This window comes from Marmota flaviventris, chromosome 11 (assembly GCF_047511675.1).
Source record: "Marmota flaviventris isolate mMarFla1 chromosome 11, mMarFla1.hap1, whole genome shotgun sequence".
Taxonomy (NCBI): Eukaryota; Metazoa; Chordata; class Mammalia; order Rodentia; family Sciuridae; genus Marmota; species Marmota flaviventris.
In genome coordinates this window covers 8,485,877-8,768,548 of record NC_092508.1, presented here as the reverse complement: position 1 = coordinate 8,768,548, position 282,672 = coordinate 8,485,877, and the positions used below count along the sequence as shown (strand labels likewise).

At 43.1% G+C, this 282,672-nt stretch overlaps 5 protein-coding genes, 1 long non-coding RNA gene and 2 pseudogenes across 44 annotated transcripts in view; 4 read left to right on the top strand and 4 right to left on the bottom strand.

The window, feature by feature from the left end:
• The first annotated feature begins 23,067 nt into the window (after window positions 1-23,067).
• On the top strand, window positions 23,068-37,832 carry LOC114097770 (olfactory receptor 10A7-like). Of its 2 annotated transcripts, XM_027941786.2 has the most exons (3): window positions 23,068-23,307; window positions 33,472-33,581; window positions 35,571-37,832. In XM_027941786.2, exons 2-3 carry the CDS (start codon window positions 33,494-33,496, stop codon window positions 36,506-36,508), a joined length of 1,026 nt encoding a protein of 341 aa, XP_027797587.2. In that variant the 5' UTR covers window positions 23,068-23,307; window positions 33,472-33,493; the 3' UTR covers window positions 36,509-37,832. The 2 variants fall into 2 exon arrangements, with proteins under 2 accessions (XP_027797587.2, XP_027797588.2); XM_027941787.2 differs by lacking the exon at window positions 33,472-33,581.
• A 21,229-nt stretch (window positions 37,833-59,061) lies between these two features.
• On the bottom strand, window positions 59,062-78,842 carry Sp110 (SP110 nuclear body protein). 6 transcript variants are annotated; one of them, XM_027941653.2, is made up of 12 exons: window positions 78,702-78,839; window positions 78,535-78,582; window positions 75,876-76,023; window positions 74,521-74,689; window positions 72,016-72,264; window positions 71,603-71,686; window positions 69,424-69,501; window positions 67,728-67,796; window positions 66,830-66,979; window positions 61,128-61,226; window positions 60,687-60,854; window positions 59,062-59,947 (listed from the first exon to the last, which is right to left on the bottom strand). In XM_027941653.2, exons 3-11 carry the CDS (start codon window positions 76,020-76,022, stop codon window positions 60,700-60,702), a joined length of 1,200 nt encoding a protein of 399 aa, XP_027797454.1. In that variant the 5' UTR covers window position 76,023; window positions 78,535-78,582; window positions 78,702-78,839; the 3' UTR covers window positions 59,062-59,947; window positions 60,687-60,699. The 6 variants fall into 6 exon arrangements, with proteins under 6 accessions (XP_027797454.1, XP_027797453.1, XP_027797458.1 ...); XM_027941652.2 differs by having other exon boundaries at window positions 60,664-60,854; window positions 78,702-78,838; XM_027941657.2 differs by lacking the exon at window positions 66,830-66,979 and having other exon boundaries at window positions 60,664-60,854; window positions 78,702-78,840.
• Window positions 78,843-88,876: 10,034 nt separating this feature from the next.
• LOC114097854 (nuclear body protein SP140) lies at window positions 88,877-158,335 on the top strand. Of its 6 annotated transcripts, XM_071619567.1 has the most exons (29): window positions 88,877-89,022; window positions 100,735-100,912; window positions 101,796-101,964; window positions 103,744-103,827; window positions 104,936-105,016; window positions 108,270-108,350; window positions 109,177-109,257; window positions 110,477-110,557; window positions 113,667-113,702; window positions 119,207-119,287; window positions 120,511-120,591; window positions 121,681-121,761; window positions 129,206-129,292; window positions 129,709-129,825; window positions 130,619-130,672; window positions 139,381-139,560; window positions 140,983-141,048; window positions 142,977-143,096; window positions 145,756-145,824; window positions 147,020-147,124; window positions 148,367-148,509; window positions 149,708-149,755; window positions 152,518-152,553; window positions 153,197-153,232; window positions 155,331-155,446; window positions 156,158-156,263; window positions 156,555-156,632; window positions 156,866-157,009; window positions 157,921-158,335. In XM_071619567.1, the coding sequence occupies exons 2-29, from the start codon at window positions 100,757-100,759 to the stop codon at window positions 158,017-158,019; spliced, it is 2,616 nt and encodes an 871-aa protein (XP_071475668.1). In that variant the 5' UTR covers window positions 88,877-89,022; window positions 100,735-100,756; the 3' UTR covers window positions 158,020-158,335. The 6 variants fall into 6 exon arrangements, with proteins under 6 accessions (XP_071475668.1, XP_071475672.1, XP_071475671.1 ...); XM_071619571.1 differs by lacking the exon at window positions 104,936-105,016; XM_071619570.1 differs by lacking the exon at window positions 145,756-145,824.
• On the top strand, window positions 124,804-126,109 carry LOC114097673 (chorion-specific transcription factor GCMa pseudogene; annotated as a pseudogene).
• Window positions 158,336-164,103: 5,768 nt separating the features above from the next.
• On the bottom strand, window positions 164,104-167,752 carry LOC114097675 (uncharacterized). 2 transcript variants are annotated; one of them, XR_003583620.3, is made up of 4 exons: window positions 167,553-167,752; window positions 166,487-167,466; window positions 166,099-166,182; window positions 164,104-165,053 (listed from the first exon to the last, which is right to left on the bottom strand). It is a non-coding gene; the product is annotated as an uncharacterized lncRNA (long non-coding RNA). The 2 variants fall into 2 exon arrangements; XR_003583619.3 differs by having other exon boundaries at window positions 166,636-167,466; window positions 167,553-167,751.
• Sp100 (SP100 nuclear antigen) lies at window positions 167,098-267,005 on the top strand. Of its 17 annotated transcripts, XM_071619557.1 has the most exons (31): window positions 167,247-167,337; window positions 176,481-176,579; window positions 178,757-178,994; window positions 203,699-203,861; window positions 204,735-204,903; window positions 207,004-207,066; window positions 210,300-210,368; window positions 213,120-213,269; window positions 213,676-213,759; window positions 219,210-219,356; window positions 222,426-222,503; window positions 224,286-224,369; window positions 225,213-225,290; window positions 225,646-225,690; window positions 226,307-226,378; window positions 229,308-229,426; window positions 229,460-229,514; window positions 230,458-230,511; window positions 237,872-237,940; window positions 242,827-242,865; window positions 245,810-245,884; window positions 250,003-250,050; window positions 251,299-251,403; window positions 253,619-253,761; window positions 255,041-255,079; window positions 257,847-257,891; window positions 262,375-262,490; window positions 264,090-264,207; window positions 264,485-264,556; window positions 265,037-265,168; window positions 266,701-267,005. In XM_071619557.1, the coding sequence occupies exons 4-31, from the start codon at window positions 203,700-203,702 to the stop codon at window positions 266,827-266,829; spliced, it is 2,559 nt and encodes an 852-aa protein (XP_071475658.1). In that variant the 5' UTR covers window positions 167,247-167,337; window positions 176,481-176,579; window positions 178,757-178,994; window position 203,699; the 3' UTR covers window positions 266,830-267,005. The 17 variants fall into 17 exon arrangements, with proteins under 17 accessions (XP_071475660.1, XP_071475667.1, XP_071475658.1 ...); XM_071619566.1 differs by lacking the exons at window positions 167,247-167,337; window positions 176,481-176,579; window positions 178,757-178,994 and adding exons at window positions 167,141-167,185; window positions 186,667-186,708; XM_071619558.1 differs by lacking the exon at window positions 178,757-178,994.
• LOC114097674 (nucleosome assembly protein 1-like 1) lies at window positions 220,485-221,893 on the bottom strand (annotated as a pseudogene).
• A 6,837-nt stretch (window positions 267,006-273,842) lies between the features above and the next one.
• LOC114097973 (nuclear autoantigen Sp-100-like) overlaps window positions 273,843-282,672 on the bottom strand; it is a 23,597-nt gene continuing 14,767 nt past the window's right edge. For 5 of the 11 annotated variants that reach the window (XM_027942086.3, XM_027942085.3, XM_027942083.3 and 2 more), the window contains 7 exons: window positions 282,025-282,193; window positions 281,144-281,227; window positions 279,685-279,753; window positions 279,261-279,416; window positions 278,537-278,620; window positions 275,225-275,329; window positions 273,843-274,618 (listed from right to left, as the gene is read on the bottom strand). In XM_027942086.3, coding sequence (XP_027797887.2) covers window positions 274,359-274,618; window positions 275,225-275,329; window positions 278,537-278,620; window positions 279,261-279,416; window positions 279,685-279,753; window positions 281,144-281,227; window positions 282,025-282,193 — 927 coding nt within the window. In that variant the 3' untranslated portion in view covers window positions 273,843-274,358. The remainder of the gene's footprint in view (window positions 274,619-275,224; window positions 275,330-278,536; window positions 278,621-279,260; window positions 279,417-279,684; window positions 279,754-281,143; window positions 281,228-282,024; window positions 282,194-282,672) is intronic. The other 6 variants (XM_027942080.2, XM_027942084.2, XM_027942081.2 and 3 more) reach the window with 6 other exon arrangements.

The window sequence follows — 282,672 nt, the reverse complement described above, 5'->3', positions numbered from 1 at the left end:
GTCGCGCTGACAGACACAATATCCCTTCTATGGGCTTCTTGACAAAAATTACATAATGTAGGTATAATCTTAGGAAACATCAGACAAACTGTATTTAGGGACATTCTACGAAATCAATGGCAGTACTTTTAAGGTCAGTGTCACAGAAGAACAGCACAGATTATAGGAGATGAGAGAGACTTGGCATCTAAACACTATGTGATATCTGAGTTGCTTTTGTGGGTTGTGGTGGGACCACTGGCTAAATCTGGTGAAGGTCTGGAGATTGGGTAACAGGATTTGAGCCTTGAAAGCCTACAACTATAGTTCTGTGGTATGTAAAAGAATGCCCTTTTTATATTTTTAGGAAGTGCCTGTGAACATATTTAGGAATAAAGGACAATTTTAAAGTTTTTAGAACCACACCTGGCCCAGTGTGTGAGTGTCTGCTGCTTTCTAACTGAGCTTTTGCAGTCGCTGAATTCCAAGTGGTATCAAACAGTGCTGTCCTGACCTTCATTGACAATGTTGCAGGGGCTAATCTAAATGCCTTTTCTTTTCCTATCTCCCAGTGTTTGGCTTCGGATGTTATGCAGTCCTGGAAAATACAGGAAAGCTACAAGGACTTCTCTGCCCTTTGGTTCCTCCTCCTCTCCTTACCTAGCCATTCCTCTTCTAAGGGCCTCAAGTTAGTGCGTTGAGACTGGAGAGGGTGTCTCTGGCACCTGCAGGCAGACTGGGCAGATGGGACTCCCCCACCATGGCAGGGCAGTCTTGTGGTGAGCAGGGAGAGGGTTGCTTACAGAGAAGCATAGCACCCAGAAATGTCCTTTAAATTCCTTACTATGGTCCTTTTCCCTCGGTGGGCTGGGATAATCAGGTGGGATAGGGAGGGATGGTAAATAAAAATGCTACTTAAACCATGTGAGGAACATTGTGTGAATAGCTCTCTAGGGACCCAGATGGCCAACAAGGGCAAGAGAGCTGTCTTTCAAACTCCTTGCATGCACGGATGGCTAAATTCTGCACTCAGTGACTTTTACCTTGGGATGAGTGGACTGAATGGTGTGGTTATTTTGGTTATTTGACTGCTGCTATGTAAGACATAGTAACCCAGCTTTACTGTAAGAGAAGCCAGCACTTTATATCTGTGGGTGTATAACCAGCCTGGGTCCCACCCACTTAAACCACAGTAGGATCTTCAGAATACTTGCGGTAAAAAGCAAAATCACAGTGAAATGTGCTTCACGTGGTTTTAAACCTCCATGGAGGGAGGTCTGCCAATGGGAAGGATGAGAAAATGGCTTGGTCCTCTCTGATTGGTCCGTACTTGAGAGAGAGAAGGACATTATTCATAGAGGTTGTAAGGGCTATAAAAATAGGAGGCTGTACTTCTTGGTATTGAGACTGGGTGTCAGAAGGATGTAAGGCAATATCTCTCAGAGGATGAGATGGGACCATTGGCGATTTTAGATGGACACCAACTTGTAGTGACCAACATTTGAGTCTCCTTCATATATTCAAAATATATGACACTGTTTCTAAGTGCTGACAAACCAGTAATAAACATGTGCATGCTAATTTTTTTTTTGCAATCTGTTGATTAGTCAAGGAGAAAGTCTCTGGAGTTGAAAGATCTTTAACACCTCACTAATTTATTAGAGGAGAGAACAGCAAGTAGGGCTATCTAGTTGGACTTTCGTAATAGTGGTTTTTTTTTTTTTTCATGGACTTATTTGTGGTTTCCTTTACTTGTTCACTTATTTAGCACCAGTTACTGAGAGCCTCCTGTGGGCCAGGTAAGTTTCAGGAAATGATATTGCTCTGGACAAGCCAAAGTGGGCATATTGTGATTGATTGGTGGTTCTGAGTCCCAAGGGCTATTCCCTGTGCACCCCTGAGCTGGTCACGTGTATGACTTGATCCCCGCTGTTGGGTATACCCAAGGGTCCCACACTGTTCTAGGGACCTTGAAGAGCATGCTTTGGTTTGCTATTCCTGTCCTCTCTCTTTCCTTCCCTGGAAATCAGACTTTTCTTAATTGATGACAGCAAAACCTGTCACCCTGGGAAACCATTTTTTTCACACATTTAGTCCAAAACCACAGCTCCTCTGCTCCCTGTTTCTTAGGAAGAATCCACCTTGGGGGTTGGAAGGAAGTGCTTGTCCCTTAAAGTTTGTCTCAGGGCATTGAGGACACCATCATGACTTACCAGTAGGTAATATCTGTGTTTTGTTTAAATGTAGCAGGAGACCCAAAGGTGTGAGAAGCACGAAAGGGGCAGGCGCAGGAGGGGCCGGTCTCCTGAACAGCATGAAGGCCTGAGGTCCAGAGCAAAGCCAGGAAGTCTGCTGGGATTGTGGAGCCCAGTCCGGTCCCAGTTCAGTGGCCATCTCCGAACTCCTGCTGTTCCTCTTTGGGGGGCTTCTCACCCATCGAAGAACTGAGGTCAGTTGGTCCTCTAATAATGTCCAGCACCCTTTTCCTCAGACTGTTGAAAATTACAATCCTCATCTGCCCAAACCGCCTGTCTCTTGAGTCCCCAAAGGACCATTCTGCCTGGCCAAGCAGCTGGAACACAGAGCATCTCAGAGGGAAGTGCCAGGTCCTACAGCCCTGTGGCTCAGACCTTGCTGATGAAACCTTGCCCTCAGAGCACTCCTCGCCCCACCTCTGCCGCCTCTCCAGCCTCAACTCCTGCCATTAGCCCTCGGGCCTCGGCATGTCCTGGGCTCCAGCCAGGGAGCCTTCCTGCCTCACTCCCCTATTCTCTGAATATGGCCTTACCTTTTCTATGTGCCTTTTGTCACCCCGTTTCCTGGGATGCCTGTCTCCCCCATTTTTCCCATTAGTCCTTCCCACATCTAAGACTCCCTGACTCTGCTCTGTCGCTTGGCAGGGCTGTTCTCATTGTCCCTGGCTGGGCTGTGCATTCTGACAGCATCTGTCCCAGGCTAGCTTGTGGTCCAGTTCCTTGTCCTAATGTTTCATGTGTAAGGGTAAAAGAAATTGAAGTTAAAGCGTAAAAGTTAAAGGGTAAAAGACCGGGTGTTGTAAAGTTTCTAAGCTGCAAGGTCTGAGTTAAAATGTAAAGGATTAGGTATTGTTAGGTTTCTATGTTACCTGCAAAACCTGAAATCCCTGTAGCTGTTAGGACAATACTGGAATTGCCCAGTAAATATTCCCACTGATTCCCTGGTTGTCCAATAACTAGGGACTCTGTGTAACTGGTCACGTAGTCCTCTAGGCCCTAAAACCAATCAGTTTGAATGTGGACCCCGTTTAGAAATGACCTATCACTCCAGCCTGACCTGTTCCCGCCAATGAATGAACTAATCAGGTTTAGGAGTTGTTGTTCAATTTTCCCGCGCCTCATGATGATTTGTTCTGATGTATACAAAGCCCTCCGCCCTCCCCAAAAAGTGTACTTAAGCAGTGCTCAGCCCCTGCTCGGGGCTCTGGGCTGCTTTCCCTTCTTGAGTGGGCACGGAGCCCCAGCATGCTGGTTCAATAAATCCCCTTCTGCCAATTGCATGAGTGGTCACTTGGTGGTCTCTTTCTCCGATGCTTCGCGGGACCCTTACACATGTTCCCCGAGGACCTCTCTTAAAGGGACCAGGACTTTCACCATGTGAAAGCCTCACAGAGTTGTGCACTGAAGTGACTGTGATCCTGGGCTCGGAGCCATTCTGCCTGGATTTGCTGTCTGGCCCTGCCACTCACTAGTTGTGTTACCCTGGGCATTTTATTTAACATTTCTGGTTGCAGGTTTTTGGAGTAAATGACAACAATAACAGTGTTACCGGAGTTCTAGGCCAGAGACCCCACTGGGGGAATCCCAGCAAATCAGGCCCAACCACTCACCCCAAAAGCCAAATGGAAAAAGTAATGGTGAAAAGCAGGAAAGGAACTTTAATCCATGTGGCCATATTGGGAAGTCAAAGTGAAATCCAGCATCTCAGTCCTGTCTTCAGGGTACTGACATGCATTTTAGGTTTAATACAGGAAGAATCGGGCAAAGGGCCGAGAGGTGTGCATAATTAAACAGTCTTGAACAAACTGCATTCTGGTTTTTAGTTTTCTTGGTTCTGTTTCTATGAGATGCTCTGGAGAAGTCTATCCCTTGAGGGGACCGTCCCCATCTGCTCTTCAGGATGTTTATCTATTAGACTGTGAGCCAGGAAAGGGGCAATTAGGTTCTCCTGAGATTGCTCTGCTGGTGGGTGGGCAGCCTCATCCTGGGGCAATGTGCCTGAAGGCTCTGCTTTTCCTAGAAGGTGAAGGGCAATGGCTGGAGATGTCTAGGTGCCACTTCACGAGTCTGGAGCAGGACATTATAAAAGCTGGAAGCTAAATGTTCCTGCAAGTCTTGAAAAATATCTGGATTACTCTTACCTTGGTGTCTTCAGCCTTGGAGGGAGACAAGATAGATTGGGTACGTTAAGGGCTAATAAACTTTTTATAACCCTCCGTAAGTGGTTAAAATGCCTATGTGCAGAGTCCAAGTTGAAGGTAGTAAGGGAGACAGCTACTAAATAAGGCAGAGATGCCAAGCTTTATTCTGCTTTCAGTTATCCAAGTGGAGAGTTCCCTCATGTGCTGCTGTGAAGGAGGTTAGGTCATGGTAAGAGACCAGCATGATGCCTGGCTCAGGGTAGTTGCTCATCGGGTCACCTCTTGTCACTGCTGTCGTCATCATCAGGGCCACCATCATTTTTCTGTCACTCCACAGTATTCCCGGAATGCCACCATGGGGCAGGCACTGCTTGTGGTAGTAGGATTAGGGTGATGAGCCAGATCAGGTCTCTGCCCTCATGAGGTCATGCTGGAGAGAGGAGAGGAGACACAAAGCAAACAGATGGCCAACTTCAGATAGTGATAGACACAGAGAAGGGATGGGTGCAGACCACAGCAGGATGATGAGATAGGAGCTCTCAGGGGCTTTCTGATGGCTCACATGGTACAACTTGTAGATAGATAGGTAACTTGTGTAGTTATCCTCAAGACATTTGGGAATGGTAACTAGATCAATGAGCCATGGGCTAAGATGACATTTCCCCAAGGGTTGTGTTTGTTCTCATTGATTCTGGAAATGGGAAGAACTCTATTGATTCAATGGGTTTCAGGTTTCTGATGGAAGGTGGGATAGGAGGGCGATCCTTTCCTCCTCATTTCATTCATATGCTGGCGGGCTCCCTTGATCTCAAGCTCAAGTTGGGACACTTGGTCTGCTGAGTGACACAATCCCAGCCTCCCGATGAGGCTCTCACCATTGGAGTGTCCAAGGGAGGAGAGAGACCTGCACTGTGGGCAGTGCAGGGAGCACGGCTAGAGGGGCGCTGCTCATATTGATACAATTTAAACCCACTTGGCTCAGTAAGAATATACCCATGGGGAAGGACAGACTTTACACATGGGGGGGTAGAGCTAATCCCCTTCCTTTTCCCCCTAAAGATCACCTCCAGGGGCCCTTGAGAACTTATCTTCTGGGCAAATTTACAGCAGTTCTCCCTAACCCGATGCCCTTGGGAGAAACTCTCTTTCAACTGAATCAACTAAATGTAGATTCATTTCTCAGTTCTTCAGCAGAAAGCAGGAAACTGAGGGAGTTTTCAGACCTAGGGCAAGGATATTTTCATATAAGATGAATGTGTCAGAACATGAAATGCTTCTCAGTGCAATGGAGCCATCTCTAATAGGAAATGGCATGCCTGAACAGAGCGTCCGGGGCTGAAGGAGGCCAAGGCCAGGAGAGAGTGATGTGTAGGGAGAGGAGTGAGATAAAAGAACGGCCTGGACTGGCTCAGTTGTGTTAGTCAGCTTTTCATTGCTGTGAAAATATCAAATACCAAATCTCAATACCAAAATATCTGACAAGAACAACGTAGAGGAAGAATTTTGCTCATGGTTTCAGAGGTTGTGTCCATGGTGTGTCAACTCCATTGTTCTGGGCCCAAGATGAAGCAGAACATCATGGTGGAAGGGAATGGTGGAGGAGGGCTGATCCATTCATGGCAGCCAGAAACTGGGGTTTGGGGTGGGAAATAGATCACAGGGTGGATGACCACCTCCAGGTCCCAATGACCAATCTTCTCTAGCCACTCCCCACCTGCCTACAGTTACCACCTAGTCCATCTAAACTAGGATGTTCTGAATAGGTTCCAGCTCTATAATCCAATCATTTCACTTCTGAACATCCCTGCATGAACACAGAAGCTTTGGGGGGGACATCTCATATCCAAACCATAATGTCAGTCATGCTCCATCTTGCCCGAACTTGGTCATAGTATGAATCTAAGTAGATGTAGTGTAGATTTGTGAATATCAGTAGATTTAAAACAACTTTGTACTGTTCACCCTTCTGAAGTAGTTCTTCATGCACTGGGAAAATAGTACTTAACCAGAATGCATCTCAATGTCACATAATTGTCCCAAACTATCTTCTAGACTATTTTGGGCATAGCAAGACTAAAGCTGCATATTATTGCCAGTGTGGTCAGTCGCAGGGTATTGAAATGTCAACATATTTCTATCATGATTGATGAGTAGGTAAATAAATGGCTGCTTTCTGTTCCCCATTACACCCTCCAAGTTCCCTGCCAAAGCTGGGTCTATACTGACCAGTGGGTAATCTTGCCTTACCAGATATGAAATATTTTGGATATTACTCCTAAGATACCTGAGATTGCTACATAAAATAGCTATAATTCTATATTATACATTTAGACATTTAAAAATACGGAGTTTAACTATTTGCTACAAGCCCATACACTTTTTAGTGACTGCTATGTGTAAGACTTCTGATAGATTGACATTATGCAGGTGAGGGCCATGCACCCGCACCTCGACATACTTTACCCCACAGAAGCTGAGATGGTTGTATGCCTCAGTCTCCCTTCCTGCAGTGAGGAGAAACAGGAAGAGGAAAGACAATGTGAATATAACCATGGTAGCCAAGCCCAAATGAGCTCTCTTCCTTGCTCTCTCAGGGCACCAAGATTGCCCTGGGTCATAAGCAGGCAGCATGGAGAGTGTAGCGTGTGGCAGGTGCTTCTCCAATATGGAGGTCCAGAGCTTCTGAATAGCCTTTTGAGGCCACTGCAGCAGATGACTAAGCCATTCATGGAGTGAACCCACGGAAGAGGTCACTGGCCCTGATTTCTCTGGATCTGGTGGATGACTGGAAGCTTTGGAGGTCAGTGGATGTGGGTCAGAGGCTGAGTGGTGCATGGCAGAGTGTATAGGAGGTGCCATTTGATTGGCTGGCAGGACTTAGGGAGAGGCTCCTCGTGCCTGTGCCTGGGTATTTAGGGACAAGACTCTTTGCAAGTTCTGACATCTTTGCAGTTAAAGCTCTCTCCTGTCCTGAATTATTTATTGACCCTGAAATGCACAGGTTATCCTTGGATGAAATTTACTCAGTTTGAAATGTTATAAAATGAAGGCAGAAGATGGAAAGAATAAAAGAAGGCAAAGAATAACCATGCTTATGCTTTTGAGTTTTCCTTGTTATTAACCCTTGGGGAGCTGCTTTGCTCCTCTGTGGGCCATCTCAGTGGCTCTTAGCGGGCACACTCTCCCTATGGAGTGCATGACCCTGCAAATCCACACAGTGAGAGGCTTGTACTCCAGGGATGAAGGGGTCTCGACTTTCAGGTTGCCTCACCACTGGGATGACGAACTTGACCTCCCCTCTGCTCTTGCTGTGAACATGAGTTTATGTCATACATGTCAACATCCAGGTGCTTGAAGGAAGGAGCACTCTCCATGTTCCTGATGTGCACATGGAGAGGTTTGGAGTGGGTGGCATGGAGATGGGTTTGAACAAAGCTGGACATATAGAGACATTTTAAGTCATCTTCACCCCGAAGGCCATACAGGGACTTTGGTGGCCCTTTCTCCTCCTTTGCACTCTAACTTCTCCCCAGACATTCCTGTTAACCACTTGTGTCCATTCTCATAGACCTGAATTGAAATTTAATTTCAGGCTAAAATAATGTTCAACTGTTAAGGGACCAGCATTGGAATTTCAGAAGGTAATTTGTTAGAAGTTCAATGAATAAACAAGTCACATATGTAAGAAAAACAAAAAAGAAGAAAAAAGAAAAAGAAGTTAACTTATCAGAAAGTTAATCTATCAGAGATTCCTTATCATGTGCTGGCATTTTGAAAGTTAACTTATCAAAGTATCTAAGGTTGAAAAAGATATTGGAGATTATCCAAGACATGAGTCAGCAAATTGGGCCAAATGCAGTTTAACACCATTTTGGGGAAATAAAATATTGGAATACAATGTCCATTCACTTACATTTTATTTATGGCTGCCTTTGCCCTACAGAGACCATATGGCTAGCAAAGCTGAGATTATTATTTACTCCTTTTCAAAGTTTGTTAACACTTGATCCAGACTAACGCCAGGTGCCTCTCCTACAAGTGGCTGTGCAGCTCTTGAACACCTTCTGTGACAGAGAGCTCCTTTCCAATACTCACTAACCCTTTAATTCTAGAAGGTTCTTTCTTATGTTAAGCTGCATTTGCTTTCTTATTTTATTGGAAAACTAAAAAGTCAGATCCCAGAGAGTTAATTTCTAATGGCCGGATTACAAATACCTTTACTGACTGGAGAAAGAGATGTGGTGAGGAGAAAGACGAGTAATGCCCTCTCGAGCAACATGACATAGGGAATGGCCTCTTTTCTCCCCATTTCAAGGTCCCTCAGAGTTCTGAAAATTAGGGGATTCATCTTTGTTCTAGGTTTAGCTTCAAAGATAAATAATTATGCAAGAGAAGAGTCCGAGATTTTGTAAACTCAGAGCTTCACTTGGATACAACTCCCTTTAGTGTTGCTGTGTGACAATCACCCCAGAACTTAGTAGCTTGAAAATAACCATTTAGTTTGTCTCACAATTCAGTAGGTCACTAGTTTGGGGCTTCTCGTGTGGGCATAATCAGTTGTCCCCTGGGCTGGAACGACAAAATGACACACTTCCATAGTGGTCAGCCCATGCTGTCAGCTGGGAGCTCATCTGGATTGCTGACAGGGGACACCCACACTTGGCCTCTCCAGCATCAGAGCCTCAGGGACTTTGGACTCCTTCCGTGTTGACTCAGAGTTCTAAGAGCAAGTGTTCCAGAACATGGCAGGAGCATTCCCTATCAGTTGGAGCAGTCTCAAGCCCATTCAGTTCAAGATGGCAGGGACTGGATCCCACCTTCTGATGGAGGAATGGCAAGTCACATTGTAGAAGAGGAGGTGAGATGGGCCATGATTGTTGCAACCCTTTTTGGAAAATACAGTCTGCCTCAGGTATTGCATTTCCTGCTTCTTCAGGAGCTGGACCACTCCCAAATGTAACCCAGGTGGGAAGAGCTGGAACATAAACTTTCTCCACTTTCTATTCCTCAGTATCTCTCTTCTCAGTTGATTCTCATCCTCCCTCCCCCATTCCTATAATTCTATTTATATAAAACCCAGAAAAATCATAATGTTAGCTGAGATACCTATTTAGGTGATAAAACTTTTAATAACACAAGATGGGCTGGTTGTGTATCTCAACAGTATGTGCATAAGGCCCTGGTTTCTACCCCACCACCTTAAAAAACAACAACAACAAAAAAAGTCAGACTGGAAGTTCTCTTATGATGGTCATTGAGGTGAGACAGAAGTGGTCCACTTCTACGTTCTGCTTCTTGACTTAGATGGTGGTTACGTGATGTTTGCTTTTGGTTCATTAAATTGTCCTTTCTTGTTGGTGCCCCTCTGCACAGTTGTTACATTTCAAGATAAGATAAGGTTTTAAAAATGTAATCCACTCTTGGGATGTATTCATGGAGGTACAAGATCCAGCGCAATGTGAGAACCCTACAGTTGTGCTGATCAGTCTATGGCCAAAGATTGTTCAGTTCTGGGTTGTTCCTCAATTCTGGGAATTTGAGAGGGAAAAATTGACAAATTAATGAGTGAAGAACGAACCAGCTAATGAAGAAAAGACATCTAGCTTAGAAAGAACTAGAGACACTGTGACCACATCTTCAGAAACATGGAGGGTTGTCATGGGAAGACAGACTGGATTGGTTCTGTATTAACATCTGTGCACAGAGTGGGACCAACATCGTGATTCTCATCCTTCTTGCATAACAATGATCTGGCATATGCTGGATTACCTCTGACGTCGATGTGGTCTTGGACATCAAGGGCAGTGCCATTTGGTTTCACTGTACTTGATAATTAATTTATGACTTTGTACAATTAGTCTCTCTGTTGCATGTTGCTCAACAGCTTTGTTTTCCTGATATTTATATCATGGTTGGATGACAACAGACAGTAATTAATCATTTTCTGGAGGGTTTTTTGGAAAATTTCCAGAAGGGTGTGAGAACCCAGTTTCACCTCTATAGGAAATCATCTACTCTAAGAAGGCCATCTGGCCCAAGACCTCTGGAGAGAATGGCCTTGGCAGTCTTGCACAGACCCTGATACAGTGCCACCCACCACCCACTTGGTCTTCTTCCCATCTCTTTTTCAAGACCGAGCTGATTCATAGAGTTTTTGAGTAGTTACTTCGAGGGAAAAACCCTTTTAATGCAAAATACATAAACCCATGAATCATACTTAAATTTTCTAACCTGTACCAGCAGTTCCAGTATTTGGCAAGCTGTTTAAACGGATCAGATAAGAGCCTGTAGGGGAAAAGTTGGTTTCTTATTCTTCATTTGTTTATGACTAAGCTGTTTTATAACTGGATACAATCAGATCTATATAAAGGGAGAACTTAGCAAAGAGAAATGAAATTTGCAATACTATATGAAGGTATCCAGCAACTGTATATGTATGTACTATCAAATTTACATAACCCACCCCACGAAGGGTCGCAGGACTTATGATCACCTCCATCTTCCATCCCCTGGCCCTGGGACCGCACCATGGCTGGGGGCGCGGCATGCTCTGTTGGCCCTCCCACTTCTGCCTCATTTCCATCCGGCAGCACAGCTCACCTCACAATCCCAGGCTAGTCCTGGTGTTCAGACAATCTAGGCGGCATGTGGAAGATGTAGTTTGGAAGCCTCCCATGCCTCATATTTAATTTTTTCTATCCTAGAGTTTAAGAGCCATTTTCTTATGCTATAAATGCACCCAAACATTATTTACATCAAAATCACTGCAGGTGTTTGTTAAAACACAGCTTCCTGAGCCCAGTCCCTGAAGACTCTGATTTAGGAGTGTGGGGTGGGGCCCAGGAAGGTCACCATCAGCTGCTCATCACACTTAGCTAAGCATCCTGCTGATCCCAGCCCTCCACCTATTCCACCCTGGCTCTCCCTTCCCTGTGGCCCCTCTTCCCGAGGTGCTACTTTCTTCTGGGCTATGCCCTGATTGTTTTAGACAAAGAGAGGGAAGGAGAGAGAGAGAGAGAAAGAGAGAGAGAGAGAGAGAGAGAGAGAGAGAGAGAGAGAACCCTGAGGGGCAAAACCATACAGTTCCTCCTCTTTTGCTTTCATTGGGTTGAGCATGAACCTGGCTTCTTGGCCTGAAGGGCGTCTAGCCAGGGGCAGAACTAGGCCAGAATGATCAGTTTATCAATGAGCCCCTCTCTTTCTCTTCTCTCCGAGTCTCTTGCTAGTGGCCTTCGTGGCCCCTGGATAATGACCTGGAAATTAAGACGGTCATTTCAGGTGTGATACCAGGGCAATAAGAGGAGGCAGAGTTCTCATGACCCGCACAATAGAATTACGACTTTCTTCCACTTTTCTGTGTTGAAGGGAGAATTAGGATCATCCTAACAGAAAGCTCAGAGGTCTTCAGAGCTGAGCTTCTCAGACATTTATGTGCCTATGAATGTGGGGAGGATCTCATTAAAATGCAGAGTCTGATTCCGAGGTCTGTCTGCATGGGGCTGAGGTTCAGTTTCTAATAAGCACCCCCCCCCGGGGGGGGGGGGGTTCCATGCTGCTGCTGTGGAGTGATAAGGAGAGTGACTAGATACCAGAATCTCATTGGAAGAGAGCGTCATGTTCATAGGGAAGCCATGTTCTAAATGAACTTTCAAATAAGTGTGAGTGGTCAATTTTGTGAGTTTTGGAACTGATGTTTGCCCATAAATGAGGCAAATAAGGGAAGTCAGAGGACCCAGAAACACGAGATAAAGAGAAGCAGGATGAAGTGGGGGTAAGGAGGGCTTTTTACCAGCTCCCTTTGAAGGGCATAGGATGGGCTAAGGGCACCGCTCTCCTGGATAGCTCCCCACCTCCACTCAAGTGCAGAGATAAAAGACTTAGCAAATGAAAAATAAAGTACCCTATTAAGTTCAGATAAGCAATAAATATTTTTTAGGAGAAATATGCATCCATCTATTCTAGCCTCTATTACACTTTATTAAACAAAAATCACTCTTCCTTGTGCTTCCCCATCCGCTTCCTAGAGACTCTGGCCTAGTTCACCTTTGAACCCCCAGAGACTGGGCATGAGTGCACTGGATTATTTTGTTGAATTATTAATGCCTAATTCCTGTCCCTCTACTCCCCCATCTCCTGCTGTGTCACCCTTAGAGGAAAAAAGGATGATAAAACAACATGTCCTTGAAATGTCCCCTTCCATTCCCAAGAACCTAGTCAAGTTAAGGGAACAATGAAAGCAGGGCTTGGATGGAATGCTCAGATAAATATCATCTCAGAGGACATCGGCTTTCTCTCATGCGTCCTGGAAATCAGAGCAAGTTAGTGAAACCATGGAGATGTGCTTTCTTATATACAAAATTCCTTGGGATGCTGGTCCTATATTGGAACAAAGCAAGCTAAGCTAGTGCTATCACTCCTTCCGTAGCCTAACTTATAAAACCCCTTTCCCTGGGGTAATTAGGGCAAAATTGAAGGCATCGTGGAGAGCATAAGTGCCACTCATCCAGCCAGCTACCGCTGGACAGGATGTCATGAGAGACAGAAATGCTATTATCTGGCAAAGCCCTCTGAGGGACAGAGGGGCTGTCTGGTCAGCCTGGACCTTCCCCGTGAGCATTTGTGAATTAACCTCATGTCTTACCTGCTGGCTCTGAGCACTTCAGTCTCCCAGCAATCTCTCCCACCGCCCTAGCACAACAGGGCCATGGACAGTACACTTGTTGCAGGTTGGAGGTCATCCTGAGGTCCCATAGAAAGCCCAAATGCTCTGACCTGAACTCCCAAAGGAGAGCAAGTGTTTCAGGGGAAGTCCTGAAGACAAGCTGAAAAGATGTTCCAAAATGGATCTTTAGGGCCAGAAGGAGCCAGGCGTGAGAATCTTCTCAGTGGCTGAGAAGAAGAGCCAGGAATGGTGAGATTTGCATGGCAGGTTTAGGCAGATGGAGTGAGAGGGGTGAGGTGTGAAACCTGATGGGGGCCACAGCCATGGTATTGATTTTTTTCTCCCTCCATGTGCTCCTCAATGACTGGGTGAAGCTATTTGAGGAAAGTGGCACTAAACAGGTATGTTGAGACTTTGTTTGGGGGCTTGGCGAAGCAGGATCATCTCTATGTTCTTCTGTAGTCTCTAAGCCTTGTGGGGCCACCAAAGATTTGTGCAGAAGAAAGGGTTGGGAAGAAGACTGGATTTCTCAGCTAGAGAGAACTAGGGAGAAAGAGATTTGCTTTGAAACAGAAAATCTCTTCAGTATTTTTCTTAGTCCATTCAGGGTGCTACTTAAAAATACCATAAACTGGGTAGCCATCAACAATGGAAATTTATTTCTCACAGATCTAGAGGGTGGAAGGTCCAAGATCAAGGTACCAGCAGACTAGGTATTTGCTGAAGACCCTCTTCCTCACAGACAGCTGTCTTTTTGCTCCAACCTCACATGGTAAAAAGGACTACCAATAAGGTCACGAATCTCATCCATGTGGGATCTGCCCTCATGATCTAATCATCTCCAGTGGACCCCACCTCCTCACACCATCACCTCAATGTTAGGATTTCAGCAAATGAACTTTAGAAGGACACAAACCTTCACACCAGAGAAGTATCCATATATGTAAAGAGTAAATAAGTGGAAATAGATATTTCTTTCTTTGGAGTTATTTTAATAAGAGCCAAGGAAAACATCACTGATTGACCCAAGATAAAGTTCTAATGATCTTTTGAAAGTTCATTCGCCCTCATGAAGATGAAGTGAGTAAATGCATTTGACATTTTGATGACACAGAGTTGGGCTGCGGTTGAGCCTTGTTTTTCCTTGACCTGTTTGTGTATTGCAGTATTGGGACTGAACCCAGGGCCTCAGGTCTGTTATCATTTGCCTTGGACTTCTTTGTTTAAGGCATAAAAATGGATGAGGGCCTTTGGCCACATTTACAGTAAGGATAGGTTATCAGGAAATGATATGCTTATCAGTGCTCTTCTTGGCCTATCATTGTTGGTTTTAAAGCAATCAGTAAGACAATGAATTTAAACATGATAACAGAAATGAAGACAGTATTTTAAAAATCCTTGGATTGCTTTTGCTTACTCTCATTTCCCCTCATGGGGGAATTGCTTTCTGGAGAAACTGAGCCAGAGAGAGTGTTTTGTGATCGATGCATGGTTCTGCATTCCAGAGGCCAGAGCCACGAGTGTGGGTCCCTGTGTAGCGCCAAGCATAAAGGCCGCACTTGGTAAATGCATGTGAACTGCCTGGTGACAATCCTGATGTTGTGTGTGCCTGAGGGCTCCACATCATCCAGGAGTCTTGGAGAACATGTTGTGAGTTGTCCTCTCACAGATTTATCTGGGATTTCTTACTGCCCCTACCCCCATTGGAGGGACGGAGGCAGAAATTGGAGCCCAAATTTGAGAGCAAAGTTTCTGTTGAAAGTTTTGGACCGAGTCATTGACATTCAAAGAAGAACCCAAACAGAGCTTTTCTGACACTTCTGTGCATTGCACTCTGGAAAAGATGCTGATTAATGCTCTGAACTCTGTGTCTTTTTTCAACTCAGTTCAACAATTCTATAGACCTAATATGAGAGAAACTCAGGGCTGGGCACTGTAAGTGTTTAGATAACAAAAGACCTCTAGATTTCAAGGAGGTGACAACCCAGGGGATAGGCCTCAGGGGCTTCTTTTATTTCTCCCATTCTTCCCATCTGTCATATCTTCTGCATCAAATCTGTGAGCAATTGGAGTTCGAACATTTACCCTGAATCTGTCTACGGCTCTCTTTCTACAGTACCACCATCCTGGCCCCAAACACAGACTTCTCTTGCCTGGCTTTTGGCAATGATGGCTGATGGTCTCCTTAGTTCCAGTCTTTGCTCCTCTAGGAAGCTGAACAATAGTCCCCCAAGATCTCAGGTGCTATTCTCTGGAAACTGTAATTGTTAGGTTATTTGGAAAAAGGGTCTTTGAGACCAGGAGATTATCCTGGATTATCTAGGTGGGTCCTAAAATCCATCATAAGTGCTCTTATAAAAGAGAAGCAGAGGAGAGGACACAGAGGAGAGGAGAGGGCAATGTGATGGCTGAGGCGGAGACCGGAGTGGGGTAGCCACAAGCCAAGAAATGTCAGCAGCCACCAGAGCTGGAAGAGACAAGGACCAGTGTCTCCCCCATAGCCTCGGAAGGGAATTCAACCCGGCCAGCACCTAAATTTTGGCTCAGAGATAAAGATTTCCTTCTTCTGGTCTCCAGAACCATGAAAGAATAAATTCCTCTGTTTTAAGCCACCGAGTTTATGATAATTGGTTACAGCAACCTATGTCAGTCTTGGGAGGAAGAAAAGGCCAGTGAAACACCATATCCTTCAGGCACAGTGGTGCATCCCTATAATCCCAGCGGCTTGGGAGGCTGAGGCAGGAGGCTCATGAGTTCAAAGCCAGCCTCAGCAATTTAGTGAGACCCTAAGCAACTCAGTGAGACCCTGTCTCTAAATAAGATATTTTAAAAAGCACAGGGGATGTGGCTCAGTGGTTAAGTGCCCCTGGGTTCAATCCCCAGTACCAAAACAAGCAAAAAGCCGAAAAACACTATGTACCTGAAATATCCCTTTCCCTCCCAAGAACCTAGCCAAGACAGGGAACAATGAAAACGGGAACAGACTAGAATGTTCAGATAAGAATTATCTTGAAAGATACTGAGTCTCTCCCTCCCTCTTGAAATTAGGGCAAACTAATATTAATGTGGAAACTGCTTTCTTACAAATACACCAAGACAGGTGTTTCTTGGGATGCTGTGCAGACAATAGAACAAAGAGGTCACTGCTCAGGTAGCCTAACCTATAAGTCTCCTCTCCCTGTGGCAACTGGTGTGGAACAGAGCTCTGTGGGGAAGATAAGTGCTACTCATCCATCTGGCCACCACTGGACTTTCTGGTGAGGCACTGGGAGAGATGGAGGTGCTACCTGTCTAATCTGCCACCCCTGGATCTTCCCCATAAACAGGTTTCCCACAAACCTTATATCTCACATGCTGTCTCCAGCAGCCTATCCCACTGCCCTAGCACGGCTGGGCCACAGACCTGACACACAGCTCCTCAATCCACTCTCTACACAGAACCAGAGTGGACTTTCAAGGGTGAAAACCAGACCATACCATTCTCTTGCATAAGACTTACTCATGATTATCACCACAATTTAAATAAGTCCAAGGTTTCAGAGAGGTATTTGTTGAATGACTGGGAAATTTGAATATGGGTTGAATATTAGAGAATGTTGTGGAATTATTGTTGATTTTCTCAAGTGGTGATCCGATTCTATTTACCTAGAAGCAGTTCCTGATTGTTAGGAGATGCATGTTGCAGTATTTTGAGGTAAAGTGTCCTAATGTTTGACACTTACTTTCAAGCAATTCATGATTAAAGTTCATGTATGTATTTTTTGGAGTGGCCTTATCTGATGGCCCCCACTCAGAGGCTCAGGTCTTGGCTGAGGCTGCTGTCATCAGACTTTCCCAGGGCTGGAAGGTCACTTCCAAGTTGTCCTACTCCTGTCGCTGGCCAGTTGCTGCTGGCAGTTTGTTCCTGGCTGTGGGTTTGCTTGACCTCACCATGCGGTGCCGGCCGGCCTACCCTCAAAGCAAGCTGCAGTACCCTTGTGACCCACTGTTAGAAGCCATGCTCCACCCCTTCTGTTTGATTCTCTTGTTCATACAAGGTGTCTGGAAGAGACCTACACATGGGTATGAACACCAGAAGGTTAGGATCACTGGACCCATATTGGATGCTGGTTACCATATTGGAAAAAAACCATCAAACCAAAGCAAATCATAGCCAACACGTAACTCTAGCTTATAAAGTCTTGCACAATCTGGGTCTTCTGCCACGCCTTTTTAGATAAATCTTCTTGTTCACTCTATTTAGTCACACTGATCTTCTTTTGGCTCCTTGAACTTGCCAATTATATTTGTGCATTAGGGCCTTGAACCACCTGTTACGTGTGCTGTTCCACCTCCTTATTATATGGTAGAAGTGAGACTAATATCAGCGCACCTGTCATCCCCCAGACAGGCCCTCCCTTGCTACTGATTCTAAAGTAGCCATTAGTTCTTGGCTGTGACTCTGCGCCTTTAACTTTCTATGCATAGCAGTTCTTACCATGTGATAGGTTTCTTATTATTTTGTCAGTTTTCTTACTTTATCTTTCCCACTTAAATTCTATAAAAATGCTTCTGTATTGATCATCTTTGAATCCTTGGTGCTGAAAACAGTTCCTGGCACAAATTGGCACTTCATGACTATCTGGTGAATGACCACAGAGAGGAGAAATAAGGTTCCAGCAGTGGTTACAAAGGCTAAACCAAGAGTAGCATTAAGGTGCCATCGGAGCACAGAAGAGGACTTTTCTAGCTTCATAACTGGGATGCTCAATCAGGTATTTGCTTCCTAGAGAGGTCCTATGAAATGATCAAAGGACTGTCCTAATGTGCCCTGTGACTTGGTCTGACAGAGCCTAAGGATGCCAGTCTTCCTGCCAGCACATCTGGAACCTGGGGGCAAGCGTCCTTCTCCAGCCTGTCTGTGCAACCACATCTTGTGTAGGGTGTCCCTGGGCTCTTCATGGACTCTTTCTCTAGTTCACAGAGGCTTGTGGTGTGGCTGGAGCCTTCAGGGATCTAGAAGAGATCTCTGAAGAGAAAAGGGATCTCTGAAGAGAAAAGAGGTTCTTGCTTGCTTAAAGGGGATTGATCTGCCGTGGACAGAACTGGCATCACCTGGGAACTTTTGAGAACTGAAGAACTGTAGAACTCATGCATCCAAATCTGCATTTGAACTTGATCCCCAGCCAATTCATGTGAGCATTACGGTGTGAAAAGTGCTGACTTAAAACATATTGTGGAGCTGCCCCCATCAGAGGCAGGGGAGCTGAGGTATCTCTACTCCTCCATTTGCTAGGATTGGTTAGGCTGCCCCAGGGGGAGTGAATTCTTTTCAGGAACATCTGGTTGGCCAAGTGCAGTGGGGAGGTGGATTCTGGCAGCCTGGGGGTAGTCCTCCAACAGAGAGGCAGATGCTGACTGTTAGGAGGAAGGCACAGGACTTGGGGGAAGGAAAAGGAACAGAAAGTGTGTGGGCAGAGCCTGGACCCACAGCCACACTCCTTAGCACTGGATCCAATTTCATCCTGATTTACCCACCACTGCTCGCAGCAACCTACTCTGAGAGGAAGTGGAAACACTTAAAATAAAATATCCTTCCAGGCTGCCAGACTTCAAACAAGTGTGAGCAGGTTGGAGGAACAGGGAGAGACAATCTTAGCCAAGCTAATTTAGTTCTCAGAAAAAAAAAATGTTGTTGTTAAAAGCCGCTTTTTTAAAAACAAAGATGGAAACAAAATTACATACCATAAAATTCGCCTCCTTTAAATCGTACAACTGAGTGATTTTGGTGTATATGCAAAGTTGTGTGATTATCTCTACTATCGAACTGGAATATTTTCATTACTCCCAAAGGAACCCCAAGTCTTTTAGAAGTTATTGCCCATTCATCCCTTTTCCCTAAACCCTGGCAATATGTAATTTTTGTGTCTCTGCAGATTTGCCTATTCTGGATATTTCATGTGAAATAAATTATATAATATATGGCCCTTGTTTCTGGCTTCTTTTACTTAGTATAATGTTTTCAAGGTTTATCAATATTGTAGAATGTGTCAGAAATTCATCTTCAGGTTTTTGGTTTTTTTTTGGCGGCGGGGAGGGTGGGGCAGTGGTACTGGGGATTGAATACCCAGGGTACTCTCTCTACCATGAAGCTACATTACATCCCTACCCCTTAAAAAAAAAAAAAATTCCCCCAGGCTGACCTTGAACTTGTGTTCTTCCTGCCTCAGCCCCTTGAGTAGCTGGGATCACAGGTGTGCAGCACTGCTCCCAACACTCCATTTACATTTGATTTTACCTTGGCACCTTTATCAATACCCAACTGACCATATTTGCATGAGTCTTTTTCTGGACTCTATTGTGTTTCGTTGATCTACAGGTCGAGCATTCTGCCAACACCATGCTGTGTTAATTACTGTTGTTTTTAGAGTCAATGTTTAAATCCAGTAGTGTTACTCTCCAATCCTGTTTTCCTTTTCCAAAGTTATTTTGAGTATTCTGGGTGCTTTGTTTTCTCATATGAATTTTGGAATCAGCTTGTCAGTTTCTATTTTAAAAAAAGAGGAGGGTTGCTGGGGTTTTCATTGCAGTTGCATTGAATTTAGAGCTCCATTTAGGGAGAATTGAGATTTTGACAATATCGAGTTGTCTCATCTATGAACATGTCCATGAATGGATAGTTTTGGGAAGGCTCATGGCGTTGCCCTCTTCCTACATGTTTCTTTCTCAGGTTTGGTTGGTCTAGGCCAAACGTGGCAGTTCCCCTTTTTGTGCCATGCTTAGCTGGAAAGGGTGTGTGACAATTCTGGTCAGTGAGGCTGGAGGGAACATTGGTCCTAGCAGTTCTGGAAAGACACCTCAGCCTTAGGAAGTCACAGGAAGAGGGGCCCCTTTCTTTCTTTGGGTATGGTATTGTCTAGATATGATTCCAGGAACTGTCTCCATCATCTTATGAAAAGAACCAGATGAGAGCAGATAGCCAGCAAGCAGGGGATGATGTAGCAGCAGGACGGCAGGAAGACCTTGTGCCTGGGTGACATCCCTCAGTGTCCAGAGTAACCAGCCCTGGAGCCCCGAGGACGCTTTCTCATTATGTGAGAAACAGATTGTCTGTGACTAATGAGTTCAGCCTACACTGAGGCTTTCTGTCTTATGCAGTGGAAATCATCTTTCATACCTCCATTCCCATCTCACAGTTTAACACATCCCTGAAAAATCACAAGATACAGATTTTTTTACCCCAAGATTAATTTCTTTTTCCTACTCTTCTAAATTTTAAAACTTGACTTGAAATTTATAAATTCAATATATTAATTCAGTCATAAAAGTACAAACAGACCTGATTAATATCAAAGGCCACTTTTCCTCCAGTATCTCCACAAGCTAACCCAATCTGTGTAGCCTTCCAGATCTTTATCTATATATGAAAGAGACAATGTAAGTATGTTTTAAAAATGTAGCTTATTTACACATTTATAGGCACAGGTGAATAAATATTTAAAATTTACAAAATCTTTTTAATATAAGAATTTTGTCATATTTGAAAGTGTTTCCTTTTATGGGAAAATATTATATTGAGATACAGATTATATATCTCAGAATCCAGTAGATAGTCCTGCGATAGCTTTCCAGTAACTTTTTTAAAAAGATAAAAATGTACATCTAAAAGGAAATATTCTGATGTCATTGAATTCCGATCCACAGTAGCTGTAAAACACACATTTACTATTGATTATGTTAGTCTGATTTTTGCCTCTGGAACTAAAACACCTGACAAGCACAACTTGGAAGAGGAGGTGATTATTTTGATTCCTGGTTTTGGGGGTTCTGTCCTGTCCTGGTGGGTTGACTCCCTTGCTCTGGGCCTCAGATAAGGCAGAAAGAACACATGATGGAAGGGCAGGGCAGAGGCAGGCTGCTTAGCTCATGGCAGTGAGGAAGGGGGCGTGGGGAGACTGTGTGTTAGGAGCTGGGGAAAAATACTTTCCCAAGAATATGTCCCCAGTGACCTCCTTCCTTCAGCCAAGCCTTACCTGTCCATAGTTACTTCCCAGTAATCCATTCAAATTTCCAATCCATCAAATGGATTAATCCACTGATTAGGTCACAGCTCTCATAACCTAATTATTTTACCTCTGAACATCCCTGTGTTGTCTCACACATAAGATTTCAGGGGACACCTCATATCTAAACCATAACAATGATATAGTTTCAGTTTAGTCAGCCCTATTAGAATTGGTGACTATTTGCAATTTTTGTACACTTTCCTCAGTTACGTTTTTCTTCCACTCATAAAGTCCAGGGCAGCCACTTTAAATAAAAGAAAAAATATATATATGTACACATATATATACATATATATGTTTATATTTATATTTAAGTGTTTAACCCTCTGAGCCAATGTGAATGAAGGCTACCCAGAAGGTTTTTTTTTTTTTTTTAAATATTTTTTATTGGTTGTACATGGACACAGTACCTTTATTTTATTTATTTATTTGTATGTAGTGCTGAGGATCAAACTCAGTGCCTCACATGTGCTAGGCAAGCACTGTACCACTGAGCTACAGCCCCAGCCCCTCCAGAGTTATTTTTAAAAACCAACTTGTTAAAATTTTTCAAATAAATCAACATTGAAAAGTTCATACTTTCCCCCCAAACATCTACAATCCCAATCCCTGAATATTTAATGTAAATTAAAATTGCTATGCAATTTTCTTTGTCTTATGCAGTGTGTGTGTGTGTGTGTATGTATGTAAAAATGGGGCTATGCATTTTTATAAAAATATCTACCAGAAGCATTTAGTATGCATTCAGTTACAAGGATTGAAAACTCACTTAAACCTGGCTTCAAAAAACAAGAAAATTAGTTGGTTCGCATAACTAGAAAGTCCAGAAGTAAGACAGATTTCAGCGTTAGCTTAATTTGGTAGCTCAGAAAGTTTTTTAAGGACCTGATTTCTCTTTATATCTTTTTTTGGCCTTCTAGATCTTCTTCTCCATTCTAAATCTGCTTAGTTTTGTGGTGACAAGATGGCGGGTGATAACATCCAGGACCACGTCCTCCAGACCCAGAGGAGGAGTCCTGGATTTCCCTCGGATTGGCCCATCTTGACTTGTGCCTCTTAATGCCGAGTATGGATTGGCTTAGGTCTAGGTTAGATGCTTGTCCCTAAAACAAACACTTTAAGAGCAGGATCTTAAGTTGGGGGTGGAGATGGAATGGGTTCCAACACAATTACTGGATGTTCCCCAGTGGAAAGATGTTGAGGACCTCAATCACCTCAGACCACCCATCCCCAAGGAAAAGACAGAAGGTGTACATCACAGTGGTCGTATTATACATTTTTTACAAAAAAAAAAAAAAAATTATTGGAACAACTTCAAAGAGAAATGAAGGCTCCAAATATGACCCAAGGCTAGCATATAAGACTTGCAATGTAATTAGCAGTTTGAGGAATTTAAAGCAGACATGTTGGCAAACAGGAAATAAGAATTTTCAGAATCGAATTGCCTTTCCCTTGCCTCTGTTGTGAAATTTCAGTGGCTTCTACAGTAATTGGAGATTTTTTTTTTTTTTTTTTTTTTTGTGGTGCTGGGGATGGAACCCAGGGCCTTGTTCATGCTAGGCAAGTGCTCTACCACTGAGCTACAGCCCTAGCCCTTGATCAGAGATTTTTGAAGGCTAGTTCCTGCTGGTCAGAGATGGTGGTGTGTTCCTGTAATCCCAGGTACTCAGGAGCTGAGGCTGGAGGATTGGAATTTGGAGGCTGGCCTGGGCAATTTAGGGAGACTCTGTCTCAAACTAAAAAAAAATAAAAAGGGCTGGGGGTATAGGGCACCCCTGGTTTCAATCCCTGGTACCATAAGAAAACAAAAACAAAAAAACCCTAAATGGGCCCAAAGCCCAGAGGAATTCAGGGCACGGGTGCCCCTTTACCGAGGGATTCCGCATGCAGAAGTGAAGCCCGTGGCTCTGATTCTGCCACTTCCTTTTTAGACAGAAGGCCTGAACTTTCTTTCAGGAAGTGGCCACCAGAGTCCCTGGCTTTCTTAGCCAACCAGCAGCTCTACACACAGCTGTATGTAGTGTGGCCCAGGCAGTAGGCACTGAGGAGGGGACGCTTGGGTCTGAAGGCTCAGGGTCCTGGGTGAAAGGGGTTCACTGCTGCTAGAGTTTGGGTTTTGGAAGTTTTGCCTGGGATTTCAAAGAGAATCCTGTCATTTTCCCATATATTTTTTCCTGGAAAAGAGAACTTGCACTGGCAGGAAAGACCTCCACTGGTGAATTAAGGTAAGAACATCTTGTGTCAGGCTGGGCACTGCGCGCCCACTTTGACTTCTGCTTAACATTGACTTTCAGCTCTGCATTTCCATAAACTTGACCTTGTCCCTTGGGAGTTAGACCACTATGGTGATAAGCAATGGCCTGGCACTATTGTCCTTAGGAGAGGTTTGCTTACAAAAAGAACAGAATTGCCCCGGGTTGGACTAAGGCACTCTGGTCTCAGTAGAAAATACAAGTCGGGGAGGAAATGAGGGCGGAAGGTAGATGTTGGATGGTCTTGAAGGAACCGTTCTGTGTCTTTCCTGGTAATTGCCCCACAAGAATATAAACTTTGGGAGTGAGGCCTTCTCTTGTTCAGTGTTGCATCCACAGCGTCTAAAACAGTCGGAGATGCTCAACACACGTGATGACTGAATGAGCCAGGGACCAGCTCCTGCATGGACGAGTCTTTCATGTTTTTTAAGTCAGTGTCCTAAGGGAAGTCTTCTCTGACCATTCTAGGAAGATTAGAGTCCCTTTTCTGAGTTTTCATAGCACTTTAAATACTATTTTGCCTATGTATCTGTATTCCCTGAGAGTCGGTGAACTCTGCAAATGTGGTGATTCTGCCTCACTTTTTCCATTTACCCACCGGCACTTTTTGTGCTGTGCCCGATGCATAGTAGGTGCCCATTGAATAAAATCGTATTGCTGTGGCAGGGCTGTAACTATTTCTCGTCTTGAGGAATAGACTTATCAAGTGGATCAGACTATGATAAGGGCCCCTTTGCTTCTTCGGTGTTGGTGATGCATTAGCAAGTTCTTGCTCTTGGCCTTTTGTGGATTTTAAGGGAACAACCACCTTTCAATTTTCAGTTGTTATTCTAATACTCTAAACTGTTTGAACCCACAAAATGTGCTGAGTGATCTCATGACCTACGCTCTGGATCATCAGCTGCCTCCTGATTTTAAGTAAAGAGGCACCTGAGTCCTCACAGCAAACCATCTGTAAGTCTTGGGCAGGGTGTGTTATTTCCAGGAGCCTCCCTGAGACTCGACACTGCTCTTGGGCTATATGTATTTTGACAGCTTTGATCACACAAGCTGAAGCCCCCATTCTTGACCTGCCTACTTATCTTTTACAAAAAAAAGGATCCTCAGTCCACATACTCTTTGTTGGAGTCCAGGTGGGGATTAGCATTGTCACCCTAATGACTACTCTGAAAGAGCAAATGACCTATGTGACTTCCAGTCCTGGATCATTCAGAAGTCATAGTCAATGTTTCGAGACCAGCAGTCCCAAAATCAAGACACAGACTAAATGGAAAACATATAAAGTCAGGGCAGGATAAAAGTCTGTATCAAATGTAGATACTCAAGTTAGTTCAAATTGGTAATAATAACAACCAGAGGATGACAGTGTGAGCCTGATTCTTAGGTAGAATTTGCAACTGCCGAATTTCTCTCTCTCTCTTTTGTTAATTTATGTGAAACTGAGCCCATGGATGAGGGTGGCCAAAGAGTTGGTGAAAAGGAAGGTGGGAACTTTACAGCTATACTGGAAGGTTCCCCGAGTACTGGAGCAACTCTCACTACGTGGGAGGGACACAGCCCTGCCTTTGTTGGATCCACATCGTGGGATTTGTGCGTGCCAACCATTATCCCTTATCTGAGGTCCACTTTCCCCTCCCAGGGGGCCTTGCATCATGCACCTCTGTTGTCACCTGAATCTGCTCAGTTGTAGTGCATGTGAGAATCCCTACGATGATGGACTGGTCATCTGTGATGGGGTAGCCTCTCCATACCCTGCATCCCGACGAATTTAAGCCTGTTCATCATTTGGATCCAGACTCCACGTTAGTCAGGATCAAGATCTAGCTGACTGTACTCTTCAAACACTTGCGGGTCCTTCAGTTAGGTTCAATTAGTTCTTTCTGCGTCATTTTCCTCCTGCAAAAGTGCAAATTGCAAAAATGCAAATTGTAAAAATGGCATTATAAACAATAAATATATTTTTATTTGGTAAGTCTGTTAAATAAAAATATATACATAATGGTCATATGTCAGTCTGACTTTATCACATTTGCTCTCATTTCCTAGGCAGGCTTTGGCACAGTTATAGGCTCCAGAGGGTTTCTACCTGCTCTGTCTTCCTCCAATAGCCTCACTAGACATCCCGGGCCCTGGGTTTTTTCAGCAGGGTTCTTTTGCTATGACTGAGCTGACTGGGATCCATCCAACATCTCCTGTCTGGGCTTTCATGCAAGAGAAGGAAGAGTTCCTCCTCCAGATCCTCTTCTTGGGAAAAAGAAATGAACTCAACTTTCTCCTACCAAAGCATTGCCGTTTTCATACATTTTCTCCAACTTAAAAAATAGGAAATCGGTCTGTTTCTGCCTTTTCTCTTATAAACTGCCCCAGAGTTTATTTCTGTTCCCCATTCTTAAATCAATGAAGTAAAGTTTTTTGAGGGCAGTGGGCTCATCTTATTCATCTCTGCTGGCTCAGTATTTAGCACAGTGCCTGACCCATGGTAGGTGCTCATTGAATGAATAAATGAGCAAATGAGTGGATGAGTAGGCAAGGACTGTATACAGAGAAAATGGGGTATGGGCAGGAATTGAAGAATTCCAACTGACTCAATGATTTGTACATTCAAAAATGATTTAATGATAGATAACTGGTGTTTACAAAGTTAGTAATATTCTGTGTCATCCATACTGAGAATATAAGTTCCATTAGAAAAATACAAACTGTATTTACAAATTGCAAAAATGACATTAAAAACAATAAATAAATTTTTATTTGGGAAGTCCATTAAATAAAAAAAAATTAATATAATGGTTGAATTTTAAGAAAATCATGGGAAAAGTATGAAACAGCTATTTGCTCTCCACACATGATTTAGAATTCTATGCTAATTCTAAAAGGCAAATATAAATACTAATGAAAATAACAAAAACTTTAATAACTTGGAACGAATAGATTTTGCTATGGAAAAACGCAAGTCCATCAGCATGGTAATAGAATTTGCTATGACGGATGGGCTCTGTCTCTGCCAAAGTAATTATAAATATATAGGCCTCTTACAATTGGGAGAAATTGATTATACAATAATTAGGTAAAAGTTCACATTCATAATCTATTATGTGCTAAAAGTGCTCAGAGAAGGCCAAAGGTCAAGTTATTCCCTGGATTTTCAGTTTCAATTTTAATATTTATTTAAAATTATATAGTATTTAGATCTAAAGAGCCAACTTTACACAGCACATACTATCAAGTATATTATATACTAAGTAAAGAAACCTAATAAAGATAAAAGTATTCAACCAAGCCATTCATATTACATGTACATTTCAAAACTAAGGGATTTCTTTCTCATCTGCAAAACTAATCACAGGATATAAAAATAGCTAGTAAGAATAGCTATAATTAAGTTATATTTTAATTTAGAGAAACAGAATTATGTCTGACGGTTAACAATAATCCCAACTGCTAGATTAGAGAGAGCTAAATAGCTTCATGGAATCTGCTGATTTCTGCTTTGCTAAGACTTGCACCAATAAAACACCTGGTTTATGGCTAAAGCTGGGTGTGTTCAGACAGGGTTTGTCTTATTGCTTTAGGTGGGGCTGCTGTCTTAACTGTGCAATGAATGAAAATGACTGACTTGAAGAGGGGATTGACAACCAGCAAAGCAAAGCTCACCATGTTGGCTACTATGTGCTGTGTTATAGGCTTTAATAATGCCAAGGTCCTACACAAACAAATTAACTTTTAACTAGCTTAAAACTTGCCAGAATGCAGCATTAAAATAACATCAGCATATTTCAAAGTAAATACTACAAGATGAACTCCAGAGACAAACCAATAGCCCAAAGGCAACATCTTGTCTGCTTCTGGAACATAGTATTAGCAATGAATCACATGCTCAGTAATGTACAGATTGTTGTTTATTCTTTGTAGCTTATTGACATCACACTGACCTTTGACATCTGGGAGAGAGGGAAGAAGGGAGAAAGATTAGATAACTCATAGGATTCAGGATTGGCCAAACTGTGATGTCACAGTTACTGTGGTGGCTCTAGCATTTCAATCTAAGCTGGGGGCACTTGGTAGTTGAAATCCACTAACTGATTGAATAGTTATCTGTTGAGACGTCTACTGGTTCCTTGTCCTGTCTCATGCCAATCATAAGAGAACTCTTATGATTTTATTTCAGGGTAATATATATATATATATATATATATATATATATATATATATATATATATATATATTGTAGTTGGACAGAATGCCTTTTTTTAAAAATTTATTTTTATGTGGTGTTCCAGATCGAACCCAGTGCCTCACACATGCTAGGCGAGTACTCTACCACTGAGTCCCAGCCACAGCCCTCAGGGTACTGTAATTTCTGATAAATTCATTACTTAGGTTTTAATTGAGATTCATGAAATATGTGAATTTTCATATATGCTGCTATTATAGTAAGTGTTGCACAATCTTTTTCTGAAATCCTGGAAGGACTCCTACATCTTATTTTTATTTATATATCGGTACATATAGAAAAGACTGAAATATGTCATTAGATTGTATCCTTTGTTCTTAAAGATATCATTGTTAGTAATAAGTTATAATCACTTATCATTATTTAAATTATAAGATGAAGAAATGCCATCACCATTGCTATCTGCTTTTAAAGATATTTCTTTATGCTCTAGGTTTGGTAAAGATGCATGTTCATGTTGTTCTTAGAGATGTGTGTTTAAATGTAAGTATTTTAGAGAAAGAAAACATTCTATTAAAGCCAGGGGCTGACTCTTTAGAATAACCAATCTCAGGAGCCCTTTGAAGAATGTCTGTAGATCAAAATTTTGGTTGGAAAAAAGTGGAGAAGGAAGCTGGAGAATTTCCCTCCATGTGAAGAAGGCAGGTTGAGACTTAGGGTTAATTCCCTGGGAGACTCTCATCAGGGGAACGTGTAATTTTCCTGTCCTCAGGAGTGAAAATACCTAAGGAGGCTTTGTGATTTCACCCGTCCTCATGTCACCCTGTGAGCTGCCTCTGGATGACTGACACTCACAGCTGATATTTAGTAAATGTTTCTTCTCGATGTCGAGGGCCTGATGCTCAGCAATCACCCATTCCTTCCCTTCCTTCTTGCTCTTTTTGAGAAAAATAACAGAGGAGATTGTCTAAGCTTTGTGGACTGAAGTGATTTTCAAAATACCAAAGAAGGGAGGTCCTAGAACAGAGCAAAATATAAGGAGAGGTCCTTAAAGAGACGGGGGCGTGTTTACTGTGGAGAGGAGGCCGTCTGTCTGATCCTCAGGGGAGGTGGTAAACGTTCTGGAAGCGTCTGCTTCTCTTCCTTGACTTTCTGCCAGCAGCCAATGAGCACGTGGCATGGTTTCTGTACTTCCCGGTCAGCTCATGGGTTCTGCCCATCAGCAGTAACTCAGACATGGGCTCTGACCTTGGTGGCAGACACGGCTTAATGGACCCTAAACACCAAGAAGTAAAGGACGTCCTCCATCTCAGAGATCAGAGTCTTTGTTTCTTCAGAATTCCACACGTGGGTCCTGAGAGGAGTCTAGCTGGACCCAGGGGAAACCATTCTCAGCCACCCAGACACAGATGGCAGCTGGCAGCCTCCTCTTCCTGCTGTAGCCCTGTGCGTAACAAAAGTCAGCACACTGGGTGGCTTGGACTCCTCAGGGTTTGGGGGTTAGAAATGCAACATAAGGTGTCCTCTAAGGTATCTCTCCTTGGCTTGCAGGTGGCCTCCACCTTCCTGTCCCTTTACATGGTCTTTTCTCTCTGTGTATGACATCCTGATGTCTGTCTCGACCTCCTCTTAGGACATAAGGAAACCAGTCAGATTGGATCAGGGACCTTTAATAGAATCATTTTACCTTATTGACCTCTTTAAAGGTCCTATCACTAAATACAGTCACATTCTGAGGTACTGAGGTTTAGGACTTCAACATAGGAGTTTTAGGGGGACGTTGCTCTGTCTATGACACCTGCTCAATAACCCAGGATTTTTTTTTTTCTTTTAAAGAATGGAATCTACATACCCAACCTTGGTGCTGTTGGGGGAAAAAAAATGCTAAACAAACAACAAGAACAAAACATGGCCTCAGACACCAGAAGGGCTGGGGTTGAAGTGAGGGTTCACCATCAACCCGCAGCTCCCTCCCCGAATGTTCTGAGGTCACCTTCTCCCATGAGGCAGGGATGAAAACATGACCTGCTCCTCACCTCTGCAGCCTGTTGGGAGGACCGCATGGAGCATGCGTGGGGCCCTTAGATGTTGGCCTGGTGCACCTGGCCCGCAGGCTTAGAGAGGGGCACCCAGGGTTGGACTCCCTGGTCCAGATTCTGGAATCCAGATCTCGAGCTCATTGTCCTTGGCCAAGTTACTTCTTGCTCCATTCCCCAATTTTCTGAATAGTGGGAATATGGTAGTATTGACTTCATAGGCTTTTTGCATGGATTAAAGAGATTGGCACCTCCTAAGCCATCTTGTAGGACAGTCAACCACACTGTCCTCGGTCATATTGTGCATCTGTCATTGCCCTTCTCTTTTGCTCCCTTCCAGTCTAGTCCCGTTATCCCCTGGATTTTGTTTGAAGTGGGGTGTCTGTTCTGCAGGGTCACCTTGTGGACCCTCCAAGGTGAGAGAAGTGGAAAATCCTCTCAGCTCAGTGACCCAGAGCCCAAGATCTAGAGCCCAAGGTGGTGATTGCCCTCAATCTGTCTTGCTCACCCAAAGTCCCTAGCATGCTCCTGTGGACCCCCACAGTTCATAGTCTCCTGGAAACTGGTTTCAGAGCACATGTCCTCCTGGGGGGCCATTAGCACCATCTTTACATACTGATTTAGAACCAAAGACCAATCAAATGATAGTAGGCAAAGACTATTTCCTCTGAGCTCATGTTCTGGCAGAGACTCGGGGGTCAGCAGAGGAGTGAGAAAGCTTTATAGTGGGAAAAGGGGAGGCTTCAGGTGTGCCCTGAGCTGAGGCTGCTGGCACGGGAAGCTGCAGATAAGCTCAATAGGAGAGGGACAGCTGACGTGATTGGTTAGGGGGCATATTTGACTTTCCCTGTTTGGTCCCAGGTGTGTTATGTTTATAGAACCTAAAGATAAAAAATGCAGGACAGAAATTAGGAAAAGTGCCAGCTAGTGATCAAGTCTTGGCTGTTTGGGGCCAATTTTTACAGGCTTTATTCTTTGGCTTCCTGGTTGTCATTACAGCAGTCTGACTTCCTGGGAGCCTGACCGCTCAGGCTGGCTTCCTGGGCTGGTGACCAGACATAAGGGGTTGGTTGTTGCTGCAGATTGTAGGTCACAGTTTTATTTTTATATATGTCCTGGTCATTTCTCCTTATATTCTCTCTGTCCCCAAGGGAAGCATGTTGTGTTCAGGGTTTGCCCTGAGCAAGGCTCTTAAGGAGGCCATCTGGTATGCTTTGTCACCCGCCACAGGACTTTTGCAGAGAGTGGGGGTGGCTGGCTCTGATTTGGTCAGGGTGCTTGGAGATAATAATGTAATTCTCTGCTGAGGTCTCTTGGCTCCTGTGTCTATCTCAAAGTGGAAACCAAAGTAATATTTTGGGTTAGAAGGAAGTTGTTGTTCCCCATTTTAGAATTTCAGAAGGCAGCTCTAAGAACTGTCTCTAAATGGAGTTAATATGTAGAAAGGGGAACTAATTACATGGCCTTGGCTGTCCCAAGTTCCCGGTACGCAAATATACTTCTGAGAAGAATGGATTTGGAGACGGGGAGATTCTGGGTGTATGATCCTAAAGAAATTCCTGATCTTCCTGAGGCCTCATAAATAAATTAAGGGAAATAAAACCTGCTTTCATTTATTATGCAGATTTCCAACCCTCTTGAAATTCATATATATGAAAAGTATTTAAGCCACTTCCTGTGATTCAAGGGTCCGCTGTGCAATTTTCCACTTTGCTGGGCCACATGCTGTGCAGTCAGGGTTCATGTCCAATACCACCCTGTGCAGATGGCACTTTGTCCTAGCTCTTCACCTCTGGCGTGCATCACATAGTTACCATTTTATCTCCACTCCAATCCAAGTACTTCAAAATCTAATAGTAAGAAGTGTGAATCTACAAGCTTCTACAATCTAGAATCTACAATCTTTTCTTCTTCTGTTATTAGGGCATTATAGTTATACATAATTGTTGGGTTCGTATTCACAAGATCATGTATGCATGGAATTTGGTTTATTCCATTTCAGTCCCCAACCCCTCACCCCCATTTTCTCTTCATTCCTCCTTCCCACTATTCTCCTTTTTCTACTCTAGTAGTCCTTCTTTCTGAAAGAAATTTGTTTATTTTTGATGGGTGCTTTATAAATCCACATAAAGGCAGAATCCACTGTGGTGTATTTGTACATGCACTTCGTGTAATTTTGCTAATTTCATTCCACATTTCCTTCCCTTTCCTGTCCTTCTCTCTCAGTCTCATTCTTCTATACCACTGAACTTCCCTATGCCTTTTTGATATTCAACCCCGCTCCCGTTTCCCCTTGTTTTACTCAGCTTCCCCTTATGAGAGAAAACATTTGACTCTGGATTTTCCGAGTTTGGCTTATTTCATTTAGCATGGTATTCTCCAATTTCATCCACTTACTGGCAAATTCCATGATTTACTTTTTTTAAAAATTTGTTTTTATTGGTTATACATGACAATAGAATGTATTTTGACTGTTATACATATATGGAGTATAATTTCCCAATCTTCTGGTTGTACATGATATGGAATTACATTGGTCCTGTATTCATATATGTATAAAGGAATGTAATCTCCTATTCATGCTATTATCTTTCCTATTCCTATTCTCTCCCCATTCCCTTCATTCCCTTATGTTTAATACAAAGTAATTTTTTTAATTCTTCCTTACCACCACCCCCACTTTATTGTGAGTTAGCATCCACATATCAAAGAGAACATTCAGCCCTTGGTTTTGGGGGATTGGCTTATTTCACTTTGCACGATATTCTCCAGTTGCATCCATTTACCAACAAATGCCATCCATAATTTTATTTTTTTAATTTTTAATTTTAATTTTATTTTTGGAGTAAAACTCCATTGTGCATACGTTCTGTATTTTTTTTAGTCCATTTATTTATTGATGGGCATTTGGGCTAGTTCCATAAATTGGCTCTTCTGAATTGCACTGCCTATAAGTATTGACGTGGCTGTATCACTATAGTATACTAATTTTAGTTCTTTTGGATAAATACTGAGGAGTGGCATATCTGGGTCATGTGGTGGTTCCATTCCTAGGTTTTTGAGGAATCTCCATACTGCTTTCCAAAGTGATTGTACTAATTTGCAGTCCCACCAGCAATGTAAGAGTGTATCCTTTCCCAACATGCCCCTCAGCATTTGTTATTATTTGTATTCTTGATAACTGGCAAGGCTACTTCTTACTCACAAAATAAGTTTAAACCCTTGGAGTGGTATGAAGGTCCTCCAAGTCTGGTCCCGAGTGCCCTGAACACACCTGCTCTTTAATAAAGCCCAGCTACTTATCATGCCTGCAGCATGTAGGTTTCCACCAGCATCAGGTAGGGCTCTCACTGTTTCTCTTTGCCTGCAATCAGCATCGCTCCTCTCCCTCCCCACTTTACCCCTGCCCGTTCCATGTTAGTTCTCATCCTTGAAAGGCCTGATTCAAGCCTCACTTCTTCCAGGAAGCCTTCTCTGACTTCTTCGGACCACAGCGCTCACTTATTTTCTCAGAATACTTCCATAGCACACCTGGCTTTCTTGCTCATTTGGCGAATAAGTGAAACTAAACAAGTTCTTGGTGAGACTTATCTAATTAAACCGTAATCTGCATTATCCACTAAACAATGAGTTCCAGGAGTCAGAGACTCTCACTGCCTTATACCCTCACTGATCAGGAATATGCATTATATGTCTCAGTGCTCAATGGAGGTTGGTTGAGAACAAGAGCAAAACAATGTGTCCCATGGGCTAGGGAGGAAGCAATTAAGGAGGAAGCGTTTGATAAGAGCAGATGTGCAGTCTTGTGTTTAATATCGAGGGGTTCTCATGTAAGATTTTCATTGAAAAATCTACCACTAAAAGAAGCTTGACAATCAATGACTTTGAGAATGACGTGACCTTTACAATTTCTATTCCTCTCTGTAGAACTGGAGAGTATAGAAAATAAATGCCTGGGATTTATAAGCAAAATTCATCCGCTCTGGGAAGATTCTCCATAAAAGGCGACAACACAATATCCAGCAAAGAGGAACGAGGTATTCAGTGGGAGATTTCTTGCGGAGCTGGGTAGCATTTAGGTGCTCAGGAAGGTGGAGTAGTGACATCTCCATTGTGATAAGTCCTTTGGAAAATCAATCTGCTCTACCTTTTCTGGGCCTCTTTGTTCTACTTTGAAGTCTAGAGGACAGAATAAAGTGACAAAAACCCATCTAACTAGCTCAAATAACAGAGGGATGTGTTAAAGTCTTAGAGCCCATAGAGGGAAAATGAGGACATCTCCATGAAATCAGAAGTTCAGCAGAGAAAGTTGCTTGGCCCCTCGTCTACATGAGCTTTTGTGGCCTCTCAGGGGCTTCATAGCCTCATTTATCTCTGTCCTCTCCTACCTCTCTCTCTCTCGGTCTCTTCTGCTTGCTCATACTACAACTTAACTAGGAGGCTGGCTACTTAACCTCATTCTTTGTGTGCCTTGGGTCAGATTTTTAAGAGATAGACTCTGATCGACTCAGTACGATCTACAGAATGATTTTCAGTTGATGTTGTAGGTCATAGGAAAGGGGTGGGGCAACCAGAGCCACAGGGTACATCGCCCTGGATGGGGCACAGGTGGGCAGGCGACAGCTGCTATCTCCTAGACAGGCTTCACAGCTACAATGGTGATAGGGTAGTTCAAGGGTCCCCAGCTACCACCCAGTCTGCCATTCATTGCTGTGCGTGCTTGAGAAGGTTTACTGAGGCTACTGTGTCTGCTTTGTCATTTGGCAGCAATCCCATGATTCCAGCACTTTCCTGGACCTGCAGCCTATTGGCTTCCTAAAAATAGAAACAATATTTCTACCTGTGGAGTCTAGCTGGCTGGCAAAGGACATGGGTATAGGGAAACCTGGAGAAGGCACTCATTTGGTCTTGCATTTGACATGAGCTTCCTCGTAGTGGTCCAGAGGGCCAGTTCTGGCGTGGGGGTCCGAAATCCAAACTCTGGCTCCAGTATGCAAAAGCCATGTGGCCTTGAGGAGGCGGCTGTGTGCTAGTCAACCTTCTATCACTCTAACGAACACCTGAGGTAGTCCACTGATAAGGAGAAGGGGCTTACTTTGGCTCACAGTTTTTGGAGGTTCCAGTCCATGGCAGCTGGCCCCACTGCTTTGGGGCAGATGGCAAGCCACACATCATGGCCTGAGCAGTCGCACAGGGACACTGCTCACCTCCAGGCCAGGAAGCAAAAGAGGGTAAGGAGGGGGCCTAGAGTTCTCTATCCCCTTCAAGGCCACGACCCTGGTGACGAAAGCTCTCCCACTAGGCCCCACCATCTCTCAGTAGTGCCATCCTGGGGACTAATCTTTAACACATAAGCGTTTCGGAGACATTCAAGATCCAAACCATAATTCTTAGCCCTTCTAAGTCTTTTTCATTTCATTTGTGAAAAGTGCATTTTAAAACTGCTTGCTGAGAATTAAAACAAACTGGGGGTCCTGAGGAATATGCTCTGAGACAGGTTTTAACTCCTGGAGAGAGTCCAGCAAATGTCACCCCTGATCGCCATCATTACTGTTCATCTTCCTTTCATGGAAAGCCCTGAATGAATGACTCCTCCACGTGCCTCACAGCTCTTGCCCCCACCTCTTCCCCAGACCTTGGCAGGCCCTAGGTGTTAACATGGGCTTAGTGGTTAATCAACTGACTTGATAATATGCTTTAGGCTCCTACTTCAAGAAGCTCTCACAATCCAAGAAAGAAAAAGATGCATAAAGAATCAAACTGCTGACCTGAATTGGAGCAATCCGCTGGGTGCTCAGAACACATCTTTCAAACCTCCTTTTTGTATGATTTGCTTATATGACCCCCCTCAACTAAAGAGATGACTTCTGAGGATTTCTCCTATTTCACTGATCGATAGCCATACTATCTAAAATTGTCTTCCTCTATCCCAAAGGATGTGCATCTATTCCTCGAGAAGGGAAAGCTGAGAGTCACAAGAGCAGCTGAAGCACAGAGTCACTTACTCTTGTCCTTTTCTCCTCCAGGAGCTGAGCCAGCCCCAAAGATCATGAACGTGTCTTCTGAGCATTGCAACATATCAGATTGGCTGAGGCTGGAAGCATCGGTGAAGGCCTCTGTGTATTTCGTTGCTTTCTCCTTCGCCACATTCATCACTATCGTCATTGTCACAATAGTGTCACAGGATCGGAAACTGAGGAAAGAGGTCCGGCACATCCTCCTCTGCCACCATCTGCTGTGCATCTCCTCCTACTGTGGCCTGGGGGTTGTTTTCCAAGGAATGCGGGCCTTGCTGGCCCACAGCCCGCGGTTAATTTGCTGGGTGGTGTTTGGGGTGCAGCTAAGTGTTGGAGAAGGGATTCTCTTCACTCTGGCCTTGATGGCTCTCAACACTTACCTGGTGATTTGCTGGCCACTGAAATCTCTGTCCTTTGTGGGTTCAGTTAAGTACAGGATTCTGGCTGGAACTTGGACGACCATAATACTCAAGAATGTCTGCTTATTCCTCATCGAGGTCACTAACTTAGCTCCCGTTGCTGTTTTTAAATTGGAACCCCTATGCCCTGTGACCTTGAATAGCATTCCTGCCAGAGCCACGGGCTTGGTTTTCCTGTTCCTTCCTTTATCTGTCATTCTTATAAGTTACTCTCTGATCTATCGAGAAGGGAAACGAGCCGGCCATTTTAATAGGTCCAACCTCAAAGCAAGGAAAACAGTTCTTATTCATTTAGTGCAGATAAGTTTACACGTATTGCCAACCCTGATCATCTTGGGTTTAGGCAAGAGGTGTGGGGTGTCTTTCTTTGCTCTAAATCTGGTGCTTTTTGGTGTCTTTGCATTTGCCCAGTGTTTTAACCCGCTGGTCTACGGGCTTCAGAACACAGAACTGCGGAGCAGGTTGCACCACGAGGTGTGCTGTCACCTGGGCTTTGGTCACACGAGGAGCAGCAGAGGGCCGGTCTAACAAAACTCCGCCACTTTGAATGGATAACTCCAATGCTAAGAGACACATCAGCAAGGGCCAGGACCTGCCTTTGACTCAACCCCAAATGAGTATCTTTATTTGGTTATGAAAGTACCTGAGTAAACCAAAATGATGTTTTGCCGCCACATACACCAAACTGGCCTCTGTGAAATCATCTTAGTGTCTTTAATTTTAAACTGAGATCAACATCTCTCACAGCCTGCCCTACTGATAATCCAGGCCTATGGGGTGGTTCTGAGAGAAACGGAGAAGGGCTTAGGCAGCCGCCGCAAGATGTTAAGTGAGGAGGTCAGGGGCAGGGCCAGAACAGGAGCATGGAGAGGGTCTTCTGACAAGGCCAACTTCCTGCTTGATGAAAGTACTCATGGACACAAGCAGGGACCCAACCAGACAGACATTCCTGTACTAGTGCTCCCAAGCAGGGGACCCAATAGAAACACTAAGACAGACATGTGGACAGAGGGAGCACCAATGAAATGAAATGAAATGAATGCAGGGAAAGTGTGGGTGGGGGAGGGGATAAGGAAAGGAGGAAATTCCAGAGACCATAAAAGAACAGGCCAAAACTCCCCACTGGATTCTCAGCTCTGAGGCCCCTTCTCTCTGGAGAAGTCTGTTTCTGTATCTCTGTTGCTTTTGCAACAAACCTACTTCTTGCTTGCTGTCTCTGTCCTGTTCTTCCATTCTTTGCTGAACAGAGACAACCAACCCAGCACCCCTAGATGGTAACGGTTCTATAGTCAACAGTCTCATTCTCCTCTGCTCTGCCATGATCTGTAGCTACCTCATGATCCAAAATGGCTGTTAGTGCGTCTATCATTACACTCACACTCCAGCCAATAAGAAGGAAGCAGGGGCAAAGAAGGGATTGACTCTTCCTTCTAACGACACTTTCTAGAATTACACAAAACATCACCTTGCTTCTAACTGCCCCAAACTTAATCAAATGGCTACGCCTATCCTTAACAAAGGCTGGGAATAAGCTTCAGTTGGGAAGCAGCGTCCCCAGCTAAAAACTGGAGTTCTTTATACCATGAAAGGAGGGAAGAAGATATTGGAAGGCAAAGTTGTTTCAAGGACCATTTTCCTCCCAATGGATGGTTATGATCACCACAAATAGCCTGCACTTCAATATTTTATATAAACAGAATTAAGTGTTCAGGACCCCAGGAAGCTTTCTTTGCTTTGTGTTAACAGTTCTCAGAAAACAAGAACATCGAAACGGCTTAAACATGGGGGCCAATTCAAAATTTAATTCTAAGCAAGTCTGAGGGGGCAGCATGAAATAAATTCCTTCACAGAAGTTTGTGTGTGTTTCTGTGTTTTTTCAGAGGACCCATTTCAGAATTGGTCAGGATTCAGTTCTAGAGACAGGAATCATCATTCTTGGTATTTTCAGCAAAAGGACTCGACCCAGGACTCAGAAGCTGAACAAAGCCCCTGGAAGGGCCTGAGGAGCAGAAGTCAGGGGCCAGTGATTGATGTCAAGGGTGAACCTCTGCCGTGGGGTCTGGAGGCCGCACAGCCGCTGCCACCATGGTCCCCACGACCTCCAGACCCCACATCTTCGTGCCCTGACTTTCCAGAAGGAACGAGATGGTCCCCGTCTCCTTCTGCTTCTACATGTCACACGACCGTCTCTTACTGGTGTCACCTGGCTGGCTCTGGAGCCCTAGAAGCAAGGAGTCTGGAAAATGCAGCTCCTGGTTTCACAGATTGGGTGGTGCAGGAGGTCCCCACAAAAGGGGAGGGAAATGAGGGCAAAAGGAGCCACTCACAGGAGCCCCGTTACTACTGTTTACAGGGCAGAGCAACAGGGACAGAAACAAAAGGACTAGTTACTGAGCAACTATGACGCTCCCTGACACCGTGCGAGCCATTTTACACTACGTCAAACCCACACACCGACTCTACCAGGTGGTTCTATTTATTCCTGTCCTACCTGAGCTCAGAGGTCAGGACGTTTCCTAACCCTTGCCGTTACATTACGCTGCCCAGCGGGATCACCACTGGGAGCTGGCCCAATTGCTTGGGAGATTCAGGCCTGGGTTTCCCATGTGTCTCGGGTGTGGACACCCAGCAGGGAGAAGCAGCATCTCCCTCCTCTCTCCACCCGCAGGCCTCCCTTGCGTTCAGAGTCCAGGGGCTCCTCTGCTGCCCTTGTGCTGCTCCTGGGCTTCAAGGTCTGCTGTCTCCTCTCAGAGAAGTCAAAGCGCCACCTTCTCTCTTCCAGAGTTCAAGTGTCTTTCCAGGCTGGTGCCAGGTCTTCTTTGTCCCCGACACCCCACTGGAGCTTGCTAGACTGCAGGCACTCAGAGGAGAAAGAGACCCATGACTGTGAATCCGGCTTTGTACACAGTCCCACTCCACAAAAGCCATGCTTTCTTTGTCACAATATTAAACAATATGAGAGCCAAGACTATCTTTGTCTCCCTGAAAGTGAAAAAAAAAAAAAATCACCAAGCTTAACTCAGTTTTAAATCCTCGGTTTACTAAACAACATTCAACTATCCTTAAAAAATTTTAAACTCTATTTTCTGATAGCAAAGGGTTTGACTTTTGCTTGTAACATCAGTTGAGTGCTATATGGTAGTTTTATATTTTCCCTTGAAAATTATCATTTAAAACAAATTTTTAAAATTCAAAAGATTTGAAATGATTTTTAGTGCAAGTAAGCCTCCTCCCCATTTCTCTAGGTCCTCAGCAGTCTTCTAAGACTCAATAACTTATAAGGGTTTTCTTTTTGTTTGTGTTTTCAAGAACTGACCTACAGAAGGTAAGCTGAGTATTTCCCATATGAAAGGTAACTTTGCATTTTTTTTTTTTTTTATCTTTATGTGGTGCTGAGGATCTAACCCAGGGCCTCACACAAGCTAGGCAAGTGCTCTACCACTGAGCCACAACCCCATCCCCTGTAAGGTAACTTTGATTTTGATATCCTGGATTTGGATTGGAAAGTTATTTAAGTTGGTATTTAGAGTGACAGACAGTTCATGACATAAACAATAATCAATTTCATGATGTGCAAATCCTTTGAACCCCCAGTGAAGTACAAACTTGAGCAAGATACAGAAGGGAAGGGGAGAGAGGAAGTAGTGGCTCAAGTCACTTACAGTTAGCTGAGTTCTTGTAAAATGTTCTTTTCCATACAGACATGGTGCAATGATCCTGAGTTTCAAGTTGAAAAGTGTGGGGTTTGGGGCAAATGTTCAGAAGAGATGGACTTTGAAATAGCCCTAAGAAAAAATAAATCACTTAAGGAAGAAATGTGAATTATCTCAGAATTTCCAAGTTTTAACCAACATTTCATATAAATAAGTGCAACCGTATCATACTTCCTGAAACCGTTTCTGCTTCTATGTAGATATGCCAAATAAAAACACATATTGACTAATTTAATAAGCTTGGGCAAAGCATCTAAAAGCAAGATCAAAAAAATAGTTTATAATTTTCATCATAAAAAATGTTGAATGAATCCAGATCATTATTTAAAAGTAGTTTAAGACACACAATTTTTAAACTTTGATGTTCTCTGAAAGTCAAAGGCTATGGCAGGAACTGCCTGCTGATGGCTAAGCAAAGGTATATACATATAATGGAGAGAAAACTGGGCATCTTCCAATGATGGGCATAGGGGAGAGGACACCCTAGAGGTCTCCTGGGCCAAGAGGACAGTGGAGAGGTCCAGCTGTGGGGTTATATAGCTGAGGCCCCTAAAGTCTTCATGGCAAAGGAGAGGGGCCTCAGCTAAGAGGCTGGACAGGTTACCCCTGGCAGCAGAGGATGAAGATGGAGTGAGAAGCATCTGGCCAGAGGCAAGCATTGCCCAAGGGTCCAGAGGGGTTAACTCTGAAGATATCACTAAGTGCTACAGGAGAAAAAGAATCGTCTTTGGAATCTGCTTCAATGGAAAATGCAAACATCTGCCTTTGTTGAGGATGGTGTTTCCTGAACCTTCCATCTCCCAACCTGGAGGAGTCACAAGCACTCTGGAAGTCGAGTGTTGATCCCCAACACAAAGAAAAGACCACCGACTCTAATTTTAAATCAAATTAAAGCAAGCTTGTATTTGTGTACACAAAGGCTGGCCAGCGGCTGTCTCACCCTAAATCTCGGGCCAGAGATCAGCACCCCAGCTCTCCAGGAACACGGTTTTATAGAACAAAAAGTTGAGAACTTACAGATAACAGTATTTCGACAAGATTAATACAAAGGCAGATAGCAGATTAATGATCTACATGGAATTATATTTCAAGGTGGGGAGTAAATTCAGATCCCAACATCAGAATTTACGAGGTGCCACTGAGGTTTCAAAGAGGGTTGTTATCTGGTCAGGGGGAGCCAGGATTTATGAGGCGCCACTAAGTTCTTAGAAGGGGTTGTTATCTGGTCAGGGAAAGCCAGGCATGGGTGAGTTCAAGGCACAGGCAGGAATTCCAAACAAGTTTAGAAATCGCAGTGATTTATAATAAAACAGAAATTAACTTTTCATGACTTTGTGACGAGATGGCTCCTAATCTTAAGAAGGAATTAAGGTTGGGGATATAGCTCAGTTGATAGAGTGTTTGCCTTTCATGCACAAGGCCCTGGGTTCTATCCCCAGCATCACACACACACACACACACACACACACACACACACACAAAAGAGGCTGGGTTCATTGTGAGGAAGTCTAAATAATTCCACCTGCCATCTTATTGCCCCCTTGTAATGTATCTAAATAGCCACATAACATATGTTTATGATTCCGGGGATTAGGATGGGAACACCTTTTCAGGAGTGTGCAGGAGATGTAACTTTTTGCTTATCATGTTTACTAAATTGAGATTATTCTTTGGAACTAAAAATGATCAAAGGACTTTATTATTTAAGACTAGACAAAATGCACATTAGAATTACAGAGGGATATCACTTTGTATCCATTAGGACGACTACCCCAGAAAATAACAAGATTTGGCAAGCTTGTAGAAAAATTGGAAAACTTGTACACTCTTGGTGGGACTGTAAAATATACAACAAATATGGAAAACAGTATGGCGTTTCCTCAAAAAGTTAAAAGTGAAACTACCATAGGATCCAGCAATCCCAGTTCTGGGTATATATCCGAAAGAATCGAAAGCAGGGTCTTGGAGAGATATTTACACATCATGTTCACTGAATGAATGGATAAAAAAGTGGGGTATTATTTAGTCTTAAAAGGGAAGGAAATTCTCTCTTGAGCTACAACATGGATTAACTTTGAAGACATTATGCTATGAGAAATGTGATAGCCACAAAAAAAAATCTATCTATCTATCTATCTATCTATCTATCTCATATGATTCCACTTGTGTGAGATACCTAAAGTAGGCAAATTCATGGAAACCGAAATTAGGATGGGGACTTCCAGGAGATGGGAAGACTGGCAAATGTGGAGTTGGTTAATGAATATTGTGTTTTGTTTTCAACATGAAAAAAATTCTGGAGATCTGATTCATGAAAATGTAGATACACAACATCACTGAATTGTATACTTAAAAATGTTACAAAGGTAAAATCTATGTTGTATTTTTTTTAACTACAATTTTTAAAAGAAAGAGTGTCTAGACAAGAGTGAGGGGTCTCATCCAAGATTTCACAAAAGGGAAAAGTAAAGGTTGAATCCAAAAACACAGTTGGAACGGAGCCTGGGGTAAAAATCATGCTGCTTCTTGCTGCATCCTAGCAGGTCTTGCTGGTACAACAAAAGAGTTATGAGTCAAGCATGATCAAGAGTGCTGTTTAGTACAAAGGATTTACAGAAAATTCATACACAGCAGGTATATACATCCCCTAAGTATTCTCTCTCTCTTCCTCTTTCTATGTAGAGAAACACACACACACACAAACACATATACACACATATGTGTATATGTATGTGCATATATGCATATGTATACACACAAATATGTATATATGCATAATATATAGAGAGAGATAGTTGAGATAGTTGTAGGTTTTAGTTGAATCTGGAATATTTCAAACTGAGTAAAGGTCAGATAGACTTTAGTTATGATGATTAAGATTATACTTACAGTTTATGTAGCAATGTGTATATTTTTAAATATAGAAAACTCACTGTCATTTGCTTTGCTTTGGGTATGAGAACTTTTTCTACCTGTGTTCTTATTTTCTTTCTTTCTTCTTGGTGCTGGGGATTGAACTCAGGGCCTCATGCCTGTAGGGCAAATGCTCTACCACTGAGCTGGACCCCCATCCCCCAGTATTCTCACTTTATCTCCAAATCTCCTACCTTTGATTTCCTAGTTAAAGAAAATAAATTTCTAGGAATTCCCAAATGTTTTTTTTTTTTTAAACATTTTAATGTTTATAAAACCAAGGAGTTTTTTTCAACAAAGACACTTAAAAATTGCTATCCGGCTTCAGTGTCATTGCTTCAATATCTCTGAACCTGGGTATCATAGCTGGCAGTATCTTGGGATCTGAGTAATCCCATGATGTTTCAGTCAACAGCCACTGGTCAACCACTGAAGAAAGGAATGAGTTCGGGTTTTTGTTTGGAAACTTCTTATTGACACTCTGTGTTAGACCAAGACATTTACCAGCAACTAGTTCCTCCCTTCGTTAGGGCAATGGGAAACTTGAACTTCCCCAACTCTGTGAAAGCAACATGCATGGTTTGTCTATTGCTGTATAACAAATAACCCTCAAACCTTGGAAGGTTAAAACAATGACAATCATGTATTATCTCACCATTTGTGTGGCTCAGGAATTCAGGTGGGACATAGGTGTGAGGGAGATGGCTTATCTCTGCCGGGTTATGTTCAAGGGTCCAACTGGAGGACTTGGGGTCTGGGGGTTGGAGTCACCTGAGAGTTAGATTGAGGCTGGAGGACCCACCCACATAGCCAGCCAGTTCACCCCCAGAGAGCTGGCTCCTCCCCACAGGGACTCCTCCTTCTGTGGCCCCCTCAGGGCTGCTTGAGTGTCCTCATGCCACGGTGGCTGACCTTCACCAGAGTGAGTAGTTTGAGAATGGTGGCCAGGTCAGGTATCCTTTTAGCCTTTTAGTGACCCAGTCTCTCAAGTCACACAATACCAGCAGGGGGGCACTCCACCTGGCCCACCTGCAAGGGAAGAGGATTCAGGCTCCATTTGGAAGTGGAAATGTCAACAAATCTGTAGATATATTTTAAAAGCACAGTGTCATGTGACTGGTTTTACCTCTAAGTGACACATGCACCTCTGGAGAAAAACTAAGCTGGTGTGTGATCTCCCATAATCTTGCCCCCTGTCCATACTGAGGAGGCCCATGTTTGTATGGAGGAGCAAAGCTCATTTGTTACATGGGGCAACTGCCCTGGAGAGTAGCCCTGACCTTCAGAGAACCTTGTGTGAGTAGAAATAAGCCTGTGTTTTCAGATACTGAGATTTTGGGACTGTTCGTTATTGCAGCACAACACTGCCTATCCTGGTGAAGCTTTCCAGTATTCAGATTTATAAACCAAGTGTCAGTGGCCCAAAGATAGTCCTGTAAGCTAAAGTATATATTTTAAAAATATATATATTGCATTAATAATGTTTCCAATGGCATAGGGCAATGATTGGCAAACCACCACCCACAGACCAAGTTCAGTTCACTCTGTGTTTTTGTATAGCCTATAAGGACGTTTTTACATTTTTAAATAGCTGAAAAAAATCAAAAGAATAATTAGAGTTCAAAACATGAAAAATCTATGAAATTCAATTTTCATGTTCAAATTTTTTTTTGGGGGGGAGCTTGGGAGGCTGAGGCAGCCTCAGCAAATTAGCAAGACTTGTCTCAAAATAAAAAATAAAAATGGGCTAGGAATGTGGCTCAGTGATTGAAGACCCCTGGGTGTGATCCCTGGTACCTGCCAAAATAAATAAATAAATAGAGGGGGACATACCCATCCATGCCATTCATTTAAGCATTGCCTATGTCTGATTTTGCTCTTTAGCCACAGGGTTGAGTAACTGTGCCAGAGAGCACAGGGCCTGGCAAAACCTAAATTATTTGCTATCTTGCCCTTTGCAGAGCAAGTTTGCCAACCCTGGACCTAGAAAGCGAGAGAGTCTGGCAAAACAGGAGATTTGATGACTTTGAATTAAAATGAGATGTGACTCAGAAAAACTGGACTCAATACATTTAGGGAACATCCTAATTAACTAATATTCTTTGCATGGTTTTTTTTTTTTTTTTTTCTTTTTATGTGCCCAAAGGTGACGTAGGATAAGAAAACCTGTCTGAATAAGTTTAAAAGCTCTTTGAACAGTGTACAACGCAACTCCTAAGAAGTGAAAAAGCACGGGGCCATGATTTAATTCGCAACTTATTTTCCTTTCTTACACTATCTATGATGTCTTAGACACAATGAAATATGGTTTCATAAAAGATAAAGGGATGCTTTTCTGGAGAATGCTTTGAAAGGCTAATTATAGTTAACAGGCTTTCTGAGTCGGAAGCTCTCTTACCCTTACTCGTTGCTGGCATTGACAGAATAAACACAACACAAAGCACCAATTTCTTCCACGTGGTTCTGATAACATGAGCATCAAGATCCGGAATCTTAGCTCTAGGGTGTCCTGGGATTTCAATCAGCAGCTTAGAATACCTGCACCAGTGAGCAGCAGGCATGCCCTTGGGCGGGTGTTGTTCCTAATTTTTCTGAGAAGGGCTCTTCTCCACCACGAAGGGAAATCACAACCAGAGAAGCTCTCAGACTTTGTGTGAAGTTGTTTTCTGAGGTCTCTGTTGTCAGCACTTGTAAGGATTGCAGCAGAAGGGCCTTTGCTTTCAAGAACGCATCTGTGGCTTTTTGATAATAAAATACACAGAAACAAAAGCCCAAGTCTAGACAGCTGTGTGCTTTCTCTTTTTAAGTTCTCAACTCCTCTGGCAATTTAGTCTTGGACAGTAGGAAGTGAAGTTGGTTAAAGCTCTTGATTTTGCTGTGCTTCTCCTGGGAATGGCTCCTTCCAGTGCCCCCCACCCTCCCACTACAGAGAGATTTGCAGGAAAAGTTTGGAAAACACATTTGTTACCTTGGAAAGTAAAAATATTCAGATTGATCAATTTAGGGGATCAGGTAGCAGTGGGACCAAAATATAGGGTATTTTTTGTTTTTGTTTTAGAAAAATAGTAGGGATCAGACAATCGTGTTCTTTTCTTGGTCAGATTTATCAAGGAATAAATGACATACAATGAATTTCATGCTTTCTGCATGTAGGTCTGTTGAGTTTTGACAAATGGGAAGCCACATGGCACCACTACAATCAAGACATAGAGCAGTTCCATTGCCCCAGAAAGTTCGCTCAGATCCTACCCCAGCCTCTGGCCACCACCAATCCATGCTTTATCTCTATAGTTTTCCTTTTTTGAAAGTGTCATATCATTGTCATCGTATATAATAAATTATAAATTTATATGTCTAATTTATTTATTTATGTATATATAAATTATATATATTTATATAATAAATTATAACAAAAAAGGCTTTTATAACAAAAATGGTCTGGTTTTATTTCAGTTAATCTAGTTATCTTGAGATCCATTCTTGGTGTTGCTTTTATCAGTAATTTGTTATTCCCTATTGTTGAGTTGATGAAAATTTGGGTTATTGTCAGTTTTCGACCAACCATCAAAAATAAAGCAGCTTTGAACATTCGTTTACAGGTCTTTATGTGGACCTATGTTTTCATTTTAGCTCCTAGGAGGGGGTTGCTGGGCCAAATGTTAAACATAATTCCGTAAGAAAGCACCAAACATTCCCAATGTAACTACCATTTTGCGTTCCCACCTGCCATGAGTAAGATTTCCAGTTGCATGGCCTTCTTACCTGCTCTTAGAATTATCCGTCTTTTAAAATTTAGCCACAATGATAGGTATATCATAGTATCTCATTGGGGCTTTAATATTTTTTATTGGTCCTTTTTAGTTATGCATGACAGTAGAATCCATTTTGATATAATTATATAAGCAATGAATATCTCTTATTCTAATAAGAACCTCATTCTTGTGAATGCACATGATGGTGAGATTCACTGTGGTGTATTCATATGTGTACACAGGAAAGTTATGTCAGATTCATTCCACTGTCTTTCCTTTTCCTATCCCCCTCCCTTCCTCTCATTCCCCTTTGTCTAATTGCCTGAACTTCTGTTCTCCCCCTCCTCCCTTATGGTGGGTTAGCTTCCAAATATCAGAGAAAACATTTGACCTTTGGTTTTGGGGATTGACTTAAATCACTTAGCATGAAGATCTCTAAATCCATCCATTTACAGGCAAAAGTCATAAAGTCATTCTTCTTAATAGCTGAATATTACTTCATTGTGTATATTTACCACATTTTTCTTTATTCATTCATCTGTTGAAGGGCACCTAGGTTAATTCCATATCTTAACAATTGTGAATTCAGCTGCTATAAACATTAACATGGTGTGTCACTGTTGTACACGGATTTTAAGTCCTTTGGGTATATACTGAGGAGTAGGATGACTAGGTCTAATTCCATTCCAAACTGGGTGGTTCCATTCCAAGTTTTCTGAGGAATCTCTATTCTGCTTTCCAAAGTGGTTGCACCAACTTGTGTCCCACCAACAATGTATGAATGTACCTTTTCTCCACATCCTCATCAACATGTATTGTTACTTGTATTCTCCATAATTGCCATTCTGATTGGAGTGAGATGAAATCTCAGTGTAGTTTGAATTTGCATTTCTCTAATTGCTAGAGATGTTGAACAGTTTTTCATGTTTTTGTTGTCTGATCTTATTTCTTCTCCTGTGAAGTGTCTGTTCAGTTTCTTAGCCCATTTATTTTTATATATACATATATTTTGGTGTTAAGTTTTTTGAGTTCTTTACATATATCCTGGAGAACAATGCTCTATCTGAGGTGCAGGTGGCAAAGATTTTTCCCATTCTGTAGGTGCTCTCTTCACATTCTTGATTGTTCCCTTTGATGTGGAGAAGCTTTTCAGTTGATGCCATCTCATTTACTGATTCTTTACTTTACTTCTTGCATTCAGAGTCTTGTTAAGAAAGTCAGTTCCTAAACCAACATGAAAGAAAGCTGGGCCTACATTCTTCTAGTAGGCACAAGGTCTCTGGTCTAATGCCTAGGACTTTGATCCACTTTGAGCTGAGTTCTGTGCAGAGTGAGAGTTAGGGGTTAAATTTCATTCTACTACATATGGATTTCCAGTTTTCCCAGCACCATTTGTTGAAGAGGCTATCTTTTCTCCAATACTTGTTTTTGGTACCTTTGTTTAGTATGAGATAACTGTACTACTTACATAGGTTTTTTCCTATGTCTTTTATTCTATTCCATTGGTCTTCGTGCTTTTTTTTTTTTTTTGTGTGTGTGTGTGTGTGTGTGTGCCAATTCTGTGCTGTTGTTTTTTTAACTATAGCTCGTTAGTATAATTTAAGGTCCAGTATTGTGACACCTCCTGCTTTGCTTTTCTCATTAAAAATTGTTTTGTTTATTCTGGGTTTTTCTTATTTTTCCAAATGAATTTCATGACTGCCTTTTCTATTTCTATGAAGAATGTCATTGGAATTTTAATGGGAATTGCATTAAATCTGTATAATGATTTTGGTAGTATGGCCGTTTTGACAATATTAATTCTGCCTATCCATGAACATGGGAAGTCTTTCCATCTTCTGAGGTCTTCTTCGATTTATTTTTGTCATGTTCTATAGTTTTCATTGTAGAGGTTCTTCACCTCTTTTGTTAGATTTCTTCCCAAGGATTTTGTTTTATTTTTTGAAGCTATTGTGAATGGGATGGTTTTTCTAATTTTTCTTTCAGGTGATTTATCTTTGGAATATAGAATGCAATTGATTTATGGGTGTTAGTTTTGTATCCTGCTATTTTGCTGAATTCATTTATGAGTTTTGGAAGTTTTCTGGTAAAGTGTTTTGGAGCTTCTAAATATAAAATCATATCTTTGGCAAACAGATAGTTTGAGCTCTTTTTTTTGCTATTTGTATTCCTTTCATTTCTTTCTTTTGATTAATTGCTCTGGCTAGAGTTTCAAGGACTATGTTGAATAAAAGTGGTCAAAGTGGGTATCCCTGTCTTGTTCATGTTTTTAGAGGAAATGGTTTCAGTTTTTCTCCATTTAGAATGATGTTGGCCTTGGGTTTGTCATATATAGCTTTTACAGTGTTGAGGTATGTTCTTTCTATCCCTTTTTTTTTCAGTGTTTTAAACATGAATGGATGCTGTATTTTGTCAGATGTTTTCTTCTGCATCTATTGAGATAATTATGTGATTCTTGTCTTTAAGTCTATTTATGTATGAACTATATTTATTAATTTTTATTTTTATTTATTTATTTTCCTAACCTTATTCATGCCTGCATTGAATAATATTTTTTAATTTTTTATTTGTTTTAATTAGTTACACATGACAGTACAATGACCTTGAAATATCATACATTTGAATCAGATGGGGCATAATTTCTCATTTTTCTGAGTGTACAGGTTGCAGAATCACATTGGTCATACAGTCACATATATACTACAGCAATAATAATGTCTATTTTATTCTGATGTCCTTCCTATCCCCCCTTCCCCTTTATTAATTTTTATATGTTGAACCAGACTGTATCCCTGGGATGAAACACACTTGATCATGGGTCACTATATTTTTAATGTGTTTTTGTATATAATTTGCCAGTATTTTCTTTTAAAATTATGCATCTGTGTTCATCAAGGATATTGATCTGAAATTTCTTTTTGTCATGTTCTGTGGTTTTCATTGTAGAGGTCTTTGTATGATTTGTATGTGTCTTTGTATGATTTTGGTATCAGGGTGATACTAGTTTCATAGAATTAGTTTGTAAAAATTCCCTCTTTTCCTATTTAATGGAATATTTGAGGAGGATTGCTATTAGTTCTTCTTTAAAGGTCCTGTGAGACTCAGCTGAGAATCCCTCTGGTCCTGGGATTTTCTTTGTTGCTAGGCTTTTGATGGTGTCTTCAATTTCATTACTTGAAATTGATCTGTTTAAATTTTTTAATATCCTCCTGGTTCAATTTGTGTAGGCCATATGTCTCTAGGAATTTTTAATGTCTTCAAGGTTTTCTAGATTATTGGAGTACAAATTTTCAAAATAGTTTCTAATTATCCTCTGTATTTTAGTAGTGTCTCTGGTGATATTTCCTTTTTCATCACAGATTTTAATAATTTGAGTTTTTTCCCTCTTTCTTTTGGTTGTCTTAGCTAAGGGATTATTAATTTTGTTTATTCTTTTAAAGAACCAACTTTTTTTGTTGATTTTTTTTTTTAATCTCAATTTTATTGATTCTGGCTCTTATTTTTGAGCCTGTCTTCTATTGATTTTGGTGTTAATTTATTCTTCTTTTTCTAGAGCCTTGAAGTGTAATGTTAGATTATTTATTTGGTATCTTTCTATTATTTTAATGTATAAGCTCAATGCTATGAACTTTCCGCTTGGAACCACCTTCATAGTGTCCTAGAAATTTTGATATGTTTTATCACTGTTCTTATTTACTGCTAAGTATTTTTAAAATTTAACCCCTGATTTCTTTTGCTATTCATTCATCACTCAGTAGTGTTTTATTTAGTTCCCCAATGTTAGAGTAATTTCTATTTTTTATCCTATCATTGATTCCTAATTTCATTCCATTATGATCTGATAGAATACACGGTATTATCTTTATGTTTTATATTTGATAACAGTTGCTTTATGGCCTAAAATATGGTCTGTTTTAGAAAATATTTCATGTGGTACTGAGAAGAAATGTATTTGGTCATTAATGGATGAAATATTCTATATATGTCTGTTAAGCCTAAATTATTAATTGTATTTTCTAGTTCTGTAGTTTCTTTATTTAGTTTTTGTTTCAAAGATCTATCTAGTGAAGAGAGAGGTATGCTCATGTCACCCAATATTATTGTGTCATGGTCTACTTGATTCTTGATATTGAGAAGGGTTTGTTTAATATACATAGATACTTCATTGTTTGGGGCATAAATATTTACAATTGTTATTTCTTGTTGTTGTAGAATCCCTTAAGTAGTATGAAATGACCTTCATTGTCTCTCCTGATTAACTTTGGCTTGACCTCCACTTTATCTGATATGAGAATAGAAACCCCTCCTTGTTTACAGTTTCAATGTGAATGATATGGTTTTTCCCATCCTTTTGTAAGGGTAAAAGAAATTGAAGTTAAAGCGTAAAAGTTAAAGGGTAAAAGACCGGGTGTTGTAAAGTTTCTAAGCTGCAAGGTCTGAGTTAAAATGTAAAGGATTAGGTATTGTTAGGTTTCTATGCTACCTGCAAAACCTGAAATTTCTGTAGCTGTTAAGACAATGCTTGGAACCGCCCAGTAAATATTTCCCTTGACTACTTGGTTGTTTAATAACTGAAGGGCTCTGTGTAACTGGTCACGTAATCCTTTAGGCCCTAAAACCAATCAGTTTGAATGTGTACCCCGTTTAGAACTGACCTATCACTCCCTCCTGACCTGTTCCCGCCAATGTATGTACTAATCAAGTCTAAGAATTGTTGCTTGACTTTCCCGCGGTGTATGATGATTTGTTAAAGGAGACTGTGATGTATGTAAAATCCCCGCCCTCCCAAAAAAGTGTACTTGAGCAGTGCTCAGCCCCTGCTCGGGGCTCTGGGCTGCTTTCCCTTCTTGAGTGGGCACGGAGCCCCAGCATGCTGGTTCAATAAATCCCCTTCTGCCAATTGCATGAGTGGTCACTTGGTGGTCTCTTTCTCCGACGCTTCGCCTGACCCTTACACTTTCACCTTCAGTCTGTTCATGTCTTTTCTTATGCAATGAGTCTCTTGGAGACAGTATAGTAGTGGGTCTTGCCTTTAATCCCATCTCCCAGCATATGTCTTTTGATTGATGAGTTTAGACCATTTTCACTTAATGTTATTATTGAGAGATGATTTTTTATTCCCTGGTGTCCACAGTGCTCTCTGGAGGGTGTGGGTGCTGGGCACCACTGGGGCTAGGTGGAAGCTGGGTCCTCATGTAGGCAGGATTTCTTGACCTCATCTTGTTCTGGGCCTGCCTGGCACTCAAGGCAGAGCAGGAGGACGGGGCCAGGCCCTGGGGCTGGCCTCGCCAGGAAAGGGCTCTGCTTCTCATGGGGCACACAGACTGCCCCCTTGACTGAGCCGAGTCGGGCCCCTCTAAGCCCTCTCTCGGGTCTTCTTCAACCTTGGGCTTCCAATCTGTTCTTGTTGGGGCTGCATCACCAGGTTTCGCACACACCCTTCTTGACGGGTCAGAGAGAATCCCTCAGCTGGGGAATCTGATCACCTGCCCTGCCCTCAGCAAGAATCCTGCCACGTCTGTTCACCAGAATCCTTCTTTACTCCTGAGGTTTCTTCTTGGTAATCTTCTATCCTTGGGTCACTTGTTCTTGTTGAATTCAGAGTTGAGCCCAGTACCATACTGAACTCTCTTTGCCCTGTTGCAAAAATTCCCATTTTTTGGATCCAGTTTTTACCACTTGAACTTCTGTCAGACTCTGGCTGTCACAGAGGGGACCTCCAGTCAGGGCTCAGGGAGGCAGGGAGACGTGGCACGGTGCCCCACTGAGAACCAGAACCCACGGGGCAGCAGAGGGGGAGGCATCCAGGCTGCACTGGGGGTCTGCCAGGGTGGAGCAGGGCCCTGGGCAGGGAGGGCAGTGGCACTGACCAGAGGGCATGGCAAGGACCAAAGCGGGGGCCTGGCTTGCCCAGTGGACACTGGCCTGGGTGCCCAGGTGTGAGACTCCGTTTTCTGAACGCAGGAGTAGGGAGGCGGGAGCTCAGAGACCACAGGCGGCCGGCCGGCCTGCCCGGGCCGCAGGAGCATTGCTTCCACCCAGTAAGCACTTAGGAGCGTGAGGTGGGGATAAACCGGCAAAGGGGACAAAGGGTTGTCCTTGTGGAGCTTAGGTGATGGTGACAGTAGACACCAAACACGAAAAACAAGTTATCATGTGTCAGGGCACCATAAATGGGACAAAAGGACAGCACAGACAAGGTTCAGAAGCTGGTAGGGGGCGGCGTCCCCAAGACGGTAATATCTGAGCAAACCCTTCAGGATGTAAGAATGAACCATGGGAATGTCCAGGAGGGGAATCTTCCAGACACAGGGAGCTACTGGTGTAAAGGACCTTGAGACACAAGTGGCCTGCTGCTTCCAGGAACAGTGAGGGGCCAGGAGGTGGGAGAGAGGACAGCGGGAAGAAGGGAGGGCGCCCGTCTAGGGGGACCCTGGGCGCTGGTGGGGAAGGCCTGGGTGGAGCAGGCTCAGTCTGGCTGCTGTGGGGAGGGGAATAGGCCTTGGGGTTGGGGGTTGGGAGAGGCTGTTGGGATGAGGGCCGGACAGGGCAGGAGCAGTGAGACCAGGGAGACCACGGCAAATCATGGCATTGGTTTACCTGTGCAGGTGAGGAACAGTGGTCAATTCTAACTCAAAGGTGGGGCCCGCAGACATGGCCAAGCTCCCGGGCAGCCTGTGACTGCTGGCCAGGGGATATGAGTCCCAGAAAATATTATAGGGTTATTGACTGTGGATTATATTAACTAGTGTGTGGGTTAGATAAGACTGTAAGCATTGTGTCCACGATGGAATGTCAACTGCAAAACTTAGATAAACTGCAGAACTTAGACTTCAGTTAGTGATATAGGAGTCTACACCCCGGCGTACACCCCAGGGCTCACCAGCAAGCACAAGAGAACTGGGACTTCAAAACCCAGCCTTCTGAGAGCCGGCGGGACTAAACAGGACTTGGACAGAAAGACCAGACCTCTTTAGTGGTTGTCCCCCGGCACCAGACTCCCCTGGCCCAGATGGAGTTCCAGCGGCCTGGACTTAAGACACGTCACAGGTGAGTGCCTGGGACCCTTGGGTGTAGACTCAGTCAGGACTTACAATCAGGATGTGTCTGAAGTGTGATGAGCATCAATAAAATAGATTTGATTGAATCTAACTGCACCTCAGACTGAGTCTGTAGTAATGGCTCGGGACACCAGCTTCCTGCCTCAAGTCTAGATTGTCACCAGGGCTGAACAGGTGAGGAATTTCCACCCTGGGAAGCCGTGAGTGGTGGGGTGGGAAGGAGGTAGAAAGAGGCCTCGCTGTGAGTGTCTCTGAGAAAAACACGGCCCTCCTTCCCTTTCTCAAAAGGGTTCCCGTGCCCCCAAGAACAGAAGAAGTCTCGTCTCAGGATCTGCACCCTCAGGAGCTCCCCTCTGTCTACTCAGCTGGTGGATGGCTTCCCCGGCTGGAGCTGGGTTGTGGTTCCCTCTGGGTATCGTCCTGTCTGACCTTTCCTGGGGTCCTTGATTCTGTCCAGTGTGGCAGAAGTAGGTCACCTGTGCTGTAGTGTCCGGGCAGCAGGATGGGAGCTCAGCTCCAGGGTCCCTCGTGGGGTGGACCCTGGGACAGCACAGATGGAGGGAAGGGAATTTCCTTATCTCATGCCATGGTGAGATGGCTTCATTGAATGCCAGGCACTTGGCTTAAGTTGGGGGATCAATGGCATCTCCTCTTCCCTTCTGAGAAATTCAGGTGGCTCATCTGGGGTTGGGTACCTTCCTTTGCCTGTCAGTGAAAGAAAACCTTGTATAGCCCAGGGCTGGGGGCAGGTGTTCTAGCCTAGGGAAGCCTGAGACAGGTTTAGTCGCCCCCGAGACTTGATGTTTGGTGAATCAGACCAGGTCAGAGGGTTAAACTGAAGAAAGTGAAGCAGGAGGGCTCTGTCTGCTACAGAGAACTGTGACCCTTTCCTGGGGATGAGGAAGGAAATCCACTCTTCAGGGTAAGTGGGTTTTGATTTTAGGTTTTGTAGGATAGAAACTGGGACCTAGGGTGAAGCACCCCCATCTCCTTACACATTCCTCCCTCCCTTCATCTCCTGAGAACAGCATTCACTCAACCCGCTCCCTGACTGCAGATCCCCCAGAAGCCTGGACAGTGGGACAGTGAGAAGTCGATGCACGTGAGAGGATCTAGGGTGCAGGGCTGAGCTGGCTGTTGGCCATCTCACCTGGGCCTGCCACAGGTCCCCAACCTGTTTAAATGAAAAGCGATGGCATACCCTCCTCCCACCTGCACCACGGATAGCATCTCAGTCGTTCCCTTATGCTACTGTGGGGCTTTAGACTCATGACAAAGGACAGAGCGATCTTTGGTCACATAAGCAAATCCTCACAAGCCTGTGCCTAACCACAACGGTTCTGCTCATGGATCCTGGCCAGCCTAATCTTGGTGGGATCTGCCTCACGTTCTTGGCTGGCTCTCCTGTCTCTGGACGCTCAGTGACAGAGCCATTGAAAGCATCTTCACCCCCTTTAAAGGCTTTACTGTAGCTGGGTGCGGTGGCACAGCCTGTGATCCCAGAGACTTGGGAGGCTGAGCAGGAGGACCTCAGGTGCCAGGCCAGCCTGGGCAATTTAGCGAGACTCTCAGCAACTTTGCGAGGCCTTGTCCCAAAATAAAAAAACAAAGGCAGAGGATGTAGCCCAGTGGCAAAGTGCCCCTAAGTTCCATACCCAGTACCCAATTTCTTGCAGAATTTTAATTACCCAGTTACTTTCAGCCTTCACACTGCCCTCTGGTGGTGGGGTTGCACTGTAGTTTTTTTGAAGACGCCCAGGGTACCCACTACTTGGAACTGAGTTCTGTGCCTGCCTGAGAGAGAAGGAAAACCTCTTCTATGCCTGCTTCTCTGTGCCTTCTCCAAACAGCTCAGATCCAGGCCTGGAGGGTGCAGGGTAAACTGCTGGGAAGAGCTGGAAGCTGGGATGGTGTTGATATTAGGCATTGGCTCTGAATAGAAACTGAATCAAGATCAGGTACAGAAACACCACATCTGACCTGTGGGTTATCTGGGAAAATGTAGTAAATCAGTATGTGAGGGGCTTGCCTCCCACCACACACTTGCTGTGCTGCTTGGGGCCAATCTTCTGCCTTCTTAGGAGGAGGCGATTCAGCTCCCACAGGGTGTTAGTATGTATTGGAGGACCTCCAGTTCTCTCTGCTGCTAAGTACAAAGATATGCCTGTTAACCTCATTGCACACCTTTTGCTGGCTTCCAGAACCCCCACTTGAGGGCAGAAAGACCAGGCTTTAATAGCCCCCCCACCAGGGCTGTCCCTATGCCAATATATCTTAGTTCTGATCTTTTCCAGTGGGGTACCATGCTCCCAAAGAAGTCCTGTGCTGGAGGACTTCACTGGTAGTGTTCTTTTTACAGATGGCTCCAGAGATGCAAGATGCAGAGGTGCACTTGAGAGCAGAGAGAGGTGGACAAGACCATGGCTACTTGGATTCCATCGCTTTGCCTGTCACTCCAGTGAAGTAAATGTTAAAACCATCAGTGTCTATGCTTTTTCTTTTCTTTTCTTTTTTAGGCACAATTACAGAAGGGAGAGCTGGGACTCCTGCAGCTCACACACCCAATTTCGGGAGGAGAGGAATTATATGGGATAGAGTGGGAGGAGAGAGAAGCAGTCAGGGTCCTTGGGGCCCAGAAAGGGAAAAAGAGAGTCCAGGACTCACGGGGCTCACCAGCTACAGACTCCCATAACCACCCTGGACATGAGCTTGCTCTGCAGGGCCTGAACTTGGAGCACATCTGAGAAACAGAGTCAGCTCAGATGCTGCTGGCCAAGGAGGTCTGCCCCTCCCCCAGCTCAGCTGCACTCGGTCAGCAGACAGTGACTTTCTGGCTCCTAAGTGCATTTTTCAAGGTGGGATTTCTGATATCAGCTGGAGGGGTACATTTTGCATATAATTCCTCCAGTTACACCCAATAAGAAAGTGTTCTCAGCCTTGGCCCTCACCTGCAGGGAGCCATTTTACAGTCATTTAAAGACTCCTGCGTCTCGGGAGGAGGCAGTCCTGAGTTGAGGTGGGCTCTCCCAGGTGCTGGCTTGCAGTAGGGAGGACAGGAGTGGAAGGCAGCTGGAGCAGGAGGAGAGAGCCCCCCCCGCCCCCCCCCCCCCAAGGGCTGCAGCCAGGCCCTGGGGAGGGACAGTTGGCATTGTCTGCAGGGAGGTCACCAACACTGGATTCATAAAGAGTTTTAATGTGTAGAAGACGGGTGCCAGCAGGGGTGAGGCCTGAGCAGGGAGACCCAGAGGGAGGGCCTGAGCCTGTAGCTCAGGGGAGCTAAGCAGAATAAGAAAGCTAGCAAGGGAGGAAAAGCCTGGAAACCAGGAGTGGGCAGCAACCAAAGGAAGCCAATGGGAGAGAAGGTCCCAGGGATGGGCTCTTGGTTGTCATGGCAACTGAACTACTAGTGTTGAAACTTCCAACCCAGAAGAAATAAATGGCTCTTTAGTTCCCCCCACCCACCCCGTCACCAGGTATAGAGCAGCCCAGGGCCAGAAGTCGATGACAGATAGCTAGATAGACCTGGATCAGCTGACCAAGGCCAGAATAGAAGGCAGGGTCACAAATGAATATTTGTTAGTCAGCTCTTTGCAGCTTTGTCCAAAATACCTGATAACAATAACTTAAAGGAGGAAAATGTATTTTGGCCGGCAGGTCTTTTGCCTAAAAGCCCCATCTCTGAACCTTGCTGTTTGGGGGATCATGATTTCAACCCAAGCATTTCAGGAACAATCTGGATGCAAACCATTACAGGACACAGGATCTTTTAACCCCTGGCAGGCTGGTGCACTGGTGCCCTGGTCCGGAGTGGGACCTTTGGTTGAAACGCACTTGGATTACACTAGGAAGGCAAATCTTTGGTGTGCCTCTCAGGCGACTTGGAATCTGAAGCCTAAACTGATGGAATCTTCTCCAGGATGTACATTCACCCTCTGAGCCCTCTGAGGCAGCATTCAGAGGGCCAGTCTTTGTGGTCAAATTTGCCATCTTCCCATATAATGAAGGGAATTCTGTTATATTACATGCTTTTCTGAGTCAGTGCTCCAATTGCCCCTGCTCCTTCCTGGATCTGTGCCATGGTCACACTATTGTGGACACACTGGGAGTTAGGATCCAAGGGGACTTCCATACACTTTCTGCTTGTTGGTCTGTGACCTCAGCTACCCTGTGGAAACACCAACCCACTCCTCTCAGCCTCACTGGGAGGCCAGGAGCACTGTGGCAGGTTCTGCCTCGCTATGGGGTGGGGGTGAGGGTCCGAGGTCATCATCTCCATCCACACTAAATAAGGAAGGGAAGTCAGAGGCACACATGGGGACAACTTAGTTAATTCCACTACTTTCCTACTATTGTCTTGAGAAAAGTGTTGAGCAAAGTTTATGTCCCTTGAGTCTTGGTGAATAGACAGCAAGTAGCATTATTAAAATGCTAAAGCTTCTTTAGGTTTAAAATGTTGACCATCAAATTACAATTGCATTAAGTTATATTTAAGTCTCATAATGAAGGTATAAGAAGAGTAGTCATTTGGGGGTCATTCCCCCACAAATGATGAACAGGAAGGACTGAGAAAAGATAGCACATGGAGAATACATGTTCTTAAAAGTGAACCTAGAAAAAAACCGGCATCAGTAAGGTTTAATGAAGCAGAATAAAAGGAACTATATGTGTACTGAAAGGGCTTAGGGTACCCAAGCAAGACAAATGGAAAGAACATTACATTAAAACCTAGTCTGGCAAAAAGAACGAATATAGAACTAACGATAGGGACATTCAGGGAAATCTCATTAGCATCCACATACTAACAGAGGAAAAGGATTGTGGGTAAGGAGTGCTGGACCGTGTGGCCAGGGACAGGCCTGCCTTGGTCCACCCTTGGATAGAATTAAGCTCATTCTCCTGATCCAGTGTGGCTGCCAGTAGGCGGGTCTGAGAGGCCAGTCAAGGGTGCCCTGGCTATCATGTGTAATGCACGGCATTATAAGAGTTAGAAGGTACAATAATAATACGGCTATTAATGTTCTAGATTTTCAAGATCTTTATTATTTTTTTTTTTTGTGGTTATAGAAATAACAGAGTCATCACAAAAATTTCAACTGTACCAACACAGAAAGCAAATGTATAACACAGAAAGCAAATGTCCCTGTAATCCTACCCTAGAATAACTAATTGATTCTTTCAGATACATTTTTGGCCACAGGCCTAGATAGTCCCATAAACCAGACTCATTATTACCAGCATAATCTTAACTCAAAACTTGTTGGTGGCTTCCCATTCTCTGTTGCTACAATGGAATGCCCCAGACAGAGCAATCTATAAAGAATAAAGGTTTATTCAGTTCATGGGCATTGAAAATTCAAGATAAGATCAGGGGCCTAATCTGGTAAGTTCAAAGGCAATTCAATATTGACATGGCAAGACAGAGGGTCCTAGCTCAGGTCTCTCCCCTTCTTCTTATAAAGCCACAGTCCCACTGGGCGAGGACCCCACCTTTATGGCCCCAGTTAACCTTAATTACCTCCTAAAGGTCATACTTCTACACATCATAATTGGATTAAGTGTTCACCTCACAATGGAGACTGAATTTCAACATGAGTTTTCTTGGGGACATTCAAACCACAGCAATACCTAGGAACCCATATATATTTTCAAAAAAAATTCATTCTGAAGATATATCGGTTTATTTTATAATATTGATGGGGTTTGTGTTCTTCCATAACTTTTTACTATTACGCTGAGCATCCCTGATTCCCACGGTACTTCCAATCAGCATGGAAAAGATGGTTCATACCACAGATGTCACTGCAGAATCAGTGCCTTAAACTCCGAATGAATCCAGCCAAGGGTCAGGCCAGTCTCCCAGGCGAGACAGGAGAGATGGAAAGTTCACACCTAATATGAAGCTCACGAGTGGGACCTGAGCCTGGAGGACGTGGACGAGCTAGTAGAGAAGGTCGAGGAGGAGAGGGTGGTACAGCCATCACAGGCCTGCCATGCTGCCTGGAGGGGTTTTGCAAGGAAAAGCGCAGCTCAAACCCCGACTCCACCCCAGTGCTACAGATAACCAGCACTTACCACTGAGCCATACTTGGTGATCAGTGAAGGACGGTCACCCATGAGCCAGATCTTTTTTAAAACACATGGACATCACCAGCTTTTGTCCTCCCAATTTTCATTTTTTTAAATATATATTTTTTTTTGTTGTAGTTGGAACAATACCTTTATTTTATTTACTTATTTTTATGTGGCGATGAGGTTCAAACCCAGGGCCTTACACATGCTAGCGAACGCTCTACTGCTGAGCCACAACCCCAGCCCCCAGTTTTCATTTTGAAGAGTCATTTTCTTCCCCACCCAAATTAACTATGAAAGCAGTGGCAGTGTGCTGGCAGCAGGGTGCTAGGGCAGTTGTCGTGAAGTCACCCTGCCCAAGTGAGGGGCGGCTTCGAGCTGGGACACTCAGAGGCTCAGAGTTAACAAGGCGACCAGAAATGTGGTAGGAACACCTGCCATTTACTCCTCTCTTGAGTCCTGCAAGAGAGAAGGGCTCAATGAATGAGATTATTATGGAAGCTAATACTGACCTTCCTCCTTCCTAGGAATCTCTGTGCCTGGACGGCACACTAGATCTCAAACCCAAGGCAAGCAGAAGCTCCCTCCCACATCAGTTCTTGTGGGCTGTACTTAGTGATAAAATCATTTCCCCTGTTACTTAAATCCAAGTTCCTCTCTCCCAGCTCTTCCTTTCCATTTCCGTTCTTCCTCTCTAGATAAAATCCTTATGATTTCATCCCCATAATAATTTTTTTGAGTATTATTGGAATCTTTGTGCTGGGTCCTGGGGTCACAGAGACTGGTACCTCTGCAGTTGTTGTGAGGACAGGAACAGTATGCCCTAGAAGTGCAGAGGAGAGATTAGCCACTGAGCCATAGGGTGGCTCACTGACAGGGTGGCCTGGAAACACTTCCCGGAGGGTCCAGGTGAGCTGGTGTTTACTGGGCAGAGGACACAGGCAGGCTGTTCAGCATCAGCCTTCAGCTACCCTCTTTCCAATCCACCCAAACTGCCAGACGAAGCTTCTTAGAGCCCTTACCCCTCCCCTGCATTTAAACCCTCACGCTACTTTGCTGGCCTTGAAGGTCTTCCTCATCAGCACCCATCCTAACTTTGTCACCTGTAGCTTTTTTCTGTGAGCCCTGAGCTCTTCCTAAATCATGCTGCTGAATCCTAGTGAAATTCTACTCACCCTCCCAAGGTTAAACCTGTCACCTGCCGTCTCTGGTCACTGTAATACTTCCAGCAGCTGACTTAGGGTCTTTCCTTGGCAGCGCACACTCCACTTCCAGTTTTTTGCATTTCTCCCTTTTCCTTTAATGGCAAATTCTTGGGGTGTGAACCACGCTCCCTCTTCATTCTGGATGCACTTCTCGGAGGAGCCTGGGAAGAAGAGGCAGCCCATTCTGAGATCCACCTTGACCCTCTGAGAATTCATCCCAGCCTCTGAGCTCCCAATGGTGTTGCTTCACCTTCCTGGGTCCAGAGGGATTCCTGTGATGTGGAAACCTTTGGAAATCCCTTCACAGGAAGCGTGTCTGTCTCTGCAGCCTGGCCAGCAGGGTCCGTGTCCTGAACTGGACATGGTTTGCCCAGGCACTTCTCTTCCCTTCTATCACCGCGGGATCCACAGAACAGAATAACCAAGGAACTCACCTCGCTTCATTTTCTCCTTATATAAAATCCCTTTTGCTGTACCACAGGTCACAGGAAGTTCAGGAGACAGAAAATCCATGAGGTCATCTTTAGGTTTTTCTGAAAGGAGAAGAGAACATTTTGGGGTTAGTTTTCCTTCACATTTCCTCTTGAATGCTCCCTGTCCCTGGGATTCCAATAATAATAACAAACAATAATGTAAATGGTATTGGGGAAGCTTCTCTGGTTCAGCCACAGGAAGTACTCTGCTCTGAGGGTCAGATTAGTTAGGTGAGCAGTAAATAAACCACCACCACCGCCCCACACTAGTCAGAGCATTTTAGAAGAACTTACGGGGCATACTTTGAATGTGTTTTAATTTGTAAGTTAATTGGCCATCACCCAATGTTCTTTAGCATTCGACAGAATCCTGCTTATCTCTGTGCTGATGGAAGTTCCCATCTAGAATATTTCTTTGTAAAAAAAAAAAATAGAATATTTCTTTGTGATCATGTAGCTGCAGAAAAAGTCTTTGCTCGTTAAGTTTATTCCTAATTCAAACGAGGACTTGGCTAAGTGAGACGGTGTCTGTTTTCAGTGTTTGCTCTCATTTTTTATTTCATGGCGTCCTGTTTTCTTCTTTTATGAATAAAAGAAAACTCTAGAGAGTCGTGGATTAATTTGTAAATTGCACATGGGGATTTGGCAGCTCAGAACCCCCAGGGAGGGATCTTGGATTTGGATTCAAGAGAAGCAGTTGCAAAAGCGTTTGAAATAAATGTCAGCAATTCCTGCTCCCTAGCCCTCTGACCTCACTGTGGGGTAATCCTCTGCAGGGGCCGTGTCCTGGGGGACAGGGGAAAGGGCTACCCATGCCTCAGGTTGAGTTATGGAGGAGGCTCCTCCTGAAATGAGTCAAAGGGAACAAGTGGTCCAACCCTGTGCTGTTTCACACACTTACTGGAAGAGCCAGAAGAAAACATGAGTAATCGAGGCTTTGTCGGAAAAGGAAAGAACAGCATCACTAGTGAAGAATCTGATAGTTACTGGAAAGAGGAGAGATGGGGTGGGAAGGGAGGGAGACTGAGAGCAGAGGGGCCCCTGAGGAGTGACAGCATGGTTTGCCAGCCCAAGTGCCCATCCTTGGAGGAGCAGGGTGGCTGCGGGGCTGGGCATGGGCGTGAGGAAACCTTGCAGGGGAGAAAGACTTGATCTCAACAGTCGGCCACACTCTTCCCGGAGCAGCGGACTCCCTCGTGTGTCTCCAGGCTGCAGCGGGTGAGATCCTGGCCTGGGAGCCCGACCTGGTGGGCTGGTGATTCTCCTCTGCAGCTCCTAGAAGGAGCTCCTAAGGGTGCTCAGTGTTATAAAGTTTGAGTGGGAGATTTTCTGCTTCCAGTTCCCATCTTGGGTGAAAGGCAGAGCTACAGGTAGCCTTGAGTGCAGTCATAAGCCCGGGGGGAAATCAGCACAGCTCTGGGGACCCTCTATAGCTCCCCATCTTCACAGAAACGCCTTCTCCAACTCCCAGTGGTAAACAGAGCTCTAAGGACACAGATGGCCCAGACACAGATGCTCACAGGGGATGAGTGTGGGCAGGGAGCCAACCTGCAGAGCCCTGGCTCAGCTCTCCCTCCCTCGGTGCCACCCAGGGAGTTGGGCCTTTAGGCCTGAGGACTTCAAAGGCACCCACCTACCCCCAAGGGCAGCCTCTGGTCAGTTCCCAGGAGTGCTTTTTGGGTCAGCTTCACCTGCCCAGCTCAGCAAACAGGCTCAGGAAGGCCTGGGGGGGGGCCCTCCAACAACACCTGCCCCTTCTCCAAGGGGAACTTGGATCACCGTTAGCAAGTGAGAGCAAACAGCTGGGAGCCTGGGGGGGAAGCAATTCAAGAGCAAATGAGGGTGGAAACAAAGAAGAGCAGGTAGGAAACGAAAAGAAAGCCGGGAGAGGCCGGCAGCAGGATGGAAAAACCCTAATTGGCAAGCGGAAGACTAATTCCTGGAAATCCCAGAGAAAAACCCCGAGGTGAAAATTATGCATGGAAAGATGAGAGGCCTAGGAAGGACGGGAGCTGTGTGACCCGGCGTGACGGGGCTGGGAGGAGCAGGAGATGGGCGACTGGAAAAGTACTGGTCAAGGAAACAGAAGGGCAGCCCACTGTCCTCACACAATGGGTAAAAAGGAGGAGGCGACCACTGTCCTCATTATTAGATGGGGACTTGGGCTCAGATCTGGGGAGAGTTCCTGGTGGCCCACAGTGTAGGAGGTAGCCTGGGAATGGAACTCAGAGGTGCCCGATTCCCGGCCATGCTCGTCCCATGAGTGGAGAAATGGCTCAACCAGACACCTCACTGGGCCAACAACAGACACCGTTAAATTAGAAGATACCAGGTGACGAGTCTAAGTGAAGACTGCTTCACCTTGTGACCTCCCGTGACTTTCACAATTAATTACAGCTGGGACGAGAGCCAGGCAGAAGAGAAACAGGGCTCCGAGGGGCGTGGCGGGAACCCACCCCGCCAGCTGGGACAGGGCAGAGGGGATCGTTGAGGGAGGAAGTGAGGGTGCAGGGCGGAGAGAGGGAGGAGGGTGAGCGGGATTTGTCTTGGGGGTGAGTACAGGGGACATGAGAGGGGTCCTGGGGCAGGCAGGAGGTGAAGCGCTTGGTGCCCAACCCGCCAACATTGTGAGAAATCTGGTGTGGTCCCTAAGAAAGCAAAATTACAGCCCTACGGAAAAACAGCAAGTTCAAAGCGTTCACAGACAGGAACCAGGTGTACAGCTGAGGAGGTGGAGACCCAGAGGCAGAGGGACAACTATTGGCATATATCTGCTTCTTCCAGTGTTTCATTAAAAAACAAAACAAAACCAGGAGGCATTTGGGTTTGCTTATTTAGTTTTCTAATGTAAAGAACAAAGGACTTCGGATCAGAACCAATCAGGTTGATTTTAGCTCATGCATGTCTTTTACCCTTTAATTGAATCTGCAAAATGGGCTTAACACTCGTTTATTGTAAGGATTAGATGACAAAAGGTAGAACAAAGTGCTTTGTCAGTTGTAAAGTGATACGTTTACTTGTATTATCAGGGCCTATACACAAGGTGTCGTGTCGTGGGTTGTGCAATGAGCAAGGATTCCACGTTTGACGGGGGGACCTTTAAGTCACATAAGAAACACAATCCTTGTGTATGCTTAGTACATCAGTCTTCCAGCAGAGGGCAGCAAAGGGCTTGGTTTCACGACTCCACCCTGACAGGTGTATTGGGAAAGGCGCATTTTCCAGTTTACACAGGTGCACTGTTATTGGCCCTGGTATTGGTTGGTATTCACACTTGATGAAGAAGAATGAATAATATTTCTATTTGTTAGTTATTTAAGTATAAACTGTGAGGCACAGAGGAGCAGGACATGAAGCAACAAGCAAGACTGCTTCACTCAGCGCCACCTCCAGTGACTTTCACAAGGTCCCCAGGAGGCAGGCAGCAAATTAATTACAGCTGGGACACAGGGCTCTGAGGGGCGTGGTGGGAACCCTCCCTGCCAGCTGGGACAGGGCAGATGGGATCTTTAAGGGAGGATGTGAGGGTAGGGCACAGAGAGGGAGGAGGGTGAGTGGGATTTGTCTTGGGGGTGAGTATGGGGACATGAGAGGGGTCCTGGGGCAGGCAGGAGGTGAAGAATTTGGTGTCCAACCCGTCAACATTGTGAGAAATCTGGTATGGTCCCTTGGAAAGGAAAATTACAGCCCTACGGAAAGCGGCAAGCTCAAAGTGGTCACAGATAGAAAGTATTAGAGAAGCCATTTTCATAATTTATATATATATGTGTATATATATATTTTGTATAGACTTATAGATCCTATGTAGAAAGGGCTCCCGTCCCCCATTTTTTTGGTACGGGGGATTGAACCTAGGGATACTTTACCACTGAAATACATCCTAAGTCCTTTTCATTTTGAAGCAGGATCTCCCTAAATTGCCAAGAGTTTCACTAAGTTGCTGAGGCTGGCCTCAAACTTGCAATCCTCCTGCCTCAGTCTCCCGAGCTGCTGCGATTACAATTGAGTGTCACTGCCACTGTGCCTGGTTCTAGAAAGGGCTTTTAAAGGAAGAAGGACATGGCATAAAGCAGTGGCTTCCAATGGGGGGCCGATTTTGGCTCCCCACCCCCACCCTCTCCACGAGGAAGTCAGGCAACATTTAGACTTTTTTTGTTTGTCAGGACAAGGAGCAGGTGCTTCTGGTGTCCAGCAGGTAGGGGCAGGGACATTGCTAGGCATTCCTTGATGCACAGGGCTGCCTTATTATGGACAGTTATCTGGCCCCATATGTCAGTGGCTGCCAAGGTTGAGAGACTATCATTGGCCATACTGTTAAAGATAAACCGATTGGCCTGTATACATTGGTAATAAAACGTCTCTACCACCAAAAGCTTCTCTAGTAAAAGACAAAAAGCAAGACAAATTATAATATCTGCTACAAAGGACTAATTTCTCTAGCTGATTAAAGCTTGAAATGAATAGTCCTATGTAAAAAAAAAATTAGTAACTGTAAACAGATGATGCTCAAAAGAAAAAACTCTGACAAATTTATTTATTTTTTAAAAAAAAACAGGTCAATTAGTGAAGACAGGCTGGATAATGGCACAGTAATTCATAAGTCTCATAAATCTCAGTAATTTATTATAGAAATCAGAAAATGACAGCCTGGGGGCCATTCTGGCCTCCCACCAGTAAGTTTTCATTGGAAGCTGGCCACACCCATCTGCCTACACACACTCCACAAAGGCAGAGCTGAGCGTGTGTGATGAAGATGGCTTGGTCATTTGGCCCTACTGGGAAAAAAGTTTGCCACCTGCTGTTTTTCAGCAGCAAAGCTCTCCTTCTCTCTTGCACTCCCTGATCATCACAGATGAGAGGGAGCTCAGCCCTGCGTCATGGACGCTCCAGGCTCCTGGCCACAGAGCAACCTCTCTGTCCAAAGATGGCTGTTCTCCGGTGGAGAGAAAGAGGCAGGCAGCTCTCAAAGTGGAAGTGACCCTCTCACTTTGGTCTGCGTATCACTGGCCAAGTCAGGGCCTGGACATCCGGAGTTCACAGGCTGGGTGTCTCACTTCTAGAGGCTGCTGGGGCTTGGGAACACTGTGGACCCCAGTATCTATGGCACATTTAGCCACTGGCACAGCAGGAGGAAACTCAGGAACAGCCAGTGGGTTATTGTTCTGTGCTTTCATGTTTGGAAAAAAGAAAAGTCTTATTATTTGTAAAGGTGCAGGGTCAAGGGTATCTCCATGAGGTCAACGGAAGTGTGAACAATTTGGGTCACTGGATGATCAACATGTGTTAATTTAGAATATGCAGACTTGTTGACTAAGTGATTTCGCTTCTAGAAGTGAACCATTAGGAAATCATCCTGTGAACGTAGCCATCCCGAGGCGGGTGGCCCTCCAACAGTGGTGGGTGGGAATCAGAAAGGAGTTTCTCACACTGCGTGGGGTACTGGTGACCCCACCAATCAAAACGAGATCAGTGGGCTATGGGTCGGCTGCAAAGCTGAGGTGAGGGGCACCAGACGACACACGTAGACACACGTACCGGTCCCGACAACCGCTCACGCCAACATCCTTGCCGTCCTTTCCTTGTGGTCCTCTCCCCTGACCTGCCCTCCCCCTCCTTCCCTCCGGGTACCTGCTCCAGGACAGCCATTCCTTCCCCAGACTTACGGTCCTGTCTGGATGCCCAGGCACGTGTGATCCTAGCCTTCTGGGCCCTTGTCACTACCCTCGAGCTGCAGGTTGAGTGATCCTTCCTTGGAGTCTCCTGATCCTGCTTTGGGAGCTTCTCTTCATTTCTGTGCCCAGGTGAGGCTGCCTCTGGACCAAGTGGTGATTTGTGATTAGGGCCCACAGAGAGCTGCCCCTTCCCCTCCCTAGTGACCTGCCTTCCTGCCCTTCTCCTGCTGCCCCGGGGTTCCTAGGTTAAGTCTCAAAGTGCCAGGAAAACTGGAAATTCACAAGTACCGAGAGACGACGTCAAGTACGCTATAAAAATCAAAGACTGTAGCTTCTCTGTCCTCTGGAAATACCACCAGGTTAGGGTGAGGACCAGGATCCTGTCCATCTTATCTCAAAGTAGCAAAGTTTTTGTTTTTGGTACCAGGGATTGAACTCGGGGTTATCTACCACGAGCCACATCCCCAGCCCTTTTTTATTTTGAGATAGGATCTAGGGCCTTCAACTTGCAATCCTCCTACCTCAGCCTCCTGAGTCTCTGGGATTACAGGTGTACGCCACCATGCCTGGCTTTTTAATTTTTTAATTCTCCCTTTAGTCGGTAAAAGGATGGCGGTCCCCCTCATGCACATAAACTAAAACCCACCCCCTTCCATTCTTTGACTGGGGGATGTGATCTGTCACCTGAACTGAAAGCCTCTTGCTCATCTCCAGTCCACTTTGTACACAGCAGCAAACTCGCTCTTGTGAAATTTAAAATCAGGTCAGATCCCTTGACTGCTGAGAGCTCTTCAATGGCCCGCCCTTGCTTTTGGAATACGATTCAACCCCCTTTCCCAGCTACAGACCTGAACAGCTCCCCGCGGGTCCCGCCTCCTCTCATTATTACCTCTCGGGCAGCTTTTTTTCTGACGTCTCCTTTTTGGAGTTGACCAGATATTTCTTCTTATTTTTCTTCCTAAAAAGAAAGGATAAAGAATCTTTTATGGTTATACATACAGATCTGCCAGCCTTACATGTCAGCGACACTCAGTTTTTACTACTGGTCTTGACACCACAGTGGCCAGGGGGTCATTGGTGGCCTTAGGGGATACTGCTTAATGGAGAAGTGGGGTTAGAAGAGGCTCTCAAGAGAGGAAAGAAAGGAAAGAGAGAAGAGAAAGGAAACGGAGACGAGAGGCCGAGGCAAGACATTTCTAGAAATGAAGGGGAAGCTGTGGAGGCAGCTGAAGCTCCCGTGATGAGCCGCGAGCACTGGCCGCAGACGGCCCTGGAGTGAGAGATCTGAACACCCACAGAGCAAGGGACAGCGGATACTGTGAGGAGGGGAGGACTGGGGGGCAGAGGGTGGCCGTCAGGGCTGGCGGCGGGGAGTGAGGGGATCTCCTCTGCTACTGTAACGGGGAGTGTCACGTGAGAAGCTGCAAAAGACAGCGCAGGGCTTGAAAGGACAGTGGCAGGAAGAGGACCTGCCCGCAGAGTGAGGTCATTTACACAGGAAGACGCAGCAGGGGCACTTGTCCAGGCCTGTGACTGTCCAGCAGCGCCCTCTCTCAGATGCCGTGTGCAGAAGCAGATAAGAAAGTTCCTTGGAGACTGGCCGGGGAAAAGACAGAGAGGCAGGGCAGGTTAGGAAGACGGCAACTGGCTATGAGATGGTGGATCTCGGACTCCAAGCCGGTGAGGGGGTGAGGAAAGGCCAGTGGACAGGTCATTCAAAAGCACTGAAGGACAGCTGCAGAGGGGACACATTGTGAGGAAGAAAACAGAGAGGGACGTTGTTAAATTTATTATTATTCTAGTACTGGGCTGAGAAGGAGAGATCAGAAGTTGAAGGACAGTTGTAGAAAACTTGAAGAACAGGTATCAGAAGAGGAATGCTTAATTACTGGGAATTCGGGCTGTTTGGGTGATGGTAAGGCCTATGGATTGCTCTGGGCATAGGCAGCCAAGAATTTGTGGAGGAAAAAGTCATTGGAAATGAGCAGATGACGGGCCGAGAGGCCAGAGGACTGGATGGCCCATCCGCTGTCCTCATGGGTCCTGCAGGCATCCAGGACTAAGGTGGGACCTGAGGTGACAGAAACACAGCCTCAGGCCAACTAAGGAGGGACAGGAGGCCAACAGATGAGAGGGCTGGAGAGAAGGGTGTTTTAATTGAATGGCTGAACCTCAGAGGAGAGGATGGGGAGCAAGAGACTGGATGGGGTCGAGGGTGGCGAGGTGTGGACCACAGGTGTGGGTGACGGATGGCAGAGAATGGCTGGCTGTGTCTTGCGAGGAAGCAGTTCTGTTCAGGAGAAGCAACCTTCAGCTCAAGAAATTGGTGTGACTAACACGCTAAGAAACTGTGGATACGGGCCTCGGAGGGCTTCAGAACAGGCGATTCTGACAGTTGCTTATTTCCACGTGTCTAAATGCCTTCTGGTTTGTCACAGTTTCTATAAAGGCCTTTGAGGAAGGTGGAATCTTGGCCATCAGGACTAGGGACACGTAGTGGTTGCTTTTGACAAGATGTGATCAGAACCACAGAGAGCAACTCCAAAATCACTCTCTTGACATCTAAAGAGAAAGGAAATCCTTACCTTTCTTCTTTGGAGGTGTGCTAGGTGCCTCGTGGGGCTCCTCTGGGTCATTTGACTCTGGAGAATTCTCTGTCACCACTGACAAAAGACACAAAATTCCTCTCAGAGCTCAGAAGAGGCTGAAGAGAAAGTGCCCAGGGGAGTCAAAGGGAGACTCCGTAAAGGGAGAGAGCGCATGTCCTGCAGACCTTGGAATCTGCAGGCCGGAGGGTTCTTCCTTGACTGTGCCAAGTTGTGGTTACTGTCGGACCCACTTACAGACAATCCTTCTCTGGGAGGAAGAGAAGGACAAGGCTCAGCAGCCCTTGCTCAGGGAACTCAGCTGAGAGTGAAGGGAATGGGTGACCTTGAATTCTGAGGGCCACAGGAACATATTATTGCTTAGGTGTCAGCATATGGATATTCACTCACTGCTCTACCTGTGACCATTTCACCTTGAGAAACAGTGAAGGAGGCTGAGGGCTCAGGGCACAGTTGGAGAGGAGGATTGTTGAAAAAGGTAGGGGCGGGCCGTACTTCTAGCACCTACTCACAGCAAATATGAACCGAGTTCTGCTAGTTTTGCTGAGGACTTGAAATAGAATAAATAAAGGTCCATCCCACGTAGGGATGCCCCTTTCTTCTTTTCTACACAATTCTAGGAGATCTGTCTCCAATTCTGCCTATATAGCAGCAGGTGACTGTGTTGATAAGCAACCGCTGAACTTTTGAGACAATTTACTACTTTTCACATTGCTTTAGTAATATCTGCTTTCAAAAATCCAAATGATACAAAAATGACTAGGGTTGAGGGTGGGAGTTCCCCACAGTCAGCGTGAGTGAGGGCAAGGCGGGTCCATCTGTATTGCCCTTCCACTCAGCATTCAGGCCACCCGGTGTTTCTCTGCTTGCTTTGCATCTCGGCAGGGCAGTTTGAGCATTCCCTAATAAAAGTGGCTCTGCCTCCGTTCTTGTGGCCTTCTCCCCTGCGGTTCCCGCTACAATCCCTTGTGGCAGAGGAATGCTCTCCCTTTGCAGATGCCATATAGTACTTGGAGTCCAAGTTTAGCAGGTATACTGGGGCTTCTGACCTCTATGACTGGTGCCTACCTCTTCCAGACCTGCCTCCAGGCCCTTCCCTGGGACTCTGCCTCCATTCGGGAGCTCCGGTCTCCTGCCTGTCCTAAGCACTGGGTGAGCGGCTGGAATGGGGCCAAGATGGCGGCTCAGAGAATGGACAGCCCCATTCCAAGAAGATGCAAATGGCTCTCCTTCTTGGTACACACAAAAAGGTCCAAATGAGAATAACCTGGAATAGGGCCTGAGGGGGTATGGTCTTCCTTATCTTTTGTTTGAGGGTCTGGTTGTCACTGGAGGACAGTGACCAGAGAGAAATAAAAAATTCTAGATTCCAGGACCAGAAAGTGGGGACCAGAGTGAGGAGGTGGAAAGTAATTGATTCCAACTAGTAAAAATAATGGGTGACCAAGCACCAATGCCCAGGCAAGGGTGGGACAGAGTGAGGAAGTGAACAATGATTCACTCTCAATCAGATGCTTATTAGTGTAATAACAGTATTTTTTCTTTTGAAAATCTTGGAGATGGAATCATCCATTGTTGTGAGCTTCCTGATTATTATGTCAACCTTATCGGGATGGTGCACAGGAAGCAGGATTTGGATCAAATAGGACCCCTTATTATACTGGTACCAGAGAGCTCAGAATCCACAATATCATTTTTGACAATAACATAATTAATAATAGTACTAGACCATGGTAATATTTAATGTAACCAATTCCATTATAAAAATGGCTTGGGGAGAACAAGTGACAAAAGTTGAGAAGCTAACTTGGGTCCAACTTATTTTATGATATTTTCTAATAATAATTTCCATAGCATTGTTCTTATAATCCAATCCAAAGAAGAATGGATAAGGCTGACACACAAAGGCAGGTCTGCATACTCGGTGGGGTGAGGGTCCAGGTAAGCACTTCCTACGTGGGTGTTGTGCAAGGTGCACGTCAATTCAGAAGAGATTTGATTGTTGTTTGGCTTTGCACTGAAGTTGGTGAACCACCCACCCCTTGTCATCCCCAGCTCTTTTGTCCAAGGTTCCTGCCATGGCCTCTCAGTTGACAGGTGCCCGCTCTCCCTTCTCAGCCCCCTGGAGCTAAGCCAAGTCAGCCCCGATCAATGTTACCTTGCCCAGCGCCAGGGGGAGTGCTGGGCATCTCTTGTGAGTCTTCTTCCTCAGTTATTTCAGGTGTTAAGTTGTCACTGGCCGCTGAAGGAGGAATGAAAATCATAGGTTACAGGGACTAGGTGTCAGGGAGGACACTGAATGACCAAAATGCCCAGGGTAGATGGAGCACCAAGGCTCAGGGGCTTTGGAAAGTTGGGATGTCCAGGAATGGGAAGCAGGTGTTCTGGGCTCCAGGTCTCATCGTGCCCCCTGGCGGAGCTTGGGATCCTTTTTGGAAAGGTCTGTGTGGGCAGAGGGGTGCGTGGAAAGGACCAGATGATCTATAAGGGCAGGACCCTGGGTTCTAGGCCCCACGGCATGTGTGGGCTAGGCTGGGGATACAAGGGTGCTGGGCAGGGTCTGCTTCTCACCTGGAGTGCTTCTTCCTTCCTGGATTAGGTCAGGGGGAGGCGTGGCAGGGTCAGAGGTGCTGGGCAGTTCATCCAGGGTCACGTGGATTTGCTGCAAGGCTGCTCTGGGCTCACTGACTCTGGGCGCACAGGACAGATGACTCAGTGAGGGAGGGTGAGGTGGGATCAGCGGCAGCAGCGTGTACCTTTCTGCTGGGGCTTTGAGTGGCAGGGCTGTGGTTCTGCTCCTCTCTCCATAGGAAGCACCCACTGGGATTGATGAAGGAGAACACATCAGGACCCAGAGTATCTAGGGAATGGGATTTCTTTCTTTTTTCTTGGTGTTGAGGATTGAACCTGAGGCCTCGAGCATTTGGGGCAAGTGGTTCTACTGTGGAGCTTCAGCCCCAGCCCAGGATATTTCTTAATATACGATCTCCAAGAGGACGGGGACATGGAGTGATTCATTCCCTGCAAGGACTTAGAACGAATTTGTGGTCATATCTGTCCATTTGTGCTCCTTTCTATTTATTGATGTGGGCATTCCGTTTTATAATCACTGCATCTAACCCCTGATCTGCCCCCAAAATGGTTTCACATGTAAAGTTGAGTTTGACTTTTTACTCAGGGATTTAACTTTCTTTAATTTTGGTTTTGTAGAATTTAGTCAATGATATACATGCTATAATTTTAACAGAGGTCTCTGTTTTAATAAACATACTTCCCTAGAGCAAATTAAGATACAATGAAAATTCCTTAGCAAGGTGGATCAGAATATTTATATTCTGGTTTCTGCTCATTTCTGCAGATTTGGCACCTGACCACGTGGCCACACCAAATTTTCCCTCCTGACCCCACCAGCCCAGGCCCTCGGCATCCCCCACGCTGTTCCTCTGAATGGCTTGTGATGGGTTTTTGTTACAATCTTCTCCATTATTTATTTCAGAAGCAAAAGGATCTCAACCAGTGGACAGAAAAAGGAATACATTTTCAAAAGGGACCCAGAACAAAACCAGAGAGGAGCAGATGCAAGAGGATGTGGGATCCCAGCCCAGGCCTGTGGCTCTCGGGCTCTCAGAGGGGCCAGGAGGAGGGCCCAGGCACAGCTGCACCTGCCTAGAGGACTCTCCCTTTGCTGCCCCCTTAGCTCAAGGCATCCTGTGTCTTTAGGGAGGACTCCCTTGCTGTGAAGTGTCAGGGAGCAGAGGAATTGTCCACAGCAGGGACTCCACTGAAGGCGATGTCACCATTGAGTGTGACCTGGAGGTCCTTCCCTTGCCAGAACCACACACTTTGGCCAAAACACTTTCCTCCAGCGGACAGTGCTTTTACTACCTGGCCCTCTCGTTCTTGCTTTTTTTGGTCCCTGCTCCTTTTTCTTTCCCCTCTGTTTACCCAGTTGCTATGGTTTGGATGTTAAAGGTCTCTCCAAAGCCCAGGTGTTGAGGATTTGGTCCCCAGCGCTGTGCTTAGGAGGTGGGGCCGAGTGGGAAGTCACTGGGGGTGTGACTCTGGTCTCTCCTCTTTTCCCTTTCTGGCCTTGAGGTGAGTGGCTTTGTCCTGCCGCACACTCAGTACGCTGTGCTGCCTTGCCACAGTCCCAAAGCCACAGGGACTTGATCATGGGTTGGACCCTCCAAAACGGTGAGCATAATCAACCTTCTCTCTTTATAACTTAATTCCCTCAGGTATTTTTTATCGTGATGGGGAGGTGCCCACCACACAGCTCTCCCTCTCCTCAGCGTACTTCATGCTGCAGTCTTCCTCAGACTCTTCATGATCCTTCTCTTCCTCTCCAGGTACCCTTCTTCCTCTCAGCTTTACAATATGCCTTCCTGCCGCCTTGTTCAAATAGTGGTTATGATCTTGAGCCCTGTATCAGGAAACCCACACTTCTGGCTCTGTTTCTAAACAGAAAGTTGACTCTGAGCTTTGTTTCCTTGTGTGTCAAGAGCAGCTAATAAGGACCTCACAGGGTCTTAAAGATTACATGAGGGGCTGGGGGTGTGGCTCAGCGGTAGAGCGCTCTCCTCGCACGTGCGAGACCCTGGGTTCGATCCTCGGCCACATACAAAAATAAACAAGTGAAATAAAGGTGTTGTGTCCAACTAAAACTAAAAAATAAATATTTTTAAAAAAAGATTGCATGAGAGAGTCATATAAAGTAGGTGGGATACCGCACTAACAAAGAGAGAGACTTCGGATTTTCCATCCCTATCCCTTTCTCTTTCCACCTGACTCTCCTTATCTTTCTGTTGGACCTGGTCTCTCTGGCTTTGCATTTCCGTCACCTTAGCATTCCTTAGAGACTGTCCAGGGATACTGGGCAATCCCCCAAATGCACAGGACAGGTTAGGCAGAATGGTCTCTCTCCTCTAGAAATTCATCTTAGAGAGTTGGGGACAGAGGCAAGAAGAGCTGCCCTCCAGCCACGCCAAAGGGAAGCCGGGGTTGACATGGAAACAAACCTGAACTTTCAGCATAGCAACCCCTCAAGTGCAAGAAGTATTCAAGTAATCACATTACCGCTTCTGAAGCTTCCGAAAATCTCCGTCAGATTGGGGTATTCCCGCAGGTTAATTTGGCTGAACAATGTCAGCAGAAGTGAAAGGTTAAATGTCTTCTCCAGTTGGGTGAGAGTGTTGTACACCACTCTGGACACAGGGACCAAATTTGTACAGGCTTCCAGCGATTCCTTTAAAAAATGGAGGGAAGGATTAGTATGGAGGATTCAGAACGTTTGTGGTTTTCTAAGTTACAGGAAAGCAAGTCTACTCTTTTAAGGAGACATGTGATATAAACTATAGACCCGATCCTCTCTGGTAAAGAGGTCGCAGCTCCACATGTTCACTTCATATATGCTTGGGTGCCTAGTTGTAGGAATAGATAATTTATGCAGCCTTCTTGAAAATAATTCAGTCTTCTTGTGAACTCCACTTTCAGGAACATTGGATGGAAGAGAGAGTTTTAAGGAAGGAAAGTGGAGCCAAAGGGTGCCACTGTGCAATTGATCCTTCAGGGTGCAGGGCGGGGCGAGTGGGGGAGGAGACCCCTCTGAGGAGTGCTGTCTGGCTGTGATCTGAGGGAGAGCTGGAGCCACCCAGGCCGAGCCGGGGACAAGACTGTTCCAGCATGGCTGGCACTTTCCTGGGCCTGGAGCCACTTTTGTCCACATGGCCCTATGTGGACAGCCCTGCCTTATATCAGCAGGGACTGTGAGCAATACCTGAGGATGCAGTGGGTCGAATGGCACTCCCCCGACCCCGAGAGAGATGCCTATCCGGAGCCGTGGATGTGAATGAATGTGAACTTGTTTGGAAAGGGGGGCTTTGCAGGTTGTAATTAGGCTACAGATCTTGAGATGAGATCATTCTAGATTAGGGTGGGCTCCAGATGCCCTAAATGCAAGTACCTTTAGAAGAAAGGAAAAGCGAGGAAACACAGAAGAGAGAAGGTGATGCAGAGATGGGAACAGATCGGAGCGATGCGTCCCCAAGGCAGGGAATACTGGGAAGTGCCAGCAACCAGCCGTCAGAAGCTAAAACAGAGGCAGGCAGCAGGTTCTTCCAGAGGCTCTGGAAGGAACAACCTTGTAGCACCTTCATTCTGGCCTTATGGCCCCAGGAACTGTGACAGAATGAATTTCTGTGGTTTCAAGCCACCTGGTCTGTGGTGATTCACCATGGTGGTCCCCATGGCACTGTCAAAGGAAGGCAGCCCCTAGGACACCCTGTCTTCCAACCGCCCATCCTGCGATCATGTACGACGTGTTTGCTGGGCCTCCCACACCCCAGAGGCCCTGGTGGTTGGTGGTGTGAGATCTGTTACAGGGCACACTGGGTAGGGACTGGGCTGCCAAGGGGAGGGTCCACACCACTCACCCTGTACATTTTCTCAGTGATGAAGGACTTGTCTCGGAGGCCTTCAAAGAAGGGAAATGGCTTTTGTATGGCATAGGAAATCTCCAGTTTCCGGCATATGAAATGCTGAAGAAGAGCCTTTTCCATGGCCCCGCTCACAGTGATCATCCTATGGAGAGAGGCAGAATGAGAAAACAGGGGAAAACCTCCCAGGTGTGCGGGGAGCTGCTCTCTGCATGAAAGAGGCACACAAGACAGACATCCAGGTCCCCAAGGCATCCCTTAGCAGTCCACAAGCAATGTCTGCTTAAAAGACTCAAAGACATAGGGAGGAGAAGGCAGGGCCCAGCAACAATAAAGGCTGAGAGGCTCTGGCCTGATGATGCCCAGATCCCCAAGGGGCCTCCCGTGAACTTGAAGTGGATATTAAAAACTGCTGGTGTGACTGAGTGTTTCCTGTGCACCCCTCTGTTCTAAGGGTTTCATACGCAGTAGCTTATTGGATCTTCACAAACCCCTGCAAGCTGACTGCTCTGATTCCATCCACTTAGCTGTTGAGCACAATGACACAGAAATTCATGAACCTTGCCCTGGGTTGTGTAGCTTGGCAGGGGAAGAACTGAGAACAATCCCAGCTTGCTGGCTGCAGGCTTCTGAGTTGTAGGTCTATACTCACAGCCACACGGAGCTGGGTTAAACTGGATGGCCTGGGCTGCAGCCTGAGCTGTCAACCAGCCAAGCTCAGGGAACAGGGACCACTTGGAAATGGGTAGATGGAAACCTGATAGTATTTACGAATTCTAATAAGCAGCTCCCAACGTTTTGACATAAGCAGATGAAAAAATAAATAAAACCATGAAGGATTGTGAAAGTCTGATCAGCCAGGGTGACCTCAGTGGTTTATTTCACCTGACCACTCGCGTCTTACAACAGACACACCTGCCTTGTGCCGTGCCTACGTGACAAGTACAAAACCGACTGTTTATGAATCATGGAAAATACAAATTGTAACAGGCAGAAAATCTGCAGATGACCTTGACAACAGGGAGGCACTAACAAAGACACAGTCACCTGGAGATTTTTAAAAGACAAGGCAACATGGCACTACTTTCTCCAGCTTCATTTGTGACAGTGGCACATTCAGTGCTTCTACTCCCATTGAAATTTGGCAAAAAAAAAAAAAATGATAAAAAAGAATAATCCGGGGCTAGGGTTGTAGCTCAGTGGTCGAGCACTTGCCTTGCATGCATGAGGCACTGGGTTCCATCCTCAGCACCATATACAAATAAATAAATACATAAAACAAAAATATTATTAATAATAATAATAATCCACAACAGCAGTGGTAAAGGAGAACAGATGCGGGCTTCATGACGAAATCCTAGAAGATAGAGAACGGTGTGCACAGGGAGGAGAGAGTGTAAGGGTGAGTCCAGAGTCAATGGGAGCCAGAAGGAGTACTTGACAGGCAGCCGGAGGCCACCCCCACACCAACCACGGGCTTCACTTAGGACCCTTCATCATACAACAGCATTCCAAATAGGACCTCACCAAACTCCTCCTTCCTCATCCTGAAAGATGAGAATGAGGCAGGTTAAGTAACCAGCCCAAGGCATCCAGGGGCAAAGCAGGGTTTATCTGACTCTTTATTTCCTGTTTCCTCACTATGCAAGATGCCACATCTCTGGGCTGGGGATGTGGCTCAAGCGATAGCGCGCTCGCCTGGCATGCCTGCGGCCCGGGTTCGATCCTCAGCACCACATACAAAACAAAGATGTTGTGTCTGCCAAAAACTGAAAAATAAATATTGAAATTCTCTCTCTCCTCTCTCTCTCTCTTAAAAAAAAAAAAAAGATGCCACATCTCATAGATGACTATGTTCAGATTTTTATTATGTAAAGGGACTTTGCAAATAAATAAGCAAAATACAAACGTCTAAGTGAAAAAAAAAAAAAAAACATGAGCAGGCAACTAAGAGAAGAGTAAGCCACATGTGCAACGATCTGTGAAAAGCTTAACTTGCTAGTCATTAGAAACATGCACAGAAAGACAATGTGACTGCACATCTGCCTGTCTTGGCCAAGACAGAAAATAACAGCAACAATCCCAGACACTGGATGGAAATGCAAACAGGCTGAGATCCTCCAAGTGGCTAATTTAGCAACCAGCATCAAATGTCCTAAAATGTGTATTCCTTCAAATTTCCACCTCCAGAAATTTCTGGGGATTGAACTCAGGGGCACTCAACCACTGAGCCACATCTCCAGCCCTATTTTGTATTTTATTTAGAGACAGGGTCTCACTGAGTTGCTTAGTGCCTCGCAGTTGCTGAGGCTGGCTTTGAACTCATGAGCCTCCTGTCTCAGCCTCCCAACCTCTGGGATTACAGGCGTGTGCCACCAGCCAGGCTTGGAAATTTATTTCAAGGAAACAATGATGAACATGCTTAAAGAAACTAGATAAAAAGTTCATGACATGCTAGAGAGGAAATTAAAAGGACTCTCCTTATTTTCTCTTTTCCACCAGTCTCTCTGCTGGTGGCTTGTGGAGTGGACAACGCAGGTAGGCGCAGGGTCGGGTTGGGGAGATGGCGAATCTCGGCTGCACCCTCTGCAACAGGCTGGCCCTCAGGGAAGGGAGCTGGGCCGTGGGTCAGCTGCGCTGCACGTCCGCGTCTTACCAATCCCCTGAGAAGCCCGCGTGCCTTCTCCACCTCTGGAAAACACTCCTTTACAAAAAAGAGCCTTAGATTTTAAATCCTCGAGCTCCACCCTGGGGTGGCTGCCAGTTATAAAAGCCCGTCCACCGAGACTGAAGGGCAGCGCGGACAGACAGGCAGACACTTACCTGGGGGCTGGCTCCCCTTCCAGGTCTAGGGGCTGGGCCAGCGATCGCCCCGGGAAGCCTGGGAGGACCGCAGGGACACCGGGGCCAGGCGGAGAAACAGGAAGTGCCTGTGCCGGGCCTGGTGGCGCAGGAAAGGAAAGTGAAAGTGACGAGCACATCAGGCAGGAAGCGGAGGCCGGTGCCCGCAGCCTCCCTCACCTCCGGCTCGGACGCCCCCAGGGGGTGGGGAGGAGCCGCTGTCTCCCAGCCCCAAGTGGGAGACCGGGGAGGAGGCAGGCCCAGGGGACCAGAGCTGGGCCAGGGAACTGGGAATCCACTGCTGTCCCCTTCGCTACGCACTTCCATTTCCCCGGAATGAATGACTCCTCCTCATTCTGTACTTTCTTGGGTGATGAAATGTTCTAAACTGAATAAATTTACTAGACACCATCAAAACCACATCAACAGCTAAGGAAGATGTGCCAGAGATGCCTAGAGTTTATCAGGATAAGACGATTATATGAGAAAATTGCAAATAAAGGGACCTGAACACCAGCTGGGATCATGCAGAGGCTGAGCCAAGCCAGGAGAGGACTCCAGATCAGTGAGGCAAGGAGAGAGCACAGGCACCCTCTTCAGCACACCCCTTTTAAAGATTCTTAGTGTGCATGGGCGTGGAGATCTGTGAGAAATTTAGCCATCTGCTTGACTCTATTTAAGTCATTAATTTTAAATGTAGTTGACCCAGGAGTCCCCCATTCCAGGAAACCTATGAAGCCCTCAGGAAAAGAGATGCGAAATATGATTCTGGGGTCTATGGACACTTGAAACAAGGAGACCTGCAGGAGAGAGAGCCCGCCATGCTTCCAGTGGAGGTGTGACCACGATCTGCCCGCCAGGGAGGGACAGAGCAACAGGCCCAGTGCAGTCCGTCCCAGCAGTGGGGACAACGGTGGAAGCCACAGCAAGCCCAGGGTAGCACGAAAGGATGTCTAAGTGCTGCGGGTGCAGGGGATCCGTGGCGATAGGTAGCGACTGTCTATGTCAGGGTCACACTGCATTTCCTAAGCCCCTCCACTTCACCTGGAAAACCTTTCATGGAGGGAGAGGTCAGCAGCAAGAACTTCCTCCAGACTCGCTCAGAGATGCACCAGAGATGCAAAAGCACGGGTGAAGGAAAGGGGTGAAAGAATGTCAAAATGTCAGATCAGGCAAAGGTTATTATATGAGAAAGAGTGAATAAGGATAAAAGATGTTTATTCTAAGCAACACATGTCAAGAACACAGTAAGAAGGGGAAAACCTTGCCTGTTAATTTCAATGCAAGTGACCTCTGTAGTGAGGGCTTATTATGAATATTCTTTATTCTGGGGTGGGGTTCCAGGGATTGAACTCAGGGGTCTCCATCACTGAGCCATATCCCCAGCCCTAATTTGTATTTTATTTAGAGATAGAGTCTCACTGAGTTGCTCAGCACTTTGCTTTTTGCTGAGGCTGGCTTTGAACTCGTGATCCTCCTGCCTCAGCCTCCTGAGCCCCTGGGATTACAGATGTGCTTCACTGTGTGTATAATTCTTCTTAGCTCAATTTTATGGGTATATAAAATGGATCCAACTTAAGTGAACATTGTGATGAATTTTAGCAAATATCGGCACCACCACAATGAAGATGCAGTCCATCTTCAACACACCAGAGTGCTCTCCTGTATCCTTTGCAGAAAATTCCCTCCTCAACCCCAGCAATGGGCAACGGTAGACCATCTGTGACTGCAGATTAGTTCCATCTGTACTAAATTTTACAAAAATGGAAACCTAGGGTGTGCACTTTCTGGTATGTGGCTTTTCTGGCTCATCATAATACTTTTGAGACTCCTTCCTGCTCTCTAGCTGATGTGTTGGCCACCTCTCGCTCATCCTGTCTGGTTAGTATGATGTCACCAATGTGATCCATCAGTGGCACGTTCTATGGATGTCAGGTGTTCCAGACCTTTTTGAATCTATTATGACAAAAGACAGGTGAGCTAATTGAACCCCAAAACAAAATCATAATTAATATTCTTATGTATTGAATATAAAAGCAAACCGTTTGGGATCCTTCTTTCTAATCCAAAAGGAAAGAGAACATTACTGAATCAACAGCCCCACACTGTGCACCTGTGAAAAGAGATGGCTGGGGATCTTCCTGAACTGCCTATCTTCTTGGCCTGCTCCTCCAGTGGCTTATAAATTCTGTGAGTGACCCAATATGCTTCTTTTTTTTTTTTTTTTTTTTTTCAGAGTAGAAATTAGAAGTTTATTAAAGGACAGCAGAAAAGACTTCTCCCGGAGGAAGAAGGGGACCCAAGAGGTGGAATCCGTGGAAGGGATGTTGTCTCCCCTTTTTATAGTTCTTTCAGTGATGGAATGTAGGTGGGAAGGCCCAAGGGGTGGGACACAGGTGGGCCAAAGAAGTAATCTGGTCAGGAAGGACTTCTGAGTCAGCACCTTTTTGCTGGGGGCTATTCATTAACATTTCTTTGAGGTGGACTTTGGCCTAGGGCCTTTTCGGGACTTCATTAACATTCCATGAGTTGTCCTGCGTTTCCCAGAATCATTGCCAGCATGGCCTCCATTTTAGATTTCACTCGGCATTAGACCCGATTTATCTAACTACACTGACTACCTAACTTTAAATCTGGCTTCATTCCCCCCTCTAATTTGGGAACTCCTTACTGCTGTAAGGAAGGGGGGCGAAGAAGATCTTTCTGGCTTCTTCAGGCTGAAAAGGGACGATGTGGGGCAAGCAGTTTGGAGTCCCCCTTTAAAAATCGGGTCTATCGAGTGGTCCATGATAGAAGTCTGATTGAGAAGTAATAGTCTGGAGGGCCATTTGAGTGATGGATGGTCTATAAGAGAAACAAGAATTCATTAGTACTGGAACCATATTGATGCAGCAATAAATGCCATAGCACAGGAATATGCCAATGAGTATGATGGCAAAGACAAAGACTAACAATGTTTTCCACCAGGAAGTACCAAGAACCAGGAGCTAAGATATTGTTTCCATGACAAAGTTGCTGAGGACATGGCTTCTATCTGAGCATGTAAATCTTTAAGGATATTTGTCACATTGCGAGAAATGTCAGGGATGTAAACACAACATTTAACTTTTAGGGTTACAGATGTCCTTTTCCTTAAGATACAGTTTAATAATTTAATGTCATCTGATCTTGAAAAATCCTTTTACTAGTATGACCTCTGTGTCTAATAGAGAAATCTTTAATTCTGTTACTTAGGGCTGGATAACCATACTTGCAAACACTAAGCCTACCTGTGTAGGTTAGAAATAAAGGCCTTAAACTAAAAACTACTCTGGCAGTTCCTTTTGATAGTTATCAGGCATTCCTGTCTGAGAATCTCTTTTGCAGCCTCCAGTTTACTTATTTTTGGAAGTTACATTTAACTATTATTATTATTTAAAATGTCCAGGAACAGCTGTGCTTTGGCTTTGACTGTCTTTGCTAAGTGTTTAAGATGAAGCAAGTCAAACTGACTTTTGTTTTTATCTATTGTTAACAGTCAGCTGAGCTTCCCTGGGAGTCCTCGGGGAACTTACAGCAGCTTCTCAGTTCCGCTAGTGCCATTTGTGCTAGGATGGGTCCAGGCCTTGCTTGACCATGTGGCTTCCCTTGGAAGCATCAGGGATGTCTCCCTTTTCTGATGACCCTCCTCTTCACAGCAAATGCACTGATTGGCTTTCTGTCCTCCACTGGTCTCATTAATCTCCCTGATCGGGAGGTTATGTGGCCTAGAGTTGCAAAGCTCTTTGGAGAAGTCCCCTATTCCCTGATTCAGACTGACTTAGAGGGCAAGAGCCAAATATTGGTTTTCTTGGCCCTTTTAATTTAACTTTAATTTTAAAACTTAATCTTAAACATCCAGCAAATAAGTTTCAACAGCCTTATACTAAGAGTACTGGGCTTTAATGTCTATCTCTCTCTCCTGTAGGTGATAACTCCTTATCTTAAATTAACCCAGGTTGTGTGTTCTTAAAGCAGTACCTCTGCAAAACATTAACAGGCAATCTTAAATCATTTATAAGAAAACTACAAAATAAAATTATCAAGAGTAAAAACATATTTAGTTCATGTAATAGCTACCTTGAATTTTGGCAGAGTTATACATTATAATCCCTTGTTTGAGATCCTGGTAATTGTGACAAAAACCAACTTTTGGACACAACTTTAAATGTACTGAAATTTGGCCTACTTTTTCCATAGTCACTTTCACATGCAGTGAGATGGGACAGAGCCTTATCTCAAGTAAGGCAGGGCTCTTCATAAATCTTAAGTACTGTAGTTCTGAAACTGATCTTTGCTTTTTAAACATCATTTTACAAAGCCTACATAAATTGTTGTGAACTTGAGCAAACACAACATAATATCACATCTAAAACATGAATTAAAGAAAGGCTGAAAGCTTTTAACCTTTTGTAGAAAAGTAGCAAAGTACTTTTGTGTTTTACAATAAAACCTTCACACAGATTAGGCTCTCATTAACTTAAAAATACATTTAAATTGTATCTCAGGGTAAAAAGTAACATAGAACTTTACATATCTTATTGATAACAAGTCCAGTTATAGAACACAAATGATATAAATAAATCTCCAACATGTTTTTCTTTTTAAGCCTAAAATTACCATACAACTTTAGAACACCAGCTTGATATAATGCTCTTTTAAAACTTCTACCTTACAGACTTGTATACCTGGAAGATATGGACACATTAACACCACAATTACATTGATGTTTTTATATTAATCAAGTTTAGCTTTTTAAAGAAATAACATGGCACAATTCTCTAAAAACAGTACTTGTTTAACCAGCTGTTTAATTTCTTTAAGATTACCTGCTCAAAAACTTACACTTATAAGCAACTTACACAGACCTTTTTTATATCATTTACTTAAACCCTCTTAATTACTTAATCATATAGACTCTTATCCAGAAACACATTTTCCCTCTATTAAATCCATACCTAGAACCTTTTAGTTTCTCTTTCTCATCTGTTAACTTTTTTCTGTTCACATTTTGAAACAATACTTGTAAATTTTATAGACATATTTTTTCATCTATTTACCAAATTTAAATTGAGCCATTTGAATCACGTGAATCAAAGATATTTGGATCCATTTTTAAAAAATTTTTCATGAGCGCTCCTCATCTGTCAATTGTCATATCACTGCACAATATATGGACATACACACAGACATACCGACATACAACACGTAACACAAGTGTAACACAACACAATAGTAAAGGCCTTGTAGCTTTTTTAGGTGAAATCTCATTGCAATGTTTAAAAAAATTCCAGTTGATCAAAAATAGAACTTATCAGAAAAACATTAACTTGTCCGTAGGATCAAAATCATGAACTAAAAAAAAAAAAAAAAATACAGAATCTAAGAAAAAGCAAAAGTCCTAGAAAAAATTGACCGGCCAGTAATTAGTAAATGCCATACAATTTACTCTTTGGTTTAATCTAGTTTGAGTTCCCATAAAAAGACACTTTTACTCTTTTTTTTCTTGGGCCTCAGATCTGTCTCCTACTGAGTGCTCCAGACTTCTATTTGCATATCAACTTAAGTCCTGGCTGAGGTCTGGAAGGAACTGGGAAAACTGGAATTCTGAGCAGAAACCTCATGCCTAAGGCATTTTAACCATAAGTCACAATTTTCAGGTTTGGATGTTGAAAATTATGATACAAGTTTAAGATACAATTTACAAAATTTCATACCTTTACATTTTCCTACACTAGAAAAACTTGCTCACACAAAACTGAAAATAGGATCTCTACCATCAGAAGAAATTTCTTTAGGATCATTAAGTCATTTCCTTTGTTCTGAAGTTCCTAAAGTAGTATTAAGTTACATTAAGTCATTTGAAAAAAATTTTAAAAGAGAACCACACACTACCATGTATATCCAAAATTAAGCTTTAAAAATTTAAGACTGTTGCTATTCAATGTTATTTCAATAAGCCAGACCAACGTTCCAATTCAACATTTTTTTCCTAAATCTTACACACTGAGGGGAAAGATACCATATCATAATTTACTATCCTTGCCCAAGTTAATGCACTGGTACACCTAGTGAAATCTTCTCAGGCTACCCAGTTCAAAATAAAACTAAATGATTGGGAGTTACTTGCCAACTTGGAAGTAGAATTCTTTTAATTTTCTATCCTAAGTATTTAAGTTCTCCAGCATGAATTATCTGAAATCACAAACTAAACAATTACCTAACCCCAACTTTTAACTGCAAGATTATGCAATGCTTCAAACTCATTTAGATACCAGATTGTTACAATAAAAAATCATCTTTTAGACACACATTTAGCCAAGATCATCCCCAAGAAATAATCTATAATAACCTTTAAAATAGAGAGACCAGATAAGAGAAAAATCTCTGCAGGTTTTTAACTTCCATTTAATTATGACTCCTATCAGTGGCACCATAGATTTCCCCATGAGTGGACCAGATGTTTTCACAGAGGGGCAACTAACTATAGGTGTAAAATCAAGGGTCTCAGTGTGACTGACTTTACTGCATTCAGTGTCCCTTCTTTTTAAGTGGACAGAGATGGAGCAATCCTTACAGTGCAGGGAAGGATGAGGAAATTCCCCAAAGCGAAAATGGCTCTGGCAGCTGCTGGGAGTACCTCAGTTTCCCTTTTACTTACAGGATTAGCTCCTTTGGATAGATCCAATCCCAGGCAATCTGGCATATCTCTTAACTTTCCAGTAGAGTCAGTTTTTATCTGCCTTAGGTCTTGAAGGGGGAAGGGGTTATGTACTTTGATCGGCCCAAATTTTTCTCCTGATTCTTTTTCCTCAGTGAGTCCAAGATTTTTTTCTCTTCATGGCAGATATCATAGCTAAGTCTACTTTACACTGATGGCATAATTTAGGATTTTCCCTTAGAGCAAAGAAAATCTGAACATACAGCACCTCACACAATTTCCTGTTTTTGTAAATTTTATCAAACTGTAAAATTGTATTAAAATTGATATTTCCCTCTGGTGGCCAGGTTTCTTCATCAGAGTTTGTATTGAGGCCAGGCCAAGAAAATGAGGCGCTTTTTCTTGAGCGTCTGAGGTTCAAATCTATCCCAATTTTTCAATACGCAGGCTAGTGGTGCACCTAGCGTATTGGAGAGAGAGAAGCTCCCGTCTGAGTGAGAAGAAAACAGGACTCAGGCGCCCACGCCGCACCAGAGAAAACTGTTCTCATTAGGGACGTCTCCCTAAGTTTGAGCTTCCTAAACAGTCCAGAAAACCCGTCTCTCACCTTGCTTTGCCAAGGGGTTTCTGGTCCCCTTTAGCAAAGTGCTAGGGTCTCAGTTTGCCCTGTGCCCGAGACCCTGGGAGGGTTCAGACTTAAGGGCATTATTGCTTATCCTCCCGGCCACTAAAAACCCATTGCAAAAGAGAAACATGCGCTCTTTGTTGCCTTTGCTCTGTAGACTAAAGGAGCCGCCTAAGTGTTAAGGGATATCTACTGGTTGTAAGGTAGCAGATTACCAGAGGAGTTGATCTAAAAATGCCTCTCTAGCAGCTTAGGGAACACAACACATTTTAAACATTGGGGTGGTAAAACAGACTAGTTAAAGTTACCTATGCATCTTAGGGAACCTGGGCAGATTTTGCAAATTATCCAATGCCTTTCTCTCAGTCCTACAACCTGAATTGCTAACATTTCTGACCTGCAAAGGAAGGGGAGCATCCAGGAGGAATGGATGCGGGGTTGGGAGTGTTGCGTAGCCCATACGGAGGCAAATGTGATTGGGGCTTTCCCTCAGTGCCATTCATCTACCGATCACCCTAGATACCCCTGAGGGCTGTCGGGAGGGGGCTCAAGAGAAAGGAACCTTAGGAATCCTCTGAGTGTAGCCCAGACCGGAATTCCGCAGTTGTTCCAAACTTCTTCCTCCACCTCCACGCATCCGAGGCAGATCGGGATTCGGAACACTGTGTACTCACGCCAATTGCTCTCCAGGCCCAGACAGAAAAGTTGGAAGCGGCTTTGGCAGAACCCAACATGCCTGCTCTGTATTGAACAGGTGATTGAGAGCTGCCTAGGCCGGGAAACCTCTCACCCGAGTCTTGAAGAGTGGCGGCTGCACTAATTGCGTTTAAGTAGCCGTCGGGTGCCCACCTTACCCTCCAGAAAGAAAGAGAGAGAAAGATGCACCTCAAACAGACATGGGGTGCGTGCACTTACCTCGGTGTAGAATCTCGGTCTGGGACCTCCAATATGTTACCGCTGTTGACCGGTGATGAGTCCTTGCTTCCCCAATGTTGAAGAATAACACCAAAGAAGCACGCCGAGGCAAGGTCAGAGTAGAAATTAGAAGTTTATTAAAGGACAGCAGAAAAGACTTCTCCCGGAGGAAGAAGGGGACCCAAGAGGTGGAATCCCCCCAATATGCTTCTAAGACGATGATTTTCTACCCCAGTTAGCCGGAATCAGTTTGGTTACTTGTATCCCAAATCCTGACTGATTAAAAAATTGGGCACCAGGGTATGAATTGTGAGCAATGCACCTTTAAAGATTGTGTGGTCTCTCTGGGATTGGCACCTGACATAGCTGGACTGCCGCAGTCTGGCTGGGCACAATTCAGGAGCCACTTGTCAAAAGAAACGAACTTTATTTTTAGAACCACACACGCCAAACAAAACTGCTCCTCAGGAAAAACCTTCAGAGCCCAACTGCCACCACCGGCTTCCCATAAGCCTCTCAACCTCCCCCACTCCTCCTGCTCTTGAGGCTGATTGGCTGGGTCGCATGGGCGGAGCCAAAAAAAGTCCCCCAATGAGCAGCTCCGACATCTGAAAGGGCGGGGAAACAGCCCAATGAGCATCACTGCAGAGGAGCCAATCAGCTAGAAGTTGCTGCCACCCCCCCCCCACCCCCCCCCACCCCCCCCGTGAGCCAATCATCAGCTGGCAGTCTGAAAGTTTGCTGGGGCCCCTTTGGCTATGGCTCTCAACACTGGACATGAAAGGAAGTGAGCACCCTGTTGTGTTCACCAACTGGAATTCGGCAGGCTTTGCCTAAAGTCGCAGGTTCAGATTGTGGTGACTTCTGGTTCCACGTGTGGATTCTGGCGCACTCAGCCACATGGAGAGGAATCTTCCAGGCCAAATGAGAGCTTCAACTTGCCTGTAGGGATTACCACTGACTTGGCCTAAATCTGGGTGGGAGCAAGGAGGCAGGCTGGGGTCTCTTGGCCCCACGGTCACAGGGAGGTAAAGAGACAGTTCTGCCCGTGCTGTCTCTGCCCCGTCCCGCAGGCACCCACTGTCTCCTATTTGCCTCCATCTCAGACCCATTGTTCTGCCTGGATTTCTGCTTTTATTTATTTACTTCATTTGTCTTTTGCTCCAATTTCTTTGTCTTTCAACTTTATATCCATGTAGTTGTTTTTGAACGTTGTTTCAGATCGTTTTCAGAATGAGGGTCAGGTATAGTAAAAAAAACAAATAACCAAAAAAAAAAAAAGATGCCCTGTCTTCCCGCATCACCTTGTCTTTGAAGGTCTAGATCATCTCAGCTCTGAGCCTCCATCCAGGAGGCTTTCCTCCAAGTTCTGATGAAATGGTTGAAGCTGATGTTCCCAGGCACCCTGGCTGCGGTTGTGAAGTGCCCGTACATACAAACAACTTAGAATTCCACTTTGGCCTCTCTGCTCCAATTCTCTGCATCTGCCTTTGGTTGGAGGAGTGGGAAGAGTCTTTTCCTACCTCTGGATGCTCTCCAGAGAGGCTGAGAGCTTTATAATGCCACGAGTCTCCACCTCCAATAACTAAGTCTGACTCCTCCAGTCCAGGCTGGCCAAGGTGACTGGCCAGGCACAGGCCTGAGAGAACATTCTCAAAGCTTCACTTTCCCAGCCACCGTGGCAAGTGGAAGGGGCAAACATGGCATTTACTGGCATTTACTTCCCCCGTGCAAACCATGCCACCTCATCTCAGGACAACAGTGGTCCCTGTTAGTTGAATGGACTTTCCCACCCTGTCTTTCAGGAACTCCTGGGTTGGCCCGTTCCTCCTCCCCAGGGCACAGGCTAGAGTATTGGTGCTTGGTGCAGCCACTTCACATGATTGGGCAATTTCACTTTTCTCTTCCCCTTTTGACGCAAACCCCGAGGGATGGAGGGGTTGACCAATTGGCGGGGTTTCTCCTCTGATCTCTGGGATGGCACAGAGGTAGTGGAAATCTAACCCGGCTGCGGCTAAGCCAAGCGCATGGCCCAGGGGCCAGCAGTAGGGACGGCAGACGTGGACCCAAAGTCTCAGTTTCAGGTAAGTCCCAGCCTCCTCTCCTTGTCCTCATCTGTGGTAAGGTCACCTCTGCATTTGTTACATATGTCTCCCCAGCCCATTCCACAGGTCCACAAGAGAACAAGACTACAAGAAATAAAACCTAGGAAAGCAGATGTTGATGGCAGTGGGTTGGCTCTTGGGGGAACTAAAAGCCACTCAAAGTCACATGGCTGGGCTGGGGCTGCTAGAACTTCAAGGTCCCTCCTGAAGGTTCCTTGTGACCTCTGCACTTTCATCTGCCTCAGCTTTCCTTATCCCCACCCAACAGACAACTCTGTTCCCCACAAAAAAAGTCTTTTTAGAAAAATTAGAATCCAAATTAAATGCCTATTTGTTGTTCAGCTTTTTCTAGCCTGCAGAGTTGGGGGCCAGTTCTGCTCTGGGTGGCCATGAGCCCTTGGAGTCCATGCAGGATCTTTAAACCCTTGATTGGGGGAATCAGAAGTAGATGAGCCCCAACAACCAACGGGATAGGTGGGGAGAGTGTTGCTTGTTGTTGTTTTTTAACAAGACTCTGTTACACATCTGGCTAGAGAAGGATAAAAATGATCTTTTAAACACACAAGAAAAGACAAATACAGTAATATAGTCTTGTTGATAGAAACTAAAGCAGTGTAAAAGTGTATGGAAAAATCCTCTAATTGGGACTCTCTGCCAAGGTACTTCTGACACTGTGAAACCACAAGGAAAAAAAAATCATTTCCTCTTTAAATATTTGATAGAATCCAGTAGTGATAATATCTGGGACTAGAATTTCTCTTTTAGAGGGCTATTCATTACTGATTCAATTTATTTAATAGACAGAGTCCTGTTCATATGGTCTAACACTCCTTTTCGAGTTTTGGTAGTTCATGACTTCAGGAATTTGTTCACTTCTTCTGTTATCAATTCTGTAGGTGGAGGGTTTCCCATAGTATTTTTTTAATCCTTTTAATGTCTATAGGACTCATAGTGATGACTCTTCTTTTATTTCTGGCTTTAGTTATTTGTTTTTTTTGTTTTGTTTTGTTTAGTTTTTCTTTGTAAGCCTGGCTCAAGGTTTACAATTTTATTGATCGTTGGTTTCATTGGATTTCTCTAGTGCCTTCCTATTTCAACTTCATTAATTTTTCCTTCCTTCCTTCCTTCCTTCCTTCTTTTCTTTTTTCTTTTGGCACCGGGGATTGAACTCAGGGATGCTTTACTGCTGAACTACATCCCCAGCCCTTTTTATTTTTTAATTTTGAGACAAGTCCTTGCTAAATTGCTGAGGCTGGCTTGAATTTGTAATCCTCTTGGCTCAGCCTCCTGAGTCGCTGGGATTATAGGTGTGTGTGCGTCACTTTTCCCAACTTCAATTTTATTAATTTCTATGTTAATTTTTATTGCTTGTTTTCTTCTGTTTGCATTAAGCTTCAATTGCTCTTTTTTTTCTTCAATTTCCTCAGATAGAAGCATAGATTATTGATTGAGATCTTACTTCTTTTCTTTTTGCAGTACTGAGGATTGAACCTAGGGCCTCCTTCATTCCGGGAGGTGCTCTACCACTGAGCTACATTTATAGCCCTTTTTATTTTGAAACAGGGACTCTCTAAATTGCCCCAGTTGGCCTTGAACTTGCAATCCTCCTGCTTCAGCCTTTCAAGTTGTTGGGATTCCAGGTGTGTGCCACCATACCAGGCTCTTCCTTCCTAATATATGTATTCAATGCTGTACATTTCCTTCTAAGCATGTCTTTACTGCATTCCATAAATGTTGATAGTTAGGTTCTTATTTTCATTTAGTTAAAAATATTTAATTAATTTATTTATTTGGTACCAGGGATTGAACTCAGGGGTACTCAACCACTAACCCACATCCCCAGACTTATTTTGAATTTTATTTAGAGACAGGGTCTCACTGAATTGCTTAGTGCCTCACCATTGCTGAGGCTGGCTTTGAACTCACAATCCTCCTGTCTCAGCTTCCTGAGCCACTGGGATTAAGTTCAGAATATTTACAAACTTATTTTGAGACATTTCCTTTGACTCTTAGAACTGTGTTTTTTAATCTCTAAATAGTTTGGGATTTTCTAGCTATCTTTCTGTTATTGCTTTCTAGTTTAATTCCATTGTAGTCAAACAGCATACTTTTTATGATTTCTATTCTTTTAAATTTGCTAAGGTGTGATTTGTGGCTCAGAATATGGCAAATCTTGGAAAATGTTCCATGTGAACTTAAAGAGTGTGTGTATTCTTCTGTCACTGAATGGAATATTACATAAGTGTCACTTAGATCAAGTTCATTGCTATTGCGGTTCCGGTCAACTGCATCCTCACTGATTTTCAACTACTGAGAAATATTGACATCTCCAACAGTAGTGGGTTTGTCTATTTCTCACTGTCTTCAATCAATTTTTGCCTTGCATTTAAAAATTTTTAAAATTTGTTCTTTTTAGATATACATGACAGTAGAGTATATTTTGACATGTCACCCATATGTGGAGTATAATCTCTCATTCTTGAGGTTGTACATGATGTGGACTTACACTGATGGTGTATTCATATATGAACGTAGGAAAGTTCTGTCTGATTCATTCTACTGTCTTTCCTATTCCCATCCCCACTCCCTTCCCTTCATTCTCCTTTGTCTAATCCAATGAACTTCTATCTGCCTCTGCCCCTTATCATGTGTTAGTATCTGCATATCAGAGAGAACATTTGACCTTTGGTTTTTTGGGGTTGGCTTATTTTACTTAGCATGACAGTCTTCAATTCCATCCATTTACTGGCAAATGCCAACATTTCATTCTTCTTTATGCCTCGCATGTTTTGATGCTACTTTGTTAGGAAATACAGAAATATTGAGGGATAAGAATGAATGATAGGTGCAACCTATTTGCCAATGATTCAGGAAAAAAGAATCTATAGACAAATAGAAATTAGAGAATATAATAAAAAAAAGTCATTATTTGCAACTTTTCTATAAGTGTGAAATCATACCAAGATGTTTTGCTTCTGCTTAGGACCTTTACCATCCTTTACCTTATGAGAAGAAATGAATATTAGTTACATTTGCCTTAAATTCATCCCTAGTTGCTCTTTGATAAATGGATTTTTGATGACTATTTTAACATATAGATTGTGTATAAAAAGTTAGATAGAATTTAATAGATACTACCTTCCAACAAGATTGTTACAATTATGCCTACCCTTACACTTGCAATACATTTTTACACTAATCATGCCCACCTGAAATTACAAACTTCTTATTATCCTTTTTGAACATTGCTCCCAGTTATTTCACTTACCCACACACTAGAATCATCCAGTCGACTTTTGCTGTTATTTCCTTGAACAAATCACTGTTTCTTAGGTCATGTTAAAATAGGAAAAACAATTACTTGTATCAGCTTTTATTCCTTTTCTGATGCTCTCTGCTTTAAGTAGATCTGAGTTTCTAACTCATTTCATATTTCTTCTTTATGAAGAATTTCTCTTAATATTACTTGCAAGATAGATCTCGTGGCAACAAATTCCCCCAGTTTCTGTTTCTTCATTTCTCTGTCACTGGCAAAGTTACTTTCACAGGAAATGGAAGTCTAGATTGGTGCTTTTCTTTTTTTATCATTATAAATATTTTTTCTCCCCTTTTGAGTTATGTCATTTTGTAACAGGGACTTTGAGGGTATTCTTGCTAAAGCACTAACTATTCAGCTGGGCTCATGGATGTCCACTGGGTAACTGAGGCAGGGTCAAACTTGGTCTCTCTGCCTTCCTTTGGCCTCTCTCCTTTGCTAGCATAAACTTTGGGTCAGATTCCTGATCAAATCTGCTGGTAGACATATTAATCATTTAAAGAATGTTTGTTAAAGTTGGTGATCCTCTGCCTTCAAGGCTGAAGGCAGCAAGAAAAGAGAGATGAAGATAGTTTCAAGATTTGCAGGGGCGTGATGTCAACTGCCACCTGTACAACATCCTGTTCCAGACCACTGGACCAGCACCTAAAGACCTTGCACCTAAGCTGGACTCAGTCATTGTGTAATTAATTCCGTCTTGCCTTTCTCACTTAATTTTTTTTTCCTCTGAGTCACTCTCTCCCGCCACATCCTGTCTCAAAATAAAATAAGAAGGGCTGAGAGTGGAGCTCAGTGGTAGAGCACCACTGGGTTCTATCCTGAGTACTGTCAAAAAGAAGAAGAAGGAGAGGAGGAGGAGGAGGAGGAGGAGGAGGAGGAAGGAGGGGAGGGGGAGGAAGAAGAAGGAGGAGGAGGAAGGAGGGAGAGGGGGAGGGAGGGGGAGTGGGAGAGGAGGAGGGGGAGGGGAGAGGGAGGGGAAGGGGAGGGAGAAAGAGAAAGAAGGAAGCATGCATCATGGCAAGGGTTGAAACTTCTGGCAGGCAGCAGCAGCTTTCTCATCACTGAAGTGACAAGGCTCCTCATGGCTCATATTGAGATGACACCAACCAGACACAGTCTGACCACGACGACTTGACCAGGCATATGTCTTCACCCTGCACTTTCGTCCCTCCCCTGTAAAATCCTAGAGCTCTTGCCAGTACCCAAAGACAGGACTGAGGATGCTGGGCTTCCCCTGTCCTTCCCAGCCTGGCCAAACTGAATAACTTCCTTTTCCCTTTTCCCATCATTTTCTGCTTGGTTTCCAGGTGAGTGACTGCACCTGGTCTGTTGGGACCCCCAGAATGAGGGCTCCCCAGCCTAGGACTCCAGTATTAGTTGCTAAAGAGAAATCAGGTGTTACTTTTAGTCTTGTCCCTCCATGGATAAGGGCTTTACCCCCTCTGGCTACTTTCAACATTTTCTGTCTTCGGCTTCCTGCAGTTTGTGAATGGTACATCTAGGTAGAAATTATTTGATGTTTGCTGAGCTTCCTGAATCTTTTTTTTTTTTAGTTGTTGATGGACATTTATTTATTTATTTTTACATGGTGCTGAGAATTGAACTCAGTGCCTCACACATGCTAGGCAAGCACTCTACCACTGAGCCACAGCCCTAGCCCCTGAATCTTTTTTTTTTTTTTTGTCTCATTAATTAGACACAGAATTCTTCACCATTATCACTTCAAGTGTATCCTCTGCTCTACTCTCCCTTTCTTCTCCTCTGATATTCCAATAATATCTCTTGGAATCAACCCAGCCGTCTTGAATATTGGGTTCTGTTTTTCCTTTCTCATTTTCCTCCTTGCATTTCGATTTGAAACATTTCTGTGAATGTAGTTCAACCCACTGATTCTTTCTTTGGCCAGATAAACCCACCAAAAGAATTCCTCACTTTGTTACAGTGGTTGTGATTTCTAGCATTTCACTGTTCATTATTTTTTGAGTTTTCATCTGTCTGCTTTCTCCACCACTTATTCTTGCACTTGTCTGCTTTTTCCTTTTGACCCTTGACATATCAGCTACGATCATTATGTTGCATCCTTACCTAATAATTTGAAAGTCTCTCATAACTGAGTCTGGTTTTGATGGTTGCTGTGTCTCTTCAGACCATTTTTTCTTAAATAGCCTGTTTTCTTAAATAACATGATAAAACGTTCAGCATATTTTATCTTTTATTTTTCCAAAAAATATCAGACACGATGAATTCAGTCATAGGAATGGAGGTAAATGAACCATTAATGTGAGGTTTCATGCCCATCGGTGTTGGGGACCGCAAATCTCTGCCAGGCGCCATCTTGACTTGATTCGCTGTCCCTAACACATCGGGTTGGATGATGGGCTCTATTGAATGTTGGTTCTCCCTGTAGATGGCAGAGATTTCAAATTCCTCTAGAGTTCTTGTTCTTGTTTCCTCTGTTTTCTGTGGATTTCCCAAGAGCTCTTTCTTTTTTTTAAAATTAAATTATTTATTTATTCTAATTTGTTATACATGATGGCAGAATGAAATTCATTTCATATTACACATATAGAGCACAATTTTTCAAGTCACTGATTGTACAAAAAGTATTTCCACACCATTCATGTCTTCATACCTGTACTAAGGGTAACAATGTCTAACTCATTCCACCATCATTCCTACCCCATTGCCCCCTCCTTCCCCCTCCTTCCCCTTTGCCCTCTCTAAAGTTCCTCCCATGCTCAGCCCTCATCACCATTATGAATTAGCATCCTCATATCAAAGAAAACATTTGGCTTTTGGTTTTTTGGGATTGGCTTGCTTCACTTAGCATTATATTCTTCAACTTCATCCATTTACCTGCAAATTACATGGTTTTATTCTCTTTTAATGATGAGTAATGTTCCGTTGTGTATATATATCAAAGTTTCCCTATCCATTCATCTACTGACGTGCTTCTGGGTTGGTTCCACAGTTTAGCTATTGTGAATTGTGCTGCTGTAAACATGGATGTGGCTGTGTCCCTGTAGTATGCTGTTGTTAAGTCCTTTCTTAAACAGTCTGTACCTCATCTCAGCTTTAGTCCATACTGGAGCCCTTGGATAGAAAGAGAAGGTGTCATCTGTTATCTTGTGATTCCATCTCAACAATTGTTGAGGGCCACAGCCGAGTCAGGATGACGCATGGCATTTTTGCCAGAAGTAGTGGTTGAGAGGTGACGCTAGCGAGCCATTAAGATGATGACTTTTGAGTTCTGGAGTCATGTCCAAGTTGGTAATGGATTCGACCATGCTTACAGTGAAGGGTGCTTGGGGACCATAGGTTGTTACAGCCTCCTTTAACTGTTCACTGTTTTGAAATCTAAAGCATGGTGAATTCGCTGCCCTCCTGCCTGCTCAAGTACAGGGCATGCTAATCTTTGAGGTCCTGTCTCAGGATCCCATTTATCAACTACGGGGGTTGAGGGCCACTCAGCTGTCTCCATAGGTGGAGCTGTTGGTTGAATTACGCCCTCTGGTGATAGAACAGAGTTAGTAGCAGCCTCCTGTTGTAGCTTCCCCCCTGATAGCTGTTTCTCCTCTAAGCTTTCTTCCTTTAAATTTTCTTCCTCTGTCCGACTAGCTCGAGAGACCTTCTCTTTTGCTTGATCTAACATGTTTTCTACCATAGTCTGGACCTCTAACAATTTACTTAACATTCTTTCAGTTTGTTTTTTACTAATTTCTAATCTACTATAAAGATAATGCAACCCATCAAGATAACACAAAACAAAACCGAAACAGAATGAAACAAAAACGGAACAAAAAATTGTTGTATCAATTTTCCTATTTTCTTGACATGTGCATTTGTGGTCTATTTCTATCTCTTCCTCAGGGGCGAACAACTTCAAACCTTGAGCCAACCATTTTTCCCAGTTTGCCTGAGAAAGTTCTAGGGATAGGCAGCTTGAAACAAAAACAAAACAAATCAAAACAAGAACACATTGTTTTTTGAAATGGTCACCCATTCTCTCGCCTTCCCTCAGGGGCGAGCAATTTCACTTACCTCCGAGCTTCAGGCTTTCCCCGTACGGGCCACCAAATGCCGCAGTCTGGCTGGGCACAAATCACGAGCCACTGAAGCAGGAACAAACTTTATTTCTGAACTCCACCAGCACACTCCACACACGCTCCCGGCAACTCCCCCGAACGCCACGCCGCCTCCCCAGGAACCAGCAACCGGAAAATCCCTCCTCCGGCACTTCCCCAACCAATGGGAACTCTCCGGGAATCCCCGTGAGAGCTCAAGGGGAACTCAACGGGAACTCCGCCAGAACTCAAAAGTCATCATCTTAATGGCTCGCTAGTGTCACCTCTCAACCACTACTTCTGGCAAAAATGCCATGCGTCATCCCAACTCGGCTGTGGCCCTCAACAAACAATTTAGTAGGACTGTATCCCTTGACTATAACTGGTGCAAGTATTCTTAGTTATTCCCCTTTCCCATCCCGTTTAGAAGAGACAATGCTAAGGGGCTGGATGTACAGCAGCCCTACCCCTAGGACCATAAAGCCTGGGTAGAGTGTTTGGTTATTTAACAATTTTTTTCTTTTCCCTTTCCCTTGACAGAAATGCAGGGGAGTTTTCTTGGCTCTTTACACTGAGAACCTGGTGGTGCTCTTGGAGGGAAGAGCCACAAAAGGCTGGGGGCTGCCCTAAGACTCTGGCCCCCAGGAATTTCTCCCTCCACACTCGGCTTCTGGCAATTCACCAAACTTACAATTTAAATGTCCCCTGTCTATGGCTGTGGTGGCTTCTGCCCCAGGTTGCTCACCTTGGCTGAGATTTACCAGTCTCTCCAGATTTGGGGTTGGCAGTTTTCCCCTGAGACCTCAGTTCTTTCATAGATACAAGAAAAGCCCTTGATTTTCGGTTGCTTTCTTCTTGTTGTAGGAGAGGAGTGATGATTTCCAAGGTTTTTGCATTCAGAGCCGAAACCAGCAGACTAGTGAACTTTCAGATCTCTGTTACGTTTAGATATGTCTCTTAACAAACTTTTTTTTTGTTTTAAAATTTTGGTTTTATCGTACTATTATCTTATAGTCAGAACATGTAACCTGGAAACTTTCTCATTATTAGTATTTATGGAATTTAATTCAGAGCAAGAAACATGGTATGTTCATAAGTGTTTAGGATCAAGAGTTATTTATAAGTCAATCTTGCTAATTTTTGAAACATATTCTGCACATCTTTGATCTTTTTTTATGTACTAGAGGGGTTAAATTGGAAGTGAAATTGTTTTTAGCAATCATGACAGAATGTCTATCTTTTAAAAATCTTTTTTGCATTTGCCCAGTGGAACTTGCTCAGCTTTTGACTGTTAACATTTTTAATGTTCCCTAATCTTTGTTGTATCTCTTGTAGTTAGATTCTATTTTGATCATTTATACTTTATGATGGAAATTAATCTGTTTTAAATGATATATTTTCCTATGAATTTTTTTGGTCCTTCTTATAACTTATGTCTCTTTTGTTTTCTGCATTAGAGAAAACAACATGTTCATTTTTTCATTATTTTGTAAGCTTTGTAGTCTCATTTTGACTCTATTGGTTACTCTTGAGTTTTCTAGTTAATTCTCTCTATATCTCTAGTTGGTCTATAGTATCAAATGTGAAACAATATCATTTAAATTCATTTCACTGAATTTTTTACTAGTACTCACTCAATTAAATTTTTTTCATATAACCTTAAGATTGAAATTCTTATAATTTTATTATTATATGCAGTACATAGCCTTTATTTCTAGAACAGTGCTTCTCAAATTCCTTTAGATTCTTTTTCTGTTTTTGCAATACTGGCTATGAACCTCAGCGTGCTCTATCTACTGCTTGCCCCAGTTTGTCAATAAGAGTTGAGTAGATAATAGGAACAAATGACTCTCAGATCTCAATGGGGTCTCACGGTGCCTCTGCTCCTGAGGACCCTCCTGCTAGACTCTGCTTCTGGCTAAAGCATCACACCATCTGGAATGGCTGCCACCCTGGTAGAGGACCAGAGAGTGTCTAACCAGAGCCTGGCCTGAACTCTGCTGCCAGAGACATCGTCCCTGGAGCAGGGCAGAGGGATGAATCTTTCTTTTCCTGGGAGGAAAGTACATCGTGAAATGGGTGAGCCTCAGAAAAGGGCATGAATGGGATATTTTCTCACTGGTTTGCACAAACACATTTTCAGACATTTCAAAGAAAACAAGTTGGAGATTGCAGGTGGTCCTGGCACAGCTAAATATCAATTTTGTCTTCCTATATGAATAACGGATCAGGGTGTAACATTTTTTGTCATTTCCTTCTACATCTAGGTCTGTAGAATTTCATAACTGTTTTTGACATTTAAGGTTTCGAAATTACTTTTAATTTCTCCCTTTAGGGCATTCTCCCTTTGTTCAGGGAAACTCCCTCCCCAACTCATTTAAAGCCATTCTAGTTAACTTTTTAAAAAAATTCAACTATCATTTCAAATTTCCAGGCTCTCCGTCTTACTTTCTGGATATTTGTTTCTGCATGGCTTTGTGGGCACAAGGTCTTCTCTTGTCTGTGTGACAGTTCTGGTTTTTAGAATTCTGTTTTCTGCCACATCTCTGTTTCTGCTGGGGTAAGTTTGTCCTTTGCTCATCTTGGGTCTAGTCCTTCAAGTGGGTTTCCACCAACACCAATGGTCTGTTGCTCATTCATACTTCAGGATGGGGGACCGAAAAGCTAACTCCAGCCGTCACCTCTCCAGGAGTCCACAGGACACCCTGACCCTTTTCTGACCAGAGAGGAGCATCCTCCACCCACATAGCAATTGGGGCTCTGCTGACACTTTTTCTCTTTCAGACTTTAATTTCTTTTCTAATTTCCCTCTTTGTCATTGTGATTTTAATTCTTTGACTGTCATGTTAGGGGACACTCTAGCAAAGAGGAGAAAAACAATTGTGTTCAATCAACCATCTTTAACCAGAAGTCTTCTTTTATCGACAGAGAAATAGGATACTATTCTATCCTAGTGCACGTTTGAAGTACCTTCTTATGGTGGAATTAAAAAAAAAAAAAAGACCGTACAAGCCTTTATATCAATTAGAAATACAGGGAAGTCTGTTAAGAAATTGCATGTGGACTGGGGCTGTGGCTCAGTGGTAGAGTGCTTGCCTGGCATGTGTGAGGCACTGGATTCGATCCTTAGCACCACATAAAAATAAATAAAATAAAGGTCCATCAACAACTAAAATAAAAAAAGAAGAAAGAAAGAAATTTCATGTAAGGGGAACAAGTTACCAAGTGAGACTCAGAGTTACAGCCTTTCTGAGTTCAAAAATTACTTTTTTCTGGGCGTGGTCTTACTGTATGAAAACCAGCCGTCTTAGAGGTCTCCATTACATCACCTCCATAGGCAGGTGGGATACAGAATAATGTGTCTTCATTTTGAATATTTGTACAAGTCTCCAAATTGGACCAGAGAAGTATACTGATATTCTTGTGACTGTTCAAACTTCACCAGATAAGAATCTTTGAACCAGTTTGATGATGCAGAATCTTTCAGAAGTTAGAGATGGGAGAGGTGCAGGGTGCAGTTCCTTTACATCTTTCTGATGTCTCTCTCTCTCTCTCTCTCTCTCTCTCTCTCTCTCTCTCTCTCTCTCTCGGTTGTTGATTAATAAGACTTGCCTTTCAGTGTTAGGTTCTGTGATACTTCATTTAAAAAAATTCTCTTGTCTGTAACTTTACACACACACACACACACACACACACACACTCTCACACACATACACACACACACATGCTGTATTAGAGTTCTATGCGCAACAGAAGCGATGTGTATATAGAGGAAGGGATTTATGGCAAGGAGCCGGCTCTCGCAGTCATGAAGGTTGGCAAGTCCAGACTCTGTGGTGTGGGTAGCAGGCAGATGCAGTTTTGGTTTCTCTCACTTGGTCTTTTTGTTCTATTTAGGTCTTCGATTGGACAAGGCCCACCCACATCATGGAAGGCAAACAGTCTTACTCCTAGTTCACCAATTTAAATGCTCATCTTATTTAAAAACAGCCCCCGCCCACAAGTTGACATGAGAAATCAACCAGCACAGTATCACGTCAATACCAGAGAAGATCTTCACATTTATCAATTTGATGCTTTTCTAAAGAGCTCAGCTCAGTGTTGGTTAGAGCAGGGGGAGTCCTTTTGCCATGTGCAGGTCTTTCCCCAGATCCCCGTTTTCTTCCTTTGCACCCTAAAATAAGTGCATTCGTGCTGGTCTTCCCGCATGACCCCTTATTCCACACATTGCCTCTCACCGACCTTCCTGCATGTCTGAAATCATCACCAGCCTCTTGGAAGCTCAGTATCTGTCGTATCTTTGTTTCGTAGGGTGGCCACAGAGCTCCCCAGGATGGAGTTCGAGAACAGAGAGGAGCAGGTTTTGCACGAACACCTTTTCAGGCATTTCAAAGAAAACAAGGTGGAGATTGCGAGTGCAATAACCAAGCTGTTTCCTTTCCTCATGAGCCTCAGAGACCGCGCCTTCATCTCCGAGCAGATGTTTGACGTAAGTCAGGGGAATTTCCTCAGGACCGGAAACCAGCCCCACACTGCATGATGTCAGACTTCAGGGTGGCAATGGGGACCTGTGCCATCCTGTCAGGAGGCAGTGGGAGAAGCAGGCATCACAGAAAATGTTGCTTTTTCTGCAGTAACTGTTAGTGGGGAGGTGATGGGAGAGGGCAGGCTAGGGAGCAGGAATGCTTCCTAGTGCAGAGCATCTTAGGTGCTTTATGCAAATACTAACGTAAACTAAAGGTAAATTAAGGGACCCCAGCACTGCTTCATTGCAGGCCCTCTTACTTTAAACCCTTGAGCATGAGATTTTTGCAACTCACAGGGCAACTTTAGAATAAATTTGGAAACAGACGCTTGCCGTTCTCTCTCCAAGTCATTTTCTGTTCTTTAGACATTTCTGGAGCTCTAGGTTAGGGTTAGCATTGGGTCTCCCTGGGGATACTGAGGACAAGCTGCCTCTTTGTCTTCAGAATTGTTCCTTGTCATTTGGCTAGGATCACAGTAGGAGAGGGTGATCCCTGGTTTCTAGGAGGCTTTCAGGCCAGTCCAGTCCTGGGGACAGAGCAGCGGTCATTGTCCAATCACCAGAACATCTTCTCATGGCCTATAGGACACCCCCCACACACAATCTGGCTCTTAGAGTCCCATACAACATTTGACTTTGGACACACTTTTATTCTTCAAAATGGCTTTCCTCTCAACCTCTCAGAGAGCCAGGTTCACAAAACCAAGAGACTATTTTTATGTAAGAAGTCTCCAAACATGCAAAATTCTTGCAATTCATGAGAGGAGGAACGGTCTAGGCACCCACCTAAGAGTCTTCTATAATCCACAAATCCATAGTGACATAATTCTCATTCAACGTTTTCCAGCATCTTCAAGAAGCTTGTAGAAACCTGGTCCCCGTGAACGCAGTGGTATATACCGTCCTCAGTGAGCTGGAGAAGACCTTCAGCCTGTCGCTTCTGAATGAACTGTTCAGCAACACCAATCTGACGGCCTACCCAGACTTAGTGGAGATTTCCAGAAGCTTCCTAAATGGTAACAAAAGCTCTCAGTGGTGTTGTGTTTGGGGTTCAAGTCCAGTCACCCATCATTCACTCTTGCTGAGGAACCATGGCATGGACACAACGGTGAAGACACCAACCTGACCTGTGTCCTCACGGAGCTCACTCAGGCCCAGTAACCCTAGGACCTGACCTGGGGGCTGGGAAACAGAGGGTTTCAGTCTACATTTGAATGAGGGAGGCATGAGCGATGCCCTTTCTTAGGAAGGAGGAAGCCCTCTCTGATGCTTATAGACACACAGTCCTATGCCACTTGCTTCTCCAGAGAGAGAAGTCACAAGGGACAGCTGGTGAAAGCTTCAGTGTGTGGCAGGGAGGGAACACTTTCAGAACCAGGAGACTGGATCATGGAGGGTGGGTTTGGAAGCCAATTTTGGAGGGCCTGATACACCCTGTGCTGAGGAATTTTAAATTTTGTTTTGTTTGGAAATAAAAAAAGCAATAAAGGATTTTTAAGTAGGAAAAAAATTAGAAGTCAGTATGAAGAATGGAATGTGTTGGTTTGTGGAAACTATACCTTGATTTAAAATAAGAGCTACCTCATTTCCATACAATGATATATCCAAAGTCTAAGAAAGGGATAAAGGATATTGAATATCTAGGTACTAATTTTAAGTCGATATTCTATTTGTACCCAGGATCCTTCCAGTTCAAAGTTGCAGAGAGAACTGTGCATATCTCTGTGGGCTCTGATCTTCTCTGTGTTAGCTTTCCTGTCACTGTGACAAAATACCTGAGATAAACAACTTAAATAGAAAAAAAGATTATTATTATTATTTGGCTCAAGTTTTTAGTCCATGGTTGCTTAGCACTGTGCCTTTGGCCTTTGGTAGGGCAGAACATTATGGTGGGGAGTTTATTAGCGAGCAAAGAGCTGCTTACCACAGGGTGGCTGGGAAGGAGAAAGAGAGATAGATAGATAGATAGAGAGAGAGAGAGAGAGAGAGAGAGAGAGAGAGAGAGAGAGAGAGAAGGGCCATGGCCACGCCCCCACTGACCTAACTTCCTTCCACTAGGCCCCACCTCCTAAAGGTTCTACCACCTTCCAATAGCACCACAGCTGGTGATCAAGTCTTCCACACACAGCAGCCTTGGGGGACACTTAAGATTCAAACCATCACACTCTCCATGGACTACGGGGAGCCCCCTCCCTGGCCCCTGTGCCCAGGTCTCCCGGGTTACAGGTCAGGGTTGTCAAGCTCCGCATCCCTGATGACTCACTGTGACGGAGGCTGTGTAGGCTGCTGAGGGCTGGGGTGGCTGGGATCCCTGAGCAGAGGTTGCAGGGAGATCCAGGGCTCTGCAGGTATCCAGGGAGTGGGTCAGGGCCTGGCACAGAGAGCCTCTCATTCAAAAGAGGATTCAGTCCCAAGATGGGGAAAGCAGAGACAATAGGGTGGAGCCTGCCATGTGGGATGCCAGAGCTCTGAAAGAAGAGAAGCCAGAGGAAAAGCCGAGACACAGTAGGATAAAGAGGACCAGGGAGCAGGGCGGGGCAAGGACCCAGGGTGGGGTTCCTCATGGCGTGGAAGCCACAGCATGTGGCAGGAAATGAGGAGAAGGAAGGTCCAGGGACGAGAGCAAGGGAAACGGGGAGAGGGAGGCTTTGGGGGACCTTGGGTGGGGTCCTTGGAATCGCTGTCCCTTTCCCAAGGAGAAGCTCACCTGTGCACTGAATGCCAGAATCCGCACAAAGGCCCAGGCTCTTCCCTCCTCACTGGGTCTGGTTAGTTATTTCCTTGTTTTTCTTCAGTTTTCCGTGAGTGCCAGGCTCTCTGGCGTTGGAGTGGAGGCGAGGCTGAAACCACAGACAGACAGCATCCAGGTGCCCGGGCAGGTAATTATGATTTAAATCACCGACTAACTCACCGATGTGTTTGTCTATCTGTATGAAAGGGACATCTCCATCCTCCCCCCCACCTCTCCCTCACACAAACCCACACCTGTGTTCACCTGTGGCTTTGTTCCCAGGTGTGTGGGAGGCAAGCTGGGGAAGGGGCTTCTGAGTGGAGAACCCAAGGACAGAGAGTAATAGAAATGTAGACTAAGGGCACCAAATGGAGTTTCCCCAGTAGCCCCCCCCCCCTTTTTGTAAAAATATATTTTTTAGTTGTAAACGTATCTTTCATTTTATTTATTTATTTGTTTATATGTGGTGCTGATTGAACCCAGGGCCTCACGCATGCCAGGCAAGTGCTTTACCACTGAGCCACAACCCCAGCAGCCCCCCCCCCAGTAGCCCCTTTTTAATCTAAACAAATAGAGAATATAAATGCAGTCAGATATCATTAATGATGGGGATATATTGTGAGAAATGTGATTTTAGGTGATTTCTTTCTTGTATGATCATCAGAAAGTGTACTTACAGCAGAGGACAGCTGCAGTGTCACTAGGCAGCATCACATTATGGAATCATTATCACACATGAGGTCCGTCCTTGACTGAAATGTCAGGATGTGTTGAGTGATGACTAGCAGGAGGCAGATGGAGAAGAAAGGAATCATTTTAAACTTACTTGCTAGGGAGTGTTAGGAATAATGACATACAGAATATAGGGGGACAAGATGGAAGGGAGTTCAAAGAATAAATAGGGAGATAATTGTGCCAAGAGGTAAGACTATCACGGAGGAAGAGAGAGAGAAATGCAGAAAGATGGTACAAGTCAGAAAGAGGAAGTTGAGTCAAAGAGATCACAAAAGCTTCATGGTACAGATGCAGTGGTGTGTGAAAACAGGGTCAGAATCAGAAAAAGGAGAGGTAGAGAGGAGGAGAAGGGGCCAGGGGGCCTAGAAAGTGCTAAAGGAAGTGAAATAGACTGGGTTAGTGCCACACACCTTCCTCCCCAGCAGCACTGCACTGTGAACATCAGAGGCTAGCATGACCACATCCAGGCAGGTGTCCAGGTCACCATCAACTACCAGTCACGTTCCTGTTTCTCTCTTCAGTGCCCCAGAAATCTTCTCTACAAATGGATGAAGGAAGAGAATCAGAAGACATGCCCAGGTTATTACCTTATGATAGAGAAGGTAATAAGAATTTAAATTACCTGTTAACTAAAGTTTTATTTTTCTGTCAACATACATATCTATTCTTTCATTTTCTTTTCTATGCTTCCATCCACCTATCCATTCATCCATCTGCCCATCCATCCATCCATTCACCCATCCATCCACCAATCCATCCATCCACTAATCCATCCATCCATTCATCCATCCATCCACCAATCCATCCATCCACTAATCCATCCATCCATTCATCCATCCATCCACCAATCCATCCATCCACTAATCCATCCATCCATCCATCCACCAATCCATCCATCCATTCATCCATCCATCCATCAATCCATCCATCCATTCATCCATTCACCATCCATCCATCTATCAATTCATCCATTCACTCTCCTTACACCCCCTGTGTACAGACAGACAAACCAGGCCCAGATTTTGGCTGCTTTTGTAAGAAGACACAAACACATAAGAAGGAGGAGTTCAGACTTGGTGAGATTTTCTTGTGTATAGAACATAAAGAAAGGGAGAATGGAAAATGCAGATAGAACCATTAAATAAATTCCCAAGTGATTGCCAATTTTACCTAAGCAGTCATGCAACTCATCTGTCACCATGTTGGAGTGCACGTTGTCAGGGAAGGAGATAATTTCCACTCTACTTTCTGTTGTTGTGCCGGGAACTTAGACATAATGAGTATAACTGCAGTATAAAAAATTCTTGTGAAAGACTTTTGAAATGGACCTGGTAAGGGGAAGCGTCCCTGCTCCAGTGTCAATGGCAAAGATGAGGCCTTTGATGACATGGGAGAAAGATAAGACAGAAAGACTGAATTTGAATGTTTAAGTTTCATTTCCCCAGGAGATAAGCTCACTCATCCAACAAGGTGCAGCGTTTCCAAGGTGGAGAAAGTCATATTAAGGGAGAACCAGAGGGGGAGACTGCTAAGACAGGGCCTGAGGGGGAGGGCACCCTGCTGTATATGGTAATGGAGAATGAATGAATGAAAAGTCAGCAGAAAGGGAAAATTGCACACCAGAAAAGACAGTTTGAGACATCTGGGGCTTGAAAGTCACTGGACAGAACCAACTTCTGGCACGAGGATGATCACTTTAGCAGAGTTTTCAGCTATTAATGTGACACAATACATTCAGAGGCAATTGGCCTTCCCCAGGCATTCTTATCTACTCCCACCTATAAACGAATGATCCCAAGACACATCTCCAGGCTTGTCTTCTAGCCTCCTTCATTTGTGAGCCTGAATTCATTCATGCAGATAATCTTAGAGTCGTCTACATTTAGATGCTTTTCAGGAGCCTCAGTATGAGACATAACTAAAATCGCACCTGCAACCCTTCCTGACACTGGACCTGCCTCGTGTCTGGGAGTTCACTGTTAGAACTGGTCCCTCTCCCTCAACTTAGACCATCCAGATTGGTTGATTCTACCTTTCACATACCTCCCACCAGTCATTGCTTTCCATCACCAACACAGAAACCTTAGTCAACATTTCCCCCTTCTCTCTGAGATTATAGAAACGACTTCCAGGCTCAGATTTCCCCTCCCGTCTTGCCCCATCACATGCATTTTGTGGAACCCAATGAGAGGACTCTAAGAAAAATGTGAGTTGGCATAACCTTGCTTTCCTGCTTGAGGTCAATGACTTCTTGCTGTCATAAAGGCTAAATCCATTTTCCTCCCCAAATCTCCAGCTTCATGTCTGCCTCTCCTGCTCTTACTTCAGGGTAATGGAACTTCTTGAGTGATTTTAATTTTCCGATTCCCTCTTCCCCTCTGAGCCACTGCACATGCTTAGCCTTGCACCTGGACGCGTCTTCTTGGCCCCTCCCACTTTCCATCCTGCTCCCAAATCTGGTGAAAGCCTGTGAGGTGGCATGACGATCTCCGAGATGTCTTTTCTCATCCCTGGTTCTAGAGAGCAATAAGATGAGAGATGGGGAAAGAGCACAAAGCCTAGCATCAGGGAAGAAAGGAACCGGGAACGAACTCGGGAAAGAAACGAAGCCAGAGAAGAGCGGTCCCAGCGGACCTCATCAGCCAGGCCAGAGGAGGAAGGAGAAGAGGCAGAGACAAATGGAAGGGGTGAAAACGAGAATGAGAAAAAGGGGTGGAGAGAAGCTGGGTGGGATTTCTGACCATCCCCATCAGAGAGCTGAATCATGCAAGACCCCTCTTTCCCCTCACAAAAGCTTCAGACGTAGGCATTCACACCATTGAAGCCTCTCTCCTACAGATGGAAAAATAAGGCCCAGACATGTATGCAGGTTATTTTTGTAAGGGTGGGGTAGAAGAGGAAGAGCAGGCACAGCATCCTGGGATGTTACTGGGTGTCAGGGGCCGGTCATGCAGTCAGAATAGAAAGAGGAAGCTCCGGTTCCAGAATGGACCAGGCCCTGTGTAAGACTGTACAGTTAAATAAGTTGCCGTTAAATAGGAACAAGAAGCTCTGGTGTGACAGTGCCCGGTGTGGTGACCGTCATTACAATGTACAGTGCAGTTCAAAAAGCTAGAAGAAAGTTGTTTGAAAGGTTTCACCATAAAGAAATGATAAATGTCTGGGGGAGATATGTTTAACTTGGTTGAAACATGATGCAGTGTAGACCTGCCTTGAACACTGCCTGCTACCCCATTGCAAGTAAAAATTTTATGTATGTATGTATCAATCAGAATAAATAAATAGGGGTGGGGTTGTGGCTCAGCGGTAGAGCGCTTTCCTAGCACGTGGGAGTCACTGGGTTCGATTCTCAGCACCACATAAAAATAAGTAAATAAAAATGAAGGTTCATCCACAACTTAAAAATATACATATTTTAAAAAAAAGACTTTGAAGAAAAAGTGAAATAATGTTGGTGGGAGGGGGAGAAAATTCTAAGTGCAGAGAGCATAGGACTGGAGCCACCCACTAGGAGAACTGAGGTCCAGCACCAGACAGCTGACCAGACAACAAACAGGAAAGGGATACAGTGTCCCCAAAAGAAAATATAAAGAAACAAGAGATGGGAGGAGCCAGGGGAAGAGCAGTCCCACAGTTAAAGAGAACCACAGCTGGGAAGGAGAGAGGATGAGTGGGTAGAACCACGCAGCCAGAGGGAGAGGGGAGGAGAGTCGTTGAGACGGGAAAGAGGTGGAGGCCGACGGAGGCCCTTCGCCTGTGGGACAGACACGTGGTGCCCCTCACAGGTGGTGCCAGCACACTGGGGTGTTTTCAGACCACGTCCCCCCAGGTTCATCATTTCATTGTTCTTTACAGAGCTCTGTGATCCCCAAACTCCCCAGGAGACTCGAGTAGGAGGAGGAGGAGAACCACAGGAGGCTTTTCCTCCGCAAGCAGGTGAGAAACAGGGCCCTGAGGACATGGGTTCCCAGGGACCTCAATAGATCTCTCCTTTCTAATCAGTGTGGAAAACATCTCCGCCCCCCTTCCTGCCTGTCTCTCTTCATTTTTGCAAAGGTGAGGTGGAATTTTATCCATCTTCTTTTGTTTCAAAACTTCGAGAGATAAGGGATAAAGGCCTGGGACGTCCCGAGGGGAGACGGTGCCCCTGTGCTGAGAACTTAGGCCGATGAGAGTGTCAAAGTAAAGCTGAGCACCAAGGAACAAGTGCCAGGGTGATAGAATGAAGTGCACCCCAAACCCAAATATCAGCAGGTCGTGACGGGTGAGGTGGGGACATGGCTTCAGCTCCTTCTGGAAACACAAGGCGCATGGACCTGTGTTTTGGCAGTGGTAGAAGTCTTGCAATTTAAGAAACTCGTGTTGGGGAGCATTTAATGAGGGCAGGGTCCCTGGTGTTGTGGATCTCGTGAAAACGAAAGGGCTTTTGTCAAGTTGTGAGAAGAGAGTTTCAAGAATGAGGCAAATATAGAAAATCATAGAGATAATCCTGGCATCCAGGAGGTCACAGTAACAGAAACAGAGGTAGAAAAGGAGAAAGTGGGAGACCAAGAGGGAGGCCCACCCAGGAGAGGATGGAGCTTCCCACAACTTTGCTGAGCTTTTCTCCAAAATTCCTCTGAAGCACAGACCAGGAGGATCTCATGGGGGTTCCTCCCACCCAGGAGACGCTGGAGCTTCCGAAACTCTTGCTGAGTCTTTCTCCATAATTCCCCTTTGGGGGTACCTTGACACCTCTGAAGGACATCATTTCTTTCTGCAGAGGGAGGCAACGCCTGTGTGGATATGCATGGGGAAGAAGAACCACAGGAAGCCCCCTGCTCCTCCCCAGGACATGCACCAGGTAAGGAGGAAGCTGATCCAGCCCTGGGTTTCAGGGTGGGGATGGCCAACACAGGCATTTGCTGTTGGCTTCACGCTGAGCACTCTCCAGTTAGTCCTCAGATGGAAGTCTTTGCATTCACCCTGGACTTTATGCTCTTTAAGAAATAAGATCTAGAGACCAAAATTAGGGAAAATTGTTTAGAGAGATGAATGAAAACAAAGCATAACCATGTGGCAAAGAAGCATTGAGGAAACCGTGGAGAGCAGATGAATCAAAACACACATTTTGGGGGCTGGGGTTGTGGCTCAGTGGTAGAGTGCTCGCCTAGCATGCCCAAGGCACTGGGTTCCATCCTTAGCACCATGGGAATGTAAGAAAGATATTGTGTCCACCTAAAACTTAAAAATAAATGAATATTAAAAAAATACACATTTTGAAGAGTAAAAACTGCATCCAAGGGAGGGAAGAAAGAAGTGGCAGGCTGAGCACTGAAGTAAGATTCACAGTGTACACAGTGACTTGCGGAAGAGAGTACTCTCCAGAAGGAGGTCTAAGAAGGTCTTCACAGGAGGAGTGGCCCAAGGACACAATGAGAGTAATGGTCCTCTCTCCAGCAATGTCACCTGCATTCTGATGACAGAAGATTTCCAGGTGCACGTCTGTGGGGCAGGCCTGTCTTGCTGGCTCATCCTTCCTAGTTCTCCACTGGATGTCTTTCAGGAACTGAACCCTTCCCATTGGAACCAACACCTTGTTTCTGACACTAGAATTCCTGCTTCTCCAGGCCTGATTCTCTTGGTAAAGGACGAGTGCCCTGTTTCCTCTTGCACTCCTCCATCTTGCCCATCCAAGTGAGATGGGAAAGACAGGAAAAACCAGGGAGCAAACACAGACAGGGACAAAGGAGGAGACAGTAGCACATCCACAGACAGGCCTCTGGAGACCTGGGGGTCAGAGACAAGAGCAGAGACAACAATGTGCTGTGGAATGGGGGAGAGAAGCAGGTGCTCGGGAGAGGAAATGAACGGAAGCTGGTTCTCGGCCTTGATGAGGATGCCCGGGGTGTGTCCACCTACGGGCCAGGTGATCCTGAAGCACAGACCAGGAGCGTCTCAGATGGGGATTCATTCCACCCAGGAGACGCTGGAGCTTCCGAAAACCTTTGCTGAATTTTTCTCCACAATTCCCCTTTGGGGGTACCTTGACACCTCTGAAGGATGTTATTTCTTTTCTGCAGAGGGAGGCAATGCCTGTGTGAATATGTGTGGGGAAGAGGAACCACAGGAAGCCCCCTGCTCCTCCCCAGGACATGCACCAGGTAAGGAGGAAGCTGATCCAGCCCTGGGTTTCAGGGTGGGGATGGCCAACACAGGCGTTTGCTGTTGGGTTCACACTGAGCACTCTCCAGCTAATCCTAAGATGAAAGTCTTTGCATTCACCCTGGACTTTATGCTCTTTAAGAAATAAGATCTAGAGGCCCAAATTAGGGAAAATTGTTTAGAGAGATGAATGAAAGCAAATCATAACCGAGTGGCAAGGAAGCATTGAGGAAACTGTGGAGAGCAGATCAATGAAAACACGCATTTCGAGGGCTGGGGTTGTGGCTCGGTGGTAGAGTGTTCGCCTAGCATGCCCAAGGCACTGGGTTCCATCCTTAGCACCATGGGAATGTAAGAAAGATATTGTGTCCACCTAAAAATTAAAAAGAAATGAATATTAAATATTTTGAAGAGTAGAAACTCCATCCACAGTCTGGCTGGGCACAATTCTCAAGCCACTTATCAAGCAGAAAGGAACTTTATTTTTAGAACACACACACAGCACCACACGAGCTCTTCAGGAATTTCCTCAGAGCCCAACTGCCACCACCGGCTTCCCACAAGCCTCTCAACCCCCCTACTCCTCCTGCTCTTCAGACCGATTGGCTGGGTTGTGTGGGCAGAGCCAAAAGAGTCCCCCAGTGAGCAGCTCCGTGGTCTGAAAGGGCGGGGAAACAGTCCAATGAGCATCACCGCAGAGGAGCCAATCAGCTGGCAGCTGGAAGTTTGCTGGGGCCCCTTCGGCTTTGGCTCTCAACATCTCCTCCTCTCTGTTTAAACAATAAGCATGTGGCTTAGGGACCGTGCCTGCCTTAGGTTGTCCAATACTACATATGGTCCTTACTCGTCATCGGATGAGTTGACCTCAAGGCATCAGCCTCCTGTCTTAGGTTGGTACCATTGCAATTGGATCTTACCCATCATTGACTCCCGGTCCAGCATACAGCTACACCTTTGGATAGGCCTTTGTACCAGCGGGGGGGTGTGAGGTTCTTTGCCTCACCTCTGTTGGCCCCCAAATTTTAGCTGAACGACCATCACAAGCAGAAGGGAGGAGGATACACCAAGCCAATTGACAGCTCCTTTTGGAAAAATTGTACCACCGATGACATCATCAGCAAAAATACCCCAACACTACCACAAGTCGCTGCACCAACAGATAGTTCACAATGCATAAAAGTGAGTTCACCATGCATACAAGTGATACATAGTCCAGGCAAATTCTGCAAGCAGTTCAGTGATAGCTATTGCAGAAGCTGTAGATTGGTTTTATCTTTTTCTTCACCGGCACTGGGATGAAGATAGGAATTCTTGCAATAATTGCTAAAGAAAAAATTATGTAACATTCCAGCAGGCATTAAAAGAAAACAATTTTCTGAACAATTTACATTATCCTGAACAGAATTATTAAATATAATGAAAAGGAAAGTTGAAAGTAAACTAACAGATCTGTTAACCTCCTTTTTTGTTCACATATTAAAACAATCCTCAACAGCTATTTACCCAATTTAAATTAAACCATTTAAATCACGTGAATAAAAAAAAATATTTGGATCCATTTTTTCATGAGCGCTCATCATATATGATATATGGACATACGTACATACAAACATACAACACAAAACACAAGTGTGCAGCACACATAATATAATACAACACATAACATAATAGTAAAGGCCTTATAACTTTTTACAGGTGAAATCTCCATTGCAATGTTTAAAAACTCTATAGTCAAAAAATAGAACTGATTAGCAAAACATTAACCTAGTTCTGTATGAGCTCAAAAAACAAAATAGAACTTCATGATGTGGGAAAGGGCAATAATAAAATAGATATTGAAGAAAGCATCCTCGTTCTGTCGCAGATGTAAGGATAGCCAAACTGGAGTTCTGAATATCAGCTGTTATGGATTTGAGCCAAATCATCTTTTTGGTCTGTAGAAATCGCTTTAGTTAATCTCTCTGGAATCCAGATTGGCTGCTGTTCTCCCTGTGGAAACACACAAACAGACCCCCAACTCCAGACAATCACTGGGTCAGGACCTTTCCATTGTCCTGTTAGAATATCCTTCCAAAGTACCTTGGGCTTATGCACATTTTTGGGACACATATGCCTTTCCACAGCATTAAGCCCTGATGAATCCAAATTTAAAAATTTTAGAGTAAAAAGGGTTATTTTAAGTTTATCTTAGGGAAAATATACCTCTTACCAATTCCCTCTTTTTGCTTTAATAAGTACATTTTAATAGTTTGATGACCTCTTTCAACTATGCCTTGTCCCTGTGGATTGTATGGGATTCCTGTTATATGAGTAATGCCAAATGATGAGCAAAATTGTTTAAAAGAGGTAGAAGTATAACTAGGGGCATTATCTGTTTTTAACTGTTTTGGAACACCCACAGTGGCAAAATTTTGTAAGCAATGAGCTATAATATCTTTAGTTTTTTCTCTGGCATGAAGGGAGCCCATCAAAAATCCAGAAGAAGTATCAACCCTAACATGCAAATATTTTAATTTTCCAAATTCTGGCAAGTGTGTGACGTCCATCTGCCAAATATGGTTAGGTATCAATCCTCTAGGATTGACTCCAAGATTAGCTGTGGTAAAAAGGTCACACAATTTTGACATTGTTTTATTATTTGTCTAGCTTGTTCCTTAGTTATTTTAAAATGCTTTTGTAAAGTATTAGCATTGACATGGAACTTTTTATGAAAATTTGTAGCTTCTTCTAGTGCAGAGAAAATATGTATGTCATGTGTAGTTTTACCTGCTAAATCATTGCCCAAACTAAGGGCTCCAGGCAATCCTGTATGTGCCCTGATATGTCCTATAAAGAATGGATCTTTTCTGTCCCAGATCTTCAAGGGATACTATAGCATTAACTATATACTGACTATTGGAAATAAATTAAATACAGAATCTTTAAACATCACAAAAGCTTGTAATACTGCATTAAGCTCTACCTTTTGAGCTGATTGTTTGGGTACTAAAAATGTAAAAGTTTGACCAGGTGTAACTATTGCTGCTGTACCATTATTTGACCCATCAGTGAATATATTTGGAGCATTCATGATAGGTGTTTTTCTTGTCATTTTTGGAAAAATTACAGGATGCGATGACCAAAAAGACAATAAAGAATTAGATGGTAAGTAGTTATCAAATGAAACATTAGATTTGCACATGATTATTGCCCAAGTATTTAACTCATTAGCTAACTCATCAATTTGATCCATAATATATGGAGTAATAATTTTATTGGGAGAAATTCCAAACACTCCCTTTGCTGCTTTTATTCCTTTGAGTATTAATTGTCCTACAGCCTCAGGATACCTAGTAAGAATAGTGTTAGGAGAATAAGATAAATGTATTCATAATAATGGACCTTGTTGCCACCCTGTAGGAATATTTTTTGTTGGTAGTACAATAAATAATAAAGGCAAACTTATATCAATTCTATCAAAATGCATATTTTCCATATATGTTTCAATGATTTTTAATGCCTTTCTTGCTTCAGGCGTTAACATTTGGGGTGAATTTGGATCTGATGGACCTTTTAGGATATCAAATAAAGGTCCCAACTTTCCTGTTGGTATGCCTAGATAAGGCCTTATCCAATTTATGTCTCCTAATAACTTTTGAAAGTCGTTAAGTGATTTGAGTTGATCTACTCGTATTTGAATTTTTGGTGGAAGGACCATGGTTGAGGATAATAGAACTCCTAAATAATTAATTGGAAAATTTAATTGTACTTTATCTATTGCTATCTCTAGATTATAATTTTTTAATAAGTTTGTAAGTGAGGCATAACATTCTAGCATTGTGTTTTTATCTTTGTGTGCTAATAATACATCATCCATATAGTGAAACATTTGTAGTTCAGGATTTTGATTTCTAAGTGGCTGGATTGCTTTGTTAACATAAATTTGACACATAGTTGGGCTGTTAGTCATCCCTTGAGGGAGTACTTTCCATTCATATCTCTGATCAGGACCTTCATGATTCAGTGCAGGGATAGTAAATGCAAAACATGGACTATCCTCGGGATGAATTGGAATTGAAAAAAAAAAAAAAAACAATCTTTAATATCTATAACTAAAACATACCAGGTTTTTGGCAAAGCAGACAATTGAGGAATCCCCGATTGAGTAGGTCCCATAATAACCATCTCATTATTAATGGCTCTTAAATCTTGCAATAATCTCCATTTACCAGATTTCTTTTTGATGACAAAAATGGGAGTATTATGGGGAGATACAGAAGGTTGTATAAGTCCTTCCACTAATTGTTGTTTGACCAGGTCATGGGCTGCTTGTATCTTTTCTTTAGTCAGGGGCCACTGAGGAACCCATACTGGTCTTTCTGATTTCCAAGTAATTTTTATTGTCTCATGTGACCCCTCCTGAAAATCCAATCCATGTCTGTCTGTTCCTTGATCTATTTGTATTGGTGCTGCTATACCTTGTTCTTGTTCTCCTAATCTTTTTCCTTTCCTAAAACCTTGTCTAGCCATAATAGTGGACACATTTGAATTGATGTTATTTGTTAATGTTAGTCCTAATTGATCTTGGACATCTCGTCCCATAAATTTACGGGAAGATGATCCAATACATATGGCTGTATAGTTCCTTCACATCCTTCAGGATCCTTCCAATCTAATACCATTGCATTTCTATGGGGATTAGTCGCCACTCTTAGGCCTTGAAGCATTTGAGTGGCTTGTTGTAACGGCCAATGTTTTGACCATTCTTGACGAGAGATGATGCTAAGGTCTGCACCTGTATCCAGTAGTCCATTAAATTCATGTCCTTGAATATTTAGTTTTAGCATGGGGCGAGAATCTAAATTTAAAGAAAGCATAGCCCAATCTATACCTGTGGAGCCTAATACCCTGGAACCTCTTTCTACAGTACAACTGGAAAATTTATCATGTAGGCTGGGTATTATTAGTAACTGTGCTATTCTATCTCCTGGTGAAATTACTAATATACCCTTTGGAGAACTGGCTATAATTTTTATTTCACCTTTATAATCGGGATCAATTACCCCAGGACTTATCATAAGTCCTTTTAGAGTAGAAGAACTGCATCCCAATAATAAGCCTACTGTTCCTTTGGGAAGAGGTCCTTTTATCCCTGTGGGAATGATTTGAACTCCCATCTCTGGAGTTAGTACTGTTCTGGCAGAGGTGCAGATGTCCAATCCTGCGCTTCCTCTGGTTTGTCTAGTGAGGGATCTAATGGACAATGTGTCCTGGGCACTACCCTGATGGGGTTGCTGAGTTCCTCCAGTGCCCCGTATATTTGTGGTCTTGGGCCCCGGAGCATTGGGCCCCCCTGTCCATTTTTTGGCAATGGAGCCCGATGCCTTTCTCCATGATATCGTGGATAGACACCTGGTCCTTGTTCGGAGTACCCTCTATGGTGGTTTGAGAGCAGCATTCATTAGCCCAATGTCTCCCTCTACTGCATCATGGGCAAATATGCGGTATTCTACTCCTTTGATACCTAGTTTTGTTAAACCCTCCTCCTATGGGGCAATTCCTTTTAAAATGTCCTGTTTGTTCACAATTGTAGCATGTTTTTGGCCTGTCTTCTAAAACCTGTTGTACTGCAGCTGCCAAGACTTGCCCTTGTTCATTAATGTCTCTACATAATTTAATATGTGTGTTTAAATCTTCATGTTTCCATGGTCTAATGACCTCTCTGCACCAACGATTCGCTTGCTCATAAGCCAGTTGTTTTATTAATGGCATTGCTTGTTCTGTATTCCCAAAAACTCTGGTAGCTGTTTGGATAAGCCTATCTACAAATTCAGCATAAGGTTCATTAGCCCCTTGTATTATCTTAGATAATTGACCTTGTAAACCTCCATGTCCTTGTAAAGTCTTCCATGCCCTAACCGCATCTGCAGCAATTTGTGAGTATATGTCAGGATCATATTCAATTTGTTGCTGCTGATCCTCATAAGGTCCCTTTCCTAACAACATATCTAGATTTCTCTAAGGATAACCAGCTGCTGCATTTCGCCTAGCTGTCTCCTTGCAAAATTCCTCATTGGCAACCTTCCATAACAAGTATTGTCCTCCATTTAGCACAGCTTTACACACACTAGTCCAATCTGCTGGCGTCATGTTCAAGTTGGTAATGGATTCGACCATGCTTACAGTGAAGGGTACTTGAGGACCATAGGTTGTTACAGCCTCTTTTAGCTGCTTCACTGTTTTGAAATTTAAAGCATGGTGAATTCGCTGCCCTCCTGCCTGCTCAAATACAGGGCATGCTAATATTTGAGGTCCTGTCTCAGGATCCCATCTATCAATTACAGGGGTTGGGGGCCTCCCAGCATATGGAGGTGGCATTGTTGGTTGGACACTTATGCCCTCTGGTGATAGAAATGTGTTAGTAGCAGTATCCTGTTGTAACTTTTCCCCTGATGGCTTTTTCTGCTCTAAACTTTCTTCCGCTGTCTGACTAGCTTGAGAGACCTTCTCTTTTAATTGAATTTTTTCCTGTGTCTGACTAGCTCGAGAGACCTTCTCTTTTACTTGAATCTTTTCCTCTGTCTGACTAACTTGAGAGACCTTCTCTTTTACTTGAATCTTTTCCTCTGTCTGACTAACTTGAGAGACCTTCTCTTTTACTTGAATCTTTTCCTCTGTCTGACTAACTTGAGAGACCTTCTCTTTTACTTGAATCTTTTCCTCTGTCTGACTAACTTGAGAGGCCTTCTCTTTTACTTGAATCTTTTCCTCTGTCTGACTAACTTGAGAGAACTTCTCTTTTACTTGAATCAATATGTCTTCTCCTTCCTCTACCATTGTCTGAACTGAAGGCTTTGGACTAAGCAAACAAGATACCAACGCCCACAATGGCAATGTGCCAACTGGCAGAGTTCCTGGGTTTCTTTTCCTTTTCCCTTAAATCTTCACCATGATGGTTCCATTGTGATATATTTAACAACTCCTCCTTAAAAAGCCATGGGCTACATTTTTGTATTGTATCAACGTATGCCCTGACTGTTCTTGATTTTACTGAGATGTCTCCTTCCTCTAACAATTTACTTAACACTCTTTCAGTTTGTTTTTTACTAATTTCTGATCCCATATTTCTACTATAATACAACCCAACAAAATGACGCCAAACAAAACAGAAACAGAATGGAACAACAAAAAATCATTATGACAGCCTTTCTATCCTCCTGAAATATCCATCTGTCCTTTCTCCCTATCTATTCCTCAGACGCAAATAATTTTTCTTCAGATGTGAGCAGTTTTTCTTCCGTCTCACTCATCTCCAGGGACAGGCAACTTAAAACAAAAGTGAAACAAAACGAAAGAAGAATCTTAAAATGGCTACCCATCCTCTCGCCCTGCCCTCAGGGGCGAGCAGTTTACCTTATCACTTACCCTCAGTCGTTCCCCATATGGGCCATCAAATGCTGCAGTCTGGCTGGGCACAATTCACGAGCCACTTATCAAGCAGAAAGGAACTTTATTTTTAGAACACACACACTGCAAGCTCTTCAGGAATTCCCTCAGAGCCCAACTGCCACCACCGGCTTCCCACAAGCCTCTCCACACGCCTACTCCTCCTGCTCTTGAGGCCGATTGGCTGGGTCGTGTGGGCGGAGCCAAAAGAGTCCCCCAGTGAGCAGCTCCGTGGTCTGAAAGGGCGGGGAAACAGTCCAATGAGCATCACGGCAGAGGAGCCAATCAGCTGGCAGCTGGAAGTTTGCTGGGGCCCCTTCGGCTGTGGCTCTCAACATATTCCATCCTCAGCACCATGGGAATGTAAGAAAGATATTGTGTCCACCTAAAACTTAAAAATAAATGAATATTAAATATTTTGAAGAGTAGAAACTGCATCCAAGGGAGGGAAGAAAGAAGTGGCAGGCTGAGCACTGAGGTAAGAGTCACAGTGTACACAGTGACTTGTGGAAGAGAGTACTCTCCAGAGGGAGGTCTAAGAAGAAGGTCTTCACAGGAGGAGTGGCCTAGGGACACACTGAGAGTAATGGTCCTCTCTCCAGCAACGTCACCTGCTCTCCGATGACAGAAGATTCCCAGGTGCACATCATAGGGCAGGCCTGTCTTGCCAGCTCATCCTTCCTAGTTCTCCACTGGATGTCTTTCAGGAACTGAACCCTTCCCATTGGAACCAACACCTTGTTTCTGACACTAGAATTCCTGCTTCTCCAGGCCTGATTCTCTTGGTAAAGGACGAGTGCCCTGTTTCCTCTTGCACTCCTCCATCTTGCCCATCCAAGTGAGATGGGAAAGACAGGAAAAACCAGGGAGCAAACACAGACAGGGACAAAGGAGGAGACAGTAGCACATCCAGAGACAGGCCTCTGGAGACCTGGGGGTCAGAGACAAGGGCAGAGACAGCAATGTGCTGTGGAATGGGGGAGAGAAGCAGGTGCTCGGGAGAGGAAATGAACGGAAGCTGGTTCTCGGCCTTGATGAGGATGCCCGGGGTGTGTCCACCTATGGGCCAGGTGATCCTGAAGCACTCACCAGGAGGTTTTCAGATGGGGATTTGTCCCAATCAGGAGAGGCTGAAGCTTCTGAAACCTTTGCTGAGTTATTCTCCACAATTCCCCTTTGGGGGTAACTTGACACCTCTGAAGAACGCCATTTCTTTTCTGCAGAGGGCAGCAACGCCTGTGTAGATGTGCATGGGGAAGAAGAACCACAGGAAGCCCCCTGCTCCTCCCCAGGACATGCACCAGGTAAGGAGGAAGCTGATCCAGCCCTGGGTTGCAGGGTGGGGATGGCCAACACAGGCGTTTGCTGTTGGATTCACGCTGAGCACTCTCCAGCTAGTCCTCAGATGGAAGTCTTTGCATTCACCCAGGACTTTATGTTTTTAAGAAATAAGATCTAGAGGCCCAAATTAGGGAAAATTTTTTAGACAGATGAATGAAAGCAAATCATAACCACGTGGCAAGGAAGCCTTGAGGAAACCGTGGAGAGCAGGTCAATCAAAACACACATTTTGGGGGCTGGGGTTGTGGCTCAGTGGTAGAGCACTCGCCTAGCATGACCAAGGCACTGGGTTCCATCCTCAGCACCATGTTAATGTAAAAGAAAGATATTGTGTCCACCTAAAACTTAAAAATAAATGAAGATTTTAAAAAGTACACATTTTGAAGAGTAAAAACTGCATCCAAGGGAGGGAAGAAAGAAGTGGCAGGCTGAACACTGAAGTAAGAGTCACAGTGTACACAGTGACTTGTGGAAGAGAGTACTCTCCAGAGGGAGGTCTAAGAAGAATGTCTTCACAGGAGGAGTGGCCCAGGGACACACTGAGAGTAATGGTCCTCCCTCCAGCAACGTCACCTGCTCTCCGATGACAGAAGATTTCCAGGTGCACGTCTGTGGGGCAGGCCTGTCTTGCTGGCTCATCCTTCCTAGTTCTCCACTGGATGTCTTTCAGGAACTGAACCCTTCCCATTGGAACCAACACCTTGTTTCTGACACTAGAATTCCTGCTTCTCCAGGCCTGATTCTCTTGGTAAAGGACGAGTGCCCTGTTTCCTCTTGCACTCCTCCATCTTGCCCATCCATGTGAGATGGGAAGGACAGTAAAAAGCAGGGAGCAAACACAGACAGGGACAAAGGAGGAGACAGTAGCACATCCACAGTCAGGCCTCTGGAGACCTGGGGGTCAGAGACAAGAGCAGAGACAGCAATGTGCTGTGGAATGGGGGAGAGAAGGAGGTGCGCGGAAGAGGAAATGAATGGGAAGCTGGTTCTCGGCCTTGATGAGGGTGCCCGGGGTGTGTCCACCTATGGGCCAGGTGATCCTGAAGCACTCACCCGGGAGGGTCTCAGATGGGGATTCGTCCCACCCAGGAGACGCTGGAGCTCCGAAACCTTTGCTGAGTTTTTCTCCACAATTCCCCTTTTGGGTACCTTGGCACGTCTGAAGGATGTCATTTCTTTTCTGCAGAGGGAAGCAATGCCTGTGTGGATATATGTGGGGAAGAGGAACCACAGGAAGCCCCCTGCTCCTCCCCAGGACATGCACCAGGTAAGGAGGAAGCTGATCCAGCTCTGGCGTTTGCTGTTGGCTTCACACTGAGCACTCTCCAGCTAGTCCTCAGATGCAAGTCTTTGCATTTATCCTGGAGTTTTTTGGGAAGCACAAGGAAAAATTCTTGTGAATTCTGTTTGGAACAATATGGCCTTCATTGTTCGAATATGCGTTTTCCCTGCTCATGTTGAAGTAATAAGTTCCAAGGAATGACTCTCTTTCTCTTTTATTGTTACATTATAGTTGTGTATGTTGATGGGGTTTGCTCTTCCATATTCGTACATGCACACGATTTAACAACCTAATTTGGCCAGTATCACTCCCCAGCTTCCCCTCCCCCGGCCCGCTGTGGTTCCTGTCTTTAACTGATCTCCCTTTGATTTTTTGGAATTCGAGTCCCATTTTTATTTTCCTTTTTCCTCTCCAGCTTCTTCATATGAGGGAAAGCATATGACCCTTAACGAGTTAGACCTTTCCCCTTCACTCTTCCCGCCTATTTATGCTAAAAATTCAATATATGATTCTGATCTCTGCACGTCCAATATTTTCTCTGAACTCTCTGGCTCCACCTGAGCATACTAAGATATGTTTCAGGGTCCCTCTGCGTGGTCTGTTGTGACCTTGTATCTCTTCAGTTTCCTGGGAACTGGATACTACCCAGATGGCCCCCACAGACAATCTAGAGGAGGTGGTCAGCCAGCCACTGTGGATTGGAGAAGGCATTTGTGCTGTCTGCTCCCAAGCAACTGCGGAATCTTTGTTTCTCCCCGTCTTCTCCCATTCCGCCCTGCTGCTTGTAGTTACCAGGCAGAGGAGCCAAAGTAAGGGGTCAGAAATAAGAGAGAATGTGCTGTTCAGGGAGGGAGCAAGGTGGGAAGACTGTCCCCTGCCTCTGGTAAGAGTGACAGGAGCTGCCTTAGCCCCCACATCGGGAGGATTCAAAGGCAGGGGGGTCTGAGGCCAGGGACGTCCCCCAGGAGTCACTTGCACTGCCTGGGGCTTCCTGGCCTTCCCGTGTGGGCTTTCCTGTCATGGAATCCTGGGGTTGAACATGGAGTCCTCGAAGGGTTTCATTCTCTTCTGCAGAAGGTAACAGTTGCTGTTTCCAAATGTCTGATGAAGAAGAGGCCCAGGAAGGCTTGGGCTCACCCCCCGCGGGTGAGCCAGGTAAGGCAGGGGAGGGGTGGCGATGGCTGCTGGGTGTTGGGGGGCTAGTGTTTCCTGGTGGGTTTACTCTGAATGTGCTTCATAATGAAATGATCCAGTTACTCTTCACATTTTCCCTTGGCCTTTTGGGGAAATTCAGGGAGACAAGAAATCTCGAGAAACTCTGGGATTAAGGAGTCTTTTTGTTTGTTATTAGGTATTGGTATATGCACTTAAAGTCGAAAAATACTAGGATAAGAGAATGCTCTTTTGCCTTCCTCTTTTCACCACTGTTAGTATTATTATTTGAATTCTTATAACAATTTTTGTTCCCATTCACTCCTTATCTTTTATGGAAATAAAAAAAAAAGCTTAGCATTTCTCTGCTGGTTGATAATTTCTTTACAGTTTTGTCACAAACTTGACAAAGCCTTCAAAGAAACACTAATGTAGTATCTAATTGATAGAATTCAGATGAGCTATTTATAAAACCAGATTCTGGTTTGGACCAGTGTTCTCCCTGTGCCATTGGATTACACAGTGTTTTTTCAGTGTGCTTCAATAATTACGCTCTTCTTCCATCCTCAAAAACTTTAAGACACAGGCAGGGAGATGTTGCTACTGTTTTGAGGAACTAGAAATAAGATGTATATAAGATGCAAGGGAGAGAAGTCCCAAGAGAGAAAAGCAGAGTGGAGATCCACATGGGCTTCAGGTTCTGAGAAGCTGGCATGAGGTTGGGCCATGTTCAATGTCCAAAGCAGAAGTCCAAGGGGCCTTTGGGTACCCAGAAATCCACTAGGATTCAATGGACAGAGATTTTATTTAGCAAATAAAGAATGCTTAGGGAGAGAAGAGGGGGGAAATCACAGAAAATATGTGAATGTAATCTACCATATGAGATAGGAGATACCCAGAAGAGTAGAGCCTGAAGAAGTGAACACAGAGGCAATGTGAAAAAGTAGACACAGAGAAAAAGGCAGATTATCATGGAGACTGGAAATGTCAGGGAGAAGATCCAGAAAGTCAAGGAGAAGCACAGAGGCCCTTTATGAGGTGTAGCAATGAAAATGTGTATAGTATTAAAAGAAGAGGGTACCACTTCATATTCAACCAAAGGCTGAATTCATTGTTTTTTAACCGAGGAAGAGTTGTGCTTATGAGTCCAGTTTTTCTAAATAGCACTCCTATTGAGAAATGTTTGGGGAGAGTGTGGAGCTCAGGGATTGGAGGACCTTTGGAAGTGGCCTTGCATGGGGACTAGCTGACGCTTAGTGAGAGCAGGCTAAGGGGAGCATGGCCCCTACATCTCTGCTGACTGTCAGAATCTTGGGGATGTGATGATGGGCTGGCTTTCAGAGGCCTGTGTCCTGGACGGAAGCTATCATTGACTAATTGGGATGATTCTAGCTTTATTTGTTCATGTGGCCAAAGAATAATGAGTTTTCCTAGGAGTGTAGGAACTTTGAAATCTGTTTCCCCATGAGGAAGTCCCTACTAAGAAGATGCAAGAAAGGCCATGAAGGTATTGTTCATAGCCAAATGTTTTCTGTAAGAGGACACTGGATTAAAACTCCTAGGCTTCTCCCCCACTGAGTGACAGGGCTGCTGGACTGAGTGTTAAGCCTATGGAAGAAGACAGAAAAAAGAGAAGTAGTGATATTTAGTAATTAGTTGATCAAATGACTAGTTCCTTGTGGTTGTAGGGCTGAAGTCACAGCTTTGCTGCTGGTTCTTGGCCAGGGCTTACTCAACCCACAGAGGCCACTCACATCCCCTGACACATGGCCCCTGCATCTCCAAGGGAGCAACAGTGTGTGGAGTCCTGTGCACACTCTGAACTTCTGAGTGCCTCTTCTGCTGCCAGCGGGAAAACATTCAGTACTTTTAAAGGGCTCATGTGACTAGGCCCAGCCCACCTTGATAACCCTCCCCTTCTCAAGGTCAACTCTGCAATACAACGTAACCTAATCATGGGAATAACACCTCACGTTCATAGTTCCTTAGATTAGGGAAGAAAATCTCCAGGAGCCTTCGTAGAATTCTACCTACCAAGCAGTGCTTAACAAAACCCAGAGAAAATAACTGTCTAGATGAGCCACTGATTTCCCCAAGAGAATAATATTAAACGGGACATCAAATGAAAGTAGAACATAAATGTATGAAAGAAAAGAATCTGTCTTTAGACGAGGCTGAAGAGATTATAGTAAATGGATTAGGTGCCACAGGAAGTGAAGTGTAGCTGTTCTGTTTAATGCTTGCAGATCTTAAATCACACATAGTGGAGGAATGCCGATGTTCAGATCAACTATAAACTGATCATGCATGGGAGAATTTTTTTTGAACTTTTAAAATTAGTCCTTGTGTATGTTTTTTGATCTGTCAGTCCCATTTGCAGAAGAGATCTCTACCCAGTACATCTGTAGGGGTATTACTAAAGAAAAGAAAGATATGGATTGCTCATTGTTGGGCCTCCTCCCATAGCTCTCCAACACCATTCTGCTGCTCCAGAATGAAAGCCTATTCACCACACTGCACCAAGGCTTCGGCAACTTGGGCAAATGAAGAGGAGACAGGCTGGAGAAATGATAAGAGAATGAAGATCTACAGTGATTGAATCTGTTTGGGTTTACCCTATGAAACAAGAAGGAAGACATCTGTACTTCTTCACAAGGTTCTTCTCAATGTCCATTTCAGTTACAAGGTCCACAACATAAAGAAGGAGAAAGTTCAGAAGCACACCATAGAATATTCATTACATTGTTGGCTGCTGAGAAGAAACAGGCTGCTTTTACCTATCCTGAGCTGAGAGCATCTAGATTTTGATTGGATTGTTGCCAGAGCTCATTAGCATAGTGTACCCTGACCTGGAATAGGGAACAGGAAAATGACCAGAACTTACTGGGACCTGAACGGGAGATGAGTTCTTGACAATATTGTCTACATCTGGATAAGAAGTCAGAAGGCTAATCCACCTATATCAAGAACCTTTGAGAGCAAATTCTCAAGTTCAAATTGAAGGAAATTGAATAGAGGAAAACGTGTGGGTGACCTGACTTTATCATGGAACCTGACGACTTTGATTCTGAAGACAAAGAGGTATTAAACTGGGACATTAATGACATGAAACTGCCACAGAATGTGAAAAAGACTGACTGTTCCAGGAGTGGCCAGATTCCTATGTGAAGCACATCTACAGCTCAGAGGACAGGAAGGCACAGCGGCACCTGAGCAGCTGGGCCATGCGCAACACGAACAACCGCAACTCTCCCATCCTCAAGAAGTCCTGCCTGGGCATGGTGGTGCGCGGCCACAACTGCTCTACCAAGGAGGGGCGCAAGGTCTACCTGAGAAGACCTGCGATCTGTGACAAAGCCCGGCAGAAGCAGCAGAAGAAAAGTTGTCCCAACTGTAATGGGCCTTTGAAGCTGATTCCTTGCCGAGGCCGTGGGGGCTTCCCCGTCACCAACTTCTGGAGACACGATGGACGCTTCATATTCTTCCAATCAAAGGGAGAGCATGATCATCCAAAGCCAGAAACCAAGTTAGAAGCTGAGGCAAGAAGAGCAATGAAGAAAGTGCATGGGGCACCTGCCTCTGTCTCCCTAAAGCTGAAGGGGAACCCAGGATCGAAGTCTCTTCCAGGTGAAACACAAAGTCAGGGAAGTTTACCTTTAACTTGGTCATTCCAGGAAGGTGTCCAATTGCCTGGCAGTTACAGTGGACATTTAATAGCTAACACTCCCCAGCAGAATTCACTGAATGATTGCTTATCCTTCTCCAAGAGTTATGGTTCAGGGGGAACCACTGATCTGGCAGACCCGACTTCCACCTTAGACCCCACTAAGCTGTATGAAAAATGCAGATTTTCCAGTAATAGGATCTACAATAGTGGAGACCTGTTTCAGCCTTCTGCCTCTGGAGTCTACTCAGATTATGACAATCTGCAAGCATGGAATAAAAACGCTGCTTTGGGGAGAAGCCCTCTCAATGACAACTATTGTCCCCATTATCCTTTTCCTCTGGCCTTGTGACTTCTTTCCTTCCCAGAATTCTTTGGAAAACTTTCCCCAGCAGATTCCCCTGGAACCACGTGCTGCCAAAACTAGCTGCCACCCATTATGGCCAAATCCAGGGGGCGAGCTTTATGAAGAGAAAGTGCCTGTGGATTTCAACAGCTACGTTCCTTCTCTCACTTACCATCCACCACAGGAAGACCCCTTTCTGTTCACCTACACCTCCCATCCTCACCAGCGATGCTCCCTGCCAGGCAAGAACACCAAGTGGGATTTTTGAGGAAGAAATGACCTATATGGGTTTGGATCATTGCAACAATGAAATGCTTCTACACCTCTGTCCTTTAAGATGACTTACATCTTTCGACAATCCCTTCCCTCCTGCAAAAACAAACAAACAAAAGAAACCAAACAAACAAACAAAAAACTACTTTGAGAAATGGCTGGAAGAATTTCCTTAGGAAGCAGCTTTTAAAACATAACTACAGATAAATGGGAATCACAGCAAGTGGTAGGCAAAACATTTTTCATGCAAATAATCTTTTTGCCTCCTCCACCCTAATGCTTCCATCCTCAGTAAGGACTAGAAACTTATCCAGTCTGCTGTGTGAAATGCCCTCTGATCTCCCCACCCCACACTCATTGTTTGGGGCTTTTAGCACCTCTGCTACCTATTGGGTTTCATTGTCACAGACACATATCAAATGGAGCAAAGATGTGAAGAGTCCACCTGCTTAGGATCTCCTCCATGCCTTCTTTTTCATAACAAAAAAATGACAGAACCCAGAAACAGAGGGTAGAAAGAGCTGCAGAAGTATATAAAGATAAATAGTCTAGAATTGATATATTTAATACTTTGTTTAGTAATCAAATTCATTTATAAAATATGTATTTTCTAGTTGAGTTCTAAGACTTGTCAAGACAAGAAGCATGAACTAACTCCATAAAGGAGAGCAGAATTAAATGGACACATGAAGAGAATTCCAGTGTTCTACTACATTACTCACGTCCTTCTCCCTCCTCCTCGCTGACTTCACCTTTTAAAGGGATTTGATTCTGTCCTATTTAAGTTATTCTTTATTCCACCTAACTCAGTGCCAAATTCGTAATATGTAATATGTAATATGTAATATGTAATATGTTTGCTTAGAAAAGTATCTTTGGGGACTGGGCATGTTGCTCAATGCTGAGGTGTGTTTAGAACGCACAAGTCCTTGGGTTCAATCCTCAGCACCGAAGAATAAGAAAGAAAAGTCTGTATAATTAACATGGTCATGATTGGCTAGCCATAGTTGAATGCCAGTTCCCCCTCTTTGCTGAAGTGTGTTAATGCAAACAAATAAGTATTTTTAAAAATAGATGATTTTTTTTATTTGTAACAAACACACATGATATAAAATTAAAAAGTAAAAAAGAAAAGAAAGATATGTAGATATTTTGTAATTTTGTTCTGAAAGTAACAGTTTCTGGTTGGGATATGGGAACATCTGGAGATTTCCCCCCTTCTTTTACAGAAGTACTTACCAAATGTGTTACTTTCTTTCTTTCTTTTTTCTTTTTTGGTACTGGGGATTGAACCCATGGGCACTTAACCACTGAGCCACATCCCATTCATTTTTATATTTTATTTAGAGACAGGGTCTCACTGAGTTGCTTAGGGCCTCACTAATTTGCTGAGGCTGGCTTTGAACTTGCAATCCTCCTGCCTCAGCCTCATGAGCCACTGGGATTACAGGCATCAGCCACCACGCCTAGCTGAAATGTGTTATTTTTGACATGTCAAAAGTCCCTCCTTGTAATCCAGTTACCCTTTCTTGCCATTTATTCAGATGGGTGCAAGAGTTAGAATCATAGGGAGTCTATAAAGGAGGGGCAAGTTTTGTCAGGGAATGCTTGTGGCTTTAAGGAAGATAGTCGTGTGACAAACAGCAATGAGGCCATTGCATTCAGCAATGAATGTGAATGGCGTGGGACCCAGGCATGGAACACTGGGATCACCAATCAGAGACTCAAAAGGAGACACATGACCAATGACACGAGAATAACTTAATCCAGCTTGCATACTACCTAAATGATTTGTGGTTCAAACTGACAAGACACCAAGTTGCCCTCTTGAAGGTTGTGATGAGGAACCCAAGACAAAGTGTGACCAAACATCTTTGCACAATTTGGCTACTGTCTATGAACCCACATCCATCAGTTTGGGGGGCTGACTTGGATTAAGGATTTATTAGACCTTTGTCTCCATATATGTGCTTTGGATCACATTCTTTTCTTTTTTTAAAAATATATTTATTTATTTTTATGTGGTGCCGAGATCAAACCCAGTGCTTCATGCATGCAAGGCAAGTGATCTACCACTGAGCTACAACCCCAGTCCCAGGATCACATTCTTTTAATATTCAGAAAGCACAGTAAAATCAGAAACAGACAATACAAGACTTTTTAAAACAGACAAAAGTGAGAACAAATGATATAGTGGAGAATAAGTACATAAGTAGAGGGAATAATTGCTAGATGCTGTACTTCCAAACCAAAATATCTAAACAAAACCAAAATAAATCAGATGAAACAAATTAAATCAGATAAATTCAGAAATAAAAGCCCAGGGAAACAATCCAGAGCTCAAGTGTTGTTAATGCTGATTCATTTGGCAGTGGACCAGGAAGACCACTGAGCTAGGCCCAGGCCCAAGAGGTATGGAATTGACCACTGTGTGGTCCAAGGGTCCCATTGGACCTTCTTAAGCAAGTCTTCCAGAGGATATTGGTGGGGACTCCAAAATTTGAAGAGAAAACTCATCACTCAATATCTGAGCTCAGTATCTGAAATTGCTAAGCAAAGGTCCCATTGGGAGGTGACACTGTGCTTATGGGACACAGTCTCTATGAAACAGGAAACTGCTGATTTTTTATCGAGTTTTGGAAAAATAAGGATTTCAGGACCCAACCCTTCTAGAAGCAGGAGTGTTTATGAGTATGTTGGCATTTAGCCACTGTTCAGGCTTTTTAGGGGGTGTTGGCTGATGGCTCAATGTCAGTCCTGCAGGGCTGCCTCTGACTGGCTGACTTTGAGCAATGTGGTTAGTGATGTAAGTAGTCACTGGCCAGTTGGGATGAGTTTGAAAATGGTTCTGCTGGGTACTCTTTACTATTTCCAAAGAACAACTAGTGGGTTTTTTTTTTTTTTATTTTCTGGAAGAAAAGAGCTTTTTAAAAACAATTTTCTGGGCTACAAGTAGAAAGATAAAAGTTTTAGAAAAGGCAAATGAGGTGTCAAATGGAAAGAGCAGGGCTCTGCTGGATCTTGGGTGTGGTTATTGAGCAGATATTATTCCTCCCCCAGTTCATCTTAGCCTAGAACTTCAGTGTGTGTCATGGGAGCACCGGGACTCTTCCCTGGTCACTGTCTCAGGATCCATGGACTGTAATCTTCTTGTTTCTCATTAGTATCTGGTGAATTAGAAGATCGCCAAACGAATAAAGAAGGAGAGTCAGAAGAGCTTACTTCCAACCTGCTCTGCTCTGATGGACAAGGTAATTAGGACTTAAAAATCATTAAAACAGACACAGTTCTGATAAAGAGGAAAAAACATGATTTAACTTTTGATGATTTCAAGTTTTACCTGGTGTTTAAGGCACAGAAGCTAAGAAGGGAAAATGGTACCCAGCCTTCTGCTTAAATATTCTTACCTTCCAAAGATAATTATTTTCTACTCACGCTTTACTGAAAGTTTTGGGCCCTTTTCATAAACACAAGTACATATCCCTTAAAAAAATTAAAAGAAAGACAGGAAGGGGAAAAAATTAAGACTGAAAGGAAGAGTCAGATACAGGAGAATAATGAAGGGAAATTTTTCAGAGGAAGAAATAGAGAAGTGGGGACCAAAGGGTGTGGGGGAAAAGGTGGCAAGGCAAATGAGATGTCTTCAGAAATCATAATTTTGTTCCAGACACAGAGCAACCAGCACAGGGAAATAAGAAGTGTACCTGTGTCATGTGTTTCTCAAGAGATGTGCCAGGAGGCTCAGGAACAGGGGCGGACAGCAGCCAAGCGCAGGATGCCACGGGTAAGGCTGCGGGGGCCGTGGTGCGGGCGGGCTTTGGGAGGGCTTCGTGGGTACCACGGGCCCCGGTAAAGCAGCGACTGGTGATGCAGTCCACCCCAGAATCCCTCTCTCTGTGTTTGCTTGGCCTGAGGCTTTTGGGAACTGCAGGGAGGCTAGAAATCTTTATACAGTCCCATTTAACAGGATGGGTTCTGTTGAGCATGTAAGCATGATGTAAAAATGCACTCTTTAAAAATGGCAGGTACCTTCTTTACCACAGTTAAACACAATTTTCCCAGGAACCCAAGGAAGCCACCTCAACTTCCGCTGGTAGACTACAGTGTCACTTTCCCACAGCCTTGGAAAGGTGTCTGTCCACAGGCAGAGTCCTGCTGTCTAACTGGCAGGAGGAAAGGCTTCAGACCAGCTCTTCTCAATCCAGGGCATGTTTTCTACTGAGATTCTCCACCGTGTCACTGATTTGCACAGGGATTGCCTAGAAAATTTTGCAAAATTTAAAATCTTATTTAATCTGTAGAAAAATCTAAAGGCCTAAGCAAGGGCAGGGGCATCTGTTTCTATTACCAAAGAAACAGTTTTTCAAAGTCCTGTTGTGGAAAAAAAGAAGACCCAGGGCCCCTCCCGAACGCTTACTTCTCAGTTCAGAAGGTTTTTGGATTCTTTTACAAGGAAGAATGAAATGATAATCCAGACATTTTTGTAAGTGTAATTTCTGCAATTAGAAATTGTCCTAAGACTTGTTTACTTTTATTTATTAATATATATTTCCTCATTATCTCTTGTTATTTTCTAGACACTGTGAATATTGGAAACCAAGCTACTTTAGGAAAACCCAAGAGCAAAAGAAGTAAGAATAAATGAGACTTTACTTGCTTCTAATGTTGCAGATGAGTCTTTAATGCTTATTATTATTATTATTACCATGCCATGGTAGACAGAATAATGGGCTCCCAAAGATGTCTGTGACTGAATCCTTGGACTTTGTAATCTGATTTCTTCCAGATAGAGTTAAGCTAGGGACCTGGAGAGGGAGAAACTATTTTGAATCATCTGGGTGGGCTCAATCTAATTTTATCGGCCTCAGAAAGTGGAGAGGCTTTCCTGAGAGAGGGAGGTGTGATTGTGGAGGGGTGGTGGGAAGGGTGCAGTGTTGCTTAGTTTGGAGGTGGAAGAAGGGACCAAAGCATGTGATTGGCCTCAGAATCTGGAAAACTCAGGAATGTAGATTCTTCCTACAGCCACCAGAAAGAGACTTCTAACTCATATAACTATCAGATCATAATTTTGTGTTGTTTTAAGTCCCTAATTGTGTGGTAATTGTTATGGAAGCAATTGAGAGCAAATCAGCTTTTGGTACAGACAGGCACTGTATAGTGGCATTTCTGCACTAGCAGACCACAGATGTGGTGGTCCTGCAAGATTGCATCACCTAGTGAAGTTGTAGCTCTCTTAGTTGGTGTAAGTACATTCTGTGATGTTTGTGTAGTGACAAACCACCTGCAACACTTTTCTCAGAATGTGTCTCCACCGTTAAGTAATGTATGACTCTACTTGGAAGTGGGGTGCAACCATAATGCATTCCTAAAAATGTGGAAGTGAGTGGATTTAGGTAGTGAGTAGAGAATGGAAGGATTGTAAATAGCAGGATAGAAAGGCTTAGAATGTCTTGAGCAGATCATTGGTAGAAATATGGATGCTAAAGTCTCTGCTTGAGAGCACTCAGAAGGGAGTGAAGAACATGGTAGAGAAATTCTGTGTTGTCTCAGAGAATGCCTAAATCAAACCCAACAGACGTTTAGTAAAAGTATGAAGGCTGCCGATATCACAGGGGAGGCCCAGAAAGGAATAAAAACGTGTCTTTGGAGACTGGTGGGAAGGGGCTCTTTACTATATAGTGGCAGAAGGCTTAGTGAAATTCTGTCCCGCCACTCTGGAAAGTCAAGAGGTTTCAAAACAGAGTTAGAAGGTGCATCCTGCTATCTTTGCCAATTATAGTAAAGTTTAAGAGGAAAGGGATCAATTGAGGGAAGAACTGCTAAAAGAAAAGAAATGAAGGCTTGGTGAGCTGGAAAATTCTCATCCTGTCCAGGTTACAAAAGATGCTCAGATTAGGAGACTCACTGTCAGGAAAGTGTGCTTTGGTCAGAGGTGACCTAGATAGAATGTCTGTGAAGCTTTTTGCTAGTGCCTGGGAAGTCGTGTAAGGTTGGAGTGTTCACTCAAAAATAGGTTCTAAGAAGAGAGGAAGTGTGGGACTATAGATCCATTCAGTCATCTTATCAGAAGTTAAAAACATATATGGGTATCTAGGGAAGATCTATGGGGTGCCTATTGTCTAATGGAATGCCCATGACATATGTGGGAGATCCCTAGGATTCTGAGAATATTGTAGCAAGAGAAACAATGTGGTCCATGTTCTGTAGAATTTATAATCTGTTACTGTAGGTGGCAAAAGGGAATTTGAAGATAGGAATAAGGGCTGGAGATATGTGGCTCAGTCGTAGAGTGTTTGCCTAGCATTCACGCGACCCTGGGTTCAATCCCCAACACTGCAAAAGAAATTTTTAAAAATGAAGATAGGATTAAGTTAAGGATACTGAGGTAGGGAGAGTATTCTGGAGTATTTGAATGGTGCAATCAAATCACATGGAGTTTTAAAATCAGAGATCCTTTTCTCCTTTGGAAGGAGGGATACCTAAGGGCATAGGACCACAGGAGAACCATCAGAGAGGCACAGTGTAGCTGGCTTTGAAGATTAAGTAGGGTCTCTGAACCAAAGGTTGTAGACAGCTGTGGGAAGCTGGAAAGAACAAAGAAATGACTTCTCCACTAGTGCCTCAAGGAGGAAACAGATGCCTTGTGGGACTGCAGGACCCACAGCTGATTTCTGACCTGTAGAACTGTGAGTCAATAAGCTCATGTTGTTTGAAGACACTAAGTTTATAGTAATTCATTATGACAGCAACGGAAAACCAGTACATTCAAAAGACAAAAAAAAAAAAAAAAAAAAAAAAAATCCACCATATATAATTATATTAGATTTGAACTTTTTTCACTGTATAATTTCATTTCTATTAAATACTTAGTTAAAATTATAGAGACGAGAAGAGTGGTAGTTGCTAGGATATATTAGATTTTTAAAAATATAAATTTGTTTTTTTAAATGGTTTATATCTTTATGTTATTTTTTTTCTGATGTTAATACACACACACTTTGGTGTATATTTTCCTGTATCTTTTTAATATTTGTATTTACACATTTAGAAAAATCCTGTTTATCTAATAAATCTATTCATACTGCTATGTCTCCCTCAATTTAAATCAGTATATCATACACTAGACCCAATAACCATTTAATATTTTACTTAGTTTTATTTCATTCCTATTTTAATTTGCAGTGCTTTTACTTTGGGTACATTTTTCATTTGCTATGACCATTAAGTTTCCTTCTCTACAAATACCTGGAACATAGGCCTTGTTGGTGTCTTATGTTGTTCTCTTTACCATGCAGAATAACTGTAGAACTACTTGTATATTTTACCTGCATATGTTGCTATATTTTGTTTCATTAGATGTTATTCTTTTAGGTTTTTTTAATTGCATCTTTATCCTAGAGAAATTTGAAAAATTTATGTAGTCAAATCTCTCAGCTTCTTTCTTGATGGTTTTCAGGTTTTATATAAGCTTTATTGAGAATATTTTCTACCTCGAGACTTTGGAAATATTTTTATTTGCTTCTAGAGTAATTGAAATACTTAGTATGTTTCAACGTTTAATATTTGTATTTACACATTTAGAAATAATCCTGTTTATCTAATAAATCTATCCATACTGCTATGTATCCCTCAATTTAAATCAGTATATCATACACTAGACCCAATAGCCCAGTAATGTAATGAGACTCACCTTTTTGTGTCTGATGTGAGATAGTATTCATAAAAAATAACCCCAACATTAAATGTCATTTAATGTACTTTTTCTGTCATACACAGATCTGTGTCTGGAATCAACTCCGAATCACTAGTCTGTTTATTTCAGCTAACATTATATTCAAAAACAAAATGCTAAAATCTTTTCTTTTAAGATCAGAAGCATCTCACCTTATCCCTTCAACACAGCACTGGAAGTTCTAGCCAGAGGAATTAGGCAAGAAATAAATAAAAAGTGTATAAATCAGAAAGCAACAAGTAAAACTCTTTGCAGATAATATGACCTTATAAATAGAAGCTTCTAATGACTCTATCCCCAAATAATTAGAACCAATAAATGAATTCAGTAAAGTTACAGAATACAAATATCAACATAACAAAGCTCAGTAGTGTTTCTCTATATTAACAACAAACTAACCAGAAAATCCCTATATAATAGCATCAAAAAGAATAAAACACTTGGGAATAAATTCATTCCAGGAGGTGAAATACTTATATACTGAAAACTACAAGACATTGGTAAAAGAAATTGAGCAATGCAGAAATTAATGGAAAGATATCTCATGTCCATGGATTGGAAGAACTAATACTGTCAAAATGTCCATATGCCCAATGTGATCTACAGATTCAATACAATTCTTACTAAAATTCCATTGGCATTTTTCATTGAAATAGAAAAAAGTGATCCTAACATGTATATGGAACCACAAAAGACCCCACATCAGCCAAGTAATCTTGAGAAAGATGAACAAAGCTGGAGCCATCACACGCTGACACACTTTACTATGAAGCTTTAATAATCAAACCAATACAGCACTGTCACACAGATACACAGACCAATGGGACAGAATAGAGAGCCCATAAATATAACCGCACATGTGTGGTCAAATAATCTTTGATAAGGGCACCAAGGGAATAGTTTCTTTATGTAGATCTTATATGTTTTTTAGTTTCCTTATCAGCTTTAAAATTCACCACTTTAGGGTAAAATGGAACAAATGTGTACACATTTAACAAATGGGTGGTCATATAAATACCTTGACAATCCGCGTAGATTTCCATCACCCCCAAAGGTTCTCTTGTGTCCCTCTCCCAACCCCCTGGCTCTTGGCAAGAAGTAACCTCTTTTTATACATATAGTTTTTCTTTTATGAAAATTCATATAAATGGGGTCATACAATAAATAGATTATCTATATCTGACTCATTTCACTCTTTTTTTTAAAATTTTTTATTGTTGGTTGTTCAAAACATTACATAGTTCTTGATATATCATATTTCACACTTTGATTCAAGTGGGTTATGAACTCCCATTTTTACCCCATATACAGATTGCAGAATCACATCAGTTACACATCCATTGATTTACATATTCATTTCACTCTTAACATAATGCTTTTGAGACTCATTCATCTTGCTGTATGTATCAGTAATTACTCTTGTTTTTATTGCCAGGAAGTGTTCCATTGTATGGATACACAGAGATAGTTTATCTGTTTATTTTTTATAATCATTGAGCTGTTTCCAGTTTCATCTATCACAACAAAGCTGCTAGGAACACATGCATACAAATATTTGGGTCAACATATTATTTCATTTTTCTTGGTTGGATACCTAGGAGTGGTACAACTGGGTCACGTGAATATAAATACAGGTTTGATATTTTAAGAATCTGCCAAAACATTTTTTTAGATTGATTGTTCCCTTTTACATCCCCACCAGAAATTCATGATAGTACTAATTGACCTACATATTGCAGATAGTCTTTTGTTAGTTTTAGGTCTTACAGTCTGTGGCTTTCCTTTTAATTTTCTTAACATTGTTTGTTAAAGAGCAAAATTTTAAAATTTTGATGAAGTATCCTTCTATAACTTTTCCCTTTTATGGTCTGTGATTTTAGGGTACTACGTAAAAAGTCTTTGCCTAACTCAAGATTTTATTTTTGTTCAAGAAGTTTTATGTTATTAGTGTTTTAGATCTATGACCTGTTTGGGTTAGTTTTCCTATATGGTATGAGGTAAGGATTGAAAGATTGTTTTTTCTTGGCATATGAATTTCCATATGAACCATTTGTTGATGAACCATTGTGAATTCTTTCTGAATTAAATTTATTGCTTTGACATCCTTGTTGAAAGTCAGTTGGCCATGTGTTTGGGTCTATTTCTGGCTTTTATTATATATATTATATATGTAAAAATACCTGAAATCAGGAAGTGTAAGTCTCTGATTTTTTTTTTCAAAATCATTTGGGTATTTTCAGCCCTGTGCATTTTGAAGCTTCTTCTATCTTTCAGTTTAGCCCCCTTGAGATCACATCCTTGTCGAAGGTGCCTGCTGAGCTTCAGCTATAATACATATTCTAGCCACTAGATGGAGAGGAGAGGACGGAGAGCAAAAACCATCTTCCTCAGAGATTTATTCCTTTTTTCAGAAGTGTCCCCAAGTTTTCCCTCCTTCCACAATGATATTTTGCTGTGGTCTTATGGCCAGATTTAAGCTGGTAGCCACACCATCTGCAAGAGAGGCTATGAGCTGTGGAGTCTTCTCTGGAAACATCTATCTTTCCAATACTGAAGGGGTTCTGTCAGTTAATTAGGAATGGGAAATGGATATCTGAAAGCCAATATAAAGACTTGATCATGGATTCTTTAAGATTGTTGAATGTTCCTTTGCATTCTAATGTGTGGTCAATACTTACAAATGTTCTATGCCACTTGAAAATAATACCCAACTGAGCTGTATGTTGAGCTGTGGCTTTTCTTCATATGCCTCTCCTCTTCAAGTGCCATCTTGTTTAAATCTTTTTCCATGGTAAGTTAGGTTCTATTTCTTCCACTAGATTCATATAGATATGTTAAATTTGCCCACGAGGTTTGTGTGTTTTCCAACTCCTGCTTATTCTGTTGGTTTACTTTAAGTACTTTGAGGCTTTTCATGACATTATAACTTTTAAGTGAATTTTTTTTCTTTTGCAATTAACCATGTGCCATGTTATCTTAACTGATGCTTAACATCTCTTTTGTGGAGTGCTGACAATTGTTCCACAAACTTTTGGGGTTTTTTGTGCTTCTTACTCCCTTTGTGTTAACCTCTCAAGTGCAGCTTTGTTTTGTGTCCCTTATAACAACACTCAGCTCTTGTAATTGTATATGATCATCATAGACTTTTAATAAAGTTTCTTTTGTTTACACTTATTTTGATTCCTGATTCATATGGATCCATGCCCTCTATACTCTTGCTGACCATTCTTTCTCTCTCTCTCTCTGTGTGTGTGTGTGTGTGTGTGTGTGTTTCCTGTTTTCTGACAGATGGATAAAAAAATTATATATTCCTTCCCCTCCCCTCCCCCCAGCCCCCTGCTATTTGGAAATTAGAGATAACATTTCTGTAATTTTTCAACCATGTGCCAATCCTAGAAGATGGCAAATATCTTACCGTGGTTTCACTAGAAATTGAACATTCTACCTCTACCACTTAACTGTTGTTATTTAATATTTTGTCTTTTATTTATGAATTTGGAAACATTCTTTTGTGGTTGATATTTACTTAGATCAAATTTTTAAAATTATTTTGTGTACTCAATAATTATTTTTTTCTTTGGCTCCACTCTTTATCTAGCTGAAGTAAATCCTTCAGGTATTTTAGCAAGTGATCTCTAAGTAGTAAGTTTTTTCCAAATCCTGTATGTGCAAATTATCTTTATTTTTATAGGTTTTTAAAATCTAAGTTGACAATTTGATGTTGACATGTATTTCTCAGTGCAGTAAAGTGATCACCACATCGCCTTCAGGACTCAGTGTGTGACTGATGAAAGTACTTTTTATTGTAACTATTCATTTTTGGCAAGTAATTTGTTCTTTCTCTCCAAATACATTTTCCATGAACATTGAATCATGAAATTTTTAAACATCCAGAGAACCTGGGAGAATATTTCGGTGAACACGAATGTCCATTCACGTGCATTCACAGATGCTATTGTATTATTCCTGCATATTGGCTTTACCACATTTCTATCCATCCGTTTCTCTGTCCATTTGTTAACTCCTCAAAGTTGCAGAAATCAGTACACCTCCCTGCACACACTTCAACACACATATCATTACCTGGAGTTCAAATATTTTTTGCAATCCTTTTTAAACAATTTATAATAAAACATAATTATCAAGTTTACCATCTGATGCATCCTGGTAATTGTATCATTCTGTACAATCGAAATCCTCAAGATGCAGAAAATGACATCACCCTGGGGAGATTCCCTGTGCCCTTTCTGCCCCATGCCTAGAGAGCAACTGCTACTCTTTATTTTTTTTTTTTTCATGATAACTTAATTTGGGTTGTTTTAAAACTTTTTATATAATTAAGGTTCACAGCATGTTCTCATTCGCATAAGCATCCCTTCACTCTGCATAAAGCTTTTGAGGTTCATCCACATTGTGAGTGTGGCAGTAGTTTCTTTTTATTGCTGAGTGGTGTGCATTGTCTAGATTCACCATTGTCTATACAGTCTCCAATCTTCGGATGCCTCCAAGTCTCCAGTTTGAGCTATAATGAGAAAGCCTCCATGAATGTCCTGTAGAAGTCTGTCTGGGGCCAGGCGCTTTCCTACCTCTTGCATAAATACATAGGCGTGAAATGCTCTGCCGCAGGATAGATGTATCAGCTCTCCCCCTGGGTGTGCGTCCCAGATCTGTGAAGGTCATGCTATAGAGGAGGCCTGAGCAGGTGACGCACACCCAGGGCTGTGGCAGCTGAGGGACACAATGCATAGGAAACTCCCAGCCTTAAAAGGCGACTCAGAGCAAATTGGATTTGTTTCCCACAGTATTTAATAAATGTCATAAACCACAACTGCTTTAGGTCTCTGACAACCACCTCTAAAGTACAAGTGGTCCTGTTGGCGTGAGGGGGCAGGTTAATAGCCTGGCTTTCACACAAGAAGTCCAAGGCCCAGGGCACACATGGTCCCCTGGAAAAGAAGTGTTTGCAAGTACTGAGTTCCTCCTCCATGTTAGGCAGAGGGGAGGTGGACAGTGCCTCTAGCATGGCCTCTGGACAGCTGTAAGCCTTGGTTTCCTGTTCAGCTCATTGACTTGGGAGGATACTGACTGAGGACAGTGTGTCCAATCCACCCTTCGTCCACGATGGCAATAGGTGGCATTCATCTCTGCATCCCCAGTGGTGAGAGAGCCGCACCAGGGTGTTTTCCTATGGACAAGGGACCTAGTGGCAGCTCTGAAAGGCAGACATTATCAGTGCTCCTCTTTCCTGCCTACCTTCTAGGGGTTGAGACGTTCCTTCTCTGATGCTTGGAGTCTTGCTCTCACTTTGCTGCCGCACAAGCTGTGTGTGCCATTCCAGTGGCTGTAGCTTCATCTTTTTTTCTAATCATCTCCTTTTCTCACCAAGACCTTCCATCCACAAGGGTCTGATACAAACAGGGCAAAAGCATTTTTAGACAATGTAACTGGAATTAAACCAGACTCCCCTGGGCACTCTGAAAGCTGTATACACTAAGTTATGGAGGAAAGAATGAGCAATGGTCAGAACAGAGGCCTAAATTTTCAAGAGAGGCTCGTATATCACCTATAAGGACTCCATCCCTCACTTTTGTCCTGGTCATTATCCAGGAAGGCAGTGGTCCCTCTCTGCACTGCTACCTTTCGAGAGCAAACTGCCCTGCAAGGTATGTGGACAGGAGGAGAGGAGGGACGCAGAGTCAGGCAGTGAGCACACTGTTGCATACCTGTTTGGTAAAGGGCACATCCCTATCAGGCTGCAGATGGTCCTCATCGCCAGGCATGACACTGGTGAGTTTCCATGGTTGCAAGGGCGTGGCCCAAGTCAGCTGACCTGCAACCTGAGGGGTGGGTGTTGAGGTACTGCCAACAGCCCTAAGAGGGGCTCGAAGGTCTGATCTATGTACCAGGAGCAATCAAAGCACCTTGGTTTCCCCCTAGAGGGACAATTCAGCAGGAGTCGCAAAGCTAGTAGGCAGCAGGAGCCTCCATGTGAGAAACAGCATCAGCTGCCAACAGCAGAGACCAGGCGCTACTTGGCACTTCCATGAGAGACCCACCCACCAGGCCTTTCGGCAACCAGAGACTGTTTCCACAGTTCATGGCCCCAGAGAAGTGTGCCCTTAATCTGCCACTCCTATGGTTTCCCATGTGGTAGACCAAATACGTAAGCCATTGAAGCAAGACCCAATTGTCTAAGTTCTGCCAACCAGGAGGAGTGACCACGTCCACTCTTGGCTCTGCATAGCTGTCTCTGAGGCTGAACAGCCATAGCAGCCCAGCCTCGCCAAGCATGAGTGAACCAGGCCCAGGCCTCAGGGGAATCTCAATGAGCCGAGGCCCCCACCAACCCAGAGGCTTGCTTCAGGCTTGAAGCAGAGGTGCCACTAGGCAAAGTCCCTGTGTTCTTGACAATACCGTTTCCAGTTGAAGAGCAAGGTGTTTTTGAACCAACCTTCCTTGTCAGTTCTGGAGCCTGAGTTGACCCACCCAAAATGGGCTTCTCAGGTGGGGCAGTCAAGGCCTCTCTCCTCCAGTCATGCTTTCACTTCTAGCAAATGAAACTCTAGAAGGTGGCTGTCACTATAGTTGCCAATAATTCTATACAGTCTCCATTCGCTCAGTGCCTGTGGTCTTATGCATTCATTCCTGTGCATTCAAATCATTCAAAGGAAAGCCACAACAGCAAAACAAAGAACCCACTGTGGTTCCTTAAAGTGCTCCAGGCTCTTTGGGAGCTCGATTAAATATGTGAGAGGATTTGCATTGCAACTGCAAGAGCATAGAGATTATTTAACAAAGACTCTCCACATCCCAGTTGAGAACTTACCCCAACTTCCAGGACAGTCTACTACCCATCACATTGTCAGACTCAAGAAATGTGCCTTCTCCTTGCACATTTGAATTTACATGAAAAACGCTTAAAAAGGAAACACTAATAAATAACAGTGACAGTTGTCATCTAGTTAGAAGGCAGGAGTTTATTTCCTCCTCTTTGAATTTTCAAAGAAATGTGGTCTCTGACAGTCTCCCAAGCTTGGGAGCCAATGCAAAGGCAGGATTAAAATTTTACTCTCTAATCAACTTCCACTTTGCTATATTGGGTGTTGACAGTTTTTCCCCATTGCAAACAGTTCTTGAATACTACTGACCTATAAGGCTTGGAGACTTCGATTTATAGCCCTGAATGATTCACTTCATTATTTTTTGAAGGAAAAAAGAAAGGACATAACTGGTCAAGAATAAGAAGGAAAAGGCCACAAAACATACTTCAAAAAGGTAAGCAGGCAAAGTGAAGTAGGGGCATCCTACGAGTTTATTAAGGCACTGCTCATTGTATGCTTGGAGGCGGGCAACCTCCCGAGGGCCATAGTGGTTTCATAGCTACTGTATTGGGTAGGCTAAGATGCTGTAACAAAGAGGTCCCCAAATACAATGGCTTTTACAAAATGGTTTATTTCTCATACATGTTACTGACTCATCCAGCAGTAAATGATCCACAGTTAATATAGGGAGGTGTTGCCATTCTCAGTATGTGGCTTTATTTCCTAGTTTGAGAAATTCTTATTACTTGGAAAGATGTCCCAAAGAAGCATAAATGAACAAAGCAGGTTGTCTATGTATGCATATGCATGTGGGCATGTATGGGCATTATAAAAAATACATGTATGTAAACATATATTTATGAAAGTATGTATTTAAATGTCTATAAATTCAGATCTGTACATATATATTTATCTGTATATAGGGACATAGATGTGGACATATAGAAAAATCAGTGGTAGTTCAACCATAAAACTATATGCATTGGTTACACTTGGTCAATGGAATAAAGGTATTTATATTTTTATTTCTAGTTTTAAAATGTATGTGTATATATTAAAATATTTAACATGTTCAGCTTTTGTAATGCAAAAACGTTATTTAAAAAGTAGTGGCTCAGCAATAGAGTGCTCGCCTAGCATGAGTGAGGCCCTGGGTTTGATCCTCAGTACCGCATAAAAGTAAATAAACAAAATAAAGCTATTGTGTCCAACTACAACTAAAAAATAAATATTTTTAAAAATTTTAAAAAGTAATACATGCAAAGAGAATATTTTTGAACAAGTTAGTTGTGACTATCTCTACATAGTAATGTTTCATACAATTTTATTTTCTAAATTTCTTTAATGTATATATTATTTATAATCAGTTCCCTAAAATCTTATTATTTTGAAGGTTTTTTGTTTGTTGGATTGTTTTTTGTTACAGCGGATTGAATGCAGGGGTGCTTCTTTACTACTGAGCCCTTTTTACTTTTTTTTTTTTTGAGACAAGTTCTCACTAAGTTGCTTGAGGGTCTCATTAAGTTGTTGAGACTGGCCTTAAACTTACAGCCTCCAAGTTTCTGGTATTTCAGACATGAGCCACAATATCCAGCCCCCAGATCTTATTTTATAAAAGGTCTAAGGAATTCCTTTCTCCTAGACGATGAAGGCTAACCCTTGTTTTCCGAATGACTGTCAATTTTGAAATAGTAGATTTTAAAAATCCTATTAAGGATTAAAATTTTCACCAAACTATATATATCTTATGTTTTTGACAATTATATGGCTCCCCTATAGGTGGATGTGTACATTTTTGTTTGAAAAGAAAAAAATGGTTGCATCCATTTTATAAATGGGTATTTTCAAAATGATAAATTATTTGGACTAAGCCATTATAACATTTCACTTAAGTCTATGTGCATGTAGACAAATTCTAGGAGACTTCTTTCCAAAGCATGATTAGATCTTGCACATTGCCAGGTGCAGTGGCGCATGCCTATAATCCCAGCAGCTCAGGAGGCGGAGGCAGGAGGATCATGAGTTCAAAGCCAGTGTCAGCAAAAGTGAGGTGCTAAGCAACTCAGTGAGACCTGTCTCTAAATAAAATACAAAATAGGGATGGGGTGTGGCTCAGTGGTCGAGCGCCCCTGAGTTCAATCCCTTGTACCAAAAATTAAAGAAAAAAAAACAAAAAATAAATCTTGCGTGTCATTTAACAGTGGACCCTCCTAAGAGAGAAAACGCCCTGGACCCCTGCTGGACTTTGCTTGGCATTCACTTGCTTGTCTGAGCGTGTGGAGTAAAGGGTCCAAAGCAAACCCAGGACACCCTCACTTCTTTTTGTTCCCACCTGTCACCTGTGGTTCTGCCCAACTCTCCCTTTCCCATGTCTGTCCACAGGCAACAGCACAGCTAATGACCACAAGGCCTCCAGCAAAGAGGCAGTGACAATGAATCTGCCAGGCCCTGCCAGGATCAGGGGTAGGACGAAAGTGGTAGCACCTTACCTCCGCATTGCAGGTCAGTACAGATTTTGCTACAGTTTCGAGGAATCTAAATCCTTCATTTTTTACTAGTCAAATTTCTTAGTTGATTTGAGAGCAGTGAAATCTCAAAAGCAAACTCGCTTGGAACCAGAGTTGCACACTGTTTGTGTTTATATTCTCATCTGCCCACCGCCTAACCTTTCTTCCTCTTTGATTGTAAAGCAGGGGTGGCATGGTCGCCATCTTCTCTTGTTCTCTCTAAACTCTACCCCTATTCAATACCTGCTGGCTTGGGCCCATCCAGGATTGGGGAGCAGGAGGACAGGAGAGATGAGTGAGGAAGGGTTTTGCTTGACACGCACAGCCATGGAATGGCATTGGAAATCGAGTGAAGATGCTTTCATCAGCTCCCCTTTGAGGGACCGGGAGGCATCAGGCACCACAATTGACTTCTTTCAAAAGAAATGCAGCCTTTCTTCTGCCACCTGGACGTGACTTGGCACAACCAGTTCTGCCAACACTGTGCAGATGACCTGATGCATTTTCTTGGGATATGGGTGCTTGGAACTAGAGTGACCAACTCACCCTGGCTGCCTGGATTTTCCAGTTTTTCCCCTGAAACTCCTGTGTCCTGGGCATTTTCTTAGTCCTGGGCAGATAAGGACAGTGGGTCACCCTACTTGGCACTTATTGAATTGTTCCCAACTATTGGGATGTCTACTAAAGTTTTGAGAAAAAAAGGAGGAAATTGACAACTGTGTCACACTTAATTCTAGAGTTTAATCAATACCATCCATAACAATCATTTTATGATAATTTAAAATTATATTCTGACCATATTGTATTTAAGAGAATTTGTGATGGGATTTTAGTATTATTAAATGGGTATTTTAACCTAAGAGCACAATAAGTTGAATCTTGCCTAGCTCAGCCACTCTGTTTTGAGAGAAAACACAATAGTGCCATATTATGGGCTAGCTGGATGTAAGCTTCAAATCTCCTTATACCAAAGGATCCAAGGGCTAGAGTAGACTTCAATATGTTTGCTTTTTCTCTCCTACAAGTATTAGGCGTAAACAAGTTTGATGAAGGTAAACACAATATGGCTACTGGTCTCAGAAAAGATGTAACCAGACAGAGATAGATAGAAAGCAAGAAAGAACTCTGTCTTTGTCAGACTGTCTGAGGGTGTGGTCAGAGCTGTAATGTCAAGCCTAGCTGGAATATAGGAGGAGAAAGAGAAGCAAGAATAAAACATCTGAATCTCTTCTCATTGGGCTCTGAGTGTGGATCCTCAGAGGAGGAGGGGGTGGAAGGAACACCCAGAGATGTCCTTGCTATCCAGAGTCCTACTGGTGTCTTGGGTGAGAGGGGAGAGGAGAGCCCCTGGGAGAGACTGGTGAATGTGCTGGCCAGAGAGAGGAAGCAAGAGAGAGCAAGCAGATAATATTCTCCCTGAGGATTACATTTCCATCATTTTATTAGTTTTCCTTAGCCCTCGGCTGCTGATACCCTACTTTCTTCCATGAGTTTTTCCAACTCTCCTAGAACTCTTGTTTGAGCTCCCAGTATTTTGATTAAATATTAATGGAGTTATAGTTTGTAAGGATGAAAGTTGTTTGGTCTTGGGATAAGGTTGCCCAATTACCAATATTTGTCCCACAGACCATTATGGATTTAAATAACAGTAATTGTTCAGTCTGAAGAACAGAAAGTGGAATTATATTACCAAGTACCAGGAACACTTTGGGTTTGAATAAAATGAAGGTCCTTTTAATTTTGCAGCCTAACATGGGAGAGTTGACAGCACTTAAGACTGCATAGTCAGGAGAGTTTTTTCTCATGGGGTCTGCATAACTTCAACTAGCACCACTAGATGGTGGTCCGTGAGTGGTAAACTTTGGATATAAGAAAGGAGAAAAAAAATTGTATTGCTTCTTTAGCAGATAAAACACAATTTGAGTGATGGAAAATATTGAGATTCCCATCCACAGCCAGTTAACTTGTAAATGGAAGTATATTCTTTCTGAAGCACTTTCCAAGTCAGGCTATAATTACTATTTGAAACAATTTTCAGAAGACTCAATTTTCTTGGCTAGTCTTCTCCTGGTTAGTTTCTCAGATCCAAATATCTCTGTCCAAACCCCAGTGAACAAAGCCTTTGGTTCCCTTTATGGTCACTTTCAGAACAAATGTGCAGATACCTTCATTCAAGTTGATATACAAGCAAGTATCTCACCTGGAACACCTCAAAAGATTTTCCTGTACTCACTGAACTGGATTTGTTCTTTTCTCTCCACTAAGAGAAACTTACAATGTCTTCACTTAAACTTTTAGTTTCGTCTCAATTTTCTTGAATATTTTCTAATATTCTCTCTAATCATCATCACCTTTATCTCACCTTTATCATCATCACCTTTATTTATTGCAAAAATTAAACAAATTAGTAGAATAAAAATATTAAATAGTAGAATAAATGTTATGTACTAAGGCTCAACACACTGCTTCCTGAGATACAAGTGAAATACTGATTTCAATTAGTTTTTTATTGATGTAGGGATATGAAAATGAAACATAAGATGAGCCTAAGATTAGCCATTTAATTCTTGGTTTTGGGGAAGCTACATTTAAGTGCAGTTTTTAAAAAGTGCCAACATATTCAGTGTGGTGGTTATATTTTTCTGTTTTCTCAGAGAGAAAGAGAGGCAGATCTAGAATCCACCTAACTCAGAAAGCTAGAGGCGCATGGCAAAGATCAAGAGGTAAAGAAGGAGAAGAATACAATATATTTTCAATGGCTAAATATCTGATTTCCAGGTCTTTACTCTGCTTTTTTTTCTTTTCTTTTTTTTTAAATAAACCTATTTCCCCAGTTGCTTCATGACTTCATGTAGCAATGGTAACTACTGAGAAATGTGTCCCATTTAGTCAATGTATTTGGGAGAAAAATGAGCAACTCTATGCCATGTCTGAAACCAGACTCCAGGGGCCCAGGGCTACTGCAGTGCTGCCTTCATTGAACAGATAACGTTCAAGGGTGCAAATAGTTAGGCCATATCAAGGGAACAGTCTGTGACTGCACACCAAGGTGGCCAACATGGTGGTCAGAGGACTTGTCCTAGGGTTTTCTTGTCCTTTGACTGTGAGCACTTGGGTATAACACTTGACGTCTTTTGCCTCAGTTTTCTCCTCTGTTAATTGAAAGGGGAAATTGGGCCAGCCATCCTTCACAGAACCTTTCAGTCCTGATTGGACATCTACCTGTCCCAGATTCAGTCTTAGGACCAAACACCGCTCCCTCCCTCCATCATGCCTCCGCCACATTGGTCAGAAGCTAGATTAGCTCTTCATCCTCCCGGAATTTGTTTCAAGACTTTTCTTCCCCACTTCTGTGGAATCAGGTCTCCATTTCCCTCCCCTCTATAATTTTCAAATCATTCTAGAACTCCCTGAGCTCCCTCCTAACCTATAGAGAAAGGGGAAAATGAAGTATAAGTAAAGCAGAGAACAATAGGAAGCAGACACCATCTCCATCCTCCTCCTCCCTCTGCTTGCCTGGTCGGTGCTCAGATGGGGAAGTGGGACGACCATCCCTGGCTCTGTCTCTGGCTCCCACCTGTGGCAAAACTGCAATGCTGGAGACCTCACCAGAACAGTGACAGTAACTGTGTATTTTATGCTCATGTAAGAATCGGTAGAGCTCACTAGATTGAGAATCAAAGCAGTTTTATTGAAGCCTGGTTTCTCTGCTAAAGCATTTCAGTTTGTGTGAAATCAAGGGAGACATTTCATTATTATCTATCCAAAATACCACTTGGAAAAAGATGTTAACTCTTGAGATTTGTGGGGCTGAATTTCCTTAAGTACCTCCTGCCGTTACAGGAATGACCTCAATAAGGGAGGAGGGGGGCATGTGCAATTGGAAAGTGAACTGGGATGAAGACCCTTCTCTTGCAGGTTCAAGAAAGGTCAGAAATGAACCTGTGGATTTTTGTGCTCCATTACTTCCTGTGAGCTGTGGTGAGATGAAAGGAATTTTATATAAGGAGAAATTGAAAAAAGGTGGGTTTCACTGTCTTCTTTAATTTGTGACTACTATCTGAAGGATTCCCAGGAAGGAAGGGAATCAGTCATGTGAATCACTCAACATTCAAGGAGCTGAGTCTCTAGTTTGACTTGAGAGAAGGAGGAAGGAATTCTTAAGATGATACTTTTACACTGAGAAATCACAGATATTAGATGCTCTCACGTGGGCTTGTCCATAGTAATACCCAAAGAACCAAAGATAAGTGCAGGAAATCCCATCCAGAGGTGGGAAATAAAATATCTTACTTATAGCTAGAGATAGACCTCAGCCTCTACCTTTATACCCTCTCCCCTGCTGGATCTTCATCACAGGGCGGGATGCTTAACCTGGTGAGATCACAGGATTTAGGTTTGGATCAGGAAACCTGAGTTCCTGTTTCAGCGGCTCTGGGGATCGAACCCAGGGCCTTGTGCATGCAAGGCTGAAGCACTCTACCAACTGAGCTATATCCACAGCCCCTGTTTCATTCTCATGAGAGAAGGAGGTCTTGCTGAGCCTGAAATTTTTTATCTACAAAAGGGGAAAATGATTTTAAAAACCTGCATCCTAGTATTGCTGTAAGAATTAATGAGTAGAATCGACACAACATATTTTATGACCATAGTTTCTAAGGCCTTTCAAAAATAGTTCATGATGATGGACTTCATCTCAGACCTCTCCTTTTAAAATTTTTTAAAATTTGTCCTTTTTAGTTATACATGACAGTAGAACGTATTTTGACGAATCCTACCACACGGAGTATAACCTCCATCCTTGCGATTGTATATGATGTGGAGTTACACTGCTCAGACCTCTCTTAATATGGGTCTTTGGGTGTTAATTTTTAAAACAGCTTTACTGAAATATCATTCACATAGAATTCAGTTCACTATTTAGAGCATACAAATCAATGTTCTCTATCTCTAGAACCCGACAACAAATTGAAATCCTCTCATTCTTAGGAATTGCTTGCTTTTCCTCTTGTAGGTGATTCCTAGATATTCTTAAAAGCTTGCTTTTCATGGTAATTGTTACTGTCTTCATGCGAAGATCAAAGAAATGTACACACCCTGCCAGAAATCTCCTTTCAGGGAACTTTCAGGCTGAATTTGGGTCCCCTGAAATCTGAGAGGTGGGACTTCTGCTATTGACCATGAGCCCAATTTGGATGGTGGGAGGCTGTAGTCTAAGCTTTGGGGACAAACATAAATAGGGATCAACTTTCTCTGGTCTTACAGGAATCTCCATAAAGTGTATACAGAGTGAGACTGGAGACTGGCTCACACCTCGTGAATTTGAAATCAAAGGAGGCTACGCAAGATCGAAGTACTGGAAACAGAGTGTGTACTGTGGCGGGCGGCCCCTGCTATGGCTGCTGCAGGTATTCTGTTCACAAAGGGCAAGAGATGTACCCCTCTTGTTGCATCTTAATAATTAGGTCACTATTTCATCATCAAATGTTTGTGAGTTATAGATACAGCCCTGATGCCTCTGCACTTTTCCTTTGACTCAAAGCCAGGGGTCCCACATTTGTAACTCCAGGACAGTACAGCACATGAACGTTGCAAAGGGTAGATGCAGAACCTTAGAGGGGGGTGGCCATTCCAATTAGAGTAAATGCAGAAACTTTCTGCATTTAAAAAAAAAAAAAAAGCCTACAGTCAAACAATGCAAGAAGACACTCCAGAGAAAGGCATTACTGAAATAGCACTGTGGATTTAGATTGATGAGTTGTATGCAATAAGACATATTTTGGGGATCATTTGTGGAGGGTTCTAATACTATGCTAATTGGTTCTAATTCATAATTTAGTCAACATAGAATCGGCAAAATCATTGTTGTTGGAAATAACATTTAAAACAGTTTTGTCTTATTTTGGGTGCTGGGGTTGAGCCCAGGGCCTCGTGCATGCTAAGCATGCACTCTACCTTTGGGCTACACCTCAGTCCCCTAAAACAGTGTGTTAGATAGCCATGTTGCTTTGAAACAGCTTCCCTGTCTCTGCACTCAGCAATCTATATCAAACACAGAATGCTCAGTTAAAATGTGTCACCCCTCCCTAAATGTCCCAGCCCCTCATCATCCCTTCCCAGGGCTCTCTGAGCCCACCACTAAGATTCCTCTCCAGTTATTTTAGATTTGTACTTCCTTGAGTTTGTTTTTCTTCTCTAGACCTCTCCAGGGTTATACATGTGTCTTCTTTGCATGCCCAATATCTATTAGAGGTTCCAATAGATATTGGGCAATAATTGTGTGTTGCCTGGAGAGTCCTAGTGTAGGAATTCAAACTTGAGCATCCTGTGGGAATGGAAATAGGTAAAGGCTGTCTGAGGAAAGCCTCTCAGAGACTTAGAAAAGAGGACAAGAGAAAGGGAGAAGGTTCTACAGGTGACTTTCCAAGTACCATTTGTTGAAATCTGAAAGAGGCAAGTGAGAAAAGAAAGATTCTCATTTAGACACCTTGAATCTCAACTGGCAGTGGAGCATGCAGGCAGAAATATTTGGGAGGAGGTTGGCTATGCAGGCTCACAAAACAGAAACCCAGAGTAACCATATAGTTGAATCTTTTTATCTTGCAGGAAGGATTTCTACCTCATCCTCCAAGAATATATCACAGGAAAAAAAAGGTGATCATTATATAACTTTCTACAAGTTCTCACCACATATGACTTTACTTGTACAGTGTCTTATTTATGGCGTCTCAAGTGGGTAATCATAAATAATCTTACACCTCCTCCACCCCTTCCTTTATTTTTTCTTTCTTTCATTTTGGATGGGGGGGACATGCACCTTCAGAGTTGTGACTTTTGAGTACAATGCTGTATATAAAGCTAGGTCTTCTTTGTTAATCCATGAGAAGTGGAGATGATAGATAGCCATCAAAATAGACCTCATGGAAGTGTGTTAGCAATACTGCAATTGTTTTAAGGGCATCAAAGTTGAAAAGGCAAACATAATTGTGGAATACATAAAAACATCTCATAATCATGTGATAGAGTCATCTTTAACTCAAGCCAAGAGTTTCTCTAGTTTTAATAAAATTTGATGGAGCGAAAGTTTGCTCATAGTCAGTTTTGTTTTATAGTGCTGGGGGTTGAACTCAGGGCCTTGTGCATGTGAGGCAAGCATGCTACCAACTGAGCTATTTCTTCTGCTCACAGTCATTTTGTTAAGCTTGAATTAATAGGTTTTCATGGGACCTATGTGAAATTACGTATCATTTTATGAGTAATACAACCAAAAGCATATTCCTTTTCTGGTCCTTCACATCCTCTTCCACTTTCCAACTAAATATATACATAGGCACATAGAAATCTTTCTCAAGGGAAAATTATTTGCCTTTCATAAATAAGGACAGTGTTGTTGGAGAGGGAGGTCTTGGAAGGTAGGTACATCTATACAAGATGTGCTGAACTGGACACCACCACTTTTGCTCCATCAGAAGGATTGTGCATGCAAACTTTTATTTGTGAGAAGCGGTTTGTCCTTCTATGAAAGAAGGCAACAAACAAATAGGTTGAGTGTGGTGTAGAATCAGGGCAAGGCAACAGTTTTTCCAACACTGAGTATGAATGATAACCTGAGAAAGAGGAGGCGAAGGGGAGAAGTGCCCTTCTTATATACTGTAGGTAGAAAGAGCCACTCAAGACATTCACAGACTTCTAAGACAGGTCACATCACTGACCTCTGGACTTCATGTTAGAATTTGAGATCTCAGCCTTTGCAATATCAGTGGTCTCACTGGTTTGAACTCTCAGCCCCTGGAATATTTCATCCAGTGGGTTTCCTAAAAGGAAACTACTTTTTGCCTACTTGGTGAGTGCTTTAAAGACAAGTGGCTCTAACTTTCCCAAGGTGTCAAGAGTAACTCAGACCACATTATGAGAATGAGCTGGAAATTTCCAACCAACAGAATCTTCCCTATCATGAGTGTAATTCTTGGCTTACAAGCTGCAGTTGCCTCTATATATTGTGTCTCCTTGTTGGTGAGAGCAGATGCTCTCCAAAGTGGCAGATCCCAGGATCCATTTCTACTTCCATAGGTCTTCAGGGCCTCTTGGAGTGTCCCTTGCTTTCAGAGCCACTTGGCTCCTGAAAACTTCAGTGTCACCATTAGCACCAGGTGAAAACTTTCCAGTACATGACACATAATTAATGAACACATCCTAAGTGTCCAGTGGTCACTAGAGAAGATTGAAACTGTATTCCTGACCTTAAGGATTGTGTCAATTCATTGTAAAAATGGAATAATAATAAGCTGGTCAAAGGTGGGCAGTGACATGGCCACCTCTGAGGGTATTGTCCCTGAGGTCCCACTTGTCTATGGTCTCTCCATCCTGGGATAGAGGTAAGAGTTGAGTTTGCACATATCTACAAAGGGAAGAATGCCAGCTCATTGTACTGGATGTTTAAAGGCAATGTAAACAAATCTAAAATTTTCTCTGAAAAGTCAGCCAGCTGACATCTTCTTGGGATTTGGATCGAGGAGCAAGGAGGGGGACATTCAGGGAGAAGAACTTCAGTCCTGGGGACTTTTTATATATTTTATCTTTAGGGATAATCCCTAGGAGAGCTTCAGAAAGTAGGAGAGTTCTCTGTGGGCTTCCTTGGATTCCAGGAATATTCCAGAATAGCCCTGTGGTTATTGAGGGCTGTGACTGCTAAGTCCTCAGACTGATTCTCACTGCAGCTCCTGTGGGTGGGCTGGCAGATCCTGGGCAGCCAAGTTGAAGGAAAATGGCTGGGAACCCCTTGAAGCAACAGGACAGGTAAAATTTCTCCAATTCAGTCTGTGGAAACCAGGTCCTGGGTCCCTTCTTGGCAACACGAAGGCCCACCTTGAATCGAAGAGCTGGGGAAGGGAATGTGCATTGGCACACAGAGCTCTTTGGCACTTCTTGTTCTCCTGATAGATACATAGGTCAACATAAAAAGGTATGAAATAAAAGGTCTATTGTATTGAGAGAAAAATCTTTATAGACAAAATAAATTTGATGAGTTTATTTGAGCGATGAAGGGGTCATGAGTTGGGCAGCACTCAGGTAAGAACACCACTGAGCTCCGATGCACCAGTGTGAGCAGGCGACTTTCATGGGCTAAGGTGGAAGTAAGACAGAGAAGATACGTTTAATTGGTTAGAATGGAAAGACCCTGGTTAAAGATTAGCTGGTAGTTTTTTTTTTTAATTGCTAAAGTCACTAGTTTTTCCTTACTGTTTACATTTTTATGTGGAAACTTAAAGTCCTAAGCCAACCTAACCCACTGACTTCCTAATTAATTTATTTTTTAAATGACTGTTACTTGAATCTCTTGAACCATGATTGTTTAAATAAGTGATAAATTCAAATATCTCATGCAACGTAGTCACCGAATATTTTTCTTTCAACAGACAACACCACAGACTCACAACAATGTTGCCCCAGATGTAAGTACTAACTCCCAGCTGCATCCCCAGACCGCAGACCTTTTTCCAAGCACATTTCCTGTGTCATGACTGCTTTTCCCTGAAGTGCACTCACTCACTGTAGTATGTTGCTGTGTGTAATGAACAAAGAATATCAGGTGTGTCCCCCAAGACAGGGACATGGGTCTGAGACTGGGTGTCTCCACTGAAAGTACCCTTTCCTTATATTTCAGTGGAAAACTTCCCGTGCCTCGTCCCCCCTCCAAGTGGGTATGGGAAGCAGAGATCTAGAGGCAGAATTGAAGTAGGGATGGTCAGGAACGGCCTGAAGATGAGGGTATACAGCAAATTTGAGAGGAAAACAGCACTTTAAAGAAGTCAGTGGGGATGGAAAAGGTGGTAAGGAAAATATGTGACGTCCACCCAGATGCAGGCGGAGCTCAGGATGGTCTTCAGCACCACCCTGAGGGGACAGGCTGGGCCCAACTGGCGAGTTCAAGATGTGGAAACTTAAAGTCCTGAAGCCAACCCAACCCACTGACTTCCTAATTAATTTATTTTTGAAATAACTGTTACTTGAATCCCTTGAAACATGATTGTTTAAATAAGTGATAGATTCAAACATCACATGCAACGTAGCCACTGAATATTTTTCTTTCAACAGACAACACCACAGACTCACAACAATGTTGAACCTGATGTAAGTACTAACATCCTTAGTCTTACATAGTTCTTAGTCCTGCATAGAAATGCACACAGAACACCCAGCACAGTGGTGCCCACCTGTAGTGCCAGTGGCTCAGGAGGTTGAGGCAGGAGGTTTGTGAGTTCAAAGCCAGCCTCAGCAACTTAGTGATGCCCTAAGCAACTCAGTGAGACCTTGTCTCTAAATAAAACAGAAAACAGGGCTGGGGATGGCTTAGTGGTTAAGTGCCCTTGGATTCAATCCCTAGTACCAAAAAGAAAAGGAAGGAAGGAAGGAAGGAAGGAAGGGAGGGAGGGAAAGAAAGACTGTAGCCAGTCTCAAGGGAGCCATTAGGAGGCTGAGCTGGCTAACACTGAAACCATCACCACTTAGCAAATCATAGTTTATTCAAACTGTTTGGCTGGTGCTTAATAATGTACAAACCATTCTGATTCCATGGGCCCTGTTTGCCATGTGGCTTCCTGCTTTGGGGTCTGCTGAAATCATGGATGACTCCTCTCTTTGAGCTAAATCATATCTAGATTCCTTTCATGGCAATGAGATGCAGATTTTAGGCCATGTTAGCGTTTCCCTCAGTTATGGGTCAATACTTGCAAAGAGTGTCTTCCATTCATGACACTCAGCAGAAGAGGCATAGCAAAGTAGTTTTACACACACCTCCACAGCAATTCTCCAACCAGATTTAGATCTTATTCACACTGGTTTTTACCTTGTTCTACAGAGGGCGTCTTCAATAGTCAAAACAGCCCTGGAGTCCAGTATTTGTGTGGCTTGTTGGGGATAGATGTAGACAAAGGATTAGGTCATACCCAAGCAAAGGTATCCTCTCCCCTGTTAATGTTTCCTGGGATAGATATTAAGGCCGAACAACCCTGACATATACATCTCCAGGCCTCAATAACCAGACTTGGCTCAGGCTGAATCTCAAATTTGACACCAGAATCACCTGAAAAGGTGTAAAAAGCATTGTTGCCTGGATCCCGCCCCCAGAGGAAATTCTGATTCTGAACTAGTTTGGACTAGGACTTGTTCAAAGGCTTCAGATGATTCTGCTGCACAGAAATACTTGTTCTATGACTTAAAGAGGAACAGTAATGCTGGTGCCCCAACCCAGACCACATGACTTGGTCTCTGGTGTTGGGACCAGGACGTTGGTAGTTTATGTACTCTCCACTGAGGATTCCCATGGACTGTCAAGGAATCAAATATCTTGTTAAAAGGATTATGATTGCAAGATTCTGAAACACTTGTTGCCTCCATTATTTCCTTGTTGTTTGGGGAGAGGAGGCATCAATTTCTTGACAGTGATGCTGGTAATCCATGAGTCTGCACTAACGAGAAGAATGGGTCCAAGGCTCCGTGTCTGAGCAGTTTCAGTCTCCAACTGCAGATCTGCATAAGAATCCCCCATGACATTAAGCAGGAGCCTTAGGGGCCCAGTATTTTCTCATATATGACCATTTTTTAAGATCAAATAAATGACCAAGATCCCAATTCACCTAACAAGTGTTTTCATCCCAAAGCTCAAAACAAACCTAAAAAGGACTATTAGTCAGCACCTTTTCATCTTTGATTACTTTCCATAGTCAGAACCCACAGCCCAAAGCCTCCCCAGGCCTTTCCTTCAGCTCATGGGGAGCTTACAGCCAAGGCTATGGGATGCAATGATATTTCAAAAGTTTATTCCCTCATATATAAACTTTTAGTAAATCACACTTTGATGAGCCAATTTCAGCAATGTTGTATAAGCAAATGGATTCAACATTTATTTTAGGAACTTTTGTCTGCAGGCTAGTAATAAAATTATTCTGATTCCCTCAAAATCATCACGTTGTTTTGCTGTTGGTCTTTCTGTGTTATATCTCTGGTTTTGAGAGGAAATGTTTTCTGGTATGGCACGTGGTCTCCTCTTCCTGAACTTTAACAGAAGATGTCTTGTCTGAACTCTCCACTCCAAGCACTTACTATCCCAGGGAGAAGCAAATGGGTCCATGCAAGTTTGCCCAGAGGCTTGTGTTCTGGGTTCCCATAGCAGTGGCTTTGCGCAGGGTCTTGCCAATCCCAGTGACGTGGTTGTTGTTTTCTCTTCTAGATGGGAAACTCGGAAGTGTGTGAGGTGTGTCGGCGTAGGGGACTGCTGTTCTGCTGTGACACTTGCTCCAGAGCCTTCCATAGGGACTGTCACATTCCACCAGCAAAGATTGAGGAGTGAGATGTGATTCCTTCTCTCTCTCCTGCTAGGAGTCCTTCCCCCTGCCATGCACACTTGCCCTGCAGTGTTCCTCTTGGGTCTCGATGGGGAGTGAGCAGAGATCTTAGCGACCAGGATCTAGCAGCATGATTCAGAGGGCTATTGAAAGATGCTGCAATATCAATACTCTCTGTGCCACCAGCGATACCTCTTTGGGGATGCAGAGACTGGTGACTGGGGTCCTTAGCCTACATACTATAATTGTCCTTTCTTCAAAGTTTTGCAGCAGGGACTTATGTCCATGGATTGGAAATGGGAAATGACAGGTTTTTTTTTTTTTCTTCTGTGCTTAGTCAGGAAAGAAATAAACACAACTGGTTCCCACTTTTCATTACGCTTTAATGGGCTGATGGACCCAAGATCACCAGGAGTTAAAGCCCCGTTTCTTATACTTGAGCCTCGTCGGCAGGGCTCCTTGTATTCCCAGTGGGGGAAAGGAGATCCTAATAGTCAATATGACACTACTTTCCAAGGACTGACATCCTGTTTCTGCCACAGATGGAAACAGAGTGGACAGCTCAAGATCCCATGTGGGGATCTTGCACTCTCTGGGAGTGTGCTCTCTAACTAGCGTATCAGCTATTCCTTAAAGGAGGACATGCAGCTATAGGAACAGTAGCTATTTCCAGGGGCCGTGTTCTCTGCTCACTTTATGCACAATCTCTCAGGATCCCGTGGAGTTGCATTTTCTGCAGGATGGGCTCCTTAGACAGTCAAGAGAGTCATCAGGAGTCTGAGATCCTAGAGAGGCAGATGCAGCCCGAGGAACAGTTGGTGAGTCCGTGGAATCCCCAAGCCTTCTCATTTCCCTTCTCTTGTGAGAAACACCAACAGGCCTGGGGTCAGAGAAATGGATCTCAGAGGGAGCTTTCTCTTCCGATCCACACTTCTGTTATGCTGATATCACACCAGAACATGTTTACAGAAAGAATAACTTGGCCATTACACATGTTTGGAGAATCTTCCTGAAGCTGGGGGGCATGAGTCATGCTCATTTCTGTGGGGTGAGCATATGGGTTTCTTCTTTTCAAGCTGCTTTTCATTGACAGCCTACTTCTCTTGTAGAAATGTGAGTTCCTCCTCTTGAAGGTCTATTGCTGTTCTGAGAGCTCCATTTTTGCCAAGAATCCACGCTATTATCGTGTAAGTAACAGCAGAGAGCCTCGATCACAGGCCACCAGGCTACGCGGGGACTCTGAAATGGGATCTGTGATCTCAGTCCCTGGGAGTGGGACAGCAGCCCGTTGTCTTTACATTGTTTGTCTCTCTATTGGATTTTATGAGAATCCATAGCAGGTCAAACACTAAACTGTGCTAGTAGCTCTCACAGATTCTTCCAGTTTAAGACTTAAGTAACTTGGTGTATTTGTCAGCAGATGAGGGAGACTTGTCAAAGTCTGAAGGAACCTATGTGGTTAGACAAAATCAAGAAAAGGCTGAATAAACAGGGTTACTCCCAAGTGAAGGGGTTTGTGCAGGACATACGCCTCATCTTTCAGAACCACAGGGCCTCATACAAGGTAAGGAACGCACTCTTGCTTCCCTTTCTGTTTTCTCCCATTGGCTGCTTCTACCCCTCATTTTCTGGCACCTGGGAAGTTTAGTTTCCCTTGTCTTCCTCTAACAAGCCTGCACAAGCAAGGCTCTGGAAATGAGTGATTCTTTTAGTTTAAGACTTAGCTAACAGTGAATCAGAAGATGTCCCTGTAACCAAAGAAAGCCCCATGCTCTCAAGCGCTCATTTGCCATCCCTCCGACAAGAGCACAGAGAGAACAGTCAAGTCCTCCCTTTCCCATACACACAGAAAGAGAATTTATTTATTTTTTATATTTATTTTTTAGTTGTAATTGAACAGAATATCTTTATTTTAATTTATTATTTTTATGTGGTGCTGAGGATCGAACCCATGGTCCTGAACGTGCTAGGCGTGCACTCTATCACTGAGCCACAACCCCAGCCCAGAAAGAGAATTTATATTCAAGTCAGTTTGTGCTTCTTATCTTCCCCCAAGCTTCCTTAAAACTTCTCAGAAATCCCAAACTCAAGGCTGGCTCCTATATATGTTCAAGGACCATATAGTTAACAGGGACTCCCCAATAGAGGAATAGAAGTGATGAGGAAGGAAGAGATCATTGATCTCCCCTCACACATGACTTCTATTAACATAGATCAGTTTTCTAACTCTTACTGAACTCTAATAAACAACCAAAGTCAAAAAAGTAATGGTCCCCCACATGGTAATGATTTCACATTCCTTTCTAATTATGCTAGTAGAACACAGATGTTGCTCCTAGCTATATGAGTTTTCAAGTTTAAACTGGTTAGTGTGCCTCAGAATGTTTAACAAGTGTCCTGATCATTCTCAATGGCCAGATGTCTAACAACACGGATAATGAGATTTTCGTTTTTGTCTTTATTATTTTTTTCCAGTACCGTGAGTGTGGCCAAATGGGAATTAGACTGGAGACTGAATTCGAGAAGAATTTGAAGGGACTGTTCACTATTCAGGAAACAAATGAAAATAGTTGACTGGTGCAGTAACTGCTCTTGGTGTTCTGGTGCAATTTATTTTTCTGGCAAGATCCCCCACCCTCTGCTGCAGTGAACACCGTTTACTAAGTCTAGCATCCCTGTACCAAAGAAAGCCAGCTTCAGCCGGGGTGGCACCTCCCAGCCTGAGAGCTGGTTCCCTTGCCTTAAGGTAGAACCAGGGATACCGTGGCTACTGATCCCACGGAACCAGGCTGAAACTAGTTTCCAGCTGACCTCACCTTTCTCGCTTTGTTATGTTGCTTCCCTTGCTCCTCTTCTCCTTCACAATAAACCAATACCTTAAGATGCTTCATCTCAGACTCTGCTTCTAGGGGACTGTGTTAATTTTTTTTTTCTTGATCATTGTGACAAATGCCTGAGAAAAACAACTTAGAGGAGGAGAGATTTCTTTTGGTTGCAGTTTCAGAGGTTTATGGTCAGCGGACTCCACTGCTCCAGGCCTGAGGTGAGGCAGAACATCATGATGGAAGAACACGGCCGAGGAAGGCTGCTGAGCTCGTGGCAACTCAGAAGCAGAGAGAGAAGGAGGAAAGAGAACAGGGCCAGGAACAAGGAATAGCCTTCTAAGCCATACCCCCAGGACCTGCTTCCTCCAACAGACTCCACTCCGCTGCCTGCAATTGCCCCCACTCTCAGCAGTCCATTCAGTTACCGACTGACTGATCCTCTGATGAGATCAGAGCCCTCGCGATCCAGTCACTTCTCCAAAGTGATTCCCTCTGAACATTGCTTCATTGTGGGCCAAGCCTTCAAAGCATGCACTTTTCGGGACATTCCAGATCCAAACCACAGCAGGGACCCACCCTAAGTAGTGGTCCCAGAAAACAAACTCTTAAGAACATGATCCTGGAGGTGGATCACTGTCTCGCAGAATGGTGATAGGTGAATATTTTTTTTAACTTTTTTTTTTTTTTAAGAGAGAGAGAGTATTTATTAATATTTCTTTTTTAGTTTTCGGCGGACACAACATCTTTGTTTTTTTGTATCTGGTGCCGAGGATCGAACCCGGGCCGCACGCATGCCAGGCGAGCGCGCTACTGCTTGAGCCACACCCCCAGCCCCGTGATAGGTGGATATTGGTAGTCCCTGGGATGTTTTAACAGGACAGTTGCCAGACTTTCTACTGTAGAAAGCCAGATGAGCTACAGGAAAAGAGGCACACTAGCTGATACAATTTGGCATTTAAGAAGGGAGAAAAGGTAACTATAAGAAATGTTGGGTTTGGTGGCTACTGCTAATATATTGATAAGCATAAATATCAGGTTTAGATCTATTAATCGCCAACCTAAAGCCAAGAGGCCCTTATATTTGCATCTGGAAGGCAGACAGGAAGGAAGGCCTGTTTCAGGTCCTGGTTTTAAGAATGGCAGAACTCCAAAAAGGACTGGATTCCAAGCTCAGGTGGTCTCTATGCCAAATTCAAGGCCCTGAAACTCAAAATGGGGCTATCAAGGTAAATGCACATGAGAATTTTGAACGACTATACCCTCTGAACCACTGGTCATGAAAAAGAATCCCCCTTCCCCTTGTTGGAAGAGGGAACTACACCCATTCCCATCTTGCTTAAATGAAGACTTTAAGCATGCAGAGGCCTCTCTGCATGACCCAACTGGACAAACTATGGGTGGGGCTGCAAGTTGAAAGAGGGTTTATATTTCAAAGGAGATGGAGGTTGGCCAACATTACCAACAGGAGCTAGGAGATTGGTAGTAGATCCTGGATCAAGAAAGGTAAGATGTAAAACTAAATAAGGGGGAATTGTTGATACAGGAGAGCTCTTCTGTGCCACAGACTTTAATCAACCTGGCAGGGGATGATGGTAGTGATTCTGTATGCCCCAGGTGGCTATTTCAGGCTTAGAATAACTGTGGTACATATTAAATGAAGTGGAAGGTAGAGATGCCCAAACTGCTGTGGCAGGCTCTGGGGAACAAAAGCCGAGGGACATTGACATGCTAGCGTGACCCTACTCTACAATGGAAAGACTCATCCGGGAAGTGACTGTGTTCCTCAGCCAATGAGGATACTACTTCATATACATCATCAAAAGTGATTTGAAATAGAGGAGCACAAGATGATAGATAGCTACCTCAGTTTAGCCAGTTCTCATGAGGCTCATTTCCAATAAAAGTGAGGGCAAGTTTTCAGAAGAAAGAACCTTGAGAGGGTAAGTAGTAGGATTCCCTCAGTTCTTCCCCAAAGGGATCTATGGCCATTTGTTCAAATAACCACATGTCAGGGAAAGAAAAACACACAGATATTTCAAGAGTTGTTGAACACAGGGTTGGAGTTGATGCAAATATCTGGGGACACAGAGCCATCCTGGCCCCCTTGTTAGAGTGTATGGGTGTCAGGTAATGTCCATCTCAGAATGGGTGTACTGAAGCCAGCCGGCAGTCATTTTCCCAGCTCCTGAATGTGTCATCAGGACACAACAGTTACGTGGGTCAGACAACAGTATACTTGTACTAGGGCAAAGAAATTCTCCTGCTTTCTGTAACAGTAGAGCTCCTCTGGCTGCTGCAACACATTACATTGGCCCACTGTACGGATCACAGTGTGGTCATGGATCTGATGAGCAAGAAGTATTGAGTATTCTGAATGCCTTGGGTAAATCACAGGTACTGTGGGTGTGAGAGGTAAACCTTACCAAGACTCAGAGACATGACATGTAGGTAAGTTTTAGGGACTCAAGGATTTGAAGCATGCTAGGATTTCCCCTCCAAAGTTCCAAACTAGCTAGAAACTCTGGACACTACTCAAAAACCAGCTGCCTGAGGCTTCTGAAAGGTGAACACAAGCAGGCGGGCTTTGGGGAGAAATCGAAACTTTGGGGGGAAGTCGAAACTCAAAGGAAGCAGCCTGTAGTGAATCCACTTCCTCTTCCTCTAAGAACAGCCACACTCTTGCTTGGTGGCCTAAAACTTTGTTAGGAAGCTCTTCTTTCTGCTTGGAAGAGCCAGGAGAAGAGCCCAGAGTAACCAGGCTTTTTGGGAAGTGAGGGGAAAATGTCCAAAAAGAGAGGGTCATAGAAAATGGGTGTGTAAACCCTTCCCTAGTCTGTGGCTGATACCTGTGGCAAACTGAAATCTGTCAGATCTGGGGCTGAGCTTTTTCCACTACAGACCAAGAGTGTAGTTTGAGCCTAACCACCAGAATTACCTGCTAAAATAGAGTTCCTGTTTTGGTTCAAGCAAGAGATGGCAATTAGCTACCCATCCAGTCAGTGTAGATGCTGATGGGACACGGGGGGTGGGGTGGGAGGGGTTGGGGGCTACAGAGCAATGAACTAATCAGAGCTGCCAGACCTTTCAATAACAGGCACGTTCAGATTCTCTGGTCTACAATGTTTCATCTGACACGAAACCACCTGTTTCTATATTGCATCAAAATTAGAAATTTCTCTCCTGATCTCTTCATTCACATTTTGCCCTGAACCTCATGGTATATGGGACTGGAAGAGTGTACACTGCTTCAGACAAGGTCTGTGTGTTCTAGATTCATCCTCTCTGGGTCTGTGAGAATGAGACCGAGCCTGAGGCACATGTAGGTAGCATGTAGACGTGTGGCCTGAGTTCTGTAGATTCCAACTGGTTGTCTTTATTTACTTTGTGTTTATTCAGGAAAGACAAGAAATAGTCCTTGGGTTCCTGCATTGTACATTGTCTGAACAATAAATGGTAAATCCAGGCCCCTCCTGCCAAAACAGCTCAGTGGTAAGAACCCAACTCCCAATACTTGGTTCTTGTAGGCAACGTTCAGGGATATCATATTGTCGTCATACTCAACCCCGAGTCCTTGGATACACATGGGCCGCTCATTTACCGTGACCCCACATTCAACGGGCTCAAAACCTCCCAGATTTATCCATAGGAGAGGGAGCCACAGGCCATAGGCGGTATGTGTGGGAAAGGGCAGACGGGTCTCCATTCTCTCTGGAGGAAGCAAGTCACCAAGTAAACTGAGCCCACCAGCCATCCTGAGCTGGTTAGAGGTTGAGAACTGGCACGTGATGACAGAGAACTTACTGTTTTTTTCCTTAGTACTCCAAGAAAATGGGTGTGTAGCAAGTGAGATGGGTGAGTTTGCAACTTGAATGTCGTTGTTTTGAGAACTAACACAACTGTGCCAAGCATTTCCCCCCAAAGCCACAGTACCAGCAGACCCTGGAGGCCACCTGCTCCCGAGGAGCTCTTCCACCTGTTGGCTTTGGAGCCTGCCTTTACCTGATAAGCCTAGTTGCCGTGTGAGACAAGGATGCTCAGCACAGCAGGGCACCAATGACCTGCTAGAGCCCTTGGGCCACCCTCCTGTGTTCCCAGGTCCACTTCATGACCTGTCTAGACCCAGTGGTTGGCCTGTGCTGGGGCCCTTTTGGGTGCCCACCTGCTTCACAAGTGCAGTGTTGTACCTGTGAGAAGCACGTGCACCAGGCAGGGGAACAGTACAGTAGTTTAGAGACCTCTGTGGCCTTCGGGAGAGCTCGTTATGCTTTATTTTGGAGTTTCCCTAAACCAGAACTGTGATGGTTGGTCGGATATAAAGGCCAATTTATGCTCTGTGCAAATCTATACTCTGTGGAATTTTTGTGACCCTGGACACCGGTTCCCAGGTATTCCAACTTGGCCAGCTCCCGCCCACCACATTTTCTAGCAAGTGCTTCCGTGGGTAAGGCCACCTCCGTCTCTTCCCCGTACATCTCCCCTAGATGCTGACAGCAGGTATACATCAGCGCTTATTAGAAATACACTTAGGATAAATATTCTTAGGATGCCAAGTCCTCTATGCAGGGACAGTTGGATTGATCCTCTTCCGTGATCGAGTCTCCTTAGGACAGTTCATTTCCTGTCCCCTAACCACTAAGTCTTCATGAAGCTACCCTTCCCTTCTCCACCACATCTTTTATTCTGTTCAGCAACACTGAGGTCCCTACCACATGCCCCCCACTTGAATAAAAGCACCCACTTACGAGCTGGAACAAGTGGAAGGCAGCTACCAGTGGGCTCCTTCCGTGTGCTTGGTGGAGGCCATCTCTGACCACGCACGCCTCACCTGGCTCCCCCAGGATCCGATAAGTCCAGAGGTCATTGTGGCTCACCACTCTTAGTAATGGACGTTTGGAGGGATTTGCAGAAACATTAGCAATGGCCGTTTTGTAAAAGGCTTCACTTTTATTCAAGTGGTTGTGCAACCCAACTGCCTCCTCCTCCAGTTCCGGCAGCCATGCTGTTTCCTCTGCTTCTGGGGCATCCAGCTCAATAGACCCCTGAGGCTCCCCAAGAGGCACCAGTTGGACCCTAACTAGGATGAAGTGTTTCTCCCCCTCTCTGAGAGCAGCCCTAGTTCCTTCTTGTCGGGTGTTACAGCACGGAGCCATCCTGATCCAGATCTCCGAGTGTTGGCAGTGAGTGTTCACTGGTGCCCACGACCACAGCGAGCTGCCCCGGGGAATCCCCAGGATATAAAAAATTATGAACTCTGAAGCAGGTTGCTGTTTTTCAGTCAGAGAGGTAGGACCCTAAGTTAGCAAGAGTTGGGTGAAGCTAAGACGTTTTGCTTCCGTCCCTTCAGGAGTCAGAGGACACTGAATGGTAGAGGAAGGTGAGGGCCACCCCAAGGGAGACCAGGGTGCTTGAGGCAGGACTGGGCAAGGCATTTCCTGAACTTCTCAGCGTAACCCACTCCTAGAACCTCTCAGGCCTTCCTTTAAAAGCTCATTCTGCGCCATCTGTTTTTGCAGCTTATTGAATGTTTTAAACACATTTTAAATGACAAGATCTACATGTTTGGAAAGGACCTCAGGATTAGGCTGCGGGGGCCTCAGGGGAGGGAGGTGGGCAGGTTTGAGGGCTTCAGCCTCCAGGGAGGTGGAGAAGGAAGGGCCACCCTGGTGCTCCCAGGTGGGATTCAGCTTTCTGGGAAGACAGAGGTCTCCCTCAAGGATGGATGGCCCAGATGGCAGCACCTCCCTCGGGATTTGAATCAGGAGGTCTCTGCTAGACCACAAGCCCAGATATGCTCATGAACTGTCAAATATTAAAACTTCCCGAACTCAATCTCTTAGTTGGTTCACCTTTATTTAGAATGAAATAACAGAGCTTCTACTACAAACATCAAGGCATTTGGGTTGTTTTTGAAAAGAGAAAGATTTTTGATTTCTGTTTCCAACAAAGGACAAAAGAAGCTAGGTGTAAGGAGACTGTAATACTGAGTTAGGCCACTAGAGGGAAGTGTAGACTTGGCTGGAGCCAAGTCCAGGAGTAAGGTGGGCTGTGGGCTGATGGGAGAGGGACTCTGCTGCACATGGTCAGTCTGTGCCCACCCTTGCTGCCTGGGGACCATAGGAAAGAAGCAAGAGTAGTGTCACTGGACTCTGGGGATCCTGGTTCTGCCACCAGTAATCAGGGAACAGGATACAGCGGTCCTTGTTCACTTGTGGCTACAACAGAGGATAAACTGAAGGGCCGCGGGTGATGATGCAGATCGCAGGTGGGGACTGGAGATGTGGCTGGGCCAACCTCCTCCCTTATGCCGCACAAGGACTGAGGGCTTCTGTGGAGGTGTTTCTCGTGGCTGGACCCCAGACCTTCAGAAGGTGGCCAGATGGACCTCCCACATTCTCCAGTGCTTCCCTTCCCTTCTTCACTCCTCAGAACCCCTCACCCTCCACCCGTTCCTCTTCTGCAATGGTCTCTCTCTCTTCCTATCCATCCCTTCCCCATACATTCTCTTCTTCCATAGAAATAATCCTTTCCACCTCTAATCATCCCTCTTGCATCTTGCAAGCTTTGCGGGTTGGAGTGACCAAAGCTCTACACCCCTTAGCCCATCGCTGAAGTTCTGTCAAGCAAAGGGCAGGGTGGGGAAGGAGTGAGGCTCAGTCTCACCACAGTCTTTAAAAGCCGCCGAGTACCCACTAAGCCAGGGGGATAATTGCATCATGGTGACATAGTTGCAAGGGGTTCTGATCCTCAGACTCTTCACCCATGTGGGGCTCAGGTAGGAGAGAACTGGGGGGAGAGACATAGACCATGGGCTAAACATATTTAGGGGCAGGAGGCCCCCCACATGCCATACTTTCCCCCCACCTGAGTTCTAACCCAATTGAGAGATGGGCAAAAAGGAGGTCAACAAACCTCCTTCATTCCTGATGAAAGTGGAATTGGGGACGTTCTTAGGGGTGTGGTAATAAAGTGATTCCCCAGATGGAATCTCAGAATTGGACTTATCTACACGGTCTCAAGCTGCTCCAGTCAACCACATGGCCCTAGCCCCACGCTGGACCCTGTCCTTGTGCACCCAGCTTGGGGGTGTTAATAGAGCCCCAGTCTCTGCAGGTGGATGGCTATGGAGAGGCTCGACAAGGGGACACTCCCACCCACCAAGCTCTAGTCAAAGAATCTGCCCCAGAAGAAGGGAGGGGGCAGGTGTGTCGTGCTGATCCATGAGCTGCCTCCCAGAAGGAGACTCGGGAGGCCCCCGCACTCACTCCCCATGTGCCCACCCACAGGAGGGAGGCCAGACTCTCCAAACTTGTGTCCAGTAGCCACAGCTGCTGGGGTTGCATCCTGCCCTCAAACTCCAGGCTGGGATGCTGACTCCTTGTCTCAGAGATAGATCTCTTGTCCCCAAGGGGTGTCCAGGCTGGGGAATCACCCTCCCATCCCCTGTTTCGGAGGTCCCAGCTCTTCTTGGTGAAGCTCCCAAAGCCATCTCTCTGTCACTCCCCTGCCCGGGGTCCTCCTCAATTGCTGCTCTCCTGCTCCCTGGCTTCCAGGCTCCTGGATCTCGAGCAGACGCAGAGAAGGCCTGGCATGTTCACGTCAGCGCCCAGCTCTGCACTGGCTCTGGCCAGCCTACTACACAGGGATGGCCGGGGGATTCGCCAGGACAGGTGGGTGAAGTCTGTGCCAGGGCTCCTGTGGCCCACCCTGCCCATAGAGACCGGACAGAGGACAGCTGCGCCCAATGAGGCTCAGCTTACCAGCCCCTCTGCCCCAGAGAGAAAGGGCATGTGGGGTGGCGGTGTCTGTACCTGTCGGCACGAGTATGTACCTGTAGGCACAGTGGCCCTGACCACTGGAAAAGATGTCCTCATCAGTGCCTGGAATCCGCCCCATCAGTTTGGTGCTCACTCTTCTGGGGAAAGAAAGATAAGTGGATCAACGGTAGGAACCTCCGTCCTCCTCCCCACAGTGTCAGGCACCCTTGCTCACCACCAGAAGGAGTCGGGTTCGGTGGACCGTGGTATGAAACTATCACTTTCGAGCTCTGGCCACTTCCGGCCCCTGAGTCCTCTGCCCTTTGCCCATCCCCTCCTGGCCCTGGAGTCTGCACACCCTGGCTGCTGGCTGCATCCCTGACCATGCCCCAGCCAAACAGGCATAACTGGGAGGCAGAGATCCCCCCATTGGGTCCCCCTGCCCTTTCACTTCTAGACCACCTGGGCTCCTTCCTCCATCCTCCTCCACTGAGAGGTCCAGTGACTTCTTTGATACACAGCGTCTCTTCCTCAGCCCTTGCTGATGTGTAGCAGCTCACGGTCAAGGCACCTTATACCCTTGCATCTAAAATGTCAGCCTTAGCCCTAACCTGGCTCAGCATGTGGCCCCCAGGGGCTTGGAGAGACCTCCCCTGCCTCTGACTGATGTCTAGGAATGCGAAGAGTATTCTGCCTCCTTTGTAAGGCTGAGCGCGTCAGCTCTCTCCGGCTCTGGTCTGAACGTCAGGACCTTCCTGCGTTTAGTCCAGTCTCCCCCATGGGCCCGAGAGAAGTTTCCAGCTTTCCCTCCTGGAAGAAGCATCTGCCGTAGACACACGCTGGGACTCACTAAGTCGCTGGTTGTAAGGAACAGCCACGGGCACAGGCACAGGCACAGGCACAGGCGTGCTTAGTCATGAAGGGGACACAATTGATAAGGACTATCATCTAGAGACAGACAGAGGGGACACCTGGGAGTGGCCCTGCTTGTCCCTGGGGCCCCCTTCCCTGCCCTGCAGGCCTTCATCCTCCTGCTACACTTCAGGAGAGCTGGGAGCCCGTGGGCCGAGGGAGGAGGGAGGACTAGCTTGGCAGTGGCCCATCAGAGGTCGAACAAATACTTTCACTTCTCTTTTCCCCAACGGGGCGGAGCGCTGTTTGGTGAGTCAATCCAAGGGCCCACTTCCTGCTCAGGGTCGGGCAGCCACACTGGACACAGGCGGGGGAGACTGAGGGACAAGGGGTCACCCTCCCAGACCCAGGCAGGTCCAGGGCAGGAGGATGGCAGACGGGGCTGGCGACCCGAGCACCAGGTGAGTCTCTCTTCTCCCTTGGATTTCTGTCTCTGGCTGTGTGCTGCTTGAGTTCAGCCGGGGTCTAAGGCGGTACTGTGGCTCAGTCCTGCTCCACGGGAGCAAGGTCTGCACTAGATGAAGTAAGAGCTAAGAAAGAGGAAGAGGGATTTTTTTTAAAGGAGCAGGATGGCTGTCGATGTGAGTGCAGCTCACCAGGAAGCACACGAACTCACCAGTTTCTTGTTTTGCAGTTGCTTCTCAGTGGCGGGGACTCTGTCCCTCCCAGCAGGGATTGGCCATTTCCCATGACCTCTGAATGCTCCCAGTCCTCCCCCACCGCCCTCCACCTTTCACAGGTCACTTCAAAGAGGGTAGGTGGGGCAACACAAGCTCCAGGGTAAACATCTGGCATCTTTTCGAGCCAGCGAGCCTGGGGTGCTATGGTCCAGCACCTGCAGGGGACCAGCTTTGTCAGATCCGGGGCTGTCCCTGTGCTGACGGGGTCTGAGCTCTTTCTCTGTTTATCCTGATCAAAGGAAAAAAAAGAGAGAAAGGACCCATGAGGAGAAAAGCTAGTGCAGGCCGAGTTTTATTTTCACTTTAGTTTTCTGTTTCTGGGTAGGTCCTACCTCTGACAAGAAAAACAATAGAAATTCTATCTTTTCCTCTGTAGTGGGCTCAAAAATAACAAGACTTAATTTTTTTTATGTCTACAAAAGGAATACACTATACAACCTTGCTCATAAAATTTCAAACAGCATAGAAGTATACAATGGGAAAAAATTCCCTTCTCACTCACTTTCAGCTTCCAGTCCCAGGTCTGTGAGAAGTCTGGTCACGTCTTCTCTTTCCTGTGCATTTGTCTATATAACTTGTTATCATAAATGCATTTTATAATAAATGAGATGATACTGTACATTTTTTCAGCATTTTATATTGCCACTTATTTTAAAAGTGGAAATCTTAGAGATCTTTTCACCTTAAAACATGTACATGAACTTTGTTTTTTAAAGCAGCTTAATGCTATTCCACGAGATTGATATAGGTACCATAATATTTAAACCATCCCCTTCTGATGGACATTTAGGTTATTTCAATTGTTCACTTTTCTAAGAGGCTGTGATAATGATTATATACTTTATGTTGGAATTCTACATAATTGTATCAAAACCCAAAAATGTGGAATCATTGAGGCAAAGGGAATCAATGTGTACTCGTTTATAGGCTCAGCTAAATTGCCTTTGTAAGAGGCTGAATATGAATGTATTCTCCTACTAACAGCAGATGAGACGAGCCACCTCCCCACGCCCAGCCAGACTTTGTCAAAGTGACGGATGAGGAGGTGCACGTTTTTTCATTTGTATTTTCCTGATTAGGTAGGAGGTGGCTCAGTTTCTCTCGTTTGTCGGCTGTTAGATTCCCTCTCCTCTTGCAGGTTCATTTTCTTTGCCAGTATTATTTGGGTGTCTGTCCTTTGTTTCATGATATGGGAGATTTAGCTGGATATCCTGGAAAAGTATAAATGTAGCTTCCTTGTCCTAACTTTGTGCATGGTGGCTTTCGTCTTACTAAAACTTACATTTTAAGGTGCAACCTATGATGGCATTGATTTCATAAGATATAAATAAAGTGGTGTGGGAAGTTACTGATGGATTGATTCCATGAGCACTCTCAGTGTATAATGATGGTTCTTGTGTTCTTTTTTGGCTGCATATTCGAGTCTACTTTTAGGGGCAAAAGAAAATAAAAAGAGAAAGTTCCTTTTCGAACATTTTTGACAATTTTTTCCTTTTCAATTTTATGCAAAATTATATTCCACTGGAGTAACTTCAGCCTTCTCAGCCCAAAGGCTGCTGGATACTTTCCTCTCTCTGATTCTTTTACTTCATGTTTCTAGTGGTCACCTTCAGCTTTTCCTCCATGACAATTACTCAATTTTTAGTAGGTTTATTTCTTGTAATTTCTAATTTTAAAAAACCAAACAAACTGTGTGTGTGTGTGTGTGTGTGTGTGTGTGTGTGTTTGGAGAGGATCTTAATTTTTTCCCATAGCACTACAAGCCGCACTTTTAGCTGGGTCCTTTAAATCCATCACTCCTCTACACGCCGCTGCTTTGCTTGGGTTTTTGTGGGGTGTCAAGCCCTTGGGGGGATGTTCTCCTGGTCTTCTGAGTCATTGTTCCAGACTGATCCTGCCTGAATCTTGCATTCTGCGCTTGTTCATTTTTCGGGTGCTGGCTGTGGTTTGGTAGGCCTCTCGCTGATATTTGCCCCAAGTTGCTCACCCAAATGTCGTGCTTGCTCAGATATAATTGGATTGAATATTTTTTTCACATTTCCTGTCTTATCTGAGACTGAATTGTCTCCCACCTGAGCTTCAGTTTGAAGTTTCTGTTTTGATTTTCACCTGTTTTTCTGAGGACACCATTGAGTGATCGCCAAGTGGCCATGTAGGCAGGAGGGTGGTTATGGTTTGGATATGAGGTGTCCCCCCAAAACTGTCTGTTAATGCAGGAATATTCAGAGATGAAATGATTCGACTGTGAGACCTTTAACCCAATCCATCCACCCTGGTTCAAATGGACTGATGTGAAAACCATAGGCAAGCGGGGTGTGGCTGAGGGAGGTGGGTCCCTGGGGGTGCGTCCTGGATGGGCTGGTCTTCCTGTGGTCCCTTTTCCCTCCCCACTTCCTGCGCCACCATGAGCAGCTTTCCTCCACTAGGCCCTTCCCCATGATGCGCTGCCTCACCTGGAACCTGAGCGGTGAAGTCGGCTGACCATGCACTACGACTCTGTCCATGTAAACCTTTCCTCTTCTAAGTTCTTCTTGTCAGGTTTTTTGATTTTTTAATTTTTAAGGCGAGCTAGAGATGTAATGCAGTGAGTTCCATCCCAGTACTTCCCCACTTCCACACCTAAAAAATTAAAGAACACATCAACCGTTTGAAAGATATGGGCCTTCTTTGGATAGCCAGATATTTGAAGATTTTAAGGAATTAATTGTTTTTACTTAGATGTCATAATGGGATTGTGCTTATTTTTTGCAGTACGGGGGACTGAACCCAGGGCCTCACGCATGCTAGGCAAATGCTCTACCACTGAGCTACAAGTCCAATGTTTTTTTCCCCCATAGTTTTATTGAGGTAAAATTGAAGAACAATAAAATGCATATTTTTGAAGTATGCAATTTGATCAGTTTTGACATGTATGTAACCAATATAACCAATATAAAAAACATTTCCATTGTTTTTTTAAAATCTGAAATCATGAAGACTGTGTTTCCTGCATGATTACATTAGAAATCAATCACCTTGATTTCAAGAACAAGAACCCCAACCCCACATCAACTATTTCAAAATCAAATAGTGCACTCATAAATACCTCTGAGGTCAAGGAAGAAAGTACAAGTAAAGTAAATAAAGAGTGCTTTGAAGTGATAATAAAAGCTTAAGATGCCAGGATCTCTGGGATGAACCAGTACTCAGATGAACATTTATAACGCTTGTGTCAGAAAGAAGCTAGAACAGAAAATTATTTTCAAATTAAGTAGTAGGAGGGGAAAAATAATAGTAGGAGCAGAAATATATGAAATAGAGAAGAAAAAATATAGCTAAAATTTGATAAAAATCAAGTCTGTTGAAGAAAAAAGCAAGAACACAAAAATTAATATCAATGGAAAGAGAGCTGTCAAAATAACCCTACAGATGCTAAAAATATATTAAGGTAATATTACAATTGTATGCCAACATATGTGATAGCTTACATAACATGGTCTATTCAAAGAAGGATTTGTGTGCTTCTGAGAAGAAAGTGTATGCAGTCATTGATGGATGAAATATTCTATATATGTCTGTTAAGTCTAAATCATTGATTGTATTTTTTATTTCTATAGTTTGTTTGTTTAGCTTTTGTTTGGAAGATCCATTCAGTAGCGAGAGAGATGTGTTAAAGTCACCCAGTATTATTGTGTTGTGGTCTATTTGATTCTTGAATTTAAGAAGGCTTTGTTTGATGTATCGTAGATGCTCCATTGTTTGGAGCATAAATATTTATGATTATTATGTCTTGTTGATGTATAATTCCCTTAAGCAGTATGAAATGTCTTTCTTTGTCCCTTCTAATTAACTTTGGCTTGAAGTCCATTTTATCTGATATGAGGATAGAAACTCCTGCTTGTTTACACAATCCATATGAGTGCTATGTTTTTTCCTATCCTTTCACCTTTAGTCTGTGGATGTCTTTGCCTATGAGGTGAGTCTCTTGGAGACAACATATTATTGGGTCTTGTTTTTTAATCCATTTTCCAGCCTTTGTCTTTTGATTGATGAGTTTAGGCCATTAATGTTTAAGGTTAGTTGTTGAGATATGTTGTTGAGATGTTAATTGTTGAGATATGATTTGTGTTCTCCGTCATTTTGTCTTATTTGTATTTTTTTTGGTGTGTATGGGGGGGTACCAGGGATTGAACTTAGAGGCACTCGACTACTGAGCCATATTCCCAGCTCTATTTTGTATTTTATTTAGAGACAGAGTCACTCTGAGTTGCTTAGCACCTTGATTTTACTGAGGCTGACTTTGCATTCATGATTCTCCTGCCTCAGCCTCCTGAGCCACTGGGATTACAGGTGTGTGCCACTACACCTGGCTTTTATTTCTAGTTTTTAATTTGACTTAGTTTCTCCTTTGATTGACTGTTCCTTTAGTGTAGTTCCTTCCATCATTGGTTTTCACTTTTTTTTTTCCTTTCATCTTCATGGAATATTTTATTGAGAACATTCTGAATTGCAGGCTTTCTGGTTGAAAATTCTTTTAATTTTTCTTTATCATGAAAGTTTTTTATTTCATCTTCAAATTTGAAGCTTAATTTTGCTGGATGTAGGATTCTTGGTTGGCATCCATTTTCTTTCAGAGCTTGGTAGATATTATTCCAGGATCTCTTGGCTTTGAGGGTGTGGGTTGAGAAATCAGCTGAGATCCATATTGGTTTCCCCCTGAATGTAATCTGATGTTTTTCTCTCACAGCCTTTAAAATTCTACCCTTATTCTGTATGCTGGGCATTTTCATTATAGTGTGCTTGATGTACATCTGTAGTAATTTTAAACATTTGGGGTCCTGTTAATCTCTTGTGTTTGATTTTCCATTTCATTCTTTAGATTTGGGGAATTTTCTGATATTATTTCATTGAAAAGATTGTGCACTCCTTTGGTTTGTACCTCTGTACCTTCATGTGTTCTGATAAATCTTATTTGGTCTTTTCATATTATCCCATAGATCTTGGAAGTTCTGATCATGGTTTCTTTATATCTTCTCTCCGTGGCCAACTCTGTTTGCCTGAGGTTCTGTCTTCCAAGTGGTCTAGTCTGCTGGTAATGCTTTCTATTGAATTTTTAACTTGGCTTATTGTTTCCTTCATTTCAAGAATTTCTTTTTTTTTTCAGACTCTCTCTTTATTGAAGTGATCTTCTGCTACCTGTGTTTGCTTTCTTACATCATCCTTTACTTCTCAGATCAGTTTAATCATGTACATTCTGAACTCCTTCTCTGCTATTTCTTCCACTGTGGCGTGGTTGGATTCTGTTATTGGAGAAACTTGGTTTGCTTGGGGATATTTGTTCCCTAGCTTTTTCATGTTGTTTGTGTATCTACCCATCTAACAGCACAGATCTGAGGCAGTAGAGTTTATACTCTGTGGACTTTATAGTATCCCTGAAGTTTTTGAGTACCTCACTGTTTAGGGGGAGACAAGTAATACAACAACCACTGCAAACAATATAAAGCATTAAACCAAATAGTTCCAACGATGATGTCTACAATGTTAATTATCTCAGTAAACAGAAATGATACGATCAGTTATTGCCTATAATAAAAACAACAAGTTTGCAAAAGGGTTTACATTTTCAGATGGTGGACAGAGAGAGAACAGAAGTGATACAGGTTGTGGTGATCATGAGGAAGGGGGGAGAAGAAGAAGTGAAAGATTAAAGGAAGAGTGAAAGAACAATAGAGATTGGCTGTTAGCAGAAGAAAAGAGAGAATCAAAGGAAACAGGATTAAATCTATACATATAAAGCAAATTTTTAAAAAAATTAAAAATAAAAGAATACAAAACAAAACTAAAATTTACTAATAAACCATCCTAGTTCACAAAAAACTAATCCATGCAAAATAACTGTCTTTGAAAATTCTACAGATGAGAAGAAGAAAAAATAGGAGACTGTATAAATGTCCATGTACCATTAAGGTCACAATTAAACAGTTCTTAGTGAAAAAAGAACTAAAAGAAAAGAAACAAAAGAAAAGAATCTTGATGGAGAGTTAAAGAATTCTTTCCTTTGGAGTCCAGATGATTCCCACCTTCTCTTCTCAGCAGTGTTAGGAGGGGTCTTCTGGAGGGTGATGCTCCGCCCTCTGGGTGCTGGAGTGGGAGAGGTAATCCCATAGGCAGAATTCCTGGAGGTAGGGCTTAGGCTTAGGTGGGCTCCAGGCTCTTGGCTGAATGCCAATTGGGCTGGAGATTTTAAATCAGTGCCCCACCAGGGCCCAGTGATTGCTGGTTCACACTGAAAGATGTCCCCAGGGATCCCCTGAGATCTACTCATGTGGTGGGGAACCCGATTCTTAGTCCCCCTAAGTTACCTGTAGACCCCACATTTCCTGTTCTCGGATTCATTCTCCAAACAATTTCTCCTGACCCGCCCTTCCAGCCAGATGGGTCTTTCCCAGCTGGTCTTGCAAGCAGTTGGATTAGAGGGGAAGGGAGAGCCAGGTGGGATTCCACGACCAGTTGTGCCCTGTGTAAACCTGTCTCCACATTTGATTTTCTCCTGGGCACGTAAGCACACTCCGTGTCATGCAGTGTGTGTTTACTGGGCCTGTATTTTGGGTCAAACTTGGTTTTGCCAGGAATCGGCCCCCTCAGTTGCTGGCCCCACACACAGCAGCTGCAAAATAGTTCCTTCCTTAGTCTCCTGCATGTTGCCTGGAGAGATGGTGGCTTCTCCACACACAGATATCATGCAGTGCATCTTTCAGGTTTACCAGCAATGTCCTTGATCTCTAAATGCTCCATACCCAGATATGCTCTGGGCCTCCCCAAAATGCAGGTTCCTTTTGTAAGGTCAGGCACTGGTGATCAAAAGGAGGCAGGTTAAAAGCAGCTGAACAAGGCTTTATTGAGATTCGTTCCCCGGGGAGACCCTCCAGTCCATCAGAACGGGTCCAGGGGAATCGTGCACAGGCTCAGCCATATTGGAATGTTATTGGGCTTAGGTCAGGAAGGGAGGGCTTGGGACAGGAAAGGGAGGTTTTTAGAGTTCCTTGTCCTCCTGGGGTTGGATGGGGAATCTTGCTGAGATCCATGTCCTTCCAGGATTGGTCAGGAGACCCCGCTGATTGACAGGTGGTTATCACTGCTGTCTGTCGGCGCCTGATTGGTTGTTCTTTCCTATGGTGGGCTGCCTGGTGCTTTGTTCCCTTAGCCACCTGGAACCCACCTAACCCCCTTCATTCCCTTATCCCTCCACTGTTCTCAAAGAGGGACTGCTCCGGCTGGAGCTTCCAGCCCGGCTGTAGCAGCAGCTGTGCCAGTGGGGATTTCTTCCTTATTTTATTATAGCCAGACTCCTGAGGGCTGATCTGCTTTGAATGTTCAGTTTTAAATTCCAGTAAAGTCCCCCTGCTTTTTTGTGTTCGCCCACCTTGCTAAGACGTTGCCTGTTGGCTTTCTTGGTTTCACTTCATGGAGCAGCAACCTCCTCTCTTCCGCCATCTTGAAAACCTCCCTTGCCAGGTATTTGGATCCCAGCGATGCAAAAGCAAACCAAAACAGAAGTTGGTACTGAGAAGTAGGGTCGTTGTTGTGAGCAACTTGACCATGTGACTCAGAAACATTGCTGCTGGTTTGTGGAAGGGATTTAAAAAAGTTTCTAGTTGCAGATGGGGAAGCTATAGAATGTGATAGGTGGAGCTTCATGGGCAGTTCTGCTGGAGCTCAAAAGACCAGAATGCCAACAGGAATGCAGACTGGGTTTGTGAGGTTTCAGAGAAAAATGAGGACTCCACTGGGAACTGGACTAGAGGCCACTCATGAGGTATTCTGCCAAAGAACTTGCCTACACTTTGCCCATGTCCTGAAACTTTGGGAAAGCCACATTTAAAGGTGTTGGACTAATTAATCTGGCAGAGGAAATTTCAAGGCAGCACCGTCAGTGGCATGAATATTGCTGGCAGTTTTTGGCCAGGTTTACTGTAAGAATTGGAAGCAGAAAGCAGAGCTAAATGATATTTAAAAAAACCTCACATTTTGGCCAAAACAAAGTAAAGCTGGGTTAAGGAAAGTGTGCTTATTCAAGAGATTAAACCCCCCAAAGAAATTCTAAATACTTTACAGAGACAAAGGAAAACATGCCTTGAGGGTATTTTCAGGAATTGGTAAGACCACAACAATTTCAGGGTCAAGGGGCCGAAGGGGACATTCCTTTGTGATCATGGGCATTCTACTCACGCAGGGGGCCCTAGGAAGTTGTCTCACCATGCTGCACTGCACAGGGACTCAGAGGTCACTGCAGTTGTGATTCTGGGGGTCCAGGTTTAATGTGAGCTGGCAGCAGACCTTGGTGTTGGTTCTACAGGAATTCAGACTGCTACAGTGACGGGGTCATGAAGGTGTCCACTGAGAATTCAAAGGAAGGCCTGGGAGGACAAAGTGCAGCAGGGTCAGAGAGCCAGGCTAAAAGAAAGGCCATGTGGGCTGCACCTGGCAAGGCCAAAAGGGCAGGGCTGCCCAAGCCTTCTTTTTTTTTTCCTTTTGGTACTAGGGCTCCAACTCAGGATGCTTAACCACTGAGCCATATCCCCAGCCCTTTTTATATTTTATTTAGAGACAAGGTCTCTCCAAGTTGCTTAGGGCCTCACTAAGTTGCTGAGGCTAACTTTGTACTTATAATCCTCCTGCCTTAGCCTCCAAAGCCACTGGGATTACAGGCATATACCACTGGGCCTGGCTTGCCCAAGCCTTTTGGAAATAGCATCTCAAAGCCAAGTGTCCTAGGTGCTGTTCAAGGAATTATGGGTGGAATTGGGGGACCTGTTTCTCCATCTGGGTTTTGGTCTTGCTTTGGCCTCATTTCTTCTTCCTATGCCTCTATTCCTCCCTTTTAGAATGGTGATGTTTACTTCATGCCACTGGACATTGGATATATGCAACTTGCTTTTGACTTTCACACGGGTTCACAACTGAGAATTTGCCTTGAGTCTCAGGTGAGACCTTGGACTTGGACTTCTGGGAAACACTGGAACTGCTAAGACTCTGGTACTCTTAGAGGTGGACTAAATGCATTTTTGCATTGTGATATGGATATGCGCTTTTGGGGGCTGGGGTGGACTGTTATGGTGTGGATATGAAGTGTCCCCTAAAAGCCTCTATTACTGCAGGGATATTGAGAGGTAAAATAATTAGATTGTGAGAACTTTAACCTCAACAGTCCATCCTAGTGTTGATGACTGGGTGGCAATATAGTTAGAGGAGGTGGGTCACTGGGGGCAGGCTCTGGAAGGATTGTTCTTCCTGTGGTCCCTTCCCCCCACCCCTCTGCTTCCTGTTCCCACCATGATTTTCTGTCCCTTCTGCCGATGTACTGCCTTGCCTGGGGCCCAGAGCAATGGAGTCAGCAACCCACAGACTGAGACCTCTGAAACTGTGATCCCCAAGTAAACTTTTCCTCCTCTATGTTGTTATGTTGTTATTGCCAAGTATTTTGGTCACAGTGATGTGAATGCTGACTAGCAGGTGTGTTTATGTGTCCTCTCCTCCCTTTCTTGGGCCTGTCATGGCCCCTCCTGTGCCAGCCCCACCTGGTCACAGCGATGCCAGCTTCCCCATAATTTCCAATGGTTGGTAGAGTAAATCTTCTCTTCTTCCAAAGTGTTTCAGGTCTTTGCCTTTCTGATTCAGCTTGTCAAAATCTTGTGGGGATTACATTGACCTATGGGTTTACTTGAAAAGAATTGATATGTTTATAATGTTGGGTCCTCAATCTCGGGAATATGGTCTGTGAGTATTATTCTTTAAAAATTGTGTTAGTCAACTTTTTGTCATTGTAACCAAAATACTTAACAAGAACAACTTAGAGGAAAAAAGGTTTATATGACTCATGGTTTCAGAGGATTAAGTTCATGGTCAACCAGTTCCATTCCTTTGGGTGGGCCTGAGATGAGGTAGAACATCCTGGCAGAAGATGTGGTGGAGGAAGCTGCTAAGCCAGGAAGCAGAGAGCGAGAGAGAGAGCGAGGTGAAGGGGCTGGGAATATGCCCTGAAAGGCACATCCCTAGTGATCTACTTCCTCCAACCAAGACCTACCTCCTAGTAATCGGTTCAGTTATCGATTAAATGGATTAATTCACTGATGAGGTCAGAGCCCTCATGATCATGTTATTGCTTAAAATACTCTGAACCTGGCTGCATTGGGGATCATGCTTTCAACATGAGATTTTGGGGGACATTTCAGATTCAAACCATAACAAATAACAAATTTATATTCTCCTAACATATGCAAGGCCCTGGGTTTGATCCTCAGTACTCAGTTAAAAAAATAAAAAAAAGAATCTTGACACTGAGGTGGTATTTGCCAGACATCTCTGCCATACAGTTACCATTTCCTCCTGTTATGGTTTGGATGTAAGGTGTCCCCCAAAAGTTCATGTTTGAGACAATGCAAGAAGGTTAAGAGGAGAAATGATTGGATCATGAAGGTCTTAATCAAATCAGTGGCTTAGTCCCCTGATGAGATTAACTGAGTAGTAACTAAAGGCAGGTTGGGTATGACTGGAGGAGGTGGGCAGCAGGGGTGTGACTTTGGGGTATAAATTTGTATCTGGCAAGTGGGGGCTCCCTCTATCTCTGCTTCTTGATCATCAAGTGAGCTATTTCCCTCTGCCACACTCTTCCTCCATGACGTTCAGCCTCACTTGAGCCTGTGGAATGGAGCCAGCCATTAGACCCTCCTCCCTGAGTGGTCTCTGGTCTTCGTTTCTTTTTTTTCTTTTAATATATATGATATGTATTTTTATTTGTTCTAATTAGTTATACATGACAATAGAATGCATTTTGACATATCACACATAAGTGGAGTCTAACTTCTCATTCATCTTATTGTACACGAGATAGAGTTACACAGGTCATGTAATCATATATGCACTCTAGTGGTTATTTTGAATTGTCAGCTTGATTGTATTAAGACATGCCAATGATTAAGAGGCTTCTGGGTGTGTCAATGAGGATGTGTTTAGGAATGATTGGCATATGGGATAGCCAGCTGAAATGGAGACCCTCCCTAAGCATAGGCAGCACTGTCCAATAGGATGATGGCTTGGATGGAATAAAAGTTGGAAGGACAAGGAAGCAGCAGCAGATGTAAGCTCGATTCTTCTTGAACAGGTTCTTGATTGCCGCTTCAATTGTCTGAGGATATTGGACTCTCTCGCTTCTTCACTCTTCCAAAGTGGACTCTGCCAGTGATTCTCCAGGGAGTTTCCAAAGCCTTAGGTCTCTGACTAGGGTAGCACCATTGATCCCTCTTGTTGTGGGGCTTCAGCCTCTTGGACTGCGCAGCTACTGGTTCTCCCAGCTCTCCAGCCTGCAGACGGCCATTGTGGACTATCCAGCTTCTGGTTGTGTAAGTCAATCTAATAAGTCCCCTTTTTATAAGTACACTTCCTGCTGATTCTGTTTCTCTGGAGACCCTGACTAATACATCCACATAACATAGTAATGACTGGACTTCATTTCTGAACCCCTCACCCTCAGGCTACCAAACCTAAGATCTGATTCTCTGGAAGCCACCAAGGTCTTCACTTCAAAAGTGGCTTCTGCACTTGGGCACCCCCTGGGTTTCTTCTGTCTCTTTAATTTTTCCTGGTAAAATCCTTGCCACGTCTTCATCTGTTCAGGGACTTAATAACATTTACATTTATAACAGCTTTTTAAAGTGTTTTTTCAGCATGGGTAGGGGGGCTTAGGTTGGTTTAGTTCTGCCCTTCACCAGAATCAAGGTCATTGATTAATTGATTAATTGGCTTGTTTTTCAAAGCTTATGGTTTGAGGATTGGTGGCAACTTAAGAAGTTTTTCTCTGACTGCCTCTAAGATTTTTCTCTTTCGGGTTTACTGTGATGTGTCCAGATTTCTTTTTCTTTATTTTTCCCATTTGGAGTTTTCAGAGTTTCTTAAGTTTATGACTTGATTTCTTTCTTCTGAAAAATCCTAGTCATCTCTTTAAATGTTTCTTCTTTCCTTCTATTTCCTCTTCTCTTTTACTAGGACTCAAAGTGCAAGTCATGTTAGACATTTAGACTGTTTCTCACATGTCTCGTACTCCTTTATAAATTTTTCCATTCTTAAATTTTAGTTGGGTATTTTGTATTGATCTGTCTTGCAATTTGTTACTTCACTGATTTTGGTTTTATTCTGTATTCAGTCTCCTGCTAAATCCTTCTATTAAGTTTAGTTTAAGAAATTGTGCTTTTCTGGTCTGCAATGTCCATTTGATTTATTTTTGTAGAGTTCAACTCTCTGTTGGAATTTTCTGACCATATATTTTCTCCATCTTTTTATCCATTTTCTTGAACATTTTTATCACTGGGTATGTGTTAACTCCAATCTCCATATCATCTCTGTATATGATTCCATTATTTTTCTCTTTGGTCTTATAGTCTTATGTTTTGATGTGACTATTAATGTTTTACTGAATGTCAGACATTATGTGTAAAACACATAGAGTCTCTAGATGTTATCCTCCATGTAAGAATAATTCCCCCTTTTCTATGCTAGGCAGCTAAAGTAATGGTCTGATTACTTTAAGCAAATCAGGGCATGAAATGAGTCAAGATTAGTTTGCATTTTTTAATAAAAGTTAATATACCTTTAGTTTTCTCTGACTGTAGGTAAGAATCTTCAGGAATTTCAGTAGAGAGACTGGGCAGTTAAGTCTTCTCTGCTCTTCAAAGATTTTGTTATATTTTTAGTCTCTTGCTTCATGCAGCTTTAGAACTGAGAAAAGTTCTCAACAGGAAACCAAGTTGTTTGATTCCTTGAAGGCTATGATTTGGCAGTCCAGCCCCGCAAGACCATCAAATACAGTGTTAGTTTCCGCTTTCTGGTGGGAGTCTCCTGGCCAAGCCAAGCCCAGATTCTCAGCCTCTGGCTGTGTCCAGATTTGACAAGTACCCTACCCTCAGAGGACCAACAAACTACAGATTTCACGACTAGATCCATGTTCCCTCCAGGGCTCTTGACTCCCTCTCCATGTCCTCTGTCCCTCACCATGACAGTTTTTGCCTTTTAAGTGTGGTAGGCTGGCAGGAAATTCTACTTTGCTTTTCAGGGGCACTTGATATAATTTCTAGCCTTTTGCTCTGAATAACTTCTCCAGATACCTGGAGGGGCACCTGGCAGTGTGTGTGAGGCTCCTCCAGTCTCCACGCCTGCACCATCACCAGACACTTCTGTTTTTCCTGTCCCCAGCTCACTCAACCTTGGCCACGCCCAGCTACTCAGCTCCCTTCCCACAATGAACAGATGCCCCAGGTAGAGAAGGAGGTAAAGAACAGCAGCAGCTCCTCAGCTGTCTCTGAGAAGTTTTGCCTCTGGAATCTCAGTCCCTCAGTCTGGATTGTTTCTCTAGCTCTCTAATGCCTTTAAAAAATAGAAATAAAAATTATTTTGATTTAGTTTTCTAGTTGTTCTAGATTGTGCTTTCGACCTGCCTCTGATCATCCAACCCCCTGATGAATTTTTGGCTAGATTATCTTGTGCAGATACTAAGTAAGGGTGATTCTGTATTCTGCTTTTGCTCTTCCAACATTACCCAAAATTACATTCAAAAGGTTTGTGTTATAAACTCAAGTTTGTCGATATTTTCCCCTTTGTGCCTTGTTTAAGAATGCCTTTCAAGAACTGGCAGTGTAGCTCAGTGGTAGAGCACTTGCCTAACATGTGTAAAGCCCTGGCTTCAATCCCCAGTGTGGCAAAAACACTACCACCAACAACAACAACTAGGAATACAAGATAAACCCTCCTAGCGCATGTCCCCCAGTGACCCTCTTCCTCCAGTGAGGTCCTGCCTCCTAGTGGTGCATTCAGCTATGGATAAATCCACTGACGATCTGGGAGCCCTGGTGACCCAGCCATTGCCTAAAGCCGGCCTCTGAACCTTGCTGCACCGGGGCATTATTTTTGTAAATTTGAGAAAAAAAAAAAACATTTTTATTCACTATAATTCCCATACTGTACAGAAGCTCACCAGAACTTATTTTTCAAACTTAGTACCTTTTGACCTGCGTTCCCCCTTCCCCACCCACCTGCCAGCCCTTAGCATCTGGTAGCTTTCACTACTTTGCTTCTTTGAGACCCACTTTAGTTTCCACACATGTACAAATGAGATCACACAGTATTTGTCTTTCTGTACCTGACTTATTTCACTTAAAACAATATCCTCTTGCTTCATCTATGCTGTTGCAAATGATGCAATTTCTTTCTTTAAAAAACTAAGTAGTATTCCATTGTGTGTATATACACTACATTTTCTTTCTTTCTATTTGTGTAGAATGGGGGTAATTGGAATTGAACCCAGGGGTGCTCCACTATTGAGCTGTACCCCCAGGCATTTTTATTTGATGGTTTGTTTTTGGTTTTATTTTTTGAGACAGGATCCCTCTAAGTTAAGGATCTCTCTGAGTTTCTAGGTTGTATCTAGTAAATATAGTTGTGTTTAATCTGCCAGTCTTATCCGAAAGCATGGACAGGATTTCAAATGTGACCTGTCTCATAATTCCTGAGCTAATACCTACTTGATCATGTCACACTACTTTTTTTTTTTACCCATTCCTGAATTGGATTTATGGTTACTTTGTTGTGGGATTTAACCGGATGTATTTATTAGTAGCTTGGGCTTAAAAATTTTGCTTCTTAATTTTTAACTGTCTGGTTTTGATAGCAGAACTAAAGTCGCCTCATGAAATGATTTGGGGCCATCTGAAAAAAATTTAAAAGGTTTAGAATGATTTATTCAATTCAGACATGCTGGGGTGCTGGCGATTGTCCCTAAAATTGTGGGAAACTGTGCGGTGTGAGCAGAGGTCAGGATCAGACAGGTTTGGAAGTATTTTATGCATTTCCTCTATTGTTTTTAATTATATTTACTTCCAGGGTTGATTCTTAGTTCTGTTTTCATTTTCCTCAAAGGTGACATTTTTCCTTGATTGTCATACTTCTTGGTAGGAAGTTGTAAAATAATTCATTTTTTAAAGTTTTTTTTTTTTTTGTAGTTGTAAATGGACAGAATGTCTTTATTTTGTTTATTTTTATGTGGTGCTGAGGATTGAACCCAGTGCCTCACGCATGCTAGGCCAGCGCTCTGCCACTGAGCTACAGCCCCAGCCCTGTGAAAGAATTTCTTTCAAAACGTTTTGATCTTGCCCTTCTCTGGAGAAAAATCCTCTTCCTTATTCTTACCACGGTTTATCTTTTCTTTTGTTCTCTTGACCAGTCTTGCCATTTGGTGGGTCTTTTCAATGAACCACATTTTGTTTTTATAGATTTACTACATTTTGTTTGTTTGTTTGAGATTTAATTAAATTATGCTTTTCATTATTATATTTCTCTACTTATTTTCTTTCCTAATTTCTTACTTCAGACTTGTTGGAAGATTACCTTGTTTTTATTTCCTAATAATGACTTCGTTGAAAACTTAATTTTCTTGTAAATGTTCCTTGTTTTCTAAAGCACACATTTTAGGCTATGAGTGTTCATCTCTGTGCCACTTTGGAAATGTCTGATTTATATGCACTGTCTTCATTGGCGTTGATTTCTTGACCAGTTGTTATTTCTTATTTGATTTGCTCTTTAGCCTAAGAAATGTTTGGAATGCCTCTTAGAGATCTCCTTTTGACTTTTCATTATTTATCACACTGTGGTTAGAAAATGTGTTCCTTAGGATTTCTGGTTTTGAAGGTCTATTCCTATTTCTTTTGTGGCCTGATGGATGGTCATTGTTGAGGCTTCTCTGTGTTTGAAAGGTAAATAGTGTAATGATTAACTGCATGGCAAATAATGCCAGATAGGAGACAGGGAGGAGGTGGTAGAGAGGCCAAGTAGGACATCTGAATTCTAGCTCTGCCACCTCCCAGATGTGGAGCTGGGCCAGCCTGGGTCATACCTGTAAAACTGGGGGTGACAGAATTTGCGTCCATTGCACGTAGGGGTGTAGCTCAGTGGTAGAGCATGCGGTGAGCATGTGCAAGGCCCTGGGGTCAATTCCCAGCAATACAAAAGAGTGGTACCCATTTCATAAAGGGAGTATGGGGGAGAAATGAGTTAAACCATGTATCAAGCACTGAGAAGAGTGGGGTAAAGCAGAGTGAGCACTCTGTGGAACCCCATGGTATGACACCCTGAAATGTATTTATTTGTCATATTTCAAGTTGGTTATTCGGAGAAACTGCAGACACAGGTACTCCTCCAAAACTTTGTTCTTTTATATAATGGAACTGACCCCCATCTGCACCAATAAACAGCAGATGCAGTTCTGGGCTTCTCCATCTGATGTCCCCCTTTCTGCCCAGAAAGATCTTTTCCCAGGAAGGAGAGATTGGGGGTCTGACGCCTGGCCCAGCAGAGATGAGCACAGGTGGCTATTGCCTGGGAGAATTTATTTGTATAACAGGATCCTTCCCTCAACTCTCCATAGATTGTTCCCCCTCTCCCAGAGGCCTGAGCGCCTGTCCTCCTGTGCAGCTCTCTGTAAGATTCAACCTTCTTGACCTTCTCTGAGTCTCATTCCGAATGTGTGTGGCTCTGTGTTAAATATGTAATAAATTTGTTGTTAAATCTCTATTGTCCATTGACTCAAAAGGCCTAATGATTGAACTTGTGGAGGAAGTAGGGGAAGCCCCTTTTGACATCTGAAAGATGTCAGATATTTTTAAATGTGCTGCCACAAATTGTGAGCTCTGTCGTACCCATCTATTTAATCCAGATGCTCATGATTATTTTCAAATCTTTCATTTGATTTGATTTCAGCTCACTAAGTTGGCCAATTTCTAACAACTCTGTGTTAACCTTTTATACTACAATTGTGAGTTTTTGACTTTTCCTGCACCACTGTTAGAATTTCCTTTCAATATTCTTAAGCAGTTTCTTACAGATCATGATTTCTGCTAGTTTATCTGGAAGAGTTTTATTTTTAATTTTTGTGGGAAACTTCTACTCAAAGTTAGCTTCTGTGATGTCTGTAACTCTTTCAACCTAAATGCTTTGTGTTCGTGGTGTTAGTTTTGGCGCAGAACCCTCCCTCACTTTGCATTTGCCTGGTATATCTTTTTTAATTTCTTCATTTTTAATCTTGAGTTGGTTTTTTGGGGGGTGTGTCTATTATAAATAGAATATAGCTGAATTGTGTATCCTAGCCAACTGAGGTAGCTCTACATTGTACAAACCAAGTTATTCCACTAACAATTATTTTGATCACTGTAGTCTCTGTATTTATTCTTGCTCTTATCTTTCATTTGGTTTATACATGAATTTCTGTTCCTCTCTCACACTAATTCTTACCTGCCTTTGGATTTGTTGCATTTCCTTTGATCTACATTTTTTTCCAAATATATATATGTATGTGTATATATATATATATATATATATATATATATATATATATATATATATAATTTTTAAAATCCATTTGTCAATGGACACTTAAGGTGTTTCCTTCCTATGTTGTCACTGTCGTGAGTCATGCTGCAGTGAACATGGGCGTCCAGGAATCCCTTTAACATGCAGATTTGACTTCCTTTGCATATATATCCAAATATGGATGGGTTGGTTGCTGGGTCATATGGTAGTTTTATTTTTAATTTTTATGGGAAACTCCATTCTTGCTTTCCATGATGGCTACATGAATTTCCATTCTCACCAACAGTGAACAAGGGCTCCCCCTCCTTCAAATCCTTGCCAACACTTTTTATCTCTTGTCCTTTTGACACTAGCCACTAGCGGTCCTAACAGGTATGAGGCGGCACCACACTGTGGTTTGAGTCTCTGTTTACTGATGTCAAGCTTTTTTTATATAGCTGTTGGCCATTTGTATATCTTCTTGGGAAAATGCTTCTTCAGGTTCTTTGCAAACTTTGAAATGTGATCATTTGTTGTATTGTTCTATTGTATGAGGTCCTTATATACTTTCAATATTCACCCTTTACCAGACACAGGGTTTGCAATACTTTCTCCCTGTCTGTAGGTTGCTTTTTCATCTTGTTTTCTTTGCTGTATGGAAGGTTCCAGTATGGTGTAATTTTTCTTTATTTTTTCTTTTGTTGCTTATGCTTTGGTGTCTTACACAAAAATCTCATTGCTAAGACCCATGCCAAGGAGCTGCTTTTCTATATTTTCTTCTAGGATTCTTGTGCCTTCAGGTCTTACATTCATGATTTTAATCCATTTTGAGTTAATTTTTGTGAGTGGTACAAGATAAAAGTCCAGTTTCTTTCTCTTTGTTTTTCCCCTGTGGATATCCGGTTTTATCAGCACCATTTGTGGAACAGATTATCTTTCCCCGAAGTGTGTTTGTGGCAATGTTGTCAAGTATTATCTGACTGCACATTTCTGGCACTATCTCTAGTGCCACTATCTCTAGGCTCTCAACTGTGTTCCTCTGGTCTATGTCCCTGATTTTATGCCAGAAACATGCTTTTTGATCACCATAGCTATGTGATACAGTCTGAGATCAGGGGATGTGGTGTCTCCAGCTTTGCTCAGAAATTTCTCAAGATTACTTTGGTTTTTGCTCTCTTCTGTGTTTCCATTACAAATCTTGGAATTGTTTTTCTATTTCTACAAAATGCCATTGGAATTTTGATTGGGATTGCTTTGAATCTGTAGGTCACTTCAGGTAGTATGGACATGTTAGCAATATTTATTCTTCCAACCATGAACACAGCATTATTTATTTATTTATTTCTGTCTTTTTCAGCTTCTTTTATCAATCATAGACTTCAGTACAAATCTTTCATTTTTTGGTTTAATTTATTTTTAAGAGTTTTATTTTTTAATTTTTTTTTGCTATTGTAAAAGAGATTGCTTTCTTAATTTCCTTTCCAGATAGTTCATTGCTAGTGTACAGAAACACAACTGATTTTCATATATTGATTTTGTATCCTGTAAGTTTATGAATTTGTTTATTAGTTCTAACTGGTTTTTTTCTGGAGTCATCAGGATTATATATATATAGTCACGTAATCTACAAATAGAGTTTTACTTCTTCCTTTCTGATTTGCATCCTTTCCTTTCTTTCTCTAGCCTGATTCCTATGGCTAGGACTTCCAGTACTGTTTTGAAGAGGTAAGTGAGAGTGAACACCTTTTCTTGTTCATTACCTTAGAGGAAAAGTTTTCAGCTTTTTGTTCTTGAGGATGCTAGCTGTGGACTTGTCCTATATGATCTTTATTATATTGAGATGCATTCATACTATACCTGATGTTTGAGAATTTTTACCATGAAAGGCTGTTGAATTTCATCAAATGTTTTTTCTGTAACTGGTGAGATAATGGTGTGAGCTTTGTCCTGCATTCTAGTAATGTGAGGTATCACATTTATTGATTTGCATATATTGAACCATCCTTGCATTTCTTGCATCCCTGGAATAATGGTAATCGGTCCTTTCAGCGTGCTTTTGAATTTGGTTTGCTAGTGTTTTGTTGAGATTTTTTAACTTGTTTTCATCAGGGAATTAGCCTGAAGTTTTCTTTTCTTGAGGTATTTATCTGGGTTTGGTATTAGAGCAATGCTGATCTTTTTAGGAAGTGTTGTCCCCCAATTTGATTATTTTTTTTCAGCATTTGAGAAGAATTGGTATTATGTTAAAAGTTTGGTAGAAATCTCCAGTAGAGCTATCTGGACCTGGGGTGCTGGTGTTGTTATCATCGTTTTGTTTTTTTGTTGTTGTTTTTTTTTTTTTTAATTTTTTATTGTTGGCTGTTCAAAACATTACATAGTACTTGATATATCATATTTCACAATTTGATTCAAGTGGGTTATGAGCTCCCATTTTTACCCCATATACAGATTGCAGAATCACATCAGTTACACATCCATTGATTTACATATTGCCATACTAGTGTCTGTTGTATTCTGCTGCCTTTCCTATCCTCTACTATCCCCCCTCCCCTCCCCTCCCCTCCCCTCCCCTCTTCTCTCTCTGCCCCCTCTACTGACATTCGTTTGTCCCCCTTGTATTATTTTTCCCCTTCCCCTCACTTCCTCTTGTATGTACTTTTGTATAACTCTGAGGGTCTCCTTCCATTTCCATGCATTTTCCCTTCTCTCTCCCTTTCCCTCCCACCTCTCATCCCTGTTTAATGTTAATCTTCTTCTCATGCTCTTCGACCCTACTCTGTTCTTAGTTACTCTCCTTATATCAAAGAAGACATTTGGCATTTGTTTTTTAGGGATTGGCTAGCTTCACTTAGCATAATCTGCTCTAATGCCATCCATTTCCCTGTAAATTCTATGATTTTGTCATTTTTTAATGCAGAGTAATACTCCATTGTGTATAAATGCCACATTTTTTTTTATCCATTCATCCATTGAAGGGCATCTAGGTTGGTTCCACAGTCTAGCTATTGTGAATTGTGCTGCTATGAACATCGATGTAGCAGTGTCCCTGTAGCATGCTCTATTTAGGTCTTTAGGGAATAGACCAAGAAGGGGAATAGCTGGGTCAAATGGTGGCTCCATTCCCAGCTTTCCAAGAAATCTCCATACTGCTTTCCAAATTGGCTGCACCAATTTGCAGTCCCACCAGCAATGTACAAGTGTACCCTTTTCCCCACATCCTCGCCAGCACTTGTTGTTGTTTGACTTCATAATGGCTGCCAATCTAACTGGAGTGAGATGGTATCTTAGGGTGGTTTTGATTTGCATTTCTCTGACTGCTAGAGATGGTGAGCATTTTTTCATGTACTTGTTGATTGATTGTATGTCCTCCTCTGAGAAGTGTCTGTTCAGGTCCTTGGCCCATTTGTTGATTGGGTTGTTTGTTCTCTTATTGTCTAATTTTTTGAGTTCTTTGTATATTCTGGATATTAGGGCTCTATCTGAAGTGTGAGGAGTAAAGATTTGTTCCCAGGATGTAGGCTCTCTATTTACCTCTCTTATTGTATCTTTTGCTGAGAAAAAACTTTTTAGTTTGAGTAAGTCCCATTTGTTGATTCTAGTTATTAACTTTTGTGCTATGGGTGTCCTATTGAGGAATTTGGAGCCCGACCCCACAGTATGTAGATCGTAGCCAACTTTTTCTTCTATCAGACGGCGTGTCTCTGATTTGATATAAAGCTCCTTGATCCATTTTGAATTAACTTTTGTGCATGGCGAGAGAAAGGGATTCAGTTTCATTTTGTTGCATATGGATTTCCAGTTTTCCCAGCACCATTTGTTGAAGATGCTATCCTTCCTCCATTGCATGCTTTTAGACCTTTTATCAAATATAAGATAGTTGTAGTTTTGTGGATTGGTTTCTGTGTCCTCTATTCTGTACCATTGGTCCACCCGCCTGTTTTGGTACCAATACCATGCTGTTTTTGTTACTATTGCTCTGTAATATAGTTTGAAGTCTGGTATCGCTATACCGCCTGATTCACACTTCCTGCTTAGCATTGTTTTTGCTATTCTGGGTCTTTTATTTTTCCATATGAATTTCATGATTGCTTTCTCTATTTCTACAAGAAATGCCGTTGGGATTTTGATTGGCATTGCATTAAACCTATAGAGAACTTTTGGTAATATCGCCATTTTGATGATGTTAGTTCTGCCTATCCATGAACAGGGTATATTTTTCCATCTTCTAAGATCTTCTTCTATTTCTCTCTTTAGGGTTCTGTAGTTTTCATTGTATAAGTCTTTCACCTCTTTTGTTAGGTTGATTCCCAAGTATTTTATTTTTTTTGAAGATATTGTGAATGGAGTGGTTGTCCTCATTTCCATTTCAGAGGATTTGTCGCTGATATACAGGAATGCCTTTGATTTATGCGTGTTGATTTTATATCCTGCCACTTTGCTGAATTCATTTATTAGCTCTAATAGTTTCTTTGTAGACCCTTTTGGGTCTGCTAGGTATAGAATTTTGTTGTTGTTTTGATAGGAGAGTTTTAGTTACAGATTCAATGTCCTTACCTGTTATTGGTCCACTCAGATTTTCTTTTTTTCTTGAGGTACTATAGGCTGTTTTTCATATATATATATATAGTGTGTGTGTGTGTGTGTGTTGCTAGAGATCAAACTCAGGGCCTAACAAATGCTAGGCAAGCATTCTTCCACTGAACTACATCCCCAACCCTGATAGTCTCATGATCCTTTGCATATTTGTGGTACCAGTTGTAATGTTTCTTCTATTATTTATACATTTATTATTTGAATTCTCTCTCCTTTTTTGTTACTTCAGCTAAATGTCAACTGTGTTTACCGTCTCAAAGAACTAACTCTGGTTGGTTTGTTTTTAAATTATCTCTGGTCTATTCTCCATTTTTTTCCCTTCTGTCTGGTTGCTTTGAACTTTGTTTTACTTCCTTGAGGTATAAAGTTAGATGGCTCATTTGAGATTTTTTTTTTCTGTCTTACTGAAAAATTTTATAACTATTAATGTTCTCTCAGGATTACTGTTGCTGTATCCCATAAGCTTCAGGTTGTTCTGTTTCCATTTTTGCTTGTCTCAAGGTATTTTGTGCCAGGTGGGGTGGCACATCCCCGGCTAGCCCCTTGGGAGTCTGAGGTGGGAGGATCCACACTGGAGCCTGCGAGTTTGAGACCAGCCTGGGCAACATATTGAGACCCCATCCCCACCAGCCCCCTAAAGTTTTGGTTGTCCTTTTGGTTCCTTTGGTCTTGCTGCTTTCCAAAGTCTATGAATTTTGACAGTTCCATTTCAGTGTTCTTTGTGTAGACATTTTGGGTTCTACCTATTTTGGGACCTTTGGACCTCTTGAGTCTGGATGTCCATTTCTTTCCCCAAATTTAGGAAAATTTAAGCCATTATTTACTATTTGTTTTAAGTTGACAAATAATTATATATTTATGGAGTACCACATGATGCTATGATATTTGTATATATTATGAGATGACTATTTTTTTAAAGAAATTGATGTCTCTCTCTCTCTCTCTCTCTCTCTCTCTGTCTCTCCCTTTCTCCCTCCCTCCCTCCCTCCCTCCCCCTCTCCCTCTCCCCCTCACTCTTCTCTCTTCTCCTTCTGGACTTCCCATAATGTGTATATTGTTTTACCTGATGGTGTTTCATAAGTCTAATAGGATTTATGAGAAATTATTTTTATTATTTCTTTCTTTATCCTCCTGTGACTGGACAATTTCAAGTGACCCGTCTTCAAGTTCAGATAATTTCCTTTGTTCAACTGAGTCTGCTGTTGAAGCTCTTGAGACATTTTCTTTTTCAGTCACTGTATTCTTAGCTCTAGGATTTTTAAAAATGACTTCTGTTTCTTTGTTAAAGTTCTCATTTTGTTCATGTATTGTTTTCCTTCTGTGCCTTCTTTAGGTCACTGAAGATTATTCTGAATTCTTTGTGAGTCCGTTCATAGGTGTCTATTACTTTAAAGCCGGTTTCTGGAGTTTGTTTCCTTAGGTGCTGTCCTTTTTTCTAATTATTCATGATCCTTATGTCTGAACATTTAAGGAAGCAGTAACCTCTTCCAGTCTTTGTAGATTTGCTTTTGCTCTGGTGTGGGGAAGGGCCAGGGCTGGCCCTGTAATCAGGTGTGTTCGCAGTCAGAGCTTCACACTCAGGTGGAGTCCTTGGCTGGGTTCCCCTTTGCACTGGGGCAGCTGGCTGTGCTCCGAGATCAGTTGGGGTTACTCTCAGCCCTGTCTGGGGAGCATCACACACTGTAACCCACAACTTGTGCTTGCTACATGGGCTCCTTAGTCAGATGGTGTCACTCTCCAGGCTTCCTGGTCAGACAATGCTGAAAGCTCTGCCCAACATTTGTGTGTGGTCACTGGCTGGGCTACGTCATTGAGTGGGGCTATAGGTCATGCTTCTAAATGGGGCAGGATCATGGGCTGAGCTCTCTGCCAGAGCATGACTGCAGGATGTGCTCAGCGTCCAGACAAGGATGCAGGCTTGGCTGGGGGCCACATGCTGTACCCCACATGGGAAGGAGTTGCTGGGTTGGTTTCTTGCTGTGCAGTTCATAGGCTGGCCTCTGAGGTTGGACAAGTTCACAGTTGGTGCTCTTTGGTTTGGGGAACTAGAGGCTGTGCTCTGCTGTTGGGCACAGTCATTGGTTTGTTTACTTGTCCAGACAGGGGCATAGGCTGGGTTCTGAGGCTGGGCATGGTCACTGATTGGCTTCTCTGGTCTACTTCATATGTAGGCAGATTGCCAGCTTGGCTCCCTGCCCAGGAAAGGCTGTGGGCTGGGTTATAACAAAGTGCAGGGTCAGTGTCGGGGCTCTCTGGTTACTTCATATGTAGGTAGGTTGCCAGCTTGGCTCCTTGCCCAGGTGATGCCATGGGCTGTGCTCTGGGGCTGGATGGGGCTCTTATTGGTCTGCTTAGTTGGGTGGACCCAGAGGCTATCTTCTGAAATCAGGCGGGTCCCAAGCCTGGCTGCCTGCTCTGGCCGGGCTAGACTGCTGGCTAGGAACCTAATCTGGGCAGAACTGCTGAGCATGCTCCCTGGACAGACAGTCACAAGTGTGGCTCTACAGGTGGGCAGAGCCACTGAAGGGCTTTCTGATAGAGTGCCTCTGATGGCAGGAACCTGGTGCTGTCACCAAAATGGGATGCCTGCACCCTCTGTTTCTGAATGACCCCAGTGGTCTAGCCTGTTGATTCCTCCAGAATTCCCCACTGGGCAAGACAGGAATGACCTCCCTGAAAGCACCTCAGCATTCTGGGGGAGCTAGATGTCCTCCTCAGGCTCTGTTTTTACCCACTGAAGAAACCTTAGCCCAGGAGTCCCCTGTTGGAAGGAACAAAGGCAGCCTGGGGAGGAAGCACCAGAGTCAACACGAAACTGCTCCTCCTAACCATCTAGTGTGACTTTTCTTCTTTTTCCTGTAGTCAAAGGGGGTTGGTTCAGCCCACACCCCAGGTCTTTCCTGTGGATAGCTGCTAGTTGATTTTCCTGTGATGGTAACTAAAGCCAGAGACTTCCTCTTCTGCCATCTTGCTGATGCTGGGCCCTCCGCTGGTCTTGGGTCTTTTCATTCTGGGGAATTTTTTTCTTTGTTTTATTTGATTTCCTTATTTTTGTACTTTCTATTCTCTCCTGAAATTCCCGTTTGTGGAATGCTAAAGCATCTTACGCAGTGTATCTTTGTCTTTCACATTTTCTATACTTTCCCCTGCATTCCAGAAAGAAAATGTGGCTCATTGACTTACTCTTCAACTGAGTCTACTCAACTATTGGGGCACCCACTTTTATTTTTTAATAGCTTTCCTGGAGGTTTGGCTTACATGCTGTAGAATTCACCTGTTTTAAGTGTACAATTCAGTGGGGTTTTGTGTTGTTTGTTTATTTGTTTTGTAAATGTGCAGATTTGTGCAACTGTCACTAGTTTAGAACATTCTCATACCACCCACCCCCCAAATTCCTCATGGTTATTTGCAGTAAATTCTTATTCCTCTCCCCTGACCCTAGGCAACCAGGAATATAATTTCTATCTCTATAGGTTTTCTTTTCTTGGACATTCAAATCATACATGGTGTAGTTTTCTGTATCTGGCTTTTTCTTTCTTTTTGTGGGGCATGGGGAGGTACCAGGAATTGAGCTCAGGGGCACCCAAGCACTGAGCCACATCCCCAGCCCTTTTTGTATTTTATTTAGAAACAGGGTCTCACTGAGCTGCTTAGGCCTGGTGTTGCTAAGGCTGATTTTGAACTTGGCGATCCTCTTGCTTCAGCCTCCCAATAATCATAACACTTTTGAGGTTCATCTTTGTTACAGGATACAGTTGCTTTGGTTGCTTTTTATTGTTGAATAGTATTTTATCCTATGGCTCTACCAATTTTATTTATCCATTTATCAATCAATGGATATTTGGGTTGCTCTCACTTTTTTGGCTATTGATAAGGCTCCCATGAATATTTGTATGCAAGTCTTTGTACGGAAATATGTTTTCATTTCTAAGAGGATGCATGGGAGTGTGGAATTGTCAAATCATTCAATAACATTGTGTCTAACATTTTAAAAATTATCTAACATTTAAAAAATTAGATCCTGTAGAGGCTGCAACTAACACAACATTTTCAAAGGATCATCTTACACTCCCACCAGCACTATGGAAACACTACAGCCTTGCCAACACTTGTAATTTTATGTCTTTGAGTGTAGCCATTCTGTCATGTGTATTGATGTCTTATTATAGTTTTGTTTTTTCCCTGATGAATAATGATATCGAACATCTTTTCACAATTGTATTGCTTTCCATTTATATTTTTGGAAGAATATCTATTCAAATCATTTACCATTTTTAGATCCTATTGTCTGTCTTCTTATTAGTTGTAAGAATTCTTTGCATAGGGGTACCCGTGCCTGTCTCCCTGGGCCGAGGCTAGATGCTGTTGTTATGATCGAATTCGGGACCCCCAAAAGACCACCAGAGACCAAGATCGATGTAAGGAGCAAAGAGGCGTTTATTGAGAGCTAGCTCGCTCCTCCACGCGCACACAGCAACTGGTGACGCTGAGAGGCCCAGAGCCCAGGGCTTGCAGCAGTTTTATACACTCTTTGGGGAAGGCAGGGACTTCACATATATCATAGCATCTCCTAGCAAATCATCACACACCACGGGAAAATCATAAAACAACTCTAAAACATGATTAGCACAGTCACTGACAGGAACAAGTTGGGTAGGGGTGATTGGTTACTACAAGAGGGGGATTCATTTGAACTGATTGGTTTAAGCCAAGAGGGGTGTTCGTGCTGAACTACATGGTTTCCCAACACCATAAACTACTGGGAGGGTCATCTGGCTTCCCAGGTACTTCCCTGTCTCATGCTGATTGGTGGTTGCTAGGGGATTGCTATGGGTCCTCACCTAGCCTGACTGAGTCAGGGACACCTGGCGCCGAAGATCTCTCCTGTTATTTGTAGATAAACAACTAATCAGGGTGGGCATGTGCCTAGGAGTGCTCTGTGGGTCTTTCCAAGGACAAGGGTCACTCCTCCCTTCCTTGGACAGGCTTTGCTCTGAGGCTGGGTTCTCACTGTGTTCTGCCCTCTGCCCACTACTGTGGGCTTCCTGAGTGGTCTCCTGACCTCTCCGTGTACCTCTTGCCCTGATGGGTTTGCTGACATCTCAAGACCGCTGGATTCTGGAGTGAATTCTGACAATGACCACAGTCTTCTTGAACAAAGAAGATGATTAGGCTACTGCAGAATCTCGAGTCTCTACGGGACCTTCCTTTCTTTTTACAAATTCTTTTAACTCATTTGGAATAATACTGAGTGAGTAGTGAGCTCCTTCATAGCCAAGTTCTTAAGACTAACTGCAGAGTTTCACCTTTAAACTTTTTTCAAACGCCTAATGGCTTCCTAGGGGCGGGTGTAGAAGTATTCGCACTTAAAGCTTCGCATGTTCACCGAGAACACAGTCCTGTCTTCAGTGTTGTAAGGGTTGGTCTGGGTTTAATTCAGTCACATCATGTGGCATGTAACCAGGAGAGGTGAGGTGGTCAGATCCTGTGGAGGCTGCGACTAACACCAGCTGTACAGAAGAGAGTCCTCGGTCTATTGGCTGTACACATGTTAGTTTTTAAACAGTCTTTTCCTGACCTTTGAAACGCTGCACTGCGGTCAGCAGGTCGAGGGTCACACAGGAGGTAGCATGGGATGGTGAAAAGCCTATGTGCACCACCTCTTGAGCACCCTCAGATAGGAGTCTTTCAAGCCTGTTTTCTTTAAATATATATATATATATATATATATATATATATATATATTGTATTAGGTATGCTGTGTCCACAACAGTTGCTTTCATAATGCTTGGGACTGACTTAAATGCTTTGGCCACATCAGTGTGACATCTACTCACCCTACACACTCCGTCATTGGCGGCAGCATTTCAGACACAGCGGAGGACCAAACAAGAACTCTTGCCTTTGTAGAGATTGTTCGGTCATTGCTGTTCCTGTTAAAAATCTAATTGTTATTAAACAAAGAAGACGGGATCTAATGGTTATTCAAATCCAACTGTTTCTGATCCAGGGGAGCTCAGGGGGCCTTTAATCAGAAAGGCCACCCACCCACGGTGGCATCTCTGTATACTTTGGGACCTCTTCGGGTCGCCCTTACAGCTCTCCACTGTGGACACCAGAAATTGGCTGGACTTGAAAGCAGTGGTACTGGACGTCTGTGAACTGTGTGAGGTAGTCCCCTCCCTGGGATCCAGGCATAAGATCCAGGCAACTCAACACCCTCTGCCTTTCAGCACGGTGCTCAGGGTTAGGGTCAGGCCTGGAGGTGCCCTTGGTGATCAGTTGGCCTGGTCACTCTTAGTCGTGGCTTCAGGGTGGTGGTGCTCTGCATAAAGAGAACGTTCTGTGGAAGGTGTGGTGGGATCATCAGGAGGAACAAAAATGGGATTATACTGGGTTTACCAGATGATGATGACCTATTTTTCTGCTGCTAACAATTTTATCTAATAAACATTTACTTACATAGCTGGGGAAAAAAAGAATTTTTTGCCTATCTGGGTATGTGGCTTATTAGAGATATAACTGACTACTGTTTTCTCCCTGACTCTATCTGGTCTTTCATTTTCTTAGTGCCTCTGAAACACAAAATATTTAAATTTCATTGAATTTCAATTTATTCTTCTTTGGACCATGCTTTTGGTATTTGTAGTTAAATTTATATGTAAACCAAAGCCACAAAGATTTTGGTTTCCCAGATGGAGCATTCATTCATTCTGATACGTTGTACATAATTTTTGGGTCCCAGGGGAAAAAAGTAAGAGGGATATCCTTGTCTACAAATTACTAAGAATTTCAAAACAGAGCAGAGCATGAAACCAAACACAGGACCTAGGTGACTGCATACAGCGCACACCTGTGAGGCTGACTCTGCTCTCACATTGAGGTCTGTGATCCATTTTGAAGTGAGTTATGTATATGGTGTATGAGGGGAAGGTCTAAATTAATCTCTTCCACGTGCAGATATTCAATTATCCTAGTTTGATTTGCTGCAAAGACTATCTTTTCCTCATGTGTTTCTGAAAATCAGTTCATTACAAACATCAGGATTTATAGCTGTAATGTCAACTCTGTCCATTGATTTTTATTTGCCTTTACATCCATCCTAAAACTCTCTTGATTCATGTAGCTTTAAAATTAATATTAAAAAAAGTATAAGTCCTCCAACTTTGCTCTTTTTCAGGATTGTTTTGGCTATTCTTTTGCCTTTCAACATAAACTTTACGATCAACCTCTCAATTCTTGCAAAAAGCCTTTAAGAGAATTGCTTTGAATTTATAGGTCAATTTGAGGATAATTGCCATCCTAACAATATTGAATCTTCCAGTCCATGAACATGAATGTATCATTTATTGATAGCCTTATTTTATCTTTGCAACGTTTTATAGTTTTCAGCATACAGTTCTTGTTTGTAAGATTCATTCCTAAAATATTTAAGCTCTTGCCTTCCTTTGTTTTTGAATTTGAAAACTCAACTCTGAAATGTTTAAGTTTCCTAGTCGATTGTTGTTTTGATTTGAATCCTAAATGTCCCCCAAGGCTCCTGTGTTGCTCCGTAGCTGATGCCCTGTTGGGAGACAGCGAACCTTTCAGGGTGGGCTTTAGGGGAAGGAATTCAGGTGTGAAATTGAAGGGGACATGGGGGTGCTGGTCTCTTCCTCTCTCTTATTTTTGCTTCCTGGCAGTCATGAATTGAGGAGCTTTGCTTCCCTGCTTTCTCCCCGCCATGATGTGCTGCCTCACCACAGGCTCCAAAGCAACAGGGCCAAGCGACCATAGGCTAACACTGCTGAAAGTATGTCCAAAATAAACCTTTCCCCTTTACAAGTTGATGACCTCAGGTGTTTTGTCACAGTAATAGGAAGCTGATTAATATCATCGTATTAAAAAAAACAGTATCATGTCAAAGATGTGGGAGTATGAAATATACTTAAAGTCTTGTTCTTTTTTGCTGTAATGTTTCTATTATTTCCTTTTTTATTTATAAAGAAAAAATAGTAAAAGAAATATCGCCAGATACCTAGATGGAAGCCTGGCACTGTTCACTACACTTCTTGTCAACAGCCTTGGGTGGTAACATTCATTCATTCTGAAAATTTACACACAAATAAAAGAATATATTAGTTTGACTTATGTAAAAATGAAATCATGTTATGTTAATCTGAACTTTATGTTTTATTCAACAACAACAACAACCAAAAAACTATTACAATCCATCCAAATTACTACAAATAAATAACTGTAATATTTGAACAGTGTGTGTTTACCAGAATGTTCTTAACTATTTGGTTGAATGGACAATCAAGTTGTTTTCAGGTTTGGGAGTCAGTGTTGTTGTTGCTGTTAAAACTATGCTTCAATAAATAATTGTGTATTATGGGCATCTAATTAACAAATATTGAGCACCTTGTTTATATCAAAACCAAATAGAAAGACAAAAAATAAAAAGACAAAATTCCTGCCTGTTGGCATCTGTATTTTTGGAAGAAGAGAGACAATGAATGATATGATAAATAATAAGTTAAATGAGTAATTAATTTAGTATGTTAGGGAGTTCTGAGGACACTGAGCGAGATTGGGGGGTGGAATCAGGTCAGGGTGGGGATTTGAGGTTGTGACTCTGGATAGGTCAGCCAAAGCCAGCCTCAATGAAGTGACAGTGGAACCCAGACCCAAAAGGGCAGAGGGGGTGAGTTGGCTGCATGGATGTCTGGGCAGTGAACCTGCGAGGCAGAGGAGACAGCCAATATCAAGTCTCTAGGACTGGAGTGTGCCCAGTGTCTTCAGGAAATAACTAAGAGGGGGACATGGTGAGAGAGGGGTACACAGAAGAGGAAAGAAGGCCCTTTGGAAAAAAGTGTAAGTGTCTGGCCTTTATTCTAGGAGACGAGGGAGCTATTGAAAGCTCTAGAGCTCTTGCTTCTGGAAGATGCATGTTGGATTTTTATTTCTCTAGAATAGGTTCCAAAATGGAACTTCTAGAACAATCTGTAGTATATGTCAACATTTAGGGGACATTGCCAGGCATATTCTGAAGACTGTAGTAATTCATGCTCACCAGCTTTGAAGGTCTGTCTCTCTGAATCTTTTCCCACTCAGCAGGAGGTCACTAATGAGATCATGTTTGCCACCCTAATGGGTTTGCCATTGATGGTTTAGCTTTTAAGTATTTATATGTTTGCTAGATGTTTTGATTTTCTCTTCTCTAAACTGTCTGTTTAGATCCATTTCTTTTGAGTTGCCGTTTGTTATTAATACACTAATGTCTTTATATATCAGATGTATTAACTCTTTGTCAAAAGTGTAGAAAATATTTACTGCAATGTCTCGTGATATATGGTTTAGACATTTAAATTTATTAAGGAAAATCTTCCTTGAGCTATTTTTTTAAATTTTTCTTGTCTGACTTAGATACTTCTTCTGTCATAAAACTAGTTATATTATTCTACCCGATTTTTATTGAATTTCAGATTGCAAATGCAACACCCTTTCAGGCGGAAAAGTGTTGTAAAATCCTCTCATTTACGACTAGGGAGGCAGCTCAGTGTGCTGCCTAGGATGCTCGAGGCCATGGGTTCAATTCTCAGCACTGGAAAAAGAACTTTCACACCTAACTGGGAACATTTTATATATCTCCAGTTACTTGATCTTGTTTCATTTCCTTCCTAAGCAATAGTGTTCTTCATGTAGATCTCGAATCTTTCAGATATTTATAAATATGTGTGTATTTGCTATTGTGTCTGAAGTATGGCTTCTTTTCCATTTATATTGTCTCAAATAAAAAAATCTCTAAGTTTTATAGATCTATTTTTTATTCATGATCCTTGGCAAAAGCTTTTTCCATTTTCATGGGTTTTGACTAGATTTCTATGAATATGATTACAAGGCACATAATGTTGTTTGTACAGCAATTGACTACCTATGCAAATTGCTTCATTTTGATATCTGTGCGTTAGTTAAAACTTCTAAAATATATTTAAAATAATGGTGGTAATGATAAGCAGCACCATCTTTTTTCTGTCTAAATTATTTCGTTTAATATCTACCATAATACTTGCTGATTTAGGAGAATTTGTATTGGATTGATTTCATTTCATATAGATATTTTACTAAAAACAGCTCCTGAGTCTTTGGTCAGAGTCCCTCTGAAAATCATTATGGATGTGCGTATACATCTTCTCTCTTCTATTTGTTGTAAAGTTATTTCAGGTTCTTTGCTTTACCCGTTCTCATTGTCATCATTTTTCTCATTTCTTTTAAATAAGTTCTAACTGCAAGTTTAATTTCATCTTTGACCTAACAGTGTTTTCTTCTATGAAATCTCAAGTAATTAATTTTATTTAATATGAAATCTGTGTAGCTCCTATTGATTATAACTTATTGAGACTTCTTTTGTGGCTAAGATCATGATCAGTATTTTTCAAGGATATTGAAAACGATGATGGATTATCTGTTATTAAATCACAAGATTAAGTAATAAATTATTCTTACTAATTTACCTAGAGTCTATTTATTTTGTACATTTTTTCCATGTGTGAAGAGTAAACATTGAGAGGTGAACTGTTTTCCAATGTCTATAAAACATTGGTTCAATGATCTGCTTTCTGAATTCTGCTCGGCCACTGATACGTGCACCCTTGCCTTTTGCTTTGTTTGTGGTTGCATGCTACAGCTTTGCTCCTCTTTCATTTTAACAAATTTCACATTTCCTTGTCTTGGTTGTGACTTCTATTTGGATTCAATTTTTTTGATTTTGTGCCTTTCAACATCATCATTTTTCAAATATAGTGTTATAAATGTGTATATGTATACACACACAGAGTCATGTGTGGTTCAGTAATGGGATCCATTCTGCAAAATGTATCACTGAGCAATTTTGTTGTGTGAAAACTGTAGAATACACCGAACTTACACAGGCTAAGAGGGCTCAGTGTCCACTAGGTGGTACAACATTATGGGACCACTGTCGTATGTGTAGTTCATTTTTGATGGAATGTCACTATGTGGTGCATGACTGTGTGTGTGTGTGTGTGTGTGTGTATGAGAGAGAGAGAGAGAGATATTTAGTGGCAATAACGAATGCTTTTTCTTCAAATTAGCAAAAAAGAAAAAGTTCACTTTCATAACTTGCACATTATATTTAAACACATAAATAGTACACTAGGATAAGAAAAAGAAATAATTGTTGGAAAAGAAGTAAAATCATTTTTATTTGCTGACGACATTATTATTTACTATAAAATTCAAAGGACATCTGTAAGTTCTTCAGTAGAACTAATAATACCTGAACTCAGCAAAGTCATAAATAAATGTCTAATATTTTTAACCAGTTCTGTTTCCATAAAATACAAATTATTTTAAACTAACACCATTTAAAATAGCATTGAAAAGAACAAAATAGCTAGAAATAATTTAATGAAAGAAGTGCATGACTGCTATGCTGGGAACCAAACAGTGCTGGGAAAAATAAGTGGAGAGGCATACAAGGGGAACAGGTTGGAGGCTCAATATTGTTAAGATGTCATTCTTGAAAATATGTTAATAGGCTCACTGCAAACCCCATAAAAATCCAAAGGGCTTTTCTTATAGACACTGACTAATGGATTCTACAGATACTTGGGGTGTTAGTCAGCTTTTGGTGACTGTGACCAAAATACCTGACAAGAACAACATAGAGGAGGAAAGATTTATTTGGGGCTCATTGTTTCATGGGTTTTGTCCAAGGTCAGTTGACTCCAAGTGAAACAGAATGGCATGGTGAACGCGTGGTGGTAGAGCAAAGCCACTCAGCTCATGGGACCAGGAAGCAGTGGGGAGGGGGCTACAGGAAGATATAACCCCAGAACACACCTCCAGTGACCCACCTCCTCCAGCCACGCCCCACCTGCCTACCACTACCACCCAGTCACTAATTAGTCCAATCATGTCACCTCGAACATTCCTGCATTAACACAGGAGCTTTGGGGGTCACCTCACATCCAAACCAAAACACATAGAAAACAAAGATGTGGAAAAGTCAAGACAGTTCTTCATAGATGAATTCAAGACTTTCTTTAAGCTGCAGTCTTCAAACCAAAAATGGCATTGGCATAAGAAAAGACAGATAGACCAATGGTACAGAGTAGAAAATCTAGAAATAGACATGCTTAAACTATAGATTGATTTTTGAATGTTTTTATGACCTGGTAATGGGCAGATTTCTTACACAGAATACTAATTAGCCATAAAAATATGAATAGATTGGACTTCTTCAAAATTAGGAATTTCTTCTCATCAAAGGACATAGTTAAGAAAATGAAAAGCAAGCCAAAGATGAGGGGAATCTTCACAATACGTAACTCAGACAAATATTTCTATCCAAAATAAAAAGCAAATAACTATGCATTGATAAGTAAAAGATAACCCAATAATACAAGTGGGCCCACCTCACAAAAGAAAATATATGAATTTCCAAAAAACACATGAAAATGTACTGTACATGATTAGTCACTAAAGAAATATGAATTAGAACTAGTATGAGATACCACATTACACACACTAGCATGGCTAACGTTAGAGGGTCTATTTCTAATAGTCTTTGAAAAACAGCTTAAAAAGTTGTAAAGTGCTTAAACATATTCCTAAACGACCACCCACAGTCTCTTTCCTAGGTAATGAAAACATTTTGCCATAAACAGACTTCTATAAGAACAGCAGTTTTATCCATTCCAGACTCAAACTGGAATGGATCCAAATGTCCATCAGCAGGGAGTTGGATGAGCAGATTGTGGTCGATTCACACAATGGAAAATCATTCCACAATAAAATAAAAAAATAAACACAACAGCACGATGAGGAGCACAACAGTAGACACTAAAGCAGAGACAATGTTCTTTTCCATTTATAGGAAACCCCAAATGGGCAAAATTAGCATGTGGTGATAGAAATTCCAGCAACGTTTGTCCCTGGGAAGTTGACTGTGGTCAGCTCACGGTTTGAGGGGTGAGGCATACTCTTCTGTTTTGATCTCTCCAACAGCATGTCACCCCATGACTCCTTTGCAATCTCCACTGTCTCTTTGGGGCTCGTGGGACACACTGATTGCTTTTTGAGCTCTGGGTGCATCTTCTACCACAACAGCAATGAGCACTCCTCTGTCTAGTTTTTGTCTTGAGAAGTTTTTCATCATCCTCTGCCATTTTATTTGTGTTCTGAATCTAATGCTTCATCGTTTAAGTATCTTAGTTTTAGTAAATGAGAAGATGAATAGTTCTCTTCAGTCTATGATCTTTAACCAGAAACTTTGTTCACAGGAATTTAAAATAAGGGGAGTTGGTGTTTTCATGCCCTGCTGCACATTAGGTCCTGGGAAGTGTGCACAGGTCTCTTCTGGTTTGACAAAGAAAGCTTTGGGTTTTCATAACATTTAGAAACACAGAGAAGTTGATTAAAACACTGTTATTAGAGCAATAAAATCATCAACTATGAATCAGAATTAAAGAGTCAGAGTTCAAATTATTTTCACAGGAAATGACTAATTTCTGAAATTCAAGTTGCCTAAGAAGAGTCCGTGTTCATGACAATAGCATAGACAGATTTGTAGTGAATCAACGCAGAACCTGATGTCCCAGGAAATAGCTTTGATATTCTTGGAAATTCCCAACTTACCATATTGTTATCATCATTTTTGTTACTATCATTGTCACACATTTATGAATTGATTTGTGGCATGGGATGATATTTTTCTCTTAATAGCTATAAGTCAAAGAGGGGACATCTTGTTTTTATTTTTCTGAGATTTATTCTCTTTTAGTTGTTAATTAAGATGTACTTTCAAGGTTAGATTTTGTTTTTCATTCTCTATGGATGGCCTGCTTTATCTCAATTTTGCACAAATCTAAATCTTTATTTCAGAAATAGTCTTTCTTTGCAAAGGCTTTGATCAGGGAAGGATTTTGTAAGCCTTTTAGATAAGGCTTTCATCATCTCCGTGCTTTCTTCCATTGTTTCATCCCATCTATCTGGGTAACTCTGCTCCGGACCACCTATTTAATATATGTTGGTTCTTCATAGCCCAATCTTCATGTATAAGATCCTCTACAAGCATCTCAGAATCTTGATTTCCCATGGTATTCTTTTCCCTTAGGATGTCCACAGAAGAGCAGAGTGTAGACGACAGTACCATCTATGAGGTTATATTCCATCACTTCAAAAGACACAAAGTGGAGATTTCAAATGCCATAAAAAAGACATTTCCTTTCCTCGAGGGCCTCCGTGACCGTGAACTCATTACCAATAAAATGTTTGAAGTAAGTGAAGTTTATTATGTCACAACCTGGTAAACAAGCCCCAAATTAAGTTATGCTTACCTTTCATGCAATATGATTCATACAATATAACATAAAGTAAAAATTTAAGATAATTGTAGTGAATTGATAAATGATCTTATTGAATTGATTTGTTGAAATAGCAGTAAACACAATATTTTATTTCAACTAATATCAACTTAAAATACCTAGCTCTAAGAACATTAAAATCCAATGGCAAATTGATGTGTTGTTAGAATGAATTTAAGAGTGGATGATTGCTGTTATATCTGCAACATCTTTTAACAAGTTTTCTTTTCTTTTTTGTTTTGAAGGGGCGGGTACTTCTGGAGTCTTGGAATTGGGATCAATCTTTGGTCATTATGGAGATACAGAGCACTGACTCTTTGTTTTCTCCTATGAATATGCTTTCTCGTGGCCAAGTTCATAGTAAGGAGGAATGGTCACTTGATTTCCTTGAGCCCTTCAGGCCAAGTCAGTACTGGGGGAAGTGCAGAGGTGTCCAGTCAATAGATCAGCCCTCATCACCTGATAAGTCTATTCCCAAAGCACCTTGGCCAGGCTCTTTAGAGGGCTACATGTCAGTTAACTATGAACCCACTTTCATCTTTGCTCTTTCTTACATTAAATGTAAATAAGGATGAGGAGATCAGCCTTACCATTGGGTATTTTTTAAGAGATAGGATTTACTTGTTTCATTTAGTAGCTATCCAAATGTACAAAAGTTCTGAAGCTTTACATGAGATGATACCTATGTAGAGAAATTGAAATACATTAACTATAAAATTACTTTCTAGCATTCTTTTGTAACGTAGAAGTCTCTATTTAAATTTTTCCATTCACTTCTTTTTAAAGGATTCTCAAGAGTCTTGTAGAAACCTGGTCCCTGTACAAAGAGTGGTGTACAATGTTCTCTGTGAACTGGAGAAGAAATTCAACCTGGATTTATGCGAAGCATTGTTCAGTGAGGTCAACTTGCAGGAATACCCTGATTTAATTCGTGTTCGTAGAAGCTTCGAACATGGTAATTAGATATATTACCACATTTTGAGGCCCAGGGTCAATTTTCTTTTTCAACAAGCATATCTGAAGCTTCCACCACATGCAAAAAGGTCACGTGCCATGGGCTATAGTAGTTAATAAGTCAGACATGTCAGGTGCTAATGACAGAATGGCTGTTCAGTAAGCACCACTGGACGTCTGTTCAGCTGGGTTTTTAGACTCAGGGCAACCAGAGTCATATTGGTGCCAGGTTTACTTAAAAAAGCATAGAACTAGAAACAAAGTCCCAAGAGGGATGCATGACCCTGTCTCTTCAGTGGGAAACCTTTCAGTGGACTACATAGAAGTCCACCAAGTTCACTACTACACACCTTGAGCAACTGCTTAGCTCTGGGTGCAGGGTCCACCCTGGGTTAGCACCACATGCCCATGGAATCAAGACCTCTTGGAATTCCAAAGTCCTGGTTTTCAGGTAGCCCACAGGGGACAAGCCAAGTAATGAATCACCATTGAAGGAAGACCTTCATAATGTTGTAGCTTTCTACAGGAATTAGTAGTCCCTCTCAGGCAACTAACTAGTCATGGGTCATTTTTAACTCTAAAGCCCAGTGTTTGCCTAGTAGCCCAGCAAAAAGGCCCCTTTTTATTAGGTTTCCAGAGTAATGAGTTAGAAAGGTAATCCTGGGTCAAACTGTCCTAAAAGAATAAGAAATGGTTTTGTTAACTCTCTAATCAAAAGGGGCAAAACCATATATTAATCAAATAATCATCATGGATTTCTTTGGTGTTATGCAAAACTAAAGATTTGATTCTTCACTTTTTCCAAGAAGGCATGATTCATACTTTTATTGGTATGCAATAAAAAGGATGCCCCCCAATTTTTTTTTGTTTGTTTGGTTTTGTACTTGCATAGACAATTTTTTTATTCCAACAGTTTGGTCTCAACCAAGTTCTCAAAATATAAGATAGAGACATCACAAGTAAAACAGACACATCCCCTGAAGAGGAGAGGGAATAGGTGTGCGAAAGTATGTCTGTGAAACCAGCAAATTGGATTCGGCTGAATTTGACAGTGAGCAGCAATGTAGGAACCAACTCTAGTGAGATAAATCCAAGGGAGGCTGCGAAGGTTCTGGCATTGAATGCCAAGAAGTTGAGGTTTATTTCCTAGGCAATAAGAGCTATGACAGGTTTATAAACCAGGGTGAAAATGTAAAAGCAGGGACCTATGGCTTGTTGACGTGTGTCAGTAGTTACCTTATATAATAAAGAACAGAATAATTTCTCTAGCAGGTCACAAAGGAGATTGAACACCCAGGCACCAAGGGCAAGTCATATTCTATTTATCACAGGACGCCCCGCAGGCTGGAGCTGCAAGAGGAACAGTGTTACCTTCACTGTCCACTTCCCAGGGGCTTCGACCTCTTTCTGGATTGCAGACACCCCCCTCTCTGGCCTTAGCACCCACATCTCCTGTGTTTGTTTCCAGTACTCCCAGTGCTTGGGTGATCCAAGCCTAAAGTTCATGGCCAGGGTGGCAGCACTGCCCCCACCCGCAGCACAACCAGCACGCCTGTCCTCAGGGGACATGCTGCCACCTCCTGGGCCCTGATGTCCCCTCCATCTGTCCTGTATCTTGTATACTCCTTTGGAAACTATTCATCCTGCCTGACCCTCTTCAGCCCAAGCCCCCCCCCCCCTTGTTTCTGGCCCTATCTTTAAAGCCATTGGGACTTCCCCTTTCATACACTGATCTCTCCAAGGTCCCAGACTCTCTGAACAGTTTATTCCTACAGTTCAAACAGTTCAGAAAAGACATTTCACTTCTATTATTTATTTTGAAATTTGCCTTGCTATCCTCTGAATATTTTTTAGAGGAGTATCTCAGCTTACAGTGTATCCCCTCCCACTGAGTATCTCCTTAGTGTGTGGGAAGCATAGACTCCTTTGTGGGAGTCTCCTCTGTTTTGTCGCAGGGTGGGAAGGTGAACTGTGTCATGCGGGATTCACTGAACTCTACATAACTGGGGGACTGGAAGTTCTTAAATGTGTAATTTCGAGATGGTGTACCTGGTCCCTGCCGGAGATCTCTAATTGCCTTCTTCTCCTTCCCTCTCTTCAGAGGTGAGAATGCTATATCCCCAAGAAGATAATGGAGAAGAGAGGCAGGAAAGGCTTGAACAAGGTAATTACAACTGGATAAAACATTTCTCATCTGCTCAAAAGAAAAGGAAACAAGGGCATCGTGCAGTAGAGACTGTGAACCAGGGAAGAAATGTGGAAGGACCATGGAGATGGCAAGGAGGGGTGATTTGTATGGACCTCGTGTTAGTCAACTTTCTGTCACTGTGACAAAACACTTGAGAGAAATCAGCTTAAAGGAGGAAAGATTTATTGTGGTCCGTGGTTTCAGAGGTTTCAGTCCACAGTGTCTTGGCCCCATCATTGTGGGCCTGTTAGTGAGGCAGAACATCATGGCAGAAGTGGAGCAAAGCTGCTCAACTCATGGCAGCCAGAAAGCAAAGAGAGACTAGGGGCACATTGTCCCAGTGGCCTGACTTCCTCCCATTAGGCCCCACCTCTTAAAGTCTCCACTAGCTCCCATAATGCCTTGGGGGATCATTATAATCCCAACCCTAACTGGCCCCAACAGGATGTGGGATCTGGGAAATAGCATAACCAGAGATAGCCAGCCCAGCAACCATGAGGAAGGAACCAGAGCTCAGTGGGCCAGGAAAACAGATTTAAGGAGACTGACTACCAGGAAGTAATTGTGATTTAGGAAGGTCCCTGCAGGAGAAGATTAGTATGAAGCTGTGAAGGGCTAAGAAAAATGACCCGTGGCCAACATGAAGGAGAAAGACCCTTAGCAAAAGAAAAACAATGGTTCTATCTGTGCCTTCCCACAGCACTCGACACCTACGGGGTGGAAGTTCTCCTTACACCAACCAAACTTCCAGTTCTCTGCAGACAGCCATGGGGTGTCCTATAGTTCGCACAGCCCACAGGTTGAGGACCATGCTCCATAAGACCATCCCACTTGTCAGTTGCAAGTTCCAGGGTGTGACCTCTGTTTCTGACCAATTGACTGTAAATTGGAGGTCTCCCTACCCCTCCTTGGGTTGGATGGTTTGTTAGTATGGATCACAGAACTCAGAGAAGTTTTTACTGATGTTCACCCATTTGTTTAAAGGGTACAACTCAGTCAAATGGAAGAGATGTTCAGAGCAAAGTAATGGAGAGCTCACATGCCCAGCTTTGGCACCGCACTCTCCCAGCACTGCTGTGTTTGCCAATCCACAAGTTCTCTGAACCCTGTCATTAGGGATTTTCTTTTTTCTTTCTAGAAAACCTACTATACTGACAGGCATGATGGATGAAATGGACTTCTATCAATGGACCACTGATAGAAGTCAACTTCTATCCCCTCTCCCCTCCCTGGAGGTCAGATCCTTCAACCTTCTAACCACTCTCAGTTCCTTCCATCCTTAGGAACATTCCAAAACTCACCTCTTTAGCATAAACTCAGGTGTTAATGAAAGGGACTGGTTGTGAGTAACAAAAATGCTCTTTCCACCTTTATCACTTAGGACATTACAAGGGGTTCCAGGCGCTGTGGCCAGGATGAAGACCAAAATATCTATTTCTCATTCTATCTCAGTGTCACACTTCACGACAGCAGAAGCCCGGGCTGGTTTCAATACAGTAACTGCTGTCCAAAAGCAGGACTCTCCCGGGAGGAAAACAGACATAGACACAGAGAGGAAGTGGCCAAGATGTGAAAGAGCTTATGGGGCCTTGAGAAGGCAGGAAGGAGGAGGGGCAGAAGGGGGCAAAGGACAATAATAAAAAATAAAGAGCTCTGTGTCCTTAGCAGCTCACCTCGAATGTCCACTCTCTGCTGTGATGATTAGTGCCCAGGCTGTCATCGTGTTATTGTAATTAGGGCAAAGGCCCTGGCTCTGGGGGCCCCAAAGGACTAGGTTCAGTCACCCAACCCAAGATGTTGGTCAGAGAGAGGAGTGTGGTGAGGACAGGAAAAGAGCCGTAATCAGTGTGGCCATGCTGGGCAGAGCAGGGAAGGTCTAGTGAGGTAAGATCTGACTCCCAGGGGCTGGTAAGAACGTCGAGGTGTCATAGTGGGGTTTAGGGGTTTGCGCTGCTGGAGAATGTACAGAGCTGGTAAGGCAGCCGATCCTGGTCCTGGTCTGGTGGGTCGTCATATCAGGACTGGATCTGTGGCTCTCTGAGGAAGTCACCATTGCTCAGGGGGACAATTCAGTTCCCATCCAAAGATGATTGCTACTGCTTAGAGAGCAGCCGCCATTCTAGTCCAGGGTTCATTGGGGCAGGGGGCAGTCTCCTTGTGCCTACAAGACTTGCTATTTCTGGGAGGTTTAGGGCAATGATTGGAAAGTTCTAGGCATGGCTCTGGCAGTATAGAAGAGAATGTTGTAAAAGCCGGCAGTTGCCAATCTGTTAATTATAATGTCCTTTCAATTTTTGAAAATACCTGAATTAGTCTTATCTTGGTGCCTTCAGCCGCAAAGAGAAATACCAGTTTTAGTTGAACACTCCTGAAATGATTGTCATGCTTGTATGCAGAGTTGAGCAGGAGAAGAGAGATACAAAATGAAGGCATGGACGCCAAATTTGCATCCTGCTTTTAGTTACCTGTTGGGCATCTGCAAGTCCAAGATCAGAGTCAGTGCTTTTAGCAAAAGCAGCCTCTAAGGTCCTGTTGTAATTAGAGATGGTCATCACTTATAAGCCCTTGTTATAAAGGAGGAAACTGAAATCTAGAAGCCACATATGGAGTTTGCCTGGGGTCAAAGGAGCAAGGGAAAAGGATTCTTAGCCCCATGTTGCTGCCCAGGTTGTCTAATGAAAAAGGCAGGAACATGAAACCAAAGTACGGGAAGAGGTGCAGACAGAAAGATAAAGGAAACAGAGGATGCCCGGAGAGGGAGGAGTGAGGCAGACCAGTCGCTGATCCCCACTGGAGGTCACCAAGGAGGAGGCAGACCAGTCGCTGATCCCCACTGGAGGCCACCAAGGAGGAGCCACAGGCTGTGGCAGGAGGCCTGGTATGGGAGGGCGGGAACCAGGCGGCCAGGGCTTCTAGGAACTCAGGTAGGGCCATGGGGCAGGCCAGCTGGGGACAAAAGCAGGCCATCTCCAGGTGCCAGAGTAACTCACAGAGGACCCTAGTGAGGGGGCCCAGTGAGACCCTCAGACAGGGCTGCAGCTGACCCAGACCCCACTCTTGAGACTGAAGTCAGGAGGGAACTTCCAGCTCCAGATGAGTCTGGATTGACACTTTGAGGGGTCTCTACCATCTGCGTTGTAAAGACAAAAGAGAGAATGGCAAAACCCATCCTTCAGTTTCTGAGATCAACTTCTAATTTCTTCCCTTAGGAACGGGGGAGAACTCTTTTCTGCGAAGACTGACCTGGCCACAGCACTCAGATCCCTCGTCTTACAATGGTCTGTTGCTGTTGCCTCTTGTGGGACCCTTTGCTGTCTTACTCCATTCTGGAATGTTCTGTGAGGCTGCTTCCTTGCGTGACTGATTGCCCAGAACTTTTAATCTTTGCATCTATAGCTTCTCCAAGTTTGGAAACTAAATAACAGAGATTTTTAATTAAAGACCCTCGGGGTTGCCTAGGAGGGATTCTTCTTTCCTACCCCTTGCATGCACTTGCTGCCAGTCCTGGCACCAGCTCTGGGTCTTGGCACTTGTCCCGAGCCCCTGGCTTCAGTTTCCTGCCTTGCTTAAATCTGCCTAGTGCCTTTGGTCACATGTCCAGTGGGGGCCCGTGTTGTGGCGGCTGGAGGGGTGCAATGAGCCTGTGGGGAAAATATCATCCCTCTTGGGTCCAACACATGAGACCATGACACCAGGGTGCCTCTCATAGGACACCTTCGCTCACCATCCCTGGGGCTCAGACACCAGGGGGTCTCTTCGAAAACCATTTGGTACTTTAACAACTCTTGACCTTCCTGTAATCCAAAATGCTCTTAATAATATATCATCCAATTATTCAAAATATTATACATTTAAGATAGTAATTATGATGACTTTATTTTTTCTGATCAGTTACAATATCGCATATATTGATACAGGTAATATTTTATTTATCTTCTCAAATACTTTAAAATGATGTTTTATCACCCTCTTTCTCAGAAGAGAAAGAGTTGGTTTAGAGAGTTTGATTTTTTTTTTTTTTTTTTTTTGTAGTTTCACCCAACTAAGAATTGGGATTGAACTCTGCTATAAAATAGGGTCAGAGCAGGAATATTGATGCTCTGCTGCCTGGGTTCGAATCCTGCCTCTGCAATCTTGGGCAAGGAACCTCCCCCTTTCACCACTTAGTAGTATATACCTTACAGGGTTGATGTATCTAAACAAGTTGTACCAATGAAAGCTTTCACAATCGTGCCTGGAACTTCATCTATGTTGCATGACTTTGTCATCTTTACTAATTTAATTACCATTGCTATTCGTACCTGCCTCCAGAGTCTAACCTTTTAATCATGACAGTAATTTTTTGGGGGGAGGGAGTGCCAGGGATTGAACTCAGGGGCACTCAACCACTCAGCCACATCCCAGCTCTATTTTGTATTTTATTTAGATATAGGGTCTCACTGAGTTGCTTAGCACCTTGCCATTGCTGAGGCTGGCTTTGAACTCTCAATCCTCCTGCCTCAGCCTCCCAAGCTGCTGGGATTACAGGTGTGTACCTCTGTGCCTGGCCAACCATGACAGTAAATTTTGATATACTCTCTATCTATATGTCTGACATGAATGTTTGTTGTGGATCTAATTATTTCTCAACCAGGAGAAATGATGAACAAAGCAATACCAACCTCAGAGCAGGAAATTAAATTGAGATTCCCCATCTCTAAAGTACACTCATGTGTGTAGAATAACTTTTATGTCTTTATTCCATGACTCTTCTTTGGAAACAAGTCTCCAGGGAATGCCCAACAAGGAGGATGTTATTTAAGAAAATATTTTTAAAATCAGAAATACATTGTTACAGAATATTTTCAGAGTGACTTTTAAAAGCATAATTATACTTTTAGAAACTACTTTTATTCAAAAAATTGACATTTAAATTATAAAAAAAATACAACAAGCATGAGCCATGTTCTTAATTGTCCATCTACCAGTGCAGATAGTGGAAGCAGGAAGGAATGAATGGATGGAAAGGTGATTAATAACGAGCAGAGAAGGGATTCAGTAGGGGCAGTGAGCATGTGGGAGAGACAAGTCAGTTCTTCATGAATCTCCCTGTGGTCTGGGGCAACCCTACCTGGGGTTAGAATCTTAGAACTCAGTGATGAGAACCAGATGAATATGAAGAGAAATTTCAACCTGAAACCCAAATGATGCACAGACAGCACAATAAGTCATCAACGAGTGTGTCCAACAGTGAGCCAGGAGGACACTGCCTGTGGCATGCACAGGGGAATAAAGGCCGTGTCTCACGCTCACAACACGAAGAAGCAGTTCCAAGGAGCTTCGGATGGTGGCACAAAACATGCACCTGCTCTAAGTTCCACATTAAAACTTCTGTAAAAACTTTTAAAATAATTTTTCCATAACCCACTTTGTTTAGAAAAAGAGCACTAAATGGAAAAAAATGCAACTGCAAAAAAATACACTTGTCCACTCACAGACTATCGAGGTCCCTGGAAACAGAATGGTGTGGGTAGTTGAAGTCAGCAATGGGCCAGGGAAGTTCACCAGGGGGAGGAGGTGTTCCCACCCCAGGTTTGTGTGCTTGGAATTCATTCTTTGCCCTCCTGCTCCACTCTTCCCTCTACCTGTAGCTTCTCACCTCTGTTATTTATTTATTTATTTATTGCCAACTCTCCTTGATTCCAGCGTGAGAGACATTAGAAAAAGTTTGCACAATTGGAGGAAGTATAGCCCCACCACGACACTGGGGAGCCACTGAGTTGGTAGCTGCTCCTCCCCATGGCTCTCCCCACCTTCCACCACGCGGGCCAGGCTTCTGCTCACCAGCCTAGAGTGGGCAACCTTCAGTCCCCTCCAGCCTCCTGTTGACGCTTCTGCTTGCTGCATCTTCCCTTTGGAGCACTCAGCTCTTCTCTCAACTGAGTCAAATTCTCTCTACCTTAAGATCTTCCAGTGATTTGTATTTTCCTATTTGATCCTGATTGATGCAAGGGGCGAATAAAATATCTATGAATTAAAATGTGGTTTAGGTACAGACCTACCCGAAAATGAACTCTCGGCGCATCCTTGCGAAGCAGAAGAGAGAAATGTAAATAAAAGAGAGCCGGCCCAAGACCCAAATGGTGCAGTAGGAAGCCACCAAGGAAATGAGCAATGCCCTCGAGAGTCAGAGCCAGTAGGTAAGGCTGACTCACTTCCTTTATGTGAGTGTGGAGGGGCTAAGAGGCCCTAGAGAAATAAAAGGCAAAAGAAGGGCTGGGGTTGGGGCTCAGCAGTCGAGCGCTCACCTAGCATGTGCAAGGCCATATAAAATATAAAAATAAATAAATAAAATAAAGGTATTGCATCCAACTGCAACTAAAAAATAAATATATATATTTTTTAAAAAGGCAAAAGAAGTCAGAGAGGGATTGGCCACAGAAACAGTGAAGCACAGACACCTTCACAACTGCAGGTGGCAATATATGCAAACAGGGCTACAGATAGAAATGTGGGAAGGAAGGAGAGACAGTGAAATAGAACAAAATGCACACAGAGCAGAGCGAGGTTCTACTGGGTCTCAACCGGGGTCTTTTTAAACTTCAGAGTCCCACCAACACATGGCTGCCCACGTGGACCGTGGAGAGGCGAGCGTGGGGACACCCAGCCCGTTGCCCCACTGTGTAGAAGGTAAGTGTCACTTACCTTACCCTTTTGTTTTTCCCCAGATCCTCCATGTTTGTGGGGTTATCAATTGCCTTTTTAACCACCCTAATCATTTTAGAGCTGATTTACATAATATGTTTATATTTATATATATTTATTATGTACAATGTGTAATAATATATATTTTGTGTAATTTATAGGTATTATATACAATATGATGAAAATATATACATATTAGATACATACATAGATAGAAATGACTAATTGAGCTAAAATTGACATGTTTTATTTTACATATTTATAATTTTTATGGTGAGAACACTTAAAATCCATGACCTCAGCAATTTTAAGAATACAATACTATTACTAACTATAGTCATCATATTATACAGTAGATCTCTTGAACTTATTCCTCCTAATAGAAATCTTATATCCCACATCTCCTCTAACCCCTTCCTCTCTCCCAGCAGCTACTGATAGATAACCATTATCCCCTTTGCTTCTATGATCATGATTAATACTTTCACACTCCACATATAAGTGAGATCATGCCATGGGACTTTTTCTGTGTCTGGCTTATTTCACTTAACATAATATTTTCCTGGTTCATTCATGTTGTCGTGAATGACAGGATTTTTTTTCTTCTTTTCTAAGGCTGGTATTTTGCATGTATATTCCATTTTCATGGTCTGTTGTTAGGTATTTAGGTTGATTTCATATCTTGGGATTTGTCAATAATGCTGTGTAATACGCGTGGGAGTTTAGATATCTCTTTGACACACTGATTTTAATTCCTTTGGATATGTACCCAGTGGGGAGATTGTTGGATGGTATGGTAGCTCTACTTGAATTTTTTGTGGAACCTCCATTCTGTTTCCCATAAGGCTATACTAATTTACATTCCCACCAACAATGTGCAAAGATTCCCTTCTCTCTCCTTTCACACCAACACTCACTATCTTTTGTCTTTTTTATAATAACCATTCTAACAGGTATGAGGTGATATTTCATTGTGGTTTTATTTGTAATTCCCTGATGAACTGTGATGTTCACCTTTGCATACACTCACTGGCCATTTGTAAATCTGTGTTGGGTAGACGTGGTACACGTGGGCGTTCTTTTCTTGTTCCTGATCTTAAAAGGAAACCTTTCAACTTTTCACTGTCTGATGCTTGCTGTGTTTGTCCTATGTGGCCTTTATTTACAACAACAGTATAACTTCCATTTTGATCATGAATTCGGTCTCCTTATTTCTTGTGGTGTGTCTTGGTGTAGTTTTGTTTGGATTGAGTCTGATTGGAGTCCTTTGACTTTCCTGTACCTGGAAATTTGTATCTTTTCCAAAATTGGGAACATATTCTGCTATTATTTCTTCAAATAAGATTTCTACCCCTTTGTTTTTCTCTGCTCCTCTATAGACCACTATGACTCTAAAATTTACTCTTTTGAAATGTCTCAAAAAACCTGTAAGTTTTCCTCACTCCTTTTAATTTTTCTCTTCTGCCTAAGTGTTGTCAAGTAACCTGTTTTCAAATTCACAGATTATTTCTTCTGCTTGATCAATTCTGCTGTTGACTTTCAGTTGCATTTTTTCATTGCATTCATTGTATTTTCTTTTTTAAATTTATTTTTTAGTTATAGGAGGACATAATATCTTTATTTTATTTTTTATGTGGTGCTGAGTATCAAACCCAGTGCCTCATGCATGATAGGCAAGCACTCTACCTCTGAGCCACAACCCAAGCCCCTAATTCATTATATTTTCAGCACCAGAATTTCTGTTTTAGTTGTTTTTCTATTGTTTTTGTTTTGTTTTGTTTGAAATTTCAACCTCTGTTAAATTTCTCACTTTGGTCAATTATTGTCTTCCTGATTTCACTGAGTTGTTTCTCTGTATGTTCTTGAAGTTCACAGAGCTCTCCTAAAACAATTATTTTGAATGTTTTCTCAGGTGGCTCATATATCCATTTCTTTGGGGCATGCTACTGGGACACGGTGGTGTTCCTTTGTTGATATTCTGACTTCCTGATTTTTCAAGTTTCTTATTACCTCAAATTTCTGTACATTTGAGGAAGTGGGGGCTTGTTCCAGTCTCCGAAAACTGGTTTTATCCTAGAAAGCCTTTGCCAGTCTGCTGACCCAGAGATCTGTGGCAGGGCGTCTGGTGTGGTCCAAGGACAGGCTTGCTGGCCCAGTGCCTAGGACAGCCAGTGAGTCGTCCTGGGCTAGGGTGGACCTAGACTCAGAGATTGCAGAGCTCTTGGGGGGCTACAGTGGAAGCTGAAGCCTGGCACCACTGGGCTGTCCAGGTGCTGGGGTGGGCCTTTGGCTTGATGCTCTGGGGCTGATCTGGAATGGACCTGATCTGAAGTGTGGGACTGCTGAGGCTGACCTGGTATTGAGTCACCTGTGACCAAATTCACAGGACTGGCCATCATCCTGGGACTGTGGGACTCAGCCTGGGGTTGGGCAGGCTTGAAGGCTCAGACCACAGGAATGGGCTGGAATCTGAAGTCATCTGGGCCTGCTCAGCACTGAGTTTTGCTGGGGAAGACCCAGTGTTGGAATATAAGACAAAGTCTAGCTCTTACTTCCCTCTCCCTCCCCCAGGTGAAGGGTCTCTCCGTGCTGTGCTGCCTGAGGTTAGGGAAGGCATGACCCAGATTATGTAAGACAGTCCTTTCTGCCATGTTTTCTTAATTTTTTGCCTCACCTAGATGCTGTGATCTCTCACCTGGTTCCCACCGCTCTTGTGAAGGTTTTTTCGTGCACACAGTTGTTCAGATTGGTGTTTCTGTGGGGGGATGAACAATGGAGAGTTCTATTCCACCAACTTGCTCTGCCCCTCCCCAATTTTCTAATTATATCTTCACTTTTCTGTGAGAGCAACAATTCTGCTTGTGGTCCCACTAACTGCCTGCCCCGCCCAGACGCGGCCTTTGGGCACACCCTCTGGTGGTTTTTAAGAGCTGTGAAAGGCAAGGGAGAGAGGGCTGTGCGCTTTCATGGAGGTGGTGTGTGTCCTTGGGTAGAGAAAACAAGGCACGAATGTATAGGAAAGGTCAACTAAAGATCAATAAATAAGTACATGAATGAGGCAGATGTTAGATAGATTGACATGGAATCCAAACATTTCCATGTCACATGGTTGATTAAAACAAATAAGGTGCAACTTATTTCAAAGGTTAAATGGAAGCGTGGAAATCATGCATAATGTTTCCTATAAGATTTGCAAGGAAGGAAGCCCAGGGGAAGGCCCTCAGGAGGAAACCACAGGTGGAAGAACTCCAGGGCAGTGGGAGTGGCTCTGGGGAGACTTTGGTGATGACTGGAGGGGTTGGAATGAGATAATATAGAAAGACAAAAAGTGACGTAGAAGAGTCAGGAGTCACACTGATAATTAAATTTAAAAAGCAGATGAGGAGCAGGTAAAAACGTAACAGATGGGTCAGCTAAAGCATCAGGTAGGGGACAGCAGGGCCGAGGCCAGGTGCAGCAGAGGGAACCCCAGGCACAGAGTGTAAGGAGATCTCCCTCTGAGCACCTGGGCCTCAGGGTTCCTTCACTCTGTGTCCACAGTACCACCTCTGCCTCACCTAGTCCTGGGGTGTGTGTGTGTGTGTGTGTGTTTCTTATTTTTTAAAGAAAAAAGCATAGAGAAGAAGAGTAGACAAAGATACAAAGGATCGAGAAGTATCAAGAAATAGGACAAAAACATGGGGTGGGACATGAAGAGTCCTGTAGAAAACCAGTTAAAACGCAGTGGGTGGAAAACTGGTAGAGAGGGGCCGTGTCCAACAAGGGACAGAGGACAAATCAAGACACTGTTTGATCTGAGGATAAAAGGCACAAGTTGCCTCTGTCAATCCTGAGAAGGGTAAGGTGTCCTTTACCAAAATTCTCCTCCCCTCGGGAATCCTGCCTCTCCAAGGCTCAGTCACCATGTAGATTCTCTTGATTCCTAAACACACATTTCCCACCCAGACCTGTTGTTTGTCTCATTTTTCAAAGTGTCTGAAAATCTTCGAAGATCTGAAGGATTTTTCTATTTTTGAGGTTGTCACCATTATCTATGGCAGTGTAATGTACAAACCACCCCAGACTTACTGGTGTAAAGCAACCATCACTGTATTTACCACTTCCTTCAATTCTGATTTTAAAATATCTCCAACGGTTCCTTTTCTCTGCACCCTCAGCACGATCATCCTGACCTCAATCCCTCTGGCTCTCAGAACTGGAGGAACAGTGTTTTTGCTTGGTTTGCTTTGTTTTGGGTTTGGTTTGGTTTGGTTTTGGTTTGGTTTGTTTTAGTTTTGGTTTGGTTTGGTTTTGTCTGTACAACCTTGCCCCCTCAAACGCATTGTCCGAACTTACACTAAAAATGGAACTTTCAAAAATGCAAACCAGTTCCCATGGCTCTCCTATTTAGAACCCAGTGCCTTCCTGTGGTCCTGAATTAGGTCAGTGCTGCCTGGTGTGACACATCCTGAAAGAGGACTGTGTGCTGCCTACCCCCATCACCTGCCTCTAACCCTCTAATGCCTTGCTCACCAAACTTTCTTCAGTTACTTGAATTTGCCAAGTTCTTTCTCTTATATGTCTGCCTTTACATGTGCTTTTAGAAAACAGTTTGGTGTCATCTGTTAAAGTTGGAAATATTTACTCTAGAATTCAGAACTGCATTTCTCAGAAGAAACTACCAGAAATGTATACTGTGTTCATCAGAAGACAATGTCCACAGCAGTATTCATAAAGCCAGACACTTGAAATAGCACAAAAGGAGAAACACATGTCAGCTTGTTTCTATGATGGAATACGATAGTGTGTGCAAAAAGAATAATTATACAAAATTATATAATAAATATAATTATACAAAAATGAATATGGATGATTCTCACAAATGTTATATAAATATATAACATGTATATATATATAAATATGCGCACACATACACATATTTATAGATGAATTTGGGGCTATTTGGCTTCTTCAGGGATATATATGAGAGAGTGAGTAAGAAGAACATGATTCTGTTTATATAAAATTAAATTACTTAAGAGGCAAAACTAATGGGAGTATTGGAAATCAGGAAGGCTGTTGACTTTGAGAAAGATAGTGGGGGCAATTAATGGGAGATGTCCTAGGAGGCTTCTGGGGTGTTGGCAATCTGTGTCTTGTCCAAAGAGACATACTTCGTAATCATTCAAAACCCACTTTTATATGTACTGCAATTATAATTTTTATTTTTTAAAAAGGCAAAAAAAAAATGTTATTTACAAAAAAAAAATGGGGAAAAAATAGGTTAAAAACAAAACACCATCAAGAGAGGTACAAAGGGAGGGACAGAACTAAGCAGCAGGAAATAGAGGACGGGCATCTCAACAATGCAGTTTCAGAAAGAGATTGTTATCAATGGCATGTTTGTCAATGGGGGAGGAGAAGGAAAATTCTTTATTCATTACAATTTGGCCCAGGAGCAGAGCTCTCCAGCCATGGAATCCACATGACTTCCTGTTCTGTGCGTCTGGTGGATATAAAGAAGGAAAAGCCATTTTTTCCCACGCAAGTGAAGCAAGGATCTCAAACCAGGACCAACCATTACCAGCCATCCGAAGTAATAGGTAAGGCTGACTGAAAGGATCTGTGAACAGGTTCCCAGGTAAAGGGTTCCGCATGTCATGAAGGCCCACCAGGCAGTCCAGGTAGCCTCTGGAGCAGGCCAGCGCTGGGTAAGCTGAAGCAAGTTAGCTTAACAGAGGTCCTTAGGGTCTGGGAAAATACTGGCAGAAATAGTGGTAATAATGAGAACTGATGTCAGAGGAATTGTTTCTTTTTCTTTTTCTTTTCTTTTCTTTTTGAGAACTAAAATCGCATTTGACATTTTTATTTTAAACTGCAAAAATAAAAACAAGCAAACAAACAACAAAAACTTGAAATAGGCTCATCGAATGTTATAAATTCATCCATTTTGGGAAAGCAGAAGGTAGACCCTACCACAAAGAAAAGATACTTAGTTAATGGAGGTTAAGTTTACAAGTACACTTCTCTCAGGTTAATAACCTTCTGAAAATTGTTTTATTCACCTCACTGTGATAAACAATAACCATATTATGAGTTAGACTTCCTTATAATTGACTATATCCCATTAATACTAATATTTATCGGGTTTGGTCTGACTGCAAATTCTTAACCATGTTAGTTACGGAGTTTTTTTCCCCTCAAATGATGAGTTATGTTAGTAAAAAAAAATCACTGCATTTCTATAACAAATAAATGAAAAGCACAACTATGCAAGCAGACTTAAACTCACTCTACTACCAATTGAAAACTACTTTTGTTCTTCAAAAAAAAATTAGCAAACAAAAAACATTTAGTTTGGGGGCTGGGGTCGTGGCTCAGTGGTAGAGCACTCTCCTAACATGTGTGAGACACTGGGTTCGATCCTCAATACTACATAAATAAATAAGTAAAATAAAGGTATTAAAAAACATTGGTTTAATTTAACAGTTGTTAATTTTTATAGTTGTATTCCAATAACTACATGATGTAAATGTTCCAGAAGAATCAAACTGCAGCAATGAATGAACATGCATGAGAGAATTTGTGCATTCAACAGATATGGCAGAAAAGCTATAGTTAAAATGCTAAGGAGAACAAATCTGTCTTGAAAATATCAATTCCTCTCTTTAAAAAAAAATACTGAGTCTACCAAGAAAATACAAAATCCTCAAGGCCACGTACGTCCTGCCTCATTGTTGCTTGAATTCTGCTGGATTTTGATCCTTCAAGTCATAGTTTGGATCATTTTCTTCATTTCCTTCCTCTTCCCTTCCCTATATTAAATTTCAAAATGCATCCATGAAATAGGTTCATGGTAGGAAAAATTGGCTCATAATGTAGGGAAAATTTAATACAATTTACTCTATGGGTCAACAGATTTCCATGATTAGAGAGTTTAGTAATAATACAATTTAATTTGAACACTTCTATTAAGAAAAATTTCCCAACCATCCAGACAGCTTTTATCAAAAAGATTTATTGCAGCCAAAGTTGAAAAAGCTTACTGTAGCTCTTGACTTCAACAGAGAACTGATAACTCTCATCTGCTTCTTCACCTTCTCCTCCTCCTCCTCCTCCTCCTTCTTCTTCAATAGCTTCTCCAGTGAAGCAGAACACTGATCTTGGGATTATACGCTCACATAAAAAGTGACCAGTTTCAAAGTCTGCAGCAAGAATAGCTTCGACATCATCATCCAGCTCTCCACTGTCAGGAACTTCAGGAGGGGCAAAAAAAGTAAAGAAAGAATCACTATTTTAGTCACACTATGAACTGTCCCATGTCCTTATGTTTCTGCTTCTTAATAGTTTTCAGAGTGACATTCTGTCCTTTTTATTCCCATCTATCCAGAACCCTGTACGACCCATAACTTCTGGACCATCAAAAAAAAGGGATCAGAATTGTCTGACTCTGGCCTCATCCTAGATGTCTTTGTGAACACTTGTGAAATATTCATTGAGTTCAAAGTGAAATTCTAAGATAAAACTCATAGGCTGGCCGGCTTCTGAGAACTTCACTTTAATGTCTTTCAAGTGTTTCAGAATAGGTTCATCAGCTGCCTGAACCAGGTCACTGAGCAAGTCAGCACTCTTAAAAAAACAGTGAAACAAAATTCAGGAATTCCTTTAGGGTCTTCTTTTTCTTCATCTTTTTTCTCGTCGTCTATCTTGGCCTTTTCTTTCAGCTCCTCTGAAATTTCCTCTTCTTCATCTGGTTTCCATTCCCATTCTTCTTCTGGAGGTTCATAAATTCCATTAATGATCTCAAATCACTTAGCAAATAGAGGCTGACAGAGAACAGCATCTTCCCTTCAAGATCATGAACTTCCTCATGGAATTTGGCTTCCATCTGCGCACATTTAACTTGAGGGTCTGAGAGGATTCACTCCTCTCTTAACCACCCTAGGCCACCTTTCAATGTACCCCGTTGGCGTTTCTACTTGACCCTCGAGTCTTTCTTGAATCTGAGGATTTTGTATCATCTGAACCAAGTCAGCTGATGCACTTTGATTTTTGTTTCTTCTCCAGTTTCTTCTACTTCTTCAACATCATCCAAATCTTGATCAAGTTCAGAGTGTTCTTTGTTGTCAGTGTCTGCCATGTTGGAGGGACTTCAAATGGGCAGCTAGTCTGGGGAGCCGGGCACTGCCCAGGCAATACCTGGGGAGGCAGCAGAGACATGGAGCTGTGGGCAGTGCCGAGAGCAGAGGCACTCCCTTCCTGAAGAAAGAGGAAAAGGAAAGCAGTAGGAATTAAAGAAAAGGGGGAAAATGGGGAACCAGGATATTCTCAAGAGGAGATGGAGAAAGAACAGATCAAGACAAAGAGTTACAAAGAGGAGCCATTGCCAGAAACAGAGGCAGAAGCTGGGGTGGTGGCCAGAGCTCAGAGGAAAGGGAAGAGGTGGAGCAGAGGTGGAGGTCAGGGGGTCCGTGGGCTGGGAAAAGCTGCCTCATGTGTCAGTTTTGTCGTTTGTGTTAGCCCTGGAATAGCCCCCAAGCCACACACATGCAGAGAGCCCCACGTTACCCTAGTTCCCAGGTCTTCCTTGTGCTCTTGTTGTGGGGCGCCTGGCTGTGTGGGCTCCTGCTGGGCTCCCTGAGACTCTGAAGGGATTTTGGTCCTTTGTGCAGTCATCAGCAGTGAGGACGACGCCAGCGACACAGAAGAGCCTGCAGCAATCTCCAACTCAGCACCGAGGAGCCATCCTGGTAAGGAAGGCTGGGACAGCAGGCTGGGACAGTGGGCTGGGAGAGCAGGCTGGGACAGCGGGCTGGGACAGCAGGCTGGGACAGTGGGCTGGGAAAGCAGGCTGGGCTGCAGGAATTGGAGCTACTGTTCTCTGATGTCCTTTATTCTGAACCTATTCTATATGATGGCTCCAGTTTATCCTGAGACTCCCAAGTCTGCATTGATTTGACCCTTTGGGGGAATGTGTGGACCCAGAAATCATCATGTATTTATTTTTGATGATTGAAATTGTGAATAGATGGATTCTATTTATCAATATAAATTTATGCATTGATTATATAGTAGAAATAGGCTAGCAAAGTAACGATTTTGTTTAGAAACTAATTACTATGAACACAAAGTTTTAGACTTATCCAGTGATTTCTATACAGAACAGAAAGCTAAATATTCCTTTATTAGAAGTTTATGCTGCCATTAAATATTCCTTTATTAAAAGTTTATATTGTCATCTGACCACAAACAAAATACAGTTCATTCAACTATCTAATGTTAGCAGAAATAAAGAATTGAGATGATTTATTATGAAACCCAAAGAGTTGTTTTTGACAAAATTCTGCAGCAAGCCATGGCATTTGTAGTGATTTTTCAAGAGAACTTTGCAAATAATATACTTATTTTTTTCCTCTACAACAACTTTAAAGGGTAAGCAGGATAGGCACTGTCATCTTTGTTTCTCAGAAGAGACAACACAATCCTAGAAATGTGCTAAGTTCTTCTCCAGAGTCTCATGGGGAATTAAAGGAAAGACAAGACTAGGATCCTGGATTTGGAATTATGTCCTTATAAAATGCAAGATTAATATGATTATCGAGATGTTGTATTATCTCAGTCATACCTGCGGTATGAGTTTTAAGATGTAAAAATCTGTAGTGGCCAAGTATAGTAGTGCACACCTGTAGTTCCAACTGGAGTTTGAAGCCAGCCTCTACAACTTAGTGAGGCCCTATCTCAAAATAAAAATTTTAAAAAGACCTGGGATGTAGCTCAGTATCCTGGGTTCAATCCTCAGTACAAAAAAAAAAAAAAAAAAACAAACAAACAAACAAAAAAAACCTCTGTAGCCCACAAATTGGTAATTTGTTTTCCTTTTAAATTTTCTAGATCCAGAGTATTTTGGAAACATGCCTCTTTAGGGAAACCATACTGGAAAAAGGGCAAATTAAAATTTTTCCTGGTCTTGAGGTCACAAAAGAACAATATTTTAAATCATATGTTCTTTCCAATTGCTCCCAATAGCTTCTAAAGAAAAATGTGAATTTGCTTCAGCAAACTGTACATCTCTGACTCTTATCGTGGTGTGGACAAACTGCTCCAAAGAGTAGTTCCCAGATATGTCTAGGACTCACACCCAAGAGAGTGTTATTTCTCGATCTTGTAAATGGGGCGTGGGGGACAAGGAGCCTTGTCATCCTCAACGTAAGATATTCAAGGCCTCCCTCCACGGAGATCAGGCAGAGAAGACGGAAACACGGAATGGCCAGCAGAGGGGAAAAGTAAAAGGGAGAGGTGTAGGAAGAAAGGCCAAGCCATGCAAAGACGCCCCTTGCCAGGGAAGTGTTTGTGTCACCGAGGATAAGTATGGCGAGTCACTAACCTACATGGCAGGTAATCAGAAAAGCAGATCACCGTGGCCTTACCTTTTTTCCTAAGGTTTTTCTAAGTTTTCTTATTAGGGAATTTTCTACTGAGTTGATTCCTTGGTCACAACAGAGGCTCCTAAAGAATTCTGTTCTTTTGTGCAGTGATCAAAAACCATGTCCAGTTTGACTTGAGAGATGAAGAAGAGGCCCAAGAAGCCACTTGCTCATGGCACCAGGCTGCTCCAGGTAAAATTAGATGGCAACTCCAGGAATACAGAATGGCAGAGTCCACAGCTGTTTTCCTGATTAATTTTATTCTGAGCATTCTTCATATGCCCTGATTCTGTAGCTTCTAGGATATCTTTTTCTGCAATCTGGTCCTAATGGGAAATCGAAGGTGTTAAGAAAGCATTTTAGACTGTTGTTTAACTGAAAAAAAAAAACTTAATTGACTGCTACAATGAAAACATTGCAAAAATGTGTTTATAAAATGAGTCTTTTTGACTGCATATCATTACACCTATTACTGATAAAGAGTTGAAATAATATACTTATTCTCCACCCACCCTTTTTATTTTATAGGATATAGTAAGAAAAGTGTTCTTCTTTTCATTAATATTGTCATTTGTCTCAAGCTTATAAAGTTTTAGAGGGGGAAAGAGGCATGATCCTATTCTCGGTGGTTGTCAGAGAAATAGCCAAATAGAAGATTCCCCTTCTTCAATACCAGACTTCCATGATTGTCCTGAAAGAGAAGCAAAGCTAGGATCAATACAGATGCAGACATAAAGCCAACAATAAATCCATAAAGGACAAGTAAAAGAAGAAAGAGAATGCAGTGGAGGAAGACAGGGGCCAAGGCAAAGCAAGATGCCCAGTGAGGGTGAAATTTTCTTAGCGTCAGGCTAGGTGATGGTGAGTCACATGAATTTGAAAGGCAGACCATGGAAGTCTGAGGGGAGGAATATTCTTGCCCTGGAATTTCAGAGCTCTCCAAGTTGTTCCTAGTGTCCTCTCTATAGAATTCCTCTGTCTTGGTTCCCTTGGCATACACTAAGACCTCCAAGGGATATTTGCTCCTTTCTGCAGCGAGAGGACATGACTATGGCTCTTCAGAATCCAGTGAGGAGGAGATACCCTCAGCACTCCGGATCTCAACACCAACAGGTGAGCTTGATGCCAAGGGCAAGTTCTGCCACTTGGGCTCCAGGACATCCAGGGCACGATGCAGAGCCCCTGTTCCCAGGTGCATTATACTTTGAGCACACACCACAGCATGATTAGGCAGTCCAGGGATCCCAGATTCATTGATAAATTATTTAGCTGCAAACCTATGGGGAAAAATTATCAGTTTCTAAACTCTTTGATTTTGCAGTTAGAGCTAAAAGATGTGTGTCTCTGCCCCATTTGGTAGGGAACTCTCCTCTTTAGAGAGACAGAAATAATCATTATAGCATCTTTGAAGTCCAAATCCTGTCTCAGTAGACACTGGTCACTGGTTTTGCTTTCCTTTCCTTTCTAGATTCTGTGAGGATGTCTACTTGGAGAATACACAGTCAGAAAAGAAGTAAGAGCAATTAAAAACTCTTGGTGTAACAAACAGTTTTCCTTGCCACAAAAGCCTCATTTGGTTTTTATATCCTTTAAAATCAAAATACAATTTTTGAGATTTTAGATGATTCACACGATATTACTATAATTAGTGAGTCAGAGTAATCGGTATAACCCAGAGGCCTCGAGTGTGCAGTGGCACCAGCACAAGGTCATTCCTCACTCACTGAGATCAGGTGGTTCCCAGATGGAGTGCTCACCCGCCTCACAGGGTCATGGGCCCAGCTGATGGAGGTGCTGATGTCTCTTAAAGGTTGTGTCCAATGCCCCCAGTAAGAAACGCAGGTGGAAGCTGACATCTGTGCCAACAAGGGGAAGGGGTCAGAAGTGTTAGAGATGGGGACAGAAGGGGCTGCTTTCCCTGGCAGAGCTGGCCCCGGCTCCAGCCCCAGCCTTGGGGATGGTTCCTGGAGCAACCTTGTCCAGCGGTCAGATGGAGCCAAAGGGTGGCCTGGTGGCAGGAATATCCCCTCCTCTTACTCAAGCTTCCCTTTGCAGTCCTCCTTTTAAAGACTGGATGGGATGCTCAGGCACAGGCGAGGACTGACTCGGAACTTCCTTCCTTTCTGTAGGGCACAGCAGTGACAGCTCTTCAGAGCTGAGTTATGGAGAGGAGCCTCGGGAAGCCCTGAGAAGTGGATCAGGTAAAGAAGATTAGACGCCGCGCCTTGGCCTGCAGGATGTCAGGACTCTGCACTAAAAGCCACTGAGTCCAGATGCCTTTTATTTTGAACAACTTGACTGACTTGCGTCCAGTTATCCTGGAAACTTCTTTTCAATACTTTAGAAAATGGAAGGAGGCAGGAAATCATTACAAACTCACATTGAACAGCATGAGTCCTGTCAACTAAATGTATGTAAATATATTTTGCTGTCGCAGGAGAAATAAATAGCAAAGCAATGGTATCTGTCATGCCTACTCACACAAAGTCTCTAGATTTCTAGCCCCACACTGGTCATTTGTCATTTGCAACTGTAGAAGCCTAAGAAGACAACTGGTCCTGCTGTGTAATTATAGTCAGAAATAAAAGCTTCAGATCAATCACTCTCAAAGTTTAGTATAGTTTTTGACAGATGTCCTTCACCATAGAATTGGATTATATTGTATTATTTCCATGTACTTTGACAAACAAGATCTGTTTTTATCATCACAAAAGCCTTAAGACTTGGACAGGTAAACCCTTGCTATCCCCATTTGGGACAATAGAATAGATGTACAAAATGTGTAAGAGTCAAAAACTCAAGTAACAATAGGAACCGTGATGTCTTACAGTGAGTGACTACTGTATGTAATGGGCAGAAAAAAAAAAGACCTGTGTTACATGATCAGAGTCTGAAAAGTTAGTATAAGGAACTCGTAATATTCACAGGGAAATGTGTCAGTAGCTGATGAAAGAAAGAAAACATTTACCAACAACAACAAATAAAAATATAATATGTAAAGTATATATTATATTTTATAATATATGGTCTATGGTATATATGTATACTATGTGTGCTGTATATGCACATACTCATTTACACATTAGCATATACACGTTTTCACATGTGTGTATACATAGGTTGAGATACATACATATCCATGGAGAGTAAGAAATGAAAATCACAGATAGACAATAAGGACAGGAATAGAGCCTGATATTTTAAATACAAAACAACTAGAAGGATCCATCCAGAAAGGATTAATAGAGAAATAAAGGGGAATAGAGATTCAGGGCAACACTGAGAAGAGACAGTGCAACATGGGAGGCCAGCAAAATCAGAGACAGAGGCTCACAGGAAGGAACAGAGGAAGGACCTTGGGCAGGAAATAAGGAAGAGGAGAATGAGGTGTGGCCAGACAGAAGAGAGGCTGCAGCTCTGTTGGACCTCAAGTGCAATCATGGGGTGGGTGTATTTTTTTCTCAGCTCGTCTGAATGCTAGACGTGGTTCCCTGTGACCACACTGAAGTTCGTTCGCTGGTCACACTTGTACTCGATCATTTCCTTATTTCTCTTCAGTGTCTTGGGGATCCAGAGGTCTTCAAATGAATAGTGGTGGAGTCAGAAGGGACATACGTGATTGGAGAAGCCAATTATGATATCATCAATTATCTTTGTTTACCTGCCTACACGGGGCGGGGGGAGCCATTCTTTTCCTCCTAAACACATGTGCACATGCACACACACACACACACACACACACACACATGCGCACATACGCATGCAGACTTGTGCACAGACTCAGTGTTTTCCACAGGTCTGAGAGGACCAAGAGAGAAAGAAGAGCTGGCTCTTGGATGAAGGGAGGTGACTCTGAATGAAAACTGTTAAGAGAAAACAGTGGAAAAGGGAATCTTGGTGACCAGATGGAAAGAGACTGAATAAGTTTCAAGGTCTTCTAAGTGGATGTGGATCCAAGGATCCCAGATTGGGGAGTTTGAGGGAGAAAAGGGATGACTTGCAAGATACCTCTCAGGAGCTAACCAGAAACGTGGAAATAAAAGTTGGTGATTGATTGAAAGCCCTGCAACATAGCGATCTCATGTGCAACTGGCAAGGGAATAGGCTGGGTGATTGGTCAGTGTCAAAGGACTGGCATTTGATGAGGATAAAAGTAGTGTCTGTGAGATGAAAATGAACCTAGAAGAAGGAAATATAGATAGGCAAAGACTGACATTGCAAAAACAGTTCACAGATCTAGATAAAAATGCTAAAATATCAAGATAAGATGGCCAGAACCAAAGCCAGAGTCAAATAGAGAACAAAAAGGGAAGTGAATATGGAAAAGGGTCACTTCAATAACAAAACGAGATCCAGAGACATGAGCCCAGAAAAGCAGGTGGAATGAGATGGGTAGAGGATGATTCCTTCAGGAAGAGCAGGGACCATGGGGCACGATGGAGAGGAAGCTGTAAGAGGTGAGAGAAAAATGGCGGTGGGGCCGCCTGAAGAGGAAGAGTGACAGAAATCATGGGATCCAGGGTGAACATGAGACAAAAGCAACCTGACCCAAGGCATGGTTCACAGTAGCAGTGAGTCTTCAGGGTAAGGTGTCCCCAGAGATCTAGGTGGCCCTGATTACTCGCCCAGAATAATAAGGAGACTTGCCTCAGGCGTTGCACCCACCCCCTGGTTTCTCTAGCCAGCCCAGTCTTCCCACCTGAGTTTGAGAACGTCTTCTGTCCAAGGTTCTGAAGACTCCAGTCTTCCCTTGGACGTCAAGACCTTCATGCTCCAAACTCCAAGTTTCCCAAAACTGAACCCATCATCTTTTGCCCTAAAACCAGACTCTCCTCCTTCAGTGTTTTCTATCTCTAAAACACACTAGAGATTAATCTCTTCATTCAAGAAGAAATTCTTGGATCACCTAAAAAAGAGAGGTGTATTTTATACATATATATATTATACATATATATGTACACACACATATGCACACCTTTATGCACTAAGGAATAACAAAAGAGAGGTTTCAAAGGTAAAGCCATCCTTTGATGTAGGAGTGGGAGGGAGAAGTCACCAGTGTTAGGGGAAAAGAAAACTTGGGCAGGGGAAGGAACATGGATGAAAATTACTTTACTAATCATGATTTAGGAACAGGGCAACAAGAGACTGGAAATGAGAAGTGCTCCTGTGTCCTGTGTTCCCCAAAAGGTGTGCCAAGAGGCCAAGAAGCAACGGTGGAAAGTGGCCGAACATCTCACCCAATAGGCAAGTCTGCTCAAGGGCATCAGGGTGGAGGTGGCTCAGAAATACCACAGCTGCTGGGCAGTACTATGTCAGGAGAGGAAGCTGTAAAAGGTGAGAGAAAAATGGCGGTGGGGCCACATGAAGAGGAAAAGAGACAGAAATCATGGGATCCAGGGTGAACAAGGTGATCAAGTTCAAGGAGAACATTGGGAAGACTCTAGCTCACTGACAGGAGGTGGGCCCCGGGCCCCAGGCTGCAGGAATCCAGAATAAGAGTTTCCATTTTCTGTAGCACTTACTGAGTACACAGTGACAAGGAACAGGTCCAGCCATGCCAGAATCCTGTTCTCTACATCTGCATGACCTGACCTTTTGGGAACTACAGAAAGGCAAGAGAGCGTTAGATACACGTGTTTAACAGGATGAGCTCTGTTGGTTACATGTGGTTCGTGTAAAACAAATACGTTGGTAAAAAACAGCAGTGTCCTGTTTATTATCAATACTGAAGCATCCGATTTATATGGCTTCCATCCTTACCTATAGAACCAAGGAAACAATGTGCTTCTGTTGGTAGATCTGAGAGATGGTAGAATAGCTTTTCCACAGCCTTGGGAAAGCCTAAAAGGACAAATGGCCATGTTACCTGTTAGGAAAAAGACCTCACATAACTATTCTTAAACTAAAAATATATAGTTCCAATAGCTGTCTTCCAACATGTTATTGATTTATATAGTGATTTTCTATTAACTCACCAATGAGATCATCTAATCTTCATAAAAAACTTAAAATTTGAGGATTACCCTTGCTATCTCTGTTTCATGGATCCCTGTTTCCTTAAACAGGCACACAGAGTAATCAAGAGCTTTCTCCAAGTGTCAGGGAACTAAAGGAAGGCCTTACATCTTCCCTACCAGTCCATTCCCTTAGAATGAAGATAGAGAAATGAAGCCCATCACATCAGTATGATCTTTAGTCTTCCACACACTGAATTGTCATATATTTTTAACTTTTATTTATAAACCACAGTTCTCTGACCCCCATCTTCACTTTCTAGATACCACGGATGTTGGAAACAATTCTACTTTGGGAAAAGGCAGTGGGGAAAGAAGTAAGAACAAATAAGTATTTGCTTGATTTTTATGTTACTAATGAACTATTTTTTAATGCTAAGGTTTATTATCATCATTTTTATACCTTTCATAAGACAAAAATGCCTTTGAAAGTAACAATGTATTTTTCAAAAGGTTCATATCTTCATGTTTTTATTCTGAATTTTAAATATTTCTATTCTGAATTTTAAATGTTTCTTGTAAATATCAATGTATAGATTTGAGAATATTTCTATGCATGTATAAATATGTTTTGAAATATTTTATTTATTTAAATAATATAATTCTACATATTCTTTCCTTTTATTGCTTTTTAAACTAAAATATCATAGATAATAAACAGATTAGCATCTTTAATTGAACTATGAAAATAATATTATAGGGCTACTTTAACATGACTTTTCCCACTTTTAGTATGGCAGGAATTCTTCAATTGCTCTTTTTTTAATTTATTTTTTTAATTTGTTCTGATTAGTTATACATGACAGCACAATGCATTTTGACACATCGTACACAAATGGAGCACACCTTCTCATTCCTCTGGCTATACACAATGCAGAGTCATACCATTCGTACAATCACACATGCACATGGAATAATAATGCCGGTCTCATTCCACTACCCCTATACCCTCCATTCACTCCCTTCTGCCCAGTCCAAATTTCCTTCATTCTTCCCTAGCTCCCCCACCACACACATACACACCATTATGGGTCAGCATCCTCATGTCAGAGGAAACATTTGGCTGTTGGGCTTTGAGGATTGGCTTATTTCACTTAGCATGATATTCTCCAGCTCCAACCATTAACCTGAAAATACCATCATTTCATTTTTCTTTATAGCTGAGTAATATTCCATTGAGTATATATACCACATTTTCTTTATCCATTCAGATGTTGGGGGCACTAGATTAGTTCAATAGCTTAGCTATTGTGAATTGAACTGCTATAAATGTTGATGTGGCTGCATCATTATAGTATGCTGATTTTAAGTCCTTTGGGTATATACTGAGGTGTGGGATAACAGGGTTAAATGATGGTTCCATTTCAAGTTTTCTGGGGAATCTCCATACTGCTTTCCAGATTGGTTGCACCAATTTGCAGTCCCACCAGCAATGTATGAGTGTACCTTTTTCCCCACATCCTCACCAACACTTATGTTGCTTATATTCTTGATAATTGCCATTCTGACTGGAATGAGATGAAATCAGAGTAGTTTTGATTTGCCTTTCTCTAATTGCTAGAGATGTTGAACATTTTTTCATAATTTGTTAAACATTTGTATTTTTCTTCTGTGAAGTGCCTATTCAGTTCCTTAGCCCACTTATAGATTGGGTTATTTATATTTATTGGGGTTTTTTTTTTTTGGTGTTTTTTGAGTTCTTTATATATCCTGGAGGTTAATGCGCTATCTTAGGTGTGTGGGGTAAATATTTTCTCCCATTCTGTAGGCTCTCTCTTCACATTATTGATTATTGCCTTTGCTGAGAAGAATCTTTTTAGTTTGAATTCATCCCATTAAATAAGAGACCCAGAATAGTCAAAGCAATCCTTAGCAAGAAAAGCGAAGCAGAAGGCTTCACAATACTAGACCTTAAACTATACTACAGAGCTATATTAACAAAAACAACATGTTATTGGCACCGAAAAAGACATGTAGACCAATAATGCAGAATAGAAGACACAGAGACAAACCCACATGAATACAGTTATCTCACACTAGACAAAGGCACCAAAAACATACATTGGAGAAAAGATAGCCTCTTCAACAAATGTTTCTGGGAAAACTGGAAATCCATATGTAGCAAAATGAAATTAAACCCATATCTCTCACCTTGCCCAAAACTCAACTCAAAGTGGATCAAAGACTTAGGCACTAGAACAAAGACCCTGTGCCGAATAGAAGAAAAAGTGAGACCAAATCTTTATCATGTTGACTTAGGACCTGACTTCCTTAACAAGACTTGATTTGCTCTTGATCACTTGTTTTTCTTCTTCCCAGATCTCTTTGCTATAGATGCTGTTTGTTTGCTTCCTCACACTGCTGAATGACCATGGATACCCTCCTATGTCATAGACACTAAATCTTTGTCATGTGTATTGCTAATAGTTTGTACAAGTGGTTGTTTTTCTTTTAGGTTTGTTAATGGAATCTTTTATGCTAGAGGAGTTTTAAGAATTTGGTAGTCAAATTTGTCATCCTTTTTTTCACTGGTTTCTGAGTTTCATATAATATTTACAATAGCCATTTCTACATCAAAATTTCAAAAATATTGTTCTATATTTGTCAAACACTTGATCATTTTTAGTCTTATCTATAATCCACATGGGATCTATGCATCTCTTTGTGTACATGTAAGCTGGGAATTTTAAAAATACTCCCTACACTATTGCATTGTGATCTAAATTGCCACTTAGATCACACAGTGCCTTTCCCTATTCCTATATTAGTTTTTCTTTTATGACAGAAGGCACTACAAAAGAGAAAGCGGAAGTCAGAATCATCCTGATGACTTACTGGGGGGATCAGTTTTAGAATAACTTCAAGATTTCCCCCCCACCCCTTCACAAATCCAACAGAATCTCTAATTAGAAATGCATTGACCTCATAAATGCAGGTTAATTTGGGAATAATACAGACTTTTACCCATTTATTCATTTTTACTTAATATTCTTCCAATAAGAAGTTTCTTAAAATAGCTCCTGCACTTTTAAAAGAGTTGTATATATTATATAAATATGTGTTACCATGAACATAGTTTTTCCATCTATATAATAACCCAATGAATTTAAATGAGACAAGACTCTCAAAATCTTAATTTAAATAGAAAATCCATAGTCATTTTATTACTTATTTACACGTGAGGGAATCAGAAAGTCGCTGACTTGATATAAAATATTACAACATTTATGCAGTTTCAGGATCCAGATGTAACTTAAAATATTATGGTTCTAAACTATCAAGTAGCATGATGAATCAGAACTACAGCCTCCTTTGGAAATTGGTTTCATCAGAAATGTCAATAATCCTAACTTGGAAGAACATCACTAGAAACACTCTACTCTTACAACTCTTCCAATGATAAATTTATATTAACAGAGGACAGAATGAATTGATAATAATTACAAATAGACACGTGTTCCTATATTTTACCAGAGAATAAGACTCTTACAAAACTTCTCACTTTAACCCTTCAGATCATATCTATTAGTTTTGTGGTGAAGATATTCTCTCTCCTTCTACAACTGTGTTGAGAGAATTTTCTTTCATCTCTTTCTGGAATTGTTTTTTTTGTTACATGGATTTAAAAACCCAATCTCTGGAAATTTGTTAGTCTTATAAGAAAAGCAAATATGTGGAGCTTAATTTTATTGGCAGAAATAGAGAAAGGCCTGAAAAGAATTTCACCTAAAAATAGGAAATAAGGATGTATACAGATTTTTCTACTATGGCCTATAGTTCTTGTTGCTTCAATCTGAGCCAGCTGAGACCTCTTATTTTTTTTATTTTTACCTTTCCTTTCTTGTCTTCACCTAAATACAAAATGTGAACAACTATTTCAATATTTAAGTGGGAGGATGGTTATTATTTTTTAATAATGTATCATATAATATTTTATAATCATTATTTTGTATTTATAGGCTAATAATCATCCCTGGCATCATTAAAATGCTTTCTACACTCTTTCTTTTTTCAAAATGCAGTTTCCACTTACAAGACCTCATCCTGTGGGCCTCACCACACCCCCCTTTTTATTGACCTACTTACCCACTTCTCATCCTTGGCCCTTCCTCAACTGTTCTTTCCAGGCAAATCAGACCACATCTGTATCAAAGATTACCGAATCTCAGTTTCCCTTCAAGGTACCTGTTTTGGGTGAGGATATACAAAATGGTCTTTGTAATTGCCTGCTGTTACTGGAATAAGATAGATAATTTGGTGAAAATGAAGGAAGAGCCAACTTGGGAGGACCAGGGCACCCCCCAAACAAGTGTGCAAGGCTTCAGCAGAGAGGCCAAGACTTCAAAAACCTTTACTCAAGTTTATGGTCACACTGAAGACTGGTTAGCATCTCATTGGTGACAGATGAAGTCGCCATAGCTCAGCCTGCAGGACATGGCAGGCAAGTCACAGTGACCCTCACTTCCACAGATAAGGTAGTCAACTCAGAGCCTACAATGGTTTTCCTAAGGGAATGATCTGGGCTTCTTGACCAATGAAGGACAGAATCTATGAATGACTCTAACTTCCTTCAAATATCTGCTCAAAAGTTAACTTACTAGAGATTCGTCCCAAGTCCTCTATATTAAATTAGTGCACGCACGCGCGCACACACACACACACACAGCCCCATCCACCGCTCTCTGATCCCTTCATTCTGATTTACTTTTCATTATAGTACTCTGTCATCTTATGTATTTATTTTTCATTATTTGTCTTCCCACCAGAATGTAAACTCCATGTAGCAAGGACTTTATGTTATTCACAACTTTATCCTCAGCTCCTGGGGTTAATTAGCTATAAGGGCTCAATAAATAGTTATCGAATGATATATTTTCATGAATAAGTTAATTCTACCAGTGTGTGAAAGTTTAATCCAAATATATGATTGTACAAAATACACAGTTAAAACAAACAAACATATGAAAAGATGTATCAGAAATGTCAGGAAACTACCCGTGAGAAGAGTGGTGATTTTTCACCATCATTGTCTATTTCTCTAGTGTTATCTATTTCTACATCATCATCTATGCTCTCTGTCACAGATATGCTGCAATCTAATGTGGGTTCTCTGCAGACCTCATTGTGGGGTGAGGCTGCTTCTAGACTACATATTCTCAGTGGGCTTCTTCCGAGGACAAATGTACAAATGGCCATAGATGAGTGACCCTACTGACCTCACAGGTGAGGCAGAAGGAAGGCAGCAGGTGTGAAGGTAATAGTGGAAGGGGAGAGAGACCCCTTCCCAGGAGCCTGGGACCTCAGAAAGCTAGTTCTCCAGACTAGAGGATGGAGCTGGTGTGGCTTATCTGAGGGTGGCCGCCGGTGGTCACCTGATCATGTTCTTAAAGGTTGGGGTTGTTGGCTGCCTTTTGCCTTCTAGCACCCAGCAGGCCTTGGCACCACCATGATCAGGTGGATGACGGGGAGAACACAGCCCCTTCAAGTCATGTGGATTAAAATGCAATCTCTTCTTTTGTCTTCTGGGACCCACGATCTCTTACTGTCTAATAGTGCCTCCCCAGTCACTTGCTGGCTGTGTTGATGATGGTGTTGAATGGTAGTACCGGTGGTGGGCCTTCTGAACTTGCTGACGTCTACATGATGGAAAGACCTGGGTCCCTTCCCATCTCTACAGTACTCTCTCCATTCTAACCATGCTGTTCTTTAAATTTCGTGTTAATGACTACCAATTATATATCTCCTCCTCTTTCTTTTGAACTGCCAAATCATAAATTCAACTTCCTACTCCAAATAGCCACTTGGATTTTAATAGGTGTCTCTCTCAAATTTCATGTGCTAAACAGACTTCATGGTTTGTACTTACAACCCTATCACCCACACCAGTCACCCTCATCTCAGTAAGTGGTATATATCTTCAGTTGCTTGAGCCAAAAAAATGTAGGGCACGTACTGATTTCCGCCTTTTCCTAACCCTCCACATTCAATCCATCAAGTTTCAAAAGTATATTTCACATTTCTTCACTCTTTATCTCCCCTGCCCCTCCCCCAGTTTAAGTCCTATTATCTTGCATGGGGTAAACCAGAGCCCTCCCCACCAGTCACCCCACTTCCCTTCTTGCCTATTTATAATTCATTCTCTACTCAACAGCCTGCCACCCAACTGCTTATACTCTTTCAATGGTTTCCAGTTGAATCAAGAGAAAAAGTCTAAATGTCTTTCTATTCCTTCAAAGCTCTACATAAGCTGCCCCCGGATCACCTTTTAAATCTTATCTCTGTCACACTCCCCACCTCAGTTACTACTCTGGCCCACCAAGCAATTTTCTGCCTCAAAGCCTTCCCTGGGGCAGAAGGCTCCTTATTCATGTTTCAGCTCAAGAATCTCCTCTTCAGAGAGATGTTTTCTTAGAAACTCCCCCAGCCTATTTCCATCTCCCTTTTATCTCTTTCCCCTGATTGATTGTGCTTTTGATGTACAAAAGATACTTTCTTTGTGTTACCTGTCTACATTATCCTGTATGATCATGCTTTTCAGTCTTGTTTAAGGAATCATGGCCTAATCCTGGAGCATCCCAGAGCTTTTCTGCTCTCCTGCTTTACTGGGCATCTTGACCAATACAGTCAGACCCAAGATGGACAGTGTGGAGGCCACTCTTCGCTCTTCTTCTTGCATGCTAGGCAAACGCTGTACCACTGAGCTGCTTCCCCAGCTCCTCTGACAGCCACAATTACAGTTCTTCAGAGGGTTCCCAGTAAGACGGAGGACGAGTTGGACACCAATTGGCTTTCCTTCTTCCCATTCCCACTTCCTAGTTCCTCACTCCTGCTCCTTGGGATTGCTTCAAGAGTAAGCTTACTGAATAAGATCTGCTTTTGAGAATACTAGACTGCGACATCCTTATTTATTTTCTCACTTACATATTTAGTCCTTTTGGAGTTGATTTCTTTTCAGTGTGACGTTAGGTGGGGGTCTAATTTTTTTCCCCAGTATGGCAACCAATTGTCCCAGTTTATTCAAAGATATTGCAATATCACACATGGCCTGCATCAAGCCACACACACACACACACACACATGGCTGGGCTGGGGTTGTAGCTCAGTGGTAGTATACATACACACAGAGACAGGTAGGTGGATAGACAGACAGATTTGTTTCTGGGCTTTCTAGACTGATCCATTGCTCTCTCTATTCTGTATTAGTACATATCATACTCTATTAAAGTACTCTAATTGCATAATATCTTAATATTCTCCCAATGGTTTTCTTTCTCAAAATTATTTAGGCTCTTATGTCCATTTTTCCCTTCATCATGATTTTTGTTGTTGTTGTTATGGGTCGTTTAACTGCTGAGCCACATCCCCACCCCATTTTTGTATTTTATTTAGAGACAGGGTTTCACTGAGTTGCTTAGTGCCTCTCTAAGTTGCTGAGGTTGGCTTTGAACTCTCAATCCTCCTGTCTCAGCCTCCAGAGCCACTGGTATTACAGGCATGTGCCACCTTTCTTCATGAATTTTAGTCAGTTTGCCAACCCTTTAAAACCTTGTTTTATTTTTATCAAAATTGCATAGAATGGAGAACTGACATGTCTAAAATATTGAGTCTTTCTGCTCAGGAACTCAAGTGGTCTCACTATTGTTTCCTTCTCACATCCTTCATTTATATGTTCAACAGATATTTCCAAGCTGCACAACAGAGATAAAGAAATGAACAAAATCTCATCAACCTTACATCCTACTGTGGGTATGTATAAAATACACAAATAAATATATCATATTTTATTTTTATTTTATGCTTTTGCAGTTCTGGGGATCAAACCAAGAGCCTCTGGCATGTTAGGCAGGCCCTCTACCACTGAGCTATACCCCTAGCCCAATGTATAATATTTTATATGGAACAAAGGAATAACATATAAATAATAATAGATTATATTATTATATAGCATACAATAGTATGTAAATAATATATAAAGGAACAAAGAGTAATGCAGGTGTAGAGTGATAAAAAACATTTCATTTTAGGAATGGTGGACAAGGAGAACCTCATTAACAGACCGTGTATAAGATCTTAAGGAGGCAAGGGACTGAGCCAGGGAGCTGAGGCAGGAAAACATTCATTGCAAAGCCTAAGACAGGACTCCACATGGTCCTTTACAGAATGGCATTGGAGGTCACCAGCTGGAGAGATGGAGTAGAGCTGGGGGAAGTGGTCTGTCAGGGTTCCGTAGCTCTCACGGATGGTCAGCATGTTGTGGTGCTGAGACTCCCCACCAAGAACACAGCGTGGTGGCTCATCGCCCGCCCTCCCTGCCTTCAGTAGCGCTTCAGCTTTCTCTCCTATGGGGGATGCAGGCCTTCTGTTTTGTCCGTTGTTGCTGCTGCTGTTGTAATTGCTGTCTTTCCTCCCAGTGCGCCTTTTGACTGATCACTCATTACTCCTATATAAATGAAAGCTATTCATTTCCATAATCTGAAATTTTCTGATTTTTCTTATTATATTATTAATTGCTTCTTTGGGGGTTTCTGAGCCTATGATTATATCATCTGGAATATTTTATATTTTTTTAACCTTTCTGAGGCAGGTGTTTTAATTCAATTGCTGTCATTTTTATCACTGATTAATTATTTAAGGCTGATATTTTTCTGTGGGCATTCTATTATCAGTCTTCTATAGGTTCCTGTAAGTGGTGTCTTCAATGTTGTTATTGGCTAGATGTCCCACAATTCACATTTGTATTTTCTCCTTGACTCAGGAGACATTGAAGAGAAGGGGAAGAAAGGGCATGTGCTCTGTTTTCTGGCTATGGAGTTCATTACACAGGGACCACGTCTGCCTTGTTAAATGTGTTACTTGGGTCTTTCATAGCCTCCTCTGTCTTGTCCAGTGATCTCTTATGAGCTAAAGAAAAAAAGTCTTCTAATAGTATATTTCTGCTTCTTATTGAGTCTCCTATGATTTCTCCTTGCTGAACACTTTTTGGCCTGTATTACACTTTCTTTGAGATTCAGTGATAAGCCCTGATTTCTTGTAGAGATATGCTAATGCATATTTATTTTCATTGTTTTTAAATATATGTTTAAGTTAGTCTCTTGTATGTAGTGAAAAGTTGGGTTTAACTTTGTAATTGGATCTAAAATTTTCTTTTTCAAATGAGTCAAGCACATTTACTTTTATGGACATCAAGATGCTTGATCTTGTTTGGTCCCATTGATTTCTACTATGAATTCTAGGGTTTGGGGTTTTTGAAATGTCAACATTCTACATTCTGTCTCTTTGCATTTTGTGTGGGTGTGGGTGTGTACTTCAGATACCTAGGAAGGTTGGCCTTTTTGTTCCGCTGGACACCTGGCCACTGAGCTAAGACTATACCTCACTACATTCCTTACAGTTACTCTGGTGACTGGATTCTGGCCCCACCCATTTCCTAGTGTGCACTGGTGGGAGCAAAGACACTGGATATTTAAGCATTAGGTTTCTGCTCTTGTCATCACTCTTAGATTTGTCTTTTTATGATACCCTTGATCTTCTCTTTTAGACGGTACCCATTAGTTTCCCATCCAGATTTGTAAAATCAGAATGTGTTCAGTCTCTTCACCCACTCAGTTTTAGACCATTATTATTGCCTTTCAGCTGTTAAAAAATGCTTCACAATTACTCCTGGGTTTGTCCAAATAATACCCTTTGACTCCTAGTGATAAAATAAAAAACTTGCTCTACCACCCATATTTCCCTCTAATCCACCCCCACTCCTTATATTTTAGTCCTTTTGCCAACATTTTTCCAATACTGCCTTGATTTAGTGATTTAGGTTATTTTCTCAAAAAGGGATCAAAGGAACAACATCCCCCAGGATTCTCTTGTTTGAAATTAATTATGTGTGTTAATTATACCTGAAAAACAATTTGCTAATTATTTATAGAAATATATTGTAGATTTTTGTCCACATTAAATGTTACTGTGGAAAATTCTGTAGCTGATAAGATTCCCTCTCTTGATCTTTTTGCCTAGGCCGCTCATTCAATCCTTCCTGTAACTTTGAGGTGTGGTAAATTTCCTGGAATATGTCTCAGGGTTGACGGTCTTGAGTGCACGTCTTTGCTACAGGCTGAAAACACGTGTACTGGTGATACATATGTTGTATGTGATGCTAGAACTGCACGTACCTTCTTCTTGACGTATCTTCAAGTATTCCTTCTATTTTTTTTTCCTTCAGAAACTCCGATGATCTGTTCATGGTTTTCCACTGACTCTTTTCTCTCTACTGATTTTTCTCAATCCTTCTTAAACATCCTTGTTTCCTTTTCTGAATTCTATAATCTATGTTTTTTTTAATTTCTAAATTGTCCCATCTCCTTTGTTTTCCTCCTACAGTTTGACTTCATTGTTCTGATGGGTTTATTTCTTAATTTCTGCATGTTGTAAACAGGAAATATAACTTTGGATTTTCAAGGTATTCCTCTAAATTCCAGCAAGTGTGCCGACATTGTCTGAAATCTTGTTTTCACCTGTTGGACATTCCCCTTCTGTTGTCACCTTCTGCCTGGTATTGAGCAATTCTAAAAATTTTTATTTACTGTGAGTGTTAAAACCTCATGTACTGGTGGGATTGTGGCTCAGTGGCAGAGTGCTTGCCTGGCATGTGTGAGGCACTGGGTTCAATTCTCAGCACCACATATCAATAAATAAAATAAAGTTCCATTGACAACTAAAAAAAAATTTGTTAAAAACCTCATGTAAATATTCTTTTTTTTTTTTTTTTTTTTTTTTTAATTTTTTATTGTGGGTTGTTCAAAACATTACAAATTTCTTGACATATCATATTCCACACTTTGTTTCAAGTGGGTTATGAACTCCCACCTTCACCCCATACACAGATTGCAGAATCACATCAGTTACACATCCATTGATTTACAAATTGCCATACTAGTGTCTGTTGTGCTCCACTGCCTTTCCCATCCTCCACCCTCCCCCCTCCCCACCTCTCCCCTCCCCTCCCCTCCTCTCTCTCTACCTCCTCCACTGTATAACCCTGAGGGTCTCCTTCCATTACCATGCAATTTCCCTTCTCTCTCCCTTTCCCTCCCACCTCTCATCCCTGTTAAATGTTAATCTTCTTCTCCTGTTCTTCGTCCCTACACTGTTCTTAGTTACTCTCCTTATATCAAAGAAGACATTTGGCATTTGTTTTTTAGGGATTGGCTAGCTTCACTTAGCATAATCTGCTCTAATGCCATCCATTTCCCTGTAAATTCTATGATTTTGTCATTTTTTAATGCAGAGTAATACTCCATTGTGTATAAATGCCACATTTTTTTAATCCATTCGTCTATTGAAGGGCATCTAGGTTGGTTCCACAGTCTTGCTATTGTGAACTGTGCTGCTATGAACATCGATGTAGCAGTGTCCCTGTAGCATGCTCTTTTTAGGTCTTTAGGGAATAGACCAAGAAGGGGAATAGCTGGGTCAAATGGTGGCTCCATTCCCAGCTTTCCAAGAAATCTCCATACTGCTTTCCAAATTGGCTGCACCAATCTGCAGTCCCACCAGCAATGTACAAGTGTACCCTTTTCCCCACATCCTCGCCAGCACTTGTTGTTGTTTGACTTCCTAATGGCTGACAATCTTACTGGAGTGAGATGGTATCTTAGGGTGGTTTTGATTTGCATTTCTCTGACAGCTAGAGATGTTGAGCATTTTTTCATGTACTTGTTGATTGACTGTATGTCCTCCTCTGAGAAGTGTCTGTTCAGGTCCTTGGCCCATTTGTTGATTGGGTTGTTTGTTTTCTTATTGTCTAATTTTTTGAGTTCTTTGTATACTCTGGATATTAGGGCTCTATCTGAAGTGTGAGGAGTAAAGCAGGAAGTGTGAATCAGGCGGTATAGCGATACCAGACTTCAAACTATACTACAGAGCAATAGTAACAAAAACAGCATGGTACTGGTACCAAAACAGGCGGGTGGACCAATGGTACAGAATAGAGGACACAGAAACCAATCCACAAAACTACAACTATCTTATATTTGATAAAGGGGCTAAAAGCATGCAATGGAGGAAGGATAGCATCTTCAACAAATGGTGCTGGGAAAACTGGAAATCCATATGCAACAAAATGAAACTGAATCCCTTTCTCTCGCCATGCACAAAAGTGAATTCAAAATGGATCAAGGAGCTTGATATCAAATCAGAGACGCGCCGTCTGATAGAAGAAAAAGTTGGCTACGATCTACAGTCGGTGGGGTCGGGCTCCAAATTCCTCAATAGGACACCCATAGCACAAAAGTTAATAACTAGAATCAACAAATGGGACTTACTCAAACTAAAAAGTTTTTTCTCAGCAAAAGAAACAATAAGAGAGGTAAATAGGGAGCCTACACCCTGGGAACAAATCATGTAAATATTCTTTTTAAGAAATAGTAAATCATTGACAATGCAAATATAGGTTTTTGTGTTAATTTTTTCTATGTGACAATAACCAAGGTGGTGTGTTTCGAGATGGGGATTTAGCCTCACAAAAGCATAGTGGAATGAAGGTTTAAAAATAGAATACTTGAAAGCTACTGATATATAAAGCTTGTAAACCTTTGTTTATAGCTCTAAAGGATCGTTTTCTCTCTTTTCTGTTGAAGGGAAAAAAAGACTTCATAAAGTAAACCATCTCCAAAAAGGTAAGGAGAAATGTTAGCCTTCACTCCTTGAGCTTGCTGTCGTCCTGATCTTTCTTCCAGATCTCACCTTTGCTGCAGCCCCTAAATCTCCTATGAACCACGATAACTGATTAACTCTTGGTTTATTAAGAATACAGGCTAAGTCATTGTAACAAGGATATCCCCAAATGCAGGCTTAAACCAAACAACGCATATCTCTTTCATTTAACCGTTCAGGGGTGGTAGGAAGAAGCTGCCTTCCTTGACATGTGGTTACCATTTCTGGGTCCAACAAGGCTGACCTTGTGGTTGCTCTCTCTCAACCAGTGGGAATGGGAGAAATGAACAGAACAACCACCATTGGTTTCTTGGAAAGAAGTCTTCTACTCAAATCCCATCAGCCAAAACTTGGTCACTTGGCCAGAGTTTGCTGCAAGTGAGGCTGAGAAGTATAATCTCTCCCCAGCATCCATGAGGGCAGCCATAACTCTCTTCTTATAGAAGAAAGAGAGGATGATTGTGGGTGACAAGTAGCAGCCTGCCTACTTGCCCTCCACGTTTGCATTCAAAGTCACCAGTTCCTCCAAATGAGGAAAGCATTGGTTCAAACCAAGCCTTCTCCACATTGAGACCCTTTGGCATGAGCAAGAGCTGGAACCTGGGGTGCAGCACAGAATTACAAGCCAGAGATGAGCCATCCCTGATTGGGAAGTGGGAGGAGAGGGCAAAGTGTTAGAAGGGGGTATTGTAACTAATTGATCCAGCCCCTGCTGGAACAAGGAGAAATAGACAGTGGGAACTCAAATCAATGAAGCAAAAGCTACTGCCCTGGAACCATGTTGGGTCTAAGCCTGGGAAACACAGTTACTCAAACCAAACTCAGAGCACACACCGTGTTGTGCTTAGGTGTTGGAGGAAGAAGACATAGGATGTTCCATTGTTTGCTGCACAGGCTACAATGTTTTGTTTCTATAAAATACTTCTAGTGTACTTATGTGGTAGTGGTGTCAGGGCTTCTTTTTTTCCTCTAGAGTTAAAGCATCTTTGGATATATTTTTTTTTCTTTCCATTACTTCTAGCATCTCTATCATTTTCCTCTCCATCCCTATCTTATCATGTTTGTCATATCCTAATGTGTACTTACCCAGGTCTGAGACATTTTTCCTTTGAGCTTCTACTGGTTCCCATGGCCGTCTTTTTGGTAGATCCTTGATGTCTCCCAGATATGGTGAATGAATGAGCCACATTCTTTTTTTTAGTTCTTTAGAGACCCAATATAGAGTAAATCTCTCAACTCAAGTTCCCTTAATGCAGAAACTAACCGGCTGTGGAGATCCACACTCCTGCTGGGCCACCGTCCACGTGATCCATCCTAGTGATCTTTCTGCACAGAGTATCTTTCAAGAAGAACTAACTGAACTCCTCCTTTCCCCGGGGAAGCCCATGAAAATTGTCCTTCCTCAAAGCTCCAGTGGGCCTGTGGCTGGCTCCTAGCAGAGTCTCCCTTGTACTTGTCCCACGGTCAAGGCTGTAAATATTTCTGCTCCTCCAAATTCCTAGAGATGCAGGCCAATTACCTTGAAGGCAAAGCCTTCTCACTTTCCTTGAGGAGAGGGGATTTCTTAGCTCAATTCTATAGCAAGTGTAGGGTGCCAATCAATGGCAATTGGACAGGAAATCTAAGAACAGCCACATTTCCTGTATGCTTAATTAAATTTGAGGAAAAAAAAAAACTTAAAAAGAACGACTCTAAAGGAAAGTCCAGGAGCTCTATGGGATTGGAAGTCTTAAGCCCAAGATCTCTTAATGAGGAGAGCTTGGGTCAACTGAACCAGACAACTTTATGCCTTTAATCTGTTTGACCTCAACATATTTTGATGAAAGGTGAATATAGCAGTACCAGAGAAAGACACAGAGAGATAGAAAAAGAGTCTGTGTTTGCCTAAGGTGTTCACAGCTGAACCAGGGGAGAGAAAGAGGGTATCTTGGCATGGTGAGTCGTGCCTGCACACACCACCTCACTGCTCTCCACCCACACCCACTAACTACTGAATCTGAGAACATCTTTCCCTGAGATAGGGTTTCAGTGAACCACTTTTTTCTGTCTTTAACCTTTAGGCTTTCTAAGATTTTAACATTTATCTCTACAATTCCCCTAGGGCAGTGTCCTTTTGCTATTATCTGTTCAAAACTATTTAAATAAGGTCTTTGGTGACTTTCATTTTCTTTTCAGCCCAAATTCTTGACCAGAGCTAAGATGCTAGTGTCTCATCCTTGTAGCACACCCTCCCTTCTCCCTGAACAATCCAAATTCTTATGTTGCCACCATTGATTTCTGCCTCTCAACCAAAGGAAATCTACAATGTTTCACTTCGTTTTTTAAATTTTTGTATGCTTCAGTTTCTTCATTGGTAATGGGGTTTTAAAAAACATTTCTCTCCTAAATATACTAGCATATGTATGTATTGGTGGTACACACCTGTAATCTCAGTGGCTCAGGAGGCTGAGGCAGGAGGATCCCAAGTTCAAAGCCAGTGTCAGCAACTTAGCAAGATCCTAAGCAACTTAGTGAGACCCTGTCTCAAAAAATTAAAGGTGCTGGGATGTGGCTCATTGGTTAAGTGCCCCTAGGTTCAATCCCTGGTGTGTGTGTGTATCTTGTATTACTATCTAGAATATAATAAGCACTTAAGTGTTAGATATCATTATTATTATCACAATGTTCTTTGGTATAATATGTTAATTTTTTTATTGACATGGGAGTAAATGAATTTGGATCAATGTCAGAGTAAATAAAATGGAATCTCAGGTGAACCCAGGTTACTATTAAAGGCTTGGAATTTGCAAGGCTATGGACTACATAGCTTTCATTATGTATCAGACTCTTGAAAAGTTACAGTAAAGTAGAAATTTGAAAACCACTGTTATGCAATGCAACTGTTTTATATTTTTCCTTTTTTCTCAGAAATAAAGAAAGGCAGACATAGATTCCACTCAATTCAGAATAATGCCCTTCAAAGGAAAAGAGGTTGGCCAAAAGGTAAGAAAGGAAAAGAAACATTTTCAACAAACATTAAATTCTCGTGTTTTATTTTGTTCTTTAGTAACAAACCTGTTTCCCTAATTGCTTTATGTAGATGTGCTGACTGTTAAGAAATATATAAGATACTGTCAATTTTCAAAATGGGTCAGGGAAGGAAAGATAATAGCACTACAAACAAAACGTGAGTGATGAGTCTGCCACTCCTCCCCAGGTCCCCGGCCACTCACTGTGGCCTCTGCTGATCTGATAACTTCTAAGGCTCAAAATAGCTCACACACACACACACACACCTGTAACTCACAGGAGATGTGTCCACTCCCACTTCCCTGACGCCCTGTGGTAATCCTGCAGACTTGGGCCTGCCCCTTCGCCACTTCTGCCTCAGTTTACTCCTAATAACATGAATCAGACTGGCTGCCCTCCCAGGCTCATCGCGTTCATACGTGGCTTCCCTTGAGAATCTCCCACCCAACCCGGCGAGCACCTTGGACAGCTGCCTGTCCTGCAAGGAGAACAGCCGGCCCCTGTGGAGTGTCTGCCATGGCCCCTCACCATTGCTGCCTGGAAGGGTAGGAACAGCAGCTCGTCTTCCTGGAGCCCACCTGCAGATCTTCTTTCCATCCCACCTGTAGAGGTTCCACCCTACCATGTAGAAAGCCCCCTTTCTCCCTGGGAAATTTGCTGATCCTTCTAGAACTCTGCTGAGTTTCTCTTTCAGCCAGGAGAAAGCTGTGGCAAAGGGATGATGAAGCAAGCAGAGAAGACATTTATCTGCCTGTCTCCTAGGTTGCCCCATTGTGATTCAGCCAGTCTAAAATCAACCTTCTCTGGATACGTGTATATATATATGTATAAATGGAATATGTACATACAGAAACATACGTATATTTATAAATATAAATACATATATGGCCATAAATTTCTCACTAGTAGAGCAAAAGCAGTATCTTCACTGCCTGTCCATTCTTAATAGTGACAAACTTGCTTTGAAATTGAGGTGTCGAATGGTCCTTCTAGAAGGTCCACCCCCTGCTGCAGTTACTTTGGGCAGAGTACTTCTCAAAAACGCTCCAGTCCTGCTCCCAGGAGGCCCTGGCAATCATGGTTCTTCTCTGTTCCTTTGTAGGCTCTCAGCACAGTCCTCTGCCACCACTTTCCTCATAACTTTCACACTTAGAGCAGGAGTGAGTCTGATCGTGTCTATGTCCCTCACATCCCCATGGCCAGACACAGTGATGTCTTAAAGACTTCTCACTTGGCTTGAAGGAGATGTCTGACGATTCTCTGTCTCAAAAAAAAAAAAAAAAAAGTAGGCTCTTTCATAAGGCCTGGGGGTGGGGCAGTCTGATGCTGGCAGAACCGGGCTCCCCCTTTCCTACCGTGTTCTGTGAGCAGGGCTAGACCAGCACTCTGCTTGAGGATTTAGGATCCCATCACACCATTCCTGGATCCTGAGACATCTGCTGGAACTCGGAGAAAACCCAAGAGTCACCTAAACATCCTAACCTCTTTTGCTCAAAATTATTTTTAATGACTTTCACTTTTTTCTGACCACATTGTTATTTTTGAAAGTTGATATACAGTTTTAATAGTAGTAACAGTACTAGTAGTAGTAAAGTGGTTACTAAGACTAGTACACACAAGAACAGTTAAATCCTGCTCTGTCCGGGTGTTTTACTTCCTGACTGTAAGATAGGGCAAGCCGTTGTAAAGCCAAGTTCACTTTATCAAATATGATCTGGTCTTCAGTCCAAATTTCTCTAAGCCATGAACTAAGAGGGAGCACAATGATCTTTTGTCTCTCCGCCCTGAAGTTGTTTGCCCTCGCAGGTTTTGATTGAAAGGAGAGATTAGCTAACCCACTAGCCCTAGGAGGATTTAAACAAAGAGAGACTAAGAGAAAGTAATGGCTGTTGCTGGAAAGATCCAGTTGCAGCCAAGGCTGGCGCTCCAGTTTGGCCACCTGATGGGAAAGGAGAGAGCAGATAGAACAGGTGTCATCTCATGGAACCAGGAGTGGAGAAAGAGAGAGAGTTGGCCTGAGTCCCTTCAGCATCGTGAGTGATGGGGAGAGAGTCCCACAGAGAACCACACCTGTGTCAATGACCTTTCACCCTGGCCACCACAGGAACTATCACACCTCAATCATATTCTTTGAAACTGATCAAATTAGAGCAATTTGTTCTGAGGCACAATCAAGGAGTGTTAAAAAAAAAAAAGGTTCATCTACCTCCTTGAGGACTCCAATTTCCCATTTTGTTTGTTCTTCTTAAAACTTTGAGTATAATAGCCAAGTTGATTGTTCTTTCATGCAAGGTTAGTAATTCCTCACTGCATGTATCTCTGTAATATCTTAATTAACTTCCTAAGGGTGATGTCTTGTGAGGTAGGACAAACTTGATTTTGGGATGTGAATCATCAATCAATGTCATCTGGGGCCATTTTTATCTTGATGAGGTTTAAAAACATAAAAGCAAAAACCTCTGAGTAACTCTTACAGCAAAGGTTCAGAAAATAAAATAACATCCACCCTGAGGGTTCTTTGTACTAGATTAAAGGAAAGACCTCTCCCCAGCCTAATCTGGTCACAGTCAGCTTAAAGGAAAGCACATGTATGATTGTGTACATGGAGGAGGTTTTCTCCTAGGATCTATACTGACAAATCAATACCCCACAATGACAGCCATGAGCACGGAATCACAGGCACAGGCTTTGAGAAGTGTGAGTGGGCACTCCATGTCCCTGACTTTAACAGCCACAAACAACAGAATGATACAGTCTTAAATTATCACATGGAGTGACTCAATCTTTCTTTTTTTTTTTCTGCACATCCAGTCAACACATAAAATCAGATTTTACATTTTTCTTAGATATCTTTTAAGTCAATTTTTTGTGCTGTCTTTAGCTCTATAACTCTTAGACTTTGTGCCTTAATTTCTACAAATTCCCCCCTTGATAACTTTCACTAGCTTAGTTTTGAAGTCCTTAGCCATTTTCTCCAGTATTTTCAGTAGAAAAATCTTTCAAGTTTAAGTTTGGGCGTGTGATTGATGAAGTCTGCCATGAGGTCTGTCCCAAGACCTTGAATTGCCGTTTTTTTCTCTTTCCCAAAGGAAATTTTCACTACTTTTCTTTAATTTGTTTGTTTTTTTTTTATATAAAGTTTTTCTTTTTGTAGTTGTAGAATGCCTTTATTTTATTTGTATATGGTGCTAAGGATGGAACCCAGTACCTCGCACATGCTAGGCAAGTGCTCTGCCACTGAGCTACAGTCCCAGCCCTTAATTTGTTTTTTAAAAATCTCTGAGCATCAGTTTCCTCACCTTTAAAGTGAGAATAGTTGTAGTAGCTGTTTAATAGATTTGTTCTAAGGAGTTAGTAGAGACAAAAGTTTTCTTCATATTGTTCTCACCCTGTTGCTCGGGAAACAACATAAATCAGTGTTTCAGATGTGTTTGGGATGGATTGTGGATACTAATAAAGAAATGTAAGGTGAATCTCAGGTAAGTATTACTTTTATTCTTATTGTAATGATACCAGGAATTGAACCCAGGGGCACTTAACCACTGAGCCACATCCCTAATCCATACATATATATATGTGTGTGTTTGTACATACTTTTTTGAGACAGAATCTCTCTAAGTTGCTTAGGACCTTGTTAAATTGCTGAGGCTGGCTTTGAACTCACAATCCACCTGCCTCAGTCTCCCAAGCACTGGGCGCCACTATGTCTTGCAGCATTACTTTTAGAACTAAGTGTAGGTCAGGGGTCAGCAAACTATGGCCCACAGGGCAAATTCCGTTCTCCAAATGTTTGTTTTAAGGTTTATTTAAACAAATCCACATCCTTTCATTTATATATTGTCTTTGGATGTTTTCCTGATACAACTCCAGAGTCAAGGAGTTGCATTGGAGATCATGGACACAAAACCTTAAATATTTACTACCTTTACAGAAAAAAACGCCTGACTTTTGATCTTGGCATTTGTATTTTTCTTTAAGTACTAAACAAGCTCCTGTAAAATTACATTTAAATGGTGTTTTTGAAAAACATGGTTATTTGCAATGCAATGTTGTAAACAAGAGATAATCATGCTGCTTCTCAACTTTCTCAGGGAGAAAAAGAGTCAACGTTAGACCCTTGAAAAGAGGGAGAAAAAGAGGTAAAAAGATGCGACCAATAGACTTTTAATAATTAAACACCTAAATTCCTGTTCTATAGTCTGCGTTCTGAGTGATAAATCAGTTTCCATCATTGGTTTATGGAGCCCATTCCGAACATTAGGATCTTCGTTGGCAGTGGTCAGTTTCAACCACACGGCAGATCAACGTGAACTCCCATTCTATTGACTAGACAATTGATCTGAGAGGCCCCAGGCCACCCTGTCCTGCACCTCCTTTCACTATGCCCACAGCTTTTGAGGAGAGAAATATAAAGAAAAAAATATAAACTTTGTGATTGTCATGATACTTGGCAGACCCTTCTCTGGCCAGGTAGAAAGCTGTAGATGGCACAGAAGTAACACCAAACCCACGTTCTAACCCCCAGACTTCCTGGACTGCGTGGCTTTAGCCTGTCGTTTGCCATTTTGGGCTCCGTTTCCTCATCTGTAAAGATGTGGGGAAGGGTGTTTGGTAAATTAGACCAAGTTCCCTGCTGGGGCTCCCCCAGCTCTGATAGTCTGTATCTCTGAAATGGCTCAGGAAAAGCCATAGACAGCTCACTGTCCCCGTCCCAGAGAGAAGTCCTGGCTGTGTGCTCGATGGATCTCCCGGATCTTGGCTGGAAAGGCAGAAGGTCATTTTAAGACCTTCAATACTGATGTCCGTGGAATCAAACCTCAGTGACCCCAGGTGGGGACTGCAGGGGTCCCTGAGCCATTTGAAGTTTCTTCTCGAGCCCCCACCCTGAGCCATTGAGGAAGCTCGGTGGAGGATAAGTGAAGCAACTCAGAGAGCACAGAGAGAGAGACAAAGAGACAGAGAGAAGCTACCCCATTAGGTGCCCTGTGCCACCCTGCCCTGTTCCCCCAGTCAAAGCCTTGAATGGGGAGACTAGACTAAAATTTAGTTATTTTTTTCCACATGCAGAACCTCAAAGTCATAACATGATTAGACATACTTCTTCAAAACACCAGGAGGAAAGTCATTGTGCGGTAGGAGTTGTGGCCCCACAAGTCTGGGAGCTCAGCTTTTGCCTCACGAGGCTTCATGTTAGGAATTCAGAAGGTGAGAGTGGAGGGTGACATTATCGATGGGCATCTAATCGGCCATAAAAGAAAAACCTTGAAATCCAATACATTTTGAGTTATAAAAGAGGGATCTCAAGATAGATGGGGAGACAGAGTGCACAGTTTTAGAGGAAGATGGAGTTAAAAACAACAACAACAACATCTACTACTTCTTTGCAGGACCAAGAATTCCCAGAGAAAAAAATGTGAATTTCAACCTTCCTAAACTTCCTGTGACCTGTGGTGAGGCTAAGGGGACTCTCCATAAGAAGCAATTTAAGCAAGGTGAGTTTTGTTACCTTCGATTTTTGTTCAGGAAGTAGATCTCTGTGTGGGGGTCTCTGGGTCCAGATCCAGGTCTGGGGACCCACCAGGAGGACTCCTAGGACTCAGGATATCACCCCACACCCAGGATTTATTAAAGTGGAGGGATGATATAAAATCAGCAAAGATAAGAGGCCCATGTGGCAAAATCCAAAGGAAGCCGAGGCTGGCTTCCAGGGGACCCTCCTGGTGGAGTCACGCAGTGCTCCCTTAATTCCCCATCAACAAACTGTGACAACACAAGTGAAGGGTCTTCTACTCGGACTGGCCTGAGCCTAAGAGTCCAGGATTTTTTACCAGAGGTGAATTTCATAGGCACCCTCTGCCTAGCACATTCCCAAATCCCGACTCTCAGGAGGAAAACAGGTTTTCTGCATAAACCATGTTGCTTGGACAGTTTGGACACAGTGAGTCATCTCATCAGTTCTGGGTAATGGTAGAATTGCTTCCAAGATCCATATTCCCAGATACCAGCCGGGGGTCCAACTTGCAAGTAAGCCTCTCTAAGGATAGAAGTTTCTTTTTTTTAATATTTATTTTTTAGTTGAGTTGGACACATACCTTTATTTATTTATTTTTATGTGGTGCTGAGGATCGAACCCAGGGCCTTGCATGTGCTAGGCAAGCGCTCTACTGGTGAGCCACAACCCCAGCCCCAGGATAGAAGGATCTTATCGGTATTAAGTCCTTACGGCACAACATCCCAGGTAGGCTGCAGTAATGTGGCATTTTCACATTTGTAAAATTCATAAAACATTACCCTACCAAGCCATCTACCCTTTCACTCATGAAAAAGGCCCACAGGATGCCCATCTGGCACCCGATGCAGTGAGAAACATTTCAACACTTGATGGAAAATGTGTACATGTGAGAAATTCAACATCAACCTTCCCGGGGCTGTTTCCTATAACATTTGTTCAGCTTTAAGTAGGAAGAGCACAGGACTTTAAAATAAACCTGTATTCAAGTTTTAGCTATACCAACAGGTTATTAGTTTATTTTTCATTACTATAATGAAATACCCATGGCAGGATACTTTATAAGGAAAAAGGTTTATTTAGCATACAGTTTCAAAGTCTGATGTCCAAGAGCTGACAGCCTCCTGTGTTTGGCCCTTGGTGATGGCTTAATGGTAAGATGACATCATGGTGGGAGTCTCTAGTAGGGAAAGAGATCACATCACAAGATAGGAAAACTAGAGAGTTATTGGGGTCCCATAGCAACTACCTTAAGTACTCCCAGGCAGTAGCTTCAGTGACCTAAGGACGTCTTAGCAGCCCCACCTCTTAAAGGTCTCACCACCTTTGACATCACCATAGTAAGGACCAGGCCTTCAACACCTGAACCCTTGGGAAACACACTCTAAGTATATCCAAACCATGGCAGACAGCATCTGTGTCATCAGCATCAAGGAACTCAGTCTCTCTGACCCTGAACTTCCTCCTCTACAAAATGAGAATAATAAAGTTTCCCTCACCATATTATTATGAGGGGAAAAAAAGAGACAATAGGTTTTGCCAATTATAATTTAAAATGTAGCATGAATGTTCATCTCTCCTAATTGATCCTCCCTCCCACAATACAGTTCTGTGGGTACCAGGTATCAGTGTTTGCCCTGTGACTCTACTGCCTATGTGTGATTTAACGTTTTCCTCCATAACACTTCCATAATTACTTTTAACATCAAATAGCCATTATTCCAAAATTTGAAAAATCATCAGTTGTCATTAGCAGGAAGAAGGTGTTGCACAAGATGAGGCAGATGCACCTGTAGTGACAACTTTGACATGGCCACCTGGGTTCGCAGGAACTCAGCAGGCGCTTTGTGCCTTCATCAGACTTTCTGAAACCCAGGCTGGTTCCATCCTGAGGTGCAGAGAAAGGGGAAGAAAGAATCTTGCTCATTATTTAGGATCATTCATTTTTTTTCTCTTTTGATGGAACAAAATACTTTAAGAAGGTAACGTCAGTGGTAATTATTCCTTTCATCACATGAAGGTCAAAGAAACACACACACATGAGGGGGGTCCCCCTCTGTCCTTGCCTTCCGGGCTGGACTGGGGTCCCTGATGTCTGAAAGGAATCCGTTTCCTGACCCACAGCAGCCTGGGCCCAGCGTGAGGGAGGTCCACCATAGCATTTCCTGGCTGGGAGCTCAGCTTCCTTGGTCTTGCAGGGGCCCAGATGAAGAGCATAAGGACTGAGGATGGAAAATGGCTCACCCCCAGGGACTTCGAGATCAGAGGAAACCACGCAGCAGCCAAGAACTGGAAGCTAAGCCTGCGCTGCCACGGATGGACCTTGAAAGAACTGATAGAGGTATTCTGTGACAAATGGCTTCCATCAAAGGCCCACCCACATCAACACCAGGCTTCCGCAGAGTGTCAGTGTCCCAAAGCCCATCGTGATCCCCTTACTCAGGTCATCATGCAAGTGTCCTTACGACGTGCCACTGAGGTGGTACCTTGGCTGGCTGAGGCCCTCTAAGCACGTTCACTCATGTCCTTGAAGGCAGGATGGCACACTGTGGCCGGGACTCTGCCATTAATGAACTGTGAGATCTGGTCACATGAAAGTCACTTAAGGTGGAGGGAGAAAGTGTCCTTAAACTTGGAGGGCCAATGTTAAAAGTCACCCATTACATACCCAAATATAATGCATCTGTGTGGGTAGTTCCTGGTAATAGAATATTTCAACAACATCTCTTTTGATAAGCCCATCAAATTGATTCTTTAACAATTGTTGGGTGAAAGTGAGAGAGAGAGACAGAGACAGAGAGAGAGAGAGAGAGAGAGAGAGAGAGAGAGAGAGAGAGAGAGATATGCTGGGAAGAAAAACCAAGACCTTGAGGGCAAGACAAACACTCTTGTACTGAGCAAGACAGCCCAGCCCCCTCAAGTTTACTCTTGAAAAAAGAGTATAAATAAAGTGCATTTTAAAATAACTCCTTTCCTCCTACATCAGCTGCCGACATGGAGGAAAGAGGAATAGGTCTCTGTTGCAGATGAACACCTGCGTGGCACAAGTAAAGAAAAGGTCTGCTCTCAGCAAATATTTACTGAGCAACATACAAATCTAGGAGGGCATCCAGTGTCTGAGCCCTTAGCCAGGATTAAGGCCACACATTGAGAGCAGGACTGCAGGTGCCGCTGCTGTAACAGGAGGCACCAACGGACACAGCTCCAGTAGCTGGGGATGGGATGGTCATCTCCAGAAAGCTCTGAGGTTGAGGAAACTTGCATAGAAAAATTTGCACCGAGCTTGGTCTTAAAGGAGATCAGCTCTGACAAGGAACAGTGTAGAACAGGGCATCCTACAGTGCAGAAGGGATGGCCGGAAGCTCGGCTCCTGGGAATGTCGAGAAGTTGGAAGCAATGAGACCCAACAGTCACTGGGCTGGCTGTAGAGGTCATGTGGCCAGAAGGAAGAGCCTAAATGTCCTTCAATCCCAAATGACCTCCACGAAGACACCTGAGTTTGAGTTGACAGTGAGACATCCAGGTAGAAAGATCTGGAAGGCAGTCAGAAATACCACCCTCAAAAAATCAAAAATAAGGCCCCATCATCACATCATTGATCGATCTTTTCTCTCTTTCAGGCAGGGCATCTACCAAACCCACCAATAACAAGAAAAAAGGTGATTATCCCATGACCTTCTGCCAATGTCTCAACCGTCAAATTGTTGATTTTCCATTTCTGTTTTAAATTGATCAGTTATGATAAAATCTGTCTTCATCAAATGGTGTTTGTGTAGTTGCTGCTTTCAAACATTTCTTAGCATAAGAGGTCAGAACTTCTTTGAGCATTAGAACATGTGAGATGGATGGCGGTGGGAACCATCCTTGAAAATAGACAATAAAGCAAAACTGTCCTTGTATGTATGTGTTAGTGAAAGGTCTGAGTGCCACATTATCTTAGAATTAAACAAAAAAATAATGGGGCTGGAACTGGAAAAGCAAGCATAATTAGCAATTCACAAAACAATACTTCTAATGGCCATTGTCTCTGCGTTCTCATCTTAAGCACTGTCTGTCACTGTTTGGGGGGTTGTGTCTTCAATGAAATAAGAATGGAGCAAAAGTTTTCCGAGAAATATCCCAGGGTCCCTCCAGATGACCTATTGCAAACTTCCCCTGGGAAGGTGTGTCACAGGGAAGCAACAGTAAAAACCAGACTCCTTTCTTTTCTGTCTTTCGTCTACTAAACACACACACACACACGTACACACACACACCACGCGCGCGCACACACACACGTACGCACACACACACACTTCTTCAAGAGAATTGTTTTTCCTTTATGACACACTTGAGAATATAGTGACTGAAGGCAGAAGTACCCTGCAAGTCTGCCGTGATGTTTGGATGTCATTTGAGTGTGCTCCGCAAGGGTTCGTGTGTTGAGATTTCATCCCCTTTGTGAGGTATTAAGAGGACAGAAACTGAATCCAACGATGGTGTCCAGAGGTGGGACTCTTGGAAAGTGATTAGGATTAGATAAGGTCACCAGAGTGGAGCCCCGAAGGCTGAATACGGTGGCTTTGTAAGAACAGGGAGCGAGACCAGATGCTGTCCACACGCACTCCCTGTCTTTTGCCGTGCGATGTCCTGCATCACCTTTGGACTCTGCAGCAAGGCCATCATCAGATGTTGGTTCCTGAACCTCCAGAACCTCGTTTCTTTTTTTCTTTGTTTTTCTAATAAAAACGGACGTGGGTATTTTGTTATAGTAACACAATATGGATTACTACGGCTGCTGACATGGAAAATCCTGTCCTCTGTGAGAGGCCCTTTGACCCCGCCAGAGGGTCTGTACAGACCTCACTTCCATCCATAAAGGCGGATTCTCCTTCATGGCAGTGGTCTGTGGAGTGCATGGAGGAGCAGTTTCCTTGCTGTGTGGACTGCAGGGAAGGTGTGAGCCTGTCGGTGCCTTGCGTGGCCTCTCCAAGCCTGGCTGTCCCAGAACCTGGTGAAGCGAGGAGATGGGGGAACCGCCACTCCCTGACCTCTGACCCTGGTGAGCTTGTATCTCTCTTCCACATCAAGAATCCAGTCCTCACAAGGCCGACTCTGGAACTCTCTGCTCACTGGCTTCCTGGCCAGACACTCAGTGACTAGACTCTGGATCCACTGGGTTTTCTGGAAAAAGAGACATTATTTGATCTATTTATTAAGGCCAAACATGTCCTCGCAGCCCCAGAGCCAGGGGTGACTCTGCCCGGGATGATTAGTTGGGTTGAACGTCACTCATCCTTCTCTCTCCAAGGCCTTCCTTCCACGGCCGTTGGCTTCTGATGCCCATGTCACTCTCTGCGCCATGCGGCAGGTGCTACTGTCAGCATCTTCTCTGTTCCTGCATTTCCTGATCAAACCTGCTGGTGATAGCTAAGACTCTCTGGGCTAATAAGATCTGAAAGTCCAAGATGATCACTTCCTGGCTGCTAAGAAACCTCTTCTTCTGAGTCATGACAGTGTTCATCTCGTCATGCCCTCGAGTATTCAATCACCAGCCCTCTGGGGAGCAGTACTAGTGCCAGGCAACGAGCTTGACCAAAGGCAGCTGAGGGGGGCCCACACAGCAGGCCCCAAAGACTGTGTTCTCCTTGCCTCACCTGAGAGAATAACTAATACAGTGGGGGCCCATTCCAGGCCTCTCAGAGAGGAGCAGTGAGAGGGTCACCTCTTCAGTCAGTTGTACCTTGCTTCACATCGGGTGCTTTGTCTATGACCTCTCTGCCCCAGGCTGAAGGCAAATGTGAGGCCACCAGTGCTCCAGATTGGAAGGAGTACACATCATTTCAAAGGTGTCCAAGGTCAAGGCCAGCTCCTGGGGTTCAGGGGAAGTGGAAAGGTTCTTCTCTTCAGGAAGAGGCGCTGCAGCCCCAAGGACCTTGGACACATTTTGTCTTCAGGGAGGGGCTCCAGGAGAGCTGCAGGAGGCAGTGGAAGTCTTCTGAGGGACACCTGCATGGCCTCCAGGACTGGGCCCTATGGTCACAGGGGGCCTTGAAGGATGAGTCCTCAGCCTAATTCTCACTGCAGCTCTCTGGGTGGCAGGACACCTCCTTATATACAGAAAATGCTGGAGGGTTGCAGGTAGGAGCATCAGTGAGGTTTCTCCAACTCAACCAGGAAAGGAGGGCCAGACTCCCTGCATGACTTCACACAGAGTCCCCCTGAGTCTTAGAGCCAGGGAAAGGAATTTTCACTGGACTGAACGGTCTCAGACACATAATTTAATGTGTTCTCATTCTCATTAGGGAAAATAGCCCATAAAAGCAGGTACAAAACAAAACAAATAGAAGGATATGGCCTAAATCCCTTCAATAAATAAGTCTATTCAAATATGTGATTAATAAAACATCACATTCAATATTTTCACTCCAAGTTTCTCTCTTTCAGAGGAAAACACGGGAGTCTCTCAACAATGTCTTAGTTGACCCCCATGTAAGTACTATGTCCAGCTTATCCCCAGACCTCTGCCCTGGTACATGTCCTGTATCATGTCTGCTTCTCCCTGACGTGCTCACTCCCTGTTGGAGTATGTTGCTATGTGTAATGAACAAAGAATACCAGCCAGGGACATGGCTCTGAGGCTGGGTGTCTCCACTGAAACCACCCTTTCCATCAGTCTAATTGGAAAACTTCCCGTGCCCTCATCTCCCCTCAAAAGTGGGTATGGGAGGCTGAACTTAGACAACTGGGGTATCTAGAGGCAGAGCTTGAGTGGAAAATACAGGTCTGGCCTGAAGATTAGGGGGTGCAGCAAGTTTGATTGGAAAACAGCTCTTTAAAGAAGGCAGGATAGACAGGAAAATATGCGACATCCACTCAGATGCAGGCAAAGAGCTCAAGATGGTCTTCAGTATCATCCTGAGGGAACAGGCTGGGCCCAGCTGGCAATTCGAAGTGTGGACCCTGGACCCTGTCCTTAATCATGCATAGATATGCACAACAGAGCAAGTGGCTCCTTCTTGGAGCCCCTGTGGCCAGTCTCAAGGGAGCCATCGGGAGTACTGTAGCTGGTTAGGACAAAACCATCACCACTCAGCAAATCACAGGGCGCTTTTATTCAAACTGCTTGGCTGGTGCTTAATAATGTGCAAAGCATTCTGTTCCCATGCGTCCTGTCCATTTTCGGCTTGCCATAATGCTGCCTGCTTTGGGGTCTGCCCAAATCATAGATGACTCCTCTTTCTAAGCCAAATCACACCTGGATTCTTTTCATGAAAATGAGATGCACCTTTTAGGTAGGTCTGGTGTTTGCACAACTGCAGGGGACACCTCTCATTATAGAATGCTATGCAGCTGGACTGATGCAGGATGCCAGCAAGAGGGATAAAAAGCGGGGGTTGCCGTGCCCTCTGGTTTGCTGTCAAATGCACTGCCCTAACAAGATCTAGGTACCTCAACACAGCCGGTGTTCCTGTGCTGGAGCTGGGACCCTTCAGTGGTTGAAGAGCTCTCACATCTGGAGTCTGGATAACTTGATTGACAACAGTCATGGTTCTTGCAGCCCATAGTCAAACCCTCTGTGAAGATGAAAAGGCAACTGTTGCAGTGAGGATGTCCTCGCCCTTCTTCAAGCCCAGCCCTTGCTCAGAAGAAAACCTTGTCTGCACATTGCAATCACCAGGGGTGGGGGTCACCCCCCAGATTCTAATGTCATTGGTTTAATGTGCTTCCCGAGAATGATGATTTTCCAAAGCTCCTCTGTTAGTTTCTTTAGCGCAGCCCCTATTGTGAGTGGCTGTAGACCAGGGCTGCTCCATCTGTAGTGTGTGTGATATCCCCCTGGAGCCAGGCAGTCCACCACTGGCTGGGTCCCATCCTGGCCCCTGATTCAGCACCTGAGGGGTAGAACCCAAGACGGTGGACTTCTAACACATCCAGGTGATATTGATGCTGCTGATCCAGAGACTATTGCCTTAGACACAGAGGTCTCACCTGATGACTGTGAATTAGAACCACCTGAGCACATTCGCCACCAACCCAGAATCACTGAGTTGAAAAATCTCTGGTCCTGGAGCCCCAGGCCATCTAAAGTGTGTGTGTGTGTGTGTGTGTGTGTGTGTGTGTGTGTGTGTTTTGCTGGGGATCTAACCCAGAGCCTTTCATATACCAGTCCAGCACTCTACCACTCAGCCACACCCCAGCCCTGAATTTTTTAAAAACTTCCTGGTGACTCAATTCTACAGCAGATTAGAAACCACTGCTGAGCAAAAGAACAAATTTTTCTTCCTAAGAAGATTAAAGAGAGGGACAGGGATGCGACTCAATGGTAGAGCACTTGCCTAGCACACTCTAGTCCCTGGTTTTTATCACCATCATAAAATAAAGTACGAAAGAAAGAAGGAAAGGAAGGAAGGAAGGAAGGAAGGAAGGAAGGAAGGAAGGAAGGAAGGAAGGAAGGAAGGAAGGAAGGAAGGAAGGAAGGAAGGAAGGAAGGAAGGAAGGAAGGAAGGAAGGAAGGAAGGAAGGAAGGAAGGAAGGAAGGAAGGAAGGAAGGAAGGAAGGAAGGAAGGAAGGAAGGAAGGAAGGAAGGAAGGAAGGAAGGAACCTTAAGTCTGCAGGCTTCCTACACCATGTAACTCCAGCATGGGATTTGCCTGTATTAATCATTCTTTCTCAAGGCCCACTTGCCCTGTATTTATAAGATGATACTCAGGAATCTTGACCCAGAAACCTAAAAATAATGGTCAGCATCCACAAGTCTCACCTGTTAGGACAAAAAGGAAAAATGGTTGCCGGGCTCTATGCAAGGGTGACCTTGGGAGTCCTTGGAGGTGTGCCCAATGATTTCCCTAACAGGCCACTCAAGTTTTCTTATTGAAAGGGAACACATTGGCCAGATACATCTTGCCACCTAGAATTTGCTCATATGGGTGACTTTTGATTCTCTTCTTATCTTGAATTTATAAGATCAAGAGAAATTAGAAATTATAAATAAATCACCTCAACTCACTGGGCTCAGGAATGACTACTAATGACTTTAAACCCAAATAGCAGGGCATTTTGCTTTGGCATTTTGCTCTACACCCTCATAGCAGCAGACCTTACAGAAGCACCGAGAAAGAGGTAGATATTTTAAAATTAGAATCAGCAGGACAGGGGTAGGGTCGGATCCCTGAGATGGAGACCAGGAGGAATCAGAATTCTCTTCCAGGCTTCTGGGTGGGTTGTGGGGAGATGAGGAGCATAAATGAGGAGCAGATTTGACACAGGAAGACAAGGAATGGGTATTGTGCCAGGATGGGTTTTAGACATGACAAAATGCATTTCACTAGGACAAAGAGCAGAGTTTTAATGTTTGGAGGCTCAAAAGGAGACCAGGATACAGGTCTAAAAGTCCTGGGACACACATGGTGAGTTTGGTCATGGAAGGAGCTGGTCGTTGAGAAGAATGAAATGAACAAAGGACGCTGGACAGAGTCCCAAGGAATCCCCACGTCCCAAGGGCAGAACCTGAAAAGAAAGACAGAGTGTTAGAGAAAACCCCAAGAGAACGGGGTATCATGGAACGGTGCAGAGAGAATATTTCTAGAAGGACTAGACACAGAGGTCCCACCTGAGAACTGTGAAGACATGGAACGGTGCTCCCTGTCACCTCCCCACCTCCTCCCCACCCACCAGAATCCCCACCCCAGCCTCACTACTAGATGGTCACATGAGCATGTGCATTCCTCCTTCCAGCCCACGGTGCAGGTATTTCAGCCAGGGCTAGAGGCACTACCCACGTCTCTCCAGACAGTTAGTTCTCCTTGAACTCTTCTCTTTCTGCTCAGATGGTTCCAGGAGAGGAGGCAGGGCCCATCCGTCTGGGTAGTTCTCTAACATAGACACATAGCCCCCATACCCAGAAATTATAGCATGTAGGGCTCCAATGTTAGTTGTTATGTAAATTTTCACCAAAAAAGAGAGGGGAAATGTAATTTCCCTTGCTTAACAGTGAGCTCCTTCCTTAGCCAATTTCTATCGTGACCTACAAATTCTGTCATTTTGAACATGTGTGAGTCTCTCCACAATCCTGATAAATACTGTCAAATTCTTAACTAAATGAAACTAAATCTGGCTAAAGGTCATATAAATTGAGATTGGTCTGAAATTCAGTACTGGCCAATTTTCTGGGCCCAGCCATCTTCCTTTTATAGAACAAGTTTACCATCTCTTTCCTGGGCACAGAAAATGAGGGTAGAGTCTCAGTCTTCAACCCTGGGCAGTTGCCATGACCATACTCCTTGGACATTAGAAATGGTGTTCCACACCTCACATGCCAAGTTGGCTGAGTCATGGGGGATCTTCCTCCAGGTCCCCAGAACCTGTCCTCCCTGGCACTCACCTGGTCATCTGCACCCATGGTCCTTCCACCCAATGGTATTGCCACAGGTCCAGGGCCCACCAGACACAGAACCCACAGTCTAGGGCCTTCTTACCAGACCCTTTCTTCAACTCCTGGGGAGCTTATGGCCAAGACTATGGGATACAATGATATCTCAGAAGTTTATTCCATCTCATTAAATTTCATTAATTTAATTGACTCACCCTTCGTTGAGTCAATTTTAAAAATAGACAACTAGATAAGACACTGTGTTCCTGGACCAGACTTTACCAGACACATAACAAGTATATCAGATTATTTTTAATTCATCCTTTTTTGATGCTATTGTTGCAAGCTATTCCATGTCAGAATCACTGTTTTCATGAAGAAAAATATTCTGGTGTGGCACATAGCAACTGTCTTCTGAACTTTGTGGTAGACCAGAATGTCCTCTTATAAAATCTCCACTCAATATTGTTTCTTAATATTTTGAGGAGAGAGGTTTATAAGCGTCACCTTGGTACATGGAAAGCCCACACACTCTGGAATCCCAACGTGTTAACTTTCTGGGTCTCACAAATCCCAGTGATGTCTACACCATTTCCCTTCTAGCAAAAAAACTCAAATAAGTGCGAAGTATGCCGCCAAGAGAAACAGCTGGTCTTCTGCAATACTTGTTCAAGATCATACCATCAGAACTGCCACATCCCACCAGTAGATGCTCAGAGGTTGGTAAAGCACCTTCATCCACACCCCTTGTCCTTTCTTCTTGGGGTATGGTTCCTTTCACCATGCACACATATCCTGCAGAGCTTCTGTCACTGGTAGGGTGCACCCTGATGCAGAAGGAGCAGGATGCTTAGCATCTCAAGATCCAAAAGCATCATCCAGAGCTATTTAATGGTGCTGGCAACAGTAGATTTCATGGAAAGCAAAAGTTCTTTGCAAGTGGTTATTAGGTATAATAGTAAGAGCTGTCACTCCCACCTCTTTTTTTTAATATTTATTTTTTAGGTGTAGATGGACACAACACAATGCCTTTATTTTTATGTGGTGCTGAGGATCGAACCCAGGTCCCGCCCATGCTAGGCAAGCGCTCTACCGCTGAGCCACAATCCCAGCCCCTATTGGGTATAGTAGTAAGAGCTGCCTGTCACTCCCACCTCTTCTACTTGGTTCCCAGACCGTGCACTCTGACAGGCAGTAATATCCGAAACTGACTGCTGATGTTAGGCATATATCATCTGCTGTGGGAACATTGCAAAGTTGATCAAGCTGGTTCTGTAATGAGCCTTCAGAAGTCCAGCCCAACAGTCTATCAAGCCAATTGAAGTCTGGGTAACCGGTCACATTAAAAAGACCCGTGACTTCTGTCGGTGTTAACCCCCTGGGATGCACTTCTTTTGCTGAGTGTATTTGGACAGAGGTGATGGGGTGCATGACTCCACAGAGGTCGATAAGGGGTTCTGGGAATGGTTTTGTGGGCAGAATTACGGTGGCCAGGAGAATGATCTCTACCAGGAATGTGACTGTCCCTGTGGGGACAGAGCACTGCCCTTCTGTGATGTGGTCCCCTGCTCCTAGTACAACATCTCAGAGGATCAGTTTAAGCCTCTGCTTTTGACTGGTTGGGCAATCTGCAGAGGCAGAAAACAGAAGCTCTTTTGTCCAACCCACTTATAGTTCCCATCTCTTCACCATGGGCACATAATGGGCCCCTTGAGTAAGCATTGGGTGGCCAAGAAGAGGCTGACATTGCTAGGATGGGTCATTGTGTCCACCTGATTTACCAAGATCCTCCCAGCACCTCCTAGAACCTGGAAGAGATTAGAGAATGAATCCTGGGGCAAATGGAAGCCATCTGACACCCTGTCAGTAGATTTCCCTTCCAAGAAGTTTCTACAGCTCAGATTCTAGGTACAGCTCTGGCACAGATAGAGGAGAGGCTGCCTTAGCCTATGCGCTGTGCTTACTCTGCCCAATTGAGAAATGGGAGCTGGTTTCCTGATTTCAACTAAGGTCTGATTGACTCATCAAGTTCCAGAACTTCTGGGCTTAAAGTACTAAATTCCAATAGTTGACCAAGGCTCACAGTGACTCAGATGGGAATTCCAAGTTTTGAGGTGACAAGAGTCCACCACTCCCTGGGGCATCTCAGTCAACACACTGTCACCCTGTGACCACTATTGATGGAAGGGGATGTCCTTGGCTATATGGACGTTGGATACATGGCAGAAACTACTAGACACTCTTGAACTTTAGCAGCCATGGGAACGGTGGCTGGTTCACAGACGGTGCCCTTGCTCACTTTACGCCTGACCTCTCAGGAGCCAGTGGAGCTGCACCTTATGCAGGACAAAAGCCTGGGAAAAGCACCCAGAAAGCCAACCATGTCATCTGGAATCTGAGGTCTTGAAGAGGCCTATGCTGCCTGAGGAACAGCTGGTAAGTCAGTGTGACCCTGAAGCCCCCTCCTTTCTGTTCACACAGAGAAGCACAGACTGGCAGAGGTGGGAGAAATGGTGCTCCATGGCAATCACTGGCCCGTGATGTGTTTTGACTACTTGTCCTACCACCAAAATTCACATTCCGGAGAAAATCCCCATTCCCTTTTTATTTCAAAGAGCCCGCAGGTCTGAGAGCCATGCATTCTCTCTAGACAGCCTTCAGGCTCTTTCTCTCCATGCTACCTTTTCCTTAAAATCTCCTCTGTCTTTTACAGAAATGTGAGCTGATCCTATTGAAGGTCTATTGTTATTCACAAAGTGCCTTTTTTGCCCAAGAACCATATTATGTAAGTAACAGCAACAAAGCCAGAAACTTGCATTAGTCAAACTTGTGATCTGAATCCTATGAGTCCAAGCTCCCATCATCTTTGCCTTGTCTTTGTTCAGCCTGTCCTAACAAATTACCACAGACTAATGGGTTTAGAAGCAACAGAAATTTATCTGGAAGTCTGAGGCCCGGGTGCCGGCCTGGGGGGTTCTGGAGAAGCTACAGAGGGCCACTTCTCACTGTGTTCTCACCTAGTGGAAAGGAGGGGGGGACCTCCTGGAGTCTTAATAAGGACACAAATCCACTCTTGAGGGCTCCACCTTCCTAACATAATTAGCTCCCCAAGACTCACCTCCTAACACCATCATGCGAGGGTTAGCATTTTGGAACAAAAACTGGAGAAAGTGGGGTCACAAACGTTCAGACCATAGTGTTTGGGATGTGTGGGAGGCAGGCCTGGACCATGCTAATGGTCCCCCCTCCATGTTCTCCTCAACAGACTCAAGACCCCCAGGAGCACATGTGGTTAAACAAGGTCAAGGAAAGGCTGAATAAGAAGAAGTACCACCGAGTGGAGGGGTTTGTGCGGGACATGCGCCTCATCTTTCTGAACAACAAGGCCTTCTACAGAGTGAGTGGTCCCCTGCTAACCTTTCTCTTTAAGTAACTTTGCCTTTCATTTTATATCAGGTAAAGTTGCCCTCCCATGTGGCAAGCCTATAGCAGCAAAAATTCTGGAAATATTCTAAGAGCCCTGTGGCACAAGTGGGAAAAATAACAACAAACCAACAGATGCCATTGCAGACACCACCCTAGGACTCCGAGTCTGCTCGCTTGGAGACTATTGATTCTTGCCCATGAAGAACTGCCCCTGCAGACCCATTATCTTCCACAGGAAGTAGAAGTGTATTTTAAAGGCATCTAGTCTTGCTCTTCTCTAAAAGAAGATAGCAAACTGAATTTCTCAAATTTCAAAATCTTGGATTTCTTTTTAGTCAGGTTTTTAGTCAGGTTTTTTCACTGCTGTGACCAAAGGATCTGACCAGAACACCTATAGAGAAGGAAAAGTTTATTTGAGAGCTCACAGTTTCAAAGGTTGACAGATGGCTCCATTCCTTGGGGCTTGAGGTGAGGCAGGACATCATAGCTGGGGAGTGTGGCGGAGGGAAGCAGCTCACATCAGTGATCAAGAAGCAGAGACTCCACTCTGCAGATACAAATAGACACCCAAAGCCACGCCCCAATTCCCACCTCCTCCAGCCACACCCCACCACTTCAGTTACCACTCAGTTAATCCCAATCAGGGGATTAAATCACTGATTGTGTTAAGACTCCTACAACCCAATCATTTGTCCTCTGAACCTTCTTGCACTGTCTTACACGTGAGCTTTTTGGGGGACACCTCACATACAAACCATAACACTTTCCATCAGAATTTCCTGGTGCCATTATCGAAAAGCTAACAAGGATTTCCAAAGAATAACTGTGAAGGAAATAAGAAGACACCATTGATTGGCCTTGGATATTTCTGCAATATTTTGCTGTTATGAATAATATTGTCTTTAAAAATCAAATAGCAAAAAAAAATCAAATAGCAAGAATGTTTTAAAAAATTAAATTGATGATTTTCTGAATAAGAATTAGAGCGTGATCTACAGGTGGAACATCAAAATTCAAAATATGAAATAGTCCAAAATTTGAAATGTTTTGAGGGACAATATGACATCATGGGTGAAAAATTCCACAGCATGAAATTTTGTTTCATGTATAAAGTTATTAAATATATTGCATATAATTACCTTTGAGCTATCCATAGCAGGTTTATATGAAACATAAATGAAGTTTGTGTTTAGGCTCAGGTTCTATCCTCAAGACATCTCATTATGTACATCCTAATATTCCAAAATCTGAAAAAAAAATCTAAAACACTTCTGATCCCAAGCATTTCAGATGAAGGACATTCAACCTGTAGTGCTATTTTTGCTTCTCTGTCTTCCCAACAAAAAGAAATAATCAAGCTATCAGGGAATATAAACTCCTCTTGACTGGGTTGATTCTCACTTGACGTCTGAAGGAGTCTAAATGAGGCTCTGGAGTACCTGAGACTGGGAGTCTAGGCTCATTGAACAATGGCTAAGAAGGTTATTGTTTTTGCTTTTCCAGAACCACAAATTCATCCAGCTGCCGCTTAAGATAGAAGCCATATTCGAGAAGTATTTCAAAAACATTTTTTCAATCCAAGAAACAAGCGAGAGCATCTGTCAGTTTAAGCACATTATTATGTTAACATAGTCCATGTCTGTGTACCCCCTGGGGACCCTCTGGTTGTGTCACTAGTGACATGGTGCTCTGATGGTCCTCTATTCACTCTGCCTGTTCCTGTACAAATAACCTCATGTCACAATTCTTTTTTCATTTTTTATTATTGTTATTGTTCCTTTTTTTAAATAAAACTTAAAACTGTCTTACCCAAGTCTCTAATTGAGTAATTTAGAGTGAAAATTACGATTAAAGGTATCCAATATTTCTATAAGGGATCACATCATGTCTTTTCATTGATTCAAATCTTATATTAAGCCCTTCAGTGATTGTTTTTCAGCTTCCAGAGGCTGTTTGAAGCCTTGACGATTCTTGGCTCTTGGGGACTGGCTCTTAGACGCTTGCACACAGACAAGGAAAAAGTAATTTCCCTCTACCCTTCGAAGTATTTATCTGGGTTGCCTGTCACAATGAACAGGTTAACAAGAGAAAAGAAAAACAGCTTATTAACATGTATATACAGTCAGGTGTCATTTAATAGCAGGATGCATTCTGAGAACTGCATCATTCGGCAATTTTGTCAATAAGGACATGGGGAGCTGGCACCTTTGCTTTTCTTGATTTTGCTGTTTTTGCAAGTAATAAACTGAATCCTAAATGGTTCCATGTTTCTTTACCAGACAAATCTGTCAGCCTTGCCTAATGGCTTCCCAGATCCACTGTCTTCTGGCTGTGGACAGAGTACCATGTATTAGTATTAGTGGTTCAGAGCATCCACTACAGCCTTCAGGGAAGAACCCCAACCTCAGTGTCAAAATTAAGTCCCCAATGCACCATTTCACCGTTTGAATAATGAAATTTCATCACTGGAGTATGTAATTTTGAAGATTAAGTGAGTTTATGAATGTATATTTTTTTAAATCATTCCAGAAACACATGAAGTTATCATAACTACACATAGTAAGAATTCTATGTGTAGCCAGGTACAGTGACGCACACCTGTAACCCCAGCAGCTGGGGAGGCTGAGGCAAGAGGATCATAAATTCAAAGCCAGCCTCAGCAATTTAGTAAGGCCCTGAGCAACTTAGCAAGACCTTGTCTCAAAATAAAAAAATTAAAAGAGCTGAGGTTGTGATTCAGTGGGTAAGCACCACTGGGTTCAATTCCCAGTAACCAATCCCCCATGCAAAAGAAAAAAGAGAGAGAGAGAGAGAGAGAGAGAGAGAGAGAGAGAGAGAGAGAGAATTCTGTACATAAAATGCTAATTCAAGCAAGAGAATAATTCTAAATAACAGCAACATGAAAATTGCTTTTTGTTCCTCTGGAGGAAGAATTTATTATGGAAGTTTCCAAGTATGGTATAGAAGTATCGCTATCAGATCAGTATGACACTTTGCATAGGTCTGCTCTATATTTAATCATCTGGATGGGGTGTTATGAAGCTGGCCTAGGAGCAGGGGAAAAGCTTATTGGTTCTGAAAACCACAGATGTAAGCAATGAAGAGGACTGGCTGAGGGTTTATCAACAGCCTGGGACAAGCACAAACAATTTACATTGTATCCATCACTTTTGACTTCGTATTAACCTCTGAGAAATCCTGAATTTTTCAATCAGGTATTAGTCAATTTCATTTGATAATTTCAGCAGTTTTCTAAATTGTTCTATTTTTTCATCTGCAATATTGAATATTATGGGATTATTTACTCTAGATTTTCTGAAGAAAGTAGAATGTGTAAGATATCATCATTTGTTTTTACATCAAGATGTGTTGTAATACAGCAAAAAGAAAAAAAAAACATATATAGGCTCTTTAAAAGGCATTGCAGAGAACTCTCTATAAATGCCAAAATCCAAGTTCTCCTCCTCTTCCTGAGCACGCAGCTAACCCACATTCCCCAAAGATCAGCCCCGCACTCCTCATTAGCCATCGCCATGGGCATCCAGTGAAGGAACGTGGGCAGAAGTGGGAGAGGCGATGCCAAAGCCTGGCCCATAGGTCTGCCATGCTCTGTCCCCTGGGAGGAGGGATGTCCACCCAGGGTGGTCATGATGCAGTAAGTCAAAAACAGCAATACCTCCCTTCGTCAAACTGGGCCCCGAGGGACAAGGAGGAGAGCTGTGCTGCCATCCTGGCCCCTCTTAGGTGGAAAAAATCCACATCCACAGAACCTGAGTCATGGCACACTATATTCCTTGACCAGGGTAGACGGCCTACCCTAACCATTACAGAGTGTACCGTGTGACCATCTAAAGCCAAAACAAAAGTATTTCTAATTGGAAAACATATAAAAATTTGAATCTGTTTTCTCTAGGAAAAGAAATGTTCATTGTAACACTATAAGTTCTTATTTGCTGTTGGGTATTTCATAATTGCATTTTCCAAAGTGAGTTTGTTTTCTACTTTGTCGCCTGCTTCATGGGATCTAGAAAATGAACCAGGGAAGGTTAAAAACAGGAACTTGAAAAGAGTAGGAAATTAGGCAACAACTCACATGGCAGACAGAATTGACATCATAATGATGCTTTGTCTCTACTTTTCTTATGGAAAAAAAAAAAGAAGCTCAAAACAAACAATTATGGAATGAATTCTGAATGATCAAAGTCCTGGCTCTACCTCGAATTTTCCATGTTGATTTGTCAAGATCCTTTAAATATTTACAAGCTTCAGTTTTCACTGTAATACCAGTTCCCCTGCCAACTTCTTTAGGTTATTGGATTTTACAAAAGTGATTTGGAAATCTCTATACTAAACCAATCTCATTCTGGAGAATCCTTGTCAATAATATAATCTGGAGTTCCGGTGGGTGAACTAAAAGATTATATTTTTAGCAGTAACTAAATAGCAGAACTTCTTACCTAGAAAGTTTCTTTCAAGTTTTCCATTAACCCATTAAGTCACAGGTTTTCAATCCTTTATAGAACAATGGGACATAATGGATTAACAGAAGAATGCAGTGTTCCGTGGTCTATAGAACATGGAAGGCAATTTTAATGTTCTAGTATTTGCAGGCATAAAGATATGCGTTGCCTCCAATACTCTTTTCTCCAGAAGATTACCACATATATGCAGTTCATAAGGCCAATGTGAATTTATTCTGAATAATCAATTCAGAATTCTCGCCTTCTTGCATTTTAAGTAACGAAAACATAGAAAATGGAATCCCTGGCTAATGTAAATCCACTTCAAGAATATTATCTGTGGATACAAATGGGCAATTTCCAACAGATGGTTTACCTTTTTAATTATTGGCTATAGGTTAAAGGTACCTGGGTTCTTCTTTTGTAACAGAATCCACAGGGTTATCTCTTCTAACCATTGCACAAGGGATGAAAGCCCTCATAGTCTCAGACTAGTCTCAGAGTGTGATAATAGAGTACCCCAGAAGGTATCCTCAAAAAAAAAAAACACTAAAAATTAGCTTGGGGGCTGGGATTGTGGTTCAGTGGTAGAGCACTTACTTGCCTAGCACGAGTGAGGCACTGGGTTCGATCCTCAGCACCACATAAGAATAAATAAAGGTATTGTGTCCATCTACAGCTAAAAAATTATTTAAAAAAAAAAAACTGACTTGGGATCTCACAGGGTCATCTTGGCCTGCCTTTGAATTAATTTGGGCCTAATGTTGTTTAAGTCCCTAGTAATGAAAAGTAACGCATCTCCCCCACATGGAGTATCTCCACTGAACCCCACTCCCTCTTCTCACACCCTGCTCTTCCCTTTTGCCGGACCACTTGCCCCCATATGTTTGACATGTCGCTGCCTCTTCCTCCCATGAAGATGTTGGAAGCCATGTGCTGAAGATGTTGGAACCTCTGTCAGCCAGAGTCCCTAAATAGCTAAGTGGAGCAAAACCCCCCAACACCAAGAACCACCTTTGTACTGTCTATGCCCAGTTGTGCTAGGGGAGTGCAATAGGTTGCCAAGAGACCAAGGAAGAGCCTGGAGATGGGTTGATGAGAAATGCTTACAGGGAGGTTCGTGGTTATGGGCCAGACAGGTACTTTGGCAGAAAGTCCAGTGGTGATGGACTAGACAGGTGTTTTGCCAGAAGGTTCCATGGTAACAGGCTAGACGGGTGGACCTCTGCTGCATGCAGTGCCTCCAGCACCTTACCAGAAAGTAATGCCTTCGATTCATCCCCATGCCTTGTCCACATGCAGCTGCCTGGATGGGCACTCCCCTCTCCACCAGGCTCTGCTCCTCACCAGTCACCACAGGAAAGAGGACGGCTAAGTGGATCATCAGCCTTAGGGTGCTGCTCCTGGTCTGACCAGCCTCCCAAGGAGCAACGGTTCTGACATATGTGCATAAAATCAGCTTTAGAATTCCCAGCAAACGTGAGAGAAAGCCAAACACTGTTATTGGACATTCTCACCAGAATTGCTCTCATTCTTCCCTTAACGAGACTAGGTTTGGGGGAACGCAAATGGACATTCAGAGACATGGTGTTTTATTGCCCGCCTTTTCTTTAAAGGGCAACACAACCTTACACTGATTGTGTGAGCAAGAATAGAACCTTTACTGTTTGAGCCAATAAACATTTGGGAGCCTATTTCTTACAGGAGTTATCCTATGATTTACTAAAAAACATTGTGCTGGGAGAGTATGCCACACAGAAACCTGAGATATGTAGCAGTGGCTTCACAGGTAGATAACAGCCAGGCAGGAAGCACATCACAGGCTGGGAAGATGGAGCTCATGTGTGACAATAGCGAATCATTCAGCAGGACTCTGACTTTCACATTTTGAGAGCATATGAAGAGCCTTTCAAACAGGGACTTCAAGGGAAGAGGTTAAATAACAGGGGTTATATCTGTTGATGTTTGTGGCATTGAAAACAAATCACAAAAGTCACTTAATTTTTTATTATTTGCAGATGGTATCAGTATGAACAGGTATGTGATTTCTTTCTAGCACCAAATGAGTGATGTCCTTTTCAATAACAGACACATCATTCCAATACCAGTCAATTCTCCAATTTTCTGACCCAAACTGAGCACCCAACAACTTGATTCAATTCTGAGGTTAACTACCCTGGGTTAGCATGGGCCCCACAAGTTTAAAGTTCAGTCTCACAAGACGGCCCCCAGTTCAGACACCAGCCACAAAGAGATGAGATTCTCTACCTCTGGCTCACTATTCCTGATCAAAAATAAAGTATGTTGAACATTTTTTCATATATTTGTTGATTGATTGTATATCTTCTTCTGAGAAGTGTCTGTTCAGTTCCTTGGCTGATTTATTGATTGGGTTGTTCTTTTTTTGGTGTTAGGTTTTTTTGAGTTCTTAATATATCCTGGAGATTAGGGGTCTATCTGACATGCACGTGGCAAAAATTTGCTCCCAAAATGTAGGCTCTCTCTTCAGCTCATTGATTGTTCCTTTTGCTGAGAAGAAGATTTTTAGTTTGAATCCATCCCATTTGCTGATTCTTGATTTTATTTCTTTCACTTTAGGAATCTTCTTAAGGAGGTCAGGGCCTAATCCAACATGATGAATATTTGGGCCTACTTTTTCCTCTATTAGGCGCAGGGTCTCTGGTCTAATTCCTAGGTCCTTGATCCACTTTGAGTTGAGTTTTGTGCATGGTGAGAGATAGGGTTTTAGTTTCATTTTACTACATACGACTTTTCAGTTTTCCCAGCAACATTTGTTGAAGAGGCTATCTTTTCTCTAATGTATGTTTTTGGCCCCTTTGTCTAGGATGAGATAATTATATTTATGTTGGTTTGTCTCTGTGTCTTCTATTCTGTGTCATTGGTCTACATGTCTATTTTGGTGCCAATACCATGCCATTTTGTTACTATAGCTTTGTATTATAGTTTAAGATCTAGTATTGTGATGCCTCCTGCTTCAGTCTTCTTGCTAAGGATTGCTTTGGCTATTCTGGATCTCTTATTTTTCCAAATAAATTTCATGATTGCTTTTTTTATTTCTATAAGGAATGACATTGGGATTTTAATTGGAATCACATTGAATCTGTATATTCAACATCTCTAGCAATTAGAGAAATGCAAATCAAAATTACTGTAAGATTTCATCTCACACCAGTCAGAATGACAGTTATCAAGAATACAAACAACAATAAGTGTTGGAGAAAATGTGGGGAAAAAGGCATACTCAATACATTGCTGGTGGGACTGCAAATTGGTGCAGACAATCTGGGAAGCAGTATGGAGACTCCTTAGAAAACTTGGAATGGAACCACCATATGACCCAGCTATCCCACTCCTCAGTCTATACACAGAGGACTTAAAATCAGCATATTATAGTAATGCAGCCACATCAATGTTTATAACAGCTCAATTCACAATGGCTAAACTGTGGAACCAACCTATATGCCCTTCAATAGATGAATGGATAAATAAATTGTGGTATATACATAATGGAATATTACTCAGCATTAAAAGAGAATATAATTATGGAATTTGCAGGTAAATGGATGGAGGTGGAAAATATCATGCTAAGTGAAGTAAGTCAATCCCAAAAACCCAAAGGCCAAATGTTCTCTCTGATATGTGGATGCTGATCCATAATGGGAGGTGGGGGGGCATGGTAAAATGAAGGAACTGTGATTGGGCAAAGGAGAGGGAGGGATGGGAGGGCATATGGGGGTGGGAAAGATGGTGGAATGAGATGATCTTCATTACCCTAGGTACATGTGTGACTGCACATATGGTGTGATGCCATCATCAGGTACAACCAGAGAAATGAAAAGTTGAGCTGCAATTGTATACAATGAACCAAAATGCATTCTGCTGTTGTATATACCTAATTAGAATAAATAAATAAACAAGAATTCTCACATTCCTAACAAAAATAAATAAAAATAAAGTATGAATTGAAAAGACAAGATTGACTCAGAATCATGACCCAGTTGTTATCAGTGACAACAGAGGCCCATGGCTGGAAAGAGTCTAGTATAAGAAGCCCTGTGATCAGGTCACCCACATTTTTGTCTAGCAGCCTCCATATCTGGGAGTTCCCAGGACCCTCCCCTTTTCAGGTTAGAGAATCAGAATGACTTACATTAACTCAAAAAAGAGTTTTAGGTGATTGTGGCTTTATTATAAAGAATACAACTCTGAAACAGCCAAATGGTAGAGCAAGGTATGTGTGTAGCAGACAGTGGGGGTGGGGGGGCGCAGGGGAAGGAGAGGTGTGTGCTCTCTTCAGCTCCCAGCACATCGGTGACTTCACCAACTAGGAAGCCCCTGAACCCCATTGTTCAGAGGCTTTTCTGAGCTGTCATTGTGCAGACATGACATTTTATTATTGGCCATTGTTGATGCACTCAATCTTCCATTCCTCTCTTCTCCCCAGAGGTCGAGAAGTGGGGCTGAAAGATCTAACCCTGTAATCATATGCTTGATTTTTAAAAGATGCTCTTCTCACTGGAAATTCCAGAGGTTTTACCACTCTGGATCAAGAACTGGAGACAAAGACAAATTATGTAATTTTTGTTATACTATCATATGTACAACCACGTGAAGGAAAAAGGTGTAAAACAGAAACATACATCCTGTCTCTACGCAGACATTCAGACGTGAAGGCAGCAGTCAGGGAGAACCGCCCTTTCCCACGTTTCCCAAAGGGCCAGCCGAGGCAAGTGTGAAGAATGGGCGCCCAGGGTTAGCAGGGCCCTGGCTGGCAGTGCCCTCCGAGCCATGTGCACCAGCAAGCAGGAGCTCTAAGATCCTGGAGTCCGGGGCAGAGGTCCGCGCCCTCCTCACCCGCCTGAATCCTGCACCTTGGTGCTGAGCAGGAGACACCTGGGGCTCTTCCTCGTCACTGGATTGCGAGTCCTCACTGCTGATAACTGCAGAGAAACAAATCTGTGAGGGACGTCAGTGTGACTCAGAAGCCAGCACAGCTGGACACCCATACATAACACAGGGACACTGGAGAAGACTCAGAAGTTTGGGTGACTGTTAGGCAGGAATGGCTCGGCTCCTGTGATCTTTCTGGTTTCTGCCATTGCACGCCAAGATGGCCACTGGCCAGCCTTGATTGTCTTGATCTCCATTTCCCTCTCCCTCACTCTCCTCTTCCTTTCCAGCTGTCTCTACCCACTTCCTGGCCTCTGCCAGCTCCCACTTCCTTGTCTTCTCCGCCTCTGTGTTCCCTGTCGGGTGCCTCCTGTTTCTGCCCTTCTTTATCCTCACACCTCTACCCCGCACCCACCTGGCATCCTTGCCGATATATGTCCTCTTTGCTATTCCCCGCCCCTCGCAGGTCTCTGGGTACATTCTCATTCCCCACAAACTTGCCTTGTTGAGTCAAAGTTCTCTGGACTGAGCGCCAGAGTCCAGGTCTCTCTGCATTCATCCTGTGCTCTCCAGGCCACCGACTGGCCTCCAACGACATGCCCAGGCGGTCACCTTTGGGGTCACTCACAGGGTCCCAGGTGACCTGTCAGTCTTACCTATGATTTCGTCCACTTGGCTCTGCATGGTCCTTGCCTTCTGCTGGTCCTCCGGACTCACAAGGGAAGTGGGCACCAGATCCTCGTATCTGCATCGCCTTGCCCCTACAACAAAGAGTGATTCTTAAAGAATTTGTATCTGTCCCCCTTAAAAAGCCGCTTATCTCCAGACAACTCATAATACCTAATACACTATAAATGCAATGTATAAATCCAAAGCTGCGTGGTATCCTGCCCTCTCCCTGCACTTGACGCCAGGGGATGACTCTACTGCCGACTTCACCTCCTGGCCTCATCTCCACTCCATCTGCACCTTGCTTTCTGTCCCACCTTCTCAAGTGCTTCCCTTTTCACCCTGAACTCTGCATGTTTTTTTTTTCCCCTCTTTCACCTTTACCTGCTATACTCATCTACTTACTGATAATTATCTTGGCCAAACTTGATGTTTTAATATAACTAACTTAATTCTCAACTTGATTAAGATCTTAAGTTCTCAAATTCCTCAACAAGACTCCTAAAGCACAAGAAGTAAAATCAAGAATCAATAAATGGAATGGATTCAAACTGAAAAGCTTCTTCACAGCAAAGGAAACCATCAAGAATGTGAAGAGAGAGCCTACACAATGGGAGAAAACATTCGCCACCTGCGCCTCAGACAGAGCATTAATCCCCAGGATATATTTAAGAACTCAAAAAAGTTAACAAACACACACACACAAAAACCAAATAACCCAATCAACAAATGGGCAAAGGAACTCAATAGACACTTCACAGAAGAAGAAATAAGATCAATATATGAAAAAATGTTCAACATCTCTAGCAATTAGAGAAATGCAAACTAATACTACACTGAGATTTCATCTCACTCCAGTCAGAATGGCAATCATCAAGAATACAAGTAACAATAAATGGGGGGAAGAGGGGAAGGGCAGGGGGATGGGAATAGGAAAGACAGTAGAATGAATCAGACATGACTTTTCTATGTTCATATTGAATACACAACCATTGTAACTCCACATCACGTACAACCACCTTATGGAAGTTATACTCCATGTAAGTTTAATATGTCAAAATGTTCTACTGTCATATATAACTAAAAAGAGCAAATAATAAAAAAAGATCTTAAGTTCTTAATTCTTATGATAATTTTCACAAAGGTAGCTTGTTACATATACTGTGGACCCTCCAATTTGGGGGTTCTGCATCCACAGATTCAATCAAACACAGGTCAAAAATACTTGGGAAAATATATCTATACTCAACATGTATAAGCTTATTTTTCTCATCATTATCTCCTAGACAATAGAGTAAACCAACTACATTGCACTTATAGTGTATTAGGTATTACGAGTTGTCTGGAGATAATTTAAAGTATACCAGAGCATTTGTATAGGCAAATACTATGATATTTTATATAAGGGACTCAAGCATCCCTGATTTTGGTATCCATGGGGAGGAATAACTGATACTGAGGGACAACTCTAAGTATAAATACAATCCTTAAAACTGTTTTTGTAAAGCTTTCAATATGAATACATCAATAGTATCATGTTTACCAAAATATGTGTCCAATTTTCAGGGTACCGAAATATGAATACTTTCATTTCCTGATAAATAGTAATTGAGGTTTTATTATGTGCCAGATCCCGTGCTAGGTTCAGAGGACACAGCAGGAAGAGGTCAGATGTGGTCCCTGCCTCGTGATCACACAGTCCACCACAGATGGCACATGCTCACCACTTTGGCACAGTGAGTGCTGCCTCATAGGAGGTGAGAAGCACTCTGCAAACCTGCAGTCCTGGGTGAGACCAGGAAGAGGCTTTCCGAAGGAAGTATCACGTAGGCAGGAGACCGCCAAATTAGGGAAGAAGCCAAGAAAACAGATCCAAATAGAAGACAGAGTGAGGGCAAAAGCAACTGGAGTATCACGGGGCTCAGCAGGACTTCTTGGAGTGAAAGAATAGAGGCTGGGGAAACAGGAAGGATTGTGTGGCCTGAGCCTTGGGAGCCTAGTGAAGGACATTCCATGAATCCCAAGCTTTGTTAAAGACACTGGGGTTCAGGTAGAAAAGTGGCGTGAACACATCCATACTTCTGTAAGCACCTCAGCTGAAGTTCAAGAGAGAGTTATCAGCAATCTGATTTGTATTACAGTCCTGGCAACAGAAAGAAAAAATGGCCATGTTATTGCCAGGTCACGCCCTCAGGACTGAGTGACTGATGGGACCTGAAGCTGGAGGACAGAAGGACTTAGGAGAATTTCTGAGATTTTGCTTGAAAAACTGGACACTTGTCCACATTACCAAAGAGAAAACCCTGGCAAAGGAGAAGGAGGAGGATCAGGTGGAGGGGGACCTAGTTTCACGCAAGATGATGAGCTCCCTTTTGGTAGCACTGAACCTGAGATTTCTGGAAGGCATCCAAGCAAGATGGTTCATGGGGAGATTTCAGGTTATTAGGTGAGTGAGCTGAGAGGACAGGTCTGGGCTGGCAACATGTAATTGGGGCCACTTGGCTAAGGAAGATGGAAGCTGTTATAAATTGCAGGTGGATCAGCTCTCAGCTCTTAGCGTTAACAACTCCAAGAGCTGGCAACCCCCCTCACCAGCCTTCAGTGTTAACAGCTCCTAGTGTGACCAGCTTGGCCGATGAGGATGCAGTCTGAGATAGAAATCATGAATAGGCAAAATCAAAGCATCTGAATGAACTTAACTGGGGCTTTTGCTGCAGCACAAGGGAGGTGGTACCTGGGATGGAGCTTTCCCGGACTGACACTCAAAAGATGAGAAAAACCAAGCTTATATAGGCCAAAGGGGTGGGCTCCCGCAGGCGCACAGTTAGCTGCTAAACGCAGAATTTCTGCACCATCGTGCCACTCTGAGCTCTCAGCACTGGGGTTTGCACACGGGTGCTGAGTCTTCTGCAGTCAGCTGTCATGAGGTGGGGGAGGTGCTAACCACCACCACTGCAGGAGGTGGTGGAAAATCCCCAGCAAATGTCTTGAGGGCAACCCAGTGAGCAGCTCTATTTAAAGCAGCGCTGCCTCAGCTGCCAAAGAACCAGGGTGGCTGTCACTGCAACAATGACAGCCCTACCAAGTATGGAGGCTGCAGAGGCAGCAGCAGTGATGCCCAGCCCTCACCATGCCTTGTCCCACGAGCTTAGTGTGGCTGCTTGGCTGCATCTAGGGGCAGCAGCAGTGGCTCTCAGCCAAGAGGGGCGCAGGGAGTTGGGGTGAAAGACTTTTCTTCCTCCACACGGTGATCTAATCAGGTAACAGTTTGTTTAGATGTGGGATTCAGGCCCAGTTACCTTGTCCACCTCGCTGCAGGGGGCTGGGCTTCTCTTCTGACCCTTCCTCTCTCTTCATTGGGAGAGCACTGAATTCACCAGCAACTGAAGAGATCAAAGGAAAGGAGCGACCAGCACCATGGCTGAGAAATAACCACGGTGTGACCCTCCGGAGCTCTGAGGTTGGACACTTGGACACCACAGAGGACATACTCCTCGCCAAGGAGCCCAGCCAGGCTCCGGCCAAGTCCTGCTCTGAGCTGCTGCGTTCCACCTTGTTAGATTCGTTCTCTCTCTCTCCTTCTCAATTTGCCACCAGGAACCAGAATCCAGACATTGCGGCTTCTACCAAAGGAAAGCCTCTCGCTTCCTGGGCTCCACCAGCTTCTCTCGCCCTGACTTCTCCTGCCATCGCATTTCCCTTCTCCCTCACCTCCAGAGACAGTCCCAGCTCACTCCTCACTCTCTGTGCTCTGTTGCCTACTCCCTTCCTCCAAACTCTCCCATTCTCTATTCCAGTCTCCAATCCTATTTTCTCTGTCTCTGGGATTTTTTCTGTCCTCCCCTCAGGAATTGTAAGGTATTCTTTTTTGTTATGTCATTGGCTCCTTGCACCGGACACTGGTCCATTCTCCTGCTGTCATTTGGGGTTCACATTGATCGTGTGACTCGGCCCCTACTCCTGACTATAGTATAGTGCCCACTACTGGTCACCATGTAAGTGCCAGAACATCAGCAGCCTTACCTGCTTGGGCACAGTCATAATTTTCTTGTTGAGTTCCAAGAGCCTTCTCTGGGCTGCAGATAGGCTGTTCTGTCTTTATACGCTTTGACTTTACATCCCAGACAGGTTCTGAGGTTCTAGTTCTAGTTCCAAACAGGATGGCTCCTAGATGACATTCTGGTTTCATAAATATGACATTGTGACATTATGAATCAAAATCAAAATTTTTAATACATTGATAAGTTAACCAACTATTTAGGCCCAGAATCCTTCCTAGGTAACTCAGAGGCTCAAGACCCTCCTGTTTACATCCCGAACTTGGAGAAGCTACAGATGCAAAGGTTGAAAGTTCTGGGCAATCAGTCACGCAAGGAAGCAGCCTCACAGAACATTCCAGAATGGAGTAAGACAGCAAAGGGTCCCACAAGAGGCAACAGCAACAGACCATTGTAAGACGAGGGATCTGAGTGCTGTGGCCAGGTCAGTCTTCGCAGAAACGTGTTCTCAACCGTTCCTAGGGGAAGAAATTAGAAGTTGATCTCAGAAACTGAAGGATGGGTTTTGCCATTCTCTCTTTTGTCTTTACAACGCAGATGGTAGAGACCCCTCAAAGTGTCAATCCAGACTCATCTGGAGCTGGAAGTTCCCTCCTGACTTCAGTCTCGAGGGTGGGGTCTGGGTCAGCTGCAGCCCTGTCTGAGGGTCTCACTGGGCCCCCTCACTAGGGTCCTCTGTGAGTTACTCTGGCACCTGGAGATGGCCTGCTTTTGTCCCCAGCTGGCCTGCCCCATGGCCCTACCTGAGTTCCTAGAAGCCCTGGCCGCCTGGTTCCCGCCCTCCCACACCACAGCCTCCTGCCACAGCCTGTGGCTCCTCCTTGGTGGCCTCCAGTGGGGATCAGCGACTGGTCTGCCTCCTCCTTGGTGACCTCCAGGGAGGATCAGCGACTGGTCTGCCTCACTCCTCCCTCTCCGGGCATCCTCTGTTTCCTTTATCTTTCTGTCTGCACCTCTTCCCGTACTTTGGTTTCATGTTTCTGCCTTTTTCATTAGACAACCCGGGCAGCAGCATGGGGCTAAGAACGCAGGTTCTGGGTTCAGAATGCCTGGGTTCTCCCTTGCTCCTTTGACCCCAGGCAAATACCGTCCATGGTCCCTCCAGATTTCAACTTCCTCATCTGACCAGAGGACAGTAAGTGATAACACCTCCAGCGGCGGCCTGAGCACAGAATCCACAAAAGCCGGGGTGGGCTCAGTCAGAGCGAGCTTCTCTACCCCTTCCTGTGCGCGTCCTTTACCCCTCCCTTTCACTTCTCCCCTCCTTCCCGCTTCTCTCTCTTCAAGCACCCTCTCCTCTCCCCAAACCTCTGCCCCTTCCTCTGGGTCTCTCTTTGGGTCAGCTTTTCTCCTGAAGCATTCCTGCTTTTGAACAACAACCACCTCATTACTGACTTGTTCATTTGTTTCATTGTTGATCTACGGGGTGCTGGGGGTTGAACCAGGGCCCTGCACGCGCTAGGCAGGCACGCTACCGCTGAGCTGCCCCCCCCAGCCCAGCTGCCACATTTATGCCAGTCTCTCCTGCCATCACGAGGGCTCCTCTTGGACACTGTTCTTGATAGGCCCCTACTCTGAGCCCTTTGAAGCTTCCCGCGGAGGTACTCTTGAACTCATCATTCATCAGATTCCCCGTCCACCCCACCCACAGACTATTGGACAGAAAGTCTCTCTGCCACCTCACGGAGTCAGGCCATTTTGGAATTCAACCTAAATCAATACTCATCTACCTTCACCACCTCCCCTGGATTCCCCCCCAGCATCCATCCTTCCTCACACAGCTTAGTCCCTGGTCTCCTTTTCCTCTTAGTCAACCTGAAAACCAAGTTTGTACTCGGTCCTAAGTACCTTGCTCACGGCTTGGCTGAGTGATGGACGTTTGTTGCCTTCCTTCCGGGTCACTTCTTAGGGAAACATATTTTTCTTGGAACACTGAACAAAGGGGAAAAAATAGAGTTTTCAGGCAAGAGATTGGGAATATCGCCTCACAATTACACAGAGGGAGCACCTGGGAATTCTTATTTTTCAGTGGGGAGTTCCTAACCCTTGGTAACTCTCAATTTCTATGGCTCAAGACTCAAAATAATTTATCCCTTCCTCTTGGACAGCCAAGGGAAGAAACAAAACCTCTGAAATCCTGTAGGTGATGAACCTCTCAGTTTTTAAGGATGGTGAAGTAGTGGAAAATCATAAATAATTAATAGCCCAACAAGATGGTCAGGAAGGAGTGAAAGGTTATCTCAATTAAAATTCTACAGACAGAACATTCCTATGAATTGTCTAAACCTTAGGGAAGAAACAGGGATTTCTGAAGAAGCCTAAGGTCCTAGAGAGATCTATATGGATGAAAGAAAAAGGTCAATGGCTTTAAAGATGGAGTTAGAGAAGGAGAAAGTTTGGGCTTCATTGGGTAAGAAGAATGAAAAGATCCCAAAGAGACCTAACAGAGGATGTGGGAAGGAAATACAGGGGAGACTCAGGTCCCAGCAGCAAAGGCAGGACTCTGGCAGCTAAAGCAGGAGTGAACCCCCTACACTGGGAATTGTCCCGGGATGCCTTAACCAGGAGCCTGGAATGTGGTCAATGAGGGGAGGCCAGGACACCAGACTAGTTAGGTTCACACTGCCCAGTGCAGGCCCTGGGACACAGCCAGCCTTTCATGAATGCTTGTTAAGTGAATGAATGAAAAGTAGAGCTGGACACCGAAGGGAGAGGAGAGAATTCATTACCATTTTCAAAGGTTTTATAAATCTGTATTAAGCCAGGGTACTCTTTCAGGTTCACTTTGCTGAACAGGGTTTGTAGAAGTGACCAATCAAACACCTTCTCAAGGTGGCCAAGAACATGGTACACCACTCTGGCTACAGGAACCAAGTTTCTAAAGGCTTCTTGAGAATCCTTTCAAAAAAATCAATGGAAAGTTTATAAATCATAGCTTTGAAGTCAAACAGAGGAAGTCATCACATAGAAGCTCTATTTTCTCAGTGCAACTAAACTATAATTTTTCATGTAATATTTTAGAACTTCTTGAATATTTGATCACCTGTTTAAAAGAACAAGTAAGCCCTGTCTCTTGACTTTCAAATTCTCATCCAGCCTAGGACGTTCCAAGAATGGATTTGTAGTAATTCTGTTGACAACATGGCAATCACTGTACCCTCCCCATCCTCCACTAACACCCCATCTTGGGTATGAGAAGTCCTGGAAGTGCTCTAAGGAGTGGGGAGGTGGCTCTGCCCTTGCTGTGAAGAACACAAAGGGAAGGGCACAGTCCCACATGGAAGAGATGGCTTCCCCCTCCATATCTCCAGGTGGGCCCACTGATCAAGCTTATTGAACCCCAAGGCTGCAGAATCACCTAGCAAAATTAAAACGCC

Coding starts and splice junctions, on each gene's coding strand:
- Sp110 (XM_027941656.3), bottom strand. CDS start 76,133: ATGCCTTGGGGACCTGGATGTCTGTCTTGTGTGCCTCTTTCATGCAGA. Junction 72,265..74,520: donor TTTCGGAAGCTTCAGAAGCG/GTAATGTGATTA, acceptor CATCAATCCCAG/TGGGTGCTTCCTATGGAGAG. Junction 71,687..72,015: donor GGAAGGAAGAAGCACTCCAG/GTGAGAAGCAGA, acceptor TTCCTCCTTCAG/CGGCCAGTGACAACTTAACA.
- LOC114097770 (XM_027941786.2), top strand. CDS start 33,494: ATGCCTGGGATTTATAAGCAAAATTCATCCGCTCTGGGAAGATTCTCC. Junction 33,582..35,570: donor ATCCAGCAAAGAGGAACGAG/GTATTCAGTGGG, acceptor TTTCTCCTCCAG/GAGCTGAGCCAGCCCCAAAG.
- Sp100 (XM_071619552.1), top strand. CDS start 167,306: ATGGCAGACGGGGCTGGCGACCCGAGCACCAG. Junction 224,370..225,212: donor ATGGCACCAGGCTGCTCCAG/GTAAAATTAGAT, acceptor TCCTTTCTGCAG/CGAGAGGACATGACTATGGC. Junction 242,866..245,809: donor AGTAAACCATCTCCAAAAAG/GTAAGGAGAAAT, acceptor CTTTTTTCTCAG/AAATAAAGAAAGGCAGACAT.
- LOC114097854 (XM_071619567.1), top strand. CDS start 100,757: ATGGAGTTCGAGAACAGAGAGGAGCAGGTTTTGCACGAACACCTTTTC. Junction 108,351..109,176: donor GGCTTTTCCTCCGCAAGCAG/GTGAGAAACAGG, acceptor TTCTTTCTGCAG/AGGGAGGCAACGCCTGTGTG. Junction 145,825..147,019: donor CGCATGGCAAAGATCAAGAG/GTAAAGAAGGAG, acceptor CTTCTCTTGCAG/GTTCAAGAAAGGTCAGAAAT.